General features: G+C 45.3%; 1 protein-coding gene across 4 annotated transcripts; it reads left to right on the forward strand.

Moving 5' to 3' along the window:
* The first annotated feature begins 36,060 nt into the window (after positions 1–36,060).
* CCDC85A (coiled-coil domain containing 85A) lies at positions 36,061–182,239 on the forward strand. Of its 4 annotated transcripts, XM_033145120.1 has the most exons (5): positions 36,061–36,886; positions 44,288–45,221; positions 148,472–148,548; positions 170,278–170,388; positions 181,370–182,239. In XM_033145120.1, the coding sequence occupies exons 1-5, from the start codon at positions 36,608–36,610 to the stop codon at positions 181,457–181,459; spliced, it is 1,491 nt and encodes a 496-aa protein (XP_033001011.1). In that variant the 5' UTR covers positions 36,061–36,607; the 3' UTR covers positions 181,460–182,239. The 4 variants fall into 4 exon arrangements, with proteins under 4 accessions (XP_033001011.1, XP_033001012.1, XP_033001013.1 ...); XM_033145121.1 differs by lacking the exon at positions 170,278–170,388 and having other exon boundaries at positions 181,370–182,237; XM_033145122.1 differs by lacking the exons at positions 148,472–148,548; positions 170,278–170,388 and having other exon boundaries at positions 181,370–182,238.
* Positions 182,240–288,358: the final 106,119 nt, after the last annotated feature.

Below are 288,358 nucleotides of genomic sequence, written 5' to 3' on the forward strand. Positions count from 1 at the left end.
GGGAAATGCTGTGGACATAGTGTATCTTGATTTCAGTAAAGCTTTTGACAAAGTCTCCCATGATATTCTCGCGAGGAAGCTGGTAAAATGTGGATTGAACAAGGTAACTGTTAGGTGGATTTGTAGCTGTTTGACTACCGAACCCAAAGAGTAGTCATTTAATGGTTCCTCGTCATCCTGGAAAAAAGTGACAAGTGGGGTGCCGCAGGGTTCTGTCCTAGGCCCATTGTTGTTCAACATCTTTATAAATGGCTTGGATGAAGGAATTGAGGGGCCGCTCATCAAATTTGCAGGTGACACCAATGCTGCAGAAGACAGAATCAGAATTCAAAATGACCTTCACAGATCAGAAAACTGGGCATAAGCTAACAAAGTGAATTTCAATAGGGACAAATATAAGGTTCTGCACTTAGGCAGGAAGAACCAGATGCCCAAATATAGGATTGGGGGGGGGGACACACCTGGATTACTAGCCGCACATATGAAAAGGATCTAGGGGTCTTGGTGGACCACAAGCTTAACATGAGTCAACAGTGTGATGCAGCAGTAAAAAAGCTAATGATATTCTAGGCTGCATCAACAGAGGTATAGTGTCCAGATCAAGGGAAGAAATAGTACCACTCTATTTTGCCTTAGTCAGACCACACTTGGAATACTGTGTCCAATTCTGGGCACCACAATTTAAGAAGGAACGTGTGCAGAGGAGGGCAACCAAGATGATCAAGGGTATGTTTAGCCTGGAAAAGAGGAGACTGAGAGGAGATAGGAGAGCCATCTTCCAATATCTTAAGGGCTGTCACATGGAGGAGGGAGCATGCTTGTTTTTTCCTGCTCTGGAGGGTAGGATTTGAACCAATGCCTTCAAGTTGCAAGAAAGGAGATTCTGACTAAACATTCGGAAAATCTTTAGAGCTGTTCAGCCGTGGAACAGACTCCCACGAGAGGTGGTGGACTCTTCTTCCTTAAGCAGAGGTTAGATGGCCCTCTGTCATGGTAGCTTTAGCAGAGATTCCTGCATTGCAGGGGGTTGGACTAGATGGCCCTTGGGTCCCTTCCAACTCTAAGATTCTTTCAGTCTATGATTCTGTGGTGTGAATGTGACTGAAGTGTTGGAAGTGTGGATACAACTCAGCTTGCAGATGGTTTTTCATGGGTTACGAAACACAGAGTCAAGGACCTCCAGACTCCTAGACTATCCCTGCATCTTTAATCAAATAACACAGAAATGAGAGCTAAATACATGCTATATTCCATTAGCTTTCTGGAAGCTGCTTGTACATCATGAGAAAGCTCAAATATAATGTGGAAATTAACCTTCATGGAAACGTCAGGGAAATGGAATAAACTACCTTGTGAGCCTTTTGGTTCCGTAATTTCTAGGCACGGGTCAGAGAGGTTTTTTATTTCCTCCCACTGCTTTTCCTGGGAAAACCCACTGTTCACTGCAGAATTGGAACAAACGTCAAACTGCAGGAAACCCAGTCAATGTTTGTTCTGATTCAGTAATAGACAGCAGGTTTTTCTGTGCCAAGAAATCGTGGAACAACCAAAATGTGGGTCAGCCCTTAGTCTTCATTTTGGCCGGGGCTGAGGGGATAAGCAGAGGCTTCACGAATGAGGGTGGTTCTAAGTTTAGCTTCGAAAGAGGAGAGCCAGGGAGCGACTACCCTGCATAGGTGTCATGGGGGGGCATGTTCCAGGCATCTGGGGGCAGCGAGCCTCACAAACTCTGCCTACTGACTGACGCAGCAGCGGCGAAACCTCTCAATGCAGCGTCCTTCAAGCTTGATGAAAGACCCAGGCCAAAGGCCACTGGAGGTCAAAGGCCAATGGAAATGAAACGTATGCATAGAATCTCCCAGTTCTTCTCCTCCGTGTCACAAAGACAAATGGGGTTTTAAAACATCTGCCCCCGCCCCCAATTCCAAACGAAGTGGCGTTTTTTTTCCTCTTTCTTTTTGCTGGGTGTGGGGTGCAAACAGGGAGAGGGATCTTCCTGGCCTCCTGTCTGTTTGTTAATGAGCTGAAGGTGGTTTCAAATCACCCCTGAGCAGTGATGCCGACATTTGGGGGGGGGGAATGTCTTGCCTCCAAAAGTCTGAAGATGGAAGGGGAAGAGAGAAACGGAGGGGATTCCAAATGGGAAGAAGAGGGCTTTGTGGTTTTCTTTTAAAGCTAAACCCTCTCACCGAAAAGACTGTTTGGTGCACCATAGCAATGAAAGATTTTATATTGGGATTTATTAGGAAACGATTGACAACACAGCAGTGTGCTTTGGGGAGCAGCTATTCCTTATGAACCACCCCATTCCCACAGGTCTTTTGCAAAGGCTCAGTTTTCATGTGCATGAAATCAAACTCACCAAGCAGGGACTTTTTAGTAGAGGCACCCACAACGTGGCACAGTCTCCCCAGGAAAGCTTTGTGGGTCTCGTGTTGACAGTCACCAGCCAGAAGGTCAAAGCTGCTTCTTATTTTTGATTAGCCAAAGTCTTTTCAAAGTGATGATTTGTAGGGGTGTGTATAGATGCTAGGAAATGATATATTTATTAGATATGACCCTTCCTTCCTCACGTTTGTGAGTTCAGCAGAGTGCATCCATTTGAAGCTGAAAAGGGAAGCTTAGATAGGCTAGTTTTAGCCTTTTACAGGTGAAACTCGAAAAATTAGAATATCGTGGAAAGGTTCATTTCTTTCAGCAATTCAACTTAAAAGGTGAAACTAATTACAGGTGGGTAGCCGTGTTGGTCTGCCATAGTCGAAACAAAATAGGAAATTCATTCCAGTAGCACCTTAGAGACCAACTGAGTTTGTTCTTGGTATGAGCTTTCGTGTGCATGCACACTTCTTCAGATACACTGAAACAGAAGTCACCAGATCCTAAAATATAGTGGGGGAGTGGGGAGGGGTATTAACAATTTCAACTTTGGGGTTTTCATCAGCTGCACGCCATAATCTTCACAATTATAACAAATAAAGGCTTGACATATCTCGCTTTGCATGTCATGAGTCTATCTCATATATTAAGCTCCAGCAGCTAATGAAAACAATTGCTTTCATAAATGGACTTTTCCACGATATTCTAATTTTTTGAGTTTCACCTGTAGTTTAAGTAATTCAGGATGACTGGATTCTCCTGGCATTTCCCTCTTTTCTCCCCATAAAACAAAGATCACACAAATCTCATAAAAGGTAAAAATAACATTTACTCACTTAGAATACTTGTTCGAGAGTAACAGACACAGCAGCTTTGCTCAGGCAGGCTTAAAATGGTACTTCAGTTACTAATACATGCCTAAGTCTAGCTTAAGATGGAGTCTGGAATGAGGTCAAAGCACAAAGAGGAAGCACCTGGCCAGGTGAGAAGATTAAATAGGGCCTGTTAGAGTTCTCTCTAGCAATCTTACAGGAAAGCTCCATGAGCTTCAGCTCCTATCATGTGCCTATCTAGCAAACATGCATTGCTGGTTTGACTGCATTGTAAATATACCACATGACTGACCTTCTAATGTGGCCCCCGCCTTTATTCTCATGACAGTCTTTGTATATTCAAATGAAAGGGCCCATCCAGATGAAACAGCACGCTGCAGTTTGGGGCTGTATGGGAACAAATCTTCTGGAGATTTGGGCTCATGCACTACTTTTACCTCCGCCTCCTCCCTCTTGGCTTGTGAGCCTGGTTTGCAGGTCAGCACAAAGCACAGTTGACCTGTTTGGGTGAACCAGTAAACCGTGGTTTGCAAACTGCAGATGAGGGAAAGGAGAGGAGAGAATGTATAAGCCTAAAACTTTTTTTTTTTTGTAAAGATTTTATTATTTTTCCAAATGCATATATAAAAGACAAAACATACACAGATGCAATGAAAATACACAATACAGTAAACAATAAACAAATCAAACAACAACACAATAAACATAAAAAGAACACATACAAACCTGTCTAAATACTAATCTTTGTCTCATTCTTATTCTATCTTCTAAGCATAGAGGACTTCCCCCACACCCTCCACTGCATTGTTAATCCAAATGTACTTTAGGTAGCTATATATCTACTTTCATAACTATTAACCATCTTATTTGTCCTTAGATTCCTTTACTAAAAAACATAGTTCTTAATCTATTCTCAAAATCTTCAGACATTCTTATTTGTATCTTATACTATAAAATTCTTACCAAAACTATAACTTAAATTTATCTAGCTAAAACCTCTTCAACAGCTAATTCTGCTCAGATATTCAATTTTACATCCTTAACTAAGTAGTCCTTAAATTTCTTCCAGTCCTTCGACACCTTCTCCTCCCCCTGGTCTCGGATTCTCGCGGTCAGTTCGGCAAGCTCCATAAAGTCCATTAACTTCATCTGCCATTCTTCCACCGTTGGAATCTCTTCACCCTTCCAATTTCTTGCCAATAAAATTCTAGCTGCTGTTGTGGCATACATAAAAAATACTCTGTCTTGACTGGGTATCTGTTCGTTGGTCATGCTCAAAAGGAAAGCCTCTGGTTTCTTGCTAAAGGTAATTTTCATTACCTTTTTAAGTTCATTGTAAATCTTATCCCAGAAGGCTTTAACCCTTGGGCATGTCCACCACATATGATAAAAGGTACCTTCCACTAATTTACATTTCCAGCACATATTGGTCATTGACGGATTCATCTTAGCAATCTTAACTGGTGTTAAATACCATCTATATAACATTTTCATAATGTTTTCTCTTAAATTATTACAAGCTGTAAATTTGATACCTTCCTTCCACAGTCTTTCCCAGTCCTCCATCATAATGTTATGTCCCACATCCTTTGCCCAGTCTATCATTGTTGATTTAACCATTTCATCTTTCGTATGCCACTCTAGCAACAAATTGTACATTTTGGAAAGGTTTTTTGAATTCGATTCAATTAGCTCTGTTTCCAGTTTTGATTTTTCAACTTGAAAACCAACCTTCTTATCTGCTTTAAAAGTCTCATATATTTGATGATATTGCAGCCAGTCGGTGACCTCGCTTTTTACCTGATCATAACCTTTCAATTTAAACGATTCACCTTCCTGCTGCAATATATCTGCATATCTTAACCATCTTGCAGACATATTAGGTCTCTTGTAAGCCTTGGCCTCCACCGGTGATATCCATCTAGGAGTCTTTCTCTCTAACAAGTCTTTGTATCTCAACCAAACCTGATACAAGGCTTTTCTAACCATATGATTTTTAAACGTCTTGTGGACCTTAGCCTTGTCGTACCAAAGATAAGCATGCCAACCGAACATATTATCAAAGCCTTCCAGATCTAACACATCAGTATTTTCCAGTTTGAACCAATCTTTCAACCAGCAAAAGGCCGCCGCTTCAAAATAAATCTTTAAGTCCGGCAAAGCAAAGCCTCCTCTCTCTTTGGAGTCCGTTAAAATCTTAAATTTAATTCTAGGCTTTTTTCCCTGCCATATAAATTTTGATAGGTCCTTTTGCCATGTCTTAAAGCAGTCCAACTTGTCTAAAATTGGAATGGCTTGAAATAAAAACAGCATCCTTGGTAAGACATTCATCTTCACAGCAGCTATTCTGCCCATTAGTGAGAGTTTCAATCTTGTCCATATCTCTAAGTCCTTTTTTATCTCGGTCCACAGCTTCTCATAATTGTCCTTGTACAGGTTCAGGTTTTTTGCAGTGAGATTGATCCCTAGATATTTTACTTTCTTAGCAAAATTGAGGCCAGTAAATTCTTGTAGCTCTTGTATTTGTCCTGCTTTCATATTTTTAGTCAACACTTTGGTCTTCTGTTTGTTAAGTTTGAAGCCGGCTACCTGCCCAAACTTCTCAATTAATTCCAATGCTTTGGGGACACTACTTTCAGGGTCTTGTAGGGATAACATTAAATCATCTGCAAAGGCACGTACCTTGTATTCCTTCTCTCCCACCCTTATTCCTTTAATCTGGTTCTCTTTTCGTAGCATATTTAGAAGAACCTCCAGGACCGTAATGAATAATAAAGGGGAGATAGGGCACCCTTGTCTTGTTCCCTTTTCCACTCTGATCTCCTCCGATATCACACTGTTAATTATAATTTTTGCTTTTTGTTCTGTATAAATGGCATTAATGCCATTTAAAAATCGTTGTCCAACTGCCATTCTTTTCAGATTTTTCTTCATAAATGTCCAAGAAATATTATCAAAGGCTTTTTCTGCATCTATAAACATCAGTGCCGCATCCATATTTATGTTTTTTTCCAGTTTCTCTAAAATATCCACAACTATTCTTGTGTTGTTATTTAATTGTCTGCCTGGTAAAAAACCTGCTTGGTCTTTGTGTATATAATCTTTGAGCACTCTTTTTAATCTTGTAGCCATGACGTTCGCAAAAATCTTATAATCCACATTTAAAAGTGAAATTGGACGGTAATTTTTCATTATAGTCTTATCTGTATCTGGTTTTGGAATCAGTGTGATATAGGCCTCTTTCCATGTCTCTGGTGCCCTATCTCCCTCTAATATTTTATTGCAAACTTCTTTTAAGGGCTGTGATAGCCAGTCTTTCAAGCATTTATAATATTTTGCAGTCAAACCATCTGGTCCTGGGGCCTTTCCTATCTGCATATTGTTAATTGCTTCTTCAATCTCTTGTATCGAAATAGGGTGGTTGAGTATTCTTAATTTATCTTCTGGGACTTTTTGCAATCCATTTTTCTCCAGGAATTGGTCCATCTCTATTTCATCTATCTTCTCCTCCTTGTACAGTTGTTTATAGAACTTTTGGAAGTGCCATCTAATTTCCTCTGGATTCTCCACCGTCTTTCCATTTACTACCAAATTGTTGATGATATTTGCTTTTTGTCTTTTCTTTAGTTGCCAAGCTAGTAGTTTTCCACATTTATTTGCTGACTCGAAGGATCTCTGTTTCATCATTTTAATCTTCCATTCGATATCTTGGTTTATGATTTTAGCATATTGGGATTGCAAGTATTTTATTTCTTTTTGTATTTTTTGATTCTTAGGGTATCCTCTTAGTTCTTTCTCTTTTCCTTGGATTAGTTTCAAAAGTCTTTCCATTTCTACATTTTGTTGTCTCTTCTTTTTTGCCTTTTCACTTATCAGGAACCCTCTCATTACTGCCTTGCTTGCATCCCAAACAATCCTTTTTTCCACCTCCGAATTTAAGTTGAATTGGAAATACTCCTTCATCTTTTTTACTGCCCTTTCTACCAGCTTGGTATCTCTCATCAAGGTATCATCCATTCTCCATCTAAAAGAGTCCTTGGAAATTAGTTTTAAATTTGCTTGTACAGGATTGTGGTCTGAATATGTTTTGGGGCCAATTTCTGCTTTGCATAATTTCGGTATCAATTCATTCGAAATCCAAATATAATCTATTCTCGACCATGACTGCTGAGGTTCACTGAAAAAAATTGCCTCTGTTTCCATAGGGTTTTTTAGCCTCCAAGTATCCACCAAATTTAAGTTGTCAACCATTTCAAAAAAAGTCTTCGGCAGTTTCCCCTCATTTGTTAGTTTAGCCCTCTGGGATCTGTCCATTAGTGTGGAAACTGCCCCATTAAAATCTCCGAGGCATACTATTTTATAGTCCAAATATTCCAGCAGCAAGTCATGAATCTTTTTATAAAAAATTGACTTACCATCATTAGGTGCGTAAAGTCCCAGAATCAAAATTTTTTCGCCTTGTACTTTAATTTCAATTGCAATGTACCTCCCTTCTTCCTCTTTAAATAGCTGTCTTGGGCTGTATTTCTCTTTTGCGTATATTACCACTCCTCTCTTCTTAACTTTATCCGATGATATAAATTCTTGGCCTAATTTTTTGTTTTGTAGAATTCTTCTGTGTCGTCGAACCACATGGGTCTCCTGTAGACATATTATATCTAAATTCTTTTTTTCCAAACTGTAAAACACTCTGTGTCTCTTTGGTCTCTGGTTCAATCCCCGAACATTCCATGTCATCAGTTTTAGAGCCATTTTTTAAGTCTTTATTCTGATCCTCCTGTTGCTAGGTCTTTCTTGTCTTTTTCTGGGTCTCTTGGGTCTCCTGTTCCTGGTGTCCCTGGTGGTGGAAGCACTCCTGGGGTCCCTGGAGGTGGCAACACTCCAGGTAGTCGGTACATAAACGCTGGGTCTAGAGCAGAACCCTTGAAGTCTTCCAGATGTTTATCTAAAAACTTTTGCTTGTCAGCCAGGGATCTTATCCTGATTCTTTTTTCTTTAAACAAGAAAGTCAGTCCTTCTGGAAATTCCCAGCTAAAGGAGATGTTCCTTCTTCTTAGCTCAGTTGTTAAGTCGTTGTAAGATACTCTTTTATCCAGGAAAAATTTGGGGATGTCTTTAAAAAGCACAACTCTATTCTGCTGTACCACTAGGTTTTTCTTGTAATGAAGGTCCAAAATATAGTCTCTTTGGTATCTATTGTTAAGCACAATGAGACAGTCACTCACCGTCTTGGAACTTTTCTTTCCTTTGGAACCAAATCTGAAGGCCTTCACTATAAGTGCTGAGACGTCGTCTTCTTTCAAATGCCAAAATGTTGAGAATTGAGTAACGATATAGTCCTTTAGGCTTCCCTCCTCCAATTCTGGTAGGCCTCTGAGACGGATGTTTCCTTCCCTCTGTTGTAGTTGCAGAAACGCAAGAGATTCTTCCACGTTTCTCTGCCTGGATCCGATTTTTTCTATATTCTCCAGATCAATATTATCTAATTTCTGTTCCACTGTCCGAATTTTCTCTTTTACCACCTTAATTTCCTCTGTCTCCCTTTTTAAGACAGTTACCTCCTGAACAACTTTATTAATTTCCTCTCTGTTTTTTCTCACGTTTTGCTCAATTTGACCAATAGATGTTTCAAGTCTTTGGGAGGATTCTTTTATTTCTGCTTGTAATTTCTCCGTTGCAGAGTTTACTGTTGAGTTAACAGAAATTTGTGTCTGTTTCACATCCTCGGATACTTTTTTCAATCCTTCTGTAATTTCTGCAATACTTGAAGTTAATTTCTCAATAGCCTGGGCCATTTGTTCTTGTGTAGTTAAAGAGAAGGAACTCTTTCTTTGTGATGTTTTAGCTCTTGTGCTTTCTTGCATATCTTGTTCCCTTTGCAGCTGCAGTCTCAAGGTCACACCAGTTTTAGTAATTGTCCCAGACATTCACAGTAGAAAGCCAACAGTCCCAAAAGTCAACACCAGGTGGCCAGCAGTTCCATCCAGATAACAAAGAGGCAACAGAGCATAGCCAAAAGTCCCAGGCAGACCCAGGCAGTTTCAACCAGTTCTAACCCTCCAAAAAAAACAGGCAAAGATCCTTAAATTTTAAAGTTCTAAAGTCTCTCAAAAGTCAAGAAGAAGTTAGTTTCCAACAGCCCAAGGCAACAATAAAATTTTATATAGTGTATCCACCAAGTCCACAATGTTTCCTGGGCTGCAGACGGCCACAAAAAAGTTTACCCAATCTCTCTCTGGAAACAGTTGCAAAAAAAGAAATAATCCAAGGAAGGAAAAATGGGAACTAAATTACGCTGCCTGCTTACTGACCCGGAATCCTATCCAGAGGGTGAAGCAGTGTCTTCTTTAGTTACCATTCTCAGTTTTAAGTCTTTATAAACAGTTTAAACAACTTTAAAGTCACTTTTACGAAGTTCAGCAGAGTTAGCAAAACTTTTCCCCGTTAGTCGCGGCTTAGCGCTCTTGCCGCTACCTCGCTCTATCAGCAGTTCAAAGAGAGCGGGCTTCCTTTTGAAGTTTCTCTGTAAGATTTACGCTTCAAAAGTCTTAGTTCCAGCAAAAACAAATTTACTTACAGAGTTTCTACTGCAGTCCAAGTTAGGAAGTGCCAGATGCTCAGGTAAGGCGAAATCGCTGCTTCGTTCCTCAGGGGCAGCCGACTCTTCAGTCCCGTGTCAGCGCTCCGTTCACCCGTTCTCCCCCCTTACGAGGGTCGATCGGGAGCGGAGATGGCACGTCTGGGACCCACGAGTCCGGAGTCCACGGGACGCTCTTCCCGTGGTTTTAAGGGGCCCGTGGTGCAGGCACGGAAGCCCCTATAGCCCACCGGGGAACCGGAGCTTCTCAGCTCCCGTCCGCCATTACCCGGCACCTAACCGGAAGTCCGTATAAGCCTAAAACTTAGGGTGGTCACGTGCTCTACGGAGGAGAGCTCTCTATTTGAAGGGCTGTCTGGTCCAGGTTTGGGTTAAAGATAAAGGGAGGAATTCAACATCATGCACTTGAGGCTGCAAGTTACAAAAAGGAGATTCTGACTAAACATCACAAACCCCTGTTTACGAATGGAACACACTCGAACAGGATGGAAAGGGTGAAATGGGTGCTGAGTGATACTGATGACTTCGTAACTCAACAAGTAGCACTATATGCGTTGGCAGCTAGGAAGATCAGGAGAAAAGAACTAGATAAAATAGCGGTCAGTTGCAAAGGTGATTCAGACGTTTAAGCTGACACATTCTGTCTGAGAACCCCCTGCTAATTCTGTCGTATGCAACAAATAATTTCTAGGAGACGTGACCGTGGGTATTTGCAGTGCCTGATGTTTTGATGGTTATTGTTGTTTTTCTTTTTGTTTCCTTTGTGAATGATGCCATGGCCTTTGGCTAGTGCAATAAAGTTTATGATGATGATGACTAAACATCAGGAAGAACTTTCTGACGGTTCCAGTTACAGGTGGGTAGCCGTGTTACTGTAACTGGAACTATGGAAGGCACCACATTGAGCCGCATGAAATGGAAGTCCATGGTATCTGAAGAAGTGTGCATGCACACGAAAGCTCATACCAGGAACAAACTCAGTTGGTCTCTAAGGTGCTACTGGAAAGAATTTTTGATTTTGTTTTAACTTTCTGACGGTAAGTGCTGTTTGACAGTGGAACGGACTCCCATTTGAGTTGGTGGACTCTCAATCATTGGAGATTTTTCAACAGAGGTTGGGTGACCATCTGTAAGGGGTGCTTTTGTTGAGATTCCTGCATTGCGGGGGGGGGGGTGGACGTGATGATCCTTGGGGCCCCTTCCAACTCTACAATTCTATGATCTATAAGCGGACTGAAGAGATACAAAACAGAAGACAAAAAGATAGTGTCACACCCCATAGTCGAATTCAACTGGACTTAACTGTCCAGGGGTCCTTTACCTTTTACCTTTGAGGAAAATATGTGTATAATAATTTACCTATGCTAATTTATACATAGAGATGCAAATTAAGAAATAACTAATACAGCTGTACCTTGGATCCTGAATGCCTAGCGAGTCAAACGTTTTGGCTCCCGAACGCTGCAAACGCAGAAGTGATTGTTCCGGTTTGCGAACATTCTTTGGAACCCGAATGCCCGACGTGGCTTCCGCAGCTTCCGATTGGCTGCAGGGGCTTCCTGCAGCCAATCGGAAGCTGCACCTTGGTTTCCGAACATTTTGGAAGTCGAACGGACTTCTGGAACGGATTCCTTTCGACTTGCAAGATACCACTGGATTACTTAAGCAGAAATGCATCTCACCCCAGTGGGGAAGGCTGTGATCAGGTGAGCTGTGTGCCTTGCTCCTTCTGCTATCCAGATGGGTAACTCCTGATGGTTCTTTATCTTTAAACCAGACTTGGACTGCCCAGCCCTCCAGCAGAGGACTTCTTCAAGAAGCAGCTTTCACCAACCTAGTGCCCACCAGATTTTGTTGGACCACAACTCTCGCCATTCCCAGCCAGCTGTGCTGGAAGATGCCAATAGGAGTTTTCACCCCAACAGCATAAAAGCTTAGATGCTCATGATAAATATCTCCTGTCCAAATAGCAAAAGTACTTCCAGCATATCCACCCTCATATCCATCTTTGGAGCACGTTTGTAGCATGAGGGCAAGATGTAAAAACTGGAAGAAAGCTTGGTCTTAGGACAGGAAATATTTACTGTGGGCATTTAAATTTCTGTGTCCCTGTGATCATAGATGGTGGGGATGATGGTGATGATGCTAGATCAGGGACAATGTGAACGAAGTGAAGCAGCATGTAACAGACGAGTCTAATGGATGTTGGAAAGGGCCATCAATACATCCGAAACAAATGTCACTTGGTCTAAGATTAATGACCAGGGCAAGGCTTGTGAGAGTCTCATTAGAACTCTTCCTCAGTCCAGACTTTGTCCTCCTTTGTAATGGCCTCGTGGCCTCCTTGTTAAGGGGGATAGCTGCAAGATCTGCTGAAATTTGGAAAGGTCATATAGACCTTGAATGACGGAGGCAATGGATTTTAACTCCGGTCGCATTTGGGGTGTATTTTTCTATGGCACAGCATCTTGGAAAATCACCACCGCGTCCCTGCAAGCTGGGATGTAAATATATAAGCCAGGAGCCTCAATGCAGCTCCTCATTTCTCCCTTTGGGATATTCAGGATTCCTCTAGCTCACAAACTCCTGAAGTCACTACTTTTTCACATTTGATCAGCTCGCATTTGTCCTCACACTCTGGCAACGCCTCTTGCTTGCCTCACTGGGGAACAGAAATAGCTATGTCTCTCTGCATCTGTACTTAAACGTAAAAGGTAAAGGGACCCCTGACCATTAGGTCCAGTCATGTCCGACTCTGGGGTTGCGGTGCTCATCTTGCGTTACCGGCCAAGGGAGCCGGTGTACAGCTTCCGGGTCATGTGGCCAGCATGACAAATCTGCTTCTGGTGAACCAGAGCAGCGCACGGAAATGCCGTTTACCTTCCCGCCGGAGCGGTACCTATTTATCTACTTGCACTTTGATGTGCTTTTGAACTGATAGGTTGGCAGGAGCAGGGACCGAGCAACGGGAGCTCACCCCGTCGCAGGGATTCAAACTGCCGACCTTCTGATCAGCAAGCCCTAGGCTCTGTGGCTTAACCCACAGCGCCACCCGCGTCTTGCTTGCCTCCCTGGGGAACAGAAATAGCTATATCTCTCTGCATCTGTACTTACGTGTGTGCAAACCTCTGCTTTTTGCATGTCAGGGATGTAGCCTGCTGTGCAAACATGAGAGTCGCATTCATTGTTTTGCCCATTCTTCCACCTGCCCCTACTCACTTTTGCTCCTGGTGATGCCCCTGAATAACAGTTCGTGGGAATTGCAAGTGGGGGTGTTGCTGCTGAACTCTGTTCCAGCTTCTGGGTGAGGAAAAGGGCACTCTGCATATGGTCACAAGCCGTCTCTCCTTTCGCCAGCCTGCAGGCTGTGTGCCCAATATGAGCTCCATGTTTTGCAAGGAGGGCGTCTTTGCTCCCCCAGTGACATTAGCAACTCGCTAGAATAATAGAATCATAGAATCATAGAGTTGGAAGAGACCACAAGGGCCATCCAGTCCAACCCCCTGCCAAGCACGAAACACCATCAAAGCATTCCTGACAGATGGCTGTCAAGCCTCTGCTTAAAGACCTCCAAAGAAGGAGACTCCACCACACTCCTTGGCAGCAAATTCCACTGTTGAACAGCTCTTACTGTCAGGAAGTTCTTCCTAATGTTCAGGTGGAATCTTCTTTCTTGTAGTTTGAATCCATTGCCCCGTGTCCGCTTCTCCGGAGCAGCAGAAAACAACCTTTCTCCCTCCTCTATATGACATCCTTTTATATACTTGAACATGGCTATCATATCACCCCTTAACCTTCTCTTCTCCAGGCTAAACATACGCAGCTCCCTAAGCCGTTCCTCATAAGGCATCGTTTCCAGGCCTTTGACCATTTTGGTTGCCCTCCTCTGGACACATTCCAGCTTTTCAGTATCCTTCTTGAACTGTGGTGCCCAGAACTACACCAGGTCCAAGGCCCCTCCTGGCTTGTGTGTGGGGCTTCGACAGGTGCACGCGCAAGTTACGCTGTCAAGCCAGCCCTGCAAATGTGGGGTTTTAATTTCAGCAAATCTGAAGTGCCAAAGTGCTTATTCAGCAGTGCAAAAGCAGGAAGGATCTATTATCCCCTGCCAAACAGAAATGCGTGCTGGAAAAGTTAAAGCTCAATTAATTGCATCTCTAAGTCTCTGGAACTAAATGGCTCGGCAGCTTCTAAAGGAGTTCCACACACGCTTGTCTCGCAGCTCGAAACCAATTAATGGCGGTCTTGCTAAGGAAAAGGTCTGGGGCAGAAAATCTCCAGGCCATCCACTTTGGACATGTTAAGGCAACTGTCTGAGCAAGAAGACTATAAAAATGTAAGGTAAAGGACCCCTAGACAGTTAAGTCCAGTCAAAGGCGACTATGGGGTTGTGGCACTCATCTCACTTTCAGGCCAACGGAGCTGTCGTTTGTCCACAGACAGCTTTCTAGGTCATGTGGCCAGCATGACTAAACCGGTTATGGCACAATGGGACACCATGACGGAAGCCAGAGTGCACGGAAACGCCGTTTACCTTCCCGTTGCAGCGATACCTATTTATCTACTTGCACTGGCGTGCTTTCGAACTGCTAGGTTGGCAGGAGCTGGGACCAAGCAACGGAAGCTCACCCCGTCGTGGGGAATCGAACTGCCGACCTTCTGATCAGCAAGTCCAAGAGGCTCAGTGGTTTAGATCACAGCGCCACCTGCATCCCTATGGCAAGAAGACTATACTTTAGACCAGCGATGGGGAATATTTTGCAGCCCGAGTGATGTATTCTCTCCTGGGCAATTTCCAGAGGGCCACACACTGAACCAGCTTTCGTACAGGAGACTAGCTTCTCTCTATATATTTTCACCCACCCCTCCAGCTCTGGCGTGCTCCAGCTAGAAAAACAAAAACAAAACAAAACCCACCCTGCCAATATGGGATTTGAACCGTGGTCTCCGGGGTCCCAGTCTGACACTCTAACCACTGCACTACATTGGGTCTCAAGGGCACATGCCAGCCAGGCGAAAACAGTCATGGAGGGTGCAAAGGTGGGTTGGTGAGAGGCATGTCCTGGGCAGATGTGGGTGTGGTTGAACAGGGCGGTGGTGGCCTGGGGACAGTCCCATGGGCCAGATAGAGAGGGTTGGCGGAGCACATTTGACCCACGGCTCTGCAGTTCCCTGCCTTTATTCTCACCAGTTCTACAACTCAGCAGTTGTGGGGAAAGCTGGCCCATGCCACCTTCCCACCACATGCCAAGCTGTGCCTGTGGGACCCTGCCGCTTTGTGATGGATTTGGCTTTTGTCGGGAAGGGAGCTGCAGCCGAGCAAATAGACCATTCCCTGTCGGTAGATGTGATTGCTTCTTGTTGGTACGGCTTCCGCTCATGGGGCAGAATCATCAGGATACCAGGTGCACTTTAGTCTATGTCAATCTGTTGCCAAGACCCAGGTGCTAAGAGACTGTGAGATACAGTGGGAGACAGAGGAGCCTTAAAACCGTACTGGGAACTGTAGGGAGCTTTGATAATATCATAAATTGCCCAGCATGTTTTGGCTGAATCCTTCATCAGTGGCACAAGAATACTCTTTATTGAGTTATTCTAGGTAGGAAACATCTCGCCAGATGCGGTTAGGACTTGACTTTATGTAGATCCAGTGCTCAGGAACATTAGTGAGGTTGTAAACTTGCATCTGTCCTCAGTTTGCAGGTGGGGTCTTGTATGACTAAATGCATATCTATCTATCATCTATCTATCTCTATCTATCTATCATCTATCTATCTATCTATCTATCTATCTATCTATCTATCTATCTATCTATCTATCTATCATCTATCCATCCATCCATCCTTCCATCTATATCTATCTATCTATCTATCTATCTATCTATCTATCTATCTATCTATCTATTATCTATCTATCTATCTATCTATCTATCTATCTATCTATCTATTATCTATCTATCTATCCTATATCTATATCTATATCTATATCTATATCTATATCTATATCTATATCTATCTATCATCTATCTATCATCTATCTATGATTATAACTAATTAAATTTATATATTGCCCTTCATCTGAAGATCACATCTCTCTCTCTCTCTCTCTCTCTCTCTCTCTCTCTCTCCATCCATCACAGATTCATGAAGGAGAGGACTATCAAAGGCTATTATAATCTGCCTCCACAGTTGATACTCACCGAGCTTTATGCTCCATCCTGATCCATTTTGTAAGAGGGTTGGGAAAAAGTCAAGTCATGCAACAATGCATCTCAAAAAACTGGAAAAACAAGACCACCCCTATGAAAGGGATTGGAAGGGATATGAGCGCATTTATGCCTTGCAAAGTTGTGATGGGGCGCCATCTGCTGGTCCTCAACAGCCATGTTTCAGCAGCAGCAACATTTGAGGAAGGAGGGGGCAAGTGTGGGAAGCAGGTGAATTAACCCAGAGCTAGATGTTGTGGACTATGATTGCATCTGCAGCATACATTTAAAGCACTGTTACACCATTTCAACAGCCGCGGCTTCCATCCGAAGTCTCCTGGGAACTGCAGTTTGTTATGGGTGCTGGGGGGGGTGTTGTTCTGTAACAAAGATACTACAGTTCCCGGGATTCTTTGGAGGGAAGTCATGACTCCACACTGATTTAAGAGTGCTGTGGATATATGGCATGGACGACGACAACAACAACAACAACAACAACAACAACTTATGTATCAGTTTCCCCAGCCACTCTGGACGGCTCCCAACAGAATATTAAAAACACGATAAAACATCAAACATTAAAATCTCCCCCCAACAGGGCTGCCTTCAGATGTCTTCTAAAGTCAGATAGTTGTTTATTCCCTTGATATCTGATGGGAGGGCGTTTCACAGGGCCGGGGCCACCACCGAGAAGGCCCTCTGCCTGGTTCCCTGTAACCTCACTTCTTGCAGGGAGGGAACTGCCAGGAGGGCCTCAGAGCTGGACCTCAGTGTCCAGGCTGAACGATGGGCGTGGAGACACTCCTTCGGGTATACTGGATGTGAAATTCCATCAGCTTCAACCAGCCCGGTCAACGGTCAGGGATGATGGGACTTGTAGTCTAGCAACATCTGGAGAGAACCTAAAGTGGAAGTGAACTAAGGATACTGAAGAGTACTTAAGAGAGGTTGCTGAAAGAAAACTCCTCAGGGTTTCAGGCAGTCTTCGGGGCCCTGCCTGAGATGCCAGAGATCGAAACTTCCTTCTCCCCCCAGAATATGATAGGATGACTGTTGAGCGTTGTTAAGCCTGACCTAGAAGTTGGGACTACGCAAGATTCACATTTAAATACCTTATGTTTAAAGCCCTATGGTACCACTTTAAACAATTGTAGCTTCCCGCAAAGAATTCTGGGAGCTGTAGTTAAGTGAAAGGTTCTTCTCAGAGAACTGCAATTCCAAGAGTTCGCTGGGAAGAGGCATTGATGGTTAGACCCCTCTGGGAATTGTAGCTGTGGGTGGGGAATATGGATCTCAGCACTCTTAAGAAACTACAGCTCCCAGAAGGCTGTATGGTGTGGGTGTGGCTTAATTGTATTCCGATTTAGAGAGAGGGAGAGGGAAAACAAAAGAATGAATTCGGGTTTCCCCTTGAGCAAGTGTTTGCTACAATCTATATTCCAATTTATTATAAATTTTCTGCTCCTGGGAAAGAAGCCTCCATTTTCCTGCCTCTTTCTCGGGGCAATTAAGAACTCCCATTGGCATGGGGATTTTGAGATGATCACATCACAAATTGACCATGAGTGGTTTGCATGTTTTCTTTCCATTAAGCTTTTCTCTAGCTCTGTGCAGACTCTTTACCTGCCTGCACCTCCTGATTATGATGTCTTGCCCTGGGCTTAGATCGAAGCCTGGGCACCCAGGAAGGCTGCACAGTACAGACCACAATGCAATGAATTGTAGAATGAAAGAAAAGACTCCTCAAAAGTAGGACAAGCAAGTCAAAACCCCTGAAACCCACCCATGGGAATTTCCCTGGTGTAGTGGTTAAGAGTGGTAGACTCGTAATCTGGGGAACCGGGTTCGCGTCTCCGCTCCTCCACATGCAGCTGCTGGGTGACCTTGGGCTAGTCACACTTCTCTGAAGTCTCTCAGCCCCACTCACCTCACAGAGTGTTTGTTGTGGGGGAGGAAGGGAAAGGAGAATGTGAGCCGCTTTGAGACTCCTTCGGGTAGTGAAAAGCGGGATATCAAATCCAAACTCTTCTTCTTCTTCTTCTTCTTCTTCTTCTTCTTCTTCTTCTTCTTCTTCTTCTTCTTCTTCTTCTTCCCTGTGTTGATTTTCAAATGCAATTTCTTTTCTCTTTAATTGATGGAGAAAAAAAGAGAGGAAGGGGATAATATTAAGGCACTGCACTAGATTGGTAAAGTTAAAGATAATTTGTCTGGAGATATGAGTGTGCAGAGCAGGGCCCTGGCTTAGGCATTTCAGACTCAATAAATGCATGCACAGGACTTATTGCATCCTGTGTACAAACATGTGTACATATAGGTAAAATTCATGTGTGATACTCAGTGTTGTTTTTTATTTATTTACAGGATTTATATCCTGCCCTTTGGCCAAAAAAGTCTTGAAGAGCAGCTTACAGAAACCTGTACTGAAATGGTCTCCACCCTTAGGCTCACAATCTGGAAAGACATGACACACAAGGAAAAAGGAATGGGTGGGGATGAGGAAAAAGCAAGCTTAAAGTACAGGTTCTTTAAACTACGGCTGTTAAAGCCACAGCCAATGTCAGTAGTGGTTTCGGATGACTTAATAAGGGGCAGTCCCTCCCCTTAAGCACTTACCCCCCCATCAGATCCAGAAGTAAAACTCCTGCCACAAAGTCTGTTTTGATGCCAGTTAGAATCTTCTCTGGAGGGGGCTTGATAGAGTTACCCTCCTCCCTCGCTGATGCCAGTGGCAATTCTGGCTGCCTTGTCCTCCCATGAAGCCCTCCACTTCCATCAGAGCCAGGAGCAGAGCTGATGGTGGCAATGCCTGAGTTGGAAGGGACCCCAAGGGGTCATCTAGTCCAACCCCCTGCAATGCAGGAATCTCAGCTAAAGCATCCCTGACAGATGACCATGACATGAGGATATGGCTTCATGCGGCATCAATCCGGACATGAAGAGCATTTGAAGGTTTGCCCTCAGAATCTACATTTTATTCATGCAAAGTGGGGAAGTATGCTAAGCAGAGGCCTGAATTATTGATCAGGAGGACAATAAAAACCCTGTTTTGAAGCAGAAATTATCCTCAAGAAGCCACACAAGAGCAATCACTCAAGAAGGGTGGAAAAGCGAAGCGAAAGGATACGGGCAGCGACGCCTGCTTCCTTCTCCATTATTTAGAGGTCCCTCATTGAACACTCATTCTTATCTAGAGTAGGCTATCAAGGAACATGGAAATCCAATCCTTACAAGATGCTCACGCTGGGCTACTGGCATCTGCTCGTAGCAGAGGGCAAGGTAAAGCTGGGACATTAAGTCCCAGTCCATAAATATTCAGGGGGAAAACTACGGCACTTTGCATAAATTCTTCTCAAACAGGTGCGCCCAGCAGAAGGAGGAGGGCACCGCCCAGCTCCCAGCAGACTCAGCAAGCGTAAATAAAACAAATTATCCTTAGGGGGCCGGAAGGCAGGTGAGGCTTCTGAAACAGCGAGAGAAGAAGTTTTAGCTTAGCATTTGAGAAAGGAGACGTAGGCAGCCCACAGTAGGGATGGGTGAATCCATCAATTTTGGTTTTTCCTTTCTTATTTTTCCAGTCTTGTTCTCCCGGCCCCTCATTCAGTTTTTCCGTTCTGCACATTTCCATGTCAGTTTGTGATTTATTTATTTTTAACCTGTCTATAGAAAACCCTCAGGAAAAGTCATTTGCATTTGAGTGCAAATCTGTTTATTTATTGATAAAAAATAGCTGTGATTCTGAGAACCTGCTGGATTGGGCCAATTGCCCACCTAGTCCGGCGTCCTGATCTCACAGCGGCCAACCAGATGCTGGTGAGAAGGCTGGGACCAGGACATGAGCACAAAATCACTCTTCCCTCCTGTGTCTTCCAGCAATTGGTATCCGGAAGCATCATGGTTGGAGGCATCATGGAACAATGGAGCTTCCTCATACTGAAGCAGATCTATGGGCCATACAGTCCTGTATTGTCTGCACTGGTTGGCAGGGACTCTCTGGGGCTTCAGGCAAGGGTCTGGAGATACCAAGAACTGAACCTGGGATGTCCTGCATGCTGTCATAGGAGCGAGCTGGTCAGTAATCACACAGTTCGAAGATGGAGTTAACTGTTTATTATTATTATTATTATTATTATTATTGTTACTGTTATTGTTATTGTTATTCAGTCGTACCTCTAGATACGAACGCTGCGTGTTGTGTTCATCACGGGTTATGAACGCGCCGAACCTGGAAGTACCGGAATGGGTTACTTCCTGGTTTGGTGGTTCGCACATGCACAGAAGTGCCAAATTGCGCTTTGTCCATGTGCAGAAGCGCCAAATCGCGTCGCACACATGCGCAGACACGGCGCTTCAGGTTGCTCACTGCTCATGTTGTGAACGGGGCTCTGGAACAGATCCCGTTTGCAACCAGATGTATGGCTGTATTTTTTTTATTAAGAAAAAATTAAATCCATACATTTTGTCAAGAATACAATCAATTACATTTTACCCCTCCCCTCAACATCAAAAAACTAGGATCATGGCCTCTGGTCCCGTCACCTCCTGGCAAATAGAAGGGAAAGAAATGGAGGCAGTGAGAGATTTTACTTTCTTGGGCTCCATGATCACTGCAGATGGTGACAGCAGTCACGAAATTAGAAGACGCCTGCTTCTTGGGAGAAAAGCAATGACAAACCTAGACAGCACCTTAAAAAGCAGAGACTTCACCTTGCTGACAAAAGTCCATATAGTTAAAGCTATGGTTTGCCCAGTAGTAATGTATGGAAGTGAGCTAGACCATAAAGAAGGCTGATCGCCGAAGAATTGATGCTTTTGAATTATGGTGCTGGAGGATAAATAGGTACCGCTCTGCTGGGAAGGTAAACGGCATTTCCGTGCGCTGCTCTGGTTCGCCAGAAGCGGCTTTGTCATGCTGACTGCTTGCAACGTATTTCTTCTTACCTTTTACTTTCTGTTGTTTATTCCTTAATTTTATTTGGCTGCCTATCAGCATATAGCTCTTCTTTTTATTGTTATTAAATTTTTATTCACTTTTCTTTTTCTATCATTACATAGATCTCAGATCAATAACATTTATATTACATCACCTCTTCCCTCCCCGCCCAAGCTTCCCCCAGCTTCCACTTCTGGTTTGTTTCCTCCTTATTACATGCTGCTATTTCTTAAAAAGGGACGCGGGTGGTGCTGTGGGTTAAACCACAGAGCCTAGGTCTTGCTGATCAGAAGGTTGGCGGTTTGAATCCCCGCAACGGGGTGAGCTCCCGTTGCTCGGTCCCAGCTCCTGCCCACCTAGCAGTTTGAAAGCATGTCAAAGTGCAAGTAGATAAATAGGTACCGCTCCGGCGGGAAGGTAAATGGCATTTCCATGCGCTGCTCTGGTTCACCAGAAGCGGCTTTGTCATGCTGGCCACATGACCTGGAAGCTGTATGCTGGCTCCCTCAGCCAGTAAAGCGAGATGAGCACCGCAACCCCAGAGTTGTCCGTGACTGGACCTAACGGTCAGGGGTCCCTTTACCTTTACCTTTACCTATGTTTATTACTTTCTTTTTAGCTTTTTAAATTTCAGCTATTTTTACGCCACTTATTCACTAAATGTGTAGGGGGCGGGGGAGCAGAGTGAAATCAGTTTGTATTGCACGGGTAGTGGGTACTGCAAGATTTGTGTTCACATAGAAAGGATATTGAGGCTGACATGAGACAGAATCTTTGCGTCAGTGGGTTTGCGTCAGTGGGTGAGTGCTGCCTATCACGAGTCTGGATGTGTCTTGGCAAGGGAGGAGGGTAGAATTGGAAGGGATCCTTGAATCTACTATGTTTTCAAATTGTGCTGCTATGCTTTTACTCGGGGGGTATTATTGTTTTATTTGATATTGTAGTTTTTTCTTGTTTCAGTGTGTGTGTCATTATATTTTTGTAAACTGCTCAAAAGCTGTTTATATACTGTTAAGCAATATATAAATATATGAAATATACGAAAGCAGCATAGAAATATACGCAAAATATATAAAATACAGTATATATCCTATTATCAGTGCTTTTTTCTGGGGGTATTCAAGGATGTCGGAAAGCTCAGGGCAGATAAAAAGCACATATTCATAGAATCATAGAATTGTTGAGTTGGATCATCTAGTCCAAACCCCTGCAATGCAAGAATCTTTTGTCCAATGTGGGGCTCGAACCCACGACCTTGTGATTCAGAGTCTCATGCTCACCCAACTGAACTATCATTCCTACAGGAGGCAGAGATGGCCATCAACTTAGATGGCTCTAGAAGAGGACTTGACAAATTCATGGACGAGAAGGCTATTGATGGCAACTAGCTATGATGGCTGTGCCCTGCCCTTGTTATCAGAGGCAGCAATGCTTTGGAGTGCCAGTGGCTGGAAGCCATAGGAGGGGAGAGTGTTCTTGTGCCCAGGTCCTTGCGAGCTTCCCATGGGCATCTGGTTGGCCCCTGACAGAACAGGAGAACCAGATGGGTCATTGGCCTGATCCAGCAGGCTCTTTCTTATGCTCCTGCACTTGCTGTGTGGGGACCAGGGGAGGAACACTTTGCACTCAAAAGCAAACCACTTAACTAGCATCTGCTGTAGTTGCCTTTTGTCTAAAGCAACCCAACCTTGGTCTCTGCAGTGTCTGGTTATGATGTTTCTCTGCCAGTCATTGAGCCTGCTCACAATGGCTCATTCAGATCTATCTAACCTTTGCTGCAGTGAAGCTATTGTTGCACCTGGAGCTGTCCGTGGTCCTGGTCCTGCAGCCTTTGCCACAGCCTGTGGTAAGTAACCCATACCTGCCTCTTTGGATGCTCTGGTCACCTTATGCTCGCCTTACCAACTCACTTGACCAATCCTGATTTGCTCCTTTTAACAGTAATTCATCTCCCCTCTGGCCACCCACTTAAGGCCTGCCTGATTGCAGTGGGCTCTTGGCCCAGCAGGTATGGAACAGAATCCACCTAGTGAAAGAGGCAATCAGAAAGGCCCCAGATGTCAACGTGCATTTTAACTGTAGCAAACAGAAAAGAAGGAAATGAAGGAAAAGATTGGGAATAGCTGATTGAGAAGCCAGAGCCCAAAAGAGAGGCTAGCTGAGTCACCCATGCTAATGGTATGTCGAGTTCATGCCCTGATTTTTAAGCTCCTTTCCCCTATTAATTAGTTAATTCCCATAAAGAGCTTTGAGGATAGAATGCTAAGTCCTCATAGTGCTATCGTTATCCACTGGGTTTAATTAGTCCTCTTTTACTGTAATTGGATTAAGGAGATGTGATCTTGGAGATAGCAGGGGTGGAGCAAATTCTGTTCTCTGCAGTGCAATGAAAAGAACCGACTCTGGTTGGTGCCCATGTGCAGGGTATAGAAGAAATCAGTGTGCGAGAAATGTGTAGAATGTGCCAGTGAAATTCCACTGAAATGAGGGTCACTATCCTTCCCTTTGCATACAGGTAAGAGGATGTGAAATGACCTCTAACCAGCTTTCCCTAAACTAGTGACCTCCACTGACTGTTGGCCATGCTGCATCTGGAGTTGCATAGTTCAAAAGATCTGGAGGGCACCATGTTGGGGAAGAGTGCCCTAAACTGAGTGAGAAAGAACACTGCTTTGATTAACCCTCCATCTGGAGATCCCAAACTTGGGTTTCTAGCTGTTTTGGGACTACAATTCCCATGATCCCTGACCACTGGTCCTGCTAGCTAGGGATGATGAGAGTTGTAGTCTCCAAAACAGCTGGAGATCCAAGTTTGGGAAACACTGATCTACAGGTATCTTCAACATACATACCAAGGTTGATTTCTCGGCCGTGACTCAGGTCTTCATCATGGCCTCCATGTCAACCATGAGTCTATCTATGAGAATCCCCACCTGATCACTATCCATTTGGCACCACACTGGTTTTTCTAGAAGCAATAGAGAGAAAATTTGCAGCACCAACAATCTTGCCTGTTTCTGCTGTTGAGAAACAAAGCCTGCTGGTGCTGAAGGATTGATGGGATGGCAGAGGGCAGTGCTGAGAGAGGACTAAAAGTGGGTTGTCAGTGCAGTAGGGTTGCCATATTTCAAAAAGTAAAAACCAGGACTCCCCGATAGTTGTTGAGCAGTTTTAGACAAACCCCAGAGTTGTTGAGCTTTTATTTAACAAAAACTCCCAAAAAGTGATTTTTCGATTGACTTGCCTAAGTTCCAGGACAAAGCGCCACCCTAGGCTGTAGCAGCTGCCCTAACCTATAACTGCTACAGTGTCAGGTGTCCAGGTTCCCAGCTTGATAACACAGTAAGTGTAGGTAATTAAAAAGGAGGATTTATTGCAAAAACAAACAGATAGCTGCGGACGGCTCTGACAAAGCCTCCAGCATCATTACTCAAGATGACCCTTCTGAAGACTCCTTCCAGCGTCGACAGAAGTTATTGAACTTACGACCGTTACGTCTCTTGTTTTGCTTCCTGTCTAGCAGCCCTCCCATTCACCAGCTCTTCGGACTTAGTGGATCAGCTCCAACCCCTTCCTGATCTGAGAGGCTGTCTCTGAATCTATTCATGCCGATTTGTGCTTCCGGAGAGCTTTGGCTGTGTTCTAGCCTGCTCTCAGCTACTACCTTATCAGCCTGCCCATCAAGGTCAGGAGGAGCCAAAAGTCTGCAGCTGCCAGCTCTCCCCTGCCTGACTAACATCTAAGCCTCTGTTCCTGGTTGCTTTCTGCAGTTGGCTACAAACCTTCGCTTGGAGCTGGCTCATTCCTGACATACAGTGACTTGGAGGCTTCTAGGCTCATGAAGTCTCTGTTTTAAGTTTTGGGGTGAACCAAGTCTTCCATACATGGCTTGCAGAAGCCCCGCCATAGGAAAGATCAAGCATTCTTGTCCTCTGAAATGGCACGGGTAAAGAATTCCGTTTTGTAGTGATATTAGGGGTATATTGTCCACTCAGCTTCTGAAACCTCTGAGGCATGACCCCTACGCATCTGAAAGGTTGAAACTTATGTGTCCCAAGCCTCAGATTAGCAACTGCTGTGTCAGCTTTGAAAACCAGACTTCTGGATGGGATCCGCTTTTTATTTCCCTTTTTGCTTCAGCGGCAAGAATTCCCAATCAGGAGGTCAGGCTTCATGTGCATTATTTATGATCGTCTGCTACAAACGCAGCAAATATTGGTGTCCCCCCCCCACTGCATATTTTCCTTGGTTCTCTGATGTCAAAACGGTTGTTTGCCACGCACAAGCTCCTCAACAACTAGCCCTGGGCTATCAGACTGCAGATGTGAGCAGGAGAAGGCATTTCTTCTCTTGCTAGCTTAGGGAAAGGAGGACTCATTTGAGGAAGGTGCTGGTGGTCCTAGAGACCTGTGGATCGAGGGCAGCGTGGGGGAAACTCTCTCGCTGGGGTGACATAAATGACAACTTAGGATCGGAGAAAAACTAAAGATACAAGGAAAAGAAAGGAAACCCAGGCCATGTTCCTGTCAGGGCTGGAGTCAGAAGCAGGTCAGCGTGGAAGACTCAGGGCTCTGTTGTCAGGGAATTTAACTCTTTATTCAAGGAAATGGCATGCAATCCATCAACACTTCTCAGTAGGTTTTGTCTCTTTGGAGCAGTTGCGAAAGGTCCCTGCCATCCACTCTAAGGCTTCTTCTCTCCTGGATGTTGCCCAAGCAGTCTCAAACTGCATCTACCCACCTCTGGCCTCTGTTCTGGTCTCCTTATGATTCTGCACATTCTTGGAGACCAGGGAGGAGGGAAGAGGAAGACTGTCTCGCCAGAGTGGTACATGCTCTGGTTATCTCCCACTTGGACTACTGCAATTTTCTCTACATGGAGATACCTTTGAAGGAAACTACAGCCGCTAGAATTTTACTTGCAAGAAACTGGAAAGGTGAAGAGATTCCGACAGTGGAAGAATGGCAGATGAAGCTGATGGACTTTATGGAACTTGCTGAACTGACCGCGAGAATCCGAGAACAGAGGGAGGAGAAGGTGTGCCAGGAATGGAAGAATTTTAAAGACTATTTAAATAAGTGTGTAAAACTGAATATTTGAGCAGAATTAGCTAAAATAATTGGCTTAAGGTTGTTGATGTCAGATAAAATTGTTTATAAGAAGTATTGTCATGATTAAGATGAATGTCTAAGAAACTTAGAATATATAGTATAAGTGATGGAACATATGTGATTAATTGCTTTAAAGATATTAAGAAGGTTAGTATATGTTTATGAGAAAAAGATACAAAATTACCACAGTATATTGATATTGAATGCAGCCGAGTTTGCGGGGGAGGTCCCCAGCTAATGAAGATTGAAACATGAATGAGATAAAGAATAGTGTTATTTTGTGTAGGTAGGTATAAGCTTTATTTTTGTTTTTTGTATTGTATTGTTTAATTGTTTATTATGTTTTTTCTGTATGCGTATATGTGTATGTGTTTGTTCTTTTTCTTTATATTGAAAAAATAAAAACTTTATTAAAAAAAAATGAAGGAAACTACAACTAATCCAAAATGTGGCAGCTAGACAGGTGACTGGGAGTGGCCGCAAGGACCATATAACACTGCTCCTAAAGGATCTTCATTGGCTCCCAGTATGTTTCTGAGCACAATTCAAAGTGTTGGTGCTGACCTTTAAAGCCCTAAACAGCCTCAGACCAGTATACCTGAAGGAGCATCTCCATCCCCATTGTTCAGCCCGGACACTGAGGTCCAGTGCCAAGGGCCTTCTGGTGGTTGCCTCACTGTGAGAAGTGAAGTTACTGGGAACCAGGCAGAGGACCTTCTCAGCAGTGGTGCCCTCTCTGTGGAATGCCCTCCCATCAGATATCCAGGAGATAAAGAACTTCACAACTTTTAGAAGACACCTGAAGGCAGCCCTTTATAGGGAAGATGTCAGTGTTTGGCATTTTATTATTTTTTATATTTTGCTGGAAGCTGCCCAGAGTGGCTGGGGAAACCCAGCCAGATGTGTGGGGTATAAATAATAAAATTAGTATTATTATCATTGAACTATACAGCTTGAGTAACTTACCTGAGTAGGCCATTGACACGAGAGGCTTGGGGTGTGTGTGTGTGGGAATGTTCAGGAATGCAGGAGAGGATATATTGTTTAATTATATCCTATTCCAACTTGTGTTAACAAGTTCCACAATTTTAGCAGAGTTACATTCCCCTTTTAAACTTACACAGCGGGTGCGTTGCTCAGGCTCACTAAAACCACTATAATAACTGTCTTGGTATTTCCCTCTTATTCCCTCCTAAAAGATAAGACACGACAGTCTTTTATAAAAGTATAAAAAGAGTTTACTTACACATCTGTTCACAACAAGATCCCAGAAGGCAGACTTAGTTTAGAAAATTTACATAGACTTGGAGACTATTCCATAAGGGAGATAGTTCTTTTGTCCTCTCTTGGCTGAAAGCCAAGCATCTTTGGCTAAGCATGTGATGCTTCCTCATCGAGCATAGTCAAAAAGAAGAGAGAGATGGTGGCCAGCCCTATGCTTTTGTTTTACCTGCACAGGTGAGGCCACACCCACCTCTAGTCACATGTAGAGGAAGTCTGTCCCAGCCCAGGAGAAACAGGAAGTTCTGACTGGTTGGTCCAGGCATCCCCTTCTATGTCCACTCTAGGGATGTTGTACTTGACTGCTCCCATGTTTCACATCCCACAGGGGAGAGGATGGAAAGTATTTTGTCAAGCTGTGTCCTTGACAGTTCTTCCATTACTGTAACTCTTGAAACCAATCTGAAGAAATGTGCATGCACACGAAAGCTTATACCCAGAACAAACTTAGTTGGTCTCTAAGGTGCTACTTAATGGGACGTGGGTTAAACCATTGAGCCTAGGGCTTGCTGATCAGAAGGTCGGTGGTTCGAATCCCCGCAACGGGGTGAGCTCCCCTTGCTTGGTCCCTGCTCCTGCCAACCTAGCAGTTCGAAAGCACATCAAAGTGCAAGTAGATAAATAGGTACCGCTGAGGCAGGAAGGTAAACGGCGTTCCTGTGTGCTACTCTGGTTCGCTAGAAGCGGCTAAGTCATGCTGGCCACATGACCTGGAAGCTGTACGCCGGCTCCCTCGGCCAGTAAAGCGAGATGAGCATCACAACCCCAGAGTTGTCCGCGACTGGATCTAATGGTCAGGAATCCCTTTACCCTTTACATTTAAGGTGCTACTGGACAATTTTTAAATATATTTTTTATATATTTCAACTGTGTTAGACCAACACAGCTACCTACCTGAATCTTGAAGCCAATGTAGATTCAGCCCTGATGTAAAAAAAGCATCTCCACCACAGATTAAACATTCAAACTCCAGCAGTAAAATGCAGGGTCTTTTTAGCTCTCCCTTTCCAGAGCTACAGCTCCCAGAATTCCCTGTGAAGAGGGATTGCTGGACCACTCTGGGAATTGTAGCTCTTGGAGGGGAACAGGGGTCCCCTAACAACTCTCAGCACCCATAACAAACTTCAAGGCTGTGTTTTGGTTCTTGTGCTGTTTCAGAAAGTGCAGATTACATAGGTCTGACTTCAAATGTGAACTGAATCACATTTCTCCCCCATCCCTCCTGCAGGCCCAAAGTCCACCCTCTCCTTTTCTCTGCTCATTCATGAGCTCTTGACGGTTCTCTAGAGAACTGTGTCTTGTCTTTGTCATTTCCCCTTCCAGAGCTTCCTGCTTTGAGAGAGGCACTTAGCTTAGCTTGCGTCTCATGTCTGTATCACTTCCACGGATTTACGGCTCAGATCAATGGCAGACCTGGATCCAAACTGAGCCTCTTTCCCTGCGCGTGCATCTCTAATCCCTCTAATGATCTGAGGGACCCGTTGCCAAGGGATCTTCCCAGGAGAGAAAGAGCGATGCAAACTGTCAATGGCTTTCGCCGAAAAGAGGCAGCGCTTTCTGAGCTGTGCCCTTCAGGTGAACTTCTCTCCGGAGTCATCCGGAGAACTGCAGTTTTGGATGTGATGATAAGCATTTCCTGGCTGGCATTTATTGGAAGGCAAAGTTTGCTTACAGAGAGTCTCTGAGGAGAGGCAGCTTGGCTTCAGCTCTTTGCCAGCGAAAGACCTTGGAGCTGAAATGTTTACTGTCAAAGCAGAGGCTCCTGAGCTTCTCCCACCCTCCACTCCCTCAATTAATGCTCATTTTTTGCAGGTTAACCTCTTCTCCACAGGTATGCAGGTGCTGCTATGTCAAGGCCGTCATTGAAGGGGCGGAAAGGAATTTCCCTGCATTGGCAGGCTTTGCCTTTCCCGTAGCAATTCGTCACAACTTTGGCGGTTTCAGGCCTTGGGCGAAATCCTTTAGTCATCTCCCTAAATAGGGTGTGTGGGGGGGTGGTGGCTCTACGTCTCCAGTGCGGCAGCGATACCAGGGTTCCCCGTTAAAGGAGTATTGGGGGGAGGCATTGACCATACGCCATGAGGTTGTCATTGCTCTCCCCCACCAGTGGCGGCAAATGGGGGGGGGCTATCTGCTTGAATATATGTACTCCAGAGCTAGCCCAATCCCCACACATTCTGGATAACCCTGCAGTTTCCCAGATCCCCATCTGGGGGCTGGGAAGGATAAACACCCAATGCCTGAGCCAAGGTCTCCCTACATCTGAATCTTAATAAAGTTGTGGCCAATTTTAACCCCATAGCATGTTGTCTTGTGTCATTATTCCGCTCGGGGGTCGCCTGGGGGTTGGGGGACTCTGCCTGTCCACACAAAAGATTTATAACTTTCAAAGACCGGTGCCTGGGCTTTCTTCTTCTCCTTCTTCTTCTTCTTCTTCTTCTTCTTCTTCTTCTTCTTCTTCTTCTTCTTCTTCTTCTTCTTCTTCTTCTTTTACCCCTTCTCCTGCCTCATCCCTCTTTCCTTGAGTCTTGCGTCTTTTTGACTGTAATCCTGACACAGGGTGTATTTCTCTACTCATTTTGTAAGACCCTCTTTGTCGAAAAAAACATGGTAAAATGCTATCTAAGATAAGTAAACACACATGTAAATAAATGTTTGGGGTTTTTTTTGTACCTGAAGATGTTTGCATCCCAAGGAAAAGCTTTTGGCTGAGAGGCCATTCCAGGTTGCTTGTTCTGATGCATTCATCTTCAAGATACCACTCTTGGTGCCTGTTTCTCCACACATTAGAGCCAAGGCAGAGGGCCTTCTTGGTAGTGGTGCCCACCCTGTGGAACGCCCCCCCCATCAGATGTCAAGGAAATAAACAACTGTCTGGCTTTCAAAAGACATCTGAAGGCAGCCCTGTACAGGGAAGTTTTTAATGTTTGATCTTTTATCGTGCTTTTAATGATCTGTTGGGAGCTGCCCAGAGTGGCTGGTGAAATCCAGCCAGATGTGTGGGGTATAAATAATAAATTGTTGTTGTTGTTGTTGTTGTTGGTATTCAGCTGAAGCCTCCTCTCCAGCCACCAGCCTTTGGCACCTTACTTGTTGCCCTCAAAAACACCTTAAAAGCTTCAGCTCTACATGAAAAAAATGGCCAACTGGCCCTACAGACTGAACCCTACATTTCTCAGCACCCCTAGGATCAGTGGCAGACCTTGGGATCTCAAACTTGAATGGTGCCCTATACATTGGACTGGTCATCGTTGGACTGGTCATGTTGTGTGGATGCCTGATTATCGTCTTCCAAAGCAACCACCTGTACTCTATTCCGAACTTAAAAATGGAAAGTGTAATGCCGGTGCTCAAGGCAAATCTAAAAAAAAAAGTTGTATAAACACTAACCATTTGGAAACACTGGCCTGTGAGTGCTCCAATTGGAGAACAGCCTTTACCAAAAGTGTCATGGGCTTTGAAGACACTCGAACTCAGGACGCACGGGAGAAGTGTGCTAAGAGGAAGGCACGCTTGGCAAATCCACATCGTGGTCAACTCCCGCCCGGAAACCAATGTCCCCTGTATGGAAGGATGTGTGGATCCAGAATTGGCCTCCACAGTCACTTACGGACTCACTTTTAAAACCGTGTTTATGGAAGACAATCTTACTTGGCTATGAGTGATCGCGAAAGAAGAAGATACAATGCCAAAATTTGGTGCCCCCACCTCCCACCTTCCATTCTACAGGCCTTCAAGCAGAGGACTGCCTCCTGCAAAGTAGGGCATGTGGACACCCTGCAGAGAAACAAGATGCTGCCCCAAGACCCCAGCACGTATGGGAATGGCGGGGCATGTATAAGTGACAGCTATCATTGTCGTACATTGCGCTTTAAGCGTTTTAAGTGAGCGCCACAGTAGGGTTCCCTTGCATTGCATCAGCTCGTCTTCTGTTTAATTCATGTTCTGCAGAAACAAGGCCAAAACGGAGTAATCAGATTTCCAGAGGGATAAACGGATGTTCGCCAATTCCAGAGACCCAAAGGAAGGAGGAAAATGAAGGATGGCACTCTGGTGAAACCTTTCAGGGCGAAATGTACGCTGCAATTATCCGTTTTAGTAGGAAAACGCCACTTTCCAGAACTGTTGTCTAATTTGTATTTAAAAACCGTGTGTGTGTGTGTGTGCTGTTAATCTGAAGGGAGTAGAGAGAGGTTGCATTGATTTTTTGCATTTGGCCCACAGTGGCAAAGAAATGAGGCAGGAACGGCTTTTATTTGCTTTTTTTTTTTTTTTTTTAGCAAAGAGAAGATAGCTTAGAAATATCCCCTTGTGTTCTTTTCTGGAGCGGTTGCTATTTTAACACCCGTGATGGGGTGAACCCCCGTTGTTCGGTCCCAGCTCCTGCCAACCTAGCAGTTCGAAAGCATGTCAAAGTGCAAGTAGATAAATAGTTACCCCTCTGGCGGGAAGGTAAACGGCGTTTCTGTGCGCTGCTCTGGTTCGCCAGAAGCTGCTTAGTCATGCTGGCCACATGACCCGGAAGCTGTATGCCAGCTCCCTCGGCCAGTAAAGCAAGATGAGCGCCGCAACCCCAGAGTCGTCCGCGACTGGACCTAATAGTCAGGGGTCCCTTTACCCTTTATCTTGACTAGAGCTCAAAGTCTATTGCAAACGACTTGCATATCTGATTAAGTTCAACCTTCTACCTACCCCTGGCGTAGCTTATTATGCCGAAGAAGAAGAAGAGGAAGAAGAAGAAGAAGAAGAAGAAGAAGAAGAAGAAGAAGAAGAGATTAAGGATGACAACTTGGAAAAAAATTAGAAAATTCTTTCCAGTAGCACCTTAGAGACCAACTGAGTTTGTTCTTGGTATGAGCTTTCGTGTGCATGCACACTTCTTCAGATAGGCACACTGAAGAAGTGTGCATGCACACGAAAGCTCATACCAAGAACAAACTCAGTTGGTCTCTAAGGTGCTACTGGAAAGAATTTTCTATTTTGTTTCGACTATGGCAGACCAACACGGCTACCCACCTGTAACTTGGAAAAAGAAATCATTAATTATTATTTTTGCTGATGATTGCCTGATTTTTCAATAGCTCATTAAAAAGATGCAAGGCAAAAAGTTAGCAAACTGTGATAGCTATTAAGTTGTTTGAAGAAGCATCAACAGAGCCAGGAAGGGAGGAAATTACTGGCAATACACATTTTCCAGTTTTCCCCCGGTTTTTTTTTTTTTACTGGCAGTCAATAAATTTGCTGGCAATTGGCAAGTCACTTTTTGATGGTGTTATTGAGCAACCAGAGCAACCACAGCCAAAACGAGTAACTTGCCCCGAATTTGCAAGTCTAATGCTGCCATTGGAGAAGATACTAAAATATGATTCCCTCCCCCCTTTCCCAAACCCTTGATTGCTTCCGTTCCGTTCATTTTCATCTTGGTTTGCAACTGATAAAGTGTGACTTTGCAAATCTCAGCGGAATATCTTGGGAACAAAAGTGGATAATGACACAAACATGTATTATTTATAATATGCTGGGGATGTAGATATTTAAATAGAAGGGAGGTGGGGGAGCAATCAACTTGCCCCAAATCACGAGCAATAAAAGAAGTCCCAAATGAAGCCAAGCAAGAATCATAAATGAGAAGAAAATTAGACTCTCTTTGGACAGGAAGGGTCAGAAAATGTTACAAAGTTGTGAGCCGAGATGAAATTCACACAGGATTTCTGAAATATACTCGGAGTCAAGTGTGAATTTCATGCTCTTTATTCAGCTCATAGTAGTGAGGAATGCAGTTCCCCCAACACGTTTGCTTTATATACACTATTTACACAATTGGCCCCACGTGATTGGCTAATTCCGGGCTACTCCTGTATGCCAATCGGGTTGCGGATTCACTTCCACCTGGAGCTGGATTGGGTGGCTCTGCGGACCAATCAGACTGCTGCCACCTCAATCCTATTGTTCTGGGACCAATCAGACTGCTGCAATCTCTATCCTATTGTTCTAGGACCAATCAGACTGCTGCATTTTGGATCCTATTCAACTCAGTACATAACAATTTCCCTCATATATCCAACCTGCTTCATATATTCACACAGGATTTCCCTCATATATCCAATATGCTTAAGTCTAATTAATGCATGAAGGTGTTAAGACCACAGAGTAAGCTGTCCTGCCACACTTAGCTCCGGTACCTATTTATCTACTTGCACTTTGACGTGCTTTCGAACTGCTAGGTTGGCAGGAGCAGGGACTGAGCAACGGGAGCTCACCCCGTCGTGGGGATTCAAACCGCCGACCTTCCGATTGGCAAGCCCTAGGCTCTGTGGTTTAACCCACAGTGCCACCCGCATCCCGTGCTTGGCTTACCCATAGCTTAAATGCATGACCTTTCAAACACCTTCATTTGGAGAGGACCTCTAACTTGGCAGAGAGAGAGAGAGAGACATGGGGGAGGGAACTGTCCCCCTAATTCAGGTAAATAAATTAAAATACTTAACTAACTGACCTACTGCTCGCTGATAAGTACCGTATTGGCCCAAATATAAGACGCACGTGCAAATATCCACACCTTTAAAATTCAGGGCTTATTTGTGGGTATGGCCCGCCTCCCGGCACTACTGCCCTGGACAGCGGGCAGCTGACACAGGTGCTCCGCTCCCCAAGCCAGTGCTGGCAGTCAGTTTTGAGCGCACGCCTGCCTGTCAGCACTACCTCCCCAAACCTGCGCTGGCAGCCCCCACCCCTGCCCAGGGCGGTAGTTTTGGGAGGCGAGCGCACAGCGCTCGGTTTTGAATATAAGCAGCACTTTAACTTTTCACAGTCAGAATTTGGAAAAGAGTGTGGCTTATATTCGGGCCTTCTTCTTCTTCTTTGGCAATCACTCGTAGCCGAGTAAGATTGTCTTCCATAAACACGATTTTAACAACGAGGTGCCCCCCCAACATAAAGCCTGCCTGCCCCCCCCCCCATCCTGGCTATGTCCATGGAGAGACAATATCTGAAATAAAGCTGTAACTGTTATGTATTGAAGCTCTCACCCTAGGCCAGTGTTTTTCAACCACTGTTCCGCGGCACACTAGTGTGCCGCGAGATGTTGCCTGGTGTGCCGTGGGAAAAATTGAAAAATTACTTTATATATAGTCAATATAGGCACAGAGTTAATTTTTTTAACATTTTCTAAAGGTGGTGTGCCTCGTGATTTTTTTCATGAAACAAGTGTGCCTTTGCCCAAAAAAGGTTGAAAAACACTGCCCTAGGCCACTAGGGGTGTTGTGTATATAGTTTCACTCTGCCCACCGTGACTGCAGTTCTCACTGAGGTCCACATGCAAATGAAGGATTGAGAGTGCCGTTCACGGATTGGGTGGCTAGAGAGAGTTGTTACTGTTGCATGTTACTGAGTACTATATAAGCAGGCTGGCTCAGCCCTTCAGTCCAGTTCTGTTCCAGCCTGAGAATAAAGAGAGCTGCTTGGAGAATCACTGTGCCGTCTGCTACGTCCACCCACTACTTAATAGTAACAATACAAGACGTAGCTTTTTACATTGAAATACGGGACAAGCCTGTATTATGAAGGATAGGTGTCAAGCCCTAAATTCTGTAATTCGATTATTCAATTCTAGATGCGGCGCCTGTGCGCCACGCCCGCGAGGTGGCGCCTGCGAGCCGCGCCTCCCTCCCTCCCTCTCGGCCCCCTCCCGCCCCCCCCATCGCACGTGGTCCGCCACCTCCCAGCTGAAAAGCCTCGCGCCGCCTCACTTTCGCTGTCACTCTCACTCTCGCCCGGCCAACGTGGACCGCGCCGCGGGCGCAGCGCCTGCCCAGGGCGCCCGAACAGACCCTCCCGTGCCCAATGCGCGCTCTGGGCAGCCCGTGGCCCCGAGAGAGCCGCTCGGAGCGTCCGCAGGGAGCCGGTTGCGCGGGCTGAAGCGGGGCGAGGCCCGGCTGCCCGGGACGGAGGAGGAGGAAGAAGAGGAGGAGGAGGAGGAGGATGGCTGCCAGAGACGAGCCTAGTTGAGAAGCGGGCAGCGCCCTTTCCTGAGCTGCAACGGAAGAAGGAGAGGGCGGATCTGTGCCCCAGCGCACGGATTTTCCTGGAGCAACGTGGGGAGGGTCCGGTTCTCTCTCGAATCTGTGCCTCTTCCCCTCTTGTCCAGTCCCCGGTCTCCAAAGCTGCGTTGCCCAGACTGGGGAGTGGGGCGCAAACCTGCCCTTGGTCCGCATCCTCACGTACAAAAGACCCGCGTGTCGCCTTCCCGCGCTTGCTGCGTCCGGAGAGGGCGCGTGGGCGTGTTGCAGGAATTAACAGAAAGGCGACCTGCAGCTGGAAAACAAGGAAAAGTCCTCGAGTCGTGTCCGGGGATCTGGCAAAGAGACTCGGATCGCGCCACTCACGGATCCCTGCTTCCGAGGGAGGGCGTCGCGCGGTCTCGCCGCCGGAGCAAATGCGGAGCAACCCCTGAGTTTCGCGGAGCAGAAGGAAGCAAGGCGACACCCTCTTTGCGCCTCCTTTGGGAAAGCAGGCTGGGAGGCTCTGGGTGAGCGACCCTTCTCCGCCCAACGGCGCCAAGGATCCCTTTGGGCGGCTCCACTTTGTTTGAAAAGTGCCGGACTTGGGAGGGGCGCGTGGACTCGCCCCACTCGTGATTGCGCCGCGTGGCTCGCAAGTTCGTAGGCGCGGGTGGCACTGTGAAACTCCTTAGCGCGCACGGGTATATGTGTGTGTGTGTGTGTGTGTGTGTGTGTGTGTATATTTTCCTGTTGAATTTCGAAGATCTACTAAACTCTGAGGCTGAAGATTGCTGACTGGGAGGCGAAGCTGTGCGGGGACACCCCAACTCCTTGTTACAATCCTCCAGCCACACACACACAACAAAGATTTTGCTGTTTTACGACTCCCTCCGCCCGGGTACTGTTATAAGCGCAGAATCAACAAGAGAACAACCGGCTCGGAGGATTGAAGATTGCTTATCTTCTCTCTGTCTCTCCCCACCTCTAAAATAATCTGTAAGGATGTCTTTTTACCACCGAGGGAGCCGCTCCTTCCTTCTGAACAAGCCACAATAGCTTGGGGGAAAGCACCCCCCTTCACTTTGCTCTTTACTGCATTTCCGAAGGCACTCCGATTTCTCGGCGAGGAACAGTCCCGACTGACTAAAGGCGTTGTTTTCAAGGATCCTTCGAGATTTGGGGCTTGAGGGTCTTGGTGGAATACAGAGTGCAACAACACCCCCCCTCCCCATCCTAGGCAGGCGATCCCGGAGCCACTTGGGCCGCCGGCATCATGTCTAAGGTGGCGACTCCGTCCGGATCCGCACCTGGAGCCGGGGCGTCGGCGTCTGCCTCTTCGGCGCCCGGCTCGGAAAGTTGCGCGGCGGGTGTGGCAGAAGACCTCTCCAAGGTGTCGGACGAGGAGCTGCTCAAGTGGACCAAGGAGGAGCTGATCCGGAGCCTGCGCAAGGCGGAGTCGGAGAAGATGAGCGCCATGCTGGACCACAGCAATCTCATCCGCGAGGTCAACCGGCGCTTGCAGCTTCACCTGGGCGAGATCCGGGGACTCAAGGTACACACCTGGGAGAGAGGGATGGAGAGGGGAGGCCCGGGAGGGAGTAGTCTAATTTCTGCCGGGTGTCCGAGGCAGGATGTCTCTGGGTTCCCAACTGCTGGGAATCACAGCTGGGGAGAGACATCTGGTTGGCCACTGGGAGAATATCCTGCATGAGGTTCCCTCCAAGAATTTTTTTAAAAAATGTCTTTAGGTGGAGAATCCAAATGGCACCCCCCTCTCTCACTTGCTCCCCACTGGGAAGTTCTCCTTTTGAATTGCCGAACAGCTGCTGGGAGACTTTCCACCAAGGAGGTTCATCTGTCTCCCATTCTGTCCTCCTCAAAATCTGCCAGCTGAGATTGGTTTGCCTCGTGGTAGTGTTGCCTTTGCCTCTTTGTTGTGTAAACAATGTTTCCTTGGTCTTAGATGCCAGCCCTCCCTCTCCAAAAAGAAACAGTTATTCCTTTGATTGCTAGGACTCACAGAATCGCAGAGTTGGAAGGGACCCCCTGGGGCCATCTAGTCCAACCCTGTACAATTCAGGAATCCTGCCCACAGCTGTCCCTGGGTGGGCTTGAACCACCAACCTTCTGGTTAACAGCCAGGCATGCTGACCCATTGCGCCACAGAGGTGCCTCAGTCCCAGAGCATGTGGAGTAAGGTAAATGTGTAACCCTTTGAGCATGTGCAGAGTGCAATCAGCGCTGAGTGATGGGTTGGGAACAGCTTAAGGTCACCTAAGTGAGGTTCATGGCTGAAGTAGGGATTTGAATGCTGGTAACCCAGGTCCTAGTCCATGACTCTAACCACTGTGCCACACTGCCTCCCAATGCATGTTGGAGAATGTTCAAAGGTCAGGAGGTGACGGTCTAGCACATTGGGGGCAGTGGCTGCCTGCATATGTCTCCCCTCCCTAATTTCTTGAATGCAAATAGACCTAATGGATTCCTCATTTCTTCTTCCCCTTCCCCTACCCACAAAGGCGCTATTTCTTCCAGCCATTGTGGAAGATAAATCTTTCTGGCCATCTTCTGGCCTTCAAAAACTGATTTTGGCATATTCCCTGTAAATGTGTTGCACATAGATCATGATTTTGGGGAGTTATGGGTGGGCTTGGACACTGTCTCCGTTTAACAGATCCTTGCCCCCCGCTTGGAAAGTCTTCTCAGATGTCGGGCTGGTTACTGGTTAAATTGGAAAGAGACTCTGTGAGTAGAGTCAGGGGGTGCGCTGAGTCTTTTGATATTCTTGCTTCATGGTTCGGAACCACAGCCTCGAGCCCCTGGGAGAATAAGGAGAGCCCTGCTGGCTCAGACTGGATGTTATAGATAATAGAATCCTAGAGTTGGAAGGATCCTGAGGGTCATCTAGTCCAACCCCCTGCAATGTGGGAATATGCAGCTGTCCCATATCGGGATCGAACCTGCAACCTTGGCATTATCAGCAGCATGCTCTAAATGAGCTATCCAGGTCCATTTTCTCCCGCATCGTGTTTCTGACAACAGCCAACCAAATGTCTCTGGGCAACCCACAGGCAGGGCATGAAGGCAGTAGCCCTGTTTTGGCATTGCTCCCCTCAAACCGATGTTTGGTGGTATACTGCCTCTGAACCTGGAGGCTCTGTTGAGCTGTCTTATGCACCAGGAGCAAACTCCTTCTCAGTGCTAATCCCTTCCTAGCCAAATCAGCATTATCCATGCACAAGAGAGAGGGGGCGGCAGGCCTGGGGTGACCCCAGGGTTTGCAGAAGTGACCCCCCCAAAAAAAAACAATTTGGGGGGGGGGAATCTGTTTTAGAGACTGCCTCATTGGACTGAGTTTGCCCACTGAGGGCCAGTGAGGTGTAGTGGTTAAGAGCGGTAGACTCGTAATCTGGGGAACTGGTTTCGCATCTCCCCTCCTCCACATGCAGCTGCTGGGTGACCTTGGGCTAGTTACACTTCTTTGAAGTCTCTCAGCCCCACTCACCTCACAGAGTGTTTGTTGTGGGGGAGGAAGGGAAAGGAGAATGTTAGCCGCTTTGAGACTCCTTCGGGTAGTGATAAAGCGGGATATCAAATCCAAACTCTTCTTCTGAATGCTGAGCATCCACTGCTGGAGATAGGAAGTGGAATGGAGTATCTTGCAAAAGGGCATGGCTGGCTTCTTGGAGCACCATTTTGTTGCAGGTCCCACTTGTCATGATAAACTGTTACTTTATTGCCAGGGTAAGGGCATTACTATTAGGAACTTTTTTTCCATCTGGGGAGAAAATCCACTTTGGAATCCATTATCGGAATCCTTAATGCACAGTGGATTTTTTGTAGCAGATGATGTCTGAGTAGGAGACTGGACCTTGTGTCTGCTTAAGGAGCTTCTGCCTGCAAGCTCCACTGTAGAATTTGCATTGCCACATGATCTTCTTTTTTGTATAATTAAAGCATGCATCCTCCTTTGCCTATTCCACCCTGGAGGAAAGACGCTCTCTCGGAATGGGGTGTTCATTGACTGGCACAGGGGAGATGGGAGTATGAGGGGCGCTTGGAAAGACTGATAATAGATGACTGAAAAATACTGGCGCCAAACCAGAGAAATCTGTGGCAATTGGGAATATGCCACTCCTGAGATGTTGCTCTGGCTTCGCTTATAACTTACCACTCTGCTCTTCCTCCAAGGAACTTCTCTGTCTGATCCTTGCATCGGTCTCTGACATTTCCGGTCCAAAAAATGTCTGGAGGGGGGGGGAAACCCCTCCTAGTCTGGCATTCTAAAGAGCCAGCGGCCTGAGTCTGTATCCAGCATCTTCCTACTCTTACATGGTCCAGGTTAGATGCATTGGAACTAGACCTGCTTAGCCCCAGTAGCTGAAATGAGGCAGTACAGTGTAGTGGTTAGATTCAGGTGGGAATGCCAGATTTGAATCCCACTTCAGCGGTGAATGAAGCTCATGGGGTTAACTTGGGCCAGTCATTTTCTGGGTTGTTGTGAGGCTAAAGGAGGGGAGTTTTTTTGTGTGTGTGTGTGTGTAGAACTGTATGATGTCTTGATCTTTTGGGGGAAAGGATTCATAAACGTGATTATGATAACAACAAGTACCTCTTATTTCTGCACTGTTTCAGAAACATCCACACACCTGTGGTCCTCTGCAGTTTATGTTCCCCCAATACTTCCTTTCCATCCTATGGTGTTAAGTCATGATTGAGTGGAGATAGCTCAGTCGGTAGAGCATAAGACTCTTAATCTCAGGGTCGTGGGTTTGAGCCCTACTTTGGGCAAACAATTCCTGTATTGCAGAGGGTTGGACTAGATGATCCTAGGGGTTACTTCCAACTCTACAGTTCTGTGATTGCCCTTACATCCCACCTTTTCCTCCAGGGAGATCCAAGATGCCGTGCATGTTTTTCTCCCATCTCATTTAAACACCACAACACCCCTGCGAGGTACGTTAGCCTGAGAGGCAGTGCCTGTCCCAAGGTCACGCAGTGAGCTTCATGGCCGAGTGGGGATTCGAACCCTGCTCTTAGCAGCACCCGTGTGAATCCAGGAAAGGAACTGTGGTCCGCAAAGAGTCAGCTTCTCCCCATTTAAATAGTTCCTCCTCAGGGTCGTAGGTTTGAGCCCCACGTTGGGCAAAAGATTCCTGCTTTGCAGGGGGTTGGACTAGATGACCCTTGTGGTCCCTCCCAGCTCTACAGTTCTTTGATTCCCATGTCATTGTTGGTAAAAAAAGGAGACACCTACGCAGCGTCGGAGGAAGCTGCTCAGGCGCCTGGGGCGTCATGCCCAGGGACGGGGCGAGCCACCCATAGGGGCGGGGTGCACCGTGGGGCCTCCAGAGTCTGCCTGCCTCCTTCCACTCAGCCGTCCTACATCTGGGGCAGCGGGCGGACCGTTTGAGTAGTGCCATACCCAGGAGAGATGCCATGCCACCCCCACCCCCTCCCTTCACCCCTGCACCTTCACACCACCAGCTTTTTGTAAAGCTCCCCTATGTGATCACCTGGAGAGAATTCTTGTGCGTTCTAGGCAACCAGGAGAGCGCACGCCCAACTTGGATGTGTAGACTTTAAGAAGACTTTGCAAAAAGAAAAGGAAAAGTTCGTTGCACAACCACCGCCCCCCCACGCTTGCCTCATTGGGTTTTAGCGTGCCATTGGCTTTTAAAAGCTGGCTTTTAAAAGATTGCATTTTTGTCCCGATCTCCCCGCCATAGCCCTCTGATGCATTCCCAGTGGTCCCTGATCCTTGTTGCTTCTTATACCAAGAAAAAAGTGCACCACCAAGAACTCTGGCCGGTAGATTTCAATGGTGGGAATAAATCCTACTCACAGGTCAAAAATCAAGAACTGCAAACTTAAGCAAAGAATGCAAACTTTAACAAACAATACAGCTTCAAATTCACAATGATATGTGTTACAAGTAGGTAGCCGTGTTGGTCTGCCATAGTCAAAACAAAATAAAAAAATCCTTCCAGTAGCACCTTAGAGACCAACTAAGTTTGTTCTTGGTATGAGCTTTCGTGTGCATGCACACGAAAGCTCATACCAAGAACAAACTTAGTTGGTCTCTAAGGTGCTACTGGAAGGGTTTTTTTATTTTGTAATGATTTGTGTGGCACAATAATTCGTTACAGTATAAGAATACAAAAGTTTTAAAGTAACAACAAATTCATATTAGTCCATACTCAGAATGGCCGTTTCACGTATTGAGCCGAAGTTAAGAGTCGATTCTGGGTCAAGAACCAGGACAGGGCCCTGTTTCGATGAGGACACCTCCGTCGGCTAGTTTTTTTTTAGGGGTCGTGTTAATTTGTAGAACTCGTATGAATATATCTTGTAATTTCTATGATGTAGCAACTAGGTGTGGATTGATCAATGTGTATCTCGAACTTTTCTGTGCGTTTTCCTTGTTGCTTCTTGCCTAGTCCTATCCAGCTTCCCACCACATCTCCTTCAGGTGGGTTGTGCATATGCGGCAAAAGGGGAAAAAAGAAGAAAAAACTCGCTCTGATTGCTTCGCAAATGGTTAGTGGATTGCTGAGTTAATGGGCCGTATGTGTGCTTTACCCTAATTCAGTCCCCACTTGTCAAGAGAGGCAGAGTTGAAGAAACTGTGGAAAGGAAGGTGGAAAAAAATATATCTTCACCCTCCTCCCTACCCCCAAAAGCTCTTTCCGGGTTGTTATATTTAGTGGCAGCCACGGCTGACTATTGATCCAGCCGGCGGAGTAGGGATATAAAACATTGAAATGATGCACTCAATTGACCTGGCGACAAGCAGGGCAGCTGGAAAGAGGAAGGGCGAACAAGGAACGGCTGCTGAACTTCGCACTTTGGGTCAGTTCAGGAGACCTAGGAAGCTGCCTGATACCAAGTCAGACTAATGACTCATCTGAGCTCAGGAGTGCCTACACGGGCTGGCAGCAGCTCTCCAGAGTTTCAGGACTAGGGGGACCTTCCCAGTCCTTTCTGGAGATACCCTGATATTGAACCTAAGATGCTCTGCATGCAAGATGCTCTTCTGTAGGCTATTGTTTTTTACCTGCAACGGGGGAAATATGGGGAATCTCTGGGAGTGAAAAAAGCAGCTTGCGGAGGGCAATTTTGAACGGGAAAATTTCCAAAGGGTTAAGCAGTCCATCTTCTGGATCACAGTAGGGGAGGAAAATGTTACATTCCCCCCTCCACACTTTCTGTGATCCTGATTTTTATTAACTTCCCTCCTGTTGATGCCATTTTAAAAGACCTTCACACTAACGGCTAAGGCAGGGGTCAACATTTTGTTTTAGCCATGGGCTGGTCCACTGTCCCTCAGACCTTGTTGCGGGCCAGAGAAGTGGCACCGGGGGGGGGGGGAGCTGGAAGAAGAGGTGAGGGTGCCAAGATAGAGCTTGTCCGCTCTGCTCTCTGGCCCACGAGCATCAGGGTGGCGGCGGCAGCGGGAAGATGAGCGGTGCGAAAGGGCTGGCTCCAGAGGGACTGCTTAAAATGGTGCTCAGCCATCTTGGCCCAGCCCTCTTCCTCCTCTAGGCAGGGCGGGGAGAAGTCAGAAGGAGGGAGGGAGGAGGTGCCGCCATGGAGTGTGTGAGGGAGAGGGGGGAAAATGGAATGGCACAGGGGGAAAAATGGTGCAGCCCGAACGAACAGAATCCCCACGCTGATCCACGGACAGTCTGTGGGCCGGATCCTGAAGGCAATTGGGCCTGATCTGGCCCATGGGCCTTAGTTTGCTCACCCCTGGGCTAAGTCATATTTAACATCAGTAACACCAAGGTTCAATCCCTGTATTGGACAACTGCATATTGCTGTATTGCAGGGGGTTGGGCTAGATGAACCTCGGAGTCCCTTCTATGATTCTGCTTTTGTCGCAAGTCTTGGCTGCATGGCTGTGCAGGCATTCTAACCCCACTTTCCTGGGAGTAAGCTTAATTGAATTCAATAGGGATTAGAGACGAGAGCTAATTTTGTGCTGAAAGTCATGCTCCCAGCTCTACTTTTGTGTATAACTTGGTGGGATACTAAGATGTTAAGCCAGGCTCTCTTCTAGTTTGCAAATTCTGCTTGGTCCCGTCCCCCCCGCCCTCACTGGAGTCCTGAAAGGTTTTGGCCCTGTTTGATAGAAGAGAGAGAGAGAAAAAGAGGGATTAGCCTCATTTCCTACCTCTGACTCTCTTGATATTGTTATTTCTCCTAGAGAAAAAAGGTAGATAGCATAAGATTTATTTAACTCTGTAGCTGGGAAGAAAGGCTAAATCTGTTCCTCTACCCATTTTACAAGGAAGATAGAAAAGCTTCATAGATTTTTCTCCTTAAGGGTGGACTGTTGAGTTAAGTTCGTGTTTTATCACCCACTGATTATTCTTCCTGGAATTCTTTCTCCAAAAGGATAGTCACTGGTATTTTATTCTATTTTTGGGGGATAAACCTTGACTGTACTAAGTTTGTGTTTCCCCGAAATATATTTCTGCAATAAAGGCCAGCGGTCTGCAACTTGAGAGGAGCCGTAAAGATGGACTATCCTGACTTCTTTTGTTTGCTTGTTTCGAAGATGCAGTAGAACTTCCTCTGGAGTGATTCTCAGATGCCTGCACCTGAGAATCCAGCACAGGTCCCTGGCTCTGCTGATTCTGGAGGCTGGGAATCCTGTGCAGGCTGGAATCTCTCAGATTCAGCATCTGAGTCCGAATCCCAGGCCATCACACACTGTCTCCTGAGACAGATGGATGCCAACAGCAGCAACAGTTCAGGGTGTTGGATTAGATGATCCTTGGGGTCCTTTCCATCTCTATGATTCTGTGTGGGAGGGAAAGGCAGGAGGAAGAGTTTGTAATATTCCTTTGTGAACCGCTTGTTTCCTTGAGACATGGATGTTGATCAGACGAGAGCCTTCCCCTTGCTAACCTCTTGTTTTCTCTCTTTGCTCCTCTCTCTTTTGAAGGACATCAACCAGAAGTTGCAGGAGGACAACCAGGAGCTGCGAGACCTTTGCTGCTTCTTGGACGACGACCGGCAGAAAGGCAAGAAGGTTTCCCGTGAGTGGCAGAGGCTTGGCCGGTACAGCGCAGGAGTCATGCATAAGGAGGTGTCCCTGTACCTGCAGAAGCTGAAGGAGCTGGAAGTTAGGCAGGAGGAGGTGGTGAAGGAGAACCTGGAGCTGAAGGAGCTCTGCGTCCTGCTGGACGAGGAGAAGGGCGGTGTTGCCGGTTGCCGAAACTCGATCGACAGCCAGGCCAGCCTCTGCCAGCTCAACGCCACGAGCGCCTTCATCAGGGACGTCGGAGACGGCAGCAGCACCTCCAGCACCGGCAGCACGGACAGCCCCGACCACCACAAGCACCACCCGAACTCGAGTCCCGAGCACCTCCAGAAGGCGAGGAGCGAGGGGAGTCCCGAGCACCAGAAACACCGCAGCGCCAGCCCTGAGCACCTCCACAAACCCCGCGGCTCCGGCAGCCCTGATCCCCAGAAGCACCTGAAAGGACCCAGCCCGGAGCATCACAAGACTCTCGGAAAGGGGGCCGTGGAGCAGCAGAAGCACAGCTGCAGCAGTCCGGAAACGCTGTCGAAGCACTTGTTGAGTGGCAGCCCCGAACACTTTCAGAAACACAGGCCCGGCAGCAGCCCGGAGCACCAGAAGCACAGCGCTGGCGGTGGCAGCCCCGAACTTCTCCACAAACACGCTCTGAGCGGGAGCTCTGAGCACCTCCCGAAAGCGAGGGGGACCAGCCCCGAACATCTCAAGCAGCACTATGGCGGAAGCCCGGACCATCTCAAGCACTTGGGGGGCAGCGGCAGCAGAGAAGGCACCTTAAGGAGGCCGGTGACGGATGACCTGTCTCCCCATCACCGAGGCCTCTACAATGGGATGAATGGTGAGTCCACGTTGTTTTATTTCATTGCAATGATGATGTCGAAGGGTTCACCTTTCCTCTTTGTGTGTGTGCAAATTATGGAAGCGTCGAGGTGGGGGGGAAGATGCCCATTTCTGTACGTACACGGCGGAAGGATTCTTGTGCAGCATGAAGCAGGAATCGCAGCCAAGGCTGCAGTCACCCCCGGTGATGATTCGGTGGCTAAGTATGGGTGAAGTTGACGGATGCCTTGCCGTAACAGGCTGCACAACAGTTGTATCTCCTGGGCTTTTGCGCAGAAGCATCTTGCCTGTACAAAGAGGCATTGAAATATGGGATTCCTCTAGGCTGGAGCTAATGTACTGTGAGTGTGGCCTGAGTGCACGTAGGCTCGATATGGAACAGAGAGAAAAGGCTGGATGGGGAGAAGCCTTCTTTTCATAAGGGTAGCGCCTGGGGATGGAGGGCATCTATGTAGCTTTTAATTCATTACAGCTGCTGTCTTCTGGCATAGGGTTGCTTCCAGGGGACATTCGAAACATAGTGCCAAGGACTTCACTGAACCCGGCCTTCCCAGAGGCCAGTGCAGGAGTTTCCTTAGTGTCCACGAATTGCAATCTTCGTTGGAGTTTGCTTTGCCTTTTCCACTGATGAGCGAATCGTTCCTCATTGGCTTTTCTCCTGCTGCGATATCTTACCCAGTGAAAGAAGGATTTTAGAGCAGGGGGTAGACATTACAGATGTTGTTGGACTCCAGTGCCCAATCTCCGCCAGCCAGCATGGTCAGTAGTCAGGAATAGGGATGGATGGGTCTGTCAGTTTTGGTTCTCTCTCTCTTTCTCTCTCTCTTTCCAATCTTCAGTTCTGTTCTAAACATTTCTGCAGCAATTTGTGTGTTGCTTTTGAAGTCTGAATGAAAACCTATCAGCATCTAAGTGCAAACTTCTCCTAATACACCCATTGATGTATGCAGTCTTGACCAATGTATGTATTTTTTATTTGCAAACAATAACAATGCTTTTTTGTATGTTGATTTCACTAATATAGTTATTATTATTTAGAAGACATCTGAAGGCAGCACTGTTTAGGGAAGTTTTTAATCTTTTGTTGGAAGCCACCCAGAGTGGCTGGGGAATAAATAATGATGATGATGATAATAATAATAATAATAATTATCCACACACCCCCTCTAATATTTGCACTTTTGTAAACATTGGTTGGAGAATTGCATTACAAATTTCAGAGAAGTGTGGATTTCAAAGCTCTAAGTGTTTTAGAAAGGGCAAATTAAGTAGGTTTCCCTGTAACAGTGAATTGAATCGAATTTCTCCCCCACCTCTGGTCAGGAATGATGAGAGCTGTCATCTAGCACCACCTAGAGGGCACCATGTTGGGTATCTCTGCCATTTGTTGTTTAGTTGTTTAGTCGTGTCCAACTCTTCGTGACCCCATGGACCAGAGCATGCCAGGCACCCCTGTCTTCCACTGCCTCCCGCAGTTTGGTCAGACTCATGTTGGTAGCTTCGAGAACACTGCCCAACCATCTCTGTCGTCCCCTTCTCCTTGTGCCCTCAAACTTTCCCAACATCAGGGTCTTTTCCAGGGAGTCTTCTCTTCTCATGAGATGGCCAAAGTATTGGAGCCTCAGCTTCAGGATCTGTCCTTCCAGTGAGCACTCAGGGCTAATTTCCTTCAGAATGGATAGTTTTGATTTTCTTGCAGTCCATGGGACTCTCAAGAGTCTCCTCCAGCACCAGAATTCAAAAGCATCAATTTTTCGGCGATCAGACTTCTTTATGGTCTCTGCCATTAGAGGCATGGAATTCTCAAACTGAGCCACAATTCTGAATCCCCAAACTGCCCATGCATCGTACCTTTGCCTTCTTAAAGGGGACACTTGAACAGTCTTGCAGTCTTTGTCCTCCACTTAAGGTTACCTACTTGGCAAATGTTTACTCACTTCATCTTAATTGCTTTTTCGTGGGATTCTCTGCAAAGAAACAAAAGCAGTTTCCTTTGACATTTAGCTCTTTGGATGCAGTTTGTGACAGTAGGCTGACATTTTAACAGATGTTTCTGGGATGCACGTCTATTCTCAGTTGACGGAGAAGCGGATCAGGCTCCCAACTGCTGTGCAGTGCAAGGATTTTAAGCCCGAATCATTTCCTAAGGGTGCAGTTGGCGTTCACGTCTTGCCAATTATTTATCAGGACAGTGATCCAGTGACTTGTAGGCTCTGGGTTGCATCTGAGAAAGGAACTTGATGTTGTCATGATGGTTCCACCAGGGTAATAAAAAAAATGAGATTGGTGGTAGCAGCCCAGGAATCTGTCTTCATAGATTTGGCATCTTACCGGGAACCAACAAAACTTAACGTGTTGGAGGGTGGGTGTAAGGTCCGTGGGGTGGTTGCTCGTGAGTAGCCAGGCAAGACTCCAAACCGTCTTTTAACAGGTTTATTGTGCATGCTATTTACAGCGCAGAGCTACAAGTTCATGTCTGTATCAGTCACTCGCAGAATCCGGGAGTGGCCCCTTCTGGCTGTGACCCCAACATAACAGTTTCGGTATCCGAAATCTCCACCTCCCCTCCTTGCGTTTCACCCCTCTTCGCACTTGGGGCGCCGGAAATGGCGTGTCTCCCTCCTCGCCCTCTGAGCGAGGGGCGTGCAGGGTCTCTCCAACATCCCCAGAGCCTCTGCTCTCAAGACCCGGAGCTGCCTGCCCCTCCCCACTGGAAACATTGCTGCTTCCTCCGCTGAAAGAGGGGGTGCTGCTGGTCAGGTGGGGCCGGGGCTCTCTGTAGCAAACCAAGAGCCCTTCCACCACCCTGCGCTGAGCTGGGGACAGTTCCCTGACAGTGGGAGTGTGGAATGCCATGCATAGTTAACCTCTGGAACTTGCTGCTGCAGGAGGCAGTGGTGGCCACCTTACTTGGATGGGTTTAAAAGAGGACTGGACAAATTCATGGAGGCCATGCTTGTTTTCTACAGTTGGAGGCAGTGATGCTGCTGAATACCAGTTGTTGCAAAACCACAAGAAGGAAGAGCGGTGTTGTGTTTGGTTTCCCGCAGGCGTCTGGCTGACCACTGTGGGAACAGTATTTATTATTATTAGTTAAATTTTTATAGCACTGTGAGTTAAACCACAGAGTCTAGGGCTTGCAGATCAGAAGGTTGGCGGTTCGAATCCCTGCCACGGGGTGAGCTCCTGTTGCTCGGTCCCAGCTCCTGCCCACCTAGCAGTTTGAAAGCATGTCAAAGTGCAAGTAGATAGATAGGGACCGTTCTGGCGGGAAGGTAAACGGTGTTTCCGTGTGCTGCTCTGGTTCGCCAGAAGCGGCTTAGTCATGCTGGCCACATGACCCGGAAGCTGTCTGCGGACAAACGCCGGCTCCCTTGGCCTATAGAGCGAGATGAGCGCCGCAGCCCCAGAGTCGGACACGACTGGACCTGATGGTCAGGGGTCCCTTTACCTTTACCTATACCTGCAGGTCTCAGGGCGGTTCACAGGATAAAATTACTATACAGTGGTACCTCGGTTTACGAACTTAATCCATTCTGGAAGTCTGTTCTTAAACCAAAACCGTTCTTAAACCGAGGCGTGCTTTCCCTAAGGAGGCCTCCCGCCACCAGTGCCCTTCCACTGTCTGGATTCCGTTCTTAGACCGAGGTAAAGTTCTCAAACCGGGACACTGTTTCTGGTTTTGTGGAGTTTGTAAACTGAATCGTTCTTAAACAGGACTGTTCTTAAACTGAGGCACCACTGTATACTGTACAGTGCTTTTTTCCCCTTAAAAAATGTTTAGGGGTACTCTCATTTTCCTACTCATATTAAAATACTGCCCCTCAATGGGGCCAAACTTAGATTCACAAAATGTTTAGGGGTATGCGTCCCCCTGCGTCCCCCCAGAAAAAAGCTCTCTCTCTCTCTCACAAATATATTTCTGCCCCTGTTCCACTACTTGTTCCTAATATTATTCTGAAGTTTGCTGAAATGGAGGGAGTGGAAAACTGCTTGTCAATAAGAACTGCCTTATAAAACCAATGTGTATTAGTAATGCCATCTCAAGCAGAAAGGCTTCTGTTTTACATTGCACAGCAAGGTGAAGTCTTACATAATGAGGAGAAGATGATTTTTTTTTAAAAAAAAAAGATGAAGAAGTTTAAGTACTTCTCAAATCCTGAAAGGCAAATCCCTATGCCCTATCCCAGTCACCTTTTGCAGGCTGATTGGAATGTTACCCTTTATAAAATGAAAACCAAAAAGGGGGAGTGTAAAACACAGAGCCAATTAGGAAGAAAAATACTTACTGCCAGGGCTTTGGACAGTTCGGTTCTGTAATTGGTAACAAAATCTTGCTGAGGTACATAGGGATGCGGGTGGCGCTGTGGTCTAAACCACTGAGCCTCTTGGGCTTGCCGATCAGAAGGTCGGCGGTTCGAATCCCCGCGACGGGGTGAGCTCCCATTGCTCTGTCCCAGCTCCTGCCAACCTCGCAATTCGAAAGCACACCAGTGCAAGTAGATAAATAGGTACCTCTGCGGCGGGAAGGTAAACGGCGTTTCCGTGCGCTCTGGTTTCCACCACGGTTTTTTGTTGCGCCAGAAGCGGTTTAGTCCTGCTGGCCACATGATCCGGAAAGCTGTCTGTGGACAAACGCCGGCTCCCTCGGCCTGAAAGTGAGATGAGTGCCGCTACCCCATAGTCGCCTTTGACTCGACTTAACCGTCCAGGGGTGCTTTCCCTTTCCCTTTACCAACATAGGCATAGCCGCCATGAAAGTCAACTTTTCTCACATGGACTGAATCCATAACATCACAGAAAGGAATCTTATAAAAGACGTCTTCTTTTATAAGACTTCTTATTCTTTATAAATGGACTTCATGGCCAGATCCTGCAGGCTCTTCTTATGTTCAAGCCAGAGTTTTGGGTCTGTAATGTCTACGCTGGCTTAGCAGTGGCTGTCTAATGCTTCAGTCAGGTGGCATTCATAGCCCTACCGGGAGACACCAGGGATTGAACATGGCACCTTCTGTGTGCCAAACAGATGCTCTGCTTATGAGCTTTGAGTTCACAGTGGGATCCCTGAAGGCAGACTTAGTTACAGATAGATTCATGTGGATCTATCCCATATGGGGATAATCCCAGTGTCCTCTGTTGGCTGAATGCCAACAGGGCATTTCTAGCTAAAAAGCTGCTCCAACGACGGAGGAAGTCAAAGAGAGAGTGTGCTGCGTGCCTTGTCCTTTTGTTACCTGAACAGGTAAGGTCACGCCCACCTCTGGTCACATGCAAAGGAAGGATGTTCCAGCCAGGAGGAAACAGGAAGTTTTCATCTGGCTGGACCAAACATTCCCTCGCATGTCCACTCTAGGAAAACAAGGAATGTTGTACTTTACTGCTTCTTATGTATCACACCCCACACTTCGTCTGTTCTTCCTTCCAAGCTGCAACACGTAGTAATGAACATGCCTGGCATGGTCTTATTCTTGTGGGTGTTGACTTTCCCCATCCTCCCTCTGCGTTTTCCCTGGAAAAGAGGAGAGGCGATGGGCACCTTCAAATATCTAAAAGGGCTGTCACATGGAAGAGGGAACAAGCTTGTTTTCTCCTGCTCTGGAGGGTGGGACCTGAACCAATGGCTTCAAGGAGACTCCGACCAAACATATGGGATAACTTTCTAACAGTAGGAGCTGTATGACAGTGGAACAGTCTCCCTTGGGCGGTTGTGGACTCTCCTTCCTTGGAGGTTTCTAAGCAGAGGTTGGGTGGCCGTCTGCCATGGATGCTTTAGCTGAGATTCCTGCATTGCAGGGGGTTGGACTAGATGACCCCCCGGGGTCCCTTCCAGCTCTACGATTCTATGGTTTCTGTCTTTCCCCAGGCGGTTCTGTGGGATGGAGAAATACATGATGTGCTCATGCCACATCACTTGCTTCCATTATTGGTGTAGGGCTAACACCTACTTCAATTCCACAAAAACCATTATGTGGGTCATTCTACTCTGGGATGATTCACAAAAACCAGGCGGGATGCTTCAGTACAGCTTAATAGGTATGAATTAATAGACCGCGTGTGCTCTCCTGAGGCATTCTTCAATAGTTTTATTCCAAACGTCTAATTTTATAACTCCTTTGTTTGACTGAGAGTGTGGCTCCATTTCCTTCCCATTTCCCCCTTTTCTTTTTTCTTTTTGCATTTATGGGGAATATCAAAGGCTGCCTACTGCCACTTCTTGCTCCCCCTTGAGGTTCTTAATGAGCAAAAGTAAAAGTGCTGACTCACACTCTCTCTCTTTGGCACTGTAATGTTGGAGGTGTGATAGATCGGGGGAAGGAGAGGAGACCTTCAGAGCTCCGGCATTCATTAAAAAAGGGTAGCGGGGAGAAGAAGGGGAAATAAACCTGTGTGTGTTAAATGAGAGAGCTCCTAACGATTGGGAAGAGCGGTTGCTGAACTCTCCATCCTTGGAGGTGTTTTTTTTTACTTGATTTTCCAAAACAGACAAAAGAAAAGAAAGAAAAAGAGAATAAACTTGCATCACATATCGAGATTAATCTGAATCTCCTGACTTCCCCCCCATCCAATCCATGGGTCCTCCTGGTTCTATTTTCAACTGTATATCAATACTTCTCCAATTTTTCATCTTCCTAAATTATCTGTACTTTCTATTACATTGCAAGTGTATTTTTGTTGTTGTTGTTCAGTCGTGTCCGACTCTTCGTGACCCCATGGACCAGAGCACGCCAGGCACGCCTATCCTTCACTGCCTCCCGCAGTTTGGCCAAACTCATGTTAGTAGCTTCGAGAACACTGTCCAACCATCTCATCATCCTCTGTCGTCCCCTTCTCCTTGTGCCCTCCATCTTTCCCAACATCAGGGTCTTTTCCAGGGAGTCTTCTCATGAGGTGGCCAAAGTACTGGAGCCTCAACTTCAGGATCTGTTCTTCTAGTGAGCACTCAGGGCTGATTTCCTTGAGAATGGATAGGTTTGATCTTCTTGCAGTCCATGGGACTCTCAAGAGTCTCCTCCAGCACCATAATTCAAAAGCATCAATTCTTCGGCGATCAGCCTTCTTGATGGTCCAGCTCTCACTTCCGTACATTACTACTGGGAGCAAGTTTATTTAGAATCCTGCTAATGTTTTGACCCGTTTGCAATGATTTTGTATATACATTATAAACATTTCCCTTTAATTTTTTTTTAATTGTCTTTTTTTGGTTCCTGAGCGTCCTAGTTAATTTTGCCATTTTGGCACAGTCCATCAACCTGATTTGCCGTCCTTGGAGGTTTTTAAGCAGAGGTTGGATGGTCATCTGTCATGGATGCTTTAGTTCAGATTCCTGCATTGCAGAGGGTTGGACTAGATGACCCTTGGGGTCCCTCCCAGCTCTACAATTATGTGATTCTATGAACACATGCTCTCCTGGAGAGTAGGGTGCAGGAACTACAAATTGTTGCAGTGCACCACCCCTCCTTAAAGGATTCCATCTGTTCAGGGCTGCAGTCAGCTGTTCCCTCCAAGCAGGGCACTCACCCCCACCCACAGACATCCATCCCACCTTTGTCTTAAGGTACCTGGTTCCCAAGTTAGTGCGGTAAAGCAGGGATGGGGAATCTGTTGCCCTTTGGATGTTGTTTGAACTTCAGCTGTTGTCAGCCCCGGCCAGCATGCCCAATTGTCAGGAATGATGGGTGTCGGGAATCCAGCAAGCTCTGGAATGCAACAGATTAAAATTGGCACTTTAACTTGAGATTGGAAGTGGACCAGGAAGCATGGCTGTCGATGAGATCACCTCCCCATGCCAGTCCGTAATCCGGTGGCTGCATTTTGAACCTTCTGACATTTCTGAGCAGTCTTGCAATGAGAACTGTTTGACAGTGGAACAGGATTCCTCGAGAGGTGGTGGACTGTTCATCCTTAGAGGTTTCTAAGCAGAGGTTGGGTGGCCAACTGTCATGGATGATTTAGCTGACATTCCTGCATTGAAAGGGGGTTGGACTAGATGACCCTTGGGTCCCTTCCAACTTTGCAGTTCTATGATTCTACACCAGTTGATGGAAACCAGAGGAAGGGAATGTGCTGTTGTGCTCAGGTCCTGCTAGCCTGTTTCCCACAGGCATGTGGTCAGCCACTGTGAGAACAGGTAGCTGGAACTGATGAGCCATTGGCCTGATCCATAATAATAATAATAATAATAAAATATAAATTTATTATTTATACCCTGCCCATCTGGTTGGGTTTTCCCAGCTACTCTGGGCGACTCCCAACGGAATTTTAAAAACACAATAAGACATTAAACATTAAAAACTTCCCTAAACAGGGTTGCCTTCAGAGGTCTTCTAAAAGCCAGATAGTTGTTTATTTCCTTGACATCTGATGGCAGGGCGTTCCACAGGGAGGGTGCCACCACTGAGAAGGCCCTCTGCTTGGTTCCCTGTAACCTCACTTTTCACAGTGAGGGAACTGCCAGAAGGCCCTCAGAGCTGGACCTCAGTGTCCGAGCTGAACAATGGGGGTCGAGATGCTCCTTCAGGTATACTGGGCAGAGGCCGTTCAGGGCTTTAAAGCTCAGCACCAACACTTTGAATTGTGCTCGGAAACGTACAGGGAGCCAATGTAGGTCTTTCAGGACCGGTGTTATGTGGTCTTGGCAGACATTCCCAGTCATCGGTGTAGCTGCTGCATTCTGGATTAGTTGTAGTTTCCGGGTCACCTTCAAAGGTAGCCCCACGTAGAGCGCATCACAGTAGTCCAAGCAGGAGATAACTAGAGCATGCACCACTCTGGCGAGACAGAAGGCCTACTCTAGCATTCTAATCCAAACCTGAACATGGATATCTGTGGTCACTGGACTCTCTTAATCTGAGAGGGTGGTTCCCATGATTGGGACTCTATACGGCCTCATCCTTTGCATATTTACTCACTAAGCAGAGGCTGGATTGCCAACTGTCATGGATCCTTTAGTTGAGAGTCCTACTGTTTCCAGTGGGGCTCACACTCAGGTAAACATGCACAGAATTGCACCATCCATTGGTTCCCTAAAGCTATTGCTGCCTGAGCTGCCTGGCATTGCCGTGAGTTAAAAGGGGTGATACTTTAAGAGCCAAGCTGGGCTTCTGGCTCACAAGGAGGCGAAACTTTCTCCGGCAAGATGCAAGCCGGAGGGTGGGGGGAAAAGCTGCTTGGCTGAAGAACTTGATTGGGAAGCACTGCTGAGGAGCGAGGAAGATCTGTCACAGGCGCAATGCACAATGGAGAGCTTTTTAATGGTTAGATAATGTTTCTTAGTGTAAGGAAAGCATAAAAGCCTTCTGGTCCAGCATCCCGTTCTCAGGGGCGTCGCTAGGGGGGGCGGTGGGGGCGCTATGCCCTCGGTGACGGGAGGGGGGGTGACAAGCGGTGGCCCCTCCCACCACTCCCCAAGGGGAGCCCTACCGCCCGGCACCCTGTCTGTGCAGCGCTGCTGCTCCCGGGGCGACGGAGCGAGCGGTGGCGCATGGAGAGTGGCCGCTTGTCACCCCCACGTGCTACTGCTCGCTCCGTCGCCCCGGGAACAGCAGCGCACATCTGCGAGAGCACCCCGTCCGTGCAGCGCTGCTGCTCCTGGGGTGACCGGTGGGGAGTGGCAGGAGGGGCCGCCGCTTGTCACCCCCATGTGAGGCTGCAAAAGCGCAGGTGCACTCGGTTGTCAGACAACCACTTCCGCGGCCCCCTTTTGAGCCGCAGAACGAAAAGGCGGCTCGTGGGGCTGCCGTGCGCGGTCGGCGGGGAACCGCCAATAGTGTTCGGCAGCCCCACGAGCCGCCTTTTTGCTCTATTGCTTAAAAGGGCTTGCGGAAGCGGCGGCGGCACTCCGGCGTGACGTCACAATGTCACAACGTTTCCTTTCGCCGCCCCAGGTAGCGTGGAGCCTTCCTCCGCCACTGCCCGTTCTCACAGAGGAGCCCCAAGCTGAATACAAGCTGAATACAGTTCGCACCATTTCAGCAGCCTGACAATTCAAGGCTTGATCTGTAGTTAAACGTCTTGTACTTAGATTTGTGATCTTGCCAGGGAACGTGGCCAACTGACTTAAATGGAGCAAAGCCCACTTAATAGACTGTAGCCTTCGCTTTTAAAATAGGAAGCTGTTTTCTGGTGGGGTGGTTTGCCAGACACGGAGCAGTCCGAGAAGACGAAATAAGAGTGCTTCCCCCTTGCAGTTAGCGATCTGCCACCACGCAGCGTCGGAATTTCTACTGAAAAGGCAGGTTTTCCAAGATCACTTGAGATTTCCAATGGCTGCACAGTGCTCTTGTGAGAAGCCACATTTGCAGCACTTGAGCACGTTAAATGGCAAAGCATATGTTTTTTGGGGGGTTAGCCATCTGCAAAGATAGAAAAGAAAACAGAGAGAAGCTTTTTCTCGTTGTGCTTGGGCCTCACTGGCATTTTCGACACTCAGTGTCCTAATGATATAACAGTAACCTTGTTTTCAGTGGGACTTACTTCCATGTACATGTGCTTAGAATTTCAGTGGCCTGATTGTCTTATGGCAGGAGTTTCCAGCATGATACGCTCCTTAGGATGTGGATTACGCATCCTGTCATTACTAACCATTAGCCATGCTGGCTGGTCCTCATGGGCGTCGGAGTCCTGCAACATCTGGAAGGCACTGACTTGGCTGTCCCTGCCATAGACAGCTTAATAGTCCGGTAAGGAGGGTTTGGCAGTGTTAGAAACTCAGATATATAAGCTAGGTGCCAAATGGCTCCCTCAACCATGTTGCCAAAAGGGAATGTCTTTAGAATTCTATCCGCTGTATTTCATCTTCACAATCGGAGTGAAATTCTGGAACCAAAATGCTTTTTCTGTGCAGCCTGAGCAGGAGCAGTCACTATAAAGAAAAACAGGTTGGAAGAGGCCAATATGTATGTGGACTTTCCCTGGTTCAGGGTGGATTTGATTTAAATCAAACCGATTTAAATCACGATTTAAATCACTAGTCAGTAAGGCTCAGGGTGGATTAAAAAAAAAATCCGATTTAAATAAAAAAACTGATTTAAATAAAAACTGATTTTTTTTATTTAAATCGGATTTTTTAAAATTTATATTCACCCTGAGCCTTACTGACTAGTGATTTAAATTGTGATATAAATCGTGATTTAAATCAGTTAGATTTAAATCAAATCCACCTTGCCCTGGATCAAGTGTTTTTTTTCTTCCTTAAGTTCTCAAAGCTCTTAATGTAGCTCATGGTTGTCATCTGAACTAGCTTGATGTTCATAGTCCATGTATGTTTCCGAGCACAATTCAAAGTGTTGGTGCTGACCTTTAAAGCCCTAAACAGCCTCGGCCCAGTATGCCTCCACCCACATCATCCAGCCCGGACACTGAGGTCCAGCACCGAGGGCCTTCTGGCAGTTCCCTCGCTGCGAGAAGTGAGGTTACAGGGAACGAGGCAGAGGGCCTTCTCGGTAGTGGCACCTGCCCTGTGGAATGCCCTCCCACCAGATGTCAAGGCATTAAACAACTATTTTACTTTTAAAAGACAACTGAAGGAGGTCCTGTTTAGGGAAGTTTTTAATGTTTGCTGCTGTATTGTTTTTAATATTCGGTTGGAAGCCGCCCAGAGTGGCTGGGGAAACCCAGCCAGATGGGCGGGGTATAAATAATAAATTATTATTATATTATTATACAACTAAGAATCAATCACAGTCAGTCCATCTTTAAAAAATAAGAATTTAGAGCCATCTTGCCCCCAAATGGCAACTAGACATAACGTTGTTTTAAGGAGCCATTTGGAGCTTAGCTTATGTATCTGAATTTCTAACACTGACCTGGAGATGCTGGGGATTGTACCTCTAATCTTTTTTAGCCCTTGACCTAGAAAAGACAGTCTACGTGGCTCCTCCTTATGCCTGCTCTGTACTTCCCCAGTTTCTCCTGCTTTTCGTTTCTTTCTGAGCACCCTCTCCTGTGGCAGCTTTCCTGAGCAGCTGGACTTTACAGCTGGCTTGACAGCCAGGAAATGTTGCCTGCACATTTTGGCCTTGCCGGCACAGCCATCTGTTTACTTGGCATTCAAACCTGCCGGTTAACCTTGTTGAATCTGGTTCAGGAAGCACCAAATCAGTCCCAAGAACATTGCAAACGAATGTTCAGAGCTTGGCATCTGAAAGCCAAGGCTAACCAAAGCCAAACTGGGCAAGGACCTTGAGCGCCATCCCCTGATATATGAAAGCGCTGGATTTCCCAGAGGCTCTTGGCCCAGAAGAGCTCACCACACATTTTTTTTGTTTTTTTAAAAGCCAGTGGAATCAAAGTATTCTCAGCTATGCTTGCTTCTTCAGACCCATTGGCATGATGGATTCACAAACCATAACTTCTACTACTTCTTCTTCTTCTTCTTCTTCTTCTTCTTCTTCTTCTTCTTCTTCTTCTTCTTCTTCTTCTCCTCATCACTTGTAGCCGAGTAAGATTGTCTTCCAAAACAGGGTTTTAGCAGTGAGTCCGTAAGTGACTGTGGAGGCCAATTCTGGATCCATACGCCCTTCCACACTGGGGACATAGGTTTCAGGGCAGGAGTTGATCACGGTGAGGGTTTGCCAGTGTTGATCACGGCCAGTGTTTCCCAGTTGTCGGTGTTTCTACTGCATATTTTTAGATTTCCCTTGAGAGAGTCTTTGAACCTCTTTTGTTGACCACCAGCATTAAGCTTTCAATTTTTAAGTTCAGAATAGAGTAGTTGCTTTGGAATGCAATAATCAGGCATCTGCACAACATGACCAGTCCAATGAACATTGGTATGCCACCATATAGAATTGGAAACAAGAATTTGTCACTTTATTTTCCCCCATACATATTTTTTTGTTTGTAAGCAGTTTTGGATGGGTTTTGCTTGGAAAAGCAGACGGGGGTTATCATCCTGGGAAGGATTTTAAATCTCCACTGCCTTGCGGGTTATCTTTGGGAGAAGAAACAGCTAAGGAGTAAACCCTACACAAATCGGAGTTGGGTGCACAAACTTGATGGGGTTGAGGTCTCTACAGTCCTCTCAGTGTCTGCTGGGATGGGGCTCAACCCCCCCCCCCAATCTTCAGGGGGCAGAGGAGTCCTGGTGGGATGTGGCCTCGGGCCAGTGCAAATGTCGCGTCGGGAAGAGGCATGGCTGGCCTCTCCCAATGCAACAGTTGTCATGCATACGACGTGCAACTTCACATGCACACAACACACATTGCACGTGTGTCGTCAGCCCTGCCCCCCAATGTTGGGTGCAGCTAGGCGCCTGTGTCTGGAGCGGAGTCCCTAAGACGGTTGGATGGTGCCTTGTACGCTGCCTTCTGGCAACTCTTGCTGGTGCCATATGTATTTCTGTGCTTTCCTTTGGACCACATCAGTGAGGCCGGGAGAGGGGTCTTGTCGTCTGGGTAGATCAGGACCTCCATACACACTGCCCAGGCTTCTGCCCTGTGGGGGTCACTTCGGTGCTGTAATGTGGTGGTTTGACTTCACCCCTGGAGGCGCACTCCATTATCTCTTGAGGCAGATGGATGCCAGCAACAACAACCAACACACACACACACACACACACACACATGGTGCTACACTCATGTTTGTTTCACAGGCATGCTTGATGCTTGTACACCTGTTTGGAGAAGGAAGCGGGGAGAGAGTGGGTTGGTTTGCTCACTAATTCACTGCTCTTTTCTTCTTTTTTAAAAATAGTTTTTATTTGATTTTACAAATATGATATTACAACAATGCAACCATACCCACCCACAGTTAGATCCAGAATACAGGCGACTATACTCTGGATCCCCCTCTGAATCTCTGGATTTCCCTTCCATGGGTCCTATTAATAAATCTTTCCTACTGCATCTTTTTCAGTAATCCATGTTTTATATAACTCCAATTTCTCCACAGTTCTTGCTACATTACAAGTGTTATTAAAATCCTGCTAGTGTTTTCAGTGGTCTCCAAGGTAAATTATCAATTTCCCCAATTCTTTGTTGAAGTTTTGGTCTTCTAGGTTCCTGAGCTTTCTGGTCAATTTTGCTATTTTGGCATAGTCCAACAGTTTAATTTGCCATTCTCCTCTGGTAAGGACTTTATCTTCTTTCCAGTGAGCCGGTGTGGTGTAGTGGTTAAGAGTGGTAGACTTGCAATCTGGTGAACCGGGTTTGCTTCCCCGCTCCTCCTCATGCAGCTGCTGGGTGATCTCTGTCTAGTCACTGAAGTCTCTCAGCCTCACTCACCTCACAGAGTGTTTGTTGTGGGGGAGGAAGGTAAAGGAGATTGTTAGCTGCTTTGAGACTCCTTAGGGTAGTGATGAAGCGGGATATCAAATCCAAACTCTTCAAGTCCGAAATCCAAACTCTTCCATCTCTGGGCTAATAGCATCCTTGCTGCTGTCATCGCATATATAAAGTCTTTTCTGCTCCCTTGGAATATCAGCACCTGCAGTTCCTAATAAAGAAGCCTCTGTTTTGTTTTGTTTTAAATAAAAGTTATTTTAAACATTTTTTTCGATTCATTATATATCATCACTGCTCTTTTCTTTCAACCTGCTGGAGACTCACTCCTGCTGTATGTCATGCCTGTTTTGCCTGGCTAGAAATCTATTAGTGCTTCTTCCTTGTCTTGGTGGTGGGGAGAGAGAGAGAGAGAGAGAGAGATGAAATGAACATTCATAGGTCCACCCACTTTTCCCACTGACCTCGCCCGCCCCTGGTACACAGCTCCCAAAAGGAAACAAACCCCCCTCCCCGTCTGTCAAACATGATGGTTGTTTGATCCAGAAAGACCTTTCTACTCAAAGCCTTTGCTCGAGGTCTGGCTGTACTCGGGGAGCAGGGCTCTCGGCTCGTATAACTCAGCTCTTTTTAAATAGCATACTGGCTTTCTCTTCGGTACAGTTAATGAAGTATAAAGCACGAGGTTGGCAGGGTTTTCTTGGAAATATAGCTGCGATTAGGGAGCCTGAGTGAGCAACACTGATTTTAATGCATAACTACATTAGTGTAATTCTTGGCAACTGCCGCTTACTTAACCTCTTCATTCCTTTAGGATTTATAAGGCACATTAATCACAGGCCTTCGTCTCCTCCTCTGTGCATAGACTGTAGGTTATTATTTAAGCTTTCTGATGGAAGAAATTGGAACGTTTTAGAACAGGGCTTCCCCAAAAGTGACAAGGATGAGGTGTTAGTAAAATTGCCAATTTGTTTTTTACTGCTCCTCTGCCTTTCATGGTGGCCTGATGCTTAAATGTAGGGACCCTTTCTAAAGGAAAATATTGACAGGATCCCTTGTCTCATGTACTTAATCCAGCCTTCACTGGGACCCAATAAGCTTTTTCTCTGTATAAGCGACAGTTAAACCACAAATTAACCATAGTTTCTGCTTTCTCCGAACCAGGAAACAATGGTGACCAGATTTGGAACAAGCCAGGATATTAAACCAACTTCCAAGCTGTTGGTTTGAATGTCCTGGTTTGCTCCAAAGCTGGTAATTATAGTTCCCTGGTTCAGATGAAATGTGAACTGTGGTTAATTAATTAGAGGTTTCTGGGTTTAATTGCTGCTTACAGCAATGGGGGAGGAGTGAAGGGGCTGCATTCATGGTCATGCTTTGGCTTAATTAGTAAAGATTTGATTGCCAGAACATGTCCTGAATGTGAATAAGATTATACAAGTGCATAACATTTTGCTCCAGAAGCATATGCACCATGTTATGTTCAGCTGAACCTTTTTTTGTTCCGCGTTACCGCCCATGTGCACAGCTCCAACTGGCTGGTGTCCATAACGTCAAACACCCACCTGCCCTCCATTGCAGAAGCAGTTTCACAACTCTCAAATAAGCATTGTTTTACTGCACTTTCAGTGCAATCAAGATCTCAATGGATATGCAATTGTTAGAGAAAGGAAAGGCCTGACCGCATGGGAGAAAGCCGGTTTCATTGGCTTGCATTTCTTCCAATTACCGGTACAATGCAATGTTGGGAGGAGGATGGTGAAAATTCTGCTGTGGCTCCTTTATATATATAATCTTGCAATAATAAAGCTTTAATTATCCAAAATGCTTATATTTGCTGTCTCTCTCCCCCCCCCCCCCAGCTACTGTAGTGATTCAGTTTCTGGCTGGTAAGGGGATTAGGGAGAGTTAGTCCCAGGCCGGACAGGGGAGATGCCGGGTATCGAACCTGAGACCTTCTGCATTCAAAGCAGATGCTCTACCACTGAGCTACCGCCCTTTCCCATCAGTGCTGCCCAACAGGGAAGATGAAGGAACTGACTGGCCAATAGGACGTGTGCACCGTGAAAGTACCGGCTGTGCTTTCTCTCACCGCAGCAGAAGAACATGCTGTACAGATGGTTATTCTGCTATTCCATTGCACTCAAGGGTTCCAAAGCACATCTCTCTTTGGAGATCGGCAATAAAACGTTGCATGCCCTGCTCTGGATTGATTTTACCTATTGGTTTTAGAGAGAGCGGAAGCATTGCTTTAATTACTGCTCAAAGCTGAATTCAGCTCCTCTTCTGCCATTTCCAAATATGACCCCCCCTTTTTTTATTATGACAACAAGAGAGGCATTATGTTCAATTAGTCGGCTCGAAATAAACGTTGACCAGGTGGTATTGGAATGCAAGTCTCTGTTGAAAAAGCATCAGATTGAACGCACCAGCTTTTTCCACGCTTGTGCTAAGGATTGCGCAAATTTGTTTGTTTGTTTGTTTGTTTTTGGGTTTATGTCCCTGCCGTTTGTCACAAGTTCCCAGCAATAAATAAATGAAAACACATTTTTAAAATGGCAGCGTAGAACTTATCAACAGCCTGTTAGTTCAGAAAACAACAGACGACCCACTAAGTTGAAAATGCTTGCAAGTTTTTAAAAGGTAAAGGGACCCCTGACCATTAGGTCCAGTCGTGCCCGACTCTGGGGTTGCGGCGCTCATCTCGCGTTACCGGCCGAGGGAGCTGGCGTACAGCTTCCAGGTCATGTGGCCAGCATGACAAAGCCGCTTCTGGCGAACCAGAGCAGCGTACGGAAATGCCGTTTACCTTCCCGCCGGAGCGGTAACTATTTATCTACTTGCACTTTGACGTGCTTTCGAACTTCTAGGTGGGCAGGAGCAGGGACCGAGCAACGGGAGCTCACCCCGTCGCGGGGATTCGAACCGCCGACCTTCTGATCGGCAAGCCTGTTGCCAACATGGGCGCATGTCTTCTTAGTGATAGCTCCCACCCTCTGGAATGCCCCCCCCCCTTTGGGGAATTCATGAGGTGGCGTCAGTAATGACCTTTAAACACCTCTTAAAAGCTTTCCTAGACCTCGACTCTTTAATTCTCCATTTTTAACCTTGCTCAGCTGTCTCTGCAATACTTTATGCAGTTCTGTTTTGGTTCTATCCAGTTTTTCTAAAGTTTTATAGACTTACCTCATTTGCAATTCTATTGTTTTTATGGAAATCATTCAGGGATTTTTACGAAGTAGTATAGGATTTTAACAAATAAGCAAGCTAACAAGTAGCTTCCAGAGAGGCTGCATTCCACATCCAGAGTGCTATTGCGATATCTATGACCTAGATCTTCCCCTGCATTTTTGACCTTCGCACATTCTTCGTTTGTGCTGTTAGTTTCTAAGTTCATGTGGGGTGTTGGAGACCAGGGAGGTGGACAATTGGGTTCAGAAGGTCGCTGGGTGACTTTGGGCCAGTCAATATTTCTCAGTCTAACATACCTTGCTGTCAAAAGATTAGGGAGGGCATATATGAACTGTTAATAAAAAGTGGTGTAAGAATGTAATAAATTAATGAGCTGATTACGTGTAGCTTGACTCACTTTCTAGAGCTGTCTGTTTCATTGGCATCTAAAGTGCTTCACTGTGTTGAGATTTGCCATAATCTGGATTATGAACATTGGTCTGTGGCAGTCTGGTTGTTCTTGCATTGCAGGTGTGAGGCCGGGAGGCCCTAAAGGCTGTAAAAGTTATGGGATATTTTGCATGCTAAAGTTGAAAACTTTTAGTGGTAACCAATAACCACTATGGTGTGATTTTTTTTTACCTTGGTGTGATTTTTTTAAAGGAACCACTTTAGGCTATGTGACCGGCATGAATATCATATTATTGATTTGCCCAATGAAAAAACAAAAAACAAAACCCTTCGTCAATTTTAAGCTGTCAAATATTGTCTAATAGTTGACTAGTGTTCAATGCTTTGATTGATTGGAAGAGTTAAAGAAAGGGAGAAAATGACTCTTATTAAAACAGTTGTCTTTTAGAAGATTCTAAAATGTTCACAGAGCATTGAGCAAGTGTTTCCTTCTCTCCACAGAAAGGCAATGGACTCAGCAGTAGCAGTGGTTGGGGGGAAAAAGTTCTTTGGGGTAGGGCAAAACTCATAGGTGAAAGTAGCAGGTCAGAGCTTCCATATTCCCTAAATCCCTTTGATCCTGAGCTGTTTCATGATGATGATGATGATGATGATGATGATTATATTTATACCCCGCCCATCTGGCTGGGTTTCCCCAGCTACTTTGGGCGGTTTACAGAATATATAAAACATAATGAAGCATCAGAACTTTAAAACTTCACTATACAGGGCTGCTTTCAGATATCTTCTAACAGTTATGTAGTTCTTACTCTCCTTGACATCTGAAGGGAGGGCGCCACTACCAAGAAGGCCCTTTGCCTGGTTCCCTGTAACGTTGCTTCTCCCAGTGAGGCAAACCACCAGAAGGCCCTCGGAGCTGGACCTCAGTGTCCGGGCTTGACGATGAGGGTGGAGACGCTCCTTCAGGTATACAGGACTGAGGCTGTTTAGGGCTTGAAAGGTCAGCAACAACACTTTGAATTGTGCTCAGAAATGTGTTGTTGTTGTTCAGTCGTTCAGTCGTGTCCGACTCTTCGTGACCCCATGGACCAGAGCATGCCAGGCACGCCTATCCTTCACTGCCTCTCGCAGTTTGGCCAAACTCATGTTAGTAGCTTCGAGAACACTGTCCAACCATCTCATCCTCTGTCGTCCCCTTCTCCTTCTGCCCTCCATCTTTCCCAACATCAGGGTCTTTTCCAGGGAGTCCTCCCTTCTCATGAGGTGGCCAAAGTACTGGAGCCTCAACTTCAGGATCTGTCCTTCTAGTGAGCACTCAGGGCTGATTTCTCAGAAATGTACTGGGAGCCAATAGACCAAAGAGGATCTTGGAGTGAAAATGGCCACTCTTAGTGGTGGCCAAGCGCTTTTGCTTCTACCACCGCAACCATGGGCCCTGTCAAAGAAAGATGTTGAAGGGGTAAGGAGTGCCAGTTCCCTCTTGCTCTCTGAAATTGCGGCTCACTTCACCTGAATGTTCCTTCCTCCTCCTGAACCCCGTGTCCCACTTCCTGTTCAAAGAGTCCTGCAGCTACAGCACGTAGCCAATAGGAGGTGCTAGATGGTGTGGCTTAATCCATAGATCATAGAATTGTTGAGTTGGAAGAGACCGTGTGGATGATCTAGTTCAACCCCCTGCTATGCAGGAATATGCAGTTGGCCCATACGGGCGTCGAACCTGCGACCTTGGTGTTATCAGCCCCACGCTCTCACCAGTTGAGCTATCCACCAGATTAATTGGCAAAGAGCAAGTCCTTTGGGGTGAGATGTAGGGCTGGGCTGGGCTATTTTGAAATGAGGGGCGCGTGCCTCTGAGACCCTCTCTCCTACAAGGCTGGCCATTAAGTGACCCCAGTGTTCAGTCAAAAAGCCAGGTTGGAATATTCAAGTGTGGGCAGTCGATGGGCCGGTTGACGGTATTTGTCCGAGACCAGTATCCTATCCATATATTGTACGCAATCCTTGAAAAGTCGGATGCAGCATCAAAGCATAGCATTTTTTAAGTACAGCGTTCCAATGCGGTTTTTTGTTCCTAACCAGATCGCCTGCCACCAAGACCAAGGGCTCTGCAGTCTTAACTTAAACGGAGGAAGATGAACGGAATCGGTGCCTCTCACCAGGTACAGGTTCTTAGCATCTTTTACTCTCTGTGGTGGGACTTTGGCGAGAGAGGAGATGAGAGCCCAGCAGCGGGAAATATTGGCAGCCTCCCCCCTCCCTCTGTTGCTTGTAACAGAAGCAAACACTGGACACAGTGGAGATTGTTGGATGTGCCCTGGCAGACTCTCAGCTTTGGGCGCCTGCCCTCCTTTCTCTGCTGCCAAGAGAGATGTCTTCCATTTTAGAAACAAACTATCTGGCAAAATAAATCTTGTTTCAGGCCTGCTCAGAGGGCTGGAGGCTCCGGGAAAAGATAGATAGCTGTATTTCGAAACTTGTTGCTATTTTGGAACCATTGTGACAAGCTGTTTTAGGATTGTTGGCACTCCTAATTTCTGAGTTCTGGCTATATCCCTGCCTCCCGTGCTGGATCCCTGTGGCATGACAAGATTATCAGCGCTGCAGATTGGACATCTCTGCCCAGTGGATCGATCAGCTCATGTTTTGGCATCAGTAGTGTGATGATGAGTCGGACCAGGATTGAACTGGCCACATCCAGGAAGCTTATGGGGAGCAGAGGGCAGTGCCATAGCTTGGGGGGGGGCACAGAGGTTGTTGACCCATAAAGGGATCTGTTGGACTTTACAGGGAATAAACCCAGACTGAAACCAATGGAAGATTTAAGGAGCCAAGTTACGGATTGGTTATAATACCACCAGCTACACGATATGTTAAAATTAGATTTAAAAAATGGGTTCCTGGACCAAACCTCACTTATTTGAAAGAGAATTATTACAGAATACGGATAAACTATTGTCTAAAATGTATAATTTTTTTTACTAGAATGGGAAACAAAAGATGAGCTAGTCAAAGCTGCAATGGGCAATAGATATAGGACACAGCATAGATTTAAATCTCTGGGAGAAACTTTGGAAAGATGATTTGAAATTTGCTGCATGTTACACGTTGAAAGAGAATTATATGAAAATGATTCACAGATGGTACTTTGAGTTGGTTGACTAAGATGTATAGAACAGAATCAGATATATGTTGAAAATGTAAAGGAATAGAGGGAACATTTTTTTTTCCATATGTGGTGGACATGTAATAAGGTAAAAAAAAAAGGGGGGGGGAGATGATCTACAATGAGTTGAAAAAAATGTTTAGAATAACCTTCCCAAAAAGACTGGAGTCCTTCCTGTTGGGAATAGTTCAGACCGAAATCCCTAGGTGTCCAGAAAATTTATTTATGTATGCAACAATGGCGGCTCGAGTTTCGTTAGCACAAAACTGGAAAGTGACGGAGGACCCAGGAAAGGAGGATTGGCAGTTTAAGATGTTAGAATATGCAGAACTAGCAGGTTTAACACATAGAATAAGAGAGCAAGAAGAACATATGTTCAAAGCAGTGCGGAAAATATTTACAGAGTATATGGAAAATAACCGTATACAGCTGAAAACTCTGGCAGTATTAAGGTCAAAACCTCAACAGTGTAATTCATATTTGAGTGATGTAAGAGTGGAGAACTGATTAAAATGGTTAAAGTAAATAAAAATGCAGGAATGATAAACAAAATGAACCATGGAAGGAGAAGGATGGAAGTCACTGGATATATAAAGCTATGTAAAATGTTTTAATTTGAGATGTAAAATGGAAAATTCAGTTAAAATTATTTACTGTATATGTATAAAAAAAAGAGGTGGTTGTCCTGGGCGCAAAATTGTTATGGGCGCAAAATTTCAACAACCGGTGCTTCCTGAATACAGCTGCATGCTTCCATTGCTGGGCTCTGTTGAAAATGACTTATCTATGTGAACTAGGAAATGACCTCTGCAGACAACAGAACAACTCTTCTTTTCTGTGGATGTGGACGCTGAATGTGCATCCACAATCTGTCTGTTTTCCTGCATCTGCATGGCCCCGGGCACTAGCAACCTACGCTACGCCACTGGTGGGATGGCAGGGATCACCATGAAGGATTTCTGCACTGGGCAGATGAGACATTGAGCCAGCCTTCTAAATTTTCACGATGGCAGCGTGGCATCACTCTGGGGCACCGTGAGCAATTCAAATGGGCTGCCCTCGGTGGAGCAGGTATAAATCTGCAATCTTATACACCAGTGACAGGGAACCTGTTTTCTTCCGGACGTTGCTTGGCTCCCACTTCACATCTTCTCTGACCATTGGTCATGCTGGCCCGGGGATGATGGAGATGGGAGTCCAGCAATAGCCACACGTGGTTCCTCATCCCTACACCGTAAATGCCAGTGACCTCCAGGAGGAGAGATGCATAGGATTGCACTGAGGAGTACCTCAGCAGTGTAACAAAATAGCAGCAGCAAATCTAAAAATAGATTAAAATGCCTGGGTGAACATAAAAGGGCTTTGACAAAGGATGCAGCACCTGACAAGCCTCCCTGAGGAGCAGGCGGTGCCAATGAAAAGGCCCTTTCTTGCTTTCGCTCTGCCCCTTTTTGTAAATGAAAAGGAATATTCTGAAACATCCCTCCTCCTCCCCACACCGGCTCCTCAAAATGGGCTAGGACAATAGAGGCTGGCCTGTTATTTCTTTAATTAAACAATAACAACCTGCACCGAGGCGTTTCCTGCAAAGTTTGGGGAAATCGGAGGCAAGGATTTGCAGGATGCTTTGTTCTTTGGAGGGGTTGGGGTGATTTCTGGCGCCTCTCCAATGTCACCTGGGGAACGCCAGCCTTTTGTTCAGAACTCCTCGAAACAGCTGTGCCTCCGCTGTTTCTGGAGAGGCACAATAGCTTCGGAAGTTGCGCCACTCTGCACGGCGTATGCGCCAGCTTATCCTCCCCCCGTTGTTTCCGCTGGTTAAATTCGCTTGGCAGGCTTTTCGGGTGCTGTGAAACAGAGAACATGGCGGCTAGACTGCTTGCGTGGGCAAAATACTACCAACCAAGCATTACAACATCATGTCTGTGGGATCTGCACTGAGTGCCAGTCTCCTTTCCTTCTGTAGCTTCAGACCAGGTTACTGGGGCTGGGCTGGGCTGGGCTGGGGCTCCCTCTTAAATTCCCTGACCTATAATATCAGAAGCCTGCTCCCACAGCAGCTCAGATAATGGCTTTCAGTGGGTCTGCCCTTGTTTTGTGGAACAGCATCCCTATTAAGAAGAGATGTTTTTGTTTCAACGAGTTTTTTTTAAAATAGTTGGGCGATTTTAAAAATTTTAATTTCTAGGTCTCTGACTTGGAGGATGTTTATTTGTGTTGCTTTTCAAACCCCTTTGTTGTTGTTTTGTGCTTGTAAATTGCCTTGAGACTTGACGTGAAAGATGATTAATTCATAATAATAAAAGTTATGAACTCTGCATGGACAAAAGCTGGGTGAAGTCTGCCTCTGTGAAAAAAGCTATTACCTGCCTCCCTGTACTGTCACCTACATTGCTGTGGGTGCCTAGAGTAATAAGGATCCTGAATATATTTTATATTGCGATTTTATGTTTCGACGACCCTGAGACCTGCAGGTATAGGGCGGTATACAAATGATGATGATGATGATGATGATTGATAATTGATGATAATAGTAACAACACATATTGAGGGTCTGCAGCTGTCTAGGTGAATTTCATCGCAACTAAGCTGCTATGTACTGAGCTTGGATCCTAGAACAATAAGCAGGTAGGATCCTAGAAGGCAGCAACCTGATTGGTCTGCAGGAGCAGCCCAATCAGGCACCAGGAGGAAGTGAATCAGCAACCTGATTGGCCTGCAGGAACAGTCCAATCAGGCTCCAGGAGGGGAGTTGAATCAGCCAATCACACAGGACCCATTGTGTAAATAATGCATACATAGCCAGAGGTTTTGGTGGAAAGCACTCATTCACTGTTTACCATGAGCTGAAATAAAGAGCATGAAATCAACACTCAAGTATATTTCACTTTTCACCTGATCCTGAGAGCTTGCAGCTGTGTCTTATAATTGCATGCTTGCAACAAGAGCTGTGCTAGAATGTCAGCACACTACTTGGGCTGCTCAATGAAATGCAGGTTTCGGATGTCTTCACCTGCTTGGCTTTTTGCTATTTTGTGCTTCAGCGGTGGAAGCACAAATGCAAAAGGAGAGGATGCTGGGAAAAGGTAGCTAGGTGGCATTAGGTGCTTTTGAAAAGGCTGCTCCGCATGTTACACAGCAACCAATAAGACTTTGCAGAGTCCTTGCTATGCTGGAAGCCCCAACCCATCCTGAATTGTATTTTCAAATGCCATTTGGTTACATTCACACACTGCACTGTTTTACGCCAGCCTTCCCCAACTTAATGCTCTTGGGAAAGGGTGGTTTAGGTGTGCAGTTTAAAATGCAATGCTTAAATCGGTCCTTGGCATAGCATCAAGCCGGGCTTCCTGGTTCCGTGACATTCCTGGAAGATGCTGGGCAGGCATTCGCCCCATCTGTATCCGTGATGTTCCATAATTTTGATACATTGCACAACCTCCTTAAGAGGCTGGACAGGATGAGACAATGCGAGATAAACAAACCTCCTCCAATTCCTTTTCAAGACGGTCTTTTGTAATGCACCGAGAACCAAAGATGTACAGAATATATTCTGCGCGTATGCACGCAAATAAATCATTTGGGAAGCTCCAAAAGCTTTCAGAACAAAAGATAATGTTTCTGACATCTGCCTTTATTGCATTTCCACTTGTGTTTAAGGCTTTCTAAATACGTGCACATCTGGCAAAAGGAACCGAGTGGAAATCCCTTAGTATGTATATTGGTCATCAGACTAATCGCATTTAAAGGTCTGCTGGGCATCAGCAGAGGGCCAGAAAGCTGCCCCCCTGACACCATTACGAATTACATGACCAAAGCTGCGATCCAAACAGCTTCTTTCTCATCCAGAGGAAGCAGCTGGAACAAGCCCAGTTTTTAAAGTGTTAACTTTCTCCCACCGCACCTGAACTTTTATTGCGTCTCATGCCTTGCACTCTAGGAGAGAAGGTGAATATGGCAGAGGAAGCATTTTCTACGGGGGGGGGGAAAATATTCGTTTTGGTTTACATTTTAACGCAAGCTTAATCTAATTCGCTCTTTCCAAAACAGAACAAAAATCCAAAACGCACCTATCTTTCAAAATCCACGCTCCTCTGGATTTTGAGATGCAGCTGCCTGTGTGCAAGAGAAAATGTGCAGAACTGCGTACATTAAGGAAAAGCTTCATGAAATGCACACGTAAGAGAAAATAACATGCAGAAATGCCTTCTATTAGGGAAAACTGCTTGCAGTGAGGTAGATAGAAGGCAACCGTTTAACCCTAAAATGTGCGTGTTGGGAAAAATGAGCCCTAAAACGCTACTGAATGTTTGTGAGGTCCCCCCCCCATTTAAAAACTTGCAGAGGGCTGCAGCAGTGTGGTGAACTGAACTTAAGATTGGTGGAAAATGAGAAAGCGAGAGAAGCTGAGATAGGGATGGGCAGATCTGTCAATCTCTGGGCTGTGGCACAGGGCTCTTTGAGCAAGTGTATCAATCATGCACTGCAAACATGCCTGTTGAAGGCATCTCTTCCCCGCCTCAGGACTCTGATGTGCATTTCCTTCTCATGTGATCTCACTTCTCTCCGCATTTCCCTCCTGATAGCCCTTACAAAACTCTGGGCAGGGTGTTATCGTTTTCAATCCGATCACAGAGGTGTGCTGTCCTGCAGGCACTCCCAGCTGAAGTTTCTCCTGAGTTTAAAGTTTCAGGAACCCAGTTGGTGCTGTGGAGCCAGACGTATAAGGGCAGCTGTCTACCAACTTCATCTGGTACGCCGGCTGAGAACCTACCTGCCCGGTGACTGTCTTGCCAGAGTGGTACATGCCGTGGTTATCTCTCGCTTGGACTACTGCGATGTGCTCTACGTGGGGCTACCTTTAAAGGTGACTCAGAAACTACAGCTAATCCAGAATGCAGCAGCTAGACTGGTGACTGGGAGCGGCTGCCAGGACCATATAACACTGGTCCTAAAAGATCTACATTGGCTCCCAGTATGTTTCCAAGCACAATTCAAAGTGTTGGTGCTGACCTTTAAAGCCCTGAATGGCCTCAGCCTTGTATACTTGAAGTATTTCCTCTCCATCATTCTGCCTGGACACTGATGTCCAGCTCCGAGGGCCTTCTGGCGGTTCCTTCACTGCGAGAAGTGAGGTTACAGGGAACCAGTCAGAGGGCCTTCTCGGTAGATACACTTGCCCTGTGGAACACCCTCCCATCAGATATCAAGGAAAGAAATGACTATCTGACTTTTAGGAACAGGTGGGTAGCTGTGCTGGTCTGCCATAGTCGAAACAAAATAGAAAAGACTTTTAGGAGACATCTGAAGGCAGCCCTGTCGAGGGAGGTTTTTAATGTGTGCTGTTTTCCTGTGCTTAATTTGTTGGAGGCCGCCCAGAGTGACTGGGGCAACTCAGTCAGATGGGCAGCAAATGAATGATGTTATTACATACAGGTGAAACTCAAAAAATTAGAATATCGTGGAAAAGTCCATTTCCCCAGCCACTCTGGTCAACTCCCAACAGAATAAAAAGCACAGTAAAACATCAGACATGAAAAGCTTCCCTAAACATTTCCTTCTGCAGCAGAGTTCCTTTGGCAGAAAAGTTCCCCTGCATCTTTTACTTCTTTACAGTAGCAGCAGCAGCATTCCAGCTATCTCTTAGTGAAATTCCCACTACAGGAATAAACACCATTTGGTTCTGTTTCTCAGAGTCTTTATTATTTACAAAACATTACACTGGGCGTTAATATATGTAAAAAAACAAAACAGATAAAGCAACACAATCTTTTTCTCTTTTTAGCCATCTGGCCAGAGACCTAATGCTGACTCATTCACTTGCGCCTTTACACTGACTTGGTCTTAGTTGATCACATGCCCTAATAAGGACACCTGTTGCTGGGGAGATTGTCTGCTGCCTAGCAACTTGTTCAAGACCATTTTCAAGTTTCTTCTAGAGTATTCCAGTAGAGGATGCACCAGGGTGAAGAGGCTTTTTGAAGGTGGAGATCGCCAGAGTACTTTCCTGGAAAGTGGCCTGGATATCGTCAAAGGGATGCGCCAGGACGAAGATGCTTTTGAGGATAGCCACAATTTTTTTGGGGGGGGGGCGGACCCCTCCTTGAAAATATTCCCCCCCAGCCCCCCTAGATGATGCCCCTGCTCACCTAGGAGTTGGTGAGAGACACGGGACTGATGAACCTGCCTTTCCCCAACTTGTGTGAGAGCCAGTGTGGTGTAGTGCTTAAGAGCGGTAAACTCGTAATCTGGTGAACTGGGTTCGCGTCTCCGCTCCTCCACATGCAGCTGCTTGGGCTAGTCATACTTCTTTGAAGTCTCTCAGCCCCACTCGCCTCACAGAGTGTTTGTTGTGGGCAAGGAAGGGAAAGGAGATTGTTAGCCGCTTTGAGACTCCTCCGGGTAGTGATAAAGCGGGATATCAAATCCAAACTCTTCTTCTTGTAAGTGTACTTTTGACAACAAGAGTTAATTCCTCACTCTGGACATTCCTGGCTGGCTTGTTCAATCAAGAAAGGTCCTGCTGGGTACATTGAAATCAATGGGAGTTAAAAGCAAAGTCTTTTGCCTGAATTGTGCCCTGTCTCAGGCTCTGACCCTCCCTGGATGTCAGAATGATTATAGGATTTGGACTTAGAGTAGCGAATCCTAAGCCCACTTATTTACTAGAAGGTGAGCTCCATTAAAATCAGCATGACACGCTTCCGAGTTAAGCGAGCCGAAGGTCTGGAGGAAAGATACCTTGGTTTTGAAACCTCAAAATGAAGCTAATGCCCCCGTAACAGGATTATCTCTAGGAAGGAGACTGTGCGGTTGAAAAGTGCAGAATAAAGTAATATGGTTGGAAGTGATTATATACTGTGATCATGTTTGCAAAAAGAGTAAAATAAAATCAAATCCTGTTGTTGGTGACCTATTTTTCATGGTAGACCAAAGCAGCTCTTCTGTTTTTAGCACTATGGAAAATAAAAAAATAGCTGTGGAAAATGAACACAGGGTTGCTAGGTTGACAGCAGAGAATGTGCGCCCCTCATGTGATCTTATGACAAGGTCATGACACCATCTGATTGGTGCGTGGCGCAAATGTAGGTGGAGCCAGTAAGAATTAGGGATGGGTGCCAAGTTGGGTGAAAGGTTACCATATTGCAGGGGGTTGGACCTACAATTCTGTGGTTCTGTTTTATGATTGTATGCCCATTTTGGTTTCTTCTAGTGTCTTTATTTTTCCAGTCTTTAAGTTTGGTTTTCCACAATTGCGTATTAAGTTTGTGATTTTAATTCACAAAAATTCTTAAGAAAAATCAGCAGCATTTCAGTCCGAACTTCTCCCAATGTACAAATTTTGTATCCATTTTATTGTATCCTCCCCATGGGTGGAGAACTACATTGCAAAATTTTGAGAAGTGCAAATTTTGGCTGTGTTCACGCCGAGGTTCACACATCCCTACCCTTCAGCTAAAAAAAGGTTACCTACTCTTCCTTTTGGGACGCGGGTGGCGCTGTGGGTTGAACCACAGAGCCTGGGGCTTGCCGATCAGAAGGTTGGCGGTTCAAATCCCCGAGACGGGGTGAGCTCCCGTTGCTCGGTCCCTGCTCCTGCCAACCTAGCAGTTCGAAAGCACGTTAAGTGCAAGTAGATAAATAGGTACCACTCCGGTGGGAAGGTAAACGGCTTTTCTGTGCGCTGCTCTGGTTCGCCTGAAGCGGCTTTGTCATGCTGGCCACACGACCTGGAAGCTGTCTGCGGACAAACGCCGGCTCCCTCGGCCAGTAAAGCGAGATGAGCACCGCAACCCCAGAGTCACTCTGCTTTCCTCCTTGCATGGGACCTATTCTGTCTCATTTTGGATACTGAGCATCATCATTCCAGTAGGTGCTGTTCTCATTAGTATGGATGTGTGATCCTACCCTACGATCACACATAGGTTTTTAGAAACCTGAAGCCATGTGTTGGCCATCTCGGAGGCATTCAGGCTTCCATGTGTTCATTTGTTGCTTGCACCTGTGTATGAATGACCCCTGGGAGGATTGGTTTAGTTCAGGGATTGGGAATTCTGCGGGCTCGCGATATACTGTCGGACAACAGCTCCCATCATCCCTGCCTGAGTTTGATGAGAGCCTGAATAAATCTGGAGCTGCTTTTATATTGCACCATGCACATCTACAGATGTTTCTTTCCGCCATTGTTTCTTTCCGAGCAACTGAGATTTCTAAATTCGTTGAGTGTGGGTTTTACAAACTCTTTGGGAATCTCAAGGCTTGCTAGACGATCGGCTTTTGGGATAAGCTTTTGTTAAATTTTATCTCGCGGACTTGGTGCCTTGCATATCAAAAGGTGGAAACAGACGGCAAGCTGTCAATATCTTTGGACGAACAGCTTTGCCGAGAAGGATTTCTGTTCTCCCGTTTCTTTATTTAAAAAGGGAGGCCGCATGACAGTCTTACCTGATTTATCGATAGTGGTGTGCCAGTGAAAATAAGAATCTTTCTTAACCTACAAGTTTCAAACTGCGCCATGATTCTACGAAAAGTTGAACAATCTGTTGCCAGAAATGATAAGCTCCTCAGAGGCCCAGGTCAGTAGTAGAATTGCTTTATATCCTACCACAACTTCCAGCATCCAAGGATCCCTTTTCTTGTTAAGACAAATGTGATGAATCCACATAAAAATTCCACTCTGCGATGTCATCCTTTGAAGCAGGCTTTAGCCTCCCCTGGATCTGAAAGGGGCAGCCAGCTTTGGAATAGCTCAAGTAATGTCGTCTTTCTGCTTGAGGAGTCAGCAAGCATCCAGGTGGAAGCGTCGGGGAAAAAGCCTTAAATAAGAGACTGGGAGAGACCAGCCAGGCATACAAAAACAGCTTTGCGAGTCTTCAGTCTGGAGATGATAGTTAAATCTGTGAGAAGTGGAGGGGGAGGGAGAAGTTTCTGAAGGGCAAGCCGGAGATGGGGGCAAGGACACCGGGCTGAGAGAAAGGAGAGGGATGCTGTCAGATGGTACTCATACGGAAAGAGAGAGAAGTACCGGTAACTAAGGAATCCAAAAGGCAACTATTACTCTCACCCAAAACACATAGAATCATAGAATCATAGAGTTGGAAGAGACCACAAGGGCCATCCAGTCCAACCCCCTGCCAAGCAGGAAACACCATCAAAGCATTCCTGACAGATGGCTGTCAAGCCTCCGCTTAAAGACCTCCAAAGAAGGAGACTCCACCACACTCCTTGGCAGCAAATTCCACTGTCGAACAGCTCTTACTGTCAGAAAGTTCTTCCTAATGTTTAGGTGGAATCTTCTTTCTTGTAGTTTGAATCCATTGCCCCGTGTCCGCTTCTCTGGAGCAGCAGAAAACAACCTTTCTCCCTCCTCTAGATGACATCCTTTTATATATTTGAACATGGCTATCATATCACCCCTTAACCTTCTCTTCTCCAGGCTAAACATACCCAGCTCCCTAGGCCGTTCCTCATAAGGCATCGTCTCCAGGCCTTGGACCATTTTGGTTGCCCTCCTCTGGACACGTTCCAGCTTGTCAGTATCCTTCTTGTTTTTTTTTTTTTTTTATAAGATTTTATTATTTTCCAATAAAACATCAAAAAACAAAATTAAACAACAACACAAGGCATAAAAACAACAATAAAAACAATAACAATAACAATACCAATAAACATAAAAAGAAATAAGAACATATACATACCTTAACCATTGCCTATCTTTATACTTTCCTTGTTCCTAACTTCTCAATTTGGGGACTTCCCCCATTCCCTCCACTGTCTTCAAAGTCAAAAACATCTTAAAGGTAGCTTTATATCTTGTTCATTTAACAATTGCTCAAATTTTCGATATGCTTAACTTTACACAATCATAATCTTAATCAACTATAAATCTTATCTTAATATCAAAGCTTAACTTCTATTTAGCAAATAAATCATTCATTCAAAAATTTTCTTTTGCCAGTTTTATCTAATATAACCCTATTAAAGCCTCTAATTTATCTCTGCTCAAATATTCAATTTTGCTGATTTAACTAAATAGTCTTTAAATTTTTTCCACTCTCGTGACACCGTCTCCTCCCTCTGGTCCCGGATTCTGCCGGTCAGTTCTGCGAGTTCCATGTATTCCATCATCTTCATCTGCCATTCTTCCACCGTTGGTATCTCTTCTCCTTTCCATGTTCTTGCCAATAATATTCTAGCTGCTGTTGTGGCATACATAAAAAACACTCTGTCCTGACTGGGTATCTCTTCGTTGGTCATGCTCAGAAGAAATGCCTCTGGTTTCTTACAAAAGGTAACTTTCATTACCTTCTTAAGCTCATTATAAATCTTATCCCAGAAAGCATTTACCGCTGGACACAGCCACCACATATGATAAAAGGTACCTTTCGCATATTTACATTTCCAGCATACATCTGACATTTTGGTATTCATCTTAGCTATCTTAACTGGTGTCAAATACCATCTGTAAACCATTTTCATTATATTTTCTCTTAAACTATGACAAGCAGTAAATTTGATACCTTTTTGCCACAATCTCTCCCAGTCATCCATCATAATATTATGTCCTATATCTTTCGCCCAATCTATCATTGATGATTTAACCAGTTCATCTTTCGTATGCCACTCTAGCAAAAGATTATACATTTTGGAAAGGTTCTTAAAGTTCGATTCTATCAGTTCTGTTTCCAGTTTTGATTTTTCTACTTGAAAACCAACTTTTTTGTCCATCTTAAATGTTTCAAATACCTGATGATAATGCAGCCAGTCGGGGACCTGGCTTTTCACCTGATCATAGCTTTTTAGCTTAAAAGAGTCCCCTTCCTGCTGCAATATGTCCATATATCTTAACCAGTTTGCAGACATGTTCGGTCTCTTATAGGCCTTGGCCTCCACTGGAGAGATCCATCTAGGGGTCTTTCTCTCTAACAAGTCTTTATATCTAGTCCAGACCTGATACAAGGATTTTCTAACTATATGAGTCTTAAAAGTTCTGTGGATCTTAACCTTGTCGTACCAAAGGTATGCATGCCACCCAAACATATTATCATGACCTTCCAAGTCCAACACATCGACGTTCTCTAGCTTAAACCAATCCTTTAGCCAGCAAAAGGCCGCTGCTTCAAAGTAGAGTCTTAAGTCCGGCAGGGCAAAGCCTCCTCTGTCTTTAGAGTCTGTTAAAATCTTAAATTTTATTCTTGGCTTTTTGCCCTGCCATATAAATTTCGATAGGTCCTTTTGCCATTTCTTAAAACAGTCTAGTTTATCCAAAATTGGTATGGCTTGGAATAAAAACAGCATCCTTGGTAGGACATTCATTTTAACCACTGCTATTCTTCCCATTAACGATAGTTTAAGTCTTGTCCAGATCTCCATATCTTTTTTTATCTCCATCCACAATTTTTCATAGTTGTCCTTATACAGGTTCAAGTTCTTATTTGTGAGATTGATACCTAGATATTTTACAGATTTGACAAAATTGAGGCCTGTGGCTTCTTGAATTCTTTGGATCTGTTCTGCGCTCAGATTTTTACCTAAAACTTTGGTTTTCTGCTTATTTAATTTGAAGCCAGCTACAAGTCCAAATTGTTCAATTAGTTCCAAGGCTCTGGGGACACTGCTTTCTGGTTCTTGCAGGGATAGCATCAAATCGTCCGCGAAGGCGCGTAATTTGTATTCCTTCTCTCCCACTTTAATTCCTTTTGTCTGTTTATCTTTCCGAATCATATTTAGAAGGACTTCCAGGACCGTAATGAAAAGTAAGGGGGAGATAGGGCACCCTTGTCTTGTTCCTTTCTCTACTTCGATCTCCTCCGATATCACACTGTTCACAATAACTTTTGCTCTTTGTTCTGTATAAATGGCCTTAATGCCATTCAAGAATTTTTCTCCAACTCCCATTTTTTCCAAATTCTTTTTCATAAATATCCAAGATACTTTGTCAAAAGCTTTCTCTGCGTCCACAAACAATAGTGCTGCATCTGTATTTATGTCTCTCTCCAGTTTTTCTAAAATGTCCACAATAATTCTCGTGTTATTACTTATTTGTCTTCCTGGCAAGAAACCTGCTTGGTCTCTATGAATATGATCTTTCAGCACTCTTTTCAACCTTGTAGCCAAAACATTTGCAAAAATTTTATAATCCACATTCAAAAGGGATATTGGACGGTAGTTTTTCATTAGAGTCTTATCAGTATCTGGTTTTAAAATCAGTGTGATAAAGGCTTCTTTCCACGTTTCTGGTGCCCTACCTCCTTCTAGTATTCCGTTGCAAGTTTCTCTTAACGGCTGTGATAGCCAGTCTTTCAATGTCTTATAATATTTTGCTGTTAATCCATCCGGTCCTGGAGCCTTCCCCAATTGCATGTTGTTTATTGCATCTTCTATTTCTTGTGTCGTTATTGGGTGGTTGAGGGTTATTAATTTTTCCTCTGGGACCTTTTGCAATCCATTCTTTTCCAGAAATCGGTCTATCTCTACTTCATCTATCTTCTCCTCCTTGTACAGTTGCTTATAGAATCTCTGAAAACACCATCTGATTTCCTCCGGTTTCTCTACATTTTTTCCATTTACTACCAATTTACTAATGACATTTGCCTTTTGTCTTTTCTTTAATTGCCAAGCTAGTAGTTTTCCACATTTATTTGCAGATTCAAATGTTCTTTGTTTCATCATTTTCACTTTCCATTCGATATCTTGATTCATAATATTCGCATATTGGGATTGCAAGTATTTAATTTCTTTTTGGATTTTAACACATCTGGGATGTCCTCTTAATTCTTTTTCCTTTCCTTTGATTAATTTCAACAATCTCTCCATTTCTGCACTTTGTTGTTTCTTCTTTTTTGCCTTTTCACTAATGAGGAATCCTCTCATTACCGCTTTGCTTGCATCCCAAGCAATCCTTTTCTCCACTTCTGAGTTCCAATTGATTTGAAAATATTCTTTCATCTTTTTGGCCGCTCTTTCTACTAGCTTGGTATCTCTCATCAATGCATCATCCATTCTCCACCTGAAAGAATCCTTGGAAATCATTTTTAAGTTTGCCTGCACCGGATTATGGTCTGAAAGCGTTTTGGGACCGATTTCTGCTTTTTGTAGTTTTGGAGCCAATTCATTCGAGATCCAGATATAATCTATCCTCGACCATGACTGCTGCGATTCACTGAAGTACGTTGCCTCTGTTTCTGTGGGGTTTTTTAATCTCCAAGAATCCACCAAATTCAGATTGTCCACCATTTCAAAAAAAGTCTTTGGGAGTTTCCCATCATTTGTTAGTTTAGTTCTTTGAGATCTGTCCATTAATGTGGAAACTGCCCCATTAAAATCTCCGAGGCAAACTACCTTATAGTCCAAATAGTCCAGCAGCAAATCATGTATTTTTTTGTAAAAAATCGACTTTCCATCATTTGGTGCATAAAGTCCCAGAATCAAAAATTTTTCGCCTTGTACGTTAATTTCAATTGCGATGTATCTCCCTTCTTCATCTTTAAATAGCTGTCTTGGGCTATATTTCTCCTTTGCATAAATCACTACTCCTCTCTTCTTGACCTTGTCCGATGATATGAACTCTTGGCCTAATTTTTTGTTCTGTAGTAGTCTTCTGTGACGCCGGACTATGTGGGTTTCCTGTAAACATATTATGTCCAAATTCTTCTTTTCTATGCTGTAAAATACTCTGCGTCTCTTTGGTCTCTGGTTCAATCCCCGAACATTCCAAGTCATTAACTTGAGCGCCATTTCTTTGTTTATACCTCTCCTCCAGTCGCCTCTCCTTTCTTATCTTGTTCTGGATCTTGGCTTGGTCCTGGTAATCCCGACGGTGGTGGGAATACCTCTGGAAACTTGTAGAGCTGTGCTGGGTCTAATGGAGTTCCTTTAAAGAATTCCAGATGCTTGTCCAAGAACTTTTGCTTATCCGCCAGGGACCTTATTTTTATCTTTTTCCCTTCAAACGTAAATGCCAGGCCTTCTGGAAATTCCCAACTGAAGGAGATTTTTCTTCTTCTTAGCTCCGTCACCAGGTCGTTATAAGGAGCTCTTTTTTCCAAAAAAAATCTGGGGATATCCTTATAAAAAATTACTTTGTTCTGCTGTACCACCAGGTTGTTTCTGTAGTGTAAATCCAGAAAATAATCTCTGTCGTGTCTATCATGCAGCACAATCAAACAGTCACTGACTGTTTTAGTGCTTTTCTTTCCTCTGGAGCCTCTTGGTCCAAATCTGAAGGCCTTCACTATGCGTGCTGAGACGTTCACCTCTTCTAACTCCCAAAAAGTTGAAAATAGTTCCACAATATAGGCTTTTAGGTCTTCCCCCTCCAATTCTGGAAGACCCCTTATTCTTATGTTTCCTTCCCTCTGATGTAGTTGCAGAAAAGCAAGAGACTCTTCCACAGTTCTCTGCCGTGTTCCAATATTTTCTAACTGCTCCAAATCTAAATTGTCCAATTTTTCCTCCACCTTTTTTATTTTTTCTCTGACCACTTTAATTTCCTCAGAGTCCTTTTTTAACGTAGTCACCTCCTGCCCGATTTTATTAATTTCTTCTCTGTTCTTTCTTACATTTTCCTCGATTTGACCAATTGATTTTTCTAAAATCTGGGTAGAGGTTTTAATATCAGCCTTAATATCCACTTGGAGTTTTTCAATTGCAGAGTTAACTGTGGTATTCACTGATGCACCAATAGTGTTCACCGATTCTTGTGTTTGCTTCAATCCATCGGTGACACTTTTCAAACCTGCTGCAATTTCTGCAACACTTGCAACCAATTTCTCCATTTGTTCCTGCAGGGTTAGGGAAACAGAGCCTTTCCTTTTTTCAGAGCCAGTTCCTTTCGATCTAGTTTCCATTCCCTGTGGGCTCTGCAACTGTAATCTCAAGGTCACTCCAGTTGCTGTAGTGACAATCTCAGACATTCACAGCAGAAGACCAACAGTCCCAAAAGAAAACACCAGGTGGCCTGCAGCTAACTTCTGAGAACAAAGAGGCTGCTGAGCCAGGAATCCACAACAGTCCAGTAATCCAACTTTTAGGCAAGAGTTCAGATTTTTCAAAAGTTATAAGTTCCTTAAAGCCAAGAAGAGTCTATTTTAAATAGCCCAAGTCAGTATCTGTTTCTCACTTGCAATGTAACCACCAAGTCTATAAAATAGCTTGTATCTGGCTGCAAAAGAGTCAAAGTATCTCCACTGGTAAACAGTCACTGTAACACTGGAACACCAACAAAGAAAAAATGGCAACAATATATCTCGGCCCGCTACTGACCCGGAATCCTAATCCAGAGGGTGAGGGGCTTCTTCTTTTGCCATATCAACTGTTTTTGAATCTTTAAACAAGCTTTAAACAACTTTTAAATCACTTTTAAGAAGTTTGGCAGAGTTCGCAAAACTTTCCCGTTAGCCGCGGCTTTGATCTTTTAGCGCTACCAAGCTCGCGCAAACAGTTCAAAGGGAACAGGCTTCCTTTTAAAGTTTCCTCTGCAAGCAGTGCTCTTTAGACTTGTAAAATAATCCAGTATTTTAACTTACAGAGTTTCTTTGGAAGTTTCTATGTAGGAAGTGCCGGGTGCTCAGGTCTGGCGGGATCGCTGCTTTGATCCTCCGCAGGCAGTCGCTTCTTCAGTCCCGTGCTGGGGCTCCGCTCACCCGATTCCCCCCCTTACGAGGGCAAATCAGGAGCGGAGACAGCACGTCTGGGACCCACGAAGCCGTCGGTCCACGGGACGCTCTTCCCGTGGCTTTAAGGGACCCGTGGCGCAGGCACGGAGCTCCCTATCGCCTAGCGGAGGACGGAGCCATCAGACTCCCGTCCGCCATTGACTCGGCACCAAACCGGAAGTCCTGTCAGTATCCTTCTTGAACTGTGGTGGCCAGAACTGGACACAGTATTCCAGGTGAGGTCTGACCAGAGCGGAATACCGTGGTACTATTACTTCCCTTGATCTAGATGCTATACTCCTATTGATGCAGCCCAGAATTGCATTGGCTTTTTTAGTTGCTGCATCACACTGTTGACTCATGTCAAGTTTATGGTCTACCAAGACTCCTAGATCCTTTTCACATGTACTGCTCTCAAGCCAGGCGTCACCCATCCTGTATTTGTGCCTTTCATTTTTTTTGCCCAAGTGTAGCACTTTACATTTCTCCCTGTTAAAATTCATCTTGTTTGCTTTGGCCCAGTTCTCTAATCTGTTAAGGTCATTTTGGAGTGTGATCCTGTCCTCTGGGGTATTAGCCACCCCTCCCAATTTGGTGTCATCTGCAAACTTGATCAGGATGCCCTCAAGCCCATCATCCAAGTCATTGATAAAGATGTTGAATAAGACTGGGCCCAAGACAGAACCCTGTGGCACCCCACTAGTCACTTCTCTCCAGGATGAAGAGGAGCCGTTAATGAGTGCCCTTTGGGTTCGGTCAGTCAGTTCAATCCATTTCAGCCAGGGTTTATAGGCCCAGATTTGCCTCAGAAACTGCTTTGGTCACCCTATAAGGATGACCTGTCGGTAGAGAGAAGGAGAAATGTGTCCTTGTTAATTCACCTCAACCTCTTAGCATCTTTTGATACCATCAGAAGTATCCTTCTGGAGTGGCTGTCTGAGTCTGGGGTGGGTGACACCACTTTGCGGTGGTTGTGGTCCGACTTGGATGGTCTTTTCCAGAGGGTGATATTTGGGGAGTGTTGATCGGCCCCATGGCACCTTTAATGTGGGGTTTCTCGGGTTGCAACAGCTAGAGGTTTGTGTTCTAGATTGTTGCAACCTGTCCTGCTAGACAGAAATGGGAGTCATGAATACTTCAAAGAAATAATAATCACAATAATCACAATGATTATGAATGTGCTCTTCATAGACTTTTCTTGCAAGCTTAGCACTTAGAGCCAGTGTGGTGTAGTGGTTAAGAGCGGTAGACTCGTAATCTGGGGAACCGGGTTCGTGTCTCCGCTCCTCCACATGCAGCTGCTGGGTGACCTTGGGCCAGTCACACTTCTCTGAAGTCTCTCAGCCCCACTCACCTCACAGTGTGTTTGTTGTGGGGGAGGAAGGGAAAGGAGAATGTTAGCCGCTTTGAGACTCCTTCGGGTAGTGAAAAGCGGGATATCTAATCCAAACTCTTCTTCTTTCAAAGCTTAGAATTGCGGGTATATCTTAAGAGCCTCACCGGTGGATTGGTTCTATTAATAACTGGCTCGTTTAAAAGGAAAAAAGAAAATGCAAGATACACTTCCTGTGTATCTGCTTCCTTTGGAAGCTATTGATCCTTGTGTCACTGAGAAGGAATATGTGGGCTAAGCAGCAATTGCATCCTGGAGCCCAGTTATTCTTGGTGCCAAGGAACACAGTCTGCAGAAGCATCGTGGTGGGAAGCTAAGTTAGCCGCCTCTGAGATCAGCGATGTTTCTGTTGCAGGGGGGGGGGGGAAAGGTTATAAAAAAACTTGACACTTAACACTTAACATTCGGTTCCACAACTGCATTTCTTTCTTTGCAAAGTGATATGGCTGAATTCCCTGAATGGGGAGCCTGTGGCTCTGCAGATACTGTTGGACCCCAACTCCCATCTGCCCTGGTGGTGTGGCCCAGTGGTCAGGCATGATGGGAGTTGTAGTCCAGAGCCACAGTTTCCTATCACTGCCATCCAGAGGAACTGTGTGGCCTTTGGTTCAAGATTCAGCTGAAAGTGTTGAAAAGTTTTGATGTTTTAGTATGGGCTGTCGTTGCGTGTTGTTACAATGAGTTTTCCAGGATCTGGAAAGTTGTTTTCTGTTTGATGTGTGTTTGGACAGCTCTTAAGATACAGTAAGCAAATTCTGCATTGTGTTTCCTGAGATTGAGGGGCAGATTTTTGTCTTAGGTGTGGATACACTGGGAGGCCATTTTGAATCAAGATGGCAGACCAAACTTTTCAGAACTGCTGTGATTTTAACTACTGATTTTAAAAATTCACACTTTTTTGGGGGAGGGGGGTTCTTGGGATTCCAGAGCACCTCTGGGTTTGAGGCTGCTAGTTATTTCTGACTTATTATGATGCAAGCCACTTTGGGAGGGTAACTCCTGAAAAGTAACAGACGCACATTGAAATCATTCCGAAGATCAACATTTGAAAATTGCGTGTTGAGGTCCCCAAGGCACCCCCCAAGAACACAGACTAGAGACATAATATTTGTTTGGGTTTTTGGCAATAATTTAGGCCACAACTTTATTAAAATACAAATTATGTGAGTGGTTGCGTAGGCATTGGTTCAGGCTAGCTGTCTGCTGGGACAGTGCTGACTTTCGGTCAGCGTCGGGAGAATGCCACCTGGGGAGTGTTAAGGAGGCCGGGAGCAGAGCCCTCCCTCTCCCCAGCGGTCCCAGGGGCTCTTGCGTGGCCCTGTCCCCCTACCCGGGGGTTCGGAGAAAAGCATATTGAGCCCCTGGATTCCTTTAATGGAATTCCCTGCACCATCATCATTCTGGAAGGGGGGGGCACCCTTCCAGTAACCAACACAAGAACCAATGCCTAACCGCCAACCTTACAAGTTGTGACTAGTTGCTACTGCAGTAGGCGAAAACCAAATGGCAACAGCCAATCAGCCAGATGGACAAAATTCCTACTGGGCCCCTGCCCCAAAAGCAGACGACCCCATGACAGGAAGTTGCAAGGTCAAATGCAGAGGCCTAAATAAAGGGAGGGAGGAAGGTGATCCGAAGCACGCAGCCAAGAGGAGGAACTCTCTGCTTGCAGGGCAATATAAAGGACGCTGGGCTGTCCATCACAACATTGATACATTCAGTTCTACTCAGGAACTCGCAGGGACCTATAGGAGCTGTGGCCAGCTAGCCAGCCCGCCCAGCTACCAGGGAGGTGTCTTTCTGGCCCCCACCGCAACGCGTGCTCTCCTCAAAGGTAGAACCCGATTAACCAGTGACACACAGTCTTGGAACAATGGAGGCATGCATAATATTTGAGACCTGGCACGAATGCAATGCGTCAGCCGAATTCTTCATGACATAACATTAGCAATAACTTTTCGATGGTAAGACATATTTGAGGGTGAAATGGACTGCTATGGTGGGCTCTCCTTCATAATTTATTATTTATACCCCCCCCCACCCTATGATTCTATGATCCCGTGAGTTGGGAAATTGCATGGAATCCCTGCTCTGATGTTGAGTGTCAAAAAACAAACAAACACCTTTTCCTGCTCCCACCCTGGAAAAATAACCATAGCTGCATGCATTAAACCCAATATGTCAAAATTTGTTTAGCATAACAGCAAGTTAAACAGGCTTGCGACCCCCTTGACCTTATTAACAGGAGGATTAATGTCATTGGTTGTGGGTGGGTGGGTGGGGGGAGATTTTCCTCGCTAGAGCAAAGTAATCAGGAACAAGCTGTTCCCACCGGCAGGCTGTGTGATTAAAAATAAAAATAAAAAAATGCATATATTAATTTTTGGAGCCTGCATTCTGGGTAGAAGATTCTTTTCGGTTTCTGAAACTTTTTAACAGCGTCCTATCGAACCGTTATTAATAATTAACAGCTCATTCATCATGCATGATTCTGATTATTTTGCTCCTCCGTTCTGCGGGTTTGACCTTTTTGTGTCCTTTCTGCACAACTGGATTGCGACTCCCCCCCCTTGTTAAAAAAAGTAGAAACATCTTTGCCATCCATTCCTTCTGCGCAGTTCCAATCGCTTTTGTTTCTGTCATGAAATACCCATGTTGATTTATTTTATTTTAAAAAGAAAAAAGAAAATTAGCTTTATCAATGGCTGCCGGTAAATGTTGCCGGCATGCTGGCTTCAGGTATCTGCAGCTTGAAAAGGTCAGGGTGTCTATTTACTGGTACATTCAGAAATAGCTAATTTTAAAGAGGAAGATTCGGCTCTCTTGCACATTAATCAAAGCCCTGTGAAGAGCAGGCAGCATTGAAAATGCATTGCGAGTGGAAGATCTCGCTCTTAGATGGAAAAAAAAAGCAACACCAAAATTGGCTGAGCTTTTAGCAGGGTTCTTCAATAACAAAAAGAAGTCCAAGAAAGTGTGTTGTTCATAAGCTGGAACTTTCGGCTTTTTACGACTTCGAATACAATCGTACCTTGGATTTCAAACGCTTTGGCTCCCGAACAAATTGGCTCTTGAATGATCAAAACCCGAAAGTGAGTGTTCCAGTTTCTGAATGATTTCTGGAAGCCGAATGTCCAGCGCGGCTTCCGATTGGCTGCAAGAACTTCCTGCAGCCAACTGGGAGCTGCTCTTTGGTTTCTGAACGTTTTGAAAGTTGAACGCACTTCTGGAACAGATTCTGTTCAACTTTCAAGGTACGACTGTACAATTTTGCTAAGGAACTTAGTGTTATACTGAGTCAGATCACTGGTCCATTTAACTCTGTGCTGCTCTCAGAGTTATGGAGAAGTGCCTTTCCCAGCCTTATCTTGGGACACCAGGGGTTAAACCTAGGACCAGTGTTCAAAATTCCCCAGGCTCCAGGTGCATTTTGCTCCTGGCACAGGTCCCGTTGCAACTACGTGGAGATTTCTGGATGCCAGGTTAGTGGCCACAAGTTTAAAAACCTCTGCCTTAGTCCAGAGTTAATACCATTCCCATTCCCACTGTGTGTGTTTCTCTTTCTTGCATACTGGGACAAGTGAATTGTTGTAAGAGCAAGCTACTACCAAGTAATGTAGATCACAGAATTGTAGCATTGGAAAGGGACCCAAAGCTCATCTAGCCCAACCCCGGTAATTAGACATTCTGTTGTGGTGACTTTAAAGTTTAAGGCAGGGGTCAGCAAACTATTTCAGCAGGGAGCCGGTCCACTGTCCCTCAGAACTTGTGGGGGGCTGGACTATATTTTGGAGAGAAAAAATGAATGAATTCCTATGCCCCACAAATAACCCAGAGATGCATTTAAATAAAAGGGCACATTCTACTCATGTAAAACACACACTGATTTCCGGACTGTCCGCGGGCCGGATTTAGAAGGCGATTGGGCCGGATCCGGCCCCTGGGCCTTAGCCTGGGCTACCCATGGTTTAAGGGTAGGCAAACTAAGAGATACTGTTTCTGGCAAACCAGAACTCATTGGCTGAGAGAATACAGTGGACGCTCGGGTTGCGAACACGATCCGTGCGGGAGGTGTGTTCGCAACCTGCAGCGTCCGTAACCCGCAGCGCTGTGTCTGTGCACGCGCGGGTTGCTGCTTCTGCGCATGCGTGAGCGCCAAAACCCGGAAATAACCCGTTCCGGTACTTTCGGGTTCGGCGCGGTCGTATTCTGCAGCGAACACAACCCGCAGCGAGCGCAACCCAAGGTATGACTGTAATTTAAAATGCTTTTGAGAGTGTTCTTTTTAGTACAGGTGTCTTTGCTGAGACGAAAGGTTGGGGTATCAATTGAATTAGTAGCCATCAATGGTATCAGGCATCTTCCTATGTTCATATAATTTGTATGCTTATGAATAGATATATTAATATATATATTTTTAAAAAATAAATAACCACACCCTTTCAATTGTGACTCTGTGATTTCCTTATACCTCCTCACAATGCGCACTCATGCTTGAGGAAGGAAAGGAGCATGGACTCTAATGTCTGAGCGATGTTTCCCTTATAAATACCCTGGTGTCCTTGTGTATATGTGAATGGTTTTCCCCAAAAGTGGATTCCTACTGAGATCACGCCTGCTCCTCCACTTACAGCTCGGGAGATCCCTGCTGAAAGGGAACTGCAATGGCCACAGCTTGCAACCCCCCCCCCCCCGATGCTAATATGCCCTGGTCTTAAGCTGCTTAATGCCGTTACGAACAAGAGGATCCAATATTAATTAAAAAGGAAAAGGAAATCCGTGCAAAATCTCTTGGGGAAGACATTCGTTGACCTCACTTCAGTCCCCCTTGGGCAAAATTTGTAACCTCGGGTGAAATTATTGTGGACTTTTGGCTTGGTGAAGCTAGAACCAGGCTCATCTGAACCTGATGTGTGAATCTGAATATAAGAAGCTCAGCACGTCGTTTATCTTGGCTTGCCTGCTTGTGAGGGAAGACAGGAATTGAGTAGGCACTTGTTCATCATAGATACTGAACCAGGTTTTGATGTGAGTGACAGTTAGTTAGAAGGACAGATCCTGAAGTTGAGGCTCCAGTCGGACATGACTGAACGACTGAACAACAACGACAGTTAGTGTGTCTGTCTGTCTATCCCTCCAATCCAGTCAACACACAAACACAAACAGTACATAATTTTTTTTATCATCATCTGAATTAATCTTTAAAAAATTCAGTGTACATTTCTGTAATATGCACATTTTTGAGAGCAATGTTCCCCAAAGTAATGCGTTTTTGGATGCTGTTTTTGCTAATGAGTACATTGTTTTGCACGCACACTGTTGGTAGCTCTGTAATTTTGGCATTTTTATTCTCACATATCATTTTTATTCTTGTTGTGTTCTGCCAAATAAATGTCACCCATTCCATATCTGCCCATCTCCTGGATAAATCCTGTGCGCCTGAAACCCCGGTGTTGTCGTTATTGCAAAGGATCCTGGCAAAGCGAGAAGAGAAAATGCCAGGTGTTCGAAATAAAACGTATTCCGGATCCATTGCATTTTGGAACAAATCATTCCACGGGGCACATTTCTAACAGCAGTTCTTACCCAATGCATGGGACACGGATTAAAAAACCCACTTATGAGGTATGGATCGTTCCAAAGTGTGTCAGGAATAAGCTGAAATAAACTTCATTTCAAGCACCTGGAGTTTGGCCCTCCTTTTCTCTCCCTCTCCCCCACATTTCGCTTTTGGCCTACCGTTGTTACATTCCTGGTTTTATGCCTGGCGAATTTCTGCAAAGGATTCCTGGCCATATTCTAGGGACTGTGGCCAGTTCACACAAACATTGGCCAAGCCTGCTTGGCTGCCATTGTTGAATCGTAGAGCAAATCCAACACTCTCCTGCAGCTATAAATTGCAGGGAAAGACATAATGGTGGGAAAGCTGCCTTTATTTACTTAATCAATTTAACTACACTTTAATGCCGCCCAAGAACCGAAATTGTCTGGGTGGTTTATAACAGGGCCATTGTTATGTATTCAGTGGTCTGTGTTTGCCTGAGCTTGAGTCTGGACTAAGGATTCTGAGCTCCTGTGTTCTGATTCGATACATGATGTCCAATCACAGAACATTTCAGGATTTGGGCCTCTGCCATTGGCCCTTGAACTCTGAGTCCTGATTTGCAGCTTGGAAGTTTAGACAGCCAATCACATTGGGAGTGGGCGTGCCCAGGCTTTCAGGAATGTATATAAGCAGTTGCTTTGCCCCTGTTTCCAAGTTATGTAGTTCAATAAAGGTTCTTGCTGTTATCGCTGTGTCTTGCCTCGCGGGAATGCACCTACACTTCAGCCAATTTGTTCGGGAGTCAAGGTGTTTGGCTTCCAAGGTATGACTGTATGCTGTTGTCCCGTCTGGTAATTTGCTCCCAGGGAGCTGTGAGCTCATGGGGCCTTGGCGCACAACTGGGATGCCACCACTGAAAAGGTCCTTCCATCTAGATTCTCCCACTACCGTTCATTGGGCAGCGGTGTCTGGGTAGAGAGGGCTGTCAAGTTTAATGCCAGCACATTGAATTGGGGCCAGAAACAGCCTTTCAGCAAAGCTATTTCCCCATCTTCCCATTGCTTGATGAATTAACAAGGGGCCTCCAGATTTACTACAACACAATTCAAAAATTGCAGCTTCGTAGAGCAAAACTCAACCGGCCCGAGAGCCTTCCGGGGCTTGGTGCCGTATTCCAACCATGGCACCCTCTAGCAAGCTAACCCTGGTAGAAAAACTGTTGGGCTTTCTTCGCCAAACGAGTTTGCGCAGCGACTGGGGCGGTGGAATAAAAACTTGCCCGCAATATCTTTGCTTGTCTTTATTTTAAATAATAAACAGCTGCAGCTCACCAATCTGCACCAGCCAGTACCATACAAAGCATTTGGTCAACTTATTATTTTGGTTTTCAAAATAATCAATTACCCTATCACATTGCTGCATTCGGTGAAGCAGGTAAACTCCCCCCTGCTATTTAGTTAAATTGTTAAGATACTACAGGTGTGTTGAATTGTTAAGAGCCCACAGATGTGCTGTTATACAGGTTATAATTACAAACGCACACCTCTGAGTAGCACCATTGACCACATAAATATTAAGAAAACCCAACAAAAACAAATATACAGGGATGGGTGCCATAGCTGTCAAGTTCTCCCTTATTTTAAGGGAAATTCCATTATGCCAAATAGGCTTCCTCATGAGAAAAGGTAAAACTTGACAGCTATGATGGGTGCCCTCTTGTGCCCTTGCCCTTTAAGCTGCTGTTTGTTGCACCGGCAAAGAAATGACATGACGACAGGATGGTATTAATGGGAAGGCAACCCCGAGCCAGAACCGAGGGCTCCCTTTTATTAGCAATCTCACACACTGGTTGATGATTAGTTCCACAGGAACAACTTCAAGGACCAAATAAGGAAACATACAGCCCAATGGTGATACACCCTCACCATATAAGGAAATGCTCCTACACAGGATACTCTGGTAACACCCCTGTTGGGCTTTTGGTTTTAACTGGGAAAGCCTCAAAATCAGTTTAGCACTTGGAGTAGTGTCAAGCTACGCTTCCTCTGCGTTTTCCTGCTTCTCCAGTGCTTTTGCAGAGTTTTTTTTCCAAACTTCTAACTTCTTCTTGCGCAACGGTATGTGTGCCTTTCGTGCCAGCAATTAAACTCCCACAACATCTGGGTTGTTTCAAAGTAAGTGAGCTTTAATTACAAGCATATAAATCACGGACACTCTCCCGGAGACACGGATGACATCTCCGCTCCGGTTCAGTCAAAAGTGAAAGTAAGACTGAACAAGAAATAAACGGTGCGTCACATAAATCACAAAGGCATTCGCATACAGCAGATACCCGGATGTATGACACATCTTCCTCCCTGTGGGAGGGGCGAACTGTTGAGCTTCTTTAACCCTGTAAGCTCCAAACTTCCCCACACGACATCTCCATTGCGTACGTGCTCATCCTCCATGCTTCTCTCTCATGCACCCCTCCCGTGCTCATCTTGTGACTTTCCAGTACTTTCCCACCACTCCTTTGTTTTGCTGTCCCGCTGACCTGTGTCTCCCATCCTGACGTTCCAGGGTCAGCGTGGTTTGCCAGCGCTGTATTTCTAACCTTGGCGGAATCGACATGGTTTGCCAGCGCCAATCTGCCCATATTCCCTACAGCTGTTCGTACCAAATGAATGTTGCAAGTTTTGGCCCTGCTCCAACATTTTAGGGACTCAGCAATGCAGGTTGACCCGCGGTGGGGTACTTAAGAATACGTTTGAGCAGAGCATCCAGATGGCTGGCACGAGACCATTGTTTTCTGGGCATTGTATAGCTGCTTAAAAGCTTAGGAGAGAGTGCAGCTAAGCATAATCAGAATGAGCCATCAGGCTGAAGACAACAAAGCACATTTTGCTTGCGTCCAAAATAGCTTTGCAGATACATATTACTTACGGTTCCCTTTGCAGGACGCGCAAGTTGCATCAGGAGTTGCTCATGCAAGGAATTCAAAGTCGGTGTAATTGAAGGAAAAATAAAACGAGGAGCCAGGGCACATTTCTTGTGACACGCTCGCCATTACAGTGGTCAAGGCAAATCGTTTTATGAGCAGTTACTCTAAAACAGGGTCTGGTCAAAAGAGGCAGGCTAAGACTGTGGGTGGCCGTCCGCAAATCCAGACAGAGGTTGATCTGTTTGGGGGCCCCTCAATATTGGGGGGGTAGGGTCTTGGCCCCCTCCCCACAAATATATTTCTGTAAATTTTTATTTATAATTTTCATTTATTGCAAAAATAAATCAAACAGTAAAAAAGTCATTGTTACATGTTAAACCTTGACTCCCCTCCCCCTCTTTCTGTGGTTCCTTAAATTTACCCCCCCCCGCATTTCCCAATTAAATCTCTTTATAATATTTCACACGAGTTTTAGCAACTGCACATTTTTACAATAATCCTGCTAAAGTCTTGAGGTCCAGTGCCGAGGGCCTTCTGGCGGTTCCCTCACTACGAGAAGCCAAGTTACGGGGAACCAGGCAGAGGGCCTTCTCGGTAGTGGCACCTGCCCTGTGGAGTGCCCTCCCACCAGATGTCAAAGAAAAAAACAACCACCAGACCTTTAGAAGACATCTGAAGGCAGCCCTGTTTAGGGAGGCTTTTAATGTTTATTGCACTTTAATGTTCTGTTGGAAGCTGCCCAGAGTGGCTGGGGAAACCCAGCCAGATGGGCGGGGTATAAATAATAAATTATTATTATTGTTGTTGTTCAGTCGTGTCCGACTCTTTGTGACCCCATGGACCAGAGCACGCCAGGCACGCCTATCCTTCACTGCCTCTCACAGTTTGGCCAAACTCATGTTAGTAGCTTCGAGAACACTGTCCAACCATCTCATCCTCTGTCGTCCCCTTCTCCTTGTGCCCTCCATCTTTCCGAACATCAGGGTCTTTTCCAGAGAGTCTTCTCTTCTCCTGAGGTGACCAAAGTACTGGAGCCTCAACTTCTGGATCTGTCCTTCTAGTGAGCACTCAGGGCTGATTTCTTTAAGAATGGATAGGTTTGATCTTCTTGCAGTCCATGGGACTCTCAAGAGTCTCCTCCAGCACCATAATTCAAAAGCATCAATTCTTCGGCGACCAGCCTTCTTTATGGTCCAGCTCTCACTTCCGTACATTACTACTGGGAAAGCCATAGCTTTAACTATACAGACCTTTGTCGGCAAGGTGATGCGTTATTATATTATTATTGATTGGTTTACAATTTATTTCTAAATATTCAATAAAAGATTTCCATTCCCTATTAAAGAGTCTTCTTGTCTTGATTTCTTATTCTTCCGGGTAATTTTTGCCATTTCTGCATAGTCCGTTAATTTCTGTAGCCATTCTTGTCTCGTCGGGACTTCCTCTTCTTTGCATCTTTGGGCAAATGGAGATGCTGAGGATCGAAGCTGCCAACTTCTGCCTGAGAAGCTACTCCCCTGAAATTATTAGATATGATAAAGCAGCAGGAAAGAGAGGTCTTGATTTGCCTGATTTTTACTGCCTGTGGCTAAGAAATTTTACAGTCTTTTAATGAGCGTTTGATGGTGTTGGTTTCACGGGGACTTTTAATGCGCCGTTTACCTGCTCCACTTCTTTGGTATCTGGTGGGCTGGGAATTGGAATATAAATAGATGTAACGGTTCAGGAGAGGGAGGTATCGAAAGGCAAGAAGAGCACACTGACGCCTGAGAACCTGGATAGCTTATATTGTTCCCCACTCCGCTTTCCCTTAGCTAACCTTTGCAAGCAAGTGAAATTTTATCCGAAATGAGACGCACACGCAGCAATTCATCCACTGTTCAAAAGCTGCCTTTGTGCAATGATGCAGCCGGGGTGGATAGGACAGGTGCAAGATGCAGTTTCATGCACTGTAATTTGAGGGCTCTCTGGCTGTAATGTCTGCCGCGCCCCCCCCCCAATCGGGGGAGCAGTTTGATACTGTTGTTGTTCAGTCATTCAGTCGTGTCCGACTCTTCGTGACCCCATGGACCAGAGCACGCCAGGCATGCCTATCCTTCACTGCCTCTCGCAGTTTGGCCAAACTCATGTTAGTAGCTTCGAGAACACTGTCCAACCATCTCATCCTCTGTCGTCCCCTTCTCCTTGTGCCCTCCATGTTTCCCAACATCAGGGTCTTTTCTAGGGAGTCTTCTCTTCTCATGAGGTGGCCAAAGTACTGGAGCCTCAACTTCAGGATCTGTCCTTCTAGTGAGCACTCAGGGCTGATTTCTTTGAGAATGGATAGGTTTGATCTTCTTGCAGTCCATGGGACTCTCAAGAGTCTCTTCCAGCACCATAATTCAAAAGCATCAATTCTTCGGCGACCAGCCATCTTGATGGTCCAGCTCTCACTTCCGTACATTACTACTGGGAAAACCACAGTTTGATACAGCTTGCATTTATAAGCGAAGCTACCTAATTTGCACGTTTTGAAACGAGCTGCGAACTGGAGCACAGCCGTTCTTCAAAACTGGCGCTCTCCCGAATTTGCAGTGCAGTTCCACAGCTAACCAGTGTGTTCAGAAAGCCATAAGCCAGGTTAATGCATGCATTAAGATGCCTGTGCTGGCAACAAGAGTGTACAAAAAATGCCTTGCAAAGGTGTGCCTGTTGGGCAAAATTGCAATCAAAGTAGTGTGTCGTAGGAAAAACTTGTACTAAACAGCTGCTGGATTTTTAAAGGCTGATGTTGGAATGTGGAGAGCTGGAAGGTGAAAAATGAGAAATAGAAACCAGAATGGACAGGGTTGCCCATCCCATGTCACTCCATCACTGGGATCCCCTTTTGTTCTGGACCACCCCTTGAGATTCATGTTCTTTAGCAGTGGAGTCAAGGTCCCGGTGGATGCAAGCAATTTTATACTCGGATGCATTGCAAACAAGTCACAGCAAGATACCGTCGGTTCTGTCACCTCCTTTGGGCCAGACTGTCGGAGGCCCTGCACTACCTAAATCAGTGGTGGCAAACCTATGGCACGGGTGCCAGAGTGGGCACACAGAGCCCTATCTGTTGGCACGCACCATCATGCCAGCTTTGTGGCTTTGTCAAGGGTTTTCGTTGATTGGTTGCTGCCTGCGATCCTTGAGACTATGTGTTGTTTCTGCTCCTTGTGCCATAGGAAGCGTTTATAATTCGTGTGAGTGTTCTTCTCCCCCCAAAAAAACAACTGTGATCCAAGCCCCCCAAAAGCTCTGCTAGTCTTAGCAACCCCCCCAAAAAAACTCTGGGCAATGCCCCCCCAAGCTCTATGTGTTGTTTCTGCTCCGCGTTTATAATGCGTGTGAGTGTTTTTCTCCCCACCAAAAAAACTACTGTGATCCAACCCCCCCCCAAAAAAACTCTGGCAATGTCCCCCAAAACTCTATGTGTTGTTTCTGCTCCGCGTGCCATAGGAAGCGTTTATAAAGCGTGTAAATGTTTTTCTCCCCCCCAAAAAACAACTGTGTTCCGAACTTCCGGTTAGGTGCCGAGTCAATGGCGGACGGGAGTCTGACGGCTCCGTCCTCCGCTAGGCGATAGGGAGCTCCGTGCCTGCGCCACGGGTCCCTTAAAGCCACGGGAAGAGCGTCCCGTGGACCGACGGCTTCGTGGGTCCCAGACGTGCTGTCTCCACTCCTGATTTACCCTCGTAAGGGGGAGAATCGGGTGAGCGGAGCCCCAGCACGGGACTGAAGAAGCGACTGCCTGCGGAGGATCAAAGCAGCGATCCCGCCAGACTTGAGCACCCGGCACTTCCTACATAGAAACTTCCAAAGAAACTCTGTAAGTTAAAATACTGGATTATTTTACAAGTTTAAAGAGCACTGCTTGCAGAGGAAACTTTAAAAGGAAGCCTGTTCCCTTTGAACTGTTTGCGCGAGCTTGGTAGCGCCAAAAGATCAAAGCCGCGGCTAACGGGAAAGTTTTGCGAACTCTGCCAAACTTCTTAAAAGTTACTTAAAAGTTGTTTAAAGCTTGTTTAAAGATTTAAAAACAGTTGATATGGCAAAAGAAGACACCGCTCCCCCTCTGGACTAGGATTCCGGGTCAGTAGCGGGCTGCAATATATTGTTGCCATTTTTTCTTTGTTGGTGTTCCAGTGTTACAGTGACTGTTTACCAGTGGAGATACTTTGACTCTTTTGCAGCCAGATACAAGCTATTTTATAGACTTGGTGGTTACATTGCAAGTGAGAAACAGATACTGACTTGGGCTATTTAAAATAGACTCTTCTTGGCTTTAAGGAACTTATAACTTTTGAAAAATCTGAACTCTTGTCTAAAAGTTGGATTACTGGACTGTTGTGGATTCCTGGCTCAGCAGCCTCTTTGTTCTCAGAAGCTAGCTGCAGGCCACCTGGTGTTTACTTTTGGGACTGTTGGTCTTCTGCTGTGAATGTCTGAGATTGTCACTACAGCAACTGGAGTGACCTTGAGATTACAGCTGCAGAGCCCACAGGGAATGGAAACTAGATCGAAAGGAACTGGCTCTGAAAAAAGGAAAGGCTCTGTTTCCCTAACTCTGCAGGAACAAATGGAGAAATTGGTTGCAAGTGTGGCAGAAATTGCAGCAGGTTTGAAAAGTGTCACCGAAGGGTTGAAGCAAACACAAGAATCGGTGAACACTATTGGTGCATCAGTGAATACTACAGTTAACTCTGCAATTGAAAAACTCCAAGTGGATATTAAGGCTGATATTAAAACCTCCACCCAGACTTTAGAAAAATCAATTGGTCAAATTGAGGAAAATGTAAGAAAGAACAGAGAAGAAATTAATAAAATTGGGCAGGAGGTGACTACGTTAAAAAAGGACTCTGAGGAAATTAAAGTGGTCAGAGAAAAAATAAAAAAGGTGGAGGAAAAATTGGACAACTTAGATGTGGAGCAGTTAGAAAATATTGGAACACGGCAGAGAACTGTGGAAGAGTCTCTTGCTTTTCTGCAACTACATCAGAGAGAAGGAAACATAAGAATAAGGGGTCTTCCAGAATTGGAGGGGGAAGACCTAAAAGCCTATATTGTGGAACTATTCTCAACTTTTTGGGAGTTAGAAGAGGTAAACGTCTCAGCACGCATAGTGAAGGCCTTCAGATTTGGACCAAGAGGCTCCAGAGGAAAGAAAAGCACTAAAACAGTCAGCGACTGTTTGATTGTGCTGCATGATAGACACGACAGAGATTATTTTCTGGATTTACACTACAGAAACAACCTGGTGGTACAGCAGAACAAAGTAATTTTTTACAAGGATATCCCCAGATTTTTTTTGGATAAAAGAGCTCCCTATAACGACCTGGTGACGGAGCTAAGAAGAAGAAAAATCTCCTTCAGTTGGGAATTTCCAGAAGGCCTGGCATTTACGTTTGAAGGGAAAAAGATAAAAATAAGGTCCTTGGCGGAAAAGCAAAAGTTCTTGGACAAGCACCTGGAATTCTTTAAAGGAACTCCATTAGACCCAGCACAGCTCTACAAGTTTCCAGAGGTATTCCCACCACCGCCGGGATTACCAGGACCAAGCCAAGATCCAGAACAAGATAAGAAAGGACAGGCAACTGGAGGAGAGGAATAAACAAAGAAATGGCGCTCAAGTTAATGACTTGGAATGTTCGGGGATTGAATCAGAGACCAAAGAGACGCAGAGTATTTTACAGCATAGAAAAGAAGAATTTGGACATAATATGTTTACAGGAAACCCACATAGTCCGGCGTCACAGAAGACTACTACAGAACAAAAAATTAGGCCAAGAGTTCATATCATCGGACAAGGTTAAGAAGAGAGGAGTAGTGATTTATGCAAAGGAGAAATACAGCCCAAGACAGCTATTTAAAGATGAAGAAGGGAGATACATCGCAATTGAAATTAACGTACAAGGCGAAAAATTTTTGATTCTGGGACTTTATGCACCAAATGATGGAAAGTCGATTTTTTACAAAAAAATACATGATTTGCTGCTGGATTATTTGGACTATAAGGTAGTTTGCCTTGGAGACTTTAATGGGGCAGTTTCCACACTAATGGATAGATCTCAAAGAACAAAACTAACAAATGATGGGAAACTCCCAAAGACTTTCTTTGAAATGGTGGACAATTTGAATTTGGTGGACTCTTGGAGATTAAAAAACCCCACAGAAACAGAGGCAACGTACTTCAGTGAATCTCAGCAGTCATGGTCGAGGATAGATTATATCTGGATCTCGAATGAATTGGCTCCAAAATTACAAAAAGCAGAAATCGGTCCTAAAACGCTTTCAGACCACAATCCGGTGCAGGTAAACCTAAAAATGATTTCCAAGGATTCTTTCAGGTGGAGAATGGATGATGCATTGATGAGAGATACCAAGCTAGTAGAAAGAGCGGCGAAAAAGATGAAAGAATATTTTCAAATTAATTGGAACTCAGAAGTGGAGAAAAGGATTGCTTGGGATGCAAGTAAAGCGGTAATGAGAGGATTCCTCATTAGTGAAAAGGGAGTGTTTTTCTCCCCACCAAAAAAACTACTGTGATCCAACCCCCCCCCCAAAAAAAACTCTGGCAATGTCCCCCAAAACTCTATGTGTTGTTTCTGCTCCGCGTGCCATAGGAAGCGTTTATAAAGCGTGTAAATGTTTTTCTCCCCCCCAAAAAACAACTGTGTTCCAAGCCCCCCCTCAACAACTCAGGGCAGCCCCCCCCCACTCATTTTATTACGGTATATTAATTATTATCCCATATTAAATTGCCGTGTTGGCACTTTGCGATAAATTAGTAGGTTTTGGGTTGCAGTTTGGGCACTCGGTCTCCAAAAGGTTCGCCACCACTGACCTAAATTGATCCTGGGACCTTACATCTGCAAAGCAGATCTTGTGCCACAGCCCTTCCTCAATGTTACTCTTCGAAGAAGCCCAGAGTTGCCCACTTGGGTTATTCTTCCTATCCTAATAATGCAGGCTGGAGTGAAAGATAGGAGCTTGTCGTAAGGCCATCCATTGAGCTTTATGGCTGGACAAACCAGTACACGGAAACATCATGGAATTTGTAGAGTTGGAAGGGACCACAAGGGTCATCTAGTCCAACCCACTGCAATGTTTGTCTAACATGAGCCTGAGATTATGGGTCTCATGCTCTACCGACTGAGCTATCATTGATTCCAGTCACCAAATGTGTGTTTTCAGTTTTAATTATTTTTAAGTGCTGAATTCAACATCTCTCATGGCACGTGAGGTCCAGGGTGGACTAATTCCCCCATCCTCAGTGGGTCATCAAAAATGCCGGCAGAGCAGTCCTTGGCTGGTGGGTTCATGCAACGTGTTCTGTTTGTTTGGAGCTGCTGTTTGTGCATGTGTTCCAGAAATATCCACCCGCGTTAGCAGATTTGCATGGAGGGAAGAAAGCTAACATCGACAGCAGAATTTGAAAATAATGAATGCTCCTCATTAGTGACTGTGTTCCAACATTTCAGCCCCCCAAACAAACGCAGGGCTGTTCTAGCCAAGATCTGAAAAGCAATTTGTTACAGTTCGGGAAAACAGATGTACTCATTTTTATAAAGATTATCAAGAAACAAACTCCATAATCTTTTGGGAGCAGGAGGATGTTGATCTTTCTTAAATAGTTCATATTACATTGTGGGAGGGGACTAGATGGGCCATTGGCCTGATCCAGCAAGCTCTTCTTATGTTTAGAGAAGATTAAAGAACCCCAGTGCTTGGAAAAGTCATCTCGAAATATCCTTCCATCAGCAAAGCAAGCCAGTCCCACTGGATTTATATTCCCCCCAGGGTGCCATGTATGTTTCATGCAAATACTGAATAAAAGATCATTTGGGGGAACATCCTCCTCCATCCCCCATCACTTTTTTTCCTTCCTGATTTCTGCTGAGCAAAACAGACAGCTTTGGGATGAGCCAAATAAATTAAAAATGGAGAAACTGAAAGATGAGGCAGCGGAATACCGCGACGGGAACTGGATGTCCGTGACATCTAGCGTTATGACAGAGGGGAAAAGATTTCTCTGTCCACTTTCTTCACAGCTTTCACACGTGACGGACCCAAGGTCACCATTCCTGGTCCGTCACTGCACTTCAGACCCTGAGAGCCTATATGTGAAATTAAGATTAACTGTACAGTGGTGTCCAAGTTTAGTTAGCATGGCGTAGAGGTGGGGCCATCGTTTTGGAAACAGAGTCTGAAAATGCCCTTAGGCACAAGGAAATTATTTCCACGGTTCCGAGAGAAATGGTGGCTTTTGAGATCCTGTTGGACTCCAACTCCCATCAGCCCCTCCAACTCCCATCAGCATACTACTACTACTACTACTACTACTACTAATTTATTTATTTATACCTCACCCATCTGGCTGGGTTTTCCCAGCCACTCTAGGCAGCTCCCAACCGAATGTTAAAAACACAATACAGCATTAAACAATAAAAACATCCCTAAACAGGGTTGCCTTCAGATGTCTTCTAAAAGTCAGCTAGTTGTTTATTTCCTTGGCATCTGATGGGAGGGCATTCCACAGGGCGGGTGCCACTACCAAGAAGGCCCTCTGCCTGGTACCCTGTAGCTTCACTTTTCGTAGCGAGGGAACCACCAGAAGGTCCTCGGAGCTGGAGCTGACTGTCTGGGCTGAACGATGGTGGTGGAGACACTTCTTCAGGTAAATCTGGGACTGTATCGGGCCACGCCAAGTGATCCGGCAAATGGCAATCTGGATTGCCCAGCTGCCGGCACTTGGCAAATTGGCCTTCAGATATACTGGACCGAGGCCATTTAGGGCTTTAAAGGTCAGCACCAACACTTTGAATTGTGCTTGGAAATGTACTGGGAGCCAATGTAGGTCTTTCCGGACCTGTGTTAAATGGTCTTGGCGGCCATTCCCAGTCAACAGTCTGGCTGCTGCATTCTGGATTAGTTGTAGTTTCCAGGTCACCTTCAAAGGCAGCCCCACGTAGAGCGCATTGCAGTAGTCCAAGCGGGAGATAACCAGAGTATGCACCACTCTGGCGAGACAGTATGCGGGCAGGTAGGGTCTCAGCCTGCATACCAGATGGAGCTGGTAGACAGCTGCCCTGGACACAGAATTGACCTGTGCCTCCATGGACAGCTGTGAGTCCAAAATGACTCCCTGCCTACGCACCTGGTCCTTCAGGGGCACAGTTACCCCTTTCAGGACCAGGGAGCCCCCCACACCTGCCCGCCCCCTGTCCCCCTAAAACAGTACTTCTGTCTTGTCAGGATTCAACCTCAATCTGTTAGCCGCCATGGCTAGTGGTCAGGGATGATGGGCTTTGTAGTCCCCCAGCAATTGAAGGGTCAATCCTAGGTGGCAGATATTTCACATTATATGTTTACTTGTGCCCTATATGCATATCCAAGGAGGCGCTTTCTGAAACCCCTGTTTGTCTAAGATAGCAGGCTCTCCCCAACTGAGATCACAACAGCACTCTCCCCTCCAGCAACCTTTATTCAGAAACATTACTGCCCCGGATTGCAGAGACAGAGCATAGTTACCCTAGCCTTATCCTTGTGTTCACATTCGACAGAACCCCACACCTGTGCAGTGTTAAAGTTGCCAGGATCGCAGGCCTCAACTGCAATCTGCAGCTGCAGGAAGTTTTCTCTCGGATGAAATAGTTACAGCAATGCCCCCTTTCTCTCTTCCCCCTTGAAATCGAGAGGCTCGTGGATTCGAGGGTGGTTTTGATTTACTTTTAAGCTCCGGAGGAGAAAATCTGCAGCAATGCAGAGGCTGCCGTCGGTTGAATAAAAGATTCGGCTCAATTTGCCCACGATAAAGCGCTGCTTCATGCATGAAATGGATGGACTTCACAGTTTCAAGATGGGTCATCAGCTGTGTGGGTGCTAAGTCGCAGGAAACATCGGTGAGCTCAGAGGTGGACAGTGGAGGGGCTGTGAAGTGGCCGTGCCGCAGACTTGGGCTCTGGAAACTGCATTATTATTATTATTATTATTATTATTATTAATAAAGATTTGGCATGGTGGTTGGAGTGGCAGCCTGGGACTGGCAGTGATGGCTGGTGCCCCTTAGGACTAGCAGGATGGAAGGCAGGAGTCAAACAGTAGGTGGCGCCGGAGCCAATGACAGAGCCAACTAATCCTAGTTTGGTTCCCCTTGCTTCTGATTCAGTAAGAGCTGTTGGACAGTGGAATTTGCTGCCAAGGAGTGTGGTGGTGGAGTCTCCTTCTTTGGAGGTCTTTAAGCAGAGGCTTGACAGCCATCTGTCAGGAATGCTTTGATGGTGTTTCCTGCTTGGCAGGGGGTTGGACTAGATGGCCCTTGTGGTCTCTTCCAACTCTATGATTCTATGATTTCTGCCAGGGCAACACTGAGACGAAGGAAGAGGAAGCGGACAGTCAGAGGGGATTGTTGTAGGAAGGTAGGGAATGGTTGAGCGCAGACTGTGGCTGTTGGGGCACTTCCCTATTTTCTCTGATGGACCAGCCTCCACTGGGGACTGGACAGACCTGAGTTCAAATCTCCACTTGGCTGTGAAGCTCAGGGGATGATCCGGGCCCAGCTAGTACTTTTCAGGCTATCCTACCCCACAGGGTTTTTGGGAAGATAAAATGGAAGATGGGACTCTACGCATGCCCTTGAGGTTATTGGGGTGCAGGTGGAATAGCAAAAAACTAAAGGGTTGGTTTTCACCTTTCGTTCTTCTCTTGGTGATATTTGCCCTATCCTTGCGGTTGCATGATTTTTCCACATACAGGTGGATGGAAAGTGTTTTCATTTAAATCTCACCAAGGACCTCAAGGTATCATTCTCCTGGTCCCCATTTTATTTTCACCACAATCCTGTGAGGTAGGTTAGGCTGAGACAGCGACTGGCCCAAGGTCACCCAGTGGATCTTAAACTGATTCTATTCCTCCATCTCCCCCAGGGAATTCTAGGAGCTGAAATCCTGGGTCTATGGGTCTCTAGTAGAAGACTCAGCACATCCTCCAAAACTTGGAAGCGTTCTTAAACCATAGAACCAGTCCCCCCCTCCCTCACCCAGCATAGCAAACAGCAAAATACTCCTTTATTGTTCATGGATCGATGTGATATTTCATTGATTGCCCATGAGCGGGAAGCAAACCAGACTTGCTTGAGATGCCCCGTCTCATTCTCGTTTTCCTCTTTTTTGGTTTTGCTCCATCAAGTCCTATTTGTCTTTGGCCTCTCATGCTTTGCATCTGCCTTGCCAGTTTGATGAACAGCTGTGTGTGTTTTCTCAACCCGCCCTGGGCAGCCTGGTCTTCATCCTTGACAAAGTTGAGGAAAAAAAAATCTCACGGGCGTCGGTTGTCCTGGAAACGCCGATGCCTGCAAAAAGGAGCTCGCTGCAAAATCGTGGAAGTGTCTCTAGTTCTTTGGATGCCTGACTTCTCCATTTCATCGCAGTCGGTTGAAGGTGTGGAAGTGCTGAACCGATGACTCCATCGATACCAGTTGCTGGAAGCCACAGGAAGGGAAGGGTCTTGGATTCTGTGCTTGGATCCTGTTCCCCAGAGGCATCTGGCTGGTCACTGTGAGAACAGGCTGCTGCACTAGATGGGCCATGGTTCTGATCCAGCAAGTTTTTCTTATGTTCGTATCTGCACAGTACATTTGAAGCAGTACCGTACCACTTTAAACAGTCTTGGCTTGGCTTCCCCCGAAGAATTCTGGGAAGTGTAGTCTCTTAAGGGAGCGGAGAGTTGTTGGGAGAACCCTGTTCCTCTCAGTGAGTTACAATTCCCAGAGTTCCCTGCAAAGACTGATTGTTAAGCGATTCTGGAAATTGTAGCTCTTTGAGAAGAGTAGATGTCTCCCTATCACTCTTAAGCTCCTTTAACTGACTACAGTTCCCAGGATTCTGTGAGGCAGAAACTGTAACTGTTTCAAATAGTATGATAGCGCAGGTGGCGCCATTATCTGGTGGTGAGCAGAAGCAAAAACTGGGTGGAGCAACGCATATGAGTTTTTCTTTTGTACGGCTGGCTAGTTTGTATGCACACTCATGCACCCTTCTCTATTCCCCATCCAGGCAAGCAAAAACCATTATCAGAATTGAAGGACACACTTAATCCAGGGGAAAACATCCAAGGAGGGGGCAAAGCAGAGCTGCTGAGGGGAGTGGCTAGGAAGGGCCTGGGGCAACCCAGTCAGATGAGAGGCAAGTAAGTAAGTAAGTAAGTAAGTAATTGAAAGATGCCTGCTTCTTGGGAGAAAAGCAATGACAAACCTAGACAGCATCTTAAAAAGCAGAGACATCACCTTGCCGACAAAGGTCCGTATAGTTACAGCTATGGTTTTCACAATAGTGATGCATGGAAGTGAGAGCTGGACCATAAAGAAGGCTGATCGCCGAAGAATTGATGCTTTTGAATTCTGGTGCTGGAGGAGACTCTTGAGAGTCCCATGGACTGCAAAAAGATCAAACCTATCCATTCTGAAGGAAATCAGCCCTGAGTGCTCACTGGAAGGACAGATCCTGAAGCTGAGGCTCCAATACTTTGGCCACCTCATGAGAAGAGAAGACTCCCTGGAAAAGACCCTGATGTTGGGAAAGATGGAGGGCACAAGGAGAAGGGGACAACAGAGGATGAGATGGTTGGACAGTCTTCTCATAGCTACCAACATGAGTGACCAAACTGCAGGAGGCATTGGAAGACAGGAGTGCCTGGTGTGCTGTGGTCCATGGGGTCACAAAGAGTCGGACCCAACTAAACGACTAAACAACAACAAGTAAGTAAGTAAGTAAGTAAATGGGAGTGTAGCTCAGGAAGAGTCCTGAGGGCAAGATGGAGGGACTTGCAAAGGCCACGTTAGGCTCCTGGACCTGAGATTCTCCACCTTCGCAGGAGATGAAGACCAATGCTATGTAGGATTGTTTATATCTTATCTACTGCTCTTTTCTTCCTTTTGAGCTTCTTTGATTTCTTTATTGTAATATATGCAATTATATAATAAATGCATCACATATTTTCATTGATCTGTGAGTATCACATGCTTTGTCATACCACGTTTGAGGTAGGTTCAACAAATAGTCTGTTTTAAAAGAGAGAGAATTGCTCATTCAGTTCATTGGTGGTATTTTCCAGGGGCGGTCAGTGTGGTGCCTTCTCGGATTTCAGCTCCCATCACTCACATTTTTGTACAAGAATATGCTGGATCTACACAATTTTGCAAAGCATCCCTGATACAAAGTGCTTTTGTATGTTATTTCCAGAGGCATTTTTGAAGCACACTGTTCCCTAATATAGGCTTCTTCTCTCTCCCCCCCCATTGCATTTAGAAGGATTGACCTGACGTGGTGTCTTCCAGATGTTATTGGACTCCAACTCCCATCAGCCCCAGCCAGCATGGCCAGTGGTCAGGGATGATGGAAGTTGTAGTATCTGGAGCGACACCCAGAAGACACCATGTTGGCAACCGTTTTAGCAGTCCTACAGGAAGGTACTGCAGCTGATTCATTGCGACCGCGTTGCGAGATCATTTCAGGAAGCTGAAAGCTGATCCCAGAAACTGACGTCTACTGGGTGTATCTGGGTGTCTGAATTGCTGAAAGCTGTGGTCTGTCATCTTGATGAATGGTTGTTATTCCTAGAAAAAACAGACAATAGGAGGAGGCGAGTCCAGAATCTGCCAGTTCATGTTCCCGATAAAATATAGGGTAGCCTGGCTGGCAGCAGGAAAGCAAGATGATGATGTCTGGGAGAGCTCTGTCAGCAGAGCACGAGACTCTTAATCTCAGGGTCATGGGTTCAAGCCCCAAGTTGGGGGGAAAATCCAGCATTGCATGGGGTTGGACTAGATGACCCTTGTTGTCCCTTCCAACTCTCTGATTCTCTGATTCTATAAGAAGCTGCTAATAGGGAGTCACTGTGGGACCCCAAGCAACTCAGAAGGGAGGTGAAAACTGGGGCCATCCAGACATTGTCCAACAACAGATCCCATCACCCCGGCTATTCTCTGGGGCTGGTTGTGGTTGGAGACCAACAACATCTGAAATGCCCCGATCCCTGGTCTACAGGTGAAACTCGAAAAATTAGAACATCGTGGAAAGGTTCATTTCTTTCAGTAATTCAACTTAAAAGGTGAAACTAATATATGAGATAGAGCCATGACATGCAAAGCGAGATATGTCAAGCCTTTATTTGTTATAATTGTGATGATTATGGCGTACAGCTGATGAGAACCCCAAATTAACAATTTCAACTTTGGGGTTTTTATCAGCTGTTTGCCATAATCATCACAATTATAACAAACAAAGGCTTGACAGATCTCGCTTTGCATGTCATGAGTCTATCTCATATATTAAACTCCAGTAGCTAATGAAAACAATTTCTTACATAAATGGACTTTTCCATGATATTCTGATTTTTTGAGTTTCACCTTTATACTTGATAGTCAAAATCAATCCACACAACAACAATAATACGGCTGGGCTATATATTGATATATCGTCCAAAACCCGTTTGAAGTCCATATCGTGATATCGGTTTCATAGTTTTTGACCTGGAACTATCATGATGTGTATGTTTGTTTGTGTGTGCTATGCAAAAATCACAATGCAGGGGAAAAAATGTGAAGCTATCCAATGCTTCTCTCGATTTCTGCTCTGTTAACTCTGCCAGTTCAGCTCTCCCCTGCCTCCTGCAGGGTGTGTGTGTGGGGAGACATGAAGCCAGCATCTACATAGTTCCATCCTTATTTCAGACATCATGAAAAATCAGTATATTGTGATGTTGGAAACTAGGTATTGACCAGCCCTAAACAGCAACACTAACAACAAAATTGTACCACGTGCTCCTCTGAAAATTCTTACAAGCTTCATCTTCATCTTTTCATGTGATGCAGCTTCTCAGCACTTTATATTGTATGCCTTGGTTCCTTTGAGAAGCTTGATTAGCAGAGTTGCAGGGGTGTATTTTTAAGCTTTGTGTGAACACTAATTGGTACCCTGGACTTGTAACTAAAAATAGATTGAAGTTTGAAACCAATCTAATATAGTGCAGCCAACACTGTGAGTCAATTCAGAACTCCTGGGGGAATAAAACAGATTATTCCTAGAGTTCCCTGAAAACTCTTGTAATCGGTAAGCCCTTTCGGAACCAGCTGAGCCGACTGAAGTTCACCCATTGCTGCTTCTGGTCTGTCACTTTCCTTTGCAGACAACTTGTTTGACCTTGGCTTTGCCCCAAGAGTAAAAAAAATAAAATAAAATCAGACTTCCAAGTGCCTTGGCTTTCAGCTGGCAAATTTACATTCCCTGTAATGGGAGGCATAAACTTGTCTTTCGCTTTTCGATGTTGGCAAACTCAAAGTGTCTAACCTGTTAAGGACTTGACTGTGATGTGTGATGTGATGGGTGTGTGTGTGTGTGAAGCAATTTCGGCGCCGTTAGCAGAAGCCCGGAAGAGTGCGAGCTGCCATTTCCCTTGCCTCCTTCAGTTTGCATTTCGGAACCAGATACGATATAAAAATCCCTGCATCGTGGCCTGATCTCCGCAGAGAAATGTCATTGGCTTGGATATATTCAAGCATTATAGCACCTAAGTCTGCTTGATGCAATGCGGTGGGCCTTTTGATCTCCCCCTCCCCTTCTGCGCCAGAAGGAATGATTAAATAAAAGGGTAATGTGTTCCCTAAGTAGTGTTTTGATTTGCAGCATGTTGCTAAGAAGGGTCACCTCTTTGCTTAGCCTTGGGCAGAAATAACGTTTTGTTTTTCTCATATGCCCCGCTGATCAGTTAACGCTGCCCAAATTACTTTTGCACCTTTCGTTTCGTCTTATGGGAACCTGCAGCTTCAGTTCTACTGCGGTGGTAGAAGTTCTTAGAGACTGTAGCACCGCTTGTGTTTTGCAAGTATATAATCCTAGGTACCGGTATATGGAATCCGTAAAGTGGAGAGCAATGCTTGAGTGGGAAGGAACTAACCATTTTGCTAGCCCAGCTGTCACCAACCTGGTGCCCTCCAGATATGAAGACTTGGGCTAATCTGGAGGGCACCAGGTTGTCAAAATGCTGTGCTAAGAGATAAAAAAAAAAAAACATATGTGAAAGTTTGTGTCTGGGCACAACTCAGAGGGTAGGTTTTAACCTTTCAGGTCCTTAATGGTGTGGGGTCAGGTTTCCTGAGTTCATATTTAGAGGCCCTTTGGGTGTTCCTGCAATGTAATATTTGCTGGGTGGTTACTGCAGAGAGAGCCTTTTCGGTGGTGACACCCTGGCTGTGGAATGCCCTCTCCAAAGAGTTTCATGGGCTCTCTCTTTAGTAGTCTTTTTGGTGGCAGGTTAAGGCTTTTTAATTTCCCCAGCTGTTTAAAATATTGTTGGCATTGATTGAAAATTTACTCTTTTTTTTAATCTATAAAAACATTTTATAAATGTTTCTATAAACGAATACACATTATAATCATGCTATTCTTATACTATATTTTCCAGTTTCACTTTGTTATAAGCCACTAATATATTAGATTTTGCTTGACAGTGGTTGGTATTCAACTACTATGTCCCATCAGTGAAAATTTCCTCTTGAACTAAAGAAATCTCCCATCTTTCATACCTTGCACCATTCTCATATCTTCTCTAGAGGGTTGGGGAACCCCTATAGCAGAGTTAGGGGATGCTTGTTGGTTGGAGAATGTTCTCTTGCAAAAGAAGAAATCACTCAGTGCTATACTGTGTCCTACCCTTCAAATTCGCTATTATTCTCTACTGCACTTTTTCCTTTTTCTTTTTAATGATGCATTATACTGTATATTATGGCTCCTATGGTCATTGTTGTGTTGTTGTTGTGGGGTGGCCAGATGTCCTGATTATCGAGTGGCAAATAAATACTGTTAATACACAAACTGCTACCTCTTGAAAGTACGGCTGTTAAACAGCTCGTTGAAGAAAGTTGCTGTGGAGGAGATTCTAGGTCACAAGCAGGCTTCACTTCTGGAAAGTGTAAATTTAGAAACTCATTAAATGGTGTCCTTGTGGGGTAGACATAGTTAAAGCATCTCCAGGCTCTTGGAGAGGGGTTCGACTTTGGTTTGATGTGGTGAGAGTAAAATAATGGGCCGTGGCAGAAATCTGGGGGTTTGGGGAAGAGCCCCTGTGAACTACAAAGGGTCTTGTTTGCACTGGATCGTCCTTTCCATTCCATATTTCTTAATTTGCAAGCAGATGAGGATAATGGTTATAGAATTGTAGAGATGGAAGGGACCACGGGGGTCCCCTAGACCAACCCCCTGCAATGCAGGAATCTTTGCCCATCGTGGGGCTCGAACCCACGGCCCTGAGATTAAGAGCTACCAACTGAGCTAAGTTGCCATTTCTTGTACTTAGTTGCTGAAATAGGGCTCTGTGGTGGTCATAAAGTGGTCATAAAGCACTGGGGAAGTATCTGGTATGTTTGAAGGGTAGTAGTTATGAAAAGGTCCGGCTAAAAACTTGTGACATTGCTCAGCCAAAGGTTAGCCAGCGTGTTGTAGTGGTTAAGAGCAGTGGACTTGTAATCTGGTGAACCGGGACTTCCGGCGAGGTCGCCATCACGGGCGGTCGTGGGTTGCCTCGGCAGCGAGGCGACCCATCCAGCCCGGGGGTTGGAGCCCCGCCACCGCTACGCGGGGCTCCGGTGAGGCGCGGGAAGAGCGTCCCGCGCCTCGGGCTCCCCGGCGGGCCCGCTAGGCTACGCACCCTTCCCTCGTTCCCCCTGTAAAGGGGGAGTGGGGGTGAAGGGAGCCCGGAGCCGGGCCATTAGGGGAAATGCCCCAACCGGGCGGAAAAGCGGCGAGTACTGGCCGTGACGAGCGACGACGTTCTCCCTGAGAGATGAAAGGAAAAGAAGCCCGGAGGTCGTGAGTACTTGATTGGATTAACTGCTGAGCTTAAAGACTTAACGATCCGGGAGGCTTTAGATAAAGGAAGTCTGCCTCCCTCCCTTCGGTGGCAAGAAAATAACGGTCTGTGATACTGTTGCTACTGGATGGCTACATTGTCAAGATTTTTTCATAAGTGAGACTTTATAGATCTCCCTTTGGGGAGGAAGAGGATGGAGAATATTCCTTTTGAAAGTTTTGGTCTTTGCGCCCCGGTTTCAGAGAAAATGGCTGCGAAAACTCTGAACCGAAGTGGAAAATTACTGCTACAAGATGGATAACATTGAAATAGAAACTGAAATTTGATACCTATGCCCGTCCTCACCATGTTGGGCTTTGTTTTTGAAATTGTTTTGAACTCTGGACTAACTGATGAAGAAAGGATTATTATATTGAAACTGGAACTGCTTAATCAGAAATTGAAGGTTTTGAGTGGAGATATGAAGAAAAATCTACTTCCCACAGAGGAGACCTTTCAGGTATTCGATACTATGGAAGAGAGCCTTGGCAAAGAGCTGAAGGAGATGATTGAAAAACTGAGAGAGACGGCATGGCGACTCCCGGAAAAAGAAGCGTCCTTCGGTGGTGGCAGCCCGGGGACGGCGAGGAATGTTATATCCAGCCCCCGAGGTGAGAGCTCGGGAGCGAAGGGCAAGAAATTAAGATATTTACAAATGGAAGAAGAATGCAGCATTGAATGGGAGAAGCCGAAGGAAGATGAACAGTGTATCCTGATGCTCGATGCAAGGACTGTTGGGGACTGTGTCTGGTTCTGTGGACGTACAAGAAAAGAGGACAATTTGAGGAGTGGTTCTGGTGAAAGATGGAGAAAGACATTGGATAGAGGGGGGATAGGGTGAAGTGTGTTAAGTGCAGAATATTAATGCTTTGTTATGGTAATCTGAAATCGGAGGGTTAAGACATTAAATTTTATTTTAATTTTTAACAAGAAAAGGGATATTTTGAACTTTTTTGTTATTAGCAGCAGTTTAAGGGAAAGAAGAATTACTTAGATCTGATATAAGAATAATTTGTTAAGATATAAAGTTATGTTATTAATTATTATGGATTAAGATGATTTATTCATTTAAGATGATTGTTTAGATTTGAATTTCTTTTTGAAATGAATTCAATTTTTTGAGAGATGAAGTTATTAAAATAGATTTTGGTTTGGGAACCGAAGGAGAGAAGGCAGGGGAAGTCAACTGTAAAGATTCGAAACTAGAATTTTTTCTGTATGTGTGTAAAAAAGAAGAAGAATCGTGGTTATGTCTGTTTTTGTTTTGTATAAATGTGGGTGGGTGAGGGTATTATTTGTTATGGAAAATACCAATAAATTCTTTATATATAAAAAAAAGTAATCTGGTGAACCGGGTTCGCTTCCCCGCTCTTCCACATGCAGCTGCTGGGTGACCTTGGGCTAGTCACACTTCTCTGAAGTCTCTTAGCCTCACTCACCCCACAGAGGGTTTGTTGTGGGGGAGGAAGGGAAAGGAGATTGTTAGCTGCTTTGAGACTCCTTCGGGTAGTGATAAAGCGGGATATCAAATCCAAACTACTACTACTACTAGTACTCCTCCTCCTCCCCCTCCTCCTCCTCCTCCTCCTCCTCCTCTTCTTCTTCTTCTTCTTCTTCTTCTTCTTCTTCTTCTTCTTCTTCTTCTCCACAGTATCATGAGGTGCCACAGGCAGACAGGGGAAGAATCTAGCCACCCTCTTCTCTTATTTCCAGCTTTCCTCTTGCATCAGTCTCTCACCCCCCCTGCCCTCCCAACTCCTTCCCCTTCACGCAAGGCTCTTCAGTGTGATATTGTGAGCCAGTGCGACTCTACGGAATCTTCGCAGACACGTCAAGATGAAAGTGACAGCAACACAATCGGATAAACTGTGTCTTCAAAGGAAGCTGAAGGTTGGCTTGGTGTTGCAAAAACAGAGGGTGGGGGGGAGACGAGGATCAGTCTGCTGTTTGGAAGAAGTGGGTTGCTGAGGAGCAGACACAAACCCTGGAGGAAATGGATGTTCCTTCAAATAATAACATCTGCATTTAGTTTAGCACGACACTGGAAATCCTGTTCGATTTGCCGTGGCCCGAGGCAAAGCGTCATGTTAATGTCTCTTCCGAATTATCGTTAGCTTTTCATTCTCAGTAAATGGGGAACATATATGTATCCATTCATTTATGTTTGCTGTGTTTCATACGCTTGTTATGTTACTTGGCTCAGGGCGTGACTTAGTCTCTTAAAGTTTCATCTTTTGTCAATCCTAGTCCAATGAATGAGATTGGTTGTTGTTTAGTCGTTTAGTTGTGTCCGACTCTTTGTGACCCCATGGACCAGAGCACGCCAAGCAGTCCTGTCTTCCACTGCCTCCTGCAGTTTAGTCAACTCACGTTAGTACTTTCGAGAACACTGTCCAACTATCTCCTCCTCTGGTGTCCCCTTCTCCTTGTGCCCTCCATCTTTCCTAACATCAGGGTCTTTTCCAGGGAGTCTTCTATTCTCATGAGGTGGCCATAGTATTGGAACCTTAGCTTCAGGATCTGTCCTTCCAGTGAGCACTCAGGGCTGTTTTCCTTCAGAATGGATAGGTTTGATCTTCTTGCAGTCCATGGGACTCCCAAGAGTTTCCTCCAGCTCCATAATTCAAAGGCCCAAGAAAGTAAAATGTCTCATTGCCTCCATTTCTTCCCCTTCTGGAGAGCCAGTGTGGTGTAGTGGTTAAGAGCGGTAGACTCGTAATCTGGGGAACCGGGTTCATGTCTCCGCTCCTCCACATGCAGCTGCTGGGTGACCTTGGGCTAGTCACACTTCTCTGAAGTCTCTCAGCCCCACTCACCTCACAGAGTGTTTGTTGTGGGGGAAGAAGGGAAAGGAGAATGTTAGCCGCTTTGAGACTCCTTCGGGTAGTGAAAAGCAGGATATCAAATCCAAAATCCAAACTCTTCTTCTATTTGCCAGGAGGTGATGGGACCAGGGGCCATGATCTTAGTGAATTTCATGCTCTTTATTCAGCTCATAGTAGTGAGGAATGCAGTTTCCCCAAAACGTTTGCTTTATAAACACTATTTACACAATGGGCCCCACGTGATTGGCTAATTCCGGGATACTCCTGTATGCCAATCGGAGTGCGGATTCACTTCTACCTGGAGCTGGATTGGGTGGCTCCTGCGGACCAATCAGACTGCTGCAATCTCAATCCTATTGTTCTGGGACCAATCAGACTGCTGCAATCTCAATCCTATTGTTCTGGGACCAGTCAGACTGCTGCAATCTCAATCCTATTGTTCTAGGACCAATCAGACTGCTGCATTTTGGATCCTATTCAACTCAGTACATAACACCGCTGCTGTCCTTTCTAATTTGAAGAAAAATCACATTTCCCTTCCCGTTTGTATCCAGAACAATAAGATGGTTTGTCTTTCCAGGCGGGAGGTACTTTGGTTGTCCTGTTCATGGTCAAAGGTCAACAAGTAATTGAAGCTCGCACAGCTTGGTTGCTGAAATTACTGTCATTGCCTCCATTAAACCTTGATTGTCCCCAGTACAGATTGTTGCAATCGGAGGTAGCAGCATTGGGATTTATAGAAATGGAGTACCGAAAAGAAGAAGAAAACGGTTGTGTGTGTTTTTTGTGGGGAGAATCTTCGCATTACAAGACCTGTTCCAAAGGTTGTTGCAATGGTGGGAAGTCGCTGTTAATTTCAATGAAAGTTGGGTCATTCCCTAACCAGGCCCAGCCGGGCCCATTCCTCAAGTTCTATTAAGCATCCAGATACCTGAATATGAAATACACTCTGAGAAGCATCTGGCTAGCAGTTATTGGAAAGACAAAATTACCGACCACGTACACTTCTGTTCAGATAAAGTAAAGGTAAAGGTACACCTGACCATTAGGTCCAGTCACGGACGACTCTGGGGTCACGTGCTCATCTCGCTCTATAGGCTGAGGGAGCCGGCATACAGCTTCAGGGTCATGTGGCCAGCATGACTAAGCCGCTTTTTGTGAAACCAGAGCAGCGCATGGAAGCGCCGTTTACCTTCCTGTCGGAGCGGTACCTATTTATCTGCTTGCACTTTGACATGCTTTTGAACTGCTACGTGGGCAGGAGCAGGGACCGAGCAACGGGAGCTCAACCCGTCGCGGGGATTCGAACCGCCGACCTTCGGATCAGCAAGCCCTACGCTCAGTGGTTTAGACCACAGTGCCACCCGTGTCCCTTCTGTTCAGATATAGGCAGGCAATTCTTTGATTTGTCAGCTCTGGATGATGGTGCAGCCCTACTTCTCTGTATTGGTTGAGCATAACTAGAATTCCCTGCTGGATCAGACCAAAGGCCTATCTAATCCAGCTTCCTGCTCTCACAGTGGCCAGCTAAGATACCTCTGGGAAGCCTACAAGCAGGACACAATTCCCATAGCCCATGTTCCCCAGAAAGCTGCTTCCAATTTTGGATGTTACAGAACCATATAACTGGTCACCCCTGAAGCCAAATGTTGCTCATGCATTAATGTACTCTCCAAGTGTCCCATTTTAACCAGGACAACATGGAAACAATGTTTAGTGCCACAGCTTCTTGATGTTGTTCCAAATGTCCTGAATCCCACCCTTCCAGTTGGTGAATAGGATTCGACCCGCTCTGAGGCAGAACTGTTGTCGCTTTGGTTGAAATAGGGTTGCCATATTCTCAAAAGTGAAAATCCAGACACAGTTTTTTTTTTGGGGGGGGGGGGTCCGAAGTTGTTCAGCTTTTTTGGGGAGAAACTTGTTAAGCTTTTTCTGGGAACATCTCCCCCCCCTCAAAAAAGTAAGTTTTTAGGCTTTGCAAAGGATTTTTTAAATGCTTTTTAAATCGCCCTGCTTGCCATACATCTGGGTTTCCCCAGAAAATTTGCCGATTTGGCAAAAAACCGCCCGGACGCCATTTTAATAGCCCGATTCCTGGACGTGGCTGGGAAAACCCGGACATATGACAGCCCTAGTTGAGAACAGTGAGTGACCTCCCCTCCCTGATTGGTCCAAGGATCGCTTCTCACCCTGCCCCTGCCATTCTCCAATAGGTCGTCAACCCTCCTCCCCTCGCTGCCATTCGAGAAGCCCCCTGACACTCAAGCTACAGAGCCTGCCTTCCAATAGCTTTCAATAGGCGGGATGTTGAGGCTGCCTGTTTCCTTTCGTACCCTCTTTGCCCTGCCAGTCACCTGGAGGCCTTAAACGATTGGGCCTTCTGTCGAGGGGCAATGGGCCACTGTCTTGCCTGGCATTCAAAGCAGAGTGAGAAAGACAAGACAGCACATGCGTACCTGCCAGACACCCCATTTTAAGTGGGAAGATAGAGTGCCAAGATGGGGTGGGGTGGGTGGGAGAAAGTGCGGAGATCAGGTGGGAGGGATAGGGGTTGGACTAGATGACCCTTGGGGTCCCTTCCAATGCTACAATGCTATGATTCTATAGCTGTGTGACATCTTCCTCCTCTTACAGTCCTGCACAAACAGCAGGGGTGAAGTACCTAAGATCCTTGCATGCCATAAACATTGGCACTGCTTTGCTTGGTAAATCGTAAGTTGTGCAGCCCTTTTCTCTTGCGACCAAAGCAAGGGAAATTGAGGTTGTTGTTTTTTTAATTGGCAGAAGTAAATAGGCTATAATTGGCAGGAAAATTGAAAATATGCAGGACAAATTAGTACAAAAAAGGGTAATTGTGTAATGCATATTTTTTAAGCTCGGTGTACAGATTTTTACATTAGTATAACTTTTGAAAGTCACTTGTAATAAGGTGAAGACGGTTTTAAAATTGGACTGTCAAGTATATAAGGTTTTATGGACGTGCACAAACAAATCACATATAATAAAGTGCAAGTGTCTCTGCATCCAGTCCCTGTGTCCGTGGGATTGCACTACTGCACATGTGCCCCACGGACAGCCGTTGGGACTTGGAACGCAGAGACTTCGGGCTCCGCGTGCCACTCAGTGACCCCGAGAGCAACTACAGCGCCTACCAGGTGGGAGCAAGGGAGCGCAGGGGCCCCGGGATCTCCGAGGGATAGAGCAGAAACCCCCAGGCGGCTCTTTCCTGGCAGCGGCACAGCCATGAAGCATGGCGGGCGAGGCAGAGAGGGAGCCAGCGGGCGGAACGGAAAGGCCGCACGTCGAGGGAGTCGGGGGGACCCATGGCGGGAGCGAGCATGGCCGGGCGGAGAAGGTAGCCGAGGGAGCATGGGCGGAAGCGAAGTGGCGGAGGAGAGAGAACAACAGAAGAGACACCGGAAGGAATGTTCTAGCGCCCGTTAATTTAACGGGTTTGAAGCACTAGTACATTATAATGGTCCAGATGACCCTTGCGTTCCTTTTCGACGCTACAATTCTGTGATTCTGCGACTCCTCAGGGCCAGTTCGCATCACTTTAATTCACTCCTGTTTGCGAACGGGTGCCTAGAAAACGATGATTAGAAAACGTAGCATGTTATAGTGGGGGGTGCCATTATGGTGAGGCAAAATGACACCCCCTGCCTTAGAGGCTGGGCCACCCACTCTCATTGAGTAGGAACTCGGGCGAAGAAGGAGCACGTCTCTCTGAATGTGTTGCATTGTGCTTCCCGCTTGACAGATCCTTGCCATATATTAGCATCCGCTCTCCGTTCCTGTTTTCACGCCAGCAAATGCTAAAGAGGAATGGCAATGTTAATACAGAGGCATTTGACTGACAGTGTTGTTGACAAGGAATTTGCTGGGATGAAGATGATACGAGGAAACTTCACTTAGGATTGGATGTTAAAACTTCACTCATGGAAGCCCATCATTCAAAAGCTGGTTTGGGATTTTTATTTATTTATTTATTTGTTTTGTTTCTCTTTAGACTGACTGCCCTCTTAATCTTTACAGTCACCACAATAACATTTTCATCTTTTGAACATTTACATGGGAACATTTCCTCTATGTGAATCCCCCACCCCCACCCCGAAACACTAAATTTTTTGTTTGTATTGAATTGGCAAACACGTCTGAGAGTGTATTGCTTTTTTGACAGCAAATCATCACGTCCGAATAAAAGGTCATGCTTGTTTATCGAGCAGTTGTGCAAACATTCAAAGGGGATGGAGACACAACTGCCCGCTACTCTTGGAAATCGCTTCTGGGAAATTTGTATTCTAGACCAGAGAGATGGAATTCTGTGATCAGAAAATGCAAATTTGGGAACTGATGATGATGATGATGATGATTTTGAAAATTTGCAATGACTGTGTGGAGGCAGAGGACCACAAACAGCGACCCATAAGAATGGGGATGAATTGTAAAGGGGGGGGGGGAAGCCTGAATACTTAAAGGGCTCCAGTGCACATTATTGGAGAAAGATGATTGCTGTGTTCTCAAACCCTGGGTGCCAAAGTTTCAGTGACCAAATCACATGGGACAAATAGATCACAATGAACATCACATGCACATCAGTGCTCTGCTCTGGTGGCTGATGCAAGGGTTTGCCACATGGCTAATGCTGACTGCTTTCTTCTTTGATTCATTACTTTTATGCCCCACCTTTCTTCCAAGGAGCTCGAGGCGGCATACATGGTTTTCCGTCTCTGCATTTTACCCTTGTAAAACCCGGGAGGTAGGTTAGGCTGAGAGACGGTGGCTGCCCAATGTCACCCATTGAGCTTCATGGCTGAGTAGGGACTAGAACCCTGGTCTCCATGGTCTTAGTCCAGTGCTCTAACCACTACACCTCACTGGCTCTCTTTGAATATCTCCACTGGAGGCAAGGGGAAGGGATACACAATTTAATATATAAATCAGTTTCTGCTCTAGAATGCACCTGCCTGTCATCTTAGGAAGCAGCTGTCTAGCGAATCAGACGATTGGTACACCCCACAGCTGGGGGTGGGGCGAGTCGCCCATGGGGGCGGGGCGAGTTGCGTGGAGCCTCTCCGTCGCCTCCCCCTCAGCTGTAGGGTGGCTGAGGGAGAGGCAGTGGGCAGATGCAAGCCCCACGCTGCTGTTTCAGGCAGCACAGAGCCTGCAGGCTCCCAAGCCACCACGTCACTCCCAGGAGAGACGCGTGGCTCGGGCACGCTGCAGGCCCCACGGTAAGTGCCGGTCCCAATGGTGTGGCACCCAGTGCCAGCCACTTTTTGTTCCGTTTCTTGACTGAACTAAGAAGTTTCGTGAGCCCATAAAAAAAACCTCAGTGATGACACCCGGGGCGGAATGCACCCCCCGTACCCCCTTCCTCCGCCACTGGGTACACCTTGCTCAGCAAAGTGCTGTTGCATTCATGTGCAGCTTCCAATAGGCATCTGTTTGGCCACTGTGAGAAAAAGAGGCTGGAGCAGATGGGCATTTGGCCTGCTTCTTGAGTTCTTACGTTCCATGGAAGGTTGGTGAGTAGATGGCTGGGAGAAATGGGGAACTGTTTGGAGACCAATATATTGAATGTTGTCTTTGTCCATGAAGTTTTGAATTATGGTGCTGGAGGAGACTCTTGAGAGAGTCCCATGGACTGCAAGAAGATCAAACCTATCCATCCTGAAGGAAATCAGCCCTGAGTGCTCACTGGAAGGACAGATCCTGAAGCTGAGGCCACCTCATGAGAAGAGAAGACTCCCTGGAAAAGATCCTGAAGCTGGGAAAGATGGAGGGCACAAGGAGAAGGGGAAGACAGAGGACAAGATGGTTGGACAGTGTTCTCGAAGCTAACAACATGAGTTTGACCAAACTGCGGGAGGCAGTGGAAGACAGGAGTGTCTGGCGTGCTCTAGCCCATGGAGTCACGAAGAGTCGGACACGACTAAACAAATATTGAGTGTATGATTCTGCAGACCATTGTTCCATCAGATCCGCTCTGTTTGCCATGAAAGACAGCGGCTCTCAAGGATATATCAGGTTAAGAAAAACCTCTGCCTCGCCACCATTCCTTCATTTAATAAGTGGCAAAGTGCAGTAGTTAATAATGAGCAGTAGATATTCCTTATCTATGTATCATGGCTTATATTGAAAATCTTTTTCTTGGAGTTACGAATCTTCTTGTTTCCTCACCCCCGTCCCGTTACCAGCCCAGCGGTGCAACCAGATTCTTTCCTCTTCCAAGTTGTCAGATTCTCAATTTAATACAGGCTTGGTTTACAGAGCTTTTAAACCGGTTATAAAGATCTGAAGAACTGACATTTTGAGCAAGCGCTGCCTTTTTTATAGGCTGTGAACAAAAGGGCTAGAACAAATGCTCGGAAAGATGTATTGTGAAGGGGATCTTACAGTTGAGAAAACATGACATTCAGCAAAGCAAGGCTTTTGTAGAGGGAAAGGGAAAAAATAGCACTGGTAATTTCCTCCTGGGATGATAAATGTAATGTGAAGGTTTACAAGGGCTTTTACCAATTGTAGGAAAGTCTCTCTACCCCCCCCCCCCCCCTTTAGAGAGAAATAATATGCTCTGGAGCATAGGTAGGCAAACTAAGGCCTGGGGTCCGGATCTGGCTCAATCGCCTTCTCAATCCGGTCCGCGGACGGTCCGGCAATCAGTGTGTTTTTACATGAGCAGAATGTGTGCTTTTATTTAAAATGCATCTCTGGATTATTTGTGGGGCATAGGAATTTGTTCATTATTATTTTTTCAAAACATAGTCCAGCCCCCCACAAGGTTTGAGGGACAGCAGACCGGCCCCCTGCTGAAAAAGTTTGCTGACCCCTGATCTGGAGAATCATAGAATCCTAGAGTTGGAAGAGACCACAAGGGCCATCCAGTCCAACCCCCTGCCAAGCAGGAAACACCATCAAACCATTCCTGACAGATGGCTGTCAAGCCTCCGCTTAAAGACCTCCAAAGAGGGAGACTCCACCACACTCCTTGGCAGCAAATTCCACTGTCGGACAGCTCTTACTGTCAGGAAGTTCTTCCTAATGTTTAGGTGGAATCTTCTTTCTTGTAGTTTGAATCCATTGCCCCGTGTCCGCTTCTCTGGAGTAGCAGAAAACAACCTTTCACCCTCCTCTATATGACATCCTTTGATATATTTGAACATGGCTATCATATAACCCCTTAACCTTCTCTTCTCCAGGCTAAACATACCCAGCTCCCTAAGCCGTTCCTCATAAGGCATCGTTTCCAGGCCTTTGACCATTTTGGTTGCCCTCCTCTGGACACGTTCCAGCTTGTCATTATCCTTCTTGAACTGTGGTGCCCAGAACTGGAGGGTCTCCCAAGATGGTTTTGAGGGGACATGGAGGGCTGGAGAGGACAGAAGAGGGAGAGGGAGGATCATTTGCATGCATGGAAGTCCTTTCCACCAGCAGAGCTGCAGGTTGGGTGCGGCCTGGTGCTACTCTCCCCACATCCTTTGAGAAGTCTCAGTTGATATCAAACCAATGTGATGCATCAGCTAGAGTGGAGGCTTTCCTTATGGCCCGATCGCCTCAACCTGTGCCGCCACCGTCACTCAAGGCAAGCACCAGCTCTTGCTCATCCCCAAGCTTGATGGCAGTGGCACAGATGGGGGACGTCCTGGGATCAAATCAGAAGCTGGGATGGGATGGCTTTTGTTATGTATTGAAGTTCTCACCCTAGGCCACTAGGGGTGTGTGTATATAGTTCATTCTGCTGCTGTTTTCACTCAGGTCCGCATATGCAAATGAAGGATTCTAAACTGACGCTCAGGGATTGGGTGACTGCAGAAAGTTGTTACTGTTGCTTTGTAGCTGAGTTCTATATAAGCAGGTTGCTGAGCCCTTCAGCTCAGTCCTGTTCCAGCCTGAGAATAAACAAGAGCTGTTTGGAAATCACTGTGTCATCTGCTGTGTCCACCCACGACTTAACAGCTTTCATATTTCCGGGACAGTCTCTGGAAAATAGGGATGCTTGGAGCTTACGATTTCATCCTCTCCAGTGTGCCAGGAAAAAATGAAAGTCCCATCCGATGTCTGGTTTGGTGATGGCACGGGCCAGGGGCTTGTCTGCAATGGGTGTACTCTTCATGTCGCATAGAGCTATGTTCAGTCCCCAAAGCACGGAAGCACAGAAACAGAATAAAGATAGAACATTTCCCAGAATCCTCTGCCTCACCAAGGGCTTCCATGGTGGACAGCGTGATTCCTCAGCGGGGGGGAAATATCCAGTGTGGAAACAGTTGCTTGAAGTAGGAACTTTTAAAAACACCGGTGCTTTAAATAAATGAGATGTGGATGGTATTGGTGTTGGAACAGATCAGGGAAGAAATTGATGTCTAAACCTATAATTAATAATTGGCAACAGTAAACAGGAGCCATTTACTCTAGAGCCTGCCAGGAATATGGACACCGAAGAATAATGAGAGAAACTTGGCTCTTCTAAGATGCTAATTAGGTTACATCTATGCTGTGTCAGATATTCTTTTTTTTTAATGGCTTGACCTATTTCAGGGAGAACAAAATGAGTCAGGGCAAATCTTATTCCTCTGGGCAAACAGCTAGAAATGTGGGTAAAAAGAGAGAGAGATAGAGAGAGAGAGAGAGAGAAGGGAAAAACCCACACAAATATTTGCACTTGTTCTGAATGCAGGATAAAATACAATATGGAGCAGGGGAGGCAATGGTGGGCTGGTTGCCATTGGGGCTGGTGGAGCAGAAGATGTGGAGACCAATGTTAGGTGGAGCCAGAGCTAATTCCAGTTTTGTCCCTATCTCCCCCTCTGATTTCTAGAATCTTCGAGTTGGAAAGGATCCCTAGGGTCATCTAGTCAAACCCCCTTGCAATGCAGGAATCTCATATAAAGCACCCATGACAGATGGTTTTCCAACCTCTGCTTAAAAACCTTCAACGAAGGAGAGTCCACAACCTCCTGAGAGACGTGTGGGAATGTTGAGGAATGTGGATGAGTATATATTATTTATATATCTCAATCCCAGCTTGTGTGAGCAAGCTCCAAACTTAGCAGAGTTTACATTCCCTTTTAAAACACAGCAAAAAACGTTTGCATAGGCTTGCTTAAGCCAGCTATATTCCTGGTATATTCCCCTTGTTCCCTCTTAAAAGTAAAGATACAAGACAGCACTGATTATTAGATTTAAAAGTGTTTACTCACGGACATCCAAGAGTCACAGTACAGGCTACAAGGAGGCAGACAAACTTAGATAAATGTATTTACATGTGGTGAAGCTGATTCCATGAGGAAAGAAGCTTCACTTCTGCTTCTCTCAGCTGCAGGCTGAGAGAGCATCCTGCTTCTTCAAGAGATGAGGCAAAATGGAGAGTGATCTTTGGGATCTTCCTCCCAGGTAAGACCACACCTACTTCTGGTTCCTGTAACTCAGTCCAGGTAAGCAGGAAGTTAAGCCTGGAGGACTGAGTTACCTTCATGTCCTCTCTAGGAGTGTTGTGTTTGGCTGCTCTGTGTTTACATCCCACAAACCCCTTCTCAGACGAACACAACATACAAAAACATACAACTTTATTCAACCACCCAGAGTCCCAGCTTGACACGTAGATTCTGGAAACTCTCTCTTGGGAGGGGCTTCGTCAGGATGTCCGCAGCCATCTCATTGGTGCAGCAGTACGACAGTTCCACAAGTCCATCCTGGACTGCCTGACGTATATAATGGTACCTCACACCTATATGTTTTGTCCTGGCAAGGAACTTTTCACTCTGAGTCAGTTTTATGCAACTCTGATTGTCCTCCAGCAAACTGACAGCTTGCTTTCTCACCAAACCAAAGTCCTTGATGAGTTCATCGAGCCAGGCAATCTCTCGGCACGCTTCCGATGCAGAAATATATTCAGCTTCTGTGGAAGATAATGCTACACAGTTCTGTTTATAACTGCCCCACACAACAGGTCCATCCCCAAACATAAAAACATGACCACTTGTTGATTTATAGTCAGCATTATCCCCAGCCCAATCTGCATCAGTGTACCCCACCAACTTAGGGTCACTGACAGCTGGCAACCTTAATTTACAGTTCACTGTACCCTTCAGATAACGCACCACCCTCTTCACACCAGCCCAATCATGCTCAGTGGGAGAACTCACTTTCCTGCTAAGAATCCCCACTGCATTGGCTATGTCAGGTCTACATGTGGTAACTAAATACAAAAGTTTACCAATTACCGACCTATATTCACTGTTATCTGGCAACAGCTTCGAATCCTGCTGATTCTTCAGGAAGTCTGTGGCCATGGGCGTTGCAACTGTGTTTGCATCTTGCAACTGCATGCATTCAATCAGTTCATTTATTTTCTGTCGCTGGCTGAGAAGAAATGATCCGTCTTCTTCTCTTTCCACTTGGATTCCTAGGTAGTACTTGACGTCTCCTAGTTCTTTGACTCCCACCTCTTTGCTGAGGTGTTTCACAATTTGCACATAGTCTCTGTTATTAGATGTTGCGATAATCAAGTCATCAACGAAAGCCAATATATAAGAAAATTGTCCATTACTTGACTTACTGTACAAGCACTTGTCAGCGTTTCCTTGCTTGTATCCAAGTTGCACCAGCATACTGTGCAATTTCTGATTCCAAGCTCTAGCAGCCTGCCTTAATCCATAAAGTCCTTTTTCTAATTTGCAGACTAGATGAGCCTCATTCGGTTTTATAAAACCCTTAGGCTGTTTCATATAAATCTGTTCTGTAATCTCGCCATGCAAAAACGCAGTTGAAATATCGATGTGACGCACGTCCATTTGCTTAGAGGCTGCTATGCTCAAAAGCATTCTTACGCTACTGTATCTTACAGTTGGTGCAAACGTTTCATCATAATCTTCACCATATTTCTGTGAAAAGCCTTGTGCTACTAGTCTTGCTTTGTAGCGTTGCACTTCCCCTTCTGACCCCTTCTTAACCTTGAAAACCCACTTGCAGCCAATGGCTTTCTTACCCGGAGGTAGTTCTGTGAGGGTCCAAGTCTTGTTTTGATGCAGTGCATCCATCTCCTCCTGCGCGGCCTTCTTCCAGAGACTGGCTTCTGCAGTTGGCATCTGCTGAATCTCTTCCCATGTGGAAGGTTCCTGTGGTGACGCCGACCCTGCAAGGTAGGACAACCTTACCGGTGGAACACCTCTGTTGGTTCTGGATGAGCGTCTGACCTCTGGTTCTGGTTCCTGAACCGCATCAGCTTCTTCATCATCCTCCAACGCTGGCATGTCCCCTTCTGGATCCTCTTCGTCTCTGGAGCCGCCAGGATTCTGGTCCTCTGCGTCTTCTGGTGCATCACCTGTAGGGGGCGCTATGACACTAGAAGGCAGATTAGTACTTTGTGGGGTTACAGAAGGAAAGTGTATAAGTTCTTGAGTCCATTCTGACTCTTTGGAACAGTCAATGACAGTCTTCCTTGTGTCAACCTTTGCAGACTGGCTTTCTGAAAGATCAACCTCATAAACATTATTGATTAGCTTTCCTTGGATATACACTTCACCATGCTTGGTTACATTGCATTGTCCATTTTCAAATGTGACCTTGAATCCTTTCTTTTCAAATGTGGATACACTAAGTAAGTTGCAGTTCAATTCTGGTACAAACAGAACATTAGACACTTTGGTTCTAAATGGTTCATTGTCTACATTGAATTCCAAATGCACAGAACCTGCACCTTTTGACTTCAAAATGCGGCCATCTGGTATCTGAATTTCAGATTCTTCATTATTTAGTTCATCAAAGTAGTTTTCATTAAAACAAAAATGGGAGCTCGCTCCAGAATCTAAATACCACTTATTATGCACATTTTCATAATTCTGGACAGCTAAGCTCCTTTCTTGCAGCAGCATGTTGCACTCATGCTTCCCCCTTTTGTCCCCTTCTGGCTTAAAGGGGCGGGGTTTGTTCACTTTAGGAGATTTACAGTCCTTTGCTATGTGACCTCTCCTCTGGCAGTTAAAACAAGTTATTTCTTTGGCCTTTTTAAATTGCTTTGAAGCATAATTACAGTCACTTCTCCTAGAGTTGCGTTCTTGAGAATCCAAGCTTTCTCTGCATTCCTCTCTTAAGTGGCTGATTAATTCATTAAAAGTCAGATCTTTTGTGTGATCCATTAGGCTTCTAAATGAAGAAAATGCTGGTCCTAGCGATGCTAGCAAGAAAGTCACCTTAGTCACTTCATTAAGAGCTTCAGGAGTGAGAGCAATTCTTTGCACAATCTCTGAAAAACTCTTAACATGCTCTGTGAACTGCTCTCTGGAGTTCATCTTTAACTTGAGCAATTTATCTAGCAAATGCCTATAGGAGTTCTGTGTAGATGCTCCATAAATCCGCTCAATGTCCTTTAAAATCTGGGATGCATCATCCTCAATGTTTATTAAGGATAGATGCTCATCGCGAAGTGCACTTAAAATTATGTGCTTGGCTTCGCTATTCTTCCTTTCCCAGGCTTCAATTTTGGCTAAATCTTCTTCTTTATCTCCTGTAGGCTTTTCATCTTTTATAGCCTGCAGAACGTTCCTTGCACTCAGATATACCATTAAGCGTTGCTTCCAGTGCACAAAATTATGGTCGTTCAGCAGCATATAGTTTGGCCTTGCTTCACTAACAAAAGCTACACTAGCCATCTTAAAATTCAAAAAGTTGAAAAAATTTCAAAAATCCAAAAATTTGTCAAAAATTCCAAAAACAAAAACTCAAAAATGCTCAAAAATACAAAAACCTCAAATATATCTTCACAGCCTCTGAGTACTGTAAACTCTGAGGGAGGGGAGGGGGGTTAATCCCTTTTCAGCACAATAACAAAAGAACAAAGAAACATGTGCTCACCAGGAAATGCTTTCAAAAAAAAATCCAACTCAACTCAAAAACACAATCCAATGCAATCCTTCAAAAATACACAAAAATATGCAATACTGGGGCCAATAACCCTTTGTGGGAATGTTGAGGAATGTGGATGAGTATATATTATTTATATATCTCAATCCCAGCTTGTGTGAGCAAGCTCCAAACTTAGCAGAGTTTACATTCCCTTTTAAAACACAGCAAAAAACGTTTGCATAGGCTTGCTTAAGCCAGCTATATTCCTGGTATATTCCCCTTGTTCCCTCTTAAAAGTAAAGATACAAGACAGCACTGATTATTAGATTTAAAAGTGTTTACTCACGGACATCCAAGAGTCACAGTACAGGCTACAAGGAGGCAGACAAACTTAGATAAATGTATTTACATGTGGTGAAGCTGATTCCATGAGGAAAGAAGCTTCACTTCTGCTTCTCTCAGCTGCAGGCTGAGAGAGCATCCTGCTTCTTCAAGAGATGAGGCAAAATGGAGAGTGATCTTTGGGATCTTCCTCCCAGGTAAGACCACACCTACTTCTGGTTCCTGTAACTCAGTCCAGGTAAGCAGGAAGTTAAGCCTGGAGGACTGAGTTACCTTCATGTCCTCTCTAGGAGTGTTGTGTTTGGCTGCTCTGTGTTTACATCCCACAAGACGGTCTCCTCTTTTCCAGACCAAACACACCCAGCAATTTCAACCATTCTTCATAAGGCTTGGTTTTCAAGACCCTTGATCATCTTGGTTGCCCTTCGCAGCATATATTCCATCTTGTCAATATCCTTCTTGAATTGTGGTGCCCAGAATTGGACATAGTATTCCAGGTGTGATCTGACCGATAGAGCAGGAGCATTACCTCCCTTGATCAGACACTAGACTTCTGTTGATGCAGCCTAGAATAATGTTAGCTTTTTTTTTTTTTTTTTTGCTGCTGCATCACGCTGTTGACTCATGTTAAGCTTGTGGTCCACCAAGACCCCTAGATCCTTTTCCCATGTGGCGCTAGTAAGCCAGGCCTCCCCCATATTTTATTTGTGCATCTGGTTCTTCCTATCTAAGTGCGGAACCTTACATTTGTAAGGGCAACACAAACACTGAAGCTGAGAAGCAGTCCCACCCTCTTGACCCCAAATGGGGTCTGGCAGAGGTCAAATTGAGGTTGGCAGGGCAGTGCCCCATTTGCCCAAATGGGCTACTGAATCTTTTTCAGGCTGAGGTCCGCATTCCGTCAAGGACAGTCTTTTGAGGGGGCACAATCTAGTGGTGGGTGGGGCCACAGGCAAAGGTCAGTGTTTCTTCCCCCTCTCTTTCCAACCTTCATCGAGTCAAGGACATGTTCCGGCATACAAAAGCCCTTGGAAGGGTGGATTGGGACCATAGAAAGGTGTGGCCTGAGGTGAAGGCATGGCTTGGGGAGAGTCTCAGTGGTCAGATAGTGAGACCTAGAGGGGCCAGAGACTTCCCCTGCAGGTCTATAGCTTGTGGTGAGTCCTCGTAGTAGACCAAATAAAGCAGTCAACCCTTACCTCCCAGAGTTTCCCATTTCTCATGCAAATAGTGACTCAGAGCAGGTCCAGTTGAAGTGAAATATTGTAGGCATGGAACATCGAAAGACATCAGAAAAACAGAAAACCCACAACACATGGAACAGGTGAGTTTGGGAGGATTCCTCAATTTAATAGGCTAGACCAGTTGAGGGTTGCTGATGGGTCTCAAACCCTCACTGAGTTAGGGATCCGTGCGACGGGGTGAGCTCCCGTTGCTCTGTCCCAGCTCCTGCTAACCTAGCAGTTTGAAAGCACACCAGTGCAAGTAGATAAATAGGTTCCACTGCGGTGGGAAGGTAAACAGCATTTCCGTGCGCTCTGGTTTCCGTCACGGTGTTCCGTTGTGCCAGAAGAAGTTTAGTCCTGCTGGCCACATGACCCGGAAAGCTGTCTGTGGACAAAAGCCGGCTCCCTCGGCCTGAAAGCAAGATGAGCGCTGCAACCCCATAGTCACCTTTGACTGGACTTAACAGTCCAGGGGTCCTTTACCTTACCTGAGTTAGGGACTTCCCCTACATGCAAAGACAGACTCTGGCAGATTGAGCAGACGAGACCAAGAGTGGGTCCAACAGTCAAGAAGGTGGATTCTGCACATATTATAGAGGGTAGTGAAGGGCAGGTGGGGGCTCATCAACCTGAGAAGGTAGCCCAACTAGAAGGAAAACTCTCATCCTAAACTTCTGCTCCCTTGCGGGATATCTTCAGGAGGAGAAAGGGCTAAGGAGTAATCCCTGCAGAAATCCAGAGTCCCTAAGACAGTGCCTTGTATACTTCCTTCTCGCAAGGTCACAGTTTGACTTCACTCCCGGAGATGCACTCCATTGTCTCACAAGACAGACAGATGCCAGCAACAATTAAGGTGAATAGGTGAAGCAATTTAGCCTCCCGGTGCAAGTGCAGGAGGAAAAGGGCAGTCTGCAAAAGGTCTGTTTCTAGGTAATAGGGAGAGGATTGGCCAAAGAAAGAACAGGCAGATATGAATAATGGAATAGGCTGAAACTGCATATTTAATGCAATATGTTACTTTCCTTCCAAGGCGAAAGGATATATTGGAAACACCTTACGTACGAGCCAACCAATGCTAAGTTCTTTTAGGGCTCATTGATATTATTGGAAGATGGGCTGTGTGCAATCCTATCTTCACAAGCACGGTGTAGTGCTTAGAGTGTTGGATTGGGACTGTTGTTGTTCAGTTGTTCAGTCGTGTCCGACTCTTCGTGACCCCATGGACCAGAGCACGCCAGGCACGCCTATCCTTCACTGCCTCTCGCAGTTTGGCCAAACTCATGTTAGTAGCTTCGAGAACACTGTCCAACCATCTCATCCTCTGTCGTCCCCTTCTCCTTGTGCCCTCCATCTTTCCCAACATCAGGGTCTTTTCTAGGGAGTCTTCTCTTCTCATGAGGTGGCCAAAGTACTGGAGCCTCAACTTCAGGATCTGTCCTTCTAGTGAGCACTCAGGGCTGATTTCTTTGAGAATGGATAGTAGGAACTGGAGTAGGAACTGGCAAGCCACTCCAGTATCCCTGCCAAGAAAACTCCATGGATTGGGACACATGGCAGCAAAGGAGTCACTCTTCGCCAGAGTTGTTCCATATGGGATGGAGATGGATTATCCTAGATTTGCAGGGAGGACCTCTGGAAGACAGATTGCAGTGCTAAACCACTGAAGCTGTTGGGACTGACAAGCACCTAAGTGTGTCTGCACCGTGCCTGTGTGTGTGTATCTGTATCTATATCTATATCTATATCTCAATTGTTTCGTTTTTTAAAACTCAAGTTGTCCTATAACCCAGTCCCAGGTCCTTGCATTGCAGCAGGTTTGGAGTCTTGAATGAACTAATAAATTCTAACAGCAGGAACTTGGCTTGTGTTATGCTCACCTTATCTGCTCCCATGCCTCTGCTGGCATTCTCCTCCCTCCATTTCCAAGAAGGTACCTGGAGTTTGTGCAGCAGGCAATTACCGTTCTCTGTCTCTCTCCTTCTGCACCCCTGCAGGCTCCTTTCGTGCAAGCAAACATCTCCATTGGGGGATACCCAGCCACATTAAATTAATTTTTACATCATGTCAGGAAAAGCCGTGCAAAATGGAACTAACCAACCAGAGAATCCATCAATAAACACCTTGGCTGAGTTCCACTCTTGCTTCCCCCCCCCCCTTTTTCTAAAGAGGAGTTCGGAAGCCTCCAGGGCTACAACAGGTCCTTCTGGTAAAATCGCACCTGTGAATGCTTTCTTTCTGCAAAAGTACAGAAGAGAAGCTTTTTTAAATTATTTTTGCAGCTGCACAGCCGTAAATGATCACTTGCTGCCCAAGATGGGAACCCCAAGCAGAGAGGTGCTCAGGCAACCCCACCTGATAGGTGTGCCTAAATGCAGCCCAGCCACCGCTGACAGCCATGTGCTTGCCCTATTCCAACCAGGACCATTTTTGTGCTGTCTAGCAATCAGGATGCTGAACCATGTGTTAGAAACTCAGATATGTTTAGGGAAGTTTTTAATGTTTGATTGATTCTTGTATTTTAATATTTTGTTGGAAGCCGCCCAGAGTGGCTTCCAGATGGGCGGGGTATAAATATTATTATTATTATTATTATTATTATTATTATTATTATTATTATTAAGCTAGGTGACAAATGGCCCCTTAAACCAAGGTTACAGTCACCAAAACGGAATATCTAGTTGCCATTTTGGGGCAAGATGGCTCTAAAGTCTTATTAAATGTTCTCAAAACTTTCCAAAATATTTACCGTATTTTCCGGCATATAAGACGACTGGGCGTATAAGAAGACCCCCAACTTTTCCAGTTAAAATATAGAGTTTGAGATATACTCGACTGCAGATTCTCCACCCGGCGTATAAGACGACCCCCCCGACTTTTGAGTAGATTTTCCTGGATTAAAAAGTAGTCTTATACGCCAGAATATACAGTATGTTAAAATTTTGGTACTAATTGAAGAACATTCCTATGGGATCTTTCTTTCTTTCTTTCTTTCTTTCTTTCTTTCTTTCTTTCTTTCTTTCTTTCTTTCTTTCTTTCGCCTGTGCTGTGGTCAATAGATGCGGTATCTGTTTTATGCTTGATCACATGACTAAGGACAGTGGGGTGTCTTATGGGGGACTTGTGTGGAGACCCACATACATTTCCCCCTCTCAACACATTTTAACCACAGTCCTGGACCCCTCCTTCAAAAAAAACACCCCCTCACCCTTTCCAAAGTCATTTGCCTCCATTGGTACCAAGGGGAGCTTTGTTTGAAAGTTGAATAGCAGCCTGCGCAAAATATTTCTTATCATACAGAGTGCTGTTAGGGCACAATCGTGAAATGTATTGGGACCATAATTTCGATGTGACAGCAAAACTGAAGTTGTAAGTTCAGCTTGGCAGCTTGCGAAAAGAGTATTTTAAATAGCAATTTTGTAATAGGCCCTGGTACTACAGCCCTCATGTAGGGGTTGACCTTTATTGGAATAAAACAGAGTAATTAAAGAGGCAGTATTGAAGAACTACTATTGCAAAAAGCGCTTGGAGAATCGAAATCAAAGTTCTGGTCTATAACAAGGAAACCAAAATGGATATTATATACATTTTCAAAGGGTTTCCCCCCTCTTTTAAAAAGAAAATCCATTTGCTTTGATGCAAAGAAGTGACTATTATGTCATTTGTCATGATTGTAAAATGGTTGTATAATATGATATACTAAATCAATTTATTCTTTTTCCTGAGGGAAATTATAGATAATTTTTTTTGCTGTGGGTGGGTTGGAACATGAGCACTCTCTTGAGTTGTGGGGGAGGTGAGCTGTCTTATTGCTGTTTACTTTGCATAATGTTTTGTTTCAAAGCAATTAGGAAAAAGCTGTCTGATTTTTTCCATAGTGAATATCAGTCTTAGGGCTCAGCTATACAGCTGCAAATCAAATGTGTTGTGAAGTGCAATATACAAATGTGATACTAGATGGCAACAGTGAGCTATGCCAAATTCAATGTATTTTTCAAAACGTTTTTAAAAAAGGCATTTTCACAGCGTTTTTTATACATGTGTCGATTCCACCTTAGCGTCATTAAGAAATAAGTAATAAATCACAATGAGGAAATCGTTTGACAATTTTACTTTCTCACAGTCTTAAGTTTAGTTCTTCACATTTCCACATCAGTTTGCAATTTTTTTTAATCCTCAGGAAAATTATTCAGCAGTTTTGTAAGACTTTTCCCTGATATGCGAATATCTGCATGCAATTTTGCCTTAACACACACATTTTTTTGCAAGCTGTTTCCACTAATATAATACTTTTTTGTATGCTGCTTTTACTGATATATGCATTTCACTGAGCTGGATGTACTTTTGTTTGGCTGGGTAACTGCATTGCAAAATTTATAGAAGAGAGAATTTTGAACTGTGACTGTGTTTTGTCTTTAAATGTGATCTTCAAAAATAAATAAATTCCCCCCATCCCTAATATTTAATGTTATTTAATAACATTAAAATGCCCTATAAAAACCACAATTTAAAACCCAAATATATGCTGACTGCTTGCAACGTATTTCTTCTTACCTTTTACTTTCTGTCGTTTATTCCTGAATTTTATTTGGCTGCCTATCAGCATATAGCTCTTCTTTTTATTGTTATTAAATTTTTATTCACTTTTCTTTTTCTATCATTACAAAGATCTCAGATCAATAACATTTATATTACATCACCTCTTCCCTCGCCGCCCGAGCTTCCCCCAGCTTCCACTTCTGGTTTGTTTCCTCCTTATTACATGATGCTATTTCTTAAAAAGGGACGTGGGTGGTGCTGTGGGTTAAACCACAGAGCCTAGGTCTTGCTGATCAGAAGGTCGGCGGTTCGAATCCCCGTGATGGGGTGAGCTCCCGTTGCTCGGTCCCAGCTCCTGCCCACCTAGCAGTTCGAAAGCACGTCAAAAGTGCAAGTAGATAATTAGGTACCGCTCCAGCGGGAAGGTAAATGGCGTTTCCGTGCGCTGCTCTGGTTCGCCAGAAGTGGCTTCGTCATGCTGGCCACATGACCTGGAAGCTGTACATCGACTCATAGAATCATCGAGTTGGAAGAGACCACAAGGGCCATCCAGTCCAACCCCCTGCCAAGCAGGAAACACCATCAAAGCATTCCTGACAGATGGCTGTCAAGCCTCTGCTTAAAGACCTCCAAAGATGGAGACTCCACCACACTCCTTGGCAGCAAATTCCACTGTCGAACAGCTCTTACTGTCAGGAAGTTCTTCCTAATGTTTAGGTGGAATCTTCTTTCTTGTAGTTTGAATCCATTGCCCCGTGTCCGCTTCTCTGGAGCAGCAGAAAACAACCTTTCTCCCTCCTCTATATGACATCCTTTGATATATTTGAACATGGCTATCATATCACCCCTTAACCTTCTCTTCTCCAGGCTAAACAGACCCAGCTCCCTAAGCCATTCCTCATAAGGCATCGTTTCCAGGCCTTGGACCATTTTGGTAGCCCTCCTCTGGACACTTTCCAGCTTGTCAGTATCCTTCTTGAACTGTGGTGCCCAGAACTGGACTCCCTCGGCCAGTAACGCGAGATGAGCACCACAACCCCAGAGTCGGACACGACTGACCCTAATGGTCAAGGGTCCCTTTACCTTTTTATTTCTTAAAAACCCACTATCACTTCTTTGTTATTTTAAATGTCCTTTGTTATGAAAGGTGTGTGTGTTTATTTGAATCGGCATATAACTCTTCTAAGCAGCTCTTTCCTCAAGCATATCTACATCTACATTCCTTTCTGCGGGAGCCGATTTTGTTTTCATTTGCAGTTTTAAATTGAGGTCAAGTTTCTCAGTCTCCTTTCTTAGAAATCAAAGGGAGCTTATTCCTCAATCCCTTTCTAGCCAAGCTGCATAGGAGGTAACGACTGAAAGCTGTTAGGGGGCTCAGACTGGGAATATGCCCTTTGCTTACAGCCTTCAAGTACATGTGGCAGCAGCTGCATTTTTCAAAAAAGAAGAAAAGAGGTTTGCTGTTATTTATATGTTTAATACATATTTTTATGCTGCCTTTCAGCCAAAGGGTAAAAAGAAAAATAGAAAAGGTTTCCCAGGACAATGTACAACAATGAAATACAAACCAGCAATGAAATCAATAATAAAGCAAAATGGAATCAAGTTGTAATAAAACCCAACTGCAGTAGAACAGTTCTGAAATTCAAAACTTAAAAGTGCCTGAGAAAACAAAAAGGTTCCTTGGCAGGTGCAGCATGGGCTGAAGCTGAGCCTTTGTGGGTATGAAGTTCCATAAATTGAGCACCAACACTGAAAAGGCCCTTCCCCCAGTTAGAATAATAGAATTGTAGAGTTGGAAGGAACCACCAAGAAAGCCAGTGTGGTGTAGTGGTTAAGAGCAGTAGACTTGTAATCTGGTGAACCGGGTTCGTGTCTCGCTCCTCCACATGCAGCTGCTGGGTGACCTTGGGCTAGTCACACTTCTCTGAAGTCTCTCAGCCCCACTCACCTCACAGAGCGTTTGTTGTGGGGGAGGAAGGGAAAGGAGATTGTTAGCCGCTTTGAGACTCCTTAGGGTAGTGATAAAGCGGGATATCAAATCCAATCTCCTCCTCCTCCTCCTCCTCCTCCTCCTCTTCTTCTTCTTCTTCTTCCTCTCAGTCTCCTCTTTTCCAGGCTAAACATACCCCAGTTCCTTCAAACGCTCCTCATAAGGCTTAGTTTCCAGACCCTTGGTCATCTTGCTTGCCCTCTTCTGCACACATTCCAGCTTGTCAATGTCCTTCTTAAATTGTGGTGCCCAGAATTGGACACAGTGTTCCAGGTGTGGTTGCAACCCATCTCATGCCTGAAGGCATATGCGGGGTCATGGGTGCCCAGGCACCCACCAATTTCTATGTGGCAGTGCACACATGCTGTGGAGCATGCTTGCATCACATGTGCATGCCACGGGGCATGCGTACACCACGGCAGCATGTCCCCGTGACATGTGTGAGTGACATCCGCATGCCACGGGGTGTTTTGACGTGACACTCCCATGCCGCCGTGATGTCATGTGGCCCTGGACACCCTCTGTTGCAGGGTGAAGGTGGCGCACCCGCCTGGAGGAGACCATGGAAACGGTCTCAGGAGGGATGGGGAGAAAATTATTTCAGTTCACATTTAAAGGTGAACTTTGCTAACTTGCTCTTTCCAAAACATTATGCAAATAGAAACATAGCTGTCCTTTGAAATTTGTACCTCTCTGAATTTTGCGATGCAGTTTCCTCTAGCAAAGTGATTTTTTTTTAATTAAATGAACTATTTATTCAGAAGATATAAATACCACTTAACAAAAATCTGCAGCTGATTTACAGAAAAAAGAATCATCATACAATAAGATATGCACAAAGTTCAGAATACAATTAATACATTTCGAATGCGTCATTTGAAACAGCCACTAAACAAGGTAGCACTCTCAAACATCTCCAATAGACCTTTTTTTTTCTCCCCCTCCCCTCCCACCCTCCCCTCTGGACAGACCTTCGTTCTTCAGATCTTTATCCATGTACACAGTCTGTTCATTCGAGCTTGTATGTTTGGGTTGGCTTCACCCCTTTCTATCCAATTCCTGTAAATTGCCCATTTATTTGTAATTCTTTGGCATTTATTTTCCCAACTATCCTCTGCCGCTATCTGTGCAAATATTTCAGATTGTACGTATTCAAAAACATAATCATTCCATTTTCCCATTTCCCATTTAGCCTTTTCTTTCCATCCCAGTGCAATAACTGCCATTCCGGCTAAAATCATAATCTTACACAGCTCTTGCATATTACTTTTTACTTTGTTATTTCCCTGTATTCCCGAAAATAGTAAATCCCTATTCACTTCTATATTTATTTGAAATAATCCAGAAATTACCTTTGTAATCTTTTGCCAATATTCCTTAACCAGACTGCATTCCCACCACATGTGGGAATAAAATCCTTTTTCCTGACCGCAATGCCAACATTTGGGACTAAACCCTTTCACTATATATGCCATTTGTGCCGGAGTTCTATACCATTTTAATAAAAAATTTCTACTTAATTCTTTAAACTTTTCTATTTTTATCTCTAGCAAAGTGATGTGTACAAAAATGCACAGACTAGCGTAAAGTGTGCATTTAAAGTGAAAATAAGGTGCCAAAAAAATGCATTAAGCCAGAGAACGTTGCTTTGCAGAAATGTATTAGGAGAATTTTGCACTAAAATTCTGACGATGAGGACTTTAACGAAAAGTGGCCTAGGCCCCTTCCCCTTCCAACCTTCCTCTCATAGCCTGTTCCTTCCTTCATCCACCGCTGTGTACTGACAATACAATCCATTCAATCTTTAATGAGCCAATATTTCTCTGAATAGAGTTTTCTGAGAGAAATACTGTTGGAGAATTTCATTCTCTCTGTGTGTGTCTCCCCTCCCCAGAATATTTGGTGAAATCTACAAATTGCTTGGAGAATTCTTGGAGGCTCTTTTAGCGAATCCTACTAAAGATGAAGCCTGCCTCCCAGTCTTTCCTAACTCACCCAGCTTTGACCAATCTTTCCTCATAGCGCAGGAGTAACCTCCCACTTTATACTTTTTAACCTGTTTCATATAACCTCTCAGATGATTTTTCTTTTAAAGTATAGTGCTCCCAGAGATTTTTGAACAGGAAACTTGCCCTAGGTTGATAAATGATTTAACAGCTGTGTCCTGAATTTCCACGGGCTATGAAGTCAAGTGGGTCTCTTGATACATTCATTACATCCGAGAGAGAAGGCAGATAAACATTGGCAGTAAATAACTAAAAGAGCCATTTAATTGGAGACATCCAATACCTTGGCGCAGAACAATCATTTGTCTGGCTTGGCTGCTGAGAAATATGGAGTGTCCTTTTGGAAATCTGTGCGCAAGTTACAACAGGGATTGCCACGGAGGGCGGAGATTTCAGAATTAAAATTTGGCTCCCCAAAGAATTATGGGAACTATAGTTTGTCAAGGGTGCTGAGAATTATTAGGAGAGCCCTATTTTCTTCTCAGAGTTACAGTTCCTCTAAAGGGGGATTGGTTGGTAAACTACTCTGGGGATGGTAGCACTTTGAGGGGAATAGGGGTCCCGTGATAACTCTCAGCATCCTTAAAAAGCAGCGCTCCCAGAATTCTTAGAGGGAAGCCATGACTGTTTCTAGTGCTATGATACTGCCCTAAATACATGGTGCGAATGTGGCCTATATTAGGATTTTAATCACAACACTGATTAAATGACTGAACCTTCTACCTTTGTGGCTTTTGTCCCTTATGTTCATTACTATTTTTCTAGAAAAAGAGGTGCCAGAACTCACAATGAACACCTCTCTCATTCTCTCATAATGGCAGTGGTGCCCACCTGAGAGGTGCCAGAACTGAGTTCTAGCGAGTTCCTGCTGAAAAAAAGGCCCTGCTTATGGTAAAGTAGCTGTGTTGACAAGGGTGGGTGGGTGTGAGACACTGGGAAAGAGCAAGTTTAAGTCTTTCCCTGTTCCATTTCCCCAGTCTAAATTACTACACTGCTACTGCTAACGGTCCCCACAGGGGTGAAAAAGTTGCTGCTGTCACCGGCAAAACTTGCAAAGGCATAAAGAAAGCCTTTGGACCAGTAGTAAGGAAAACTGCACCGCCCAAAACCTTGTTGGGAAAGATTAGCACAGACCACAGCATGCAGATGAAGTGATGGGCAGAGAACGATCAGTAACTGTACTTGCAGGAAAACATGGTCTCTGATACAGCAGTCAACACTATCCAGCAGGGCTGGGTGTTATAGCATTATATCATCCAAATTTAAAGTCCATATCATGATAATCGGTTTCATACTTTTTGTCCTGGCAATATATTGCAAATCATGATGTGTGTGTGTGTGTGTGTGTGCGTGCTATGCAAAAATCACAATGCGGAAAATACAATGGAGCCAGTCAATGCCTGTACATTGTGATATATCAGTATATCACAGTGTTTAACTGCTGACATATGATGTTGTTGAAAACCAGATATTGCCCAGCCCTACTGTTCATCTCTACATAGTTCCATCCTTATTTCAGATGTCATGATATATCGGTATATTGTGATGTCGCCCAGCCCTAGTATCCAGACTCTGCCTCTCTTGGGAGAGCTGGATGTCCCTTGCTCTCTTCAAGAGCTGAAGAACGCCATCAACTCTCAGGCATGTGGTTAAGCCCCAGGACAGGATGAAATCTGAACAGAAGTGCTGAAAGCTGTCTCCAGCTCCTCCCTCATGATGGGCCGCCATGGCCTTCTCTTGCAGTGTTGGCAACAAGAATCAGTGCCACAATATACGTGTGACTCTGGCACTGTGACCCTCTACAAGAACAAAGGTGACCGCCATGTCTGTAACAACCGCAGTGGGGGAAGCCCTCACCCGTGAAGTTCTCAACAGATTACAGTCGCTTGCTGAAAGGGTCCATCCCAAGTCACAGTTTGACTTTAGAGCTCAGAGGTCAACAGACGACGTGATTTTCTCATTTAACCAGATGCAGGAGAAATGCCAAGAGGAGCGATGCCCCTCATATATCACCTTCATAAACCTGACAAAGGCCTTTGAACTCGTTAGCTGAAAAGGACTCTTCACATAGCTCACCTAAGCTTCACAAGATGATTCTGTCCTTCCACGAGAACATGCATGGCACCGTCCAGTAGGATGGCTCATTCTTGGCCTCCTTCTCTACAAAGAGTGGTGTGAAACAGGGCTGCCCCAACTCTCTTGGGCATATTCTTCTCCTGGTTGCTCTCATTGGCCTTCAGCTCGACTGAAGACAGTGTGTGCCTCCATTCAAGGAGTGACAGGAGTCTGTTCAACGTGGCATGCCTGTGAGCCAAGACAAACGTGAAGCTGGTCCTTATCTGAGAAATGTTGTTTGCAGATGTCACAGCCTTCACAGCGCACTCTGAAAAAAGCTCTTCTGAGACGCATCAACTGTTCATTAATTTCAATTAGTGTACTCTGGGCACAACTTAGTTGGAGACAGCCCTTTGTTTGGATCCAGTGGGATGCCATTTTGAGTCAAGATGGCTGACTGAGCCTCTCATAACCATTGATTTCAAAACAGCAATGGTCCTTTGGTTTCTTGGAATTTCCTAGCAATGCTGAGTAAAAGGCTGCTAGTAACATATTTTTTTTAAAAGAACAAAATACTTCAAAAAAAGTCAGACTCATCTATATATGGGGAGAAAGGATTAAACACCTCCTGGCTCTTTGCCACATCTCTGATAAAAATCAGATCACTTTGTCTCTACTTTAAAATAGTCAGGAAATCTGATCACGGATCTGTTTTTGCCCCTTGGCTCTCTCTCTTTATCTTTAAATTTAAACATGGAAAGTACCCCTTGGATGCAATTTTTGGCTATCTTTGACAAACTGACCATTAAAATCCTATTAATGTGGTAGATAGCAATGGGGCGGGGGCATTTTCCTTGGTGCAAGTCAGACGCCAGACTGCCTTCAACTCCTCGGTGTGGATTCAGCAGAGAAATACATAAAAACCTTTGAGATGTAGGAAGGAGTCACTTTCAAGTACCCTCTTTTTCCATTCCTTCTCTAATAGTAGCAATTACTGAGCACTGAGTCTCGGAGACAGCTGAGACTCATACACTTTACTCCTTGGCATGATGCCAACGTCTGAAGAAAATTACAAGTCTCTCCCCCCCCCAAGCTTCCTGTAGCATAAACAAAACTAAATAAAGAAGAAGAAGAGTTTGGATTTGATATCCCGCTTTATCACTACCCGAAGGAGTCTCAAAGCGGCTAACATTCTCCTTTCCCTTCCTCCCCCACAACAAACACTCTGTGAGGTGAGTGGGGCTGAGAGACTTCAGAGAAGTGTGACTAGCCCAAGGTCACCCAGCAGCTGCATGTGGAGGAGTGGAGACATGAACCCGGTTCCCCAGATTACGAGTCTACCGCTCTTAACCACTACACCACACTGGCTCTCAACAACACCACAAAAAAGAGATCGGGCAGGAGGGGTGCTCAAATGGCCACTGCTTACTTTGGTCAAAGACTAGATCGGTATTGATAGTCCAGGATACCAAGGCAGGGATTGGATACCTTTGGCTCTCTCGATTCTGTTGGACTCCAACTCCCATGAGCCCCCAGCCAGCATCGCTAATGGTCAGGGGTGATGGGACTTAGAGTAGAACAATGCCTGGGTGTCTCCCAGGTTCCCCACACCAGTCCTAAGGAATGCCCAGAGCAGTTCCCCAAACTTCTGGACTACTGCAATGCGCTCTACCTGGGGCTACCTTTGAAGGTGACCCAGAAACTACAACTAATCCAGAATGCGGCAGCTAGACTGGTGACTGGGAGCGGCTGCCGAGACCACATAACACCGGTCCTGAAAGACCTACATTGGCTCCCAGTATGTTTCAAAGTGTTGGTGCTGACCTTTAAAGTCCTAAACGACCTCGGCCCAGTATACCTGAAGGAGCGTCTCCACCCCCGTCGTGTGAGAAGTGAAGTTATGGTGAACCAGGCAGAGGGCCTTCTCGGTGGTGGCGCCCGCCATGTGGAATGCCCTCACACCAGATGTCAAGGAAATAAACAACTAGCTGACTTTTAGAAGACATCTGAAGGCAGCCCTGTTTAGAGAAGTTTTTAATGACTTATTTTTATTGTCTTTTTAATATTCTGTTGGGAGCCGGCCAGATGGGCAGGGTATAAATAATAATAATAATAATAATAATAATAATAATAATAATAACAACAACAACAACAACAACAACAACAACAACAACAACAACAACATCTCAGTCTAACCTATCCCACTGGGTTGTTTGGGGAGTTAAATGAGGAGTGGGGGGAACCACACATGCCACCTTGAACTTCTTGGAGAAAAAGGTGTGATATAAAGGCATGTCATAATGATAAGGCTATCAGTGGCTGCTAGTTATGATGGCACCACGTTGGCTGCCCCCGAACTAGGCTTTTACTTCAAAAAGTGAACTAGAGCCTGTAACAGACCTTTTCTTTACTGACACACCAGAGCAGGCTGTGCCTGGTGGTCTCTCCCAAACCAAGGTGAGTTCACCTCCTAACAAGACCGAGAGAGAGAGAGAGAGAGAGAGAGAGATATGCTCTCACCCTCTCACTTTCAAGGCTTTCCCTTCGCCAGATAAAATTTGCGCCGCTCGCATGAGACCAAGATGGAAGTGAACTGGCGAGCGAGTCGGTTGCCTAGCAGCAAGCTATGGCACGGTTTCTCTGCCCATCACCTTTGCTCCCACAGAACAGGCCCCAAGCCAGCCCCTCGGGGGAATACTGTGGGACCAGGCATTTGATCAAATTAAAACCTCATTAAAGACCCAGATTCCAAATCTGTAAATCTCTTGATTAAATAATTAATTGATTAAGCACACTGATGAATCGATAAATGCTTTCAGCCCTGCTTGTCTTTCAGCAAATTACCACAGAAAGTTGGCAGAGGAAGAAAGCTGCTTTTAAGAACGTAATTGGTCATGTTTTCAGAGTGAACTGGATAACCTTTTGAGGCTTCCCACAGTGCTCTAAAGTGCCTGCAATTCGTGGGCATCGTTCCTCCTCCTCCTCCTCTGGAATAATTGGGCTCCTCTTTGCATTTTTGGGTAGGGTTTGGGAAGCAGGTGGTACATCTCGGCGGCTGAAAGCACTTCCTGAGTGAATTATATGAGAGCAGGACACAAGAGCAAGAAAGTCCTTGCCCCCAGGCGTACAGTCTAAAAGACGTGAAACGAAAGAAAAAAGGCACGGGGAGGGAAGAGGAAGAAAGCAAACTCACGCACCCATTCTTAAAGTTAAATAGCACTTCTTATAGCTATTGTTTTGCCCTTCTGAGAAAGGAGTACAAAGAGACTTATATAGTTTCTTTCATTTTACCCTGTGGGGTAGGTTAGGGCAAGAGAAGGGGGCAAAGTTTATCAGAGTGACACCTCAGGTACTCCTATGGGTGAGGCCCAGCGAGGGAACACTTCCTTTGGGGGTTTGAAGAATGGAATTCCATGCTGAAAAACGGAGTAGGTTTTCTTTTCCTGGAGTTGATTCTAGGCAATCTGTTTTTTTGAGCATTCATTCTGTTTCGTTCGCGGGGAAGTTAGATTAGGCTGTGTTAATGCCAATGCTTCTCCACACTTAGGGATCTTAGGGAGTGGGCAAGACCAGGGGTAGGCAACCTGTGGCCAACGGGGGTCGTTTAGCTGGCCCACGAGCCACCCCCAAGCTGAGCTGCCCGCTCGGTGAGTCCCCCTGCACTGTGCTAAACTGGCGCACAATGTTATAAAGAAGGATAGTTTGGTCTAAGTAAGTGTTTTTGTCTTGTATTTTGTCATTTTTTTGTTATATTTTTAATTTTTATTGTATGTAATGTTTATGTTTTCTTTAAAATTGTTATGTATTGAAGTTCTCACCATAGGCCACTAGGTGTGTGTGTGTATATAGTTCATTCTGCTGCAGTTTTCACTCAGGTCCGCATATGCAAATGAAGGATTGTAAACTGACGTTCAGGGATTGGGTAACTACAGAAAGTTGTTACTGTTGCTTTGTAGCTGAGTTCTATATAAGCAGGTTGCTGAGCCCTTCAGCTCACTTCTGTTCCAGCCTGAGAATAAACAAGAGCTGTTTGGAAATCACTGTGTCGTCTGCTGTGTCCACCCACAACTTAACCAAAATTAATAATTTTTTTAATAAAGAAAATTAAATTGGCGCAGCGCGGGGACTCGCTTCCGCAGTGCCAGAAATTGCGTCTACACAGACGCCGGAAATTGTGGGCACACACACACACACACGCAATCCACTGGAGGGATCTCCACTGGAGTGAACCAGCCCAGGTGGGGTAAACCTTGCTGACCCCTGGGCAAGACCTTCTTATATTTGACTGACTCCCACCTGAAAATGATGACATTCTGGAAGCCCTGACTGTGTTCCTGTCTCAGGAAGGGCCTTATAGTTAGTGGGTTGTCACCACTCTTTGTCCTCCACTACTCTCCTGGCTCCAACCATGTGCTTGGCTCCTAGATGCTCCTTGCTGGCTGTCCGTCACCTTAAATAGCCCAGCGCCGCTTGCAGATGCTTCCAAGCATATGGGGACATCCCATCTGGGCCCTGCTCACCTTAGCTTTGCTACGATGCTCCATCACTGCTACGGAGCCAAGTCAAACCTAATTTGTTTGGCTGCTTTTGCAAGAGTTGTGTGGGCTCTACAGGCCTCAGTTCATGTGGGGGACTTCTAGAGGCAGAAAGGGAGCCGGAAAAAGGAGAGAAAGGGCTGGAAGAATATGTGTGTGAGAGAGAGGAGGGAGGAGAGGGATGGCACAATGCGTATGCGTGATTTCATAGTGGTTTGCCCCCTCCTTCACTGCAGTCACTCAAATGGATTCAGCACAGTGGTTGGACATAGCAAGAAGTCAGAAATTCACAATATCTTTAGCCCATGGCTCAATCTGTGAATCAGAGGTTGGAATGGAAAAGCGAGCATTTGCCCTGGGCAAAAACAATGCACCTTGCAGGAAAATGTTCAGCAAAGTTTTTTCGTTATTTATTTTATGGTCATCGTCTTTGGCTCCGGATTTCTAAGTGATTTTGTAGCGGAAATGTAGAAATTCAATGACAAGAACTGCAAATGTCTTCAAAATGTTGTTCCATTCTCTGCCAAGAAATATCTCAGACTGAGAGGAGGGTGAATGTGACCTTTCCTCAATCTCCAGTAGGGATGGAGGGAGTTTTTTTTAAAATATATATAAAAATGGTTTGGTTTGTATTTTAATGGAAAGTTTCCTAATTTGCACTAAACAGTGTGCAAAGCAAAAGTCATATTTACTCTGGAATTCACACTTCTCGGGATTTTGCAAGGCAGCTTTCCAGCCATACGTATCTATACAAAAATGTTTTTCTTAGGGGAGACAGAGTGCTCATAAAACAACAACAGCATTAAAAATAACACTACAGTATATATAATATATTATATAATATGTAATATATTATAAATATTTATAATTTAAATATATAGAATATTTAAAAGTGTGGGAGCTGGTACCTCGGTTTCCCACCATGCAGTGCTCCATTGCGTGGCATTGTGGGAAATGTAGTTAGTGGCTCCCACATGCTGTGACTGCCACCACTACCAGGTAACATCTGAGATGACCCACCCAGAGGATTCTTTGCCACAACCCTCTCACACCTTGAGCTGTCCTAAACGGCAACATGGAGACAAGATTTCTAAATTGAGCCCTGCTTAGGACTAAAAAGGAGGAGGAGGAGGAGGAGAAAAAGGCTAACTCCTTCCATAAGAACCCAGGATTAAAAATACCTAATTACATAGTGATGTATAATTACTGGCAGTGTCTGGAAAGTGTGTGCATTCAGAGGAGGAGTAAACTGCACCTGTTGGCTGGGGTATAAAAATAACTGTTTTGACTAGAAAAGAGATAAATCTGGATGGAAGGGGAGGGTGTAATTCTGAATGTAATTTGGTTAGCAAAGGATAAAGCTTACAAGTACTAAGGCTTCATTTAGCAATCATCAGAGGCACATACTTGGCTCCGAGTTCCAGTGAATTAACAACAGCGCTACACACACACACAAACAGAGAGAGAGAGAGAACGTTTTGTTCCAGAAAGAAATGAGCAAATCAAATGGTCACAGACTTGTAATTGCTGATGAGAGAGAAATAAGCTGGTTAAGATGTGGCAAAGGTAAAAATGGGCTGTTGAGAGGTGGAGGAGGGAAGAAATGTGATTGAGAAAACGTTTTAAGCCCCGCTGATTCACCAAAGGTGAACCGCTTAAAAATTGCTTCCTTATTTGGTATGAATTTGCACATTCATAGCACTTCAACTTCTGCAAAGGGCTTTCTCTTCTACTATACCCATTCTACAGGCAGGAATTTGAGGCCGAGAGATCCCGAATAGCCCAAGTGACCACAGACCTCCCACATCACATGTGGCTTGGCCCTCAGTATGTAGGGGGGATCATCACAGCTGGCTGCAGGATGTCTGTACAAAACCCAGTTCAAACACAGACTCAATACCCAGTGGCATAGGAAGGGGGTGGAGGGGGCGGGCCGCCCTGGGTGCCACTCTGGGAGGGGTGACAAGATGGCCCCTTCCTACCCCCCAGCTGTAGAGTGGCCAACGGCATGCATCCGAATGGGCTGCCGCTCTCGTGCTCTGCCCATACGGGTGGCACACATGCGCAGTCACTACGGGATGCCACACATGCGCAGTCCGTACGGGCTATGCCTCCCCAGGTGCCGGAGAGGGCTCCTCCGCCACTGTCAATACCTGGCTTTGCGATACTCGTTCCTTCATTTCCCCCAACTAACTTCTCAAAGGCTGAAATGGCACCATTATGATTCCACTGCTGCATCGCTCATTGCAACAAGGTGCATTTATATATTTCCCTTCTTATGTATTTTCCTCCTCTTATATGTTGTCCTATGCACTCCTAGGCATTATGAGGAGAGACGGGATCAGGGATTGGGGAGAAATCTAATTCGATTTGCATTTAAGGGGAAGCCTACCTATTTTGCACTTCCCAGAACAATATGAGAGCCAAAACATAGCCGTCCTTTGGAATTCTCAGAATTTTGCAGTGCAGTTCTCCAGCAGAGTAAGTGTTCAAAAATGTATCTATTGGGTGAGAGTGTGGCTAAAAATGCACAGGTTAGTGAAAATGACAGGCCTGAAAGTAGGGATGACACATAAGGGAATTCTATTGGCAGTGAGTTGCACTGAGCAAGTCACCACACCAAAGGCTCAGTCTCTGTAAAGGCTGACTGAAATCAGGCCTCTGGGGGACCACTCACATGGCCCCATCAGGAGATCAAGGTGGAGCATGAGGAAGAAGGTGGTCCTGCCGGTATTTTGGGCTCAAGTTGTTTAGGGCTTTTTGAATGAACACGAGATCCTTGAACCTGTCCCAGAGGCAAGCTGACTACCAGCACTCCTCTTCCCCAAAAGAAGTAACATGTTGCTAGTTAGTAGTTTTTCTGTCTTCTAACTGTTGGGTAAACACTCCTGGGGTGGGGGATGGCAGACCCCCAGTGCCTCTGAGCATCTCCCATTAGACACGTCTCTTCAGTCCAGACTGCCTCTCTGCGACACTTCTCGTATGCAAAGTGCACACAAGTCTTCTGGCATCACGCAGCAAGAAGAAGGAAACACCCGTAGATCTAAACTACGTTTTATTCACAATATATACAGAGAACCCATCAACACGTCTGTGCTCTCCAAGCAATGGCAGAACAAGCAATGCATACAGCAAAAGTGAAAGTGCAGTACAATAACACTCTCAGACGGAAGAGATAAGACAGTCTTCTGTTCCCACACTTCTCAGACACTCATGAGATTTATACTAATCAGACTAGCCAACGCATCGGCTGCATAAAATACCAACACTAACATCACACGGCCATTTGCAATATGTAGCAGCATCATGAGGGCAAGCCATCGACAACAGCAGTTTTCAGTTTCAACCATTAGTTTAAAACCAACAGCAGCTTTTAAAAAACAAAAACAAAATTCCAGTCACACACAGCACATTTACCTGGGGCGAAAACATCTTCGGAGTTCTCTTAAAAGCTAGCAGTAATGAGGCCCTATGAACTTTGGGGCGTTCCAAAGGTGTGGAGCCGGCACTAAAAAGGTCTGGTCCTCAGTATCCACCCAGCTTAACAGCGTGTATTTGGTATCATCTCTTTCTCTCTACAGAGAAGGGCCATAGCTGAGTGTTAACAGCATCTGCTTAGCTTCTGTCCCCAACATCTTCAGGTAGGGCTGGGAGAGACTCCTGCCTGAAACCTTGGTGACTGCTGCCAATACAGTGTTGACAATACTGTAGGTGGTCCAAACACTGGTCTGACTTGATAAAAAAAACAACAACAACTATGTTCCTATGTCTTTGTTTTCGGTCAGAAGCTTTGTGGGCAATCACAGCGGTGGCCAACTAGCAAACTTTGCTACTATTGCTGCCGCCACCCGTACTCCTCTAGTAAACCCACTCACCTGCCTCCCTCCACGTCTGGTGGTAAAAAGAGGAGCGTGGAGTGACTGTCCACCTGTATGGAGGACATCAACGTGACAGGGACATCTGAGGGACCCCACCTGGAAACCTGGAGCTGACCCTGGGTGCAGCTACCCAATGTGCACCTGGTGGTCCCCAAATTGTCAGTCCACCTGAATGTGCCGAAAGAGTGCTGATGGTGTGCGCCGATTTCTCCGAGTTGTCCTAGGTTCACTCATCGCTTGCTGTGACGACTCTTAGCGCAGCAAAGTGCATGAAACCTCAGCTCACCTCTTTCCCCGCTGTCCCACAGCCCTATTTTTAGCCTGTTTACCGCACACTGTATATTAATCACTTCTGACAAACCACAATAGATTTGCCATCCCGGTCTTTCGCAATTCACACGCAGTCCCGGTGCGTGCGCATATTGAAATCTCCGGCGAGCTGCAGAATGGAAAGGAGCGAAACCCTCGCACACGGCCATTCATTTTTATTTCATAGGTTGCCTGGCAGGTGAGGTGAGGTGATCTGCATATAATAGAGCTGCCACCTCAGCAGCAAAAACAAGTCTGCCAACTCCTGTTGAGCTCACGGCTCTGCTGTATCCACATGCCTGCTCTTAAATCCAACAATTGCCCTTTGGGTTAATATGACACAACACCACTAGCGAAGGTGTAGTACATCTGCTTGGCATGCAGAAGGTCTCCGGTTCAGTCCCCAGCATCTCCAGCTAGGCCTGTGGGAGACTCCTATCTGAAGCCCTCAGGAGTTACTGCCAGTCAGTGTGGGGAATATTAATCTAGATGGACCTTTACGGCATCTTACTTTATTTCAATGAAACATATATTTTGATTCCATATTTTAGAGATAGTGTTGTTATCATCATCAATGTTAACTTGAAAAGGCAGTTTACAGAGCTTAAAAGAACCACCCGCAGAGACATGAACAGCAATGATGAAATGGTAGGTTTTATGTATTTGTTTTCAAATAAAACCCAAACCCATCATTTTCACTAATGTATAAGTAGCAGGAACAGATACATAAATAAATAGCTCAGGGGATGCTCAGAAATTATCCACAAGGGCTAATGCAGGCTGCTTATCCTACAGAGTTAGCCTTCAAAATGCTTCCAGAGTTAAAGTCCTGATATTAAATAACTGCGCTATATGGAGACAGCCTCAGCAACTTGGGGAGACTCAAATTCTCAGTCTGCCCATTCTCCCCCAACTTCAACAATGCCTGCTAATAGCAAAGCTGGGCTTTGAAAGAAGAGCTTGGATTTGATATCCCGCTTTATCACTACCCGAAGGAGTCTCAAAGCGGCTAACAATCTCCTTTCCCTTCCTTCCCCACAACAAACACTCTGTGAGGTGAGTGGGGCTGAGAGACTTCAAAGAAGTGTGACTAGCCCAAGGTCACCCAGCAGCTGCATGTGGAGGAGGGGAGACACGAACCCGGTTCACCAGATTACGAGTCTACCTCTCTTAACCACTACGCCACACTGAGGCTGTCCAAGGTGTTGCCTGCAGAGCACTGAAGAACTCAGAATTGTTTTCTGTTAAGGTACAGCAGTGGAGGATTTAACTCCCCACCCCACCCCCAAAACTAGCAAGTTTCATTTAAGATTTTTGAAAATCCTACATTGCTTTGCTTCAATTACAGAAAAACTGCTCTTTACAACCCTGCAGGCAGCATTCTAGACAGCCTCGCGTTGAGAGGCCAGCAAAGCCTTTCGGAAGACAAAAACAACCATCGGAAAGAAAGACTATACATATTTCAAAAAACGAGTAACTAAGAATTCGATGCACCCTATAATGAATGAATGAGTGTGTGTGCACACGCGCTGTGGCAGTTCACAACATAAAATGCCTTACTCAGCTGTCTCTTAATTATTTTAAGGTAAGAAAGAGACATCAATTTCTTCTCCCCTCCCCATGAAGTATTATGGAGGAAAGTGAATCCCTTTTACTTTCTGCACAAACACCTGGACCAATTTACCCGCAATTTGGCAGACTTAATCTATACACGAGGGGCTCATGTGCCGGTAAATTTCAGCTACTCTGGCCCAAACTGGGGAAGGTGTAGCTATTTTTAATTCCCCATTGCAGTGAATGGGAGAACAGAGGGCTTCCTTTTACACAGAACGGCTCAGAATCTGAAACACAGCTCAAAGCAGAGTGTTCACAGGGCGATTCGGAAACAGATTGGAGGCTTGTTTTTTTTTTAAGACACATATGCAAAGTGGATCTGGGGTCATGTGTGTCCCTCTAGTTTTTAGCATGTGAATCTGAGCATGGAGAAATGTGACTTCCAAACGGGGCCTTGAGACCAGTAGTTTAGATCCTGTATAGACAGAGGGGGGGAATGAGTCAATAACACTAAATCTTCGAAGGCTTGGATGGCTTCTAGCTGCAGCCAACACTTGGAAATACGAATCCAGAGAGCAGGGCAGAACAGAATGCTTCTACCATATATCTTAGAGTAAATGCATAGCTACTGCTCTGAAGACACCCAGTCAGAAATCACCTGTCGGTGACTAATTCTGATTTCGGGTTGTGACAAAGTAGACATGTGTGTATAATCAGAGTTCTTTTCTTTTGTCTTTTTTTAATTTTAGAATCAACCTTGTCCTATGTTAGGCAGCTGGAAGCAAGAGTAAGACAGCTGGAGGAGGAAAATCGCATGCTGCCCCAGGTGGGTGATTTCCTATTGCTAGGTACACTAGCTCAGGTCCCTAGCTAGAAGATTGGCACAGGCTCCCGTTGTTGGTGTTTGACCCCATCACGCTAAGTATCAAAGCCTTGATTGAGCAGTTGAGCTTGAATGAATCTGAATGTGTTTCATGAGACAGGTAGCCAATTTACATGTCATCAGAAGAGTTTGGATTTGATATCCCGCTTTTCACTACCCAAAGGAGTCTCAAAGCGGCTAACATTCTCCTTTCCCTTTCTCCCCCACAACAAACACTCTGTGAGGTGAGTGGGGCTGAGAGACTTCAGATAAGTGTGACTGGCCCAAGGTCACCCAGCAGCTGCATGTGGAGGAGTGGAGACGCGAACCCGGTTCCCCAGATAACGAGTCTACCGCTCTTAACCACTACACCACACTGGCTCTCAGGGTTCGCTGGGGTCAGCAGCTCAAGCGACAACAGGCTCAGGGCCTCCAAGTTCATCAAGGAGGAAGCCTTGAGGCTGATGAGGAGCCGAAGGTAAATGCTGTAGCCAAAGCAGACCAAAAAGGTCTTAAGTGACAGGTTCAGGGTGGAAAGAAGAGTCTGAGAAGGATCTCAGGTTGCAGGTCCTAGGGCTGATACTTTATAGAACTAGGTGGCACTCTGTGGGGTCCCTGGGTCACCTGACCAGTGCTGAGTCAGGTGGTATGGCTTGCAGTATTAATGACATCCTGTCTCTGGGTAACCCAGTATGGTCCACAGGGAATAAGGAACTTGCACCCAATTGGTAGGAGTCGTGATTTAAAAGCTCATGTTGGATAATGGTTTCCTGTAATAGTGAGCTCAGGTGTGGTGAAGGGTGCCGGCAGAATTGGAGCCAACATGACAAGTCTTAAGCAAGATTCTTAGAGGATGAGGTCATGGATGCTGGCCATGGAGGTCGCAACAGACTTCTGCGATGCAGCTCTCCCCTCCTCTCTGCTTTCCTGCAGTACCTCATGCTCCCTCAAGATCTGCTTCAGAGAATTGGAGGACCTCCTGGATCAGATTTTGAGAGTCTGCACAGAGGGGAAGGGGAAGTCCCATTGCATGAGTGGAACTCGGTGCATGCTGTGTGGGACACAAGCCATGATAGTATCAGAGGCTCCGGAGGCAGTTTCTGGAGAACAACAGTGAGAGAGGGGGATTGTCTTCAAGTTCTGCTGGTGGACTTCCATAGGCATCTTGTTGACCACTGTGAGAACAGCAATCTGTTCTGGATGATCCTTTATTTCAGTCCAGCAGGCTTCTTCATAGGCCTTTACTGTCCCTTCCATAATACACCCTCCAGTTGTTTAGTGCAATGACTCATTCCTGTCTGCCCTTTGGTACCCCTCTGATCATATCTGTGAAGAATGGACCTCCCTCCTTTGTGGACTTAACAGCACGGTGCTTGGTTCCTCCGTGGGCGATTTCTCCCACGCTGGTATAAGGGAATGAGTGAAGCCTTTTCACCCACGTGGTTAACAACCAGATGATGTGGGCAGCAGCAGGGCCACTGCTTCATGCAGATGACTTCACACATTCCCTTACTTGTGTGAGATCCACCAGTCAAGAGAACAGCAAGTAAATATGCCAGGGGTGTTTGTCTGTCGTATTCTTCAGACGGTTGTGAAAGGTTGGCAGCGGTAGTCCTTTTGAAGTGCAGCTTTTGGCACTTTGTGAGCTGAGCTGGGCTTGATTTTAAGCACAAATCTCTCTTTCAAGAAAGCCGAAACCTCCCATTCCAGCAATCAAATGTGCTCGCATCCTTTTGTTTTAATTTTTCATTAATGAACACCGTCAAGCAGATGCGCTTGGGGTGTTTCAGATTAAATACTTTCTCACGCTTTATCTCTGCCGCCCCCCCTCCCACTTCCCCAAGTGTTGCTACTTCGCTAGCAAAATCTCACTCGAGGCTCAAACCTGTGTTGTGGAATGAATTTTTGATTAAAAGAAGTCTAAAGTTACCAACGGCCGGCTTCAAGCTTTCATGAATTTGTCGGTCTTCTTCTTCTTCTTCTTCTTCTTCTTCTTCTTCTTCTTCTTCTTCTTCTTCTTCTTCTTCTTCCAAAGCCCCATTGCAGTCATCCGAAATCCAGTTGTCATGGCACAAATAATTAACACAGTTCTGGAGCTTTCACTTCTAAGCCTTTTCAGCAATTTCAGGTGGGATTGGAGGGCGGAAGAAGAAACTCAAAATTTTCAGGAACAGATTAAAGTTAAAAATAAATCAGAGGCAGTAAAGGTGGAAATGGTAGTGTTCTCTTTTTAAAAACACTAAACTTCTTTTTAGAGAAAATTTCTTGATCCCTGCAGTTGGTGGCTAGCTGGCCTGCCATGTTATCATATTATTATTACATCAACATTGGTGATTTATTAACCTCCTTCTGAATGCACCGCTGGACAATGACCACCCGAGCCACTGTAAGCAGCTGAGCCACTGCTGCTTACAAACAAGTGGAAGGAGAGGAGTGAGGCGGCTGGACAGTTGGTGCAGTACAGAAGCCCAACCCATCTCTCTTGCCAGTACATTTGTTGTTGTTGTTGTTGTTTAGTCGTGTCCGACTGTTCGTGACCCCATGGACCAGAGCACGCCAGGCACTCCTGTCTTCCACTGCCTCCCGCAGTTTGGTCAGACTCATGTTGGTAGCTTCGAGAACACTGTCCAATCATCTCATCCTCTGTCGTCCTCTTCTCCTTGTGCCCTCCATCTTTCCCAACATCAGGGTCTTTTCCAGTGAGTCTTCTCTTCTCATGAGGTGGCCATAGTATTGGAGCCTCAGCTTCAGGATCTGTCTTTCCAGTGAGCACTCAGCGCTGATTTCTTTCAGAATGGATAGGTTTGATCTTCTTGCAGTCCACAGGACTCTCAAGAGTCTCCTCCTTCTGGTCTGGAGGCAAGTACTCCTCCTGCAGGAACTTAGTTCCCTTCGCCTCTCTGCTCTGAGCCTCTGCAGCTCAGGAGAGGCTGGTGGGTTACCGGACCCAGGGACAACCTCAGCTTCCTCTGACGGGGCTGAGAGTGGAGCAACTGCAGGCAATGGGTCCTCCATCCCATCAGGAGCCAGAGCAGACTCAGCAGATGTCTGCACCTGAGGATCCAGCACAGGTGAGGACCCTTCAAGCTCAAGCCCTAGCCCCGGCTCAGCTGGTTCCGGAGGCAGGGAATCCTGTGCAGGCTGGGTTCCCTCGGGTTAAGCATCCGAGTCTGAATCTCAGGCCATCACAGTAGGTTTTCCATTTGGCCAGGCTGTGAGTTAACGAATGCCGTTGCTCCCAGTTGGCATGAGACTGGACAGGATCCAAGCTGCTTCTATGACCGTAGATGGCAGTTTTGGAGCAAGTAAACAGGCTCTGCCCAAGAATCACAGCAGGCTGCTGGATCTTTGTCCCACAGATCATGTCAAAAATGAATTGGCTGGCTGCACAAAGGCATGTGTGTATCATCACTTTATGGCAGCGCTCACCCAAGCACAAAGCTATGCGAGCTGGCTGGGTGGAAATATAGTTTGGAAGACCTGGAAATACAGTACGGCTTGCGTTCGGAGAAGCTAGAAATGTGCTTTGCAGGAGTTGCCCACAAAGGGTGTCTTGAAAACGACATGCATGACATAAAGCAGTTTCTCTGGAATCATCAGAGGCCTGTTTTCTGTTTTGGTGTGGTAATCACAGGTTGATTCCTGTGCTTTTTGTGCCTGTATAAAAAGTTCCTAGTGGTCACATGGGAGAAGAGATGCTGGTGTGATGGCACACAGTATGGAACATTCCTAAACATTCTAGTTGCTGATGGGACACAGCTGTCGGGATGTTTGCAGTTTTGTTTCTGTGAGGAAAGAGAAAGTTGGCAGTTGTGACTTGGAGTAAAGCCTCACCTGTGCCCCAGGGACAGAAGTAGCTTTGTGGGATTGGACTGGGAGTGAGATCAGGTTGTGAGAAGCTGGAACATTAGGGGATGGGGACTTCCGGCGGCGACGCAATCGCTGGGTGGTCGAGGGCTGCTTCGGGTCCGAGGCGCCCTGTCCATCCCGGGGGTTAGGAGCCCCGCTACCGCAAAGCGGGGCTCCGGTTGGGGTGCGGGAAGAGCGTCCCGCACCCTGGGCTCCCCGGCTGCGCCCGCGGAGGCTCCGAACCCTTCCCTTGCCCCCCCTGTAAAGGGGGAGTGGGGGTGAAGGGACAACGGAGCCGGGCTTCGGGGATATGCCCCAACCGGGATGCAAATGCGGCGACAAAGCCCGCGGTGAGCGTCCAAGTTCTACCTTTGAAGAATGGAGCTAAAGGAACCCGGTGGTCGTGAGTAATTAATTTGATCAAAAACCGAGCTTTTGGAACGATCCGGGGGGAAGGAGAAAGGCAGCCTGCCTCCCTCCCTTCGAGTTAAAGAAGCTAACCAATTTGAGTGACTGCTGCCACAGAACTGGCTACAAAGTATTTAAAATTGATACATGAGACTGGCAAACTTCTTTTTTGGGAAGTAAACTAGTGGAAAATATCTCCATTTAAAGTTGCGGTATTTGCGCTCCAGTTTAGGAAAATGGCGACGAACAGAGAGACAGGAGTAGAAATTTGATACCCACTTCCTCCCCCTCTAACAGTATGCTGGGCTTCGTCCTTGAACTGGTATTGAACTCTGGACTAACGGACGAACAGAGGCTCATTGCTTTGAAGGTGGAACTGCTTTACAGAAAAGTCAAAGTCTTGTGTGGGGGTCTGAAATGGAACCAATTGCCCACAGAGGAGGCTTTTAAAACTTTTAACACTTTGGAAGAAAGTCTTGCCAAAGAGCTGAGAGGGTGGCTGGAAAGATGGAGAGAAATGAGTGAGCTACTTCAGAGAAGAAATTCGCTTTTTGGGGGTGGCAGTCCCAAGGCGACGGTAAGATTTGTTATATCCAGTCCCCGAGGTGTGAGCTCGGGGGCCAGGGACAGAGAATTATGGTTTCTACAAGAAGAAAAGGAATGCTATAAAGAACCGGAGAAGCTGAGAGATGACGAGATGGTCACCCTGGAGCTCGTGGCAAGGAGAGTTTTGGACTGTGCCTGGATCTGTGGACGCTTGGAGAGGGAAGCTACAGGGAAGTTCAGTGCTGATGCCACCAGGAGAAGAATAATGGACAGAGGGGGTGTGGGGTGAAGCATTAAGTAAAACTTAAAGCAGCCTGTCATGGAATTTTGAAATCGGAGGGTGAATACTGTCAACAATATTTTGTTTTATTTTTTTTGTTTGAATATGAAAGGAGATATTTTGAGCTTTTATGTTATTAGCAGCAGTTTAAAGGATAGAAGAGATAGATTTGATACAAATGATCGGTGAAGATTTGTGAGGATACAGTATAAGTAAAGTTAATTTAAGTGGATCAAGTTTATGGATTAAGATGATTAAGATCAAGAGGTAGATTAAGACAAAAATTTGATAAGAACAAGAATAATTGAAGAAGAATTATGATGAGATATTACTACGATGATGCATTGTTAGTAAAATGTTGAATATATAATTGTGCGTAACTATATAATTGAATTTGATTTTCAGGAGAAATGGTTATAAAATAGATTAAGGATATGAATTCGAAGGTGAAAAGGCAGGGGAAGTCAATGGTCAAGATATGGAAATAGAATTTTTTTTTTTTTAAAGAAAGATGCAATAAGAAAACTTGACACTGTTTGTATTTGTTTTATCAGTGTATTTGTTTTGCATTTGTTTAATTGTAGGTGTGGGTGTGGGTATATGTTGTTATAAGAAAAAATGTCAATAAATTCTTATAAAAAAAAAGGAACATTAGGGGATAGGAAGCCTAGAAACAGAAGGAAGAGTACAGCCTCAAAACAAGGGCCACTGTGTTTATGTCACAGGCAGTGACCGATTTGTGGGGGGATTACATTCCAGACCCCCATGCGCATTGCTGGGGCTAATTCTAGACTAATGGACTAATACTGGAAGAAGCAGAAATTGGGCGGATACTTGAGCATAGCTGTCAACTTTTCCCTTTTCTTGCGAGGAATCCTATTCGGAATAAGGGAATTTCCCTTTAAAAAAAGGGAAAAGTTGACAGCTATGTACTTGAGGAATTAATATTTTCTATGCTGTGGTCCAACTGGAAGGGATGTTACTAATAAAGATGGACAAATTTGCCAATTCTCAATTTCTCATTTTTAATTTATTATTATATTTCTAGTCTAATCAGTTATCAAAATTTGTAAACATTTTAGTGTGCATTTGTCTGAAATACACAATTTTGTATGCATTTCCCCCCTTATATATGGATAGTATTGTGGGCAGTTCCCCCTAATATAAAGGGTGGTATTCAATACCGGTTCTACTCAGGGAGACCCTTTGAAGTTAATGGACTTGATGAACATAGGTTCATTAGTTTCTATGAGTCTACTTTGAGTAGGGCGTAGTTGAATGCAGCCCAATATAATTACGCAATCTATTTTAAATAATATATGTGTTTTAATGCACACTTCCCCCTAATATGCATATTTTCCTATACCTTTTTTCTTGTTAGAGAACTGCACTGCACAATTTGTTAATTGGGTCGGTTCACGATCAAATGTGAACTGAATCGAATATCTCCTCCGTTGCAGCAAGAGATTGACTTTTTCTGTTGAACTGGCTCTGTTTCTTCTAATAGACAAAACCAGAAGCCTGCTAATGGAATAATAATAATAATAATAATAATAATAATAATAATCTGGTAATGTAATTTGCCTTAAAGTGTCACCTTTTAATAGAACAATGCAGCAGTGAAAGCTATTGCCAGGACAACACTATCTGAACAAAACAGATGGATTCCACCTTTGTTGCCAGAAGTGTACAAGCAAATGTACAAGAGCTGGAGGAATTGAATCCTCAACTTCCATGGCAACGCGGCAGAAGTCGGACAAAGACGAGGCAGAATGTGCTTATGCAGAGGTTAGGCAATGAATCAGAAAAGAGGGGAATAATATCTTTGGGGGATGATATTTGCAGCGGTGGTGTCAAAGACGGCGGAAATATACTTCATAATTACTTCTGAGCAGGGTGAGTTATTGCATATCCCACTTCTTTTCCCGTTATTGGTTTTGGTATATAAATAGGCTTCTTGGACAGGGCCGGCCCTGTCATTAGGCAGAGTGAGGAAGCTGCCTCTGGTGGCAGATGCTGGAGGGTGGGAAGCAGAGGTGAGGTGTTGTGTATGCCGTGTGGCCTGCCCTTTACGCCCAACCCTAACTGTGCCTTCTGAAGAGAAGGGTGTTAGCCCACCAGCAGTGTTGAAGTATAATCTTGGCTCTCAGTCCATGGAATGGGAGTGGGGGCCATCTTGTATTCCGCCTCAGGCAACGAAATGTCTTGGGATGGCCCTGTTCTTGTTGGGGCCCAGAAAACAGAAATATGCAAGCAAAGACAGCAGAGTATTTCACTGGGTTGCTGCTCCAGAGCCTAATCAACCCCTTCCAGAATGGAAGGAAGGTTACAGTATTTGTGATGGAATAAACATCGATGCTTTGCATCTAGCTTAGTATTGCTGATATTATCTGGCAGCGTCTCTTCGGGGTTTCAGGGGAGGCATTCCAAGTCCTACCTGGAGATGCTGGGATGGAACCAGGGACCTTTGGCACATGATGAAGGCGCTCTGTGAATGAGCGGCCACCCTTCCCCAAAGTTTGACGCAGTCGTTGTAAGTTGGGCAGTTGGGAATGGATGCTCTTGTCAATGGCGAACAGCCTCACTCTTCCGAACAGCCTTCTGCGTCCCAGAGGTATGCAGGAGCTGAGATGGACGGAGGGATGGGGAAGACGGAGAACAGCAGCCTGCAGCATTGGAACTTCTCTGGCATACGTGACTCCCATTCCCTTTGCCCTGAGCAATTTGTGAGCACCAGTGCAACATTATTTAACACAGTTGCACCCTTCTGTCTGGCAGGTCAGTTAGTTTTGATGGATGAAACATTGATTAAAAATCTGGCCAGCAAGTTCTGTCTGCCTTTCTCTTTGGTCAATGGACTGGTTGTTTGTTCAGATTTCTCCTCTCCCTCCTTTACACCTTCCCAGCTGCTTTCCTACAATCTTCTTCTTCTTCTTCTTTTGGTTTTGATTCAACAGTTCTGAGTGTTACATTTTTAAGAATAGAGCACCAGCTGCCCTTTCTTAAACCTGGAGAACCAAGGTGCAAGATAGCATTGCTAACTCTCCCGCGAACTTCGTTTTGTCTTTCAACACCTCGAGTGCTTCCCATTTATCTCCTGTGCTTTTTCGTTCCATTAGTTTATCACCTTGGATCTCACCCTTTGCTTCCCTTGGACTTCAATTCAGCCTCTCCATATATTCCCCCCTCCCTGCTCTCCCTCAGCCTGGATTGTTAAATCTTTTCCTCCACACACACACCTAGCTAGACTTTTGACAGCCTTTTCTATCACACATATTGGGAAAGGAGTACGACAAGGCTGTATATTCTCTCCCTGCTTATTTAACTTATATGCAGAATTCATCATGCGAAAGGCTGGACTGGATGAATCCCAAACCGGAATTAAGATTGCCGGAAGAAATATCAACAACCTCAGATATGCTGATGACACAACCTTGGCAGAAAATGAGGAGGAATTAAAGAACCTTTTAATGAGGGTAAAAGAGGAGAGTGCAAAATATGGTCTGAAGCTAAACATAAAAAAAACTAAGATCATGGCCACTGGTCCCATCACCTCCTGGCAAATAGAAGGGGAAGAAATGGAGGCAGTGAGAGATTTCACTTTCTTGGGTTCCATGATCACTGCAGATGGTGACAGCAGTCACGAAATTAGAAGACGCCTGCTTCTTGGGAGAAAAGCAATGACAAACCTAGACAGCATCTTAAAAAGCAAAGACATCACCTTGCCGACAAAGGTCCGTATAGTTAAAGCTATGGTTTTCCCAGTAGTAATGTATGGAAGTGAGAGCTGGACCATCAAGAAGGCTGATCACCAAAGAATTGATGCTTTTGAATTATGGTGCTGGAGGAGACTCTTGAGAGTCCTGTGGACTGCAAGAAGATCAAACCTATCCATTCTGAAGGAAATCAGCCCTGAGTGCTCACTGGAAGGGCAGATCCTGAAGTTGAGGCTCCAGTACTTTGGCCATCTCATGAGAAGAGAAGACTCCTTGGAAAAGACCCTGATGCTGGGAAAGATTGAGGGCACAAGGAGAAGGGGACGACAGAAGACGAGATGGTAGTTGGAATCTGCTTTATTGTAACTTGGAACCATTGGTTTGAGTCTTACTCTGTGGAGCAGGAGAAAACAAGCTTGCTCCATCTTCCATGTGACAGTCCTTGAGATATGTGAAGATGACTTCTCAGTCTCCCCTTTTCCACACTAAACATACCCAGCTCCGTCAACCACTCCTCATAAGGCTTGGCTTCCAGCCCTTTGATAATCTTTCTTGCTATCATCTGCACAGGTTCCAGCTTGTCAATTGTGGTGCCCAGAATTGGACACAGTATTCTAGGTGTGGCAAATCTTTTTTTTTGCTGGCAAATCCATTCTTGACTCATGTTAAGCTTGTGGTCTACTAAGACCCCTATATCCTTTTCACATGTAGTACTGGCAAGCCAGGTGTCCCCCATCCTATATTTGTGCATCTGGTTCTTCCTGCCTAAATGTGGAACCTGACATTTGTCCCTATATCTGAAGGAGCGTCTCCACCCCCACCAATCTACCCGGACACTGAGGTCCACCGCCGAGGGCCTTCTGGCGGTTCCCTCATTATGAGAACCCAAGCTACAGGGAACCAGACAGAGGGCCTTCTCAGTAGTAACACCCGCCCCCTGGAATGCCCTCCCACCAGATGTCAAAGAGAACAACAACTACCAGACTTTTAGAAGACATCTGAAGGCAGCCCTGTTTAGGAACGCTTTTAATATATGATCAATTATTGTATTTTAATATTGTGTTGGAAGCCGCCCAGAGTGGCTGGGGAGGCCCAGCCAGATGGGCGGGCTATAAAAATTATTATTATTATTATTATTATTATTATTATTATTATTATTATTATTCATTTTGTCAGCTTGTGCCCATTTCTCCATGCTGTTCTTGGGGGGGGTGTCTTGAGACCCCTCAGCAGCTATATGGGAAGAATGCTAGGGTATTTCTACTTAGTACCCTGTAGTTATGACCCTAGATTGGTTCTCTGGGCAATCTACATGCTTGCTAGTATAGTATGTTTTCTTCCCTTCCAGAGCAAACTTAAGAATAGAAAGAAGGTTCTTGTTTTTGGGTTTCTTTTTTCAAAAAAAGATCTTTGTTACAATGCCAATGACAAGGCCAATCTATAATGCAAATAAATACAGTATTTCTTTGTTGGAAGTTTCCATGCTCCCATTGTGTTAACTGTGTGTGCAAGTTGCAGACAGATAAGGATCGATTAATCCTCACACAGCTTCATTTCAGTGGCAGTCAAATCATTAGAAAACCCCCTCTCTCTTTTACCAAGAACTCGCAAGTTCATCATTTAACCGGAAAGCTCCACTTAGAAACTGATTGAATTGTTATTCCTGCAAGATGGCAGCTTGCCTGCACTGCTTGGGTGATGGCCAGACTATTCAGGCATCTCATGGTCCCAAATGTGGACTGACCCTTATTCCAGCTAGGCTGGGAAGGCCTGTGGACCAGGGTTGGTGGGCACCATCTTGGTTTAGGGGGGATATTTCTCTTATTTCAAATGTGGGGAATATTTGGCTTACTCCAGACATTGCTGAACTACAACTCCCAATATCCCTGGCCATTGGCCATGCTGGCTATATATTAGGAGAAACCCACACTAAAATGTTGGCAAATCTTTATGATGATGATTATTTGTGTGTGTGTGTGTGTAAATGTGGAGAAATGAATTTACAACTGGAAATGTGTGGAACCGAGAGAAGTCAAACTTTATAAATTAATCTACTCCAAAGCTTGAGAGTTTCGGTACCTGCATCAGGATCATCTTTCTGTCACACAGCCAGTTTCTCTATTGATTTGTGGCAGTGCGTGCAACCTTGGGTGACCTTTGTGCACAAATAATTGAGAAATGACATGGCTGGACCACTTGCTCTGCTCTTAAAGGTAAAGGGACCCCTGACCATTAGGTTCAGTCGTGGACGACTCGGGGGTGGAGGCGCTCATCTCGCTTTACTGGCCGAGGGAGCCGGCGTACAGCTTCCGGGTTATGTGGCCAGCATGACTAAGCCACTTCTGGTGAACCAGAGCAGCACTCGGAAACACCGTTTACCTTCCTGCCGGAGCAGTACATATTTATCTACTTGCACTTTGACGTGCTTTCGAACTGCTAGGTTGGCAGGAGCAGGGACCGAGCAACGGGAGCTCACCCCGTCACAGGGATTCGAACCGCCGACCTTCTGATCGGCAAGCCCTAGGCTCTGTGGTTTAACCCACAGCACCACCCGCTCTGCTCTTCAGTGTTGCCTAATCGTAAACAAGTAAATAAAACTATGTTAGAAAGTGGTGGGCTCTCATTCACTGTATGTTTTTAAGCAGAGATTAGATGGCCAGCTGTCAGGGAGTCTTTAGCTGTGATTCCTGCATTTCGAGTGTTTGTGCTTATTGAAGTAAGAGTAGCGAAATTGCAGCTGAGACACTCAAATCATATATATGACTGACACCCTTCTTTGGAAATTAAACCAATGTCCAGACTTTAACATTCAAAAACTTTACTTGCAGAAATTTATAGATGGATTAAAACATGATATTTACAGTCATATGCTTCTCCAAGCATGGGCTTACAGTCTCTTCTTTCAGCTTCAAAACTACTGTATTTTCCTCTCTTTCCAGAGCTCAGCACTCAAGCCTTCTGTATCTCAGTTAGGCCATGCCTTGCAGCTCCTATAAGGGATTTCCACTTTCCCCTTCTCCTGCAGCTTTGCTCTCTTTCTTTCAAGCAGAGAAGAAGCACTCCAACGCTCTATTCAACTTAGCAGTGTTCACAGTGGAGTCTAAAACACAGTCATCTTGCTTCACAAAAAAGGAGTCTCTCCTCCACCAGATACCTCCCAAGTGACCAATGTTATCCAATGCCATGAGAATGACTAGAGAACTCTCTAGAATTCAGTTGCCAGCCCATCGTATTTAAACACGTAGTGATGCATACAAGCATTTCCAATTTCAGTCACTTAAATCACTATACTTAACAGGGCTGGATGATCCTTGGGGTCCCTTCCAACTATGCAATTCTGTGATTCTTTGAAAGCACATTTAATATCAATGGTGCTTTACAGAGCAACAACAAAAACACTGGTCTCTGCCCAAAACAGCTGCAAATCTATTATACAATCTGTTATACAACACAGTGTACTTGTGGCCATACTAGTTACGGATCTCTCTCTCTCTCTCTCTCTCTCTCTCTCTCTCTTTATGTTTGCTCTAGTCATATTAATGCAGTTTCTTCCTCTGTGCCCTTTGTTTGCTGAGGTTTTTGGAAACTGCATCTCAGGCATCTAGTTTGTTTTGGCCAAGATAAAGGTTAAGTTACCAGGGGCTGGTGGCGCGGGGAAGAAAAGGACGTCCTCTGGCATCAAAAGAGGGGCTGAGCTGCACTGCCTGCCAGCCCAGCAGGAGGCAATGTGCCATCTTGGCTGACCACTTTTGTTGTTGAGATTGCAGATCCCGCTTAGGAGCAGAAGTAGCCTTTCCCCACCATTGCCGTCCTCCTGTGCCAAATGAGCAATTGCTTCAGGATACAACAGAACTATGTCTGTTGGGGAGACTCCTATGGAGTCCTGAAGTGCCTGTCCTCAAGATACTGATGTACTGCTCTGCTTCTCTTCCCCCGTCATGTTCTTGGCTGTTCTTGCACGTCACTGGGAAATTGCTGGGGGGGGGAGACGGCAGCCAGCCAGGCTTTCTCTGATAGAGGATGGATGACAAATGGGAGACAACTTCCAAGACTGGGCAAATACATAGGTTTTCTTCACTTGTGCCAATTCTAATTGAGGAGGGAGGGAGAGAGAAGGCATCTTTCCCCTTTATTTTTCATTCAGCAGTGCTGCAAGCAAAGTCAACCCTCATACCCACTAAATAACAAATCACAATTAGCTCTTCTTCTAAAGGAAAATAAGGCACAAATGATCCAATCGGGTCATTCGCAAACAGTGAGACATAAGTAATTATTGTGATAGTCATGCGCTGTTTTGCCGTATTTTATAATGTGCACCGCCTTACTGTTGTATGTGAGTGGGCGGTAGAGAAATACTTTTATAAATAAAATAAGTGAGCTCATAGCATCATTCCATGGAGCAGTCTGCCTGCTGCATCTAAGCATGCTTTATCACTCTGGAATATTGCGTTCAGCATAGTGCAAAGGAGCAGCAGAATTGGAAGGAGGGTACCCATTTTTGTCTCTAGATGTCACTGGAGTGTGCCGGTCAGTAATTACAGACTCATTAGCAAAAACACAACCTCCACAGACTTGGTTGAATGTCAGGCCTAATGAGTAGAGCAGCTCATTCCCGGTGGTTGTCTTCCAAGAAAATAAGCTGCTGAAACTGAAAGTCCCCACCTCCTCACCAGGGTTTTTCCCAAGCAACCAGAGACTGTGCCTGCATGCAGACAGCCTCTCCTCCACCCTCTTCATGCCTCTTCTGGTTCTGGGAGACAAGGGGGACAGGGAGTGTGTCACAGCAAGAGGGGGAGACACCCATGCTACTAGATGAATCACTGTCCTGATCTGGTCTCCCCCTGTCTTTAGGCATATTCACAGGGACGTCTTGTGCTGAGACATGCATTAGTCCAGCTCTTCTGGGGGCAAGCTATTCTCCTTTAATTACTTATTTACTTACTCATTACATTCATATCCTGCCTTTCTTTCATTTCATGTTTGCAGCAGCTCATGCTCAGCCGAGAGAGAGAGAGGGAGGGAGGGAGGGAGGGAGGGAGAGACTCTGGCCCAAGATCACCACAGGAGCTTCATAGTGATTTGAACCTGGGATTCCCAAATCCCAGTCAAACACTCTAAACCTAGCCTTCCCTAATCTGGTGTCATCAAGACATTTATTAGACTACACTTCCCATTGTCCTGGACCATTGGCCATGCTGTCTAGGGCTGATGGGAGTTGTAGTCAGAAAACCTGGAAGATCCCAGGTTGGGAAAGAATGCTGTAGCTTTACCACACCGACTTTTACTCTCTCACACTCTGAAATCAAACCATTTAGGGTAGTTACAAGTAGGTAGCCGTGTTGGTCTGCCATAGTCGAAACAAAATAAAAAAATTCCTTCCAGTAGCACCTTAGAGAACAACTGTGTTTGTTATTGGTATGAGCTTTTGTGTGCATGCACACTTCTTCAGATACTTCAGATATTTAGGGTAGAGGGTGCACTGGTGCACCTGGGGGGGTCTCAAAATTCAGCGGCGCCCTCTGTGATGCCCAAACTCGGTGCCCCTCGCCTCTCAGTTTCTGTTCTACCTGAATTCTGGTGGCTCCTGCAGTGCCCTGAAGGCTGTGCACCCAGTGCGACCAAACTGGTTGCGTGCCTCTGAATCTGCCTCTGATGGGTGGAGTTGTGAGCCTGCAGTTTTCAAAGCCTCCAGTTTAAAAATGGGCCTGAGCTGTCAGAAAGCATGTGCCTATGGAACTTGGCATACTGAGGCAGACCGTTGACTCATCTTTTGCTTTAATCCAACTGGTGGCCATTCTCGAGTCAGGGAAGGGTATTCCCCATTTGCTGCCAGTTGAGATCATTTCATCAGGAGAGGCTGTGCCAGAGATCTTCCTCATCGAAAGAAATGTGCGCTACCACTGAACGATACCCTCTTCCAAAGTCTGAGGAAACATTCCTCTGGTGCAAAACTTTTTGGGTCTCCCGCTGCCCTGATAAAACACACACACACACACACACACACACACACACAAGTCAGATTTTTTCAGGGTCAGCCTTAGGGAAACGCATCTGATTTCCTAGAGTGCTATTATAACGGAGTTGTCGTTAAACATTTTCCTGTCAGGATTTCCCTCAGGGAGATTTTCTGCTTCCAATTTCCTTTTCACTTAAAAAAATCGGCTTCAGGTCGCTTGGCGGTGACAGGAATTAGATGTGTTTATAATACAACGGAGAATTGCTTTACATTGTTATTGATTTGGCCTGTCTCTGCTGTCAGCTTTGGGGGGTGGGGGGGTGGAATTCTGTATTCCTTGGCCTCCTTCCTCAGTTACGTCTTCTGTAAGAGCATAACGGTAGCCATTTTGGGCCGCACTAAGAAGCCATGTAAATCCATCAGTTTTCAGTTGAGCAGAGAAATTGTTTTCAAAGTGTGTCCCAGACTCTTGACATCCTCAAGAGTAGCTGTCAAGGGCTATCATGTCCTAGGATGGCCGACTGGTGGTATTGTCAGCTGTGGGGATCAGGCCCACCCACTTCAACCTCTGATTTCGTGTAGCGGCAAATGGCTGTAAGCCACCTGCCAAGTTTAATGCTCCAGAGGAAATTGCAGGGGAAATCCCAATGCCTATCACAGGACTTCGTTTCTAGCAGAACTTTCATGCACAGAAGCCTGCTTTCTCAATGTATTGTTTTTGAAGCAGGCTAATATATGTGCCGGTAATGGGGAACAACATATTGTTAAATGGTCAGGACAGGAGAGAGAAAACATTGCCAATCAATTGCAAATCATCCAGAGGTTTGTTAGGAGATCTCTGTCCCAGGAATAAATGCCCTAGAGTCCCCTGCTGCTGTGCGGCAGGCACACACATGTTGCTTAGCAGGCAAGTCAGTCTGGAAATTGTCCCCTGAAGGCAGAAAGTTTGCCTTTAGGAAATATTGCTAAAAATAGTAGCTCTAATAAGCACTATTATTAGCTCGGCCTAGAGGATACAAAAGCATAAAAGCAAGTTGCTAAGACCTTAAGGTCTACATCTGAAAGAAAATCTTGCAGACCTTTTTTTTTGAGAAACAGGTGGGGCTATTAAGGGGGGTGGGGGAGCCATCTCCAGCCACCACCAGAATCAGTTACAGGTGGGTAGCCGTGTTGGTCTGCCATAGTCAAAACAAAATCGAAAATTCTTTCTAGTAGCACCTTAGAGACCAACTGAGTTTGTTCCTGGTATGAGCTTTCGTGTGCATGCACACTTCTTCAGATACACTGAAACAGAAGTCACCAGATCCTTAAATATAGTGGGGGAGTGGGGAGGGGTATTACTCAGAAGGGTGGTGGGAATGGGTGATTGGCTGATGGGTGTGGAAAACCTGTTGACGACTCTAAACGGCTGCAGTTAGTCTTGCAGGGAAATGCAAGGGGTGAGATGGCTAAAGATGGCTTTGTTATGTATAATGAGATAAGAATCCAATGTCTTTGTTCAAACCAGGTTTCTCCATGGTTTTAAGTTTGGTGATTAGTTGCAATTCAGCCACTTCTAGACTGGAAAGAGAAGTGGCTGAATTGCAACTAATCACCAAACTTAAAACCATGGAGAAACCTGGTTTGAACAAAGACATTGGATTCTTATCTCATTATACATAACAAAGCCATCTTTAGCCATCTCACCCCTTGCATTTCCCTGCAAGACTAACTGCAGCCGTTTAGAGTCGTCAACAGGTTTTCCACACTTATCAGCCTATCACTCATTCCCACCACCCTTCTGAGTAATACCCCTCCCCACTCCCCCACTATATTTAAGGATCTGGTGACTTCTGTTTCAGTGTATCTGAAGAAGTGTGCATGCACACGAAAGCTCATACCAGGAACAAACTCAGTTGGTCTCTAAGGTGCTACTAGAAAGAATTTTCGATTTTGTTTTCACCAGAATCAGGATATCCAAGCACAGGGGTGGACCAAAGATTATACCAAAGAAAGTAGCAGGGATTGACTAGCAACAGTGATAAAAGTTCTTATCTCTCATGATCAGTTTGCTCATTCACAGCAAACAAATAATAGTTTACAGACCCTCCAAGTGTCCCCATTTTCCAGGGACAGTCCTGGATTTACAGAAGCCACCCCAGTTTCTGATTTGATCCCGGAATGTTCCGCTTTTCCTTAGGACATCCCAGTTTTCATTGGCGAAATGTTGGAGCGTCTGGAGTTATGCAACCCCTGAGCCAAGGAGATAAGTAACTATACCACCTTTAGAAGACATCTGAAGGCAGCCCTGTATAGGGATTTTTTTTTACGTTTAATGTTTTATTACGTTTTTATGTATGTTAGAAAGGGATGCGGGTGGCACTGTGGGTTAAACCACAGAGCCTAGGGCTTGCCGATCAGAAGGTCGGCGGTTCGAATCCCCGCAACGGGGTGAGCTCCCGTTGCTCAGTCCCTGCTCCTGCCAACCTAGTAGTTTGAAAGCACGCCAAAGTGCAAGTAGATAAATAGGTACAGCTCCAGCGGGAAGGTAAACGGCATTTCCGTGCACTGCTCTGGTTCGCCAGAAGCGGCTTAGTCATGCTGGCCACATAACCCGGAAGCTGTACGCCGGCTCCCTCAGCCAGTAAAGTGAGATGAGCGCCGCAACCCCAGAGTCAGACACGACTGGACCTAATGGTCAGGGGTCCCTTTACCTTTACCTTTATGTATGTTGAAAGCCACCCAGAGTGACTGGGGCAACCCAGTCAAATGAGTGGGATATAAAATTTTAAAAATACTACTACTACAATCATACCTTGGATCCCAAACACCTTGCGACTTGAATGTTTTGGCTCCCGAACGCCGCAAACCCGGTAGTGAGTGTTCTGGTTTGCGAACGGTCTTTGGAAGCTGAACGTCCATTGTGGCTTCCCCGGTTTCCGATTGAGTGCAGGAAGCTCCTGCAGCCAATCGGAAGCTGTGCCTTGGTTGCCGAATGTTTTCGGAAGTCGGACAACCAAGGTACGACTGTACTGCTACTAATATGGAGGAATAGGACGTTCCTGTTTTCATTGGATAAATGTTCGGGGGATATGAGTTTATTAAAACATGTGCAAACCAGCCCAAAGTAATTGTGCATAGGGCTGCAGTCTTAATTAAGCTTTGACTTAGAAACTGAGCATTCGTTGCCCATTTTTGTTACCTTTCTTTCTCCTAGCAGCAACCCACCTCTGGTGGAAGGAGGAGGTTGAAATGCCTCAAACTAGAGTGCTTTCGTCTGAAACGCATGCTGGGGCCTGAAATTCTTTGGCTATTTTAAAATGTGATGTGAGGGGGGGACTTTTCAGGTAGAATGACTCACACAAGGAATGTATTATTTGTTCTGGCTTTTGTGGCATGAAAAGAAATATGTATATAAAAAAATACATATTATATTGTGCCGGAATGAGATGAATGTTCCGCCGCCAGTGGGATTAGCAAATACGGAGAAAAGGAAAAGAAAAACAGTGTAGGAAAAGAAAAAGGGGGAGTCTTAGCGCAGGGGTGGGCAGCCTTCGCAGATCTTCATCTTTTTTACTAGCACCCCAAGAGGTACCTAGCAGACGCAGGTGCAGAAGAAATGGCGTGAAAGAACAAAGTGCCTCTGAGCACAATCTGAGGCTAGGAGTTTGTTTTCAGTACCAGAATTGAACAGAGTTCCTACAGTGCTTTCCCACAATGTTTCACACTCCTGTTTACTGTTATTCATTTCAGCAACCTAATTTAGTTGTTAGGAGCCAGGAACCTTTGCTGCAAATCACCCAGAGATCTACAGTACCAAAAGATCCCGATCTAACTGCAGCCCATCCCTGCCTTAGAGATTCCTCTGCCAAAGCCATTGCATATTATTTGACTTCTTTCCCATTAACACAGATGTATGTTCCTTTGCAAAAACATGTATATTTGGCAAAAAGAATTCATACAAATGTGTATATAAGGAAAAATTCGCACTAAAATGCTGGTGAATTTTCATGAGGATTTTAAAAAAAGTATTCCCTCTGCCCTGCTCCCTCCCCCCGCCGCCCCCCCCCCCAAATATACTTCATGTGGAAATGTGGAGAACTGAATTCTGGATTTGGATTCGGGGGGGGGGGTGTAGAGAGAAACTGAAATAGACAGATTCTCCCACTCCTTGTGAGCCCCCACCTGCGGTCTGAAACAGTAAACTAAGCATAGCCTTACCATTAAGGCGCTTCATAAAAAAAAACTTTTTCTAAAAATGCCTGCTGCAAATGTCTTACCTTACTACACTAAAGATTATACAGCTATATCTGAAATTTCATGCATATCAGTTAGTGTCTTGCCCCTGCTCCACTGAATTGAAATTTCAGCCTTCACAACATAGGAAAACGGCCAAGTAAACAGCTATTTTCATGGAGGAGGGTCAAGATATTAACTGATATAGCTATATACCGTATTTTTCGCTCCATAAGACGCACTTTTTCCTCCTAAAAAGTAAGGGGAAATACCTGTGCGTCTTATGGAGCAGATGGTGGTCCCTGGAGCCAAATTGCCCAGGGGCCAAAAGCAGATAGTGCTTTTTATTTTACAAAGAGAAAAAGGGGTGTTGAAAGGACCCCGCTCAGCAGCTGATCAGCAAGAGATCGGGAGAGAGATAAGAGTCCCGGCTCCCTTTCAGTCCCGCCCTCCTTTGTTGAATGTGCTGCAGAGGGAGGTTGTTTGTTTCCCCAGGGCATGTGACTGGCTGATTAGATTATCTGTCTGGAAACAGTAGAAATGGCTCCCTTTCCTTAAGATTTTTCAGAAATGTGAGTTAAACCTCATAAAATTGGGGCTTTTCCTGTTTGCTTTTCCCCCTTTGCAAAAAAAGCTGCAAAACCTTTAGCTGATCCTCAAAAACAACAACAACAACAACAACCAGGGCTTTTCCCTTTGCAAAAAAGCTGCAAAACTTTTAGCTGATCCTCAAAAAAACAAAAAACAAAAAGGGCTTTTAGAGGAGGAAAACCAGAAAAATATTTTTTTTTCTTGTTTCCTCCTCTAAAAATGAGGTGCGCCCTATGGTCTGGTGCGTCCTATGGAGCAAAAATACGGTAATCCCTAGTGTACTAAGATAAGACCTTTGGAGCAGGCGTTTTTTTAAAAAGGTTTTTTTTTTATGAACCACCTTACTTACCAACTCAGTGAGAACTAAGTTGAATAGGCCGTTTTAATACACATTCTAATGCAAGTACACCACTTAATGTTCAACAAGCGCTGGCCCTTATGCACACTGGTATTTGCACACTGGCATGGCTGTTTCAAAGTTCGCAGAGTGCTGGGATGAAAATACTAGCTTTATAGGAGCCACTGCATGGGAACAAATTTGTTTTCCAATGTTATGTCCACCATGTTGGGCATCTGAACCATCTTTGATGGCCTCTTTGTGATGGCCATCACATTTAACTTGGTCTTAAACCCCATTCTTCAGAAGTTGGAATATCTCTGAATATTCCGTCACAACAATACAAACACAACACATAGGCTAATAGTTAGTGGAGAATATATAATACAATAATGATATCATTTAAACTGTAGGAATAAGCCAATCAAAGTTCATATGTACAATATAACACAGTGGTAGCGAGGACCGCCAAGCCGTGTGTTCAAAACAGATGTCTAAGGACAGTCTCACAATAGTCTTTCAAAGGAAGACGTCTCAAAAGTTTCTCAATAGTCTTTCAAAAGTTTCAGCAGAAGATGTCTCAAAAGCCTCAAAAGGACAGTGTCTCTGGAATGATACTACTGTTTTGTAATAGTCTTCATCAGCTGTAAATAAGATACAAGGCATACAACTGATGAATGATAACTGTAAAAATTCACATTTAACTTGGTCTTAAACCTCATTCTTCAGAAGTTGGAATGTCTCTGAATATTCTGTGGCAATAAGACAGATCAGTCAATAACTGCATGGGCAAAATTTCATTTAACTTGAAAGTGGCAAACGACTGGGAGCCCTCAACCAACCTCTCTAGCATGGTTTGCAAATCAGATGTAAAATGGCCAAAGGATGTGGGGTGCCCCTGTTAAACCATCCTACATTTGAACCCCTTTAGTATTGCTCTTTTGCCATTTTGTTAGCATTGCAATGTCCTCCCTCCTTATGAAGACTGTGTATGCTACTTCCTGTATTAGGTCTCTGTGATCTCAAAAATAAAACCCTGGGCTCTGATCTTGCAAAGCCAGTTGCACTTCCATCCTGTTGGAATCAGAATTTCAATGGCTCTGGACCATAATACCTTTAAACGGCTCAGGACCGCAATACCTCAAGGACCAGCTCTCCCCATATAAACCATCCTGGACTCTGCGTTCATCATCTGAAGAGCTTCTTTGTGTGCCTACTCCACATGAGGTTTGCCTGGTGCCTTCATTATATATTTTTAGGCTCCAGTCAAAAATGTTCCTCTTCAACCAGGCCTTTGGCTGATTAATATTCCACAGCCTTTTAATATATCCCTGTGGGAAGGGAGGGTGTTGTTGTTTTGCTGCTTTGTTTTGATTATTTACTTGTGTTTTTGTCTTGTATTTTATTCTATGAACCGTCCTGAGATTTTATGCTGAGGAACAGTACATAAATTTAATAAATAAAATAGAAATCAGTAAGACTTGTTAATTGCAATGAGTTTGATTTCAGTGGGACTTAAGACACCATTTAACTATCTCTAGATTCGGACTAGAGATTTTTGCTCCCTTTGCTTGTCATCATCTCAATATGACCGAGAATCTTACAGAGACAATTTGTTGCCCTGGGACAGCCTAGCATCCCAAGGGTGCAATTACAAGGTGGTTGAATTAAACATGGAGTATGTACATGCCCAATGGGCTTTGCAGTGAGGAGCTAGAGGTGGTTGGGGAAACTGTTCATCTTGATGAGCATGGTGCACATTCCGCTATTAAATAGTTTTTGATTTTCTACAAAGGGTCCCATTAGGATGCCAACATGGGCAGATGGGAACGTCTGCTCTCCGAGCGTCAATGACCAGGCCTCCTCACCTTCTCAGCAGCCTGAAGCGGTGGTTAATGGCCTCAAGGTAACACGCCTTGCTGTGTTTGGCATGTAGGTGCCAAATCTCCCATCTGTATGTTCTGTGACCATCTGTGATCCATTGCACCAAAGCATCAGCGTCTCTCAGAGGGAAGATGCGATACACCACAAATGCTGCTGCCATCACCCCACATGTTCTTCTGCCCGTCTCACCCCATCATCTACCACTTGTCTCTACTTGGACTGTCAGCTGGTGGGACTTCTCCTTTAGCAGGGGTGAGAAACCTGTGTGGCCCTCCAGATGTTGTGATCAGGGATGACAGGAGTTGTGGTCTAGCATCATCTATAGGGCCACCTTTGACCAGCAGATAAGAAATAGCTACATTTTCACAAGTCCTGTGAGCAGCATAGAGACCTGCCTAACTCTCCATCAGAGCACTCTGTGGACTTCTTCCTGGCCCCATTCACACAATTGTGTTGTGGATGGTGTGGTCCTCCTAGATAAGAACATACAAAACTTATCTGCTGGATTGGACCAAAGGTCCATCTAGTCCAGTGTTTCCCAAGCTTGGGTCTCCAGTTGTTTTCAGTCTACATCCCATCATCCCTTGCTAGCTAGGGATGATGGGAGTTGTAGTCCGTAAAGAAGCTGGAGACCCAAGTTTTGGAAACACTGATCTAGTCTGACATTCCATTTCCAGTAGTAACTGTGAGCATTCAGATCCCTCTGAGACACTCACAGGCAGGGCATTAAATAACAGACTTCCTGAGCTGTCTATCCCCACCATCTGATGATAATAATATGAGTGTTTCTGATCATGGAAGTCCTGTTAAGCTGTTGTGGTGAATAGTCACAGATACACCCATCCACCATGGATTTCTCTAACTTTTTGTTTTTTAAAGCCGTTAAACTTGAAACCATCATCATATCTTGTGGCAGTGGAATCCATAAGTTAATTGTGTGTTTTGTTTGAATTAGTACTTCCCTTTGCCTGCATTGAATCTTATATAAGTCTTTGGGTGATCTCAAGATCTGCTGTCATGAGACCAGAGGAAAAAAAGATGTTTTGATGCCGTTCACAATTTTATTGACTTATAACTTATTCTTTGCCCTTTCTGGTTGGAAAAGTGCCCAAATTCCACGACAATTTTGGTTTTCTCTTTGTGCTATGGCAAGTAGTTGTATCTCAATAGGTGCCCCGTTTTGGAAAGGTTGTTGTCCATGAGGAGTGGTGGGACCCAGGGAGTGAGAGGGACATCTGCCCCGCTCTCAGTTCGGAACGACCTCTACCATAAAATGCAATTGGCTACTATTATGCATTATGGGGTTTTGCAGGAAATTGTCCCCTTGGAGGCAGCTTTACAGCTTTGTCATTTGCATCCTCTGAAAAAGGCAAGGAACATTTCCAGGTAGCGAAGACTTTCTCCAATATTTTCCATGCAACTCAGGAAAAAAATAGGTTAATATTTTATGTTCTGATAAAATATTTATGAGTTTAATAATGAAAAAATATATATCTAAAGCATGCATTACGCACACAGGCACCGTGTCATGGGTTCCTAAACTTTTTGTTTCCATTTCCAAAAAAAAACCCACACCCCCACACTCATTCTGCCCTGCCATGTGCCTTTGTCAGACTCAAGTTACACAGGGAGGCTTCCTGGAGCCAGGAAGCAGCACTTAGAGCACCTGGCTAAGTGGGTGGCGCTGTGGGTTAAACCACAGAGCCTAGGGCTTGCTGATCAGAAGTTTGGCGGTTCGAATCCCTGTGACGGGGTGAGCTCCCGTTGCTCGGTCCCAGCTCCTGCCAACCTAGGAGTTCGAAAGTACGAAGTGCAAGTAGATAAATAGGTACCACTCCGGCGGGAAGGTAAACGGCATTTCCGTGCGCTGCTCTGGTTCGCCAGAAGCGGCTTAGTCATGCTGGCCACATGACCCAGAAGCTGTACGCCGGCTTCCTCAGCCAGTAAAGCGAGATGAGTGCTGCAACCCCAGAGTCATCCGCGACTGGACCTAATGGTCAGGGGTGCCTTTACCTTTTAAGCCAGGGAAATACCTGGAAAAGGTGTGAACTTGAGATCTCTCCCTTCTCCCTTGCCAGACAAGAGGATAGCACCCCTTTGTGTAGTCAGATAGGATTCCTTAAAGCGACAGAAGGACTTGGAGCTCAGAATGGCTCAGCCAGTAGAGCACGAGACTCTTAATCTCAGGTTCAAGCCCCACGTTGGGCAAAAGATTCCTGCATTGCATGAGGTTGGGCTAGAAGACCCTAGATGACTAGAAGGAAGATCATTGTGGGCTGCCTGCCCTCCCACTCCAACTCATAAGAAATCGCCTTATTGGTCAATATTTCCTGCACAGACTGGCAGCTTCTCTCTAGGTTTTCAATCTGTGCCGGGGATTGAACCCAAGACCTTCTGCATGGAAAGCAGATGCTCTGCCTCTGAGCTGCAGCCGTTCCCCACAGAGGGCAGGCAGGGTTGTTTGCCTGTGCCAAACATACTGCACACTTTCACCTAATCTCACCCGACTCACTTTCATCTATTCTGCAGCTCCGAGAAGGATTGGTCTTCGTTTCACTGTAGGCTTCAGCTCATGCATTTGCAAGGATAACGCCATTGCTTGGAAGTGTATGGGCCTGGGAGACCAGGGTTCGATTTCCCACTCGGCCATGAAGCTCACTGGGTATGACCTTGGCCCAGTCTTACCTACCTCATAGGGTTGTTGTGGGGATTAAATGGGGAAGTGGAGAACCAGGTACCCCACCTGGACATCCTCAGAGAAAAGGGCGGATTATAAATGCAACAAACAAGTAATAAACAAGCACACCCATGGAGAAGCCTTGCGAAAATTATCTTTCCTTCTAAAAGGAAGGAAGAGAGCACGATCTGAGATACTGCATTGTTGGGGCACTCATACAGAGCACCTAGTTCACCCAGCATGTAGTTGCAGACAGAGACTCTCTCCAGCTCCCCAAAGAATATGGGGCTCAGATTCTTGCATGCTGGGTCAATGGTTATATGCTCACTTTTCTGAATTGGCCCCATTATGCATTCATTATCAGGGCTGCCTGCGTAGCTTTAACCTGAAAGGTCACATTAATGTTCTTGATTGCAGAGGAAAAGCAAGCTTTGTTTTAATGCGGAAAATTTACATTTTTGTTCCCTGCCCCCAACACACCCAATTCTTGGTTATGGGTGAATGCTGTGAGCATAGTGGGTGCCTGTCCAGGGGAGAAGAGTTACATCCCGAGAAATTTACAGTGCAAGTTTTAATGTCCCTCATTTTGTATTCTCTCTTCGAAGCTCGAAATCATATTCAGAGAAATGTTATGAATTTTTTAAAATGCTGACAATATGCCTTGGAAGTATTTTAACATGCAAATGAAACCAATTATCCTTTGATTCTCCTGTATGGTGGAATTTATTGACTTTACGTGAATGCGAGCCTTGGGCTGCTGAGGTCAGCTAAGAACGTTGTAAATTCACCTTGCATGGAAGGCAGCCTGGAGCAGAAGGAAAGGAGAAGGAGAAAGAACCGTCTGGTACTTTAGTCTCCATTTAGACATTTGTGACAGAAGCGTCGCAGTTCGGTGTGACCTCCGAGTACTTTCTGATATATCTGTCTGTCAACCAGGATATGTATCCAGTCCATAATTTAAGACCACAGTTTAAGAATGTAGAAAACCAAAATGCTTCAAAATACCAATATTATAGGGCAGTGATGTACCCAAAAATATTTGTTGTCTGCTACTTTGATCTCTCTGTCAGATAGCTGCATTAAAAGCCTGATTTACATGAGTTGACCTCGATTAGGGAAATCTGATCAGGCTGAGTGCCTGGGAGATAAAGCTTTAAAAGAGAATGTTTTAAATATGATGTATAGATGATATTTGACACCTGTGAAACTAGCCAAAATGTATACAGTGGTACCTCGGGTTACATACGCTTCAGGTTACAGACTCCGCTAACCCAGAAATAACGCTTCAGGTTAGGAACTTTGCTTCAGGATAAGAACAGAAATCGTGCTCTGGTGGCGCAGTGGCAGTGGGAGGCCCCATTAGTTAAAGTGGTGCTTCAGGTTAAGAACAGTTTCAGGTTAAGAATGGACCTCCGGAACGAATTAAGTACGTAACCAGAGGTATCACTGTAGAATGAAGGACAAAGCATGCTGGAAATGTAGGGAATCAGGCAGTGACTTTTACCATATGTGGTGGACTTGTAATAAAGTGAAAACATTTTGGGATTTGATCTACAATGAACTGAAGAAGATGTTTAGGTATATATTTTCCCTGAAGTTTTCTTTCTAGGTTTGATGGGCAATGAAATTGCAAGGGTAGATCAAAGACTTTTTATGTATGCCACAGTGGCGGCGAGAAATTTGTTAGCTCCAAAATGGAAGTTACAAGAGTGACCTACTATTGTGGAGTGGTAGACGAAGATGATGGAATATGCGGAGATGGCCAAACTGACTTGCAGAATCCGAGACCAGGATGATTCGAAATTCCATAGAGATTGGAGTAAATTTATTGTTCATTTAAATGATAATTGCAAAAACTTGAAGACGCTAGCAGGATTGAAATAAATCCTACTGTTCGTGACCCCATGGACCAGAGCACGGCAGGCACCCCTATCCTCCACTGCCTCCCGCAGTTTGGCCAAACTCATGCTAGTCGCTTCGAGAACACTGACCAACCATCTCTGTCATCCCCTTCTACTTGTGCCCTCCATCTTTCCCAACATCAGGGTCTTTTCCAGTGAGTCTTCTCTTCTCATGAGGTGGCCAAAGTACTGGAGCCTCAACTTCAGGATCTGTCCTTCCAGTGAGCACTCAGGGCTGATTTCCTTCAGAATGGATAGGTTTGATCTTCTTGCAGTCCATGGGACTCTCAAGAGTAATTCAAAAGCATCAATTCTTTGGCGATCAGTCTTTTTTATGGTCCAGCTCTCACTTCCATACATCACTACTGGGAAAACCATAGCTTTAACTATACGGACCTTTGTCGGCAAGGTGATGTCTCTGCTTTTTAAGATGCTGTCTAGGTTTGTCATTGCTCTCCTCCCAAGAAGCAGGCGTCTTTTAATTTCGTGACTGCTGTCACAATCTGCAGTGATCATGGAGCCCAAGAAAGCGAAATCTCTCACTGCCTAGTTAAAGACTAAAGTGCATGAGTAGATTGAAATAAATTGCCTGTTGAAGGGAGGGAGGGAAGTCAAAAGCTCGGCAGAGCCAAGGTTTGTATTGTTGGATTTTGTATTGTTGGAAAATGTTAAAGGAAGAAAATAATAAAAATTTATTATAAAAAAGAAAGAGGAAAGAAAGGTCCCTCCCTGCCAGGTGCGCCTTTGGGCCCAACATTCGGGGAGGGGGGCTGTTGCAGGTGCATGATGTCACAGGCGTGATGCCCCCTTCGAGGATCGCCCTTCTGGGAAGGTGCTCTGGCAATCATAGCGGGGAGCACAGAGGGTGAAAATCACCCTCCACACCTCCCACCCAGAGGACGAGCACTCACCCAGGGGCGATGAGGGATGGTGGCCCCCTCTGTATTGGGGGGCGGCCTCAGTCCCCTGCCTAGAAATATTATTTTATTATTATTTTCTTCTTTATTGAAAATTATTTCAAAATAAACATTAAAAACACTCATCAAAGGTAGTACAGATTATATCCAAGTAAATTTCAGAAATCTTAAGATAAACCTCTACTGTACGGTAAGTGATACAATAATCAAAATTTTTCTTATTCTATCCCCCCCTTCCTCCCAACTTCCCTCACCCTTATGCAATCTTTTTAATATTCTCCCATAATAATCTACTGTGTTATTTATTGAATTCTTAATATACTTTCTCTTAATTTATCATTATTCCTTAATCTTGCAGCTCTAATTCCATTATGCTTACTAATTTACCGTATTTTCCGGCGTATAAGACGACTGGGCATATAAGACGACCCCCAACTTTTCCAGTTAAAATATAGAGTTTGAGATATACTTGACCGCAGATTCTCCACCAGGCGTATAAGACGACCCCCGACTTTTGAGAAGATTTTCCTGGATTAAAAAGTAGTCTTATACACCAGAATATACAGTACTATTTCTCTTACCTATACTTTCCCATGTATAATTCTACACTTTCCCATTCTTTATTTACTTTCTGCATGGGATTTCCTCTTATCAACGCTGTAAGTCTAGCCATTGTCATAAACTCAGTGACTTTGAATCTCCACTCCGCTAATTCTGGAATTGTTGTAGTTTTCCTATACTTGGCAGTCAATAATCTTGCCGCTGCTGTTCCATACAGGAATATATTTTTCTTGCCTTTAGGTGTATCGTCCATTAATAGACCCAACAGATATGCTTCCGGTTTCTTGCCTATTGAAACTTTGAAGATTTTTTTGAATTCCTCATGAATCTTAACCCTAGGTTAAGTTCCCCTGCCTAGAAATATCGAGGGGTCTGAAAGCCGCTTCCGCCCCCTATAGTTAGCGCCCCTGCCCCCTACCCCTGTCAGTAATCTCCCCCAATGCAGAGCTCCTTGGATCAAAACATTTCGGGACTCATTTTGCGTTGTGGAATTGGGGTGGGAAAAGAGCACATGAAAGGAGGCCTGTCTTCCACAGGCTAATGTATTTTTTGGCAGAAAATACTGGTGTCTCTGTATTGCGCATTGAAGTTGTACAGCGATAGTTAATTGCAGCGCTCAGCTTGGAAGTGCCGTTTCTCGGACATCTGACCATGGAAGCAGTTTTAGGATTTAAGTACAATTGTTGCCATGCACACAGGTCCTGGGGAAGTTGGTAGAAAGCAATGTAATTTCCTCATAGCAGCAGCAGCAGCTGCCCTCCAATCTGCAAACTCAGTTTTTATTCCTTGTGTCCCTTCATATCAGCTAGAGGTCATTATTTCCCCTGGAAATAAAGGCAATTGAAAATGTCAGCCCTCACTTTCTTGCCGCATCAACATTATCTGCTGGGTAAATATTTTCTGTTGCTCATTGAGCAGAAAACGGATTGTTGGGAGATGCACTTAGATAATGAGCACTTTTTGAAAAGACACTCAGCTAAGCATGGATACCCTAGCAACAAAAATGTGAGGTTTGCCGCTTGCTATTTTTATGGATGGGTACAAGAAAGACAGCTTTTTATTTCTGAATATATATATTCATGGAACATGAAATAGCACAGAATCTCAGTGAATATACCTGTTGCACAGAAAAGGGGGACGCTTGGAAACCTCGTTCTTCAACCATTCAGTGGATTTGTAACTGGCTGACTGACCGAACCCAAAGGGTGCTCATCAATGGCTCCTCTTCATCCTGGAGAGAAGTGACTAGTGGGGTGCCACAGGGTTCTGTCTTGGGCCCAGTCTTATTCAACATCTTCACCAATGACTTGGATGATGGGATTGAAGGCATCCTGATCAAGTTTGCAGATGACACCAAATTGGGAGGGGTGGCTAATACCCCAGAGGACAGGATCACACTTCAAAATGACCTTAACAGATTAGACAACTGGGCCAAAGCAAACAAGATGAATTTTAACTAGGAGAAATGTAAAGTACTACACTTGGGCAAAAAAAATGAAAGGCACAAATACAGGATGGGTGACACCTGGCTTGAGAGCAGTACATGTGAAAAGGATCTAGGAGTCTTGGTAAACGACAAACTTGACATGAGTCAACAGTGTGATGCAGCAGCTAAAAAAGCCAATGCAATTCTGGGCTGCATCAATAGGAGTATAGCGTCTAGATCAAGGGAAGTAATAGTACCACTATATTCTGCTCTGGTCAGACCTCACCTGGAATACTGTGTCCAGTTCTGGGCACCACAGGTAAAGAAGGATACTGACAAGCTGGAACGTGTCCAGAAGAGGGCAACCAAAATGGTCCAAGGCCTGGAAACGATGCCTTATGAGGAACGGCTTAGGGAGCTGGGTATGTTTAGCCTGGAGAAGAGAAGGTTAAGGGGTGATATGATAGCCATGTTCAAATATATAAAAGGATGTCATATAGAGGAGTTTCTTCAAACTACAAGAAAAAAGATTCCACCTAAACATTAGGAAGAACTTCCTGACAGTGAGAGCTGTTCGGCAGTGGAATTTGCTGCCAAGGAGTATGGTGGAGTCTCCTTCTTTGGAGGTCTTTAAGCAGAGGCTTGACAGCCATCTGCTTTGATGGTGTTTCCTGCTTGTCAGGGGGTTGGACTGGATGGCCCTTGTGGTCTCTTCCAACTCTGATTCTATGATTCTATGATCTGTCAATAAGGGCAAAACCCCATGGATGGTATTACTAGTGGCAGTAAATGTGCCTCTGCCATTTAATGTCCATATTGCAACATGGGCAGACATCAGTGTACAAGTACAGATAGCAATGTAGCTGTCTACTCCTCTCTACCACCACCCACACAAACATAGGCGGTCACCAGTGGAGAATATGGATCGCATCATTTTCCAGAGCTGCTGTTGTGCCGCATTTACTTGAATGCAATGCGCACCTTTTTTGACCAAATCACATTAGGGTGCGCATTAGATTTGATGGCATATTTACATTCGCCAGCAAGTACTTTTTTGGTTTCAAGGTTTTGAAAATTGAGGTGTGCGTTAGATTCGTGTAAGTGTGGTACATTTAGTGATTGGTCTGGGTAAGAAGTTCCGTAGATAGTCTGCAGATCTGCATTCCTCCCCGTTGTTTTTTGAATCGTAGGCGTGACTGAGAAGGATAAGCAGTCACAGGGTGGTTTTCCTTCCGTGTGCTAGCTGGTTATTCAGATGTTCTGACACCTCACAGGCCATGCGGCAAACAGACTTTCTATGCCTGGTGAACATAAAAAATGTGTTGATCAGATCCAGGAAGCTTTTATTGGTTCTGTTACATGTCAGAACACTAATGTCGACATGATAATCCAGATGGGTCTCTGCCTATTAGACACAATGCGAGAGAAAGGATGATGTGTTGGGGGGCAGGCTAATTCTGGTAAATGCAAGTCGAATGGTTATATGGGAAGAATGGTCACTGAATCTAAGAACCACTTGTCTGCAGCCAGGCTGATGCAGAAGTCACCTGAACAATTAGTAGTGGCACCCGCCCTTTGGAATACCCTCCCACCAGATGTCAAAGAGAACAACAACTACCAGACTTTTAGAAGACATCTTAAGACTTTTAGAAGACATCTGAAGGCAGCCCTGTTTAGGGAAGCTTTTAATGTCTGATGAATTATTGTATTTTAATATTGTGTTGGAAGCCGCCCAGAGTGGCTGGGGAGGCCCAGCCAGATGGGCGGGGTATAAATTATTATTATTATTATTATTATTATTATTATTATTATTATTAGCCTTCATGCTAAAATAATAATCTGTGGTGGCTTTTCTTCCCTCTTGGTATTATTAGAATAATTATTTAATGAATGTATATGCCACTATGGCGAAAAAGAAAACAAAACTTGAAAGCTCGCTAAACATTTTCCAGGCACATTTCATTTAGCTAAGCCTAACCAGACATGTAATTTTATTACGCATTTTATCCGTGTTTTGATAATTTCATTAGGTTCTGCTGGTTTTCAAAAATCTTGTTGATTCTATTTGTATTTTCTTACGGCACTTACGTAAAAACCACTTGGAGGGGATCGTTTGATTAAGCAGAATAGAATTGGAGAATTGTAGGGTTGGAAGGGAATACAATAATGGCATCCCTTTGGCCGTTTCTTTCTGCCCTCCTAGTTCTAATGTTCTTCGAAGGACTCATCAGGTGACAAGGCATCAGTGTGGTATAGATATTCCTAAAATATCATATGCCAGTTGATGGGGGGCAAAGCTACTCCTATCATGCCAATCTTGTGTTGCATAGTTACAGCTGTTGCGGCTATGCAGATTTTTTGGTAACTTTTGGTTACCTCCTGATGGCAGCCAAAACATATGAGCTAGCTCTTAGTTATTTGAATTAATCAACCCTTTCTCTATTTAAAAAAAAAAAAGTATGATGATGTCGCGGTCACTCTCTCAGACCTGAGCAGCACCCCCGGACGTTTAACGGTCTATTGGTAACTGCCCCAACGACATATGGTATCTCCGCTGCCACCAGCCAGTATTCACTCTGGCAATGATTAACTCACTTCATATTCGGTTTGTGGTAAAAATAAAACATAAGTTTCTTTATTGTTTGTACAAAGCATAATGGTTTCAAATGACTTGGTAAAACGTTTAATATAACATGTTTAATATAACTGTATGGTTATTCAGATAAGTATATTTCAACTCTCTACCTAGTATTCCAATAACTATCCCTAATGCCTCCTGTTTATTATTCACTCTGCTCTAGCTCTGCTCATTGGCTCTATCTCCCTCTATCTATCCCTCTCTAGCTCTGACTCAACTGCCTAACTTCCAACCTCTAACTGCTTTTTCTATCCTCTCTAACTGCCATCCTTCCACACTCTAATTGCCTGGAGAGCTCCCATTGGTCAATCTCCTCCCTGCCAAGTTAACCCTTGGAGAACCTTTAGGGGTGAAACGCCACAGATGACTTTACAGAATGGCGTGGTTCACGTGTCAAAGTAAGCCAAACCATGTTTTGCTGGGACCAGAGGAATGTGCTGGCTACCAGAGGGATTCTCATGCCTGCTTCTTTCACCCTGGTCCTTTTTTTTTTTTAGCACAGTGTGGTGTGGCAACTAAACCAAGGTTTGGCTTAGCATGTCATGGTTAATGTAGCCAACCAGGACCATGGTTAATGTAGCCATGCTTTGTCCTGTCGTTAACAAACATGGTTAAGGAAGAGAGCCCTTGACCATGATTTCCAGTTTGGACAAGACACTAAGTCAAAACTTGATGCTGCATTTTGGTAAAAGGAAGGAGCAATGTGGATGTGTGCTTCTTTTCAGGAACCATCATGTCTGTGCCGATCCAGTAAGCCATGGTTTTGTTTACCAAGATGTGTGAAGAAAGCTAGTGAGCATCTGTTTAGAATGTGTAGGCTTGTGTGCCTAACTGCTGGTTTCTGGCGAAATCTACTGACATACTTTTCTCTTTCTGTTTTCAGGTTGTGTGGAGGAAACTTGGAGATGCTGTAGGCTCGTGTCCTGGAATTAGGCAACACTTGTCTGGAAACCAGTACAAAGGGCCTATGTGAATGGATTTTTTTTTTTTAAGGAACAAAGGAACAATTTCAGCTTTCTGTTGGATTTAATCTTGTCAAAGCAGACTCTTTCCTAACAAGGAGACAACTCCATTCATGCTCTGTGATCACCTCTGGAAACTGGATTGCTCTCCCCCCCTCCCTCCGTTCCTGCAAGGACTTTGGTGAAAAGTATCCAGATCTCATCACACTCAGTATATATTCTGACTAATCCAACTCTGCTTCTGCCACGAGCACTTACAGTGTATATGCCCAGGAGGTACCAGCTGATAATTACGAAGGCAGTTTAGAACCCACATGGAGGAAATGCTTAATGTGTTGGACTTCCTGTGATGTTTCCCCAGGAGCTTTTCACCAGATTGGAAAGATACCTACAAACTGTGCCTTTTGGCCATCACAGTTTGGACAGTTAGGTTCTCCTAGTAGCTCTACACCAGGGTGTGTAAAACAAAACAAAAAAAGTTAGTTAATATGGTGCTTAGGCAGATTGCAGCTGAAACACTTTCCTTTGTAGAGCAATTGCATTCTGAGGTGCTAAATATAAGACCTTCAAGTCTCCTAACCAGCCAGTAGTGTAGCAAAGAAAACAGCACTAAAACTGAGCCCCCCCACCTGAAACAAAAAGAATTCATTTCTTTTCATTCATTTTGGCAAATGTCTTCCGAAAAGGTGGCATTTGTCCTCTTAAGAGAAGGCATTCCTCTCTCTTAAGCAACACCTGAAGGCCAATCCTGAGGCGACCCCAGTAATGGAGCAGCAATGAGTCTGTCTTGTAAAGTGCAGGAGTTCCCTCTCTGAGAGATCAGATAGATCAGGGGTGGCCAACTTCCAAGAGACGGTGATCTACTCACAGAGTTAAAAACTGGCAGTGATCTACCCCCCTTTGGGGGGGTTCTGGTCAAAGTTGTTGAGCTTTTTTTCGGAAGGAAAGCCCTGTTTTGGGGGGTTCACGTAAAAGTTGCTGAGCTTCTTTAGGGAAGAGGAATGTGACGTTGAGCTTTTTTTAGGGAGGAAAGCCCTGTTTTTGGTAGTTCAGGTCATTTTTGGGGCGCAGGGCAAAGATGTTGAGATTTTTTTAGGGGAGCCAATGTTTTTTTGCTTCTTTGGGAGGAGCCACTGATCTACTGGTGATCTACCACAGATGTCCAGTGATCTACTGGTAGATCACGATCTACCTGTTGGACATGCCTGAGATAGATCAAGGAGCTGTGTTGATGGATGGGCATCCCCCCAGCAAAGGTCAGGAGCCTAGTTGCTAGATGGCAGTAGTGCGACCCATCACAGAGTCTGATTTGGGATCAGGTGTGTTCTGTGTTTTACCAAGCACAACCCAAAGAGGCAGTCCAAAAAAGTAGGAGAGGGTTGTGCGAGGGAGGCCCGTTGGAGGAAGAGAGATGAAGAAAAGGCAACAGAGGACTTTTAGGGTTTTGGCTTCCAGAAGTTTGCCAGGTAGAACAGATGTAGGCGAGGGGGTGGAGCATTCCGCTGTATTCACTTGCTAGGCTTTTCACGCTGGCCAGATGCTTTTTCCCCGATCCAAAGAGCCCCAGTTTCCAGGTCCTCATGAGGATTGCACATACCTGCTCCATACATTATACAGAGCATCCGAGTTAATTTCATGGATGCTGTTTAGATGTCCAGAAAATTAGCCTTGATTCTAGAACAGGCTTTCCCAAACTTGGGTCTCCAGCTGTTTTGGGGCTACAGTTCCCATCATCCCTGGCCATTGGTCTTGCTAGCTAGGAATGATGGGAATTGTAGTCCAAAAGCAGCTTTGGGAAACCCTGTTCTAGATTAAAAACTTGGGGTGGAAGTCATTGTAGCACTATGACAATCATTCCATCAGGGCAAGCATTTCAGTTTGGGAGGCAGAATGTTCCCCTTTTTCTCCTCCAGTGCACTGTTTGAGGGGTTCTCCTGACCCCACAGAGCCAACTTCAGGGCTGCACGGGAAGTAGAGGGGGAAGTCATGGTGCTGCTTTCTGCTAGTGGGACTCCTTAGTTGGATCCGGCCCTTAAGACCCTGGCACATATTGATGATTCTGCACCAGAGCCTGGTGTTTGGGACTCTATGGGGTCCTCCTTGCTGCCTACTCTGCTTGCATTACCAGGGGGAGGACAGAAGGGAGGACTAAATTTGTGGTCTGAAGATCTTATAAAGTGTTTTAAGGCACTGAATGCTCTTTTGAATGCTCGGTATCTTTAGGGCAAGTAGACATTAGTGGTGCTGAAGTGGCCAGCTACTCAGGATGTAGTTCTGGGAAATCACATGTTGCTCTTGCTGCTTTTGATGAGTAATGTGGGTGGCCAAAGGCAGTGGAGAGGACCCAGGTTGAGGTCTCCGGGGCATAAGCTTCACCAGAGCTCTGGCTATTCCAGCAGAAATGTGGTGCATCCTGGGAAGTCCGACCCCATGGAATGATGCATCCTGGGAAGTTCAGCTTCCATGGTGGCCAGCCGATCTGAATGCACCAGGTGTGCATGGAAGCATCTGAGGTCCGAGATCCTGGTTCGACTCTCTGGCAACTTAGCTGGGTGTGTGTGTGTGAGCGCGCACGTGATTTACAGCCCATCAGTTCCAGCAGGCTTTGGGCTTTCAGGCCTGGAGCCCTCTAAAAGGCCTGATCCAGATTAACTTGAGGATAGATCCTAGGTAGTTTGGACCCACACAGTACAGACAACCAAAAACGGAACGTGCGAGCTGAACCGCGTGGCTGTGTTCCAGGTCGCACAATGCTCTAGGAGGCGTGGGACAGGTTAGTTGGCTCCCACTTGTGGAGTGAACAAATTCCTCCTCTCCCCTAGTCCTGACTCCTTATTATGACATAGAAAGTATGGTCCCATGTAGATGACATCACAGCTGTTACCTGTAGAATGCTGCCTGGGTTTCCCCAAGCCACCTTGAATCCCATCACATGAACCCATTTTTCTGTGCCACGTAGAGGCTGTCTACAACACCTAAATAACAATTGTCCATGCTGGATGTTCCTGGTTTCCTGGTGCTGTCATCTGCTGCGCTGTTGGAGTTGTTACGTCAGAGGGCGCAGCGAACCAAGCCTCAAACCTGTTGAAAAACACACTCCTTCCCAAATGCTTCTTTACTGGTGCCGTGGGCTTTAGAATTGGGCTGTTCAGAGGTATTAAATATTTGAAGCCTCCACTCTGCCAAATCCTGCCGAGGGTCCTTTCTAAGTACTGAGCGACTTCCTTCTTCCATTTCCTTGACCACACAAATATTTTGCTTCACAGGAGTCTATAAGAGCTTATCAAGGTAGTGCTGTATTTATGAGAAGAGGAAGAGGAAGAAGAAGAAGAAGAAGCTTTTGTTGCTGACGGTCGCATCCTTTCAAAGGAAACGTTGAATATTCTCAAAAGCATGTCCTTCCTTCATCCAAGGTTTTAAACTCTCGTCCATTGTGCCTGAGTTTTTGGACCTGGGTGGGCCTACGTTGACATTTCTCTCTCCCCCCCCCCATTTCCCCATCGCCCACATATGCCATTAGATTGTGTGTATTGAGCTCTGATAGCTATTTTGTGTATATCTCAAAATGCAGCAACAGTTTCTCGTATGAATGTTCAACAGGCTTGTGAATAGATGCTGTTGCTTTGATCTTTTAACCATAGCTGAGTATTTAAAGCAAAAAACAAACGAACAAACAAAACAAAACCAAGGCAAACATAGGAATGCAACAATCCCCAAGTTTTTTGGGTTGCCCCCCTTGATTAATGAGATTGGGTTCCCCAAGCTTATATCCTCCCCTCCCCTCCCCCCTGCCAAATGGGCTTTGTTACATGTTGTGTTATTGATTTGTGGGTCGTGGAATGTGGCGGCGCTGTGTCGGTACAACCCTTTCGCCCTATACAGCGCAAGTGTAAATCGGCTACCCGTTTTCCAGAAGGACAAAGAAGAAGAGGAGAAGAAGAAAATCACAAAGGGATTGATTTGCTTCAGTGGCTCGGTCGCTTTGCTAATTTTTCCCTTTCCTCCCCCCCCCCCTTTAACAACGTCACGCTAATGAAAACCACCGCTTCGGCTATTTCTCTTTAAATTGTTGTATTCCTATAATCGTGCGAGGAACAAACGGTGAAAAGAAAAGAAACCCTCAAAAGAAATTGTGCTTGCAGTCAAGGGCCGGATCCAAAGAGCTGTTCTCGAGTTTGTCCAGTGAGGTTATCTGACTATATTTTGTCGAAGGGCTGACCTTCTCAATCCCGTATTGCAAACCGCTTTGGAAAATGCCCTTCGGCTGTAGAAGTAGCTTGCTGCGGGGGCGGGCGGAGGTGCTGTTCGAGGAAGGAAAGTCTGAAACCTCAAACCCCCACAATCCCATGAGAGTTTGGATCCAGTTTTGTGGTTCTTCGGATCCCAGCCACGCCCTGCGGCAGCTAATTTGAGTGATGCTGGTCTTTTGCCACGATGCGTATGTAAATTTTGATACTGTATTAAAGCTATTTTTTTACAATTCACCATATAATGGGGGTGCCAGGCATTATGTGTTCCATCTTAGCAACGGTAATAAATTATTTAATCCCACGCTCATTCGCTTGCTTGATTTTGACGCTGGACTCAGCCTAAGGTGGGTCATGGAAAAAACAAAAAAACTCCACTTTTATTTATTTTTTAATTAAAAGTGTTATCTGTTTGTTTGATTATTTATTTGGAGCGTTTGTACCATACTCTTCGGCCCCGGAAACTCACAGAGTGGCCGAGAATCATTGCAAACATAATTAATCAAGTTACAGGTGGGTAGCCGTGTTGGTCTGCCATAGTCGAAACAAGGAGCCGCTTTGAGACTCCTTCGGGTAGTGAAAAGTGGGATATCAAATCCAAACTCTTCTTCTTCTTCTTCTCATCCTGGGGCAAAGTTCTCAACTTGAGGTAACTCTTCCAGGTTAATAATAATAATAATAATAATAATAATAATAATAATAATAATAATAATTATACCCTGCCCATCTGGCTGGGCTTCCCCAGCCACTCTGGGCGGCTTCCAACAAAATATTAAAATACAATAATACATCAAACATTAAAAGCTTCCCTAAACAGGGCTGCCTTCAGATGTCTTCTAAAAGTCTGGTAGTTGTTGTTCTCTTTGACATCTGGTGGGAGGGCGTTCCACAGGGCGGGTGCCACTACTGAGAAGGCCCTCTGCCTGGTTCCCTGTAACTTGGCTTCTCCCAGGGAGGCATAGCTGTCAACATTTCCCTTTTTAAAAGGGAAATTCCATTATTCCGAATAGGATTCCTCGCAAGAAAAGGGAAAGACCTTCTTTGGAGGTCTTTAAGCAGAGGCTTGACAGCCATCTGTCAGGAATGCTTTGATGGTGTTTCCTGCTTGCCAGGGGGTTGGACTGGATGGCCCTTGTGGTCTCTTCCAACTCTATGATTCTATGATTCTAAGTTGACAGCTATGCAGGGAGGGAACCGCTAGAAGGCCCTCGGCGTTTTAAGTGCATTATTCAAATGTGACACTAGTTGGTGATGGTGAGCTTATGGCCAAATCAATATATTTTTCAAAACGTTAAAAGTGTTTTCACAGCGATTTTTGTATGTGTCTTGATTCCACCTATGTTGGTGGCCAACGCTGCCTCTTGTGGGAGCGAGTTCCATAGTTTATGTGTTGCGTAAAAAAATGACTTTCTTTTATATGATCCAAATCATCTAGCATTCAACTTCATCGGATGTCCAGGAGTTTGGTGTTTCGAGAGCAGAAGAAAAACTTTTCTCTATCCGCATTTTTCATACCCTTAAATTGTAGCAAAGGTGTGTCTGGCTTCTTCAATATACAGATTTTAGCAAATCTTGAAGACACACCTTTTTGCCTTGGTCTTTGACACCTGAGGTAAGCATTTTTGCACACACACAATTCCTGTGACTGTGATCTATTTTAACTATTTTTTAATTCTAGACTTTAATTGTTGTAACCCGCTCTGGGATGTGTTTAATCACTGTAGTCTACCATACAGAGCTAACCTGAGGGGGAAAAAATGGGATATGTACGAACACACAGTCCTTGGAGGAGGGGACAAAAAAAACTAAATAGTCTCTAATTCCTTTCCAACATTAATGGGCAAAGCCTTAATTTATCTGGTTATGCTCTGCCTCCACAGTCAGAAGCAGTGATGCTTTGGAATACCAGTTGCTGGAAGCTACAGGAGGGCAGAGTGCTCTTGTGTTCGAATCCTGCTTGAGGGTTCCCACAGGCATCTGGTTGGCCCCTGTGAGAACCGGATAGGGGACTAGATGGGCCATTGGTTTAATCGAGCAGGCCCTTCTCATGTTCTTAAAAGCTGATATAAGTGGGACTTAACTAGCATTATTCAGCCATATCTCTCTCTCTCTTTTTAATTAGGTGAATAAATTTGATGAAATAAATAAAATCCTGCTGATATTCATGATATTGCTCCGAAAGCTAGAAAACCAAGCGGCTAGATCAGTTTGCTTGAAAAAGCTGGCTGGTTGTTTTTCTTTTTTCTTTTTGCAGAAAGCCTCCTGAGTTTTGGCCATGATCGTTTCGTGGAGATCAAAGGCAAGCCGTTATCTTGCACTTGACCACAATAATCTGAATACTCTAGGAAAGGTTGGCCCACTTTCTGAATGCTATCAGGAGCCATCTCTGTTTCCTATTGTTAGGTCTTTCCTGAAGATGAATAGGTATTAGACCTAACAAAAGTCAGAGCTGTGTTCTCAAGGATTCTCTTTGGGGATCGTTACATGAAAAAGAAAAAGAAATAAAAACCTGCTCAGAAGTCTGGAACTGATGTTCCAACGGGATTTTAAGCTTGGAATCGCTGTTCAGAGGATAAATTTACCAGTGGCATTTAGTTGTGAAAACCGAATAGAACTTCGAGGTTCAGGAGCACAATATCATAGAATCATAGAGTTGGAAGAGACCACAAGGGCCATCCAGTCCAACCCCCTGCCAAGCAGGAAACACCATCAAAGCATTCCTGACAGATGGCTGTCAAGCCTCTGCTTAAAGACCTCCAAAGAAGGAGACTCCACCACACTCCTTGGCAGCAAATTCCACTGTCAAACAGCTCTTACTGTCAGGAAGTTCTTCCTAATGTTTAGGTGGAATCTTCTTTCTTGTACTGTAGTTTGAATCCATTGCTCCGTGTCCACTTCTCTGGAGCAGCAGAAAACAACCTTTCTCCCTCCTCTATATGACATCCTTTTATATATTTGAACATGGCTATCATATCACCCCTTAACCTTCTCTTCTCCAGGCTAAACATACCCAGCTCCCTAAGCTGTTCCTCATAAGGCATCGTTTCCAGGTCTTGGACCATTTTGGTTGACCTCCTCTGGAGCTAGTCGGACCAGAGCCTATGCAACCACTCACTTACAGTAATCAATAAAGTTGTGGCTTAAATTCTGCCAAAAACCAAACCAAAATTTGAGTCTTGTCTGAATTTATGTAAGGGGGAGGTTTCAAGGTCTGAACACGCAATTGCTGGAGTTACAACTCTCCCCTCACAAGCCTGCGCCGATAATCCAGGCAAGCTGAGTCACTTGCAAGGGGGGCGAATTCCAGAGGTCAGTGATGGCCCAGAGGCCCCCTCAGCTGCTTTCAGTCATGCATTTCATTTGGAGGCTGTTGGGCTGACTGGAACACAGTGCAAAGGTCCTTTTCCTTACAGGGGTTTTCATCAATCTGGGGCTCCTGTGACAGAGCTGTGATCCCAGCTGAATGATTTCGGTAATCAGTTCGGTGTGGTTTGATATGGCATGCAAGCAATTGCCAAAGGGCCAAAATGTGATTTCTAATTAAACATGAGCCGCACACTTATGCCTCGTGTAAGCAGTCGTGTCTGGAAAGTACGGGGAGGGTTTTGTCGGAGTGGCACCGTCACCAATTGCCAATCAAACCTGGCAGGCGTCACGAGAGGACGCAGGAGAAGTGTGTTCAATTCATTAGGCAGTGTGGTGTAGTGGTTTGAGTGCCTGACCTTGAATAGGGGGACATGAGCTCAAATGCCACCTCCTCCAGCAACTTTGACCTCTATCATACAGCCTAGCCTGGAGAGCCAGTGAGGTGTAGTGGTTAAGAGCGGTAGACTCGTAATCTGGGGAACCTGCTTCGCTTCCCCGCTCCTCCACATGCAGCTGCTGGGTGACCTTGGGCACACAAAAGCTCATACCAAGAACAAACTCAGTTGGTCTCTAAGGTGCTACTGGAAAGAATTTTCTATAATTAATCAACTCATTAGCAATGCTGCCCCTACGGTGGACACCCTACTTTTGCTTGTCCTTTTATTCCTCTATCAATTTTCACTTAAAAGCCTTCAAGCGATTACTGTAACTTTATTAAACTTGCACACCACTCCTCCCCTTTTAAAGCCCCAAAGCTATTTTCAACCAAGTGAAAAGTAGGCCCTACGGAAAGGTCCCACTGTTTTATTTGCTTCCAAAGTGGCTTGTCCTAGTCCCCAGGACTCTGCTCAGCCAAACAAAAGAGGATGCCCGTGTCTTTATGGAAGCCAACCTCAAACCCTTCTGAGACAGGTCTTCAAATAAGGTTATTGACAAGAAAGAGTTCCTTCTTTGCAGTTCACAACAAAAGCTGAAAGACACACGCCGACCTCGCAGCAAGCATCAGCTCCTCCCCATCCAGGGGCCTTGAGGAGAGTTTGCAGAAGCACTCGGCGAGCCCGGCAAGGACTGACGGACTCTTCTCTCTCCCATCCCTCCGCTGAAGAGAATTACATCAGTGGCACAGAGACGTTGCCATGGGAACAAGGCTTTGACTCCTGCTTCCAAATAAAAAAAAATTAAAAATTAAAAAAGGGGGCCAGGACTATAAATATAATAGCAGATTCCTTTGTTACTGAAAAAAGAACCAACAAGAATGACAGCTACCCACAGGAAAGAGAAGCACAAAGAGGTAACCAGCTAAATTAATGAAGTATTAGATCTCAAATATGTGGTCCCACCCACACCGAACACAATATACGTATCGCATTTCTAAAAATGCAAAAAGGAGTATGTGTATATATATATATATATACACACACACAGTCAACCAGTACAAGCCCACACAAAGGACAAGGTTTGGCACCATTCTGGGCTGCAGATATTCTGCTGCAAATGTTTCCCGTGATCCTCAAACGGCTCCCTGCCTCAATTGCTGCTCCTGAAAGATTTGCCCTCGCTTGCTGTTTTGAGAGCTGATAGGCAGGACCCCTCCCCACTGCAACAAATCAATTGCTTTCAGGAGGGGTTTTTTTTGGGGGGGGGGCATAACTGCCTCTTCCAGTCGAGTTACATTAACATCATTTCAGGCATGGGCACATACTGGTTTCCAAAGGATCAAGAACTGGTTTTGCTGCTCCTTTTCCCCAACTCTCCACCTCTCTCTCTTTCCCCCTGCCCTTCCTGCAGTGCACATGTACAAGGATGCCGGTCTCGTGTGCTGGTTTGGTCTGCGTCCAGTAGTCAATAAAGTACATGGGGGGGGGGGCAGGTAAACCCCTCCCCACATAATCTCAAGATACAGTGCTCACGCACCATTTGAATGGCATTGCCCATCAACTTTTTTTTGAAGGGGGGTAGGAAGCCTCCTCAAATATTTTATTGGGGTGGTGAAAGGATCTTGGCCCCTAGAAGTTGGTTTGTTTGTATGCAAGCAGCTCTCTGCACCCACCCCCATAGTTCATTAAGTTTGGGGGAAACCATGACAGTTTGAAGTGGTATAATACTACTTTGAATACTACTTTAAATGTATATAGTGGTACCTCTGGATGCGAATGGGATCTGTTCTGGAGCCCCATTTGCATCATGAGCAGTCCGCATCCTGAGAGCTACATCTGCACATGCTCGCATGATTTGGCATTTCTCCACATGCGCGTGATGTTATTTGACATGTCTGTGCATGCACGAACCCAGAAGTAACTCGTTCCGGTACTTCCAGGTTCAGTGGGTTCGTAACCCGTGATGAACGCAACAAACACACAGCGTTTGTAACACGAGGTATGACTGTATAGTGCAGAAGGGGCCTGTGTTGCATTTTTTTCAGCATGTACAGGACCAAGAAGCCTGGGTTTGCAGCCAAATGTTTATTTCTGCCATCTAAAGGCTGGGGATAGTGAAAGGTATCCCAGACAAAATGGACAACGTGTTATATACATGGGAACAGGAGGCAAGCTATTGCCCGTTTCACACAGCCTTCCCTAACCTGATCCCCTCCACATGTTTTGGCCTACCAGTCCCATTGACCTTGACCACTGGCCGCAGTCACTGGGGCTGGTGGGAGTGCGAGTCTGAAACATCTTGAAGGCTGCAGAACAAACTGCCCAGAGTAAGAGGTGACATGTTTATAAAACGATGCATGGCGTATTGCAGATATTAATGTTGCGCAGCATGAAGCAATAGCATGCGTAAAAGCTGGCTCCTTTTGGAGTAAAAATTGCCCAGACCCACAAGTATTATTCAAAGCTTTGCTAACCAGAACTTCTTCAAAAACAGGTACAAAGTAATCAATGATGCATCCAGAAAGTTGTATAAAGCATTTGAACATTCAAGCATAGGAGGTTCTTCTTATATAACATAACTCCAAACAGGCCTAGATTCAAATTCTCCTCAAGGTGGAGATTTGCAATCAGATACCGCAGTCACATGTTCTAAGGTTAAACATTCATGTGAGAGCTAGCAGAGAACATCAGCAGTTAATGATCAACTTGGTTAGAGCTCAGGGAGAGCTTCAGTATGCTTCCATGGAAATTGCCAGTGTTAAACCCTTTCAGCAATATACATACAGACATTCTCCAATTCAGTGTGCAATCAAACAATTCTACTTAAGATGAAGAAAGTAGGCAAAGAAAAGTCTTCCCCCCTCTCTCATAATGCTAGAAGTTGTGGGCATTCATTGAAGCTGAATACTGGAAGGTAAAGGATAGAAAAAAGAGTACTTCACACACCACATAGTTAAACTATGGGACTCACTCCCAATGGAAGCAGTGATGACCACCAACCTTGGTGGCTTTAATAAAAGGTTAGACAAATCCATGGAGGACAAAACTATCCATGGCTACTAGCCATGATGTCTGTGATCTGCCTTCACACTTAGAGGCACTGTAGTAATGCTTCTGAATACCAGTTGCTGGAAACCAGAGGAGGGGAGTGCCCTCTCATGCTCAAGTCCTGCCTGGGGGTTTCCCACAGGCATCTGGCCAGCCATTGTGGAAGCAGGATTAGATCGCCGGATCCATCCAGCTCCTCTTATGTTCACATAATTCCCCAACTTTGAAGGTGGGTGTCAGGCTTCAGAAGATCCAACCCTCCAACCCTGCACAGAAGTTTGTCAGGAATGGATAAGACAAGGAAGTTCTTACCAATGCTTTCTATTCAATAGTCACAGAGAGAGGCTTAGAATGCAGCCTCCTGGAGTAATGGTATTGCTCCGAGTAAAACCCCACCCTCTCCGTCTCTCCCATTATACGTCATCCCAACGGTGGCTGATCTGTGCCTTCTGCCTCTGAGCTCTCTGCTCTCCTACTTTCAATGCCCACCGGGTTCTGGGAGAGGGGCAGGTCTGGAATGCTTTCAAAGACACTGAGTCCGTCAGCTGTCGCTCCCCCGTGCTTCCTCCTCCACCTCCTCCTCTCCCATTATTTCCCAGCTTTCCCCCCTCATCTGCCATTGAGCTGTACCCTCCCTCAAACCCATGTTGTAATTCTGAACTGTCTCCTTCTCTGGAAGGGTCAGGCTGGGGAGACGGTCTCCACCACTCCTCCTCTGCCCAGTCCCTGACAGTGGGACCCCTCCCCTCCCTTATGTAATGGAGATATGAAACCAACTGGTAGTGGAGCAAAACACCATCGCCTATCATTTAATTTTATACGGCCCAGAAATGGTTTGCTGCTGTGAATTAGGTTTTTGAAAACATGTTCATCTTAACTGCCTTGCTAAAAGATTTAAAAGGGTGTGTGTGTGTGTGTGTGTGTGTGTGTACACACACACATATATGAAAGATGAATTATTCATCTCATTCTCGGCAGATCACATTAATTAATTTTAAAGGAAAACAAAACAGGCAGCATGCTGTGTCTTTGGGGCTGATCTCGTGGCGAGACGAGGACGAGGGTATGTTTAGCCTTAAGACAAGCGTTAGATGATGGGAAGGATGTGTTGACAGATGGCAAACATTTAAGAGAGAGAGAGAGAGAGAGAGAGAGAGAGAGAGAGAGAGAGAGAGGCTTTTCACATTCGTACAGCATTTTATCAAAGTGTACCAAAGCTTTTCCCATGCTTTAAGAAAGTAAGAAGAGATGGCTGAATCAGGTCAAAGGCCCATCTAGTCCAGCGTCCTGTTCTCATAGGGGCCAGACAGATGCCAATGGGGAACCACATTTACGAGAGAGAGAGGATACATTTTTATCTCACCTTTTCTCCAATGAGCTCAAGTTGGCATACAAGGTTCACTCTCCTTTATCCTACAACAGCTCTGTGAGGTAGGCTAGGAAGAAGAAGAAGAAGAGTTTAGATTCGATATCCCGCTTTTTCACTACCCGAAGGAGTCTCAAAGCGGCTAACACTCTCCTTTCCCTTCCTCCCCCACAACAAACACTCTGTGAGGTGAGTGGGGCTGAGAGACTCCAGAGAAGTGTGACTAGCCGAAGGTCACCCAGCAGCTGCATGTGGAGGAGTGGAGACGCGAACCCGGTTCCCCAGATAACGAGTCTGCCGCTCTTAACCACTACACCACACTGGCTCTCAACGGAATGAGAACGGAAATCGTGTGCTGGTGGTGCAGCGGCAGCAAGAGGCCCTGTTAGTGAAAGCACACCTCTAGTTAAGAACAGTTTCAGGTTAAGAATGGACCTCCAGAATGAATTAAGTTCATAACTACAGGCACCACTGCATCAGTTTGGACACAGTGAAGCCTAGAAGGACTTCTGCCTGAGGTCAAGTGCATAGGCTACACACACACACAGAGAGAGGGGGGGGAATTGTTATCTGGAAGCTTTTGAGTGGTTTCAAGGGAACCAATAACAGCCTAATAGATTTTCCGTTGTAGTGGTGGGAATGAAGAAAAATTGACTGCATCTCTTCTTGAGTTTCCCATCATCAGAGCTGGATTAAAGAGTATGATGGAAGGTGACACTCCCTGAGCCTTGCACCATTCCCATCCGCGGGGAGCTCTTAAAACTGAATATTTGGACGATCCTCTGCAGAAAAGCCAAGACAGTGAAACTGGTATAAACCCAAAGGCTGCGCAGGGAGGCCTCTATATAGCCCTCCACAATGCCGCTCGTGTCTGCTTGAGATGCAAGGTACAGTGGTCCCACTGCATCAGAAATCACAACAGGCAGTAGCTGTGAGGTCCCAACAATCAGTTGATTGGTAAGACTTCAAAGTACCATGCAGAGTTATTTGCAAGAGGCCCTCTGTGCTTAGAAGTCACGAAGATCTGCCACGCTTCAGAAGTCCAGCATGTGAGGCTTCTGAAGCACCAACAACGTGGCTTCAGACACCCCTTTTAGCTTAGCCCACCTGCCTTTTCCCTTGCCCAAACCTGACACTATATATATCAGCCGGTGATTGGCAGGTATCTTGGCAAAAATAACCTGGCAGGCTAAATGAGGGTGCGGAGGAGGCAAATAAGTCCTGCAGGCTGCAGGTTCTTCACCCCTGGTCTTCACTGTCTGGCAACAGCTGGTCTCCGGTGATTCAGACAGGGTGTCAGGGACTGGCTGTATAATAATAATAATAATAATAATAATAATAATAATAATAATAATAATTTATACTCCGCCCATCTGGGTGGGTTTCCCCAGCCACTCTAGGCAGCTTCCAACAGAATATTAAATGCAATAATATATTAAAACATTAAAAGCTTCCCTAAACAGGGCTGCCTTCAGATGTCTTCTAAATGTCTGGTAGTTGCTTTCCTCTTTGACATCTGGTGGGAGGGCATTCCACAGGGTGGGTGCCACTACTGAGAAGGCCCTCTGCCTGGTTCCCTGTAACTTGGCTTCTCGTAGTGAGGGAACTGCCAGAAGGTCCTCAGGGCTGGACCTCAGTGTCCAGGCTGAACGATGGGGGTGAAGATGCTCCTTCAGGTATACTGGACTGAGGCCGTTTAGGGCTTTAAAGGTCAGCACCAACACTTTGAATTGTGCTCGGAAATGTACTGGGAGCCAATGTAGGTTTTTCAAGACCAGTGTTATTTGGTCTCGGCGGCCGCTCCCAGTCACCAGTCTAGCTGCCGCATTCTGGATTAGTTGTAGTTTCTGGGTCACCTTCAAAGGTAGCCCCACATAGAGTGCATTGCAGTAGTCCAAGCGAGAGATAACTAGAGCACGCACCACTCTGGCGAGACAGTCTGCAGGCAGGTAGGGTCTCAGCCTGCGTACCAGATGGAGTTGATAAACAGCTGCCCTGGACACAGAATTAACCTGTGCCTCCATGGACAACTGTGAGTCCAAAATGACTCCCAGGCTGCACACCTGGTCCTTCAGGGGCACAGTTACCATGGAGTCCTCCACCCCTGCCTGTCTCCTGTCCCCCAAAAACAGTACTTCTGTCTTGTCAGGATTCAACCTCAATCTGTTAGCTGCCATCCATCCTCCAACCACCCCCAGACACTCACACAGGACCTTCACTGCCTTCACTGGTTCTGATTTAAAAGAGAGGTAGAGCTGGGTATGATGAACACCCAGCCCAAACCCCCTGATGATCTCTCCAGCGGCTGCATGAAGAAGAGTGGTGGGAGCCTGCCTCCCAAGACCTCTCCCCCTTGCCGGGAGGGCTCTGTAGATGACACCTTAGAGCCTGGGCGCTGGAGGTGGGACACTGAGGAGCAATCAGCAGAAGAGACGAGCTGGGAACTCATAGAAGCAGGAGACTTCAGCGATCAAGGAAGGTCAGGAGAGGGAGGGTTTTCCAGGACAGGATTAGAAGCTGATAGTCACAGTGTGTTCATAGACAGTCCCAGTCCTGCTGACTGTTCCTCCTCTTACCCCTCACTTGACGAGGGTTCTGCACATTACTGAGAAACACGGCAGACAGGCCTAGAGGAGGAGCTCACCTCCTCGACACAGCCTGCTTGAGAGACTAGAGGCGGAAGGGGATGCCTAGAGCTGAGTTTCAGCAATGCCTTCGTTGAGTTAAGACGGACTGGAGGACATTGCTGTGCTGTTGTTTTCTGCTAATAAATAGCTAATTGCCTTCCATGCCTTTCGCGTGTGCCTGCCCTGTGGATGACCTGGCTCGTTGACAGCTCCTTGACACAGCGGTCTTGCCCCAAGTCAACACACCCCACAGCCACAAAGACTCTACTTCACACCATCCTTGAGTGTTTTTGCCAGGCTGAAATGTGTCCTCAAACTCTGAAAATTCCTTGTGTTTGCCTTGAAGAAAGATAGAGAGGAATATGTGAGTCTGTATGGAAACCAGTGTACTGTGCAAAGGCAAAAATTCACATCCATTGCTTTCCCCATTTTTGCCTCTGGTCCCACCCACCCCTGACATGTGGTCTCTGGAATTTTCCCCGGAAGAGAATCAGTATGGAATCCGTTCCTCACCTTGCTGCCCAATTTTGGCGGTCACAGCTTTTCTCATCCCTGCATGATAAACTACTGCTCATGCCCCCAACCCCTTTTTCACAGTGCAGAATACCTGCTCTCCTTTTCAGGGGTGTCGCTAGGGGGGTGCGGTGGGGGCGGTACGCCCCGGGTGACGGGGGGGTGACAAGCGGTGGCCCCTCCCACCACTCCCCACGCACCGCTGGTCACCCCGGGAGCAGCAGCGCTGCACGGACAGGGTTCTCCATCGGCCGTGCACTGTTGCTCCCGGGCGACAGAGCGAGCGGCGGCACATGGGGGTGACAAGCGGCAGCCCCTCCCGCCATTCCCACGAGCTGCCGCTCCCTCCGTCACCCCAGGAGCAACAGCGCATGGCCAAGCAAGTACCCCGTCCGTGCAGCGCTGCTGCTCCCGGGGTGACCGGCAGCGTGGGGAGTGGCAGGAGGGGCTGCCGCTTGTCACCCCCATGCGCCGCTGCTCGCTCCGTCGCCCCGGGAGCAACAGCGCATGGCCGAGGAAGCACCCCGTCTGTGCAGCGCTGCTGCTCCCGGGGTGACCGGCCGTGTGTGGGGAGTGGTGGGAGGGGCTGCCGCTTGTCACCCCCATGCACCGCCGCTCGCTCCATCCCCCCGGGAGCAGCAGCGCACGGTGTGTGCGGTGCTGCTGCTCCCAGGGCAACGGAGCGAACGGTGGCACGTGGGGGTGACAAGAGGCGCACTCTGTCGTCGGACCGCCGCTTCCACGGCCTCCTTTTGAGCCGCAGAGCTTAAAAGGGGGCTCTTCGGCTTAAAAGGGGGCTGCAGAAGTGGCGGTGGCACTCCCGGAAACGCCCCGGGGGCGGGGTGCCATGACGTCACAATGTTTCCTCCGCCACTGATCCTGTCTCCCTAGATCTGCATCAAGCATAGGAAGCTGTAGCCCTTCTGATCTGGTCAGACTCCAACTCCCATCAGCTTCATTCAGCAAGGCCAAGGACCAGGGATTATGGGAAGTGTAGTCTAACATCTGGACGGATGCAGATTCCTCCTTGCAGAAGCCTTCTGCCCCAGGCATTCTGTGTAAAACTTGTGTCTTGAAATGAGAGCCGTGTCAGCCGTATGATTAATCACACATTACGGATCATACCATACAAAATTAACTGTGAGCCTTCAGCCAGCATGAAAGGTCAGGGAAGAATATTGACTGCCTATCATTTTAAAGAGATGTGTTCTAAATCATATTTAGTGAATCGGAGTCCTCAGACATTTTCACTCATTACAGAAACAAACTAGGCAGCCAGGTCCATAAATCAGAGAAATTGCAAGATGGAAACATAATTAGTCTAATTATCCCAGGCAGTCCATTATGGATGGGGGGGGGGGGAACTGTAAGTCTGGCTGCTGAACCCTTTGCCAGAGCACATAAATACGTTTTCTAAATGGTTCCTGTATAAACCGTACATTATCCATGTTTTCTGTTTTATTACATCTTTCCCCCCTCAGATATGTTTTGACAAGGAAAAAATAACAATAGATTTACATTAGAAGTTATGCCACACACAGGCAATAAGCATCAAAGTAATGCTTGTAGAACGCAAATCTAAGGGGAAATCAGAAGAATCTCACTATTTTCCAGCTATAAGAAAGACTGTGTTTCTTTTTTCTTTCAGAGGTTGCTTTTATCCCGTTTCTGTCCCGAATCTGACCCAAACTGCACAGATCGCTCCCCATCTATGCCCAAACTGTCGTATGTTAGGATTTTTGTGTATCCTCCGCTGCTTCAGCAGGACTGTTGTGATTAGTATAAATCACATGAGTGTCTGAGAGAAAGTGTGGGAACGGAAGACTGTCTTATCTCTTCCTTAGTAAGAGTGTTATTGGAATTTAGTTTCACTTCTGCCGTGTCGCAGTTTGTATTCTTGTTCTGCCAGAACTTCGAGAACACAGACTTAGAAATGGAGTCTCTGTACATAGACTGTAAATGAATGTAGTTTAGATCTACGGATGTCTCTTTCTTCTTGCTGTGTGATGCTAGAAGACTTGTGTGCTCTTTTCATATGGGGAGGGTCACATATTATCAGCACTCTGGACTGAAGGGGCATGCGAGCCAGAGAGGGCCACCCGGGAGTCGCTCAGGGGTCTTGGAGTTCACCGGTCCAAGCGAGCATCACGTCCAACAATGCACACAATTCAGACCTCATCAAGCATTGGAAAGTACCAGAGGAGTGAGGCTTTCTTGATAATAGGTAAGCCCAACTGGCTTGCCGTGGGCTAGCAGTAAGAGTCCATGCCCCAAAATTTGCTACCTGTATGCAAGATCTGAGGACTTTGTCTGACAGGGATGTCATCAGTCCCCATGTGACTCAATCAGGAGACCAGCTGATCTACAGGAACCTCATGGGACATATCCATAATGTCAGCTGACCTACAAGAATGCATGTCGTGTCTTCTCCCCAGTACAATTAAATTAAAATTTTTAACAAATGCAGCACACTTTGTACAATTATGATACTTGCTGAGAATAAGGATGCATTTTCTTATGACTATATGATAATAAAACAGCTGTAGGGAACTTTAGACCTTTCAGATGTTGCTGAACTACAGCTCCCATCAGTCCAGGCCATGCTGGCTGGGGCTGATGGGTGTTGTAGTACAGCAAAATCTGCAGGGACAAAGGTTCCCCACATCTGTAATAAAAGATAGCAGGCTGCAGACCTTCACCATCTCCTGCACCTATGAGAAATGAAATCCTTGATCTACGTGTGGTATAGTGACTATCTGCGTTCTAAACTTGCTGTTCACCCTGAGTTCTTTTCACAAAGGGTATAAAAGAAATGGTTTTCAAGGGAACAAGCAAATATTAATGGAAACAGAATTGTGGTATGTGTGTTCTTAAAAAGCAGTATATTGTAACAGCCATATTCAAACTGTGTTTGATGAGATCCTGCCGTTCCTCTGATGTTTATCAGAAATTTCTCAGAGGTGTACTTTGTCCCTGAAGGCTACTGGTCTTTCCATGTGGTGGCAAGTTGTACAATGGGGAACACCATCAGTTCATTCACCGAAACCCATCATATCTCTCTACAGTTTCCCATGGGAACTCTAAATTGTTATTGTTGTTGTTGTTGTTGTTGAGTTGTTTAGTCATGTCTGACTTTTCGTGATCCCATGGACCAGAGCACGCCAGGCACTCCTGCCATTGTCATTGTTGTTGTTGTTGTATTAAATTTGTTAGTTGCTTTATCTTGCCCAGGGCAACTCGAAGCGACTTACAACATAGGTCTCAGAATCCTTTGCAATGTGAAGGTGTCAATGCCAAGCCAGCAAAGGAACCACAGTGAAAATGCTCCCCTGACAGTGGAACGTTTGAAAACTACGGCATTATATAACACCAATGGATCACCTGTTTAGGAGCCGAAGACAAATAAGTTTTAGAAACATTACACGTGTAGTGGCCCTCTGCTCATAAATTGCCGCTAACTAACTAGAATGTATGCCCGCCTTGACAGGTAATTAGATGGTAAATATGCCCAATGAAGACAGTACGTGAAATGTTGGTATATATAAGGCCAGCGATTTGCATTTGGAGCTGACATTCCAGGTGAGTAATAGCTGGCAATGGCGATTATTGCTCCTATTTCAGATTCAAATCTAGGGAAACCTGACTGTCCTCCAGGTCTACAAATTACACCTGCAATGCACAGCTCATTCGACTGGCTCGGTCAGGACCAGCATACAAAACAAGATGTTAAAATCTCAAGCCTGGCTGTCAGGGCAGGTTCAGCTGAGGGCACACTTTAACTTTTCAGAGAAGTATTGAACAACTGAAGCTGCAATCCTGTACGCATTTAACTGGGAGTGGACTCCATCCTACACCACAGTCTTCCACAGCTCAGGGTCCTTTAGATATTTTGGATCACAACTCTCATCAGATGCGAGCCATAGTGAAAAATATATGGCGTGTACCAGGCTGCTATACCAAACTTACCTTATTTCTTAGTAGATACGTTTAGGATTATGCTTAAACATAGAATCATATAACTGTAGAGTTGGAAAGGACCCCGGGGGGCCATCTAGTCCAACCCCCTGCAATGCAGGAATCTCAGCTAAAGCATCCATGGCAGACGGCCATCCAACCTCTGCTTTGAAACCATCAAGGAAGGAGACTCCACAACCTCCTGAGGAAGAGTGTTCCACCGTTGAACAGCTCTTACTGTCAGAAAGTTCTTCCGAATATTGAATTGGAATCTCCTTTCTTGTAAAGTGAAGCCACTGGTTTGAGTCCTACGCTCCAGAGCAGGAGAAAACGAGCTTGCTCCATCTTCTACATGACAACCCTTGAGATATTTAAAGATGGCTAACATATCTCCTCTCAGTCTCCACTTTCCCAGGCTAAACATACCCAGATCCTTCGACCGTTCCTCATAAGGCTTGGTTTCCAGTACTTTCTTTTTCCTGTCCTGAATCTTCCAACATCCGGCTTCCTGGGATGCCCATGATTTCTAGTGTTATGGTGGAGGGAGACCAACTTTTCCTGTATCCTCTTTGTCTATAACATGCATAATTTTATAGACTTCTATCCTGTCACCTTCTTCCTCACCTTTTCTCTCGACTAAAAGGTGCCAAAATCTGCAACCCTTCCTCACAGGGAACTTGATCCATCCCCTTGATCGTGTCGGCTGCCCTTTTATGAACCATCAAAAGTGGATTTTTTAAAAATGGAAATCCACTTGGAGAAAGAGAACACCAATTCCTCCTGCAGGGTTTTTCACATTGGTGCAACCTTTACCTCGCTGTGATTCTTCCTTCCTCTTCACCTCCATCCCCTCTTGTGCATTCCTGGCTGGGTTTCCTCTCTCTCATTAAGCCGGGCTGTTGATTACAGGGGGGTAAGAGTCAGTTTTGCAGAAATTTGCCCAAGCAAGCAGTTATCCCCTCCTTTTGACCTTCAGCTTTTCCTTCTCTTCTGCTGTGACACGCAGTTTAGTTTTTCAAGGGAGAAGACGCCTCTCGCCACGTGTGAGAAATAATGGTGTTTTGCTGATGCAAAAAAAAAGAGCAAGAAAATCTGAGGGTGGAAAACTGATCTTTTTCTCCTTCCTCCGCAGCTGTGAGGGACAGTTGAAACATGGCAGGTTCACTGACGGAGGCTCTTACTTTGCAGTGCAAGCTAGACAGGAAAGGACCACCTGGCGGGGCAAAATTCTGTCGTAAGGTTTCTGAGAGCAGATGAGTGGTCTCCTACTTTTTCCTTTCAAGGGAGGGATTGGGGGGGATTTCTTTCAGTTCCTGCTTAAAGGCGAATCTCCCAAATCTGCCCTTGCAGAAACAATCTGTGAACCAGAATACAACAAAAATACACTCCTCTGTACTGTAGAATTAAGATTGCAGGAAGAAATAGCAACAGCCTCAGATATGCTGATGACACAACCTTGATGGCAGAAAGTGAGGAGGAATTAAAGAACCTTTTAATGAGGGTGAAAGAGGAGAGCGCAAAATATGGTCTGAAGCTCAACATCAAAAAAACTAAGATCATGGCCACTGGTCCCATCACCTCCTGGCAAATAGAAGGGGAGGCAGTGAGAGATTTTACTTTCTTGGGCTCCATGATCACTGCAGATGGTGACAGCAGTCACGAAATTAAAAGACGCCTGCTTCTTGGGAGAAAAGCAATGACAAACCTAGACAGCATCTTAAATAACAGAGACATCACCTTGCTGACAAAGGTCCGTATAGTTAAAGCTATACAGTAGTGATGTATGGAAGTGAGAGCAGGACCATGAAGAAGGCTGATCACCGAAGAATTGATGCTTTTGAATTACTCTTGAGAGTCACATGGACTGCAAGAAGATCAAACCTATCCATTCTGAAGGAAATCAGCCCTGAGTGCTCACTGGAAGGACAGATCCTGAAGCTGAGGCTCCAATACTTTGGCCACATCATGGGAAGAGAAGAGTCCTTGGAAAAGACCCTGATGCTGGGAATGATTGAGGGCACAAGGAGAAGGGGACGACAGAGGATGAGATGGTTGGATAGTGTTCTTGAAGCTACCAACATGAGTCTGACGAAACTGTGGGAGGCAGTGGAAGACAGGGGTGCCTGGTGTGCTCTGGTCCATGTGGTCACAAAAAGTCGGACACGACTAAACGACTAAACAACAACACACTCCTCTGAATTTTGCATTGCAGTAATCATAGAATCATAGTCCAACCCCTTGCAATGCAGGAATATGCAACTGTCCCATATGGAGATTGAACCTTGGAATTATCAGCACCATGCTTTAACCAACTGAGCTATCCATGTATACAACAAATGCTTATAGCAGGTCATATGCACATACAAATGCATATATTCGTGATTTGTTAACCGTATAGTGTGACTTTTGCCATAATTAGCTTATTTTTTAGTTGCTGCCCTGTCAGTAGTGTCTCATAGTGGCACTGTGATCTAAACCACTGAGCCTCTTGGGCTTGCTGATCTGAAGGTTGGTGGTTTGAATCCCAGCAATGGGGTGAGCTCCCGTTGCTCTGGCCCAGCTCCTGCCAACCTAGCAGTTCAAAAGCACGCCAGTGCAAGTAGATTAATAGGTACTGCTGCAGAGGAAAGGTAAACGGCGTTTCCGTGTGCTCTGGTTTCCGTCACGGTGTCCTGTTGCGCCAGAAGCGGTTTAGTCATGCTGGCCACATGACCTGGAAATCTGTCTGGACAAATGCCAGCTCCCTTGGCCTGGAAGCGAGATGAGCGCTGCAACCCCATAGTCACATTTGACCATCCAGGGGTCCTTTACCATAGGTTCTAACTGTTTTGTTGATGATTTCTCAATTATTTCATATGATTTATGCTGTGTTCTGTTATGTTACTGTTATGAAGAAGAAGAAGAAGAAGAAGAAGAAGAGGAGGAGGAGGAGGAGGAGGAGGAGGAGGAGGAGGAGGAGGAGTTTGGATTGACATCCTGCTTTATCACTACTCGAAGGAGTCTCAAAGCGGCTAACAATCTCCTTTCCCTTCCTACCCCACAACAAACACTCTGTGAGGTGAGTGGGGCTGAGAGACTTCAGAGAAGTGTGACTAGACCAAGGTCACCCAGCAGCTGCATTTGGAGGAGCTGGGACGTGAACCCGGTTCACCAGATTACGAGTCTTCCGCTCTCAAGCACTACACCACACTTACTGTTTGTAAGCCACTTTGGGGTTCATCTGAATAAAAACCAGCGTAGAAAAACAATAAATCAAATCAATTCACTCCCCGCGTCTCTCTTAGTGAGGAACACTGAGCCCTGATGCACGGCCTCTGACCATGGGGCATGCTTTGGGGCTCACATAACACGAGGAGCGTCTCTCCATTACCCCGTGTGAACTCGGCAAGCAATCTAGACCACACCCTGACCTCTCCTGTGGCTACACATAGCAGCGAAAGAAAAGGATTGGCTGGCAAGCTGTCATTCAGGGAAGAGCCCCGCCTCCATTTACTGACAAGCTTCCAAGGAACACCAGGGTTCCTCAGCACACAGTTTGAAAGCCACTTTTAGGCATGCTGCGAGGCAGAGCGAAGCAATCTGTGTGACTCTTGAGTCATTATTTATTTTCATCGAAATGTCTGCTGCGAGGCACCCCATCACCAGTGCGGCTTACAGACAGTGATTAAGACATAGGAGCAATAAAATAAAATAGCATAAAAAACATTAAAGTTTAACAACCACTCAGTCATAACAACATTTCTTACAATTAATATTACAAGAGGGAGAGAGGGGGCCGGAGTTTGGTCTCTGCAGAAGACGTGGTGGAAAAGACAGATGACATCATAAGGCCAAAGGCACATCTAGACCACTCTAGTCTATGGATGGAGCAGAAATTTGATTCAGTTTGCATCTGAAGCCAAATTTATGGGTTTCACACTCCAAAAACAGGAGAAACGAAACAAAGCTGTACTTTGAAATTTGCGCTTGTCTGAATTTTGCGGTGCAGTTTTCCAACCACGGTTCACAAAACCGCATATAAATGTGCTCAAAAAAGAGCAAAACAACCTATGAAAATGTGTTGTTTTTGTGGAAATTGCTTGAAAAAATGTGCACGTTAATTAAAAAAAATACGTTTATTGGGATAAAAGCACACCAAAATGTAGAATTTTTGTGAGAGTTTTTAAAAAATAAAAAATAAAAATAATAGTAACTCACTGCAAAAATATGGAGAACTGAATTTAAGATTGGAAAAATGAGAAATCGATAGAACCAAAACTGACAGATTCTTCGAAGTCCATTCCTCTGGAAATCCCACAAGCGGGACTGCTGCTCTTCTTGTCTAGCAAGGAGAATTCAGAAGTATCTGATCTTGGAGGTAGCTTGTGAGAGAGCCAGCAACAGTGTGGTGGTTAGAGAGTTGGACCAGGGCCTGTGTTTTCCTGAACATATGAACAGTCCAAGTGTGGATTGGGCCCAGGGTTCACATACAAGACTCACCCTCTAGGGCCCTCATGTGAATCCTGCTCCTCCATCAACCATGACCTTCCCTGTGCTTCTATGTGCAGTTGCTTGAATGTGAGAAGATTCCTCTGAGGAGTTTGAAAACCTTTCTTCCCCAATTGCACAACAACATTACTTGCATTCAAGTGAATGCATGCAGAAGCCCTCTGCATGTGTGATACACACAAAGACGTTGGGTTGCAGGTCTTGGGAAGGGCCATAGCTCACCGGTGGAGCATCTGCCTTGCAATCAGAAGTTCCTGTGTTCAATCTCTGGTGTCTCCAGGAAGGGCTGAGAGAGAAATCCTGTCTGAAATCCTAGACAGTCGCTACCAATTCAGTGTTGACAACACTGATCCAGATAAACCAATGGTCTGACTCAATATTAGGAGGCTTCCTCTTTTCCTTGCCATGTGTGCCCATGCTTTGAACATCGACACATTCGGGCAAATGACTGAACACGCATCTTGGGGCGGGATTCCGAGGGCAGAAATTGGGGATTCAGTCTTGAGCAAGATGTTTCTGCTCTTGCTAATTGTTCTAAAGGGAGAAATATTTTGGACAAAGAAAAGAGAGAAAATACAAAGGTGGTGGTGGGGAGATTATGATGCACTTGGATGGAAGATCTGTTGAATTTACAGCGGTCTGACAGGCACCAGATGGAGTGAGCGAGGAGGCTCACGTCTCTGAAACAAAGGCTAAGAAGGCTGGTGCAGGAGCTGACAATTCTACCTGGAGAAAAATGCAGTACGGCAAGGTTACTTGGTAACCAGGGGGAACTAGGAAACTTGGAAGAGACTTCGCAAAACACATGCAGAGATCCAGAGGGGTTTTTGCAGCTGCTTACATGGAGTCGAACACACGAACATTAGAACCGGGGTTGGGTAGCTAGCTGGCCATCAAAGCTTGCTACTGGTGTCACACAAGCTTACACTGTGCATTTGAGAGCCAGGAGTGTCGTGCTAAAACCTGAGAGACCGGGGGTTCAAATCCCCACTTGGCCTTGAAGTTCACTGGGTGATGTTGGGCTAGTCTCTGCCCAATGCACCTCGCAGAGTTTTTCTGTGGATTAAATAAGGAGGTAGGGAAGAACAATATAGATCACATTAAACACCTTGGAGAGAACAGATGGGCTAAAAGGCAATAAATAAATATTTACCCCAATCCAACCAATAAGCAGAGAACTTAATTTAGATTTATTGATTAGAAATCCATTTTAAAATTACATTTTTATCCCATTTATTTCAGTTTCTGCTCTACAGCAACCCAGGTACCAGTTGTGAGTTTTGCAGTGTGTCCTGCAGTGCTGTTGGGCGTGGAGGAGGAGGAGGAGGAGGAGGAGGAGGAGAAGAAGAAGAAGAAGAAGAAGAAGAAGAAGAAGAAGAAACAGAGGAGGGGGTTGATTGGTGGGAATCAGGGTTGGAAGAAGGAGGTTCCCCACATTGTGCCTTGACTTCTCTGGCCTTGGAGAGCCTCAGTGGAGGCTGGTGATGCAGCAATGACCGATCAGAAGCATGAAGAGGAAGATGCAATATTACCCCTAGAAGCAGGCGTGGCCTCCACAGATAGGAGCAGACTCACCTGCTCTGGAGGAGCAAGCATTTACAACCCAAACACTCTTGCAAAGTGAATGTTGGAAGATTCAGGAAAGATAAAAGGAAGCACTTTCATGGAACTTACTCTCAGAGGAGGCAGTGATGCCTCCTAACTTGGATGGCTTTAAAAGTGGATTAGTCTAATTCATGGAGGAGAGGGTTACCAGTGGCTGCTAGCTGTGATGGCTATGCTTTGCCTCCATAGTTGGAAGCTGTAATGTTTCTGAATACCAATTGCTGGAAACCACAGGAGAGGGCTCTTGTGCTTAGACCCTGCTCCCTGGTTTCCCACAGGCCATTGTGAGGACAGGATGCTGGACTAGATGGGCCATTGACCTGACCCAGCAGGTTCTTCCTACGTTGTCATCAGTGAGAGCATGAAATGTCATCTTTAAAAGCTTGGCTGGTAGGCTGTGGAATCTGTTGGGACAGCTTCATTGTTTCCTTCCACTTCCGATCATCTTGCCTCATTCTTGGACCCCTAAATTGGGCCTCCTGAGCTCTGTGTCTGCTACCACGTCTGTACCATTATTGGGCCTGAATAAATATCTCTTTCTTACTTACATATTAGCAAGCCTCTGTCTGCATGTGCTGGGTGTGAGATAGGACAGTACCGATCACAGAGCTAGTGGTTCCCCCCCTGCCACACTGATCCCAGTGGCTTCTGGGTTTTTTGTTTTTTGTTTTTGCATGCGAGGATCTACAGTGCAGAAAGTCCCCACCCGCTCACTTCTTCTACCCTCTTGTCTTTGAAGGTGACACAAAATTGCCAGCAAAATTGCACTCCCGCAGTTCATTGGTAATAGGAAAGAAACTGCCGTGTTTTGCATGCCACGTTCAGGACATGCCTCTTTCTCCTTCTGGTTTCCTGCCATGCAACCAGCTGAAATGTTTTCCTCCTGCCTCTTTGTTTGCTGAAAGCAGGGTTTTCGCTTCGACAGCTTGAGATCTGTTTTAACGGGAATGGCTCGGAAGCTGGAGTTTTGATCAGGGACCGGATGAGTTCTCGTCTCTCCTTATCCTGTAGTTGTGATCTGTTTATTCTGCGTATCATTTCCAGCCTGTCAGAGAAATGTCATTGATGCGGCTGACAATCTCAACACAAAATGTTCAGCCATCTGATACGCTCCCTGCCAGCTGTACTGGCAAACTCGGCATGTTCCAAATGCTGCCATCCGGAGCAGGCGGCGGCCAGGGTGGGGGATGGGGGTGGGGAAGTGGCATGATGGTGGCATAATGATTAGAAAGCTGCAGGGATATTCTGCAACCCCAGTTGAGTAGCAGAGCATCTGTTTGACATGCAGAAGGTCCCAGGTTGAATCCATGGCCTTTCCAGCTAGGATTTGGAGAGACTCCTGCCTGAAATGCTGGAGAGCCACTGCCAGCCAGTGTAAACAATACTGAGCTAGATGGAACAGTGTTCTGACTCTGTATAAGACAGCTCATCCTAATAGACTGGTGGTGGTGAGAAGACAAATATTCAAACGTTCCTAGTGATTCTCCTTGGGTTGTGTCAAGAGGGGTGTTCACACACCATGTTCAACAAGTGTGCAATCTGGGAAGCTGTGTATGCAAATAGTGGGGTTTTGTCAAGGAGCTGTCAGGCGAGTGCAGGTCATCCACAGGGCAGGATGAACATGAGGCGCGAAATGCAATTAGCTTTTATTCGCAGAAAGCAACGACATAACAGGCTCAACTCATCCAAGCTGGAGATGTTGCTGAAACTGAGCACGGGCCCTGCCTTTCCCCAACTAACCTCTCACTCTGGATCCTGCCCAAGCAGACGAAGGCTGTGTCGAGGGGCTGGGCTCCTCCTCTGGGCCTGCCTTCCTCATTGCTCAGCAACGTACAGGATTCTCCTTGAGTGGGGTGCCAGAAGGGATGGAGAGGCAACAGGACTGGGACTGTCCTGCTGCTGTGTAGCAAGGGCAAGCTCTGACTCTTCTCTGTCTGAGTCTACAATCACACTGTGACCCTCACCCTCTAGTTCTGTCCTGGAAGGGCCTCCTCCTTCTGATCCCCCTTGATAGCTCAAACCTCCTGCTTCTAGCACCTCCCAGCTAGTCCCTTCCATAGGCCCACCACCACAATCCAGGGTCTCAGTCGTCTTCTGTGCCATCTCTGGGGGCTCTGGTGCCCACCACTCTTCCTCACCCAGCCAGTCCCTGACAAGTGTACAGTTACTCACATGTAGCATTCAGCAAGCGCACAGCCTGTGTATCAGTGTGCAAAATAGCTGAGATCAGCAAGTGCACACACTTTAACACAAACACTTGTAGGGACAGCTTGTACCTATGTTCACTGTAACACGAGAACAAGCCTTGTAAGCGATGTCAAGCTGTGGTTGGCGAGCTCCACTCAGATAGATGAACAGTTGGGCTTGGCTAATATGAACTATGCCCCCCAGGGAATATAGTTCACTTTCCCCCCTTCCAATCCCGAGTTCCAATATCAGACACTGCACTGTACTCTTTATCAATATCCCCCCGATACTTGTGAATCCCTGAGCTCTCATCTGCTGCCTCCTCATTTACTAGCAGTGGTCTCAAGGTTGTTGTTGTTCAGTCGTTCAGTCGTGTCCGACTCTTTGTGACCCCATGGACCAGAGCATGCCAGGCACACCTATCCTTCACTGCCTCTCGCAGTTTAGCCAAACTCATGTTAGTAGCTTCGAGAACACTGTCCAACCATCTCTTCCTCTGTCGTCCCAACATCAGGGTTTTTTCTAGGGAGTCTTCTCTTCTCATGAGGTGGCCAAAGTACTGGAGGCAAACTTCAGGATCTGTCCTTCTAGTGAGCACTCAGGGCTGATTTCTTTAAGAATGGATAGGTTTGATCTTCTTGCAGTCCATGGGACGCTCAGGTAGTCTGTCTGTAATGCCGCCATTGATCTCTGGCACCTGGGATGCTGAAATGAGTGTCCTACATATCAGAGACCCTGGAGGATGCCGTTTTCAGGGCATCCCATATCCCTGTTCATTAACTCAGTTGCTCTGGAAACTTGCATCTCTCAGATCAGCTCTAACACAATGTGTTTTATTGGGTCAGTCGACACAGGCATTGTGCATACAGCAATGAATGAAAGAGAACTCAAGTGACGTGCCAGCATGGTTGAACCCAGACCTAAGGATGCAATAATCCAACTCTGAGAGACCAAGGGGATATGTGTGTGAACCAGGCCCAAGTACTGAGCCATCTAGTGGTCAACGTCTCCACTCCCAATGTTCAGCCCATATACTGAAGGTCCAGCTCCGAGGGCCTTCTGGTGGTTCCCTCCCTGCGAGAAGTAAGGTTACAGGGAACCAGGCAGAGGGCCTTTTCAGTAGTGGCGTCCGCCCTGTGGAATGCCCCCCATCAGTTGTCAAGGAAATTAACAACTATCTGACTTTTAGAAGACATCTGAAGGCAGCTCTGTTTAGGGAACTTTTTAATGTTTGATGTTTTATTGTGTTTTTAATATTATGTTGGGAGCTGCCCAGAGTGGCTGGGGTATAAATGATAAATTGTTAACTGGCCATCGGTTCTACCATCTCAGGCCTCCACAATGACTGCCAAGAATGAGGACGAATGCAAAAAGTAGGAAGGGGTAGCAAGTGCTTTCAATAAGCAGGTGACTTGTGTTTCCTACTGCTCCTTTTTTTCTTCCCTACCTTTCAGTTAAAGTATAATAAGGTCCAATAGCATGGAGAGAGAGAAGCGACATGTTGTTCAAGAAACCTCCTTCATTCAATCCCATCCTCCGCCCCCTCAGCAAAGAGAAGCTTGTCTCTTTACCTATCTCATAGTGATTGTCCTTGAGTTGTCTCTAGAGGGCTGCTCACACACCACGTTCAACAAGTGTGCAATCTCCAGAACTGTGCATACAAATAGCATTTGGTACTATAGTGGGAGAGAGGGCTGAGTCAGTTCATCCATATGCAAGATTTTGCTGCCCTGGGAGTTAGGAGAAAAAAACACCACCAACATATCTCAATCCCAATAAAGTTGTGGGCAGATCTGCTGGTTTTTGTTTAAAATATATTTTTATTAAGTTTTACATAAAAAATTTGATTTTTTAAATTAGCCGCTTTGAGACCCCTTCGGGTAATGATAAAGTGGGATATCAAATCCAAAACTCTCTCTTCTTCTCATTGGCGGGTGGAGTCAGGGGCAAATGTGGGTGTGGCCAGAGGAAACATAAGCAGAACGGTGGATGAGTCTTTCACCATTCTGCTGCATCTGAGGCAATTAAAACCTTAGAGGTTTTTCTATATCTCTCCCACCCCTGACCCATACAATCTCTGAGTCCACCCTTCAGGCAAGTGAGAGGCATTTGCACAACTCAAGGCTATGTTCCAACCATGCCATTGCACTCAAAGAGGACAGAGAGTCAGTGGGGGATGTTGCCTGGGAAGAGTGGGCCTGCGAAGAGCTTACTTTCAAATTTCAGCGGAGTCCTGTGCAATGCTAAAATTTGGCACCCCTGCCTCTCACACTCTGTTGTACAGCATTGTTGTGGTTTCCAGTACTACCGCGCTGGTTGTGCCACACTAAAACTGCCTCTGGCAGAGCACCAGGTGCCAGATAAAAGTTTGGGCGCCATATTTGACTTACGGAACAGAGTTGCCCCAGCCTTGCTGTAAAGCGTGCAACTGATGCCTCTGACAAAATATGTATTGCTTTTTTCTCCAGGTGGTGTAAATGGTTCCCCCCCTCCCGATTTAATCCCCAAAACAACCCTGTGAGGTAGGTTAGGCTGAGAGACAGCAACTGCCCCAAGGTCACCTAGTGATCTTTGCGGCCTGAGTGGACTCTACCAGGTCCTAGTCCAACCACTCTAACCATTATACCACATTGTCTCTCATTTGTTCTGCTAAGCATGGTCTTTGCCAACCACTTGCACCTCTGAATTAGTTTTTCTGGGGCTGAATTCCACAATTTCCCTCTGTGCTCTTTAAATGAGAGAGCTGCCCTATGTTTATGCATTGCTTTGCTGTCGTTATTTTCTAATCCTGCTCTGTCCCCAAAGGCTCGGGCTCTCCGGGGTGCCTGTCAAATCTGGAAGCCTCTGGCAGCGAGACAAGAACACAAAGTGCGGCTTTCTTGGGGAGTGACCAGTTATATATAAACAGCTCTCCCAATCGATAGTTAATGGCTTATTGAATTGAATCAAACAGTATCCAAATGTGTATTTTAAGAAGGCAGTGACCTTGGGTTGCATCTCCTCCTTGGCTGATGTTATCTGCTGTGTCAGTGGCTCTCACATCAGATCAATAGCCGACATTCTCCTTCAAGGGCTGTTGTTATTTAGAAAGGTGATGTTGCAAAATATGACAAGACTCTCCTAGCAGATGACTCAACACTTCCGACATTGTGGCGAGGAGGGGTGGGGTGGGGTGAGACGAGCCACTCTGATGGGTGAGGAACATACTTTCTAGGAAGTAATTTTGGACTTTGGCTCAGCAGGTTATAACACTTTGCTATAAGGACTTACCAAACAAACCACACCACACCACATGTGAGGTAGCTAGCCTGAGGGACAGTGACTGGCCCAAGGTCACCCACTGAGCTTCAAGGCTGAGTGGAGATTTGAACCCTGGGTTCTCAGGTCCTAGTTTGACGCTCTAACCCAAGGTTTCCCAAACTTAGGTCTTTAGCTGTTTTGGGACTACAATTCCCATCACCCCTGTCTTGCTAGCGAGGAATGATGGGAGTGACATTGCTGACATCGCTGGGGCCTGCCCCCATGACATCGCCAAGGGCTTCCCCTAGGGCTCAGAAGGTTTGGGCCCTGAAATCTCAGGGTCTGGGATGCTCTTGAAACAGGGGCGATGAACGTTCACCTGCCCAGAGTCAAATGGTGGGACCCTTACCTGTGTTTAGTATTGAAGTAAGAGTAGCAAAATCACAGCTAAGAAGCACACACACACACACACACATATATATAGACTGACACACTCCTTTGAAAATTAAACCCACGTCCAGACTTTAACATTCTCTTATAGTTATAGATGAATTAAAACATAATATTTACAGTCACATGCTTCTCCAAGCATGGGCTTACAGTCTCTTCTTCCAACTTCCAAACAACTGTAGTTTCCTCTTTTTCCAGGGCTCAGCATTCAGCTTTCTGTATCTCAATCAGGCCATGCCTTGCAGCTCCTATGAGAGATTTCCACTTTTACCTTCTCCCGCAGCTTTGCTCACTTTCTGTGAAGCAGAGAAGCAGCACTCCAACACTCAATTCAACTTAGCAGTGTTCACAGTGGATTCTAAAGCACAGTCATCTTGCGTCACATAAAATGGAGTCTCTCCTTCACTAGATACCTCCCATTTAAACACATAGTAAAGCATACAAGCATTTACAATTACAGCGAATTAAACCACTATACTTAACACCTAGCAGGAAAATTCCTACTCCGTGCCAAAGTCAGAAGCTTTTATACCTACCCAGCCACACATCTCGGTCCAACAACGCAAACAAGAATCACCGTCACCATTTAAGGGCACATTTCAGCCAGGCAAAAAGCACCAGAAGCAGGGGTAGGGCAGGGACAGTGAAAGGGCGTGGTCTGGAGAGATGGGTGTGGCCTGAGAGAGTCCTGAGGGCCAGATACTAGAGACCTGGAGGGCCACATCTCAGACCAGGGCCCGAGGTTCCTCCCCACTGGTAAAAAGAGCTTCTTGGTGGATGCAGACTTCAGATGGCAATATTAAAGAACAGCTCTTCACAGCCGCCTCTTCTAACACCGCATGTGAGTCTCATGTACTGCTATGATCTAAGGACTAATGCAATTAAAGTTATTCTACTCTACCTAACTCTCATGAGAAGTGATCTAAACTTGGTGCATCCAGTTTACACCTCATGGACCTAATCGCTACACCGGGCTCCAGTTAGGAGTATCTCTTAAAGAGTCCCCTCATTTTCCATATTCTTTGATACACTGAAACAGAAGTCACCAGACCCTTATATATAGTGAGAGAGTGAGGAGGGGTATTACTCAGAAGGGTGCATGCACACGAAAGCTCATACCAAGAACAAACTTAGTTGGTCTCTAAGGTGCTACTAGAAGGATTTTTTGATTTTATATTATGGCAGACCAACACGGCTACCTACCTGTAACATATTCTTTGAGTTTGCATTGTTATTCCTCCCTTCTGTAAAGCTTGGATCCATCTTCGCTGGTTGCCATAGCAACTCTCTCAAGCACAAGAACAAGCAGAGGCTACACAGATCGGCGCAATAAACTTAGTCAGTTGGGGGTTTCGTAGGTGCCTGAGCCTGCGAAAAGTCCCACTGTTTCCAGAACATCCATATCTGATGGTTAGGATACTTTGCCTTTTTGCTGTATCTTGATCACCATATACTGGTGTCTTCTTCCACAGTAAGGCTGTGTATAGACTAGCACACAGAGAAGAGGAACCACAACCCAGCTCCTCTGAGGAGTCAGAAGTCTTTCAGTGTTTTTCTTTGCCAAGATAGTACTTCATCTGCACTATGCATTTCAAGTCGTATTGTGCCTCTTTAAACAGTTGTGACTTCCCCCAAAGAACCCTGGGAGCTGTAGTTTGTTAAGGGTGTTGAGATCTGTAGGAAGATATCTCGTTCCCTCACAGAGCTGCACTCCTCAGAGCTCCCTGGGAAGGAGGACTGACTCTGCAAATGTGACCCTCCAGGCCATTCTGTCAGGCCATGCCCCCACTGGTCCTGTTTTATGTATTTCCCCAGGACTGGAATGTGTCCTTCGACTCTGACAATGCCTCTTCCTCGTGTGAATGGAAGACGGAGAAGGCTGTGTGGATGTAGAAAACAGCCTACTCTACAAAGGTAAAATTTGCATGGTCGCTCCACCCACTTTTGCCACTCGCTGGACCAGCCACTGCCATGTGGCCCTCAGAAGGCTGCCCAGAATGGAATGTGGCCCTCAGGCTGCAAGCAGGTCCATCATATCTGTTATCAGTTTCAAATGGTGCTACAGCTAACTGTGGACAGCCCCCTTCAAACCATTCTCTCTCAAGCAAGGAAAGCACTTCTCATTGTGACTTCCGCTGAACCCAGAAACACCAAGAATTGTCAAAGTGAGTGAGCAGCACTGAGAAGAATTTGATGAGACCTCTTGCTTTGTGCCTGTAAGTAGCTATCAGAAGTGCTGGCTGCTACAGTCACCTTCAGGCTTCCTTCCTTCCTTTAACCATGTGGAGCCTCAGCCATAGGCTGGACCAGGACCTTCAGAAGTCTGCAGGTTGTGGGACTTTACAATTCTAAAGTGGTGGCTGAATTTCTGCAAAGTAAAAAATCTTAGAATCATAGAACTGTAGATTTGGAATAGACCCCGGGTCATATAGTCTAACCACCTGAAATGTAGGCATCACAGCTAAAGAATCCCTGACAGATGGCCACCAAAACTTAACAACATGAACTCAAAAACCTCTATCGAAGGAGAGTCTATCTACCACCTCCTGAGGGAGCCACTGCCGAACAGCTCTTACCATCAGAAAGCTCTTCCTAATGTTTAATCAGAATTTAATTCAAATTACAAGAATCAATTGGTTCGGGTCCTAACATCTGGAGCAGGAGAAAACAAGTTTGCTCCATTTTCCATGTGACAACTCTTTAGATATTTGAAGATGTCAATCATATCATTGCTCAGTCTCCTCTTCATAGCTGTCAAGTTTCGGATTTGAAAATAAGGGATCAGCAGTCTCACCTATCCCGGGGACAGTCACATGTCAGTGGTGGGCGGAGCCAGAAGCAAAAGTGGGCGGAGCAGCAATGTAAACTCCAAGCGGGCTCGGGTTCGGAGCGGAGCAAAAAGGAGGGCAGCCATGTGCTCCGCGCAATGGAGCCCCATCGTCTTCTTGTCTGATCCCATCAAAACAGGACAGGAAGCAGCAGCTGCTCAAAGGCAGCCAGGCTCCGCCCACCAGCTAACCCTATTGGCCGGCTGAGGGGCTCGGCGGCAACGGATAGGGGCTGATGCAGGGGGAGAAATACACCCCCCTGTAAGCACGGGAAACGGCTCCCACTTGCTTTGAGGGCTGAGGCTTTTCTCTCCAAGTAGGCGAGGTCTAACCACCCTTCCCTGGCCAGGAGGGGATGAGCTGCTTCCATTAAAAACGGGAAATTTAAGGGAATAAAAAATAAGGGAGAGCAGCGGGAAACTGCTTAAAATAAGGGAGAATCCCGGGGGAAATGGGATACTTGACAGCACTGCTCCTCTTTTCCAGGCTAAACATACCCAGCTCCCTCAAGTGTTCCACCCTTCAATATCTTGGTCATCTTCCTCTGTAACCAAGCATATGTCTACCGAGAGCTGCTTGATAAATCTTTTTCCTGAAGCTCTGTTACTGGTTATTGTTTGCCCTAAGCATAATCACTTCCAAATGTTGGAGGGGTATCTTCATCCATGGAGATGTGTTATTCACTGCAGACAGATCTCTCGCTCTCTCTTTAATCCAGTGTAGAACAGTGGGTGGGACAAGGAAACAAATGGAATGATTAAACTCAGAGTGCAATTGGGTGTTTCCAATATAACTTTTATTAGTAAGTTCTTAATGTTTCTGATAGCAGAAATCCCAGCAGGCTACGCTCATAATATCCACTGTGATGAATGCAAATGACAAAAGACACTGGTGCAGATAATAAACTTGGAAGCTAATGAGCTGGTTGCCTAAAATACACTATGCATAATGAAGATCTTATACTTACTTGACATTTGTTTGTTCTGAATTCCCATGTCAATATTCCCAATTTGTATTCAGTTGTATTAAAACTCATTTGGGTTTGGTGAATAATTCCATTGTTTATGATTTGAAGGGTGAAGGCTAAGTCCTCTTTAAGCCCTGTCAAAATTGAGGTCACTCCGACTTCTTGGAAGAAAGTGAGGTTAGCCAATGTGGTATCCTCTAGATCAGTGGTGGCCAAACTTGGCCCTCCAGCTGTTTTGGGACTACAACTCCCATCATCCCAAACTAACAGGACCAGTGGTCAGGGATGATGGAAAATGTAGTCCCAAAAGAGCTGGAAAGCCAAGTTTGGCCATCACTGATCTAGATCAACCCTTCTCAACCTTGAGTTCTCAGATGTTTTTGGACTACAACTCCCATCATCCCTAGCTAGCAGGACCAGAGGTCAGGGATGACGGAAGTTTTTTTTTTTTTTTTTTTTTTTTTTAGGGGGGATGATGGAAGTTGCAATCCATTGGCAGGAGTGAGCCAGCAGTAAATCGCACTGTGCATCTTTGTTAGCAAGAACAAATATTGGCACTTGGTGGAGTGTCAGGCCTAATGATCACTGGAACTCATTCCTGGTACATCTTACCCCATGGATCAGTTGCCGAGACTAAAGCTCCCTGCCTCCTCACAGCCTCATGTTTCCTCCTTTCCAGGAATTTTTCCAAGCAATCGGAGACAGCGCCTGCATGCCTGTCTCTGCTCTGCCCACTTCATGCTTCTTCTGGTTCTGGAAGACCAGGGGGAGGAAAGATTGTCACAGCCGGAAGGGGGGACACCCATGACTCTTCACCAGCCTGAATTATTTCTGCCTCTTGGCCACTCTTCTTCCACCCTCCTGCTTCTGACTGTGATTCTGGTCTTCTCTCTGTCGCAGATTCTCCCCGCTCACAAACCCCTGTTACTCCTTCAGCTTCTGACATCCCTTCCCAGTCTTCTCCCTCTCACCACTCATCGTCATCCGACCACCAATTCCCAGGCCCTATGCCTTCTTCCCTTTGTGGTCCCCTGGCTGGTTCCTCCCAGCATTCCTCTGCGCCCAACCAGTCCATGACATCCAACAATGTCTGGGGACCCAAAACTGAGAAAGGCTGCTCTGTACTGGACTACAAAGCCCATCAAGGCAACATAGCCAGTGGCCAGGGGTATGATGGGAGTTGTAGTTCAGCAGCAGGTTGGCTACATCAGGAATAAAGGGTGATGTCCAACTAAGTCATTCTCTAAGTTAGACCCGTTGGAACCAATAGATGTAAGTTACTTAGCTTCATTGATATCACTCAATGACTTTAAATCTTATGGCATAAAAACATGTAGGTATAGTTGCCGTTCTAATTTTATGTTGAATTTTACAGATAGATGGAAAGGTAGATAATATATCTCAAATTATGTACTTGAAAATTACATGAAAATTTAGAAAGACGGGGAAAATCAGATTCCAGAAGAAGAAGAAGAAGAAGAAGAAGAAGAAGAAGAAGAAGAAGAAGAAGAAATTAGCTTTCGTCTTCCAGAAGTGCTGAGAAAGAAATGACCTTGTGCTTTCCTGCAGATAAGAAAAGACCAGAGCAGCAAATGAAAGGATCAGAATTTCACAGCCAGGGCTGAAAGAGGATCAAAGGAGCAGCGAGAGTTGACAGATTATCCCAGGTGTCATATGCATGTTCTAAATACAAGTGGCAGGACGAAAAGGGAAGCAGCTGAAAGGGAATCTGCTTTGACTGGGATTTGAAACATCTGACAAAATCAAAGGGGAACGTGAAACTGGCTTTTTTTGGTCCCATGTTAAGCACATTTGGCATGGGCTGAGGGTTCTTGAGTCAAAGCTTAACACTGGAGTGTTGGGTATTTCCAAGTTTCTTCTTCATTTAATGAACTCTAAGGGGTTTTTGCAGTCCCTACAAAAATGGTCCTATGAATCATGGGTGCTGTCACTATAGATCAGGCTTTGACAAGCTGGTGACCACTACAGTGGTACCTCGGGTTAAGAACTTAATTCGTTCCAGAGGTCCCTTCTTAACCTGAAACTGTTCTTAACCTGAGGTACCACTTTAGCTAATGGGGCCTCCCGTTGCTGCTGCACGATTTCTGTTCTCATCCTGAGGTAAAGTTCTTAACCTGAGGTACTATTTCTGGGTTAGCGGAGTCTGTAACCCAAAGTGTTTGTAACCTGAAGTGTCTGTAACCTGAGGTACCACTGTTTGGGCTGCAACTCCTATCAGACCTGGTGAGGGCTGCTATAGATGTCCTGCCCATATGTAGTAAGGTCACTGAGGAGGACAGGTAATGCAAGTCTCCTCCTCCTCCTCCTCCTCCTCTTTCTCTTCCTCTTCCTCTTCCTCTTCCTCTTCCTCTTTCTCCTTTTCCTTCTCCTTCCCCATCCTTATTTTGGACTCCCCAGCTTCACACAAGAGGAAGAAGTCATGTGCGCCACAAATTAAGAAGGATATATATATATATTTTTATAAAGAATTTATTGGTTTTCTCATAACAAAGAACAATCCAACACTTACACCAACATTAACCCAGACACAACCCACCCACAATTACTTCAAAACAAATACAAACATACCAAAGATTCTTTTTCTTGTTTGAATACAAAAAAAAAAAAAAAAACAAGCTGGAATGTGTGCAGAGGGGATGACCCATATGGTCAAAGGTCTGGAAGCCAGTCCTTATGAGGAACAGTTGACGGGGCTGGGAATGATGAGCTTAGTGAAGAGGACTGAGTGGTGATACAATAGTCATTCTCAAATATCTAATGAGCTGTCATGTGGAAGATGGTGGGGGCTTGTTTTCTCCTGCTCCAAAGGTTAGGACCCAAACCCATGGATTCAAGTTACAAGAAGGCACATCTCCCCCATGGAGAATGTATATGTACTCTGAAGTCGGGGAGGGGGGACTTGTCTACACTAATAAAATGCAAGTGTCTCTGCGTCCAGTCCCTGTGTCCATGGGATTGCGCTACTGAGCATGTGCCCCACGGACAGCCATTGGGACTTGGAACACAGAGACTTCGGGTGCTGCGTGCCGCTCAGCGACCCTGAGAGCAACTACGGCACCTACCAGGTGGGAGCAAGGGAGCGCAGGGGCCCCGGGATGTCCAAGGGATTGAGCAGAAACCCCCAGGTGGCTCTTTCCTGGGGGCGGCCCAGCCACGAAGCATGGCGGGTGAGGCAGAGAGGGAGCCGGCGGGTGGAACGGAAAGGCCGCGCGGCGAGGGAACCGGGGGGACCCATGGTGGGAGTGAGTGCGGCCAGACGGAAGACGGGAAGGTAGCCAAGGGAGCACGGGCGGAAGCAAAGCAGCGGAGGAGAGAGAGCAACGGAAGAGACGCCGGAAGGAATGTTCTAGCGCCCGTTAATTTAACGGGTTTAAAGCAGTAGTTTCCTAATAAATGTGTTCAGGCCTGGAAGCCAGATCTCATGCATGCGAACTCAGAAGCAAGTTTGACAGCATTCAGCATGCTGGGGACTGCTGAATTTGACCCGGCTTTCTGCAGGTAGCTAGCATTTAAGAATACAGGGCAGGTGTAATAATTTATTTATTGGAAGATATTTTGTAATATGTAAAAAAAAAAGGCAATTCTCAGTGGAATGGATTTGCAATCATTGGAAATTGCTTGTGGATGATGCAATGTTTCGTTTCTGCAGGAACAGCAACAGCTTGCTTGCCCCCTATCCTTAGGAAACAAATAGGTGGGTGAACCCCAGCTGAGCAGGTGCTAAACCATGATAAATGATGCCCTCTTGGTCGATCCCTGCATTGGCAGTTTATTCCAAGAGAACATGCAGAGCCTGTAAAAGCAGCTGTCTCCGGAAAACTCCGGTGGCAAACTTGCTTATTCAACTCGGATGTTTTTCCGCCAGATATTTTTTCACTTTTGTCTATATGTTCAGAGAACATTCTTTCCCCATTATTGTACCACTAAAACCCGTAACTGAGCCTGGGAGTTAATTGGTAAGCAATGGAGGTCCTCCAACTCTGGTCTAACGCACTTCCTATTGGCCCAAACTGGTGTTTTGGACCTAGGAAGAACCTGCAGGATCAGGCCAATGGCCCATCTAGTCTCACCATTCTCACAGTGGCCAACCAGATGCCCGTGTGAAGCCCACAAGAAGGACCCAAGCACTACAGCACTCTCCCCTGCTGTGGTTTCCAGCAACTAGTATTCAGAAGAAGACTGCTAGCCTACGTTGGGGAAGCAGCCGTAGCTCAGCGGTGGAGCACATGCAGAAGTTCCCGGGTTCAATCCTCAGCATCTCCTGGTAAAGCTGAAACAGACTCCTATCAGAAACCCTGGCGTGCTGCTTGCACTCAGTGATGCGGGTGGCGCTGTGATCTAAACCACGGAGCCTCTTGGGCTTGATGATCGGAACGTTGGCGGTTCAAATCCCCGCAACAGAATGAGCTACTATGGCTCTGTCCCAGTTCCTGCCAGCCTAGTGTGGCGGCTGCTCACACAGAAGGGCTGCCAGGGAGCGGCTTGGGAGTCCGGGCGGACTGCGCATGTCTGCAGCAGTCGGGCATGCGCAGTCCGCCCGGGCTGCGCTTCATAGCGCATGTGTCATGACATCATGACGCATACGCTTTGGAGCGACGCCTCACCCCCGGGGGGTGCCGCTTGGCTTGCCACCCCTGGCTCGGTACGCCTCTGTTATGTATGCTCTGCCTCCACAGTTGGAGGCAGTAATGCTTCTGGATACCAGTTGCTGGAAGCCACAGAAGGGGAGAGGCCTCTTGCACCCGGGTTCGACTTGCAGGTTTCCCACAGGGTTTTGGTTGGTCACTGTGAGAACAGGAAGCTGTACCAGCTGCGGCACTGGATTTAGGGAGGTGTGGGCGGTTCTCTCTCACTGGGTGCTGAGCCAAGGGGGCACAAAGTTGAGAAGACCTATTTGAAATGCTCCATTTCGCAGCGCCAAAATTCTGGCTCCGCCCAGGGTGCCATATTATGAAAGATTACCCAACACCCCACCCCCCACCCCAGTAGATGGACCATTGTCTCGATCCAGCAAGCTCTTCTTATGTTTTTAATGCTATTTGCACTGACCTCTCAGGAACTAGCTCTAGGGATGTTGTCGTAGCCATCTAGGCTGTTTCCCACCCCACAGCACGAGAGGAGGCTTAGGATTTCAACCGCACACTGCAAGCGTTGTGTTTTACTGCGACGGAAGGGCAAAGCACTTACAAAGCAGTTCTTTATATATTTGCTTTATTAAATTAAAGTGCCCCAGATCGATCCCTCCTTTCTCTCATCACTTACTCCTTCATGACAAGAGGCGTGCTATAAATACCGGAGACCAAAGGAAATAGATTTGAAACAGCTTGCCAAGGCTCGTGGAGGGTAGCTGCTGATGGCCCTTGAATGGCCTCGAGTGTGCAATTAGAACTGTTTCAAAACAAGCCCTTTCTCCTCTTTTTTCCTTACAGAGACAAAGCCCAAGGAGGGATCACAGAGCTACAATAACGTGGAGCGAGAGGGCCAGGCTGCGTTTGCTGGCCACGCCCCCATCAGTGCAGCCCCGCCTCCAGCTGGAAACACCCCTTAATAGTGTGGGATGTAAAACGCAGGAGCACTCAAACACAACATTAGTCCACCAGCCGGAACTTCCTGTTTATTCTGGGCTGGGATGGACTTCCTCTATGTAACTGGAGATGGGTGTGGTCTCACCTGGGCAGGTTAATACAAAACCACAGGGACCAGGCTCCATCTTTCTCTCTTTGACCACGCTCTCAAAGAGCAAGCACCCCTGAGATGTTCTCTTGGCTTCCAGCCAAGAGAACACAAAGGAAATGTTTTTCCTTTATGAAACAGTCTCCTGAGTAAATGTTACTTTTACTAAGTTTAAGCCTGCTGTCTAGGATCCAACTGTGAACAGATGATTTCTTGTGAGTAAACGTTTTATACTTTTATAGAAGACTGTGTATTGTCTTATTTTGAGAGGGATTAATGGGAAAAATACCAGGACTTTAATTACAGAAGTTTTAACAAACCTAAGCAAGCTATCTGCTGTTGTCCGGGTTTATGTGGCAGCAAAGTTGGCATCTGGGTTTATTGCAGGCTGAATTGCAACTAATCAGCAAACTTAAAACCATGGAGAAACCTGGTCTGAACAAAGACATTGGATTTTTATCTCATTATACATGACAAAGCTATCTTTAGCCATCTCACGCCTTGCCTTTCCCTGCAAGACCAAATTGCAGTCGTTAACAGTCGTCTACAGGTTTTCCACACCTATCAGCTGATCACGCATTCCCACCACCCTTCTGAGTAATACCTCTCCCCACTCCCTCACTATATTTAAGGGTCTGGTGACTTCCGTTTCAGTGTATCTGAAGAAGTCTGTATGCACACGAAAGCTCATACCAAGAACAAACTCAGTTGGTCTCTAAGGTGCTACTGGAAGGAATTTTTTATTTTGTTTTGTTTTGACTATGGCAGACCAACACGGCTACCTACCTGTATCTGCTGTGTGTGTATGTTTAAAAGGGGAATGAGAACTCTGCTAATTTCTGGGACTTGTAATCACAAGTTGGAATAGGATATCTTAAACAATATATCCTCTCCTGCATCCCAAAACATTCACACAAATAGCCCCACCCCCACTGCTCACATTTCGGGGAGCAGCTCTGAAGTGGGGAGACTGAAGCATGCAGCCATCAATGCACCCAATACAAGATCAAACCCTTTAGATGTGTTTAATGAAATGAAAACAGCGGTTCCTGTTTTTCTGCTTACGATTACTACTGCAGATCAAACTGTCCCCTCCCTTCACCTCCAGATGTACATTCAAATATACAATTCCAAATATACAAGGGGAGGGGGAGGGAAAATTCACCCTGTTAGTGCCAAATGCTCTTATTATAAGCAAGGCACCTTTAGATTTGGTCCATCTTTTAAGCGATTTTGATCACCGTGTGAAAGGGTGGGATTGTGTGTTGGGCTTTAGGAGTTTGAATGACCCCCCCCCCCTTTTTGTCTCCTGGACTCTGTGCAGATCGGAACAAAATTATCCTTTTATTTATAAACCAGCTTTCATTCAAAAAACCCGTAGAGTGGAATAAAGAGAGTCATCCATTCTTGCCTTTAGTATAGAGAAGCCATAACATTGTTGGGTTAAGGTTCTGTTCAATTCTTTAATTATGAGAGGTGGGAAAGTGTGTTGAGTTTAAGGCACACTTGAGAGAAAAGCACTTGTAAGCAGCAACTTTAATACCTTCCCTGTTGCCTGGTAAAAGAGCTCTGAAACAACAACAACAACAACAACAACAACAACAACAACAAAAATATGAACTTGCCCTTTTCTTTTTCCTTCTCCCTTCCCTTCCCCTTTCCTTTTGTGCCATGCCTCTTAGATTGTGTTGCTGAGGACAGGAGCAGTCTTCTCCTTGATATTTGTAAGATGCTTTGGGAGCCTTTTTTGACTGCAGAGTGGGATTGTTGTTCAGTCGTTCAGTCGTGTCCGACTCTTCGTGACCCCATGGACCAGAGCACGCCAGGCACGCCTATCCTCCACTGCCTCTCGCAGTTTGGCCAAACTCATGTTAGTATGAAGAGGGAGAGTTTTAATTTTCTAGTTTATAAGTTTATAAGTCTGTTTGTAACCAAGCTTTCTTGGTTAGCTTTCTCTCTCTCTCTGTATAACTTGAAAAAAAAAGTTTTTAGCTAAGAGCTTGTCTGCTAATGCATTCTTTACTGACATACTGTTAATCCAGAAGCGGGCAGCTAAGGGAGGGGGCTTCCTCCCCCTTTCTCCTCCTCTCTCTCCTCTCCCTTATCTATTTCTTACCTGGCTCTGAGTAGAACGAGGAGGCCCCCCTGAATAACTGGAGCTTTCAGTTATTCTGTGAAAGTCAGTATACAGACGCAAGTTTTTTTTCTGAATAGGAGTTTTTCAACTTACTCTGGAGTTCTCAGTTTTCTGAGCTGAAAGTCAGTCTTTTAACTGATATTTAGACGGAAAGCCTTCTCTGAATAACTGGAGTTCTGGAAGCCTCCCCTGGATAGTTTGATCTTCTTTCTTCTATGTAAGTTTTACCTTCTTCTCTATGCAACTAACCTTCTTCTCTATGCTTTTACCTTCTTCTCTATGCAATTAAGTCCTTTTAACTGATCTTCCTTCTCTCCCTTTTTAAGCCTTATTAAACTGAGATTCTTTCTCTCTCTCTCTAACGTTTTTTTAAGTTCTTTTATTTGACATGTAGCTTCTACTGATGTGTAGCATTCCTAGCCTCTCTATAAATGGTATTTAGACTTTACCTGAGTTTGTAAAGCTTTGGCCCCTGTTATTTGATACTATTTGCCTGGCTTTTATTTGATACTATTTGCATGGCCTTTTTAATATTTCTATGTTATTGGCATAATATTTAGCTTTTACTGTAAGCTCTGTCTTTGTGTTACTTGCTCTTAGTGCATACCTCTCTGGCATATCATTAATCAGTGAAAAGCGCCCCTTCACTGGAGCGCCCCTTCCCTGGATGGCACAGGAATTCCTGGCCGAGGGATGTAAGAGTTGCCAGATAGCCAGAGACAGGATAATTCTTTGATGGATGGTCCTGCCGGTTGGAGGGAAAGGCGGGAGGTACCAGGGGCAGCCAGGGGCTGCTTAACCCCCACTTTGAGATAAGGGGTGAAAGTTCATGTCTCACACTAATAATGAACTCAAGGCTGAAACCCTTTCTGTTAGATATGAACCTTGATTAGTAGTGCATTCCTTACTGGCATATTAAGCCAGGAAAGGAATAGATCAAGAGGGGCCCACTCAAGGAGACAGGCAGGCACCAGGAACGAACTTAACGCTAAGTGTCCTTTTGCCTTGAAAGATAAGATTGTAAGAACAGGAATTTTCAAGGATGGTACTAATGGTGTGACGTGCAAGAAGCAGATTCCTGGGGAGGGGGAAAGAGGGGTTTGAAGATTATATAAACTGTATGCAACTGATGCTCGGCGCAGTTCGCTGTGAATTATCACGCGGGTGCCTTCCTGCCATTCTAAATGACAGGAATAAAAACTCTTTCTCTATTTCAAATCCTCAGTGTCTTTTTTGACTCCTTCCTCCCTCACCCCCCCGGGTGCAACAAAGAACCCAAGGTTATCGGAAAGGCCTGCAATAAGGCTACAAGTAGCTTCGAGAACACTGTCCAACCATCTCATCCTCTGTCGTCCCCTTCTCCTTGTGCCCTCCATCTTTCCCAACATCAGGGTCTTTTCTCTTCTCCTGAGGTGGCCAAAGTACTGGAGCCTCAACTTCAGGATCTGTCCTTCTAGTGAGCACTCAGGGCTGATTTCTTTGAGAATGGATAGGTTTGATCTTCTTGCAGTCCATGGGACTCTCAAGAGTCTCCTCCAGCACCATAATTCAAAAGCATCAATTCTTTGGCGATCAGCCTTCTTTATGGTCCAGCTCTCACTTCCGTACATTACTACTGGGAAAACCATAGCTTTAACTATACGGACCTTTGTCGGCAAGGTGGGATTAAGAACCAGCAACATTATTTCACACTATGCTGCAGGGCAGGGCAGGGCCGAATGGCGATGAGTCATGGTTGGACAGATGGCGCTTCCGTTTGGCTGTCACCTTGACTGTCACTTATTCCAGCTATTCCTACGTCAACAGGAATGACTTTGGCTGCGATGCCAGCAGCATTGCCCCCTGAGCTGATGAGGCAAGCCAGCCTTTCCCACGAATCTTTGACTGGGAATGTTTGCCCCCCGCTGCCCCTTGAAGGCAGCTCGTCAATCTGGCAGCCTGGCATGCAAAACTCTTGCCTCTTCCTCTGGCTGCTGCATCGTGCCTGTCTTTGCCGCTGACATTCTTCACAAGCATCCGATGATGAATGAAGCCAGGGCTGCCAAGCTGGCTGGGCAAGTGATGCCTGCAACTTTAGCTCAGTGGCAGAGCATCTGCTTGGCATGCAGAAGGTCTCAGGTTCAATCTCCAGCATCTCCATCAAGGGCTTGGAGAGATCCTGCTCTGAAACCCTAGAGAATTGTTGCCAGTAAGTACAGAGTCAACATTACAGGCCCTACTGAGCTTCATGGAGCCATATTAAATTTCCACCAAGTTCCCATAGATATTCCAATACATAATAAAATTTTATTTTGTTTTGTTGACTTCCCATCCCATTTTCAATGGTGTTCCCCCCCATTCCTCCCCTTTGCTGCACCCTATCTTCCCTCTTTTATATTTCTAATTCTTTCTGTTGCTCATAGTTCAAATCCCGCTCACAAATGCACCAAATTATAATATTTCTTCAAATAGTCCGGAAAAGGCTTCCATTTGTCTTTCTATATCCACAGTGAGGTTCTATCAGAATCTCTAAGAGACATGATATAAAAGGAAAAGGGACTGGGAGGGAGAAGGAAGAAAGCAAGCTCAGGCACACATTCTTGGTTTCAAAGCTCTTGAAGTGAGCAGTAGGAATGAAAAAATTGTGATATGAAAGCCACATGGGGGACAAATTGCTATGTCCTCCATCTCTATAATAATGTTCCAAGTGTTTGTGGGTAAGTTTGTCTTCCTCCGCCCCTTGAACTGCTTTGCTGGGGAGGGCAGGAGTGTTGCCGTCAGAAAACTGAGAGGGAGATAAAGGGGATGAGCTGGTTTGGGGAATCTTCCATTCCGGAATAGGCCCCAATGCTCATTCCTGCTAGTAAGAGAGCCAGTGTCGCGTGAGAGTTAGAGTGTTGAACTAGGACCTGGGACAGCAGAGTTCGAATCCCCACTCAGCCACGAACCTCCCTGGGTGACCTTGGGCCAGTCAGCACCTTTAAGCCTAACCTACCTCACAGGTACAGGTAGGTAGCAGTGTTGGTCTGCCATAGTCAAAACAAAATAAAATAAAAAATTCCTTCCAGTAGCACCTTAGAGACCAACTAAGTTAGTTCTTGGTATGAGCTTTCGTGTGCATGCACACTTCTTCAGATACATCCTCACAGGGTTGTTGTGAGGATGAAATGACAAGGAGCAGTGCTTTTGTCATTGTTGTTGGTAAGCATTGGTACAGATAATAATTAATTAATAATAATAATAATAATAATAATAATAATAATAATAATAATAATATATTTATACCCCGCCCATCTGGCTGGGTTGCTCAGCCACCCTGGGCGGCTCCCAACAAAATATTAAAAACACAATAAAACAACAGTCATTAAAAACTTTCCTAAACAGGGCTGCCTACAGATGTCTTATAAATGTCAGATAGTTGTTTATTTCCTTGATATCTGATGGGAGGGCGTTCCACAGGGTGGGTGCCACTACCGAGAAGGCCCTATGCCTGGTTCCCTGTAACCTCACTTCTTGCAGTGAAGGAACTGCCAGAAGGCCCTCGGAGCTGGAACTCAGTGTCCGGGCAGAACGATGGGGGTGGAGACGCTCCTTTAGGTACACTGGGCCAAGGCCGTTTAGGGCTTTAAAAGTCAACACCAACACTTTGAATTGTGCCTGGAAACGTACTGGGAGCCAATGTAGGTCTTTCAGAACCGGTGTTATATGGTCTCGGCGGCCACTCCCAGTCACCAATGTAGTTGCTGCATTCTGAATTAATTGTAGTTTCTGGGTCACCTTCAAAGGTAGCCCCATGTAGAGCACATTGCAGTAGTCCAAGCAGGATATAGCTAGAGCATGCACCACTCTGGTGAGACAGTCCGCAGGCAGGTAGGGTCTCAGCCTGCGCACCAGATGGAGCTGGTAGACACCTGCCCCAGACACAGAATTGTCCAAATAACTAAATAGTAACACACCTCATACTGAAAATGCACCAAAGACCTGGAAAGGAACAGTCAGCAACGAATGGCCATAGATCCCTGGCAGCGCATCTGCCTTGCATGCAGAAGGCCCCATGTTTAATCTCCAGGCAGGGCTGTGAATGTTTGCTTTCTGAAACTGTGGGGAACTGCTGCCGGTCAGTGTACACAACACTGAGCTAGATGGCTGACTCAGTCTCTGGCAGAACCGTATGTTTACATGCCCGCACATAGGAAAGAGCAGCAATCAGCGCATATCCACTGACAGCCCACAATTCCATGCACATCCCTACTTTATGGTGGGCGTTTAATAATAATGATCACCATGATTTATTACAGATCTATTTCTTCCTCCTCCAGAGCGAAGCACACATGAAACGGAGAATGTGCTTGCGTTCTTGTAACATGTCATTTGCCGTGCAATATATTTTCCGGTCAGGTCAGATTGCCCTGAGTAAACTGAGATTAGATCTAAGGGTAGCACTTAAAGCAAATGATAAGAAAATGGCCGTATAAAATGAGCGGACGGTCTGCTTTGTGGCTATGCAGAGCACAGAAAGGCATACTGGTGACATGGAGGTGCGCCTGTTGTCAGCAGTGGTGCATGTGCAGCCAGGAAGAGCAGGATGTCGGAGACGTGAGCCTTGGCTTCCAGCAGCATAGGTAGGTTTGGAGTTTGTAGGGATGATGGAGGCAGGGTATCTAGCAAGGGTCTAGCAGAACGGGGAAGGCAGGCAGATAGACTAGTGCCCTGGCCCTCACTGATGAATAATAGAATCATAGCATCTTAGAGCTGGGATGTACCCAAGTTCCATCTAGTTCAACCCCCTGCAATGCAGGAATCTCGGCCAAAGCATCCATGACGGATGACCATCCAACCTCTGCTTAGAAACCTCCACCACCTCTTGTGGGAGTCTGTTCCACTGATGAACAGAGCCAGTGTGGTGTAGTGGTTAAGAAAGGTAGGTTCATAATCTGGTGAACTGGGTTCGCTTCCCCACTCCTCCACATGCAGCTGCTGGGTGACCTTGGGCTAGTCACACTTCCTTGAAGTCTCTCAGCCCCACTCACTTCACAGAGTGTTTGTTGTGGGGGAGGAAGGGAAAGGAGAATGTTAGCCGCTTTGAGACACCTTCGGGTAGTGATAAAGCGGGATATCAAATCCAAACTGCACCTCTTCTTCTTCTTCTTCTTCTTCTTCTTCTTCTTCTTCTTCTTCTTCTTCTTCTTCTTCTTCCTGTCGGAAAGTTTCCCCAACCGTTTAGTCGGAATCTCCTTTCTTGTAACTTGAAGCCATTTGGTCAAGTCCTACCCTTAAGAGCGATGGAGAAAACAAGCATGGTCCCTCTTCCATGTGACACTTGTGATGTGACAGCCCTTAAAATATTTGAAGATGGCTATCATATCTCCTTTCTGTCTCCTCTTTTTGAAGTTAAATATCCCCAGCTCCTTCAAACGCTCCTCATAAGGCTTAGTTTCCAGACCATTGATCAATTTTGTTGCCCTCCTCTGCACACGTTCCAGCTTGTCAACATCCTTCTTAAATTGTGGTGCCCAGAATTGGACACAGTATTCCAGGTGTGGTCTGACCAAGGCAGAACAGAGTGGCGCTATTACTTTCCTTGGCCTGGACACTAGACTTCTGTTGATACAGACTAGAATAGTGTTAGCTTTTTTTGCTGCTGCATCACACTGTCTACTCATGTTAAGCTTGTGGTCCACCAAGACCCCTAGAGGTCCTTTTCACATGTACTGCTAGTAAGCCAGACATCCACCGTCCTATATCTGGTTCTTGCTGCCTAAGAGTAGAACCTTACATTTGTCCCTGTTGAAATTCATTTTGTTAGCCTGGCCCCAGTTCTCCAATCTGTTAAGGTCATTTCAAATTGCGACTCAAACTCTGGTTTCTGTTCTGCCAAGCCCTTTAGTACATAAATCTGGGAGATACATAGGTAAGGCACAGGGAGAAGGGGACGATGGAGGACGAGATGGTTGGACAGTGTTCTCGAAGCTACCAACATGAGTCTGGCCAAACTGCGGGAGGCAGTGGAAGACAGGAGTGCCAGGCGTGCTCTGGTCCATGAGGTCACGAAGAGTCGGACACAACTAAACGACTAAACAGCAACAACAACTTTTAGTGTTATGTTGCAAGTAAATAAATAACGGCAGCATAAAAAGCAAAGCAGTAAAATCTAAAACTTTTTAAAAAGTAGGACTAAAGCATTCCACCCCCTCAAGGAGTGGTGCAGCACTTCTTCTATGGAAGTGACGATATGCTGCAACATTTTGTTGCAGGTTCCGTTGGTTCCTCCGCAACAGGAACCTCTACTGCCCTGAGTTGGGATTCAGATCAGCTCATTTGAGTTTCTGTTGTTTATGTGGTCTTCTTGTCTATGGCTCTCTTCCGACGGCCGTCTTTCTGCTGCCATCGCTCCCCACTGAGCATTATATACCTCCTTGCTATCTGTGTAGCTACTAAGAGACCATTTTTTAAGTGACAGATTAAGGCCATTTGGTCAATTGTTGATTTTTTTTTACTCGGCGGAAGGGAATTATTTGAAAAGCATTCCACGTATTGTTGTTGTTCCGCCGCGGTTTTATTTACTCCTTTTGTTGTTGCGTTTTGGGGACCTCTCTGACACTTGAGCAATGCCTTTCATCTTGCAAAAGGGAAGGAAAGGAAAACATGGGGAAATGCTCATAAATTACTCTCAGCGCTGAATAGCATCCAAGCAGGGAATCTAGGGAGTTTGATGCAGTTAGGCGTGTGTGTGTATATTATAGAATGGATCAGCTTTCTTATCTGTTAAATAATAAACCAGAGGGAGAGAAAGAGAGAGGGCAAGAAAAAGCCATCATAAATCAAACGAGTCTTTCCCATGACTCCCATCCAACAGAGAATTAGCCATTTTTGACAGTCGCAATGTATAGCCTTATAATTGCTACCTCTAAATCATATTCTAAAGATTATCTGCAAAGCAGAGGAGAGAAAGGAATATTATACAGATTCAGGCTGCACAAGGACTGACTCACCAGCAACCAAGTACTGTATTAATACGGGGTGGGGAAGCCTCTGGCTCAGGGGCCATATGAGGCCTCCTAGGCCACCTTGCCTGGCCCCCAGGACTCTCGTGATGGAAGAAATGTGAGATATGAGAAATGCAAGAGAATTAGCTTGTTTTCTGAACCAATGGATTATAAGCAAGGAGATTCCAACTAAATATGAGGAAGAATTCTCTGATGGTAAGAGCTGTTTGACGATGGAACAGACAACCTCAGAAGGTGATGGACTCTCCTTCATTGGAGGTTTCTAAGCAGAGGTTGGATGGCCATCTCTCAGGGATTCTTTAGCGGTGATTCCAGAATTTCAGGGGGTTGGACTAGATGACCGTTGGGTCCCTTCCAAATCTACAATTCTATGATGCTATGAATATATACCCCATGCTCCCCTGGGAGGGACGGCTGAGTTTTGACTTTTCGTGGGGCTCAAGGGGCTGGAGAGGGGAGGGGAGGGGAGGGGAACTCTCTCTTGCATAAGTCCCCTTCTGCTTGTGTTATTTATTTATTAATTAATATTCTACTACATAAATTGAATGGGACGCGGGTGGCGCTGTGGGTTAAACCACAGGGCCTAGGGCTTGCCAATCAGAAGGTTGGCGGTTCGAATCCCCAGGACGGGGTGAGCTCCCATTGCTCAGTCCCTGCTCCTGCCAACCTAGCAGTTCGAAAGCACGACGTGCAAGTAGATAAATAGGTACCGCTCTGGTGGGAAGGTAAATGGCGTTTCTGTACACTGCTCTGGTTCACCAGAAGCGGCTTAGTCATGCTGGCCACATGACCCAGAAGCTGTAATCCGGCTCCCTTGGCCAATAAAGCGAGATGAGCGCCGCAACCCCAGAGTTGTCTGCGACTGGACCTAACGGTCAGGGATCCCTTTACCTTTACCTTTTACATAAATTGAATACCCTTCAACATTTCTCTGATGAAAATAGGGACATCCTATTCCCTAATGATGATGATTATGATAATGATAATTTTATTATTATACCTCACCCATCTGACAGACTTGCCTCAGCCACTCTGGGCGATTTCCAACATACAGTGGTACCTCTGTTCTCGAACGTAATCCGTTCCGGAAGACCGTTCTGCTTCTGAAACATTCAAAAACCTAGGAGCAGCTTCCCATTGGTTGCAAGAGCTTCTTGCACTCAGCATGTTGAAGTTCTGAAAAACGTTCGAAAGCGGAAGCATTTACTTTTGGGTTTTCAGCGTTCAAGATCCGAAACTTTTGACAACAGAAGCGTCCAGGAACCGAGTTACCAGTGTATATAAAAATGTAATAAAACATGAAACATTTTAAAACTTCCCTATACAGGGCTGCCTTCAGATGTCTTCTAAATGTTGTCTAGTTACTTATCTCCTTGGCCCAGGGGTTAGAATAATAGAATCATAGAATCATAGAGTTGGAAGAGACCATAAGGGCCATCCAGTCCAACCCCCTGCCAAGCAGGAAACACCTTCAAAGCATTCCTGACAGATGGCTGTCAAGCCTCTGCTTAAAGACCTCCAAAGAAGGAGACTCCACCACACTCCTTGGCAGCCAATTCCACTGCTGAACAGCTCTCACTGTCAGGAAGTTCTTCCTAATGTTTAGGTGGAATCTTCTTTCTTGTAGTTTGAATCCATTGCTCCTTGTCCGCTTCTCTGGAGCAGCAGAAAACAACCTTTCTCCCTCCTCTATATGACATCCTTTGATATATTTGAACATGGCTATCATATCACCCCTCCCTACCCTTGCGTAACTCCCTACCCTCCAACATTTCTCCAATTAAAATAGGGGTGTCCTAAGGAAAACTGGCATATTCTGGGATCAAACCAGAAGCTGGGATGGCTTCTGCAAATCGGGACTGTCCCCATCAAATAGGGGCACTTGGAAGATCTCAAAATATCTCAGATGACCAGTAAATGGTCTGGGTAGGTACATCTGGGTAGAACTCAGAGCTGTGGGGGTTCTGAGCTGCTTAAGACTTTATTGGTCAAAAACAGCACTTTGAATTGAGCCCAGAAACTAATTAGTTATATCCAACAGAGACGTCATGTTATTTTCCTTAGCTGCTATAAGGCTGAATGAGTCTCCTTTGTATGAGTTTGCTCCCTAACTTTTTAAACACAGTGTGAAATTCTCTCAACAAAATAAAAACATAAAAAATCCCTTCCAGTAGCACCTTAGAGACCAACTAAGTTTGTACTTGGTATGAGCTTTTGTGTGCATGCACACTTTTTCAGATACACTGAAACAGAAGTCACCAGACCCTTATATATAGTGAGAGGGTGGGGAGGGGTATGACTCAGAAGGGTGGTGGGAATGGGTGATTGGCTGATGGGTGTGGAAAACCCGTTGACGACTGCAATTGGTCTTACCGGAAAAGGCAAGGGGTGAGATGGCTAAAGATAGCTTTGTCATGTATAATGAGATAAGAATCCAATGTCTCTAAGGTGCTACTGGAAGGAATTTTTTTTATTTTTTATTTTGTTTTGACTATGGCAGACCAACACAGCTACCTACATGTAACTGAAATTCTCTGGTTTGCAAACAAAAGACTGGTATTTTCTGCCTTTGTGATTACCGAGCAGACCATAGGATCAAACTCAGGGGAAGGTTAATATAATTAATGCAATGTGAATGTCCCTTAATTATAGGATCCTGCTCAATTCCCCTGCTAACTCATGCAGTCGGCTGTATACATTTCTTCAATGGATTGCTTCATTAACAAAATGTAATCACGTTAAACAAAAGTTCCATATAATTCTGTTAGGAGGCTCTTACCACTTTTCATTGCAAGACCTATAAAGTGGAATTGTTACTTTAGACCAGAGAAGTTTAACATTCAATTCCCTCTTCTCAGGAAACTCTGCAAATTGTAGCTTTGTGGGGGGGGGGGAGCCTCTCCTAACAACTATCGGCACCCTTAACAAACTACAGCCCCCAGAATTCTTTGTTTAAAGTAGTATATCATACTGCTTTAAATGTGGCTGGGGCAACCCAGCCTGATGGGTGAGGAATAAATAATAACATTATTATGTTTACGATTATGGTGCAAATGTGGCAATAGTGAAGCAATTCAGCCTTGAATTTCTTGGAAGCCATAAAGATGATGTTATTGCGATCCAATAATTATGGACGCTGGCATTGATGGGTGTCCTGCGATTCCCCAATGAGTTGGGGGGCAAGGAGACCTGGAAACAAACAGCTTGAGAAAGGGGTCCACTGTGGTTATTACTTCTGTGACGACCCTCCCTGCAAGCAGATCATAATTAAGGACTCATCAATGCCCTGTGCTACAGTAATCTGTTCTGAAGACTTTCAACCAGCAGAAGGTATTTGGAAGGCAATGAATTGCAATAGAATGTTTGCAAAATGCTTGGGGAACATCAGCCCTGGGGGCCAAATGTGAACCTCCACACCTCTCTATGCAGCTCCCCTAGGATTCTTCCCAGGCCACGCCCCTATTCCTAGGCCACACCCCCTCACTAGAGTGTTGTTTTTGCCCGGCTGGAATGTGCACTTGAAGTCCAATCAAACCTTTTAGCTGCCTTGCCGGAGGATAGAGAGAAATAGCCTACTGTGCTTAAACATGGAAAGCGTAATACTGGTGGTCAACAAAAGAGGTTTAAAGACTGTCTCAAGGCAATTTTTTTTTAATGTAGTATAAACACCAACAATTGAGAAACACTTGCCTGCAAGCGCTCCAATTGGAGAACAGCCTTTGCAAAAGGGCTTTGAAGACACTCAAACTCAGGACGCAAGGGAGAAACGTGCTAAGAGGAAGGCACGCTTGGCAAATCCACACTGTGATCAACTCCCAACTGGAAACCAATGTCCCCACTGTGGAAGGATGTGTGGATCCAGAATTGGCCTCCACGGTCACTTACGGACTCATCGTGAATACCATGTTTATGGAAGGCAATCTTACTCGGCTACGAGTGATCGCCAAAGACCTTTGTACAGTAGCATATTTCTCCACACACCCCTCTCTACTGTACAAAGGTAATCCCACCCCATTGCTCTACTCACTTGTTTCTGGCCCTGCCCAATCCTGGCATCAGGCCGCAGGAAGGTTGCCCATCTGCTCACAGGAGATGCAAGCGATTAAATTATTGCAAAGCATGTTCTCGATCACTGGTCTAGGCTAGGGCTGGGCGATATAGCAATATATCATCCCAAACTGGTTTGAAGTCCATATCGTCGTATCGGTTTCATAATTTTTGACCTGGCAATATATTGCGAATCATGATGTGTGTGTGTGTGTGTGTGTGTGCTAGGCAAAAATATCAATGTGCAGGAAACCATGAAGCCAGCCAGTGCTTCTCTCAGTTCCTGCAGCTCCTGTTAACTCTGCCAGCTCAGCTCTCCTCTGCCTCATGCAGGGGGGCAGCGAATCACAAGAGCAAGCGCTGGCCGAAACCATGATTTAGGAAAAACTGTGAAGCTAGCCAATGCCTCTCCCTAGCTCCATCCTTATTTCAGGCACCATGATATATTGATATGTTGCGATGTTTAGCAGGTGATATATCGCAATGTTGGTATCGCTCAGCCCTACTGTTCATCTCTACATAGTTCCATTCTTACTTTAGACATTGTGGTATAGAAGAAGAAGAAGTGTTTGGATTTGGTATCCTGCTTTATCACTACCCGAAGGAGTCTCAAAGCGGCTAACATTCTCCTTCTCCCTTCCTCCCCCACAACAAACACTCTGTGAGGTGAGTGGGGCTGAGAGACTTCAGAGAAGTGTGACTAGCCCAAGGTCACCCAGCAGCTGCATGTGGAGGAGCGGAGACACGAACCCGGTTCCCCAGATTATGAGTATACCACTCTTAACCACTACACCACACTGGCTCTCAATATATCATGGTGTTGAAAACCAGATACTGCCCAGCCCTGGTCTAGGCTTTGGGCCACTCCTTGCCACCTGACTAACTTCCAATTCACATTTAAATCCCAGGCTACATTTGCCCTCCTTCTCAAGTTCCAGATTGTCTTTTCATTTATGCATACCTGCGCTGGAGGTATATCGCTGATGCGATGCTTTGAAATGCCAGAGAGGAGTTGGAAATTTCAGGAGCCTCTGCGACGTTTGTGAAAGGAATGATGGCAACTGTCAACGCTATCCTCTTATGGGATGATTTATTTTCATTGCCTGTCACTATAACTGGATCACGGTCTCTCTCTCTCTCTCTCTCTCTCTCTCTCTCTCTCTCTCTCTCTCTCTCTCCCTCTCTCTCTCTCTCTCTCCTGCTCCACTTTCTCGTGACGATAATAATCACCACTGCATTAAACACCATGAAAACCCAAAATTCATTTGAGGTTATACACTAAGGGTTGAAAGCCAAGCTGCTAAATCAAGCATAAAAGCCAGACAGCATCCTTCACCTGAGTGACTTGAGCCTTTCATTTGCAAATGCATGGACTGTAGCACCTGTCGTGTGAAGGCATAGAGATGCATATATATATATATATATATATATATATATATATATATATATATGACTAAGAGCATGAGAAGGCAACTTGCATCCTAGCCAAGCTTGAGTTAAAAGAGAAAGGCCATAGCTCCATGGTAGGGCGTCTGTTCTGCATGCAGAATTCAATCCCTAGGTTCAATCCCTAGCATCTCCACGGACGGCTGGAAATATTCATTGCCTGAATCCCTGATCCTTTCTTTTTTTTAAAAAAAATAATATTTATTAAACAATTTTTAAACAAAACATATAACAAAAACAATTCAAACAAACTACATTAAAAAAGAAAAAAAATACAAAAAACTACAAAAAAACTCATTATCTTTAACAACCTATATTTTCCTCACATCTTAGTCGGACTTCCTCCTGTCTCCTCCTTCTGCGTCCTTTGCAAATATCTTAAGTAACTTCCCATTTAAACTATATCTAACCTTCTTCTAATAACAACAATTTTCTTCTCTTCTCTTATCTCTTACTCAATACTATAACAATATAACAATTTCTATCTCTATCTCTACATCTTACCTCACTCCTAAATCCAAATCATTTAACTCAACCTTAATTCTACAGCCTATCCTTTTTTTTTTAAAAAAGAAAAAAATCTAACTTTGAATCTTACAATATTTTTTTTAAGTACAATTTAAATTTTCCCCATTCTATTTCCACCGCGTCGTCTCTCTGGTCACGGATTCTCCCGGTCATTTCTGCAAGCTCCATATAGTCCATCATTTTCATCTGCCATTCTTCGATAGTAGGTAATTCTTCCATCTTCCAGTTCTTAGCTATTAAAACTCTAGCTGCTGTTGTGGCATACAAAACTAAATGAATCCCTGGTCCTCTCAGACCACTGGGGGGGAAGCGCCGAGAGAAGGAACGCCATGGTGCATCTGTATCGGCACAACCAGACGCCTTCATCTGCCCTGGCTGCAACAAAACATGTCTCTCCCCTATCGGTCTCTACAGCCACAGAAACCGCTGCAACTCTCCAATAGTTTGACTTCACCCCAAAGGCACACTCCTCCACTTTCTCCTGAGAATACTCCCTGGAGAGTAGCCGCCAGTTGGTGTAGGCACTCCCGATCCAGATGGACCAAGGGGGGGGGTCTGACTCAGTATAAGGCAGCATACTTTGTTCCTAAAATGGTCTTCCTTTTTCTTTCTTTTAAAAAAGAGATTTATTAACAACAACAAAAAAGTGCAAATGTAACAAACAGAAGGAAAACAAAGTATCCAAAATCTAAATCATAAAGCACCACAGCCTGGGAGGACAAAAATACAGGGACACAACACAGGGAATATTTCATAGAATCATAGACTTGTAGAGGTGGAAGGGGACTGCGAGGGTCATCTAGTCCAACCCCCCCTGCAGTGCAGGAATCTTTTGCTCAACGTGGGGCTTGAACCCACAACACTGAGATTAAGATCCTCAGGGTCTATCAACTGAACTATCTGTATGAGTTAATACTTTATTATCCCTCTGGTTTACAGAACAACCTGAACTATAAGAACCTGGCTTAATTTAGGCCATTGTAATTTACTGTCAGGGACTGGACTGAAGGGGGCGAGATTGGGGAGGAATGGTGGAGGTGCCCCCCATTTCTCCTGGAGCTTCCAGAGGAGAGGAAGGCAGTATTGAATTACAGCGGTGGTTGGAGGAAGGTGACAGCTCAGAGACAGGTGAACAGAAGAGTTGAGCAGTGTTGGGAAACGAGAAGGGGGAGACAGAGAAAGAGCAGACAGCTGACACATTATCACTGGAGAGCATTTCTGACCCCCCCCCCCTTCTCCCAGAACTCGCCGTTCTTTGAGGGTGCAAGAGCAAAGGACCCAGAGACAATTAGCCCCTGGTGGCCACCATAAGGGGAAGTGCTGTTGGTAGGAAGGGAGGTGGGAGGAGCTCAGTTGGAGCAACGGCATTAATGGGAGGCAGCCTGCATTCCTTGTCTCATGCCGTGATGATTGAGTAAACCCATTAGTAAGAACTCTTTGTTTTTCTCTGCTCCTAATGGCCACTGCAGATTGTGACAGCAGTCCCGAAATTAAAAGACGCCTGCTTCTTGGGAGGAAAGCAATGACAAACCTAGACAGCATCTTAAAAAGCAGAGACATCACCTTGCCGACAAAGGTCCGTATAGTTCAAGCTATGGTTTTCCCAGTAGTAATGTATGGAAGTGAGAGCTGGACCATAAAGAAGGCTGATTGCCGAAGAATTGATGCTTTTGAATTATGGTGCTGGAGGAGACTCTTGAGAGTCCCATGGACTGCAAAACGATCAAACTTATCCATCCTTAAAGAAATCAGCCCTGAGCGCTCCCTGGAATGACAGATCCTGAAGTTGAGGCTCCAGTATTTTGGCCACCTCATGAGAAGAGAAGACTCCCTGGAAAAGACCCTGATGTTGGGAAAGATGGATGGCACAAGGAGAAGGGGACCACAGAGGACGAGATGTTTGGACAGTGTTCTTGAAGCGACTGGCATGAGTTTGGCCAAACTGCGGGAGGCAGTGGAGGATAGGCGTGCCTGACATGCTCTGGTCCATGGAGTCACAAAGAGTCGGGACACGACTGAACAGCAACAACAACAATGGCCACTGGGTGAGGGAGAGAATTCCCTGGAGTCTGACATTTATGCTGATCCCAAACTCCGTTCAGGACCCTCTGGGAAAGTCTGCTGCCAGCCCATTTTGCAGGTGAGGACCAGGCATGAGGTCAAATGACCAAGCAGAACACGGTTTAGAATAGGTGGACGTTTCTCCTAGCATTGTCCTGGAATGGCCATTTTATAGAACTGGTCCTGGTTAAAGACACACCAGTTTATGTTCTGCCAGCCAAGGTGAGGTAAAAGTTATACTTCTTGCCTCTGGCCCTGCCCACCCCTGGCAAGTGGGCATAAGAAGGTTGTCCAGTAAGGAATGTAGCCATTGGGCTGAAAAACGTGTCAATTACACAGAGAAATATTGGGTGGAACCAGCTGGGGAATTCTCAAGGGATGAAAACTCAGAGCCAGGGGGGTTGGTGGTGAGACAATGATGAGTGGTCAGAGGGATAAGTGTGAGAAAACTGGAAAGAAGAATTATGGAATCTTAGAGTTGGAAGGGACCCCGAGGGTCATCTAGTCCAACCCCCTGCAATGCAGGAATCTCAGCTAAAGCTTAAAAACCTCCAAGGAGGAGGTGTCGGAAGATGAATTGCAACTGCCATTATGTTTATTGATTATAGTTTAGTAACTCTTTATTGTAACTGTTAAGTGTAAAACTATTTGCTGATATTTAACTTTACTGCTATTATATTCTAATGGATGATTGAATATTGCTTCATTTATTTTTATTTTTTTAATAAGAATTTATTGACATTTTTTCCTTATATCAACATACACCCATATCCACACCTACATTTATACACATACAAAACAAATACAGTTATAAACCAAATACAAACATTGCCAGGATTCTTCTTCTTATTTAAACATCTCATAAAAAAAAAAAATTTCTATTTCTGAATCTTGACGGTTGACTTCCCCTACCTTTTCACCTTCGGTTTTATACCCATAATCTACTTTTTAACCTCTTCTTCTAAAAATTAAACACAATTATATATATAGAATAAAACAATCATCTTAATCATCTTAGACTATAAACTTAAACATCTTATACTAGATTTACTAGTAATACATCATCATAAATCTTTGCAAATCGTTCTTATCAAATCTACACTATCTCCTCTGTCCTTTAATCTGCTGCTAAAAACATAAACACTTCAAATATCTCCTTTCTTATTAAGAAAAACTAAATATAGCTAACAGTCTTCACCCTCCGGTTTCAAAATGCCGTAGCAGACCATTTTAGATTTTACTTAATACTTCACCCCACTCCCCCTCTGTCCATTATCCTTCTCCTAGTGACACCAGAACCGAACTTCCAATTGCCTTCTTTTCCCAAATGTCCACAGATCCAGGCACAGTTCAGAACACTCCTTGCAACGAGCCTCAGGGTATCCATCTCATCTTCTTTCAGCTGCTCCGTTTCTTTATACCATTCTTCTTCTTCTTGTAAATATCTTGATTCTTTGTCCCTTGCCCCCGAGCTCACACCTCGGGGTCTGGATATAGCAAATCTTATCGTCGTCCTGGGGCTGCCACCCCCATAGAACGAATCTTTTTCCCGGAGTCGCCCTGTCATTTCTCTCCATCCTTCCAGCAACCCTCTCAGCTCCTTGCCAAGGTTTTCTTCCAAAGTATCAAAGTCTTTAAAAGCCTCCTCTGTGGGAAGTAAATTTCTTTTCAAGTCCCCACACAAGACTTTCACTTTCCGATAAAGCAGTTCCAGCCTCAAAACATTGAGCCTTTGTTCATCCGTTAGTCCAGAGTTCAAAACAAGTTCAAAGACAAAGTCCAACATGGTGGTAGAGAGGGTGGGAGTGAGTGTCAAATTACAGTCTCTGTCTCTATGTTCTTCCTTTTGTAAGAGTTGTTTTTCACCTCAATTTAAACTTTCCGTCGCCATTTTTCCTGAGCCGGAGCACAGAGACCGCAGCTTTAAACGGAGATATTTTCCGCGGATTTACTCCCCAAAAGAAAATTTTAACAGTCTCATGTATCAAAGTTCGAATACTTTGTAACCAGTTCTGTAGCAGCAGACACTCAAATTGGTTAACTTCTTTCACTCGAAGGGAGGGAGGCAGGCTGCCTTTCTCCTTCCCCCGGATCGTCCAAAAAGCATAATATCTGGTCCAATCAAGTACTCACGACCACCGGGTTTCTTTAGATCCATGCATCACAGGTAGAACTTAGACGCTCATCACAGGATTTGTCGCCGCATTTACATCCCGGTTGGGGCATGTCCCCTATAGCCCGGCTCCGTCGTCCCTTCACCCCCACTCCCCCTTTACAGGGGGAGCGAGGGAAGGGTTCGGAGCCACAACGGGCACAGCCGGGGAGCCCAGGGTGCGGGACGCTCTTCCCGCACCCCACCGGAGCCCCGCTTTGCGGTAGCGGGGCTCCAAACCCCCGGGATGGACTGGGCGCTTCGCAGCCGAAGCAGCCCACGACCACCCGCAATGGCGTCGCCGCCGGAAGTCCTGTGAATATTGCTTCATTTAATAGAAGTTGTTTATTTTTTTTAAAAGGAATTTATTGTTTTTTACAAAACAAAGCACAACATAACACATATACCAACACAAACCCAAACACAAACCCAACAATCAAACCATAATAAAACAAATACAAATACACCAACAATTCTTTTTCTTGTTTACACACACAAAAAAACTTTTCTTGTTCGAATCATTAGAAGGTGACTTCCCCCGTTTTCTCTCCTTTGGTTCCAATTCCAGTTTTACTTTAATAACTTCTCATCTCTGAAATTAATTCATTTAAAAATCAAAACTAAACATACTTCTTAAAATCTTGTTTTTACTTCGCCATAGCCTATCACTCCTTAACTTAAATCAAATCTATTCCAAGTATAACTTCATAATAATTAAAAATACAACTTCATAATACAACATATTACTTCTTAAGTCAAATCATATCATACATCTTCTTTCACTTAGACTGCTGCTAATAAAAAGAAAAAAAAATTCAAATATCTCTTCTCTAATTCGAAAACTTAAAATCTTAACACACCGGCTTCAGGGTACCATAATAAACCATCCTAATTTTATCCTTAATACATTTCACCCTATCCCTTTTCTAACCATTTTCTTTCGCCATTTCGGGGTCTCCCCCCAGACGTTCCTCCATCTTACACCAAAACCATTTTTCAAAATGTCCTTTTTTCTTATAAGTCCACAGTTCCAGACATAATCCACTTCAGTCCTCACAGGGAGCATCAGGGTACGCAGATCATCACTTTCCAGCATCTCCGGTTCGAAATTCCGTTCCTCTTCTAATTGTAAATATATAAATCTTTTCCCCATCATTCCTGGGCTCCCACCCCAGAAATTGGATATAAAAAATCTTCTCATCCTGGGTCTCCCACCCCAACAGGACTTTTCATCTTCTCGGAGTTGCAAAAGCATTGTACTTTGTTCTTCAATAATTCCCTTCAGCTCTCTGCCAAGGTTTTCTTCCATTTTAACAATGTTCTGAAAGGTCTTTCCTGTGGGATATAACTTTTCTGCAATATCCTGGTTCAGCAAAACTAATTTCTGGTTTAGCAATTCTAACTTCAAAAAGATAATCCTTTGTTCATGAGTCAGTCCAGAGTCTAAAACCAGCTTGAAAACAAAACCCAACATTGTAGAAGTGGGCATAGGGTATCAAATTCCAGTATTTTCCCATCTTAGTCATAGTACTTTTCCATCTCAGTCACAAGTTTCCGCAGCCATTTTCCCTGGAGTCAGGGCGAAAAGATTACATTCTGTCCACTTTAAAAAGAAATATTCCCACCAACTTAAGTCCCCCAAAAGGGATCTAATCGATCTCACTTGTCAAAGTCGAAACATTATATCCCTCGCTGCTACAGCAGTCGCCATCAAAGCAGTTACTTTCTTTCCACCAAAGGGAGAAAAACGGGCTTCCTTTCTGTCATGTCTCCCGGAGCGCCAAATGTCAAAGATAAGTCCAATTGTTCAAGTACTCACGGCCAACGGGCTTCATTTATTTTTCTTCTGCCAGGTAGAACGATATCGCTCATCACGAGCGGCGGCCGCCGCTTCGCTGGTCGGTTGGGGCATGCCTCCACAGCCCGGCTCCGTGGTCCCTTCACCCCCGCTCCCCCTTTACAGGGGGAACGGGAGAAGGGTTCGGAGCCATAGCGGGGTCGCCGGAGAGCCCAAGCCGCGGGACGCTCTTCCCGCGGCTTATCGGAACCCCGCTTTGCGGTAGCGGGGCTCCTACCCCCGGCCGGCCTGGGTCGCTTCGCTGCCGAAGCGACCCACGACCGCCCGTGATGGTGTTCTCGCCGGAAGTCAGAAGTTGTTTATTTTCAAGTTATGTTTTTATTTTGACTTTTTGTATTGGATCAGATTCTTATTAGGTTGTACAAATTAAAAGTGAAATGAAATGAAATAACAGGATTTAGTGACCAGGAGAAGTCTGTGGCAGGGAGAAGTCCAGAATCAGAATCAGAAGCAGGAGAGGAGGGAAGCCAAGAGGCAGGGATAAATCCAGCAGGTGAAGAAGCCAGGGTGTCTCCCCCTCCTGCTGGGACCAGATCCCCTTCCCCAGGACCAGAAGAGGTATGAAGAGAGAGGAGCAGAGACAGGTGTGTTCGCATAGTCTCAGATTGCTTTGGGAGGACCCAGGAGACAAGGAGACTTAGGCAGCTATGAGAAGGCAGTCTCCACAACTGCCTCATAGGGGCAAAACCTCTTGAGAAGAGTTGCTGTGCTCCTTAGGCTTGGCACTCCTGAGCAGACTTTGTTCCTTCTAACAAAGAGTTAACTCCACTTATTCCAATGATTTATTGCTGGTTGGCTCCTGAAAAAAAGTTCCCCCACCCCCGCCTTACAGGATCAGCTTGCTCTGCTTATGCTTTCTTCTTTAAAGGGTTATTCTCCAAGTTTCTGGCAATGTCAAAAGACTCAGAAGTAAGTTTGTCTCAGTTGTTCCTTTATTGATCTTGGTGCTTGAAGAGCACGGAAACCCTGTGCATCATAACTGAGGCATAGACTCCAGCAAGGATTCAGGCCCTGGTCAGAATACAGACTGAAATGTGCTATCAAGGGCATTTTGAGGAACTGATCACTTTCATCACAAGTGACAGATTACGCCTGTAAGCCCAACAACATCTGGCATTCAGTAAACATGTTAGATTCAGAGAGGAGACTGCAGAGGAAAAAAATCACGTCCGATTCACTTCCGATTAAAACAGCTCTGTCTGCCTTCTCTCTTTAATTCTTCACAGATTTTTTTTTATCATGCATCCTTTCTGTTGCAGCCTATTATTATGTAAAAAGTACCAGTTTTGTGCTCTCACTTAACCTGAGCTGTAGGAGATTTCAGAGACAGCTTCATGGAGCCTGTTTGAGCAAATTCTCACTGTGATCTGCTCTTGCCCAGAAACGTATCTCCCAACTGTGGAAAGATGTGCAGATCCAGAATTGGCCTCCAAAGTCACTTACGGACACACTGTTCAGACTACTTTCATGGAAGAAAATCTTACTCGGCTATGAAGAAGCCACGATAAGAAGAAAGAGTTGCATATTGATCTTGTAGATAAATTATAGACTCATGGACAGACCTCTCCCCTTCTCTGCCTGAAATTTGCCCCCAGTATAGCTCTTTCAGTGCATTGTATAAAGGACAATATCTAATTTGAGATCCTGAGTCCGGTTTATACCTCAAGGACAGGTATGGGCAGAGTACACCATGGTTCTGAAACGTCCTTCTAAAATAGTTGAAGGCATGAGATTTAACTAGGCTTTAATAAAGGGCAGCTTACCTCTCAGCTTCTGCAAACCTTTAAAATAACAAAAAGTGGCATGAAAGGAACACAAGGAAAATTACTGTATCGTGGTGCAATTTTAGAAACGGGAACAGTTGCTCTACCTATGGGAAGGGAAACATTGGACAATATCTGCTTCAATAGGTCTTTAATGAACTCCATTCGCAGACTTTTTACACGGAGTTCAGAAAAGTGACAGCAATGGCTGGGGTGTCCTCCATGGATTTACCTCCTCTACAAAAAAGGGGGCACTGCTGGTGTCCTCCTACCCTTGTGGGTCTCCTGAACTCTGCACTCACCTGTCAGGGACTGGCTAGATGAGGAGGAGTGGTGGAGACCGCCTGACCAAGAAGCCTCCAGGACAGTTTGGACCTGGGCTCGTGGTGGTGGGAGACAGAGGAGGAGGAGAACTGGGAAATACGGGAAGCTGGGAGTCAGGAGGGTGAGGAACAGGGGGCAAACAAACAGAAGCCCCAGCCCTGAGCAAGGATGGGAGTCAGTCTTAACAGAGGCAACACCAGCACCAGCTGATAGCGTGTCTGTTGAAATTCTGCCAGCTCCACCTCCCACCCCTAAAACAAGACGATTTACTCCATGTAACAGAACAGAAAGCCAGGCAGAAACAGAGAGGGGAGTCGCTGTAGGAAGGGAAAGGGACCTGAGACACAGAAAATGGACTAGATGGGAGGAGCAAAACATTCTGGGCAACGGCTCATGCTGAGGGAGTATGCTTCATGAATCTTTTCCTGTGTTGGCGCTAATAAAAGAGCCGTGAGCTGAAGTTAGCAGCCCTGGTCTTTGCCAAGCCTGCTTCATGTCTCTGGTCTTTGCCAAGCCTGCTTCATGTCAGCTGCCCTGTTACACCACCCAGCATAATTCAGAATGGGTCCCTCCCCACCTTGTGATGACCTTTTATTCCTTAACTGCCGGGTAAGCTTTGTTTTATTCCTCCTCTTGTTCCCGATGTGAATCTCCACTCACCCTTACCTGGTAAGGGGAAGAGTGGTGTGCCTTTTGTGGGTCACCCGAGGTACCAAAATGTCTTGGGCTGGCCCTGATTTCCACAATAAAATAAGCATCCTTATGTGCTCTTTAAAAAAAAAAACAACAGGAAAAAAACTGCACCACAAAATTTGGAGATGTGTGCAATCGAATGGCTAGCCATGTTTCCATCCACGTATAAGCTGGGGAACTGTGAATGAGATCAGATGATTTTAAGTAATAGTAATAGGAACAACAACAATTACAACAATTAAGAACCTTTTTTGGAGGGCGTGTGAAACGAGCCAAACAATGCAAGTAAGCCTGTAATTGTCTTCATCATCCTCATCAAATTTGCTTGCCTTACTCTGCTGCTTTCACATGCTCTCCAAGGAAGGTTTCAAATCTGCATGATAATTCCAACATTCGTTTTTACTCAACCCTTTCACTAGTGCCTGAATTATATACACCTTCCCCCATGGCATTTGAATTTGACCTGGTTCACGAGAATCAAAAGGATGCATACATAAAGGTGCTATTTAAATACAGAACCCCTTTCAAGGCAATTTCCTGTAATTTGGATCTGCACGGCACTTATGTAAGATAAGAGCAATATCAGAGAGCAAAGAACATGGCACTTTCTCTAATGCCTCATAAACAAATGAAATTTCATGAAAAAAGATGGGGTTGAGAGACGCTTATTGGAATAAGGGAGGGTGATGCAATTGCCACTTTCAAACACTTCTCGCAGCCACCTCAAGTAATTACACAGCAGCATTTCTGTGAGAGCAGAGAAGCCCAGGGGCATGAGATTGTACTAATGCTTCTTGCAAACACTGTAGACACCAAACACAAAAATGTGTGGCTTATTAAATAAGCTCTGTGCCTACTAGTTGGTCTAAAAGGTAAAAGTAAAGGACCCCTGGTCCAGCCAAAGGCAAGGTCCAGCCAAAGGCAACTATGGGATGCGATGCTCATCTCCGGTTTCAGGCCAAGGGAGCCGGCGTTTGTCCACAGACAGCTTTCCGGGTCATGTGGCCAGCATGACTAAACTGCTACAGGCACATGGAGGACCATGACAGAAGCCAGAGCGCACAGAAACGCCGTTTACCTTCCCGCCACAGCGGTACCTATTTATCTGCTTGCACTGGCGCGCTTTTGAACTGTTAAGTTGGCAGAAGCTGGGATAGAGCAACAGGAGCTCACCTTGTGGCATGGATTTGAACCGCCTACCTTCTGATCAGCAAGCCCAAGAGGCTCAGTGGTTTAGACCACAGCACCACCCGCTCCCTAGTTGGTCTACACATCTTAACAACCCACCTTGAGTGGATTCACCTGGAGTGGCAAAGGGAAGAGGACTGTCTACAATCTGCTACATGGAACTATCAAAATAGGCAACGTCAGCCTTCTTTTCACAGTGCAAAGTTATGCCATGGAATGAGCCCCCCGGAGGAGGCAGTGAAGGTTTTAGAAGAGGATTGGATAGATTCATGGTATCATAGAATTGTAGAGTTGGAAAGAACCCTGAGGATCTTCTGGTCCAACCCTCTGCAATGCAGGAATATGCAGCTGTCCCTTAGGGGGATCGAACCTGCGACCGTGCTGTTACCAGCACCACGCTCTAGCCAACTGAGCTATCCATAGGAGGCAGATCCATGTGAGGATAGGGCTATTAGCTGTCATGGTTGTGCTCTGCCCCCACAGTCAGAGGCAGTAATGCCATTTCTCTGATGAAAATAGGGACTCTTCGTGACCCCATGGACCAGAGCACGCCAGGCATGCCTATCTTTCACTGCCTCCTGCAGTTTGGCCAAACATGAAACATTAAAACAACTTCCCTCTACAGGGCTGCCTTCAGATGTCTTATAAAGGTTGTATAGTTACTTATCTTCTTGACTCAGGGGGTTGCATAACTCCACACCCTCCAAAATTTATCCAGTGAGAAAAGGAGGAGGAGGAGAAGGAGGAAGAGGAGGAGGAGTTTGGACCTTTCACTCCCCTTAAGGAGTCTCAAAGCAGCTAACAATCTCCTTTCCCTGTGTCCCCCACAACAAACACTCTGTGAGGTGAGTGAGGCTGAGAGACTTCATAGAAGTGTGACTAGCCCAAGGTCACCCAGCAGCTGCATGCGGAGGAGTGGGGAAGCAAACCCAGTTCACCAGATTATGAGTCCACCGCTCTTAACCACTACACGACGCTGGCTTCCTAAGGGGAAATGGGGCATTCCAGGATCAAATCAGAAACTGGGATGGCTTCTTTAAATCTGGTACTGTCCCTGGAAAATAGGGACACTTGGAAATGCTTCTGAATACCAGTGTCTGGGAACTGCAGGAACGTAGAGTGCTCTGGTACTTGGGTCCTGCTTGTGGGTTTCTCAGAGACACCAGGATGCTGGACTCAATAGGCCACTAGCCTGATCCAGCAGGATTTTCTTACGTTCTTAAGGGGGTGTGCCAAGAATATTCTCCATCATTGCACTGAGCCATCCCGAATTCAGCGTAACTGTTGGGATGGTCTCCATTCCTGGTCCAAGCTAAAGAGGAGGGCCTGGGCTGTTTTGTTGTTCTTGCTAGGGCAAGGATGATGCATAGAATGCCTACTGTAGCAAGTATATAGATTGGTGATACTGAAACCAAATGGGCTGCAAAGCCGGAGAGTTAATTTCTGCATGCATCGTACATTAGCTGTGTGCTCATTAACGTTCAGCACCAGACCCTTGGCCTTTTGAGGGGAAAGTAGGACATGAAATCTATTTTTCAAACTTCACACCAAATGTTATTTCTCAGAAGAGATATTTTTTCCAAGTGCACACCATCAGAAAGCATAATAGACCTCTTTGACTTCCCCCTAGGAGATTAAAAACAACCAGCAGCGTTTCCTGTTCCTTTATTTATTTATTATTCGGCTGTTGCAAGAAAGGGGGGGGGCACACCCAATAGCACCCTTGAACATAATTAAAGCCATTGTTAATCGACCATATTACAGCTTACTGGGCACAGGCAATATTTTTCTTCTTGCCCTCACTTTCTTATTTTCCTGCCCAGAAGAAATGATGTTTTTTTCTTAAAAGCGCTTCAAAAAGACAACATGAATGTTTTGTAGTGAGCTGCGAGAAAAAGAAGAATATAAATGGAGATGGGTACTTTTGTTTTGGCCTTGCTTAGCACAAAAAGGGCTAAAATAGGAAGAGGAAGGAAGAGAAAGAGAAGCAAATGTTTTAATATTAATTTCCTGCAGATACAGTAACTGAGTGGAGAGGCGAATGCTCATAAACTATTCCAAAGGGGGATTTCAACTGCAAACGTTACCCAAGGCGCTTAAAGAGGCAGGCGAAAGGAAGTTAGGACACTGCTGTCCTCATATCGCCTCTTGTCAAGAGGGTATTCAACATAGCTTTTCGCTATTAGAGGTAAAAGATAAGAGAGCTGCGGCCCATAGGGGACCAGGTTAGCATCGCAAGGCATAGAAGGAAGGGTAATTACCGTGCGAAGTCAAATTGTGTATTCATTCAAATGTGGAAATTACTTATTCACTCGAGGAAAGGAATAAAAAGGAAGCGAAATGTGGGCTATCAGAATGGCTGGAGACCGGGCTTATCCTGCTGTCACTGATCAGATGATGGGCGGGGGGGGGGGTGTAGCAACGGAGGAACCCTCCCCCTTTCGATTGAGCTGTCTCTTGATGTGATAAAAGGTAAAGGTAAAGGGACCCCTGACCATTAGGTCCAGTCGTGTCCAGTTGCGGCGCTCATCTCATGTTACTGGAGCACGAACCAGAGCAGCGCACGGAAACGCCGTTTACCTTCCCGCCAGAGCGGTACCTATTTATCTACCGGTACTTGCCCTTTGACGTGCTTTCGAACTGCTAGGTTGGCAGGAGCAGGGACTGAGCAACAGGAGCTCACCCCGTCTTGGGGATTCAAACCTCCGACCTTCTGATTGGCAAGCCCTAGGCTCTGTGGTTTAGACCACAGTGCCACCCACATCCCTATCTTGATGTCATAAATTGACTACTTGATGTGATACATTGACTATTAAACCACGCTGGAAACGGTAGCTTTGTGAATAGGTGTTTCCTAATACAGTGGTGCCTCGCTAGACGAAAATAATTCGTTCTGCGAGTGCTGTCGTATAGCGAATTTTTCGTCTTGCGAAGCACCAACGAGAGAATAGCGGTTTGACGAAAAAAAGAAAAAAAAAATCGGAAATTTTTTCGTCTTGCGAGGCAAGCCCATTGAAAAATTCGTCTTGCGAGACAGCCTTCCGCTAGCGAATGCCTTTCGTCTAGCGAGTTTTTCGTCTAGCGAGGCATTCGTCTAGCGGGGTACCACTGTAACTCATAGAATCAGAGAATCACAGAATCCTAGAGTTGGAAGAGACCACAAGGGCCATCCAGTCCAACCCCCTGCCAAGCAGGAATCACCATCAAAGCATTCCTGACAGATGGCTGTCAAGCCTCCGCTTAAAGACCTCCAAAGAAGGAGACTCCACCACACTCCTTGGCAGCAAATTCCACTGTCGAACAGCTCTTACTGTCAGGAAGTTCTTCCTAATGTTTAGGTGGAATCTTCTTTCTTGTAGTTTGAATCCATTGCTCCGTGTCCGCTTCTCTGGAGCAGCAGAAAACAACCTTTCTCCCTCCTCTATATGACATCCTTTTATATATTTGAACATGGCTATCATATCACCCCTTAACCTTCTCTTCTCCAGGCTAAACTCTCAGCACCCTTCACAAACCACAGTTCCCGGCAATCTTGGTGGGAAGCCATGACTGTTTAAAAATGGTATAAACAAAATAAAAAATAAAAAATCCTTCCAGTAGCACCTTAGAGACCAACTAAGTTTGTTCTTAGTATGAGCTTTCGTGTGTGTGCACACTTCTTCAGATACATTCCAGTATCTGCCATAGTCAAAACAAAATAAAAAATAAGAAAATTCCTTCCAGTAACACCTTAGAGACCAACTAAGTTTGTTCTTGGTATGAGCTTTCGTGTGCATGGTGACTTCTGTTTCAGTGTATCTGAAGAAGTGTGAATGCACACAAAAGCTCATACCAAGAACAAACTTAGTTGGTCTCTAAGGTGCTACTGGAAGGAAATTATTATTATTATTATTATTATTATTATTATTATTATTATTATTATTGTTTTGTTTTGACTATGGCAGACCAACATGGCTACCTACCTGTAACTAAAATGGTATAATATTGTTTCGAATGTACAGAAAAGGAGGGGCCTATGTTTTAGTGCACAGGAGCCTGTGAGCTCCCAACCTGAAGTGGTACTGCTCATGTAACATTTACCGCCACTGGAAGAAAGACACCCCAGACGGGGGCACTGACTTGCCCCCCACATTGGAGGGGCCCAGAGTCATGTGTCACGCCCCCACCCCTGTCTGGTGCGTGAGCACTCGCTTGGTGGCAGCAGCAAAGGCTGGGGAGCATAAAGAGAGATCTTCACCCTCTGCATGTCCAGCCCCTGCCCGGCGCACGAGCGCTCGCCCAGTGGCGGCAGTTGATGGCAGCCCTCGCAGACCCCTGCCCACCAATATTGAGGGGGCCAAAGCCCACTCCACCCCCTATAGTTGGCACCTGGACTCCAGTTGTCCTCTAACCTCTGCCTTGTTAGGCAGGTGCCTACTGATCATCATAAGAAACGATCAAAGAAAATCAGGAGAATTCCACGTTTTCCCCTAGGACTTCTTAAGCTGCGTCATAGCTGATGGAGCTGCTTCTTTGTTTGTTTTGCCAATTCTGTGTGGATTCTGCAAGCGTTGTGCCGCCTGGGTGAATATCCATCACCAGCTTCCCAAACACTACGACTTTCTCACCACCTGACTCCCAGACCTTGCTTAAGAATCAAATCCTGCAGCAATTTGTGTTGCTGTCTTGCGCTTGCAGTGTGACCTTCTCCTCTGAAATGTGGACCAAAGCAAGAGGGAAACATCAGCCAAGTGGCACTGCAGATGCACTCGGGTGAAACGTTCCTCACTGCACCCAGAGGAGATAGCGTGACTGTTTGACATCACACCACCATCTGGAATACTTTCCCAGAAACCTGTTGTGTGCGAGCACAGAAGCTTGCTGGGTTCAAATAAGAGCCAGGCGAATTTCTGAAGGATAACTAGATCATTACGGTTTCGGATGCCTCATCTAGGTTTCCTCATGCAGGGAAAATGGTCTACAAGGTCCAGCTATTTTTGGAGCTTTTCAGACATTTCCTGAGAAACCCTGTGGCATTACTTGAATATTTGATGTTGTCCTCGGGATGGAGGTCAGTAAAGGCAGGCAAGCTTCTCTCAAAACAGCTTGTCTACCAACATTGATCTTCCTTTGCAATATAGGCAGTGGGCAACAGTGAAGGCAATAGCTTTTTTTCTTTTTTAGAGTTGTCTTGCCAACAATGTAGGCAGCAGCTATGGAGCTCCCTATCGGTTCAGTTTTTCAGCCAGCGTTTATTAGCCAGCTGACTATAATGCATAGGTTTGAGGAAATATTTAATATACAGGAAGAGTGTATCCAACATGGTGTTGTATGGTTGGGCTCCAACTCCCATGAGCCCCATCACTGGTACCCAAATTTTGAAAAGTGCAGAAAAATGTGGTACTCTTTCTGCTCACGCCATAGCTTTTCCTCCAAGTGTCAAATCCTCATCAGCTGGGATCTGGTAAATCCAGCCGTTGTCATGTTGCTTTAATGGGTTTATAAATTGGTTTTGCAATTAGCAACGGCTCCATCATTCTGATGTTAAATGGAAGGAAATTGGCCTGCTGTTTTTCGGTAAGCGCTCCCCTCCCTCCTGCGAATGCTCCTCATCTCCACCCCCCCCCTCCCCTCATTTTTTTCCTATTAAACTAAGTTTTCAAACTCTGGGTTGAAGAAAAATCAGAGGACAAGTTGAATCTCCTGTGAGGCTGAGGGTTAGATGGAAGACATGGGAAACTTGCCTGGCAGACAATTCAAGGAGGAAAGGGATCCCTGGAGGCTGAGCTTGTGGAAACGATTGCCCCAAGGTATTGGGGATGGGAGAAATGAACTAATATTCCCTATAAATATTTACAGAAAATCCTGTACTGGAGACCCTCTTCCCTGGGGGATAGGGGACCAAGGAGGGAGAGAATGAGAAAATGTGGCCTGTTTTCCTGGAGGTATTGAAGGACAACAGGCACAGTGTTCCCTTACAAATCATCGCTGATATAAATAATTATAACCCTTGTCTAAGTAAAAGTCAAAATAGGTAGGGTATTCTTATTTTATTTTTAACGGTAATGAAGTTGCTGTGGATGATAGGAAAATTATACACTGCCGAAGCCAAGTATTTCCCTTTCGTGTTTAGAACAGAGAAAGGACCGTCTCTTTTTGTTTATTTATGGGATAATTATAGACTGTGGAATCTCGGGAAAGTTGTTGGAGAGGGCAAACCTCCATTTGGCACTGTTATTTTGATCCTAATAATGCATGCTCTGGTTATCTCCCGCTTGGACTACTGCAATGTGCTCTATGTGGGGCTACCTTTGAAGGTGACCCGGAAACTGCAATTAATCCAGAATGCGGCAGCTAGACTGGTGACTGGGAGTGGCCGCCGGGACCACATAACACCGGTCCTGAGAGATCTGCATTGGCTCCCAGTACGTTTCCGAGCACAATTCAAAGTGTTGGGTGTTGACCTTTAAAGCCCTAAATGGCCTCGGTCCTGTATACCTGAAGGAGCGTCTCCACCCCCATCATTCAGCCCGGACACTGAGATCCAGCGCCGAGGGCCTTCTGGCGGTTCCCTCACTGCGAGAAGCAAAGCTACAGGGAACCAGGCAGAGGGCCTTCTCGGTAGTGGCGCCCGCCCTGTGGAACGCCCTCCCATCACAGGTCAAGGAAATAAACAACTACCTGACATTCAGAAAACACCTAAAGGCAGCCCTGTTTAGGGAAGTTTTAAATTTGTGACTCTGTAATGTATTTTGGTATTTGTTGGAGGCCGCCCAGAGTGGCTGGGGAGACCCGGCCAGATGGGCGGGGTATAAATAAATAAATAAATAAATAAATAAATAAATAATAATATTTTGTTTTGTCTTTTTAAATAGAGAATGCCCGTATATCCTTTCCCCATAAAGAGAAGCCTTTGCTGGATCAGACCAAAGGGCTTGACTCAGGAGAGGGCTAAGCCACCATTCTGTGCAGCGCGGGTAACATCTACACCCCAAATATTGAAGGGGTGAACGAGGCTGAACCACTGAGCCAAGCGCATTTTTGGTGGTGGCAGTTTGTAACAACAGCAGTCACCCACTCGGTGGCTGCCATTTTCCTCCCAGAATGCCCCTCAGAAGGCTATTAACAACTCAGCAACACTGAAGCACAGTAGATGGGACCAAGGGACATGAATGTTTCTATTATGGTGCCAAGACAAGAGCAGAGAGCTTTTGGGCCTCCAGATGTTGCCAGCCTCCTCTCATCCCTGGTCATTGGTGATGTTGGCTGGGGCTGATGGGAACTGGAGTCCAGCAGCATTTGAGGGGCACCAGGTTGGGAAGGATGCTTTGGAGCAGCAGGCTGGATCCTTATCTCCTCCACCAACCACAGGCCAAGTTTGATCTCACCCACCTGTCAATCACTTGACATCACAGTGACGTTAGCTGACCTGTTTTTGCCTGCCCAATTTGAAATCAAACCATGTGGGTAATAGCATAGCACTTTGCAAGCCCTGATTGACAGCTGATGTCATCCCACATGACATATGGTGTAGGGCAGGTAAGGATGGATTCCCAACCATGTCTAGGTGGGTGGTTTCTTTCCAAACCGGATGACCTGAGCTTTCAGCTATCAGAGCAGATGGTTCAATTTTCCGAGGCATTCCAAGCATTTATCTTCTTGGAGGCAAACCCTTGAGACTATTGTCCTCATGGACATACATTGAGGATGAGTCCCTGCCCTTCAAGGCTTTATTTCTGTTCTGCCCTCTCATCGTCTCCAGTCTCTAGCTCCCCATCAGCCTCCCATTTACGCATCCAGGTTGGAAAGCAAATGAGGCTACGCAAGAGCAGGCCCGCCGAGGTGAGGACCTGGCAGTCTAGCGAAGGATGGATTGTTCCCTGTTGTGATGCCATGCCATGTGACTCTTCCCTTATAAAACAAGGCTTTCCTCTGACTTGCCTCGGAATGACAAGAGGACGGTAATTTATTAAGCACTTTGTGGAAAGCAAGGCAGGGGAAGATAAAAGAAAGCAATTCATATTAATGAAATGGATTGCCGTTCCCCCTTGCAAATCATTTTGCTTTGAGAACGCTAACTTCATAAATGTCCAGGCTCATTTCCCTTGTTATAGCTTCGACATAAACATGTACATTTCATGAGGGACTGTGGGGAGGGCTGCTCTGGAATCTCTGTGGTATGAAGGGTATCAACAACAAGCTGGAACATTGTGTATGCAATCAAATGACAACAGTGCCCTTCGGCTCTCTATATTGGACAAACAGGCCAAACCCTACGCCAAAGGATAAATGGACATAAATCTGATATCAGGAATCACAAGACAGAGAAACCAGTAGGAGAACACTTCAATCTCCCAGGACATTCTATACAAAATCTCAAAGTAGCTGTCTTAATACAAAGAAATTTCAGAAATAGACTGGAAAGAGAAGTGGCTGAATTGCAACTAATCACCAAACTTAAAACCATGGAGAAACCTGGTCTGAACAAAGACATTGGATTCTTATCTCATTATACATAACAAAGCTATCTTTAGCCATCTCACCCCTTGCCTTTCCCTGCAAGACTAATTGCAGCCGTTAAGAGTCGTCAACAGGTTTTCCACACCTATCAGCTGATCACCCATTCCCACCACCCTTCTGAGTAATACCCCTCCCCACTCCCTCACTATATTTAAGGATCTGGTGACTTCTGTTTCAGTGTATCTGAAGAAGTGTGTGTGCACACGAAAGCTCATACCAAGAACAAACTCAGTTGACTCTAAGGTGCTACTGGAAAGAATTTTCTATTTTGTTTCGAAGCTGGAACATGTGCAGAAGAGGACAACCAAAATGATCAAGGGTCTAAAAAACCAAGCACTGTGCATACAAACTACTGTACTTAGTCTCTAAGACGCCTTGTTCAGGATTGAAGGGGAACGCTTCCTTGTTTTTCCTTAACAATTCTTTCCCCAGTCCTAAAAACTCCAATGTTTTGGCAGTTTTGTGATAGTCCTTTTGAAAATGTCTGCTTCTTCATTTAACTTGCACTCATTCTCCACCAAAGGAACACAAGCAAACAGCAGAGAACTTGCACAAGCAACGCCGACACCAAACCCTACACATAATAAGTAAAATAGAAACATCGTCACCCCACCCCACCCCCATCCATCTTCCCGCCCCTCCACCTCTTTCCCCCCTTTTCTTCCTAATGTCTCAACAAATGAAACTTATTTGTAAAAATGTTACATGGGAGAGAAAAAATACGAGAGAGAGACATTGCATATACTTTTGTAAATCAAGAAAATCTTTAATAAAAATACACTTTTTTAAAACTTCCCCATTCTCTCCCTAATGTCTCAACAACCAAAACTGATCTGTAAAAATGTTATATGGAAAAAAGAGAGACATTACACACACTTCTGTAAACAAAGAAAATCTTTAATAAAAATTTAAAAAATAAAATAAAATAACTTGCACTCATTCTCACATGCCCCCAGTGTTATCATCCCTGGAAGCCTGGTCTCTGATGGGATTTTCTGGATTAAGACCTTTAGAGACCCTAAACCCTGGAAAGATTATGGTGCCCAGCATAGGTAATTCAATAATAATAATAATAATAATAATAATAATAATAATAATAATAATAATATCAATACTAAACCGCAAAATGAAAATGCAAAACAAAACAAACCATAGATCTATGGCAACGCATGACGGGATCTGATTTTCTTGCTTTACAGGCAACCCCACATTTACACGGGAGTTACATTCTGGGTCATCACACGTGTCGGCAGAATGCGTATAAGCCTGCCCCAGTGCCCCACCCTGTTCTGCCTTCTTTCGGTGCCGAACATGACTTGCATGTGCGCGGTTGCACTTGCATTAAACACACAAAGAGTGCGAGTTGTTGCCTGTATTTCGATCTGCATCAGTAGGACGTCCCCTGGTTTAGGCGTGGATTAGTAATAAAAGAGAGCAGAGAAATGGAGGGAGCACGTGCGGTGGAGCCCAAGGAAGCCTGAAAAGGTTCTGATTCTTCCCATGGCACTTACTTCCATAGAGGTGGAACTTGGCCACCGTGGCTTGTAGCTGTGGATGGCCCTCTCCTTCATGAATTTGTCTAATCCTCTTTTGAAACTATCCAAGCTGGTGGGCGTCACTGCCTCCTACAGGAGTGAGTCCCACAGTTTGACTATGTGCTGCTGTTTAACTAATAACAGGGGTGGGGGAAACGGATTTGTGTGTGGGACACGAAAGCTCTCCTGACAGTATGAGGTCTCCCTTCATCCGCTTCTATAAAACTCAACAATACGCTTCTCCTTACCAAGCGAGCGGCACTGAGGTTGGGATGTTTCTTTGTTTCTTAGTATGTAGGTCCTCGTGGCTCCTTTGTGTTGTAAATGTAGGAATCTCTAAATAATTCATAGGCAAGAGAGACACCGGCTGTCAGTTCTGTGACCGGGTAACTTTTTAAAATGATGGCATCTCCTTTTCTTTTCTCTTCCCACCCCATCCTTCCCCCCCCCCAACCTACCCACTCCCGCCACAAAGCATGAAAGAATCAGACGTACATTAACAATGCCAAATGCTAGACTGTTCGTCTCGCTTTGGTTTGCTGTTTTGAGGAACTGCTGGAGACAAAGGCCAAAATAGATTGCAGAGGGAGAGAGGGGAGAAGGCTGTGAATCAAAGCTGTATTCCAGAAACAGCTTCTAAATGCTTGTGCTCATTAGCTGGTCTTCCGCTCTGGGCTCAGGGCTCCTTCCCTTCCTCCTCCATCAAATCTGAAGGCAGGACTCGGGAGCCCATGGAGTCCTGATGGGACTCCAATTCCCATCAGCCCCGGCAGTCTGAGTCAATAGTTAGTGATGATGGGAGCTGTGGTCCAACAATGTGGGGCAGGGGGACACACAGGTCCTCTGTGTCTTCCAGCATTTCACTGGGGACCAACAAATGGGGTCAAGAGGGATATGATTGTCTAAAAAATAATAAAATTGTGGGTCATAAATGAGTGCAAATCCAGACTTAGATATATCTCCATTATGTTCCTGCCCAAGTGACATGGACTGGTTGGACACAGAGGAATGATGGAAGGAACCAACTGGGGAACCCCCGAGGGAAGAGGCTCAGAGTTTGGGGAGTGGTGGTGGGATGATGAGTGGTCAGAGGGAGAAGAAGGAGAAGACTGGGAAGAGGAGGTGTTGGAAGCTAAAGAGGTAACAGGACATCATCATCATCATCATCATCAGTGTTTGGGGAAGAAAGCGTCAAATCTTCACTGAGGCCAGCTACCCAGACTGGTCCTATGTGGGCCAGAAAAAAGCCAGGGAAGTCCCCAAATAGGAGTTCCATCACAGAAGGAAAAAGGAAAGAGGGGGAGGGGATCAAGTTGATTCCAAGCCAAAGGCCAGGCAGAACAACTCTATCTTACAGGCCCTGCGGAAAGAAATCAGATCCCGCAGGGCCCTGGTCTCATGAGACAGAGCGTTCCACCAGTTTGGAGCCAGTGTTGAAAAGGCCCTGGCTCTGGTTGAGGCTAATCTGACTTCCTTAGGGCCTGGGACCTCTAGGGTGTTGCTATTTATGGACCTTAAGGTCCTCCGCGGGGCATACCAGGAGAGACGGTCCCGTAGGTACGAGGGTCCTAGACTTAGTGAGCTGGGAGTGTCTGTGGTGGACAGAAGTCTGGAATCAGAGGCAGAAACTGAAGCAAGAGGGTGGGAGGAAGGAGGCCAAGAAGCAGAGATGAGTCAGGCTGGTGAAGAGTCATGGGTGTTTCCTAACAAGCTCCTTCCTCCTCCTCCTCCTCCTCCTCCCAGAACCAGAAGATGGCCGAAACAGGCAGAGCAGCAGCAGACAGCATGCAGGCGAAATCTCCGATTGCTTGGGGAAAGCCCTGGACAGGAGGGAAGTTAGATGGCTGTGGAGAAGCAGGGACATTCAATCTCGGCAACTGATTCATGGGACCAGACCTACTGGGGATGAGCTGTTGTGTTCATTAGGCCTGACACTCAGCAAAGTATTAGAACATTGTGTTGTTGCTAATGAAGAGCTAACAGTATGATTTCCTGCTGGCTCGCTCTTTGACACCAAGTATTAGTATCATCAACATGTGCTCCAAAACCATGGTTGATGGGGGCCAGAGACAGAGACTTTTCAGTTAGCGCACCTAGAACTTGTAATTTCCCTATCCTGAGAGAGCCATCTTGCACCTTCCCTGATCACCTTCTGCTACAGCACAAGCACCTTCCATTTTAGGGAGGCCTCAGATTGCCTCTGACAGTGGAGGTAAGCAATATGGTTAGTAGCTGCTGAGAGACTTCTCCTCCAAGCGTTTGTTTGACCCTGTTCAAAGCCATCCAAGCTTGCCTTGTGGGAACAAATTCCACAGAGTAGCTGAATGCTGTACCTTCTGTGGTCTAGTTCAGGCATAGGCAACCTTCGGCTCTCCAGATGTTTTGGCCTACAACTCCCATGATGTCTAGCTAACAGGACCAGTGGTCAGGGATGATAGGAATTGTAGTCCGAAACATCTGGAGAGCCGAAGGTTGCTGACCCCTGGTCTAGTTTAATCCCCCCCTTTACCTGCAGGAACATTCAATCCTGCCATCTCCCATTTGCCGCCTTAGGTGGTACGCTCCATGAACAATTTTCCGCATGTGACAGATTGTTTGTTTTGAAATTGGAAAGGCTTTCGATACAAGCTGGCCGTGAACTGCAAGTCCCCTTAGCTTTCCTTTTTCTACTCCTCTGATCTGAAATTGGGGCAGAATCTGGACTTTCAGCACACCTCAAGCTCTGCTTTTATTTGGTCTGAAGAGTTTCGAGGCAACTGTAATTTCAGTGTGTCAGGCCTGGTTAGGCTAGGGTGACAGGGAACAGAGAGCAGCTGTTGCATTAACCAGATCTCACAGTATACTGGGCTTATCTGCATACAAGTGGGACAAGTTCATTTGTCTCTGTAGCTCAGGACCACAAGGAGGGAGAAAAGTCTGCTCTGAAAACAAAACTGAACTTGGAGTCATGACATTTGCGTGCTAGCGAATATTTCACTTTGTGTGTTTATGAAAGCTTATAAACTGCTTAATCAACAAAAACCCTCTTCATCATCATTAATTAATATACCTCTTAATGCCAAAATAGGTTTCTAAGCAGTTTACAAGGTATAAAAACCAACTGTGCAGACATTAAAATATGTATATCCTGTAATTAAAATTCGCAGTGAAACAATCCCATTAAACCAGCAAATTATCAACAAAATGCAGATAAAAACTGCCACTGTCAAAACACATGTGTACATAATTTAGATTGCTTCTTCTTCTTTGGCGATCATCTTTTTGGAGATACTGTTGATGAAATGTTTCAAGGAGTTGGAGATGGCATCTATAAGTGGTCCATGTTTCACAAACACTGTCACTATTTCCTCTTGTTCTGTTCTCCTCTGGACTCAACCTCCACAACCACCTCCAGAGGGGGGAAGGCCAGTAGTAGATGTTGCTCTATCTCCTCGCTCTTTATCTTTCATGGTGGCAGCACCTACGCTTTGGAACTCCCTGCCTATTGATATTAGGAGGGCACCCTTAATATGTAGGCACCTGCTAAAAAAAAGTTTTTATTTCAGCAGGCCTATCTAAACCCATAATTTACACCATGATCCTAACCATGTCTTCCTATTGAATTCAGTGGGGCTTGCTCCCAGGTAAGTGGGGTTAGAACTGCAACCTTAATTATAAACGCCATCTCCAACTCCTCGAAAGATTCCATCAACGGTATCTCCGAAAATTTTTACACATCACCTGGGAAGACAGGTGAACTAATGTCAGTGCACTGGAAGACGCAAAGATTACCAGTGTTGAAGCAATGATTCTTCAACATCAACTTCGTTGGACTGGTCATGTTGTGCAGATGCCTGATTTATCATCTTCCAAAGCAACTACACTATTCTGAACTTAAAAATGGAAAGCGTAATGCTTGTGGTCAACAAAAGAGGTTCATTAAGACTCTCTCAAAGCAAATCTTTTAAAAATGTAGTATAAACACTGACAACTAGGAAACACTGACCCATGAGCGTTCCAGTTGGAGAACAGCCTTTACCAAAAGCGTCATGGGCTTTGAATATGCTCCAACTCAGGATGAAAGGGAGAAATGTGCTAAGAGGAAGGCACATTTGGCAAACCCTCACCGTGATCAACTCCTGCCCAGAAACCTATGTCCCCACTGTGTAAGGACATGTGGATGCAGAATTGACCTCCACAGTCACTTATGGACTCACTGTTAAAACTGTGTTTACGGAAGACAATCTTACTTGACTATTAGTGATAGAAGAAGAAGGAGTGACAGTGAATTGGAGGAGGAACTCAGGGATTCTCATTCAAGGCCCATTGATGCTTCCAGTTTCATGAGTATAGACACGTGAGATGATCGGAAAACTCATCCTTTTATCCTTAGGGGTCATTCCATGGTAACTCGCGTTACATTTGACTTATGATTACTACAATTAAGTAATATCTAAACATAGTAAATGAGAAGCAATCTTGAATAAAATAATTGTGTATATAATACATACCTGGTTATTTTAAAAACCTATTACCTTTTTCATATTAATTTCAAAATATTAAAAATAAAAATTATTTTTGTGTGGTAACTCGCGTTACATGAATTGGACAGCCTAATTTTATGTACCCACGTTTTTTCTTTTTCCTCCTCTTACGAGGAATTTAGAAAAAAACTTTTTAGGCAATAGTATTACAGAAATCTTGCCTTTCATAGCATAGTGGTCAGGCATTTCAAATTTCAATGGTTATTAATTGAATAACTTTTCTCATGGTAACTCACGTTACATAATATGGTAACTCGCGTTACTTTTCAAATAATAATTTCATACATTGGAATTTTATGAAGGTAAATAATTATTTTCTTGTCACTTAGGAAATTTTGACAAATATTTATTTAAACATGAATGTTAGAGACAGTTTAGAATCTATAATAGCCTCTTGAATTAACCATAGTAGGTGGGGAAATTACGCCAATGACTTTAGATCGGATGTAAAATATTTCACCAGCAGGCATAGGCCATGTCCAGAAATTTCCAGTTTTTTTCATAGCACTAACTTTGTACTCCTGCTGCTCTTCAACAATTTTAATGTCTTTCACAGTTCCTGGAAAAAAACATTTCCCTCATAACTCACTTCTACCCAAGATCCAAGCTTAATATCAGCAGGAACTGTTGAACTTGCAACAGTAGGAAGGTTAGAACTAAATGAAGGTAGAACTCCCACTTCATAGGTCTGCTTAGTTACTGCATCACTATTTTTAGAAAGTATGGAGCAAATAGGTTTGTGTTCCAGAATCTTAATATGGTGCATCTTTGATATGGCCTTCACTGGCTGCGCACTTTTGAAAATATTCATTGTATTCAGTGTAGCGTTTCTTTTAACGATTTGGCCTGGTGTGATCACTATTTTCACCATAGAGACTTTAGCTGCTGTGGTGACAAACTGAGTGGCACTGAAAACCAGGGGCGTAGCAAGGGGGGGCGGGGGGCGGGCCGCCCCTAGTTCCAGGGGAGGGGGTGACACTTTGGCTGGCCCTTCCCACCCCACCCCGCCGGGCGGGCCCCGAACGAGAGCATGTCGCCTTTCCCCCCTTCCCAGCGGCTATTTTTTGGCGGAGGGTGGGCCAGCGAGGAGGGGGTGTCACGTTGGCATGACACCCCCTCCTCGCTGGCCCACCCCCGCCAAAAAAACCGCTGGGAGGCGGGAAAGGAAGCAGAGCAGGCGCATTCAAGCGCCTGCTCTGCTTCTCTTTTCCCCCTTTCCACCGCTTTTTTTCGGCGGGGGGTGGGCCAGCGAGGGGGGGTTGTCACGCTTGTCACTGGCATGACACCCCCTCCTCGCTGGCCCACCCCCGCCAAAAAAAAAAAACCGCTGGGAGGGGGGGGAAAGGAAGCAGAGCAGGTGCATTCAAGTACCCGCTCTGCTTCTCCTTTTCCCCTTTCCGCCGTTTTTTTCGGCTGGGGGTGGGTGGGCCAGCGAGGGGGGGGGGGTGTCACGCTTGTCACCCCCTCCTCGCTGGCCCACTCCCACCAAAAAAAAGCCGCGGAAAGGGGGAAATTCCCCCTTTCTGCATCCATGTGCGCCGTGACGTCACGATGACGTCACGATGCACGCGTTGTGCCCCTCCCCCCAGGGGGGTGCCTCTGCACCACCGCCGCCCCCAGCAGCGCAGAGGCTTGCTACGCCACTGTTGAAAACTATTTGCTTTCTTGCTCTCACTGCATTCCAAACTTGATGCTTAATGGTCCCTCCTGTGCCATCAACTGGGCCTTTGCCATGCGATGTAGCAAAGTAGTTCCACCTTATTTTCTTGTGGTGCTTTTCTTCAAGAGCAGCAATTGCAGCCACAACATATTTGTTCTTAAATTGTGAGCTTGGTCCATCAGACCATACATTAATTATGTCAACTTCTTTACGAATCTGCTGCAAAATGAAATCTATGCAACATACCACTGTCTCCTTTGAATGATCAGAATTGTCAAATGCAAGAACCAATGGGTGGTGCTTCCCACTATACCACATTGAACAAGTAAACAAGCTTACTTGGTTTTGTTTCCAGTGAGCACTTTGAATTTCATCCTGTGCCACACAGGTGTAATTTTCCAAAAAGTAATTTTCCAAAAAGAGCAATTAGAATGCAAAATTTGAGCACTGTAACGTGAGTTACCATAATTGCGGTAACTCGCGTTACACATGTTGATAGTGTTTGTAGGGCACAAACTGTAACATAAAATTATAATGTTTACATGATTACATTGCATCTATTGCCTAGAAGGAAAATGCAGAAAAGTTTAATTCTGAAGCTCCAATTCAGGAAGATATTCTAAAAATAACTTGTTTTGGTAACTCACGTTACAGCTTCATCATCAATAATTAGAATCAATCAATACCAATGAAAAATGTAATTGGAGCAATATAGATTATTTGCAATCAAAAGATGACATTTTAAGCTTTCAGTATACATATTACAATAATTGTTTACATGGTTTGAATAGATTTTATCTTACCTTTAATGTATGTCTAACTTCAAAAACAAATTCATTTGCAACATGTGCTACATTCAGGTGGTGGCCATCTTGGAATGAAGCATTCTGGGAATAATTTGTTTTGTTGCCAAAACAATTTGATATGTGTACACAAACTTAACATGTAAAAAAATTATTATTTTTTAAAAAAATAAAATAAAATTTTTTCCTCATTTTCATGGAATGACCCTTAGGTACAAATCTGCGGCGACTATAGTTCCAGGTTTCATGAACTATGCAAGTAGGCCGTTCCCCATCCTCAGACTTCAAACCTCAATGCATTTCTGGGTAATGATTCCTTGGTGAGCTGTAGAAATACAGGTAATCAGAGCTGTACTCTCCAAGAGCAACTCTATAAGAACCTATTCAGGCTGAGGAGCCAGGAATGGACTGACAGCTTCATACAATCAGGTGGAAATCTATCAGCCTCTTCTGTCCCCTGATCCCTGCTCTGTTGGTAGCCACAGTACCAAGACAGACTATCTAAAGTGGTGGCACTGATGCACATCAGAGAACAGAGCAGGCGCTCTGTCCTATTGAGAGCTATCATGGAGGTGCAGATAATCTAGGCATCTAGACTCCACTGCAAGATTCCTTGAGGAGCTGTGGCACTTCAGAATTGGCAATATTCTTCAGGGGCCCTGCGCCAAGCTGACCTCAACTATTTCATGTCAAGTGGTATTCATTTAACCTCAGGTGCCTCTGCTGCATGCATTTAAAACATCAGAAACAAGATTAAAGATGCCGCAGATAATCTCCATCTTCTTTTCCTCCAAAATTCATGATCCATCTGTTCCTTTTTGGCATCTACCTTGACCAGTTGCCTCATTACAAATGCTAATGAGAAGCTGGAGAATTATTTGGAGGAGTCAGAAGGTATGTTCTCCTCCCCTTGCCAGCCATTTCATAATTCATTCCAGCATTGCCAAAGAGAATATTCCTAAAATGGAAAGCAGGAATATTTTGCTCTGGTCCCCAGTTTCCTAAGAGAGGGAAAATCCAGTAGAGGGCTATCCACACATATACTTTGGATGAGAGCACTGGAGATTTTTGGAATCTTTATGATATTTATTTTGTTCATAAATTTACAAGCAGTGCATTGTGGAAGCAAATGAGACTCTCCCAAGTGAGTTGCATGGATGCTGGTCCTTTCTTTGACTCCCAGACCAACCTTGTCGCAGCATCCCAATGTTGCGGTCCAAACCTCTGAGTCTAGATTTTGCAAATGCAAACTGTGAAACTCAGCCTCTTCCAAGTGACTGGAGGATGTCGTGTTCCTAATTTTTGATGAGCATTGTGTTTCAAAGCCAGTAGTTTCCACTGATGAAACAGGGATAGATCATTTTGGGCTGTGAACCAGTTACTAGCATAACAAAGCATGGCCACTGCAGCAATATTGCCATGGGCCATGCTAGTTTGTTGTACATAAGCTCCCCTTTTGTAGGTTTTTGGGGCAAATCACACATTTTCTTTACAGCCATAATTGGACTAAGTTCCCCCACCCTGCAACTATTAGGAGGAAATATGTATGGGAAAGCCTGCGTGCTCATTTCATGCTCATGAGATTGTGAGCTGTTCTGCCAGGGGAGCTTTCCATGTTATTCCGTGTCCAGGGCTTAGGAAGAATATTAAGTGCTTAATGAACAATGGGCATAAAACTTTGTTTAACTACAAAGAACAAACAGCCCAGCCTTTCAGGCTCCCCTTGTGCACAGCTTTCCTTAAGAGACATTTGCATTTGGTTCAGAGGGATGCTTGCTTTGAGTGGCTGTCTCTCTGAGAGAGCGTGCCAGAAATTTAATAAACTAGCAATAAAGCCTCTCTTCTCAAGCAAGTGGAAGTTCTGCTGCAATGCCATCAATATTGTGATCTGACATATCTGAGAAAAGCATGTGGATGGGGAAAATATGATTTCAGTGGGTGCCCAGGGAAAACATCGTTCAGTGCTGTAGAATTGTGATTTATTAGCAGTCCAGGGAATCAAGGTAACTTATTCTCCCAAATGATTGGCCTTCCTCAGTTTTGAAACCGAAGCTAGAAATAGCAGCAATTTTGCTTATTAGCTTCTCTGTGCATTGCCCTCTTCCCATCAGTGGACTAGTTGTAACTAGCCATTTCAATGGATGGGGCAATTTGTTGATCCTGCAATCCCTTTTTCAAGAACCATAATAACAGAATCGTTGGGTCTCCGAGGGTCATATAGGCAATCCCCTGCAATGCAGGAATCTCAGCTAAAGCATCCATGACAGATAGCTATCCAACGTCTGCTTGAAAACCTTCAAGGAAGGAGAGTCCACCACCTCACATGGAAGTCGGTTCCACTGTTGAACAGCTCTTACTGTCGGAAAGTTCTTCCTGATGTTTAGTTGGAATCTCCTTTCTTGTAACTTGAAGCCATTAGTTCAGGTTTTAGCCTCTGGATGCGATAGCCTGGGACTCGGAACCAGAGGAGTCTCAGTCTGCCTGAAGCAAGTCTGGGGCCTGATCCTGAAGACCCCCAGTCTGCACAGATTCCCCTGCAGCAAACACCAGCGGGGCAGAGTCAGGGGCCTGAGCCGGTCCTGGTTCCAGATGTGGAGAATACCTCGTTGCCTTCAGCTGGGCCATCACTTACAGCTGTTCCACCACCGGTTGGGTCAGGGGAGGCTGAGACGGCCCCTGGGTCCAGTAACCCACCGGTGTCTCCTGAGCTTCTCTCAGGTCTGAGAGAAGGAGAGACCTGAGTACTCACAGGAGGAGTGCTCGACTTCAGGCAAAACAGGGATGTGAGTCACCAGGGGATCGGGACCGGCCATTGCACCAACAAAGATAAAAGGCTGTTGGACCCCGTCCCAGGTTGTGGGAGCAACATTGCTGTACGCCAGATCCTGCACCTGTCCTTGCCTGGTCTCCTGCCCTGTGTTCTGGCTTGGCTCTGTCGGACTGAATCCTCGCTGAACCTTCGGACTCTGGACAGGACCTGGACCTCATTTCTCGGATTACCCCTGGGCCCAGAACACTGGAGCAGGAGAAAACAAGCTTGTTCTATCCTCCACGAGACAGCCCTTGATAAATTTGAAGATGGCTATCATATCTCCTCTCACTCTCCTCTTTTCCAGGCTAAACATACACAGCTCCTTCAACTGCTCCTCCTAAGGCTTGGTTTCCAGATCCTTGATCTTCTTGGTCGCCCTTCTCTGCACACATTCCAGCTTGTCGACATCCTTCTTAAATGGTGGCACCCAGAACTGGACACAGTATTCCAGGTGTGGTCCGACCAAGGCAGAAGAGAGTGGCACTACACTATACTTCTGTTGTTGCAGCCTAGAATAGCATTAGTTTTTGTTTTTGCTTTGCTTCTGCATTTCACTGTTGACTCATGCTAAGCATGTGTCTGCATGTGCCCTTTGACTCATTGCCCTCTCTCTACCCGACCCACCACACATAATTGATGTGAAGGTAAAAGGGACGTCGAACAATGTTTGGAGGATAAGGTTACTGGTCATGATGCCTTTGCAGTCAAAAGCAGTCTACTTCTGAACACCAGTTGCTGAAAATCACAGGAGGGGATATTGCTCTTGTGCTCAGGTCTTGGCATCTGGTTGGCCACTGTGATAACACGATGCTTGACTAGAGAGGCCATTGGGGCAACGGAAATGGATTTTCTGTGCCCTAAAAGTGGCCAAGAGATTGATACTGAAGAATTGGAAAAATAAAGATAGGGTGCCCTTCAATCAATGAACTGACGATATGACATCACTGGCAATTTATGAATGAACTGCTTACAGGTGCAGACATTTGGAATGAGTTTATACAAAATGTAGTAGGCTTTTAACATTTACATAAGGACCAGAACAATAACACTATACCAATGTATGGGAATATCATATATTGCTTTTGGGGGGCATATTTTTGCTTTTATATCTATCCTTGTTGTTTTTCTCCCTCTCACTTTTCCTTCTTTTTCTGTATCACTTTATTTATTTTAACTGAAATCACCTTAATAAAATATAAATATTAGATAGGCCATTGGCCTGATCCAGCAGACTCTTCTGACCACGAACTCCTTGGGGAGAAATAAATTTCGCACACACAACTATGGAGTTCTTACCTGGAGAATAAAGACAATGACAGCCATTGGCCATGGAGATGTGAATCCCAGCACCAGCCCACGGGCCTGAATTCCAAGCTGGGTACTGAATTTCCCCCAGGAATACTAAGTGCCAGTTTCAAGAGCCTAATTGGTTCCATCCTCCAAAGTTTGCATTTGAAAGCAAAGCAATCTTCCCTCCACCTCTCTTCAACGCACACGCTGTGCCCTCCTGCAGCAGATTCCCAGGGGCATTAGAAGAAGTATTTGCAATGCACAAAGTGTACAGGAGCCAGCTTGCTGGCAGGTGTTCAGCTGAGCGGTGCATTTCCACTTTTAAAGTTGGAAAAGAAAGGGAACAAACAAGAAAGAAGCCCTTTGCACATCTTGTGATATAATGTGCAAATACTAGTGGTCCCTTTCTAAATGTTCTTTCTTTCTTCTTCTTTGGTGATCCCTGGTAGCCAGTGAGTCTGCAAGTGACTGTGGAGGCCATTTCTGGGTCCATACATCCTTACACAGTGGGGACATAGGTTTCTGGGCAGCAGTTGATCACGGTGAGGGTTTGCCAAGCATGCCTTCCTCTTAGTACATTTCTCCCTTTCGTCCTGAGTTTGGGTGTCTTCAAAGCCCTTGACACCTTTGGTAAAGGCTGTTCTCCAATTGGAACACTCACAGGCCAGTGTTTCCCAGTTGTTGGTGTTTATACTACATTTTTTTTAAGATTTACCTTGAGACAGTCTTTAAACCTCTTTTGTTGACCACCAGCGTTACGCTTTCCATTTTTAAGTTCAGAATAGAGTAGTTGTTTTGGAAGACGATAATCAGTCATCCGCACAACATGACCAGTCCAACGAAGTTGATGTTGAAGAATCATTGCTTCGGCACTGGTCATCTTTGCTTCTTCCAGTACACTGACATTAATTCACCTGTCTTCCCAAGTGATGTGTAAATATTTTTGGAGGTACCATTGATGAAATCTTTTGAGGAGTTGGTGATGGCATTTATTAGTGGTACATGTTTCACAAGCATCTAAATGTGCACAACCCCCCTGGCTCGCACACCTTCCTTCCTTCAGTATCTCCCAATATTTGGGTGTTTCTCCCCAAATGTTAGAAATCAAGGGAGATCGGGATTTGGATTAGCCCTAAGAAATGTTACTGCAAAGTTGTACCCTCTTCCAAGGCACAGCACAAACACATAGGAAACCCACTCAAAAGATGCAAAGAAGAACAAATTGCAGTTTGCAGCTGTTTCTGGAGGAGTAGCCGTGCACACTTCAATGCCATCACTCATGAATTGAACTGAAACAAAGGATTTTCAGCACATTGAATATTTGTTAATATTGCTAATTACGAATGACAGGATGCCTGTACCAGCAATACCTGTTTGGTGAATTACCATTGTTACATAATTTTTCACTGCCCATAATTTTCTGCATTTTATTTCCCTCTGATTTCGTTTTTTTCTTCCCAAAAACCATGCCTTTACATATCTAATGGTCCAGGCATCTGATATGGTGGATTGTAGATTACAGAAGCATACAGGTAAAAGTAAAGGGACCCCTGACCATTAGATCCAGTCATGTCTGACTCTGGGGTTGTGGCGCTCATCTTGTGTTACTGGCCGAGGGAGGCGGTGTACAGTTTCTAGGTCACGTGGCCAGCATGACTAAGCCACTTCTGGCGAACCAGAACAGCACACAGAAACACCGTTTACCTTCCCGCCGGAGCGGTATCTATTGATCTACTTGCACTCCCCCTCACAACTCTCATTAAAGATAAAGGTACCCCTGACCATTTGGCCCAGTCATGGACGACTCTGGGGTTGCAGTGCTCATCTTGCTCTATAGGCCGAGGGAGCTGGTGTTTGTCCACAGACAGCTTCCCGGTCATGTGGCTAGCATGACTAAGCTGCTTCTGGCAAACCAGAGCAGCACACAGAAACGCTGTTTATCTTCCCGCCAGAGTGGTACATATTTATCTACTTGCGCTTTGACGTGCTTTCAAACTGCTAGGTGGGCAGGAGCAGGGACCGAACAACGGGAGCTCACCCCGTCGCGGGGATTTGAACCTCCAACCTTCTGATCGGCAAGCCCTAGGCTCTGTGGTTTAACCCACAGCACCACCCGTGTGCATCACCTCAAATACCATAACAACAACAACAACAACAACAATAATATAAAAACAACTGAGAGGATGATCAGGAACATAAAGGTAAAGGTAAAGGGACCCCTGACGGTTAGGTTCAGTCAGGGGCGACTCTGGGATTGCAGCGCTCATTTCACATTACTGGCCGAGGGAGCCGGCGTACAACTTCTGGGTCATGTGGCCAGCATGACAAAGCCGCTGCTGGCGAACCAGAGCAGCACACAGAAACACCGTTTACGTTCCCGCTGGAGTGGTACCTATTTATCTACTTACACTTTGACGTGCTTTCGAACTGCTAGGTGGGCAGGAGCAGGGACCGAGCAACGGGAGCTCACCCCGTTGCGGGGATTCGAACCATCAACCTTCTGATCGGCAAGCCCTAAGCTCTGTGGTTTAACCCACAGCGCCACCAAGCTTATGCCATAATAAATTGGTTCGTCCTTAAAGTGCCCCAAGATGCTTGGTTGTTTTCAGCATACAACTAGACGCTGGCATGTTTTTCTTGAGTTGTTTCCATTTTTTCTCCCCAGCCTTCCCTTCCACTTTTTTTTCCCCTGAGACATGCTGACGGTAGCATTTCTTGACATTTCAATGTCATATTGATGGCTGGAAGATTAAAGACTAGTTTGTATTGCTGGCAAATACAGACCTACGAAAACATCAGAGATATAATATTACAGGATGCAAACATTTAAGTGGGTTTTACAGCAGTGTACCCTCTCCTCTGACACGGCGATCCGCTGACAAGAGAACTTCTCAGTTTTCAACTACATTTGAATGGCTGGGGGATAAATATCGGTTTGCATCACTGGCAAATATGGGCATGTTTTGAATATATCATTGGGAGGGGGAATGCTGTCGCATGGTATGTACATAAAATGATGCAGAGCTAAAAGTATGGCTCAAACAGTCTCCAGAAACCTTGTACCTTCCAGATGTGCCTTCCAATCCTCTGCTGGCTGTGGGTGATGGAAGCTATTGTCATGACCTTGGGGGTCAGACATACCTTTTTCAGAGGGTAATGTAGAGGAATTTCAGTCAGACGAGCAATTGCACCTGGGGCTAGACCAGGGGTCAGCAAACTTTTTCAGCAGGGGCTGATCCACTGTCCCTCAGACCTTGTGGGGGGCTGGACTATATTTAGGAAAAACAATAATGAACGAATTCCTATGCCCCACAAATAACCCAGAGATGCATTTTAAATAAAAGCACTCATTCTACTCATGTAAAAACACGCTGATTCCCGGACCGTCCGCGGGCCGGATTTGGAAGGCGATTGGGCCTTAGTTTGCCTACCCATGGGCTAGACCCAGAAGTTATCACTTGCAAGTGGCCCCCTGGCTCACAGAGGATGTTGAATTGCTCAGAGGACTCCATTATAGTATCCAATCACACACAACCAAAGCCTACTCAGGTCTGTCAGAGTCAAAGATTGCTTGAAGAGGCACCCTTCAGCAAAGGCAGAGTTTTCTTTTTTTAATATATAAATGATTTTTATTAGTTTTACATATAATCACATTACGTAAAATCGTACCCTCTTATTTTACTTCTTCGGCTTGACTGAGCCTATCGACTTCCCTCCCTCCCATCTGTTGGTTTACAAAATTAAACTTTACATCTTTACATTTCGCTTCATTTCCTATCCTAAAATGTTATATTACACAACCTGAATAGGTAGCAATTTCATCCTACATATCTTCAGATAACCCTGCTAATGATGTTAATTGCTTACAGTTGTCTTTCAAATATAATATAAATTTGTTCCAGTCCTTTTGGAATGCTTGGTCTCGCTGGTTCCGGATTCTTCCCATCAGTTCCGCCAGTTCTGTAAAGTCCATCATTTTCATCTGCCACTCTTCTTTTGTTGGTAGCTCCTGTTGTTTCCATCTTTGGGCTAACAAAATTCTTGCTGCAGTTGTTGCATATAAGAAGAATTTTTTTATCTTGTCTCGGTATCTATCTACCCACTACATCCAATAAAAAAGCTTCTGGTTTTTTAACAAAAGTGTTTTTAAACATTTTCTTTAACTCATTATGTATCATTTCTCAGAAAGCTTTACCTCCTTACATATCTACCACATATGGTCAAAAGTATCTTCCTTTTCCTTACATTTCCAACATTCATTTTTTTTTTTTGTTCTGTACATTTTGGCTAGTTTAACTGGTGTTAAATACCAACTGTGCGTTCTTGGGTTCCATGATCACTGCAGATGGTGACAGCAGTCACGAAGTTAGAAGACGCCTGCTTCTTGGGAGAAAAGCAATGACAAACCTACACAGCATCTTAAAAAGCAAAGACATCACCTTGCCGACAAAGGTCCGTATAGTTAAAGCTATGGTTTTCCCAGTAGTAATGTACGGAAGTGAGAGCTGGACCATCAAGAAGGCTGATCGCCGAAGAATTGATGCTTTTGCATTATGGTGCTGGAGGAGACTCTTGAGAGTCCCATGGACTGCAAGAAGATCAAACCTATCCATTCTTAAAGAAATCAGCCCTGAGTGCTCACTAGAAGGACAGATCCTGAAGTTGAGGCTCCAGTACCTTGGCCACCTCATGAGAAGGGAAGAATCCCTGGAAAAGACCCTGATGTTGGGAAAGATGGAGGGCACAAGGAGAAGGGGACGACAGAGGATGAGATGGTTGGACAGTGTTCTCGAAGCTACTAACATGAGTTTGGCCAAACTGCGAGAGGCAGTGAAGGATAGGCGTGCCTGGCGTGCTCTGGTCCATGGGGTCACGAAGTGTCAGACACGACTGAACGACTGAACAACAGCAACAACAAATACCAACTATACATCATTTTCATAAATTTTTCTTGAAGCGTACTGCATGCTGTAAACTTAATACCTTCATTCCATAACCTCTCCCATTCTTCTAATATATTTAGCCCAATGTATCATTACCGATTTCACCTCCTAATCTTTAGTATCCCATTCCAATAATAGCGAAGGCAGAGTTTTCAGTTGGGGCCAAGCGTCTGCTCCTGGAGAGGGCTCCATCTAAAGTTGGCTGTTGCTGAAGCAACAGCAGAGTTCTGCTCTGTGCCCCGCAGAAGGCAGCCCTACCATGCCTCGGTACAGAATCGTTGCCGTCCAAAACATCTGGAAAACGCCAAGTTGGAGAAGTCTGCATTATATAAAGTGAGCTGGTAAAGTATTTGGGGCTTTTTGGTTTTGGAAAACAAATGACCACGGGAGAGTACGTTAGCCGCTTTGCAGGATTGTGAATTGTGTCGAGAAAAAGACACACACAGGTCACAGTCATGCTAGACATTTAATGCACTATAATGCCACTTTAAAGAGTCACGGCTTTCCCCAAGGGATTCTGGGAGCTGCAGGTTGTAGGCCAGAAAACAGGGAATTCTGGGAGTTGTAGTTTGTTAAGGCTGCTGAGAGTTGCAAGGAGGCCCCCGTTTCCTCCACAAAGCTACAATTCCCAGAGTTTCCTGAAAGTGGCCAGGGAGGCAGTAGCTAATGCCTGTTGGCCATCGAGGCACTGCCCTCCAAGCGGGACCTCTGATTGGCTCATTCAAAGTTGCACTCTTTGGCAGGAAGGCTGCTCCCCGCCATTGGGGGGGGATTCCCCAACAATGGCTGACAGGTGAGTGTGCTCTGACTGCTGGGCATGAAGGCGGAGGAGCACGAGGGGCTGCAAGTGTCGCCCTCTGTGGAAATGGTGAGTGGCCACTCTGGGAACATCTTCACGGCCATTGTTGATCTAGAGTGGGTGGTAGGAACTGTCAGCAAGCGTCTCCATTCTTAGGAACAAAATCCTCTCCTCCTCTCCCTCTTTCTTGGCATTTCAAGGAATAATCAATAAATATAATAACATTTTAAGTTCAGCATTGATAAAACGTAACCACTTGCCCAGTTGTAGCTGCTGATCTCTTTAGATACGAGAGTAAAAGGAGAGGATTAAGGAGTATCTAGAGAACATCAAAAAAGCTTCAAGTAATTGTCTTTTTTTCAGGAAAAGAGAGTCAATACTAGGATGACAGAATACTGGAATATGGCCTGTAAAGATTCCACCCCCCTCCACCTTTCCACAATGTGGTAATGCTTAGTCAATAGTGACAAGATGACTCACGTTCGTAGGCCAGAAAACAAACAAAGGGAAATCAATCCTCTATTAGCCCATTTCCTTCATTGGACACATTGCATACATTGCCAGCTTGGTCCTTCAGCAATTTAGAAATTAAAGCAACAGTGGGGTACAAGAACAGCAAATTAAATCTCTGCCACAGGACCTTAACCTTGGGACATTGCTGGACTTTTGCTATTTTGGGGTGGGATTATTTACAGAGTGGCCAATTCAGAGAATGAGATGAATTGATGGAGGAGAGGGCTGTCGGGGCTATGCTCTTTGTCCATAGCTGTTGGCAGTAATGCTTCTGAATAACAGTTGTGGGAAACAGGACATGAGAGTGCTCTTGTGCCCAGATCCTGCTTGTGGCTTCCGCACAGGCAGCTGGTTGGCCACCGTGAGAAGGGAACGGTGAATTAGATGTTCTTCCTTGGTGATCACTCGTAGCCGAATAAGATTGCCTTCCATGAATATGGTCTTAACAGTGTGTTTGCAAGTGATTGTGGAGGATAATTCTCAATCCGGACATCCTTTAGTCAGATCCATTAAGGTAGTTCTTATGTTCAATCAGCTTGGAGAAGTCCAGCATGCTCAGATCTATCCTTATGGGGTCGTTGTTGTTTCAATGAAGAACTTTGTTCCTTCCACCAGGAGGTGTTTCCATGCAGGGTGCTAATACTGGAGCCTGGAATGGATCAGAAGGTAATTTTCCTCCAGGATCACATCCAATTGCAGATAATCATCAGCTCAAATCTTGTTGCGAATTTATGCATCAATGAGGTTTCTCTCACTCCTGGTGACTTCATTGCTCAGCAGGTACTACCAGAGTGAATTATGCCTGATCTCTTGAAGCCATCTTTTCTGATGTTACACTTCAGGAGCTCCAATTAGTACAAAAATTGAACTCTGGGAAGCACTGGTAAGAGTCAGATCAGTATCTCACCACCCCCAGTTCTGACTTGTTAGAAGTGTGGGAATAGATTTGGTAAAGCACAGAGAAGGAAGGAGATGGCAGCTCTTCAGTGTCCAAATGTGGATCAGTTTTATAACAGTTGGACTCCCCCCAAAGAATTCTGGGAGCTGTAGTTTGGTGCGTGTGTTGAGAAGTAACTTAGAATCAGCTTGCCCTTTCACAGAATGGGACATTTGTAGCTCTTTAACAGTCATGTCTCCTCTCAAAGTATCTTACGAGTAGTTTACCCCTCACAGTGCTGCAATTCCAAGCACAGGTCCCAGGATTCTTTGGGGGAAGCCAGCCATGTGCTTTCAAACGTGTAGACATGACCTAAATTTCTCAGGGTTTCCTGGATGGAGGAAATAACATTTAAACTAGTTGGGGTGTGTGCCATCCTCAGTCTGGAGAGCCAGTGTGGTGTAGTGGTTAATTGCGGTAGACTCGTAATCTGGGGAACCGGGTTCGCGTCTCCTCTCCTCCACATGCAGCTGCTGGGTGACCTTGGGCTAGTCACACTTCTCTGAAGTCTCTCAGCCCCACTCACCTCACAGAGTGTTTGTTGTGGGGGAGGAAGGGAAAGGAGAATGTTAGCCGCTTTGAGACTCCTTCGGGTAGTGAAAAGCGGGATATCAAATCCAAACTCTTCTTCTTCTTCTTACCTGGATTGAACCTGGGACCATTTGCAAGCAAAGAACTGATCGGTTGGTTGGTTGTATTTGTACCCCCCACCTTTCCTCCAAAGAGTTCATGATGCTCTCCCTCTCATTTTACCCTAACAATAACCTTGTGAAGTAGGTTAGGTGATGTAATAGAGGCTAGCCCAAAGTTTCCAACTGAGATTCATGACTGAGTGGGGACTTGAATCTGTATCTCTGCAGTCCTATACCACACTGCTTCCCTATCAATGAGTTATGACCCTCTCCTTAAATAATCCTCTGCTTTTATTTTCCTTAAGGAAATACATTGTTGAAGATACAGAATATATTATTTTAAGAGAGGGAAGGAGATGGAGACTTTATGGCTCTGTGCTACTTACTGCCACAGTTTTTAAGCATGGTTCTGGAAAATATGCATTAAAGATTATATTTTATTTAATGGTTTGACTGCATTATGCCAGGAAATATGCTAATGCTTACTTCAGATACACAAACTGTATCAAAGTGCGGCTTTTATTGCAAAATTTTCATATTACACACAGGGGAAAATATACAGCCTTAATTCTATCACACAATAAACATACTTTGCTGATATGCAATCTCTGGGGCTTATATTTGTGCAGTTGTAGGACATTTGCTACATTCATGCTTGGTGGGTGGGGGTAGTTTTGTTCGAGTTGGAGATTATTTCATGCACAAAACTCAATGGCATTCTCTAGATTTCATTCGGTGGAGCTTCTGCGTTGTACCTTAGCGATAGTGGCAGTCTGGCTCTCATTGTGCGACTGATACAGAACTTCAATGCAATCCCATCAAATGTTGTGCACATAAATCTCCTGTTACCATAATGTCACACAATGTGGCAGAGCGGCTTGAAATGCATGCTGAAATCTATATATGTCCAAGGAATGCATTTGCACAGGTTTATCTCCTTCTCTGCTGGCTTGGCAGCCATCCAAGATGGATGAAGGACACCCGTCTATCAGGACGGAAATGCTTTTCAATGGGACTCCGACGTGTGTTTGCATCCGATAGCCGACATTGTTAGGGGAAGACAAACAGTGAGAATAGAGGCTTAATAACTGGTGTTAATTAGTGACAGCAACTGCGGCCTTCTTTATGCTCACTGCAAAATAGTACTAGTGAAAAAGGCTGGCTTTTTAAATGCAGAGTTGATGGTTCTTAACCCCTCCTCCTTTTAATGAAAGGGCGTACATCTAAGAAGATGCTATTCTTTTCCATTCATGGGGGGTTGATCTATGTGTTCCTGTGAGGAGGAGGAGGGCTTTATGTCTTCTTGAGATGATATTGTCTTATTTGTCAGGCAATATGAAGGAAGAGAAACGCCCTCTGTTAGCATATCAAAAGCCAGTCTGAAATCACGATCGTAATAATAGCACCAATGGTCCTCCCTGCCTGCAGAGGGAGCTCCCAGCATTACAGTGCAATTGAAACAGCTGAGAAGCTAACAGTGGATGCTGGTCTTCAGTGAGAAAAGTCCCTTCATATCAGATTCCCTTCACACAGCTACACTTTCCAGAGTTCCTTGTGAAGAGGGATTGATTGTTAAACTACTCTGGGAATTGTAGCTTTGGGAGGGGAACAGGGGTCTGCTAACAACTCTCAGCAAGCTACAGCTCCCAGAATGCTTTGGGGGAAACCCATGACTGTTTAAAGTAGTATCACACTACTTACAATGTATGGCGTGGAAAGATACAGCTTGAACAGACAACAGCGAAGTCCTAGTTGTGGCTGGCAATCCATCAGGCACACACATTGCATAAAAGATACACATTCTTCTAAACAACTTTCACTTCTTCTTCTTCTTCTTCTTCTTCTTCTTCTTCTTCTTCTTCTTCTTCTTCTTCTTCTTCTTCTTCTTCTTCTTCTTCTTCTTCTTCTTCCCGCTGCTGATTATGTTTTCGGTTGGTGGAATCTCAGCCCACAATTTATGGAGATTTCTTGATTCCATCCCCTGCCCCACAGTTGGATTTCCACATAAAATTTTGCAAACAGAAGTCACAAATTGGAAGAGAACTTTGCATTCTGTACGTCAATCGCAGTTAAGGAATGCAAATCTCATCTTCAAACATTCTGCTGTGTTCCAAATGCCTCCCCCTGCCCTGCTAAAACTACAGGCAATTATTATGATCCTCATCTTTAATACCCAGAGCTTTCTTCCCCAAACCCATGGCACACAGTTTGATTGTCTCATAAACAAGATTACAGATGAAACAGAAACAAATATTCATCTATCACCTCCCGAGAGGAGATAGGGAAAAGCTGGCATTCAGATTCATTGTCAGTGGTTGATTGCTGAGATTTTATGAACTCATCTATCTCCTTCTCTCCATCTCTTACAGTGCAGTTTAAAATAATCTACAATGTAAAACTCATCCCTTGCAATCAACTTGCTGATATGACGTCACTAGGCAGAAGATCTTAAAGGTGTCATTCTCAGTTATATTTACTTATTCAAGCCTGCCTGAGGAATTTGGTTCTTTGCAGATTCTGATACCTGGTATCCTCATCTAATGTATGGATCATAACCTAGTAATCCACTAACTTTCACACTTCCCAAATGTTCCACTGTGGTTGCAGACTTTAAAAATGTGTTTTTAAATGTATTTTTAAATGTGCATTTAATTTCTTTGTTGTTGGAGGGGGGTTATTGTTTTGCTGTTTCTGTTTCAACTATTTATTTATGCTTTCATCTTGCATTTTTGTCTTGTGAACTGCCCTGAGATGTTTTGATGAGTGGTGGTATATCAACCAACCAACCAACCAACCAACCAACCAAACAAACAAACAAAAGCAACAACAAAACAGATTAATGCAGAAATAGGATGGGACAAACTTCTGGGTGAACACTTGCGTAAGTGACATAGAAGAGAAATAGTCTGATTGACTATGCCTAGTCACAGTCACAGACATGTCCGACTCTTCGTGACCCCATGGACCAGAGCATGCCAGGCACTCCTGTCTTCCACTGCCTCCCACAGTTTCGTCAAATTCATATTGGTAGCTTCTATAACACTGTCCAACCATCTTGTCCTCTGCCGTCCTCTTCTCCTTGTGCCCTCAGTCTTTCCCAGCATCAGGGTCTTTTCCAGGGAGTCTTCTCTTCTCATGAGGTGGCCAAAGTATTGGGGCCTCAGCTTCAGGATCTGTCCTTCCAGTGAGCACTCAGGGGTGATTTCCTTTTATCTTCTTGCAGTCCATGGGACTCTCAAGAGTCTCCTCCAGCACTATAATTCAAAAGCATCAATTCTTTGGCAATCAGCCTTCTTTATGGTCCAGCTCTCACTTCCATACATCACTACTGGGAAAACCATAGCTTTAACTATACAGACCTTTGTTGGCAAGGTGATGTCTCTGCTTTTTAAGATGCGGTCTAGGTTTGTCATCGCTTTTCTCCCAAGAAGCAGGCGTCTTTTAATTTTGTGGCTGCTGTGACAATCTGCAGTGATCATGGGGCCCAAGAAAGTAAAATCTCTCACTGCCTCCATTTCTTCCCCTTGAGAGCCAGTATGGTGTAGTGGTTAAGAGCGGTAGACTCGTAATCTGGTGAACCGGGTTCGCGTCTCCGCTCCTCCACATGCAGCTGCTGGGTGACCTTGGGCTAGTCACACTTCTCTGAAGTTTCTCAGCCCCACTCACCTCACAGAGTGTTTGTTGTGGGGGAGGAAGGGAAAGGAGAATGTTAGCCGCTTTGAGACTCCTTCGGGTAGTGAAAAGCAGGATATCAAATCCAAACTCTTCTTCTATTTGCCAGGATTTGTCTAAGTCCTTTCTTTTGTCTGTCCTGAAACTCCTAACATTCAGCTTCCTTGCATGTCCATGGGTTTTCGTGTGATGAGAAAGGAAGAGAAGCTTTTATCTACCCAGCTTCTCCCTGCCATTCATCATTTCATGCACTTCTATTTGTTTCTCTGTTGGTCATCTCAAAACCCGTTTTGCTTTGAACTCCTCTTTCCTCCAAGTCTTCTTGGTGCTTCATACCTGCAACTGTTTCCCATAGTCAGCCTACTGCCAAGGCAAATCACTTCGTATCAATTTCTTCTGGGGACAAAGCCAATCCACAGCACAAGAAGATCTTCTCCCCCTTCCAGTTCTATAAATTCCCTTCTCATATATGAGCCAAAATTTCTTGGGAAATTTGTGTGGGTGACTTGTAGGGTGCCACCATTAGGGGAGAAAAGAAAAACGCCAATGCAGAAGTAGTACACAGTCTGCAGAGCTTTGGACCCAGCCCCAGCCAATCACGTTGGGGAAAGATTGAGTGCTATGCCAGCAGAGAAAATATGAACATCTTCGTCTGTTGACAGGAATAAAATGTAACTTGTCACACGGGCTGATATCCTGTATTGATGGCCCTTTGTAAGATACACAGATGCTACTGAGTCAGGTACATAAATATTGATGGGATCACAGAGTGTTTGTGAGCTGCCTTATGACCCCCCCCCCTTTATAAAAAAAAGAGGTAATTGTCTTCAGGGTTGAGAAATCTGAAAGCAGCTCTAGGTTCGCCACCTGGCAAACTGTGAATGGAGAGTTTGTCAAGCCGTTTGGTAGGGGGCAAAATGAAGAGGAGACCATCAGGGAACACTTGTAGAACTTTAACCACAGGCATCCTCTAGTCATACTGGGGTGGATTCAATTAGCCTGGCACACTAGCAGAAGCCAGTGCAAGTCCTCCCATGAGTGTAATAGGACTTCCCCACCTTTTCTCCTAAATCCACTTGAGAGAAAACCCAGAATAGCATGTGAGGTGAGGGAAGGGGAGACTGCTCCGTCAGGTAATCAAAAATGCTCGCACTGACAGAATGATCAGAACAGCGCAATGATTGTAAACAATGCCTTATGAGGAACGGCTTAGGGAGCTGGGTATGTTTAGCCTGGAGAAGAGAAGGTTAAGGGGTGATATGATAGCCATGTTCAAATATATAAAAGGATGTCATCTAGAGGAGGGTGAAAGGTTGTTTTCTGCTGCTCCAGAGAAGCGGACACGGAGCAATGGATTCAAACTACAAGAAAGAAGATTCCACCTAAACATTAGGAAGAACTTCCTGACAGTGAGAACTGTTCGGCAGTGGAATTTGCTACCAAGGAGTGTGGTGGAGTCTCCTTCTTTGGAGGTCTTTAAGCAGAGGCTTGACAGCCATCTGTCAGGAATGCTTTGATGGTGTTTCCTGCTTGGCAGGGGGTTGGACTGGATGGCCCTTGTGGTCTCTTCCAACTCTATGATTCTATGATTCTATGATGTCTTCCCAAGTTTGTTTGTGTTTGTGTTTTTGGTTTTTGTTATTATTATTTTAGCTATTCAAACAAGTCACGGATACTTGATGATCAATATTCAGACTCATCTGAATATAAATGGGCTTTGATTTCCTGCCACAAAAGTGACTCTTTCTACTGCGTAGATTAGTGGTGGGGAGGCCGAAGGCTGCACTCCCTTGTGGACAACCTTCCACAGAGGGACAGAGGCAAAATTAGGTGGAGCAACAGGTATGATTGTCATCTTTCCAGCCATGCAAACGCCAGAGGTTGAAACAAAGAGAACCTTTGCTCAGTTTTGCACCTGGCCCTGCCCACCCTTGTGATGTGGCTCCCACAATATTTTCCAGAAGGGAATGTGGCCCTTGACCTGAAAAAAGCTGGTGGGAAGAACAGGGCATGTGAAGGGAGGCAATGTAAGGATTAAGCTATCTGTTTAGCTCCATTCCATTGTGGGTTGTGTTTTCCATTTTTTTTTCTTCAAAATTCCTTCAGAGGTTTTTTAAAATTCTGTACAAATGTATTTTTTTTTTCTGACTGACGGTCGAATTAAAGAATGTATGTATGTATGGTAAGGATTAAGTAAAATTTTGTTTGGTCCATATTTTAAAGCAAGTCAATGCGCTACATGATTCCTCGACTTATATGTGGATCATTACACAGTTAATAATCAGATCCTGCACTTCTCCTAAATTTTTGAAATTGCTTTGATTTAACAAATGGATGGAGATGCCCATTTTATTAGGGAAATGCATGCAAAAAAAAACATATTTTAGGAGGAAACGCATAGTGAAGTGGGTAAAAAACAGTATTTTGCAGGAGGGTGCATATAAAATGTGTGTTTTCAGGGAAACTGCATCCAATATGTGTGCCAATTAAATGCATTTTTTTGGTGTTTTTTAAAAAGAAAAGTCCACAGAAAATAGGGAGCGATCAGACATGTGGTTGAAAACATACAACACTGACATGGAACACAAATGTGTTGATTTTTCCATTCCTCCTATCCTGCTCCCTCCCCCATGCTTTCATGAGTTTACCTGGGATGTTAAGTATACAGTAACAAAGTTTGTTTTTCTTTACCATTTTACCCCAATCAAATCACCCACAGTATTTCCTTTCTGTTCGTGCCATATGCATTTAAATACCTTTCATACTATCTTGGAAGCATCCTACCAGCTGGTTCTGGTTTTATTCCAGTACATGTTTCCTTAGCGGCAGGTAAAAAGGGCGCAATGAAAAATTAATATGCATACAGCAAGAAAATCCATTTAAATCAGGAATGACATGGGACCAGCAAAGCCATATTTGTCAGTAGATGTAACGGTCCAGTTCTGTGTATATGTCTTGTAGTAGAAGTCAAGAGCTAGGGATAAGCTTGACAGCCCCGTCCTTTCCATGTTTGGTAGGACCTAAGTACCACTGTACTCAATTGGATTTGAAGTGCAATCCTGTACCTGCTCGGAACACCATTCCCAGTGGATTGTAAGTACTATTACCCGGTCAAAAATACCCCCATTCTTAGGAAGGTGATTCAGAGGGTCATGGCGGAAAAACTGTAGCCATTCTTGGTTGGAAGTGATGATCTGAACCCATGCCAGTCTGGGTTCTGGTTGGGGGAGTGAATCAGCCTTGATTGCCTTCATGCATGACCTTTACAGAGAGAAGGGAGTGTGACTCTGCTCTTTTTTCTCAATATCTCATCTACTTTTGATACCATCGCCCTTGGTATCCTTCTGGGCTGCTTGCGTGGAGTGGGCATTAGTGGCTCTGTGCTATAGTGACTCAGTTTCTACCTCCAGGTTTGTATCCAAAGAGTAGCTTTGGTGCTTATGGAGCATCACGAGATGCTATTTTGCCCTTAATGCCATTCAGAAGCATTGCTGCCTTCAGTTGTGAAGGAAGAGCATAGTCATCCTGGCTAGTAGCCATTGATAGCCCTCTTCTCCAGGAATTTGTGTCATCCTCTTTTAATCCCATCCAAGTTGGTGGCCATCACTGCCTCCTCTGGGAGTGAGTTTCCTAAACAGCCTCTGCTCAGTATACCTGAAGGAGCGTCTCCACCCTCATCGTTCAGCCCGGACACTGAGGTCCAGCTCCGAGGGCCTTCTGGCTGTTCCCTCACTGCATGAAATGAGGTTGCAGGGAACCAGGAAGAGGGCCTTCTCGGTAGTGGTGCCCGCCCTGTGGAACACCCTCCCATCAGATGTCAAGGAAATAAACAACTATTTGACTTTTAGAAGACATCTGAAGGCAGTCCTGTTTAGGGAAGTATTTAATGTTCCATGTTTTATAGCTTTCTTCCTCTTCTTCTTCTTCTTCTTCTTCTTCTTCTTCTTCTTCTTCTTCTTCTTCTTCTTCTTCTTCTTCTTCTGTTGGGAGCTGCCCAGAGTGGCTGGGGAAACCCAGCTAGATGGGCGGGGTATAAATAACAAGTTGTTGTTGTTGTTGTTGTTGTTGTTCCAATCCAACATGTGAAGAAGTCCTTTCTTTCATCTGTCCTGAATCTTCCAAAAATCAGCTTAATGAGATCTCCACAATTTCTAGTGCCATGAGAGAAGGAGAATAATTTTTCTCGATCCACTTTCACCATGTCATCCACAATTTATCATGTCACCTCCAACTCACCTTTTCTCTAAACTAAAAAGTCCCAAACACTGCAACCATTCCTAATAGGGTAATCTCTCCACCCCCTAGAATTACTGGGAAAGTGGCTGACCTTGAGTCTACCACCTCCTTAGATACTTCATTGTTCTGTTGGACAGCTCTCTCCATCAGCAGTAAAATTCAGCAGTAAAACACGGGTTTCCCCAGGTAAAATGCAAGGACAAAAACAAAAAACAACCACTCGGAAACGGAGTTTTCAAGCGTGGACCTGTTCCTAGAAATTGTGGTGCAATAGGAAGTCTGGTTGTGCCCCTCATGAGTAATAATCATGGATATTTGTAGCCTCAGCCTGAGGCCGGCAGAAGCGGCAATATTTTCATCCGTTTACCAAGTTGTTGTTCAAGAAGCAAAGACAGGTGTTTGAAAAAGCTGAAAAGTGCCTGCTTCCTGGTGCTTGAAAGAGGGGGGAAGCCATTACCTCTGTCACAAATCACAATGCTCTTCTGTTTTGAATCCGTCCTTTGAGAAACGTATGGCCAGTTGGGAATGTACCAATTTGTGGCAGAAAGAAATCAGAGCAATTATTAGGAAGGACAGGGAAAAAAGGTGTTGGTTTTGTGTGTATGAAGTGTCATTCTTTTCAGCAGCCCTTTGAATCCCTTCTGCTGATGTAAATTTAAAGCTATGGTTTTCCCAGTAGTAATGTATGGAAGTGAGAGCTGGACCATAAAGAAGGCTGATTGCCAAAGAATTGATGCTTTTGAATTATGGTGCTGGAGGAGACTCTTGAGAGTCCCATGGACTGCAAGAAGATCAAACCTATCCATTCTCAAAGAAATCAGCCCTGAGTGCTCACTAGAAGGACAGATCCTGAAGTTGAGGCTCCAATACTTTGGCCACCTCATGAGAAGACTCCCTGGAAAAGACCCTGATGTTGGGAAAGATGGAGGGCACAAGGAGAAGGGGACGACAGAGGATGAGATCGTTGGACAGTGTTCTCGAAGCTACTAACATGAGTTTGGCCAAACTGCGAGAGGCAGTGAAGGATAGGCGTGCTCTGGTCCATGGGGTCACGAAGAGTCGGACACGACTGAGCGACTGAACAACAACAAATTATTCTCTCTGGATCATTTTTTCCTGTAAATGGAAAACAACAACAACAACAACAACAACAACAACAACAACAACCATCAGTTTTCTCCTCTGGAGGGATTGCAAGAAAGAAAGGCACCCACAGAAAAACACAAAGCCATAGAGAATTCAACCATCACTGTGAATACTTTTGACCCTTCTTCTTTGCTTTCTCCATCTTAAGTCATATGTACTTCATGTTGTGAAAGGATCTCTGGCCCTGTGGCTCACATGTATGCATTAGAAGGCACACATTTCACTGTACTGTAGGAAGTTCCAAATCGTTACTGGAAGGCTATGAGACTTTAAATTCATCAGTTTATAAAATGTCTTTTCAATAATACATATACATACAAGTGGGACTCGTAGAATCAGGTCATCTACTCCAACCCCCTGCCTGCAATGCATGAATCCCTGGGGTCCCTTCCAACACCACAACTCTTTGGGGTGTTGTAGGCTGGATAGATCAAACCTATCCATTCTTAAAGAAATCAGCCCTAAGTGCTCACTAGAAGGACAGATCCTGAAGTACTTTGGCCACCTCATGAGAAGAGAAGACTCCCTGGAAAAGACCCTGATGTTGGGAAAGATGGAGGGCACAAGGAGAAGGGGATGACAGAGGACAAGATGGTTGGACAGTGTTCTCGAAGCTACCAACATGAGTCTGACCAAACTGCGAGAGGCAGTGGAAGACAGGAGTGCCTGGCGTGCTCTGGTCCATGGGGTCACGAAGAGTCAGACACGACTGAACGACTGAACAACAACAACAAGGCTGGATAGATAAGCCCCAGGGGCCACACTTGACTCCTAGGCCGGTGGTTCTCCACTCCTGTTCTAGGCTCTCAGCACAGTTCAGGACTCAAGTTGAAACCCTTCACTTTTCTGCTGCAGAGACATGAGGGAATAGGAGACACGACTCGCAGAAAGGGCGCATTGGCAAAAGCATGAAAAACCTATAAAAAGAAATGGAGGCCTTTGCTGGCCTTTCATCTTTGATATTTATAACTGGAGCCCTCTTAAAACATATTAGTGGCTGTGAATCTCCAAACGCCTTGTTCAGTTCTGATTTATTGACGGAGCAAGTCACAACAAAATCCCGCTATAAAAATAATGCCTGCTATATTTCATTGCTTTCTGTTCAGGCTTTCCTTTCCTTCTGCTTTATTTACCTCGATTTTTAAAACGAAGACCTGAAGGTGACTAATAATTTGAGCCAGGACATGCTGTGCTGACAACTGAGGATCAGGTCCCTGAGTCAGCATTCCGTCTGGAGGCAACAGAAGGTTTCATTTAAATATGCAGCAGAAGGGCAACATTGGGGAACCACCTCTTCCCATCGTGGTCAAAACAGAAGACATGACCACAAATAACTATATGCACGCAGCCCTATATTTGCAGGAGGAGTGGGCAGGCTCAGTTTTTATTGACAGCAGAACTCCCATCCATGGTTGTGCCAGTCCAATTGCAAATTGCAATGACAAGGAACAACAGATATCAAACTTAAATATTTTTCAGTAAACCCAAAGTATTTCAGTGACAGCAATAGATAGCAGTGCAATTTGATTAGTTTTGCAATAGAGTGGAGATGGGGAAGCAGGCACCTTCAGATGCTCCTGTAGTGCAACCTCCTAATTTTTCTTGGAGACTCCTAACACCAAGCTTGGCCTCATTGCATATGAGCAAAACAGACTTCATTGTGTGCCTGCTTGCTATTTCCTTCATGGAATAAGCTAAAACCTACAATATTTCCTCTTCCCTTTCCTCAATTTGAACGATTGGCCACACAGCTCCTTAACCATAGATGGAGACCCTGTGGTCCTCCAGGTTTCTCTCAGACTACAACTCCCATCACCCCTGACCATTGACTGTGCTAGATGGGGCTTGTGGGAGTTGGAATCCAACACAACCTGGGTCACCACATTGACAACCCATGATAAAGGAAATGCACATATATTTAACATCCTTTACCTTGTAAACTTTTTTTTTTTTTTACATTTCTGTTGTTGAAGTTTACAAATCTTTGTGGCTCCGAGAGAGAGAGAGAGAGAGAGAGAGAGAGAGAGAGAGAGAGAGAGAGAGATGCAAGGAGAGAACAATAGATGAGGTATGAAACGGTATTAAGAAAGTACACCATTTAGATTGAGATGGAAGTTGCTCCTTTGATCACACAGTATCACATGAAAATGTGACTTCACAATGGGAGGAAAGTGTTCCAGTGCGCCTGCTTCTTTCAGCAGAAGTGAGGCGAGGGTACCATGGACAGTTCCCTACAGGTATCTGAAGAAGTGTGCATGCACACGGAAGCTTATACCCAAAACAAACTTAGTTGGTCTCTAAGGTGCTACTGGACAATTTTTTAATTATTTCAGCGCCCTACAGGGTTGAGGCTAGAGATTTCACAAGAGCAGAGCTCAGATGTTGCTTCAGCAGTAGTCATTCTCAGGCTGAGCCTTAAGCAGGAGCTGCAACTCTGTCGCAGGGGCCAGATCCACCTTCACTGAGAGGAGTGTCTTTGTCTTAAAACCAGCAGTTGTTGACTTTGACAAGAGCACTGGAGCTTCTGAACTGGATTCCTTGGAGCAAGAAGACCACATCTTATGGCTGGAAGGATACTGGCAGTGTGTGCCCTTACTGTGGAAGTTCTTCCAGCTGGTGAGGTACTTTTGGGGCTATTCTTTGTCCTATGTTGAACTCCCAGCCTCATTCCCTGAAGAAGATAATGTCTGACACCAGGGCCATAACAAAAAGCTCTCATTAGTGTCAGTGGGGGCTTTCCTTCCACTGTGAATAACTGTTGTTAAGTTTA

This window comes from Lacerta agilis, chromosome 3 (assembly GCF_009819535.1).
Source record: "Lacerta agilis isolate rLacAgi1 chromosome 3, rLacAgi1.pri, whole genome shotgun sequence".
NCBI classification, from domain to species: Eukaryota; Metazoa; Chordata; class Lepidosauria; order Squamata; family Lacertidae; genus Lacerta; species Lacerta agilis.

Coding starts and splice junctions, on each gene's coding strand:
- CCDC85A (XM_033145120.1), top strand. CDS start 36,608: ATGTCTAAGGTGGCGACTCCGTCCGGATCCGCACCTGGAGCCGGGGCG. Junction 36,887..44,287: donor GCGAGATCCGGGGACTCAAG/GTACACACCTGG, acceptor TCTCTTTTGAAG/GACATCAACCAGAAGTTGCA. Junction 148,549..170,277: donor AAAATCGCATGCTGCCCCAG/GTGGGTGATTTC, acceptor TTTTCTACAAAG/GGTCCCATTAGGATGCCAAC.